This window comes from Rhyacophila brunnea, unplaced genomic scaffold, assembly GCF_057557595.1.
Source record: "Rhyacophila brunnea isolate RB1 unplaced genomic scaffold, BYU_Rbru_1.0 scaffold_3, whole genome shotgun sequence".
Taxonomy (NCBI): Eukaryota; Metazoa; Arthropoda; class Insecta; order Trichoptera; family Rhyacophilidae; genus Rhyacophila; species Rhyacophila brunnea.
Window position 1 is genome coordinate 27,643,825 of NW_028232965.1, and position 288,358 is coordinate 27,932,182.

At 29.7% G+C, this 288,358-nt stretch overlaps 14 protein-coding genes across 15 annotated transcripts; 2 read left to right on the forward strand and 12 right to left on the reverse strand.

Annotated features, from left to right (window-relative positions):
- Positions 1-24,269: 24,269 nt before the first annotated feature.
- Positions 24,270-31,132, reverse strand: LOC147068141 (endocuticle structural glycoprotein ABD-4-like). The gene is made up of 4 exons (XM_085952602.1): positions 31,127-31,132; positions 29,579-29,694; positions 29,153-29,321; positions 24,270-24,410 (listed from the first exon to the last, which is right to left on the reverse strand). The coding sequence occupies exons 1-4, from the start codon at positions 31,130-31,132 to the stop codon at positions 24,270-24,272; spliced, it is 432 nt and encodes a 143-aa protein (XP_085808728.1).
- Positions 31,133-47,259: 16,127 nt separating this feature from the next.
- On the reverse strand, positions 47,260-57,397 carry LOC147068142 (uncharacterized). The gene is made up of 4 exons (XM_085953435.1): positions 57,291-57,397; positions 53,221-53,561; positions 50,904-51,159; positions 47,260-48,604 (listed from the first exon to the last, which is right to left on the reverse strand). The coding sequence occupies exons 1-4, from the start codon at positions 57,300-57,302 to the stop codon at positions 48,503-48,505; spliced, it is 711 nt and encodes a 236-aa protein (XP_085809561.1). The 5' UTR covers positions 57,303-57,397; the 3' UTR covers positions 47,260-48,502.
- Positions 57,398-63,827: 6,430 nt separating this feature from the next.
- Positions 63,828-67,397, reverse strand: LOC147068143 (endocuticle structural glycoprotein SgAbd-4-like). The gene is made up of 3 exons (XM_085952244.1): positions 67,156-67,397; positions 66,418-66,591; positions 63,828-64,442 (listed from the first exon to the last, which is right to left on the reverse strand). Exons 1-3 carry the CDS (start codon positions 67,305-67,307, stop codon positions 64,220-64,222), a joined length of 549 nt encoding a protein of 182 aa, XP_085808370.1. The 5' UTR covers positions 67,308-67,397; the 3' UTR covers positions 63,828-64,219.
- A 20,576-nt stretch (positions 67,398-87,973) lies between these two features.
- Positions 87,974-90,704, forward strand: LOC147068144 (endocuticle structural glycoprotein SgAbd-3-like). The gene is made up of 3 exons (XM_085952245.1): positions 87,974-88,180; positions 89,055-89,157; positions 90,345-90,704. The coding sequence occupies exons 1-3, from the start codon at positions 88,035-88,037 to the stop codon at positions 90,504-90,506; spliced, it is 411 nt and encodes a 136-aa protein (XP_085808371.1). The 5' UTR covers positions 87,974-88,034; the 3' UTR covers positions 90,507-90,704.
- A 7,937-nt stretch (positions 90,705-98,641) lies between these two features.
- On the reverse strand, positions 98,642-103,843 carry LOC147068145 (endocuticle structural glycoprotein ABD-4-like). The gene is made up of 4 exons (XM_085952246.1): positions 103,749-103,843; positions 101,904-102,025; positions 100,910-101,084; positions 98,642-98,788 (listed from the first exon to the last, which is right to left on the reverse strand). The coding sequence occupies exons 1-4, from the start codon at positions 103,755-103,757 to the stop codon at positions 98,699-98,701; spliced, it is 396 nt and encodes a 131-aa protein (XP_085808372.1). The 5' UTR covers positions 103,758-103,843; the 3' UTR covers positions 98,642-98,698.
- Positions 103,844-110,880: 7,037 nt separating this feature from the next.
- On the forward strand, positions 110,881-113,787 carry LOC147068146 (larval cuticle protein LCP-22-like). The gene is made up of 4 exons (XM_085952248.1): positions 110,881-111,005; positions 111,935-112,038; positions 113,336-113,506; positions 113,655-113,787. The coding sequence occupies exons 1-4, from the start codon at positions 110,994-110,996 to the stop codon at positions 113,665-113,667; spliced, it is 300 nt and encodes a 99-aa protein (XP_085808374.1). The 5' UTR covers positions 110,881-110,993; the 3' UTR covers positions 113,668-113,787.
- Positions 113,788-119,182: 5,395 nt separating this feature from the next.
- Positions 119,183-121,308, reverse strand: LOC147068147 (larval cuticle protein LCP-22-like). The gene is made up of 4 exons (XM_085952247.1): positions 121,267-121,308; positions 120,197-120,390; positions 119,423-119,594; positions 119,183-119,271 (listed from the first exon to the last, which is right to left on the reverse strand). The coding sequence occupies exons 1-4, from the start codon at positions 121,276-121,278 to the stop codon at positions 119,260-119,262; spliced, it is 390 nt and encodes a 129-aa protein (XP_085808373.1). The 5' UTR covers positions 121,279-121,308; the 3' UTR covers positions 119,183-119,259.
- Positions 121,309-136,091: 14,783 nt separating this feature from the next.
- On the reverse strand, positions 136,092-139,546 carry LOC147068148 (larval cuticle protein LCP-22-like). The gene is made up of 3 exons (XM_085952243.1): positions 139,480-139,546; positions 138,579-138,724; positions 136,092-136,736 (listed from the first exon to the last, which is right to left on the reverse strand). Exons 1-3 carry the CDS (start codon positions 139,492-139,494, stop codon positions 136,265-136,267), a joined length of 633 nt encoding a protein of 210 aa, XP_085808369.1. The 5' UTR covers positions 139,495-139,546; the 3' UTR covers positions 136,092-136,264.
- A 17,329-nt stretch (positions 139,547-156,875) lies between these two features.
- Positions 156,876-160,661, reverse strand: LOC147068149 (uncharacterized). Its single transcript, XM_085952047.1, has 3 exons — positions 160,597-160,661; positions 158,395-158,537; positions 156,876-157,579 (listed from the first exon to the last, which is right to left on the reverse strand). The coding sequence occupies exons 1-3, from the start codon at positions 160,606-160,608 to the stop codon at positions 157,084-157,086; spliced, it is 651 nt and encodes a 216-aa protein (XP_085808173.1). The 5' UTR covers positions 160,609-160,661; the 3' UTR covers positions 156,876-157,083.
- An 8,571-nt stretch (positions 160,662-169,232) lies between these two features.
- On the reverse strand, positions 169,233-177,525 carry LOC147068150 (larval cuticle protein LCP-30-like). The gene is made up of 4 exons (XM_085952603.1): positions 177,431-177,525; positions 177,234-177,313; positions 176,265-176,462; positions 169,233-169,614 (listed from the first exon to the last, which is right to left on the reverse strand). The coding sequence occupies exons 1-4, from the start codon at positions 177,443-177,445 to the stop codon at positions 169,233-169,235; spliced, it is 675 nt and encodes a 224-aa protein (XP_085808729.1). The 5' UTR covers positions 177,446-177,525.
- Positions 177,526-189,036: 11,511 nt separating this feature from the next.
- LOC147068151 (uncharacterized) lies at positions 189,037-200,749 on the reverse strand. 2 transcript variants are annotated; one of them, XM_085951945.1, is made up of 6 exons: positions 200,598-200,749; positions 197,891-198,017; positions 190,633-193,987; positions 190,033-190,105; positions 189,570-189,659; positions 189,037-189,435 (listed from the first exon to the last, which is right to left on the reverse strand). In XM_085951945.1, exons 1-6 carry the CDS (start codon positions 200,628-200,630, stop codon positions 189,331-189,333), a joined length of 3,783 nt encoding a protein of 1,260 aa, XP_085808071.1. In that variant the 5' UTR covers positions 200,631-200,749; the 3' UTR covers positions 189,037-189,330. The 2 variants fall into 2 exon arrangements, with proteins under 2 accessions (XP_085808071.1, XP_085808070.1); XM_085951944.1 differs by having other exon boundaries at positions 190,633-198,017.
- A 15,498-nt stretch (positions 200,750-216,247) lies between these two features.
- LOC147068152 (endocuticle structural glycoprotein SgAbd-8-like) lies at positions 216,248-217,581 on the reverse strand. Its single transcript, XM_085952107.1, has 2 exons — positions 217,538-217,581; positions 216,248-216,835 (listed from the first exon to the last, which is right to left on the reverse strand). The coding sequence occupies exons 1-2, from the start codon at positions 217,547-217,549 to the stop codon at positions 216,476-216,478; spliced, it is 372 nt and encodes a 123-aa protein (XP_085808233.1). The 5' UTR covers positions 217,550-217,581; the 3' UTR covers positions 216,248-216,475.
- Positions 217,582-225,728: 8,147 nt separating this feature from the next.
- On the reverse strand, positions 225,729-236,830 carry LOC147068153 (endocuticle structural glycoprotein ABD-4-like). Its single transcript, XM_085952106.1, has 4 exons — positions 236,751-236,830; positions 235,776-235,894; positions 228,963-229,083; positions 225,729-226,720 (listed from the first exon to the last, which is right to left on the reverse strand). The coding sequence occupies exons 1-4, from the start codon at positions 236,760-236,762 to the stop codon at positions 226,574-226,576; spliced, it is 399 nt and encodes a 132-aa protein (XP_085808232.1). The 5' UTR covers positions 236,763-236,830; the 3' UTR covers positions 225,729-226,573.
- A 24,696-nt stretch (positions 236,831-261,526) lies between these two features.
- On the reverse strand, positions 261,527-269,162 carry LOC147068154 (endocuticle structural glycoprotein SgAbd-2-like). Its single transcript, XM_085952105.1, has 5 exons — positions 269,043-269,162; positions 266,850-267,043; positions 264,697-264,785; positions 262,158-262,325; positions 261,527-261,624 (listed from the first exon to the last, which is right to left on the reverse strand). The coding sequence occupies exons 1-5, from the start codon at positions 269,049-269,051 to the stop codon at positions 261,527-261,529; spliced, it is 558 nt and encodes a 185-aa protein (XP_085808231.1). The 5' UTR covers positions 269,052-269,162.
- Between the last annotated feature and the right edge of the window lie 19,196 nt (positions 269,163-288,358).

Genomic DNA, 288,358 nt, shown 5'->3' on the forward strand with positions numbered 1-288,358 from the left:
TAAATATGTATTTCAAATCACTAAACTAATAAATAAGTTTCAGCTGATTAATCCTTTTCCTAATTTTCCCATATAAGTGATTTTGTTCACACCTTCCATAACTGTTTGAATAACGCAAACACATCTAGGTGCAATGCTCAAATGCCTTACGAATCGATATTGGCCCATCTAATTTTTTTTATTGTCTTTTCCAAAGCTTCCCCTGAATATTTTGTGTAACACCTTGCTCTTAGCTCTTTTTGAACGTTTGTACCACTATTATAAGTCTAAATTACTTTCAACTAACCTTAATAATAAGTATGCTCAATAAAATTTTCGTAAAAACACAATACATCAAGTTTCAATCAACAATCAAGAAAAAAAAATATTGTCAAGTTAAACTTGTGTACCTACTTTCAATTTGATCAGTTACGAAAAATACTAAATTCATGAACGAAACGTTTTCAACAATAACTCAAGTCACAGAAGCAAAAACGCGTTAATAATGATTTATGAACATATAAAACATATTATAATATAAAATACAGAAGAAAAAATTACATATAGCTGATATTCATTTATAACCACATAACATTTTAACGTTGCAGGGAAGAGAATGTTCAATATATTTTTTTGTTACCATGTCTGATTCTAAGAAGATCATATAGAGCGCCACAGGGTAGACGTTGTATGGACAGATTTTTGTTTTTACGAGAAATGTATCTAGAAAAATAGAGGTTAGGACTATGGGTCCAAACAAACATTGACAAACAATATGTGAATATTGCCAAACCTGGTATCCTCAACATTATACGCCGACGCGGTAACGCTGTGACTTAGGCATACAAATAATCGAAAGTAAAGGAAATTAAAATTAATTATTTATCTGGCATTTTCAGATGTTGAAATGAGTAGAAATTACGTATTTTATATAGAAAAATCTGGCAAAACAACACATACATATCTACTTAGTTATTTATAGTTAATACTGTGAAAATTACAACTTTAGATAGGGCCATAAGTTATTTATTTTTAAACATGGAAATACATACTTATAGTAATTAAGTTATAGGTCAGCATTGTATCTTCTTTTCCAAATGTAGTCATACTTGATTGGGATATAAATTATTTCAAAAATGTTAATGTCTAAGCTTTCGTAGCGTAATATGTGACTACAGTCTATACAAATATCTTAGGATGCTCGTTTATAGTTCGATGATATGGTAGGTAGGTGATACTTAAGTTGCATTAATAGCCCAAAGTACCATTTGTTCGGTAAAATATTTATTTCCTCTGTACTTAATATCATAATGTCATTTCACGAGATACTCAAGGCAGATGTAACTGTCCAGTGTATTATAATAAACTTGTACCTACATACCAATATCCAATTCGGGTGCGGTGACAAAGATTGGTATAATTATCTATTGTTTTAGCCATGTTTATATGTCGGCCTATTTTTGGCCGAGGCTTGCAGCAGTATGAATTCTTTTTTCAGCGCCGATTATCACATAGCAATGATACCGATATCATTGGCGTACGTCAAAACCTGCACCGGTTTATTAAAATATATTATTATGCCACTACTGGATCCCGTATCACCCTTTCCTGCACAATATCTCTATTGCCTTTTGATATGTAGTCCAATACGTCAGATAAACCCGGTATATAATTGGTGTCAGGTAAAGCATACACACACCTGATTCAGACGACAGCAGTATCCCTAGGTTTCATCAGGACTATACATCCGCATTATATAATTTTCAACTGATCAGATGAATAATATAGATAATTTATTAATGAAATCGCTGTTGAACAAATACGTAACAATTTTTATTATTTAATTATAACGACCTTTTACAAAAGATTAAGAGTAAATGGTTTATTGTATGACGATAGTTCATCTATAAAAGTAAATAATCGTCAATTTATTACCATTTAAATTAACAGTAATATAGTGAAGTTTTTAAAATAATATTTCATAAACCTAATGCTATTAATATCTATATAATATAAGTTTTAGTATAATATGAACCATTAATTATTTATATTAAATTATTTGGTTATAAAAACAATTATTTGCAGGTTTTTAGTGTTATTTTTGGATACATATCAAATACCATATTGTTTCTGAGTTTTAAGGTCTGTATAGTCATTATGATATTATATTGTGTAGATTTAAAGTACCTCAATTCCATAATTCTTCTATCAAGTTTAAAAATCATTGGTCTATCAGAAATAAGTAGGTACTGTTAATAATGCTATTATATTTAGCTAGAGTGTAACATTTGTTATTTAATTTTAATCCTATTTTAATATTGACACGACGTATTAAAATTATCGATATTAAATGTTCTACCTATTAATTTTTTTTGTATTTCACAGTTTAAAAATTGGCGATAAATTCAACATAAATATTAATAGATTATAAAGTAATGATAAGAAGTGTAAATCTGACAAAACTATTAAATACTAATCCTAAGTGAACCAAATGTTACCATATACCTACAAAATTAAAAAAAAATAATGTCTTCACTATATTCATGATTGTTATTCTATTTTATTTATAATGTGTAATTTTATTTAGGAATCAGGCACGTTTACGTCAATTTACATTCGGTACTTATTTCAACATTAGACAATATTATAACACGCATTGATTTAGATTACCTTGAATAGCGTGGCTATTATCAATGTAGTTTAATTCAATATTAAGAGAATCTTCTTTGACTCACAAAAAGTAGTTTCTTAGAATAGCTGAACAATACATTTTATTAATAACAATAACGCTTTGTTTGTTAAATTTAATAAAATTAATCACATGATTTGAGGATTCCCGCTGTGGCATCAAAAAAACTAAGATGGTTTTTTGCCGAGAATTCTTTTTAGTATTAGCTTTTTGTAAATGAAGCATTTTTTATCGTTTACCACGTATGAATTTCTAGCGATACCTACCTACCAATTAAAAATATGACTGAGTTTCATGAAAAAATCTTCGCCAACACATTGTTTGTTGGAGCACTGTTCTCAGGATTTAATTTTTTTTTACATTTTTTTAATGTCTATAAAGTTTGCTGACCACTAAATGGATTTGAAAATAATTTATTGAATTTATCAAAGCAATGCATGTCAAATATTTTTTTAACACCTCTAAAATACTAAAATAACATCAAACAATAATTAATCATAACAACAAATTGTATTATACTGGATTTTGCTCTATGTATGAAAAGCTTATTTTTGTGGTTCGACGCAGAGAGTAACGTTTTTAGTAAAAACTGCAATTTAATATATTTTAATGATAATTAAATTATTTTCATTTTAAATAATTAATATATACCTAAATATATTAAAAAGTCGTTGTTTAAATTAAGAAATAAACCAAAAATCTGCTTTTATCAAGAGCGATCTTACGCTGATCATGTACCTTTAGTCGCTTCCTTGATACTGTCGTTGCAGCTGAAAAGTGCACACCCTTGCAACATCCTCCGTTTTATGTCACTAAATATCACTCTTCTCTCCAGGATGTTCGGATCTCTTCTTATCATGTGACCAAAGAATTGGAGAACGTGTCACTGTTTGAAGCCAAGCTCTTCTAATATAGATACATTTATACGTCAGGCCATTCATGGAATACGGATCATGTTCCGCAATTCTCTTCCTATCATCTATACATCGGCGTATTAATGAGTCTCTTTTAGTGGTATTTGCTTCTTTTTTTTTTTTTTTTAATTTTTCCATACTTGGTGAGCCAACTCATATCATTTTTTGACATCGCAACTATTCGTTTATTTTTTTTCGCAGCTACTGGAATCATTGAGGCACCAGAATATACCAAGGAATATAAAATCACTCTCTCGTTCCAAATGGCTTAGTCTATTGGTAAGGCCAAGCTCGTCAGTTTGATCCACAATCATTGACTTTAGTATTAGATTCGTAATTACTTATGCCAATTCAGCGCTTGCTTTATCAATCCACTCAAAGAGATCGCACTTATATTATTTTTGCTATTTACGATTAAAATAGTATCATCCGCATATCGGAGGTTACAGATTTTATTACTTAGTAGCCTCATTTCTAGTCACTTAGGGATTTACCGTTGATATATTCTCTTTGTATATTAAAAAGTACCAACGACAGTATACACTCTTTGCGTACTCCTTTTTGAACTTTCCTGGTACAAAATCTTCATTAGAAGTAGGAGATGCACCGGTACTCCCATATTCTTTAAAACATTCACGCAATAGAATGCTTTAGTGTAATTCAGAAAGCATGGTAAAAAAGCTGCTGAATTCCCTATTCTTCTCTATGATCTGTCGCATATCAGGCCTCTGTTTACGTGTACTTTTTCCTTGTTTAAAGTCGGTCAAATCTGTTAGAATTTTCCATTCCAAAAAATAATTTAGTCTTTATTAAAGTAGGTACGTTACGTAGAAAACTTTTGCTAGCATGTGATATTAAAGTTGTTATTCTTTAATTATCATATTGGAGACTTGTAGGGCCTTTTTTGTGAAGACGAACAAATATTGTTTCCGTCCAATCATTGGCCTAACTATTGTCATTGAAATGTAGTTTGATAAGTTGTTTCGAAGATACTATAATGATTTTTTTTGACGATTTGTGGTATTAAGGTATTTTTTCCTTTAATTAAAAAAAACATCGATTTTTATAGGAAATTAACGTATCGGGGCTAATCTCTAATGGAAAACAGACTAAAAATATGATCACAAAATCAACTTAAATATCAAATTGTTTATTAATTTTTATTATATTATAGTATCTGATTTAAAAAAAAATGAAAGTAACCCACTTAACATATCACTAAAATAATTAACCGCGGAAATCTTCAAATTGAATTCCGAAGAGTTATGAAACACAGAATACTTCTGTAAAAAACTAAGTACCTACCTAACTAATTCAGATACAAGATTTTGGGATTTCAATCAATGAATTAAGATATTAATTTGTTTATTTTATCATTTATTATTGTAATAATCACAGCACTCATGGCATAAAATTAAATCAGCTGAATTTATCCAAAAAATCTACATGCATTGAATTTGTTCATATGAAGCTCGTATCTTAAAACTTCATTAAATTGTTTATTATTAATGTCGAAAAATAGTTGTTGTTTGTTTTTGCTCAATTTTAAAATAAAATGTATACTTTTTAAATTTGCCTTCATATAAATTTCATAATAAATTCTTCATAAATTCAAAAATACAAAACTGCGCGAAAAAAAACAATCACGCAAAAGTTATAAATCAGCAAAAAACATGGCAAGTTGAGAATAGATATGTGACAGAAAATCATTAGGTACACCAACTAAACACTGAATTAAAATTGGAATAATTTCACAATTATATTAAAATCTAAGGGTGCCATAAACAAACATAAACAATAAAACATAAGGGTGCCAAAATGGCTACAATGTCTAGCGAGACAGGTGGATATCGCCATCTGGATCTGCTAGTTATCAATATATTACAAATTTCCTATTCAATTTAGTATATTTTATAAATTACAGCAACGTCACTATAAAGTTATTGCTTGTACTTAACCTAAGGGCATAATGTAGGAGGAAGTTAATAAACACAATAAATAATAGCAATGATATATTGATGTGTTTCGTGATGGGCAATTGTACAACAATAAAAACAGTAGTTGTAAAGACATCTAATGATTTTATGGCATACCAACTATTAAAAGATAATATTTATTATTGTATTCGAATAATTTTGAAGCCACTTTGTTTTGACATATAGCTTTACAAATATTTCGCCTCAAAAACATTAAATTTCTTGATCATTTATTACGTGAGTAGGGGCGTCATCTCTGTTCTATTATAATGCTTTGTAAACGTGAGAGCCCAGACTCGTAATATTTATGCACTCGCGAAGTATAACTGATGCAACTCAAATAATCGTGATATTAGTTTTGTTTTATTTAAATAATAATACAAATTAAGTGATTGTATTGTTGTTTCCAAATTAACTGAAAAATATACGAGCATATTATCTTTTATTGCAGGTAGGTATAATTTTACTTGAAGGAAAATATTTGTTCTACTCTTAATCTATAATTTATAGAACCTATCATTTTTTTCTAAAATAATAAATAGGTACTAAAATTATTAACACCGTTTTACATTATAACATTGAATTGGAAGTGCGGTACCTTCTTTGAGTGGTTGTAAGGAGATACGATTCTCAAATGTAGACGAATATGAATTAAAATTGAGTGTTAAAAAGTATGTTATTTTTCAATATAAACGTCTGTATCATAATATGCATTAAAGTTTAAAAAAAAAAAAACAAGACGCATTCAATATGTATAATATTCGAGGACATTGGAGAGGACTTTGTATTTCTTACGTTTAATGCTTTGTCTCTCCCCTCATTCGATCGTGGTGCCAAACACATTTTTTTCAATGGCGACTGGCTATTGTTTTTTGCATTTTATCTTATTAATCTTTGGGAAGAGAGTCCTGAGAATATTTTATGTTAATTAAATACATTTGTAGGTCGAAATAATCTGTATGAAACTATCACATGGCATACATGGAAAATAGTAGTACTGGATCGTACGATTGCATTTTTTTTTTAAAAAGGTCAAGGCACGCCAAGAATAATGACCTATTTTAGAATGTCTTGAGCAGCTTATTGGTAAATATTTTTTATTGGAAAAATATTAATATGACTTATTTACAGGCGTTTAGACAAGAGAAGGATTGTGTCCGGTCTCCCCAAGAACAAAAAAAATCAAATTATGTAGGTGAATATACCTACTACTTCTTCTTCGTCAGGACTTCATGATTGGACACTAAAAATCTGGTGCAATCATCAGGGCTAAAAGACAAGACAGCGCGTACGACACAAACGAACACTAACGATACTAATAATTATAATCGATAGACGACACGCATTTGATAACCACTTGTGGATGCAACGGGTCGCAATAACTCGTATTTACAGCTGCAGGCCAGGTCAAAGTCAGTGACGGCTGGTAGATTTTGTTAATCCCGTCCCTTCCTGCCGCCCTAAAAAACTATAATTAATTATGAATATTTTTTCGAAATGGACCTTACCGTACATTTTTTTGTCCGAGTTCCTGCTCATTTAAATAGGTCTAGTAGATAATATGTTTAATATACAGTGGAGACGTTGCTTACGTATCATATACGTATAAATCTTAGTTAGATAAAATATTTGTTAATGAATATTATCTATTATTATAAGAAATATGAAACAAAATATTTTATTATCTGAAATTTGTCATAAATGTAGTATTAATTGCATTTACTTATAGAATAATGATAATATATAAGTACTGTTTTATTTTCGACCATATCCGATCGTAATAAGATCATACGGGCCTCCACACAGTGAAGATTTGTATTAACAGATTTTGTTTTTACGAGAAACGGATGTTAGCCACTTGCTCAACCTGTTAGGTCTATACTCTGACTCACACACAAATTGAAAAACAATATGTGTACTTACCAGACCCAGGATTCGAACCTGGGACCCACGACGCTTAAAAACAATATGTGAATTACATATTCTAGAATATCTATTAAAATGTCAGTAGCATTTCGTAGGTGCGACATAATAGCGAATATTCAATGAAAAAGATGTAACGTTTTTAAATGCTCGAGAATTCCTAGCCATAAAGTTAAAAGTTTTCACGTAGGAGGTCGAAGGGAGTGGTTTTACGAGGATGTTTGCTGTGTTCGGTTCGATCTTCGCTGCCAGGCTACACAAAAAACCTTAGTCATTTCGCCGTGATGCAATAATAGCCAGTCTCAGATATTGAAACCGCAGCTAAGTCGATTTATACAGATTCTTGGTATTTTAATATTTCCATATTTTATCTTTCGTTTATGATATTAATTTCTAGATTTGTGATTATGGTTCCATAAATAGTAGCAGACGGTCTAATGCTGTGTATTTTATCAATATATCTAGTTTTTCTACTCACTACACTGACACATTGCAATACCTTTGTTATGTAATTATTAATAAAAATGTTATGTATTAATACCGTAACCAGGCACAACGCTTAAAATACTTAATGTGTACATTGCACATGTGTAGCTGTAGCAGGCATCCTGTTAATTTTGTCTTGACTATCTCTAGGTCTATTTCCATCTAAAAGTATGGATAAAACTTTATCAAAAGGCTTAATATTATTTTTATACATTAATATACTTTAGAAAATAATCATTTCACATAAATAGAAATAGTATTGGTATTTAAACGTAAATACTTAATTTTGTAAAATGTTTTTAATATAACGTCTGTCTGAATATAATAAAAATCAAATTATTTATGTGCATTATAATATTATATTATATGATTATTATTTATATGAGGAAGTCATTTTGTATGCAAAACATGTTAATATGTGTCACCGATAAGAATTTTTTTATTTATCTATTGGTAGTTTGTGTCTACTTAACTTAGGGTGGAATTTTATGTCGGATAAAGGAGGTTGCACTAGAATAATGAACGATGACAAATAACAATGATTTATGTCTTTCAGATCCAGTGATTGTAGTCATATAAGTCAGGATACGTATATTAATCCTTAAATTTGCAGCACTATATACTCAGAAGTTCAGTCCCGTGCGATTTTTTTCCACAGGAAAATTACAAAAAATACTGCTTCCCAATGAATACGACCAACTATTCATCAGAATCACCACCTTGCACTGCAAAGAATTTTCCAGGGTTTTTGCAAAGTGGTTTCATAGGTCATGGTTGAATGCGATTTAACAATACCCGATGCCGGTAGACGAATTTTTTTCAATAAGGCACTTCTCAGCCAAGTTTTCATGCCAAAGTTCTTGATAATAAATGCGACGTATCCATAGAGGCATATAGAAAAAAGAGATAAAAAACTTTCGGTGTCGGCACTTATCGTAAGGATACATAAATTGTCGGCCAGTTTTGTTAAATGTATTTGCGAAAAAATTGCAAAATCACTCTTATTGCAATATACGCATGTTTCAGTTTTCAACCACATTTATCTGAGTTAATCTGTTAATGAAAGAACTGATTACGAACTCTGGTAGAGTCATTTACGGAGGACCTTATATTTTTTAAATGGTTCATCCAGTTACTATATAAATGCTTTGTTTCCATTATGTATTTATGTTGTGTAAACAAATCATGGATGAGTGGGGAAACATCCGTCTTAGGCACTAAAGAGTGTAATGTAGTTATGTCATACCAGAGCAACAGATTTCTGAGCAGACAATTTTGCAGTTGACCTTTAAATAATTATTTATTATTAATACGTCCTTATTATTATTATAATATTTGACACTTACGACAGCTCTTTCCGTACAATAAAACTGGAATGGGTCTTCAATACATTAGTTCAAAGTATGTATTTAAGGACGAATTATTTCTTTATAACAGTGAACATGAACAAACATATTATCATAAATATGCGCATACTATCAATACAATCTTTGTCAGTCCGAAGAGTATTTTTTCTTTTAAAAAATTGTTTACGGATCGCTGTGAGTTTCATTATTTAAGGGATATAACGATTCGGCGTCGCTGACTGGGCATCGGGACTACTATTTTAAAAGCTCAACACTTTAAACATTTGAGTTTTGAGAAACGATGTCATTGTCAAATCTAAGGGGCACACTGGAATAACGGTCACAAATACATGAGTCCGTGAGCATTTACATCCTTGAATATGGATGTGATTCACCTGAAAGTGACAGCGGACATTGCATGCAGCCCAAAAGTGTGACATTTCGCCTATAATAAGGTGGTACAGTAACACGGATGCCATTGTCGTGGCTGACCCTGCATCATCTTACATAGCGCTGGAACGAGAAAAATGATGCAAACTCTTTTTTTAATGCAAAGTGATACATGAATGAATAAATTTTTTATTTGATGAAATGAAACAATGTTTTGGTCATTATTTTATTTTAAAAATATAATGTTTGTATGAGTTTCTTTGATTATTTCGGAAGATTCTTGTCGAAAAAGTTGTTATGCGCTAATACTACCTACTTATTCCCATATTTAAATGCAACCAAAAAGTGTTATGAGTCTCAAACACGCAAACCATTTGGTTGTTCTTGCTTATTTTGAATATCTTGAAAAGGAAAAATAAAAAAAAGACGAATCAAAACCACCAAAAAGTAATATTATAATTTATGGTGGTTTTTTATTATCGTGCTATTAAAATTATTATTCAATAGATCGCGAAGTTTTCAGGAAACCTTGTACGACCGAAGGAAATAATAATATATAATTTAAGATATAAGGATATAACAAAATAAAGATTTTATATCTGTGAAATATATATAATCATTTGGGATCTACTACAGCAAAGAGCACGGCCATAATTGTTTCGAAAAAAAACTAAGTATATCAATAATCTAAAATAATATACAACAATATTTATATTTAAGAATATAAGATTATTCATTTCAAATATATACTCAACGAAGAACAGCATTAGAAACACGAGTTCAAGTTATATCAATATAATTATGTAACAGCAGATATGAACGAATTAAAATGTGTAGCATTTATTTAAATACCTATTTAGTTTTGTTTATGAATAACATAAATTCAATAAAACTTTTAAAAATACATTTAGATATCTACATATGCCATCTTTATAATAACAATTCACGAAATAGGCGTTATTTATATAATATGATAATCAAATATTTTTTTTATAATAGGCCATGCAACGAATGATGACCCGTACGAGTCTAAAGATTTTTTTGATTTAAAAAAACTGGTGAACACAAATTAATGCTTAGAATTTAAGAAAAAAATCGAGGTAGTTCGTAAAGAGGACAAACCAATTATTTCAAAGCTTTTAAATTACATTTATTTACCGATAATTGAATAATTTATTGCTTCATATGTTTTGAAAAAAAAAACACGTCAGCTTTCGTTTCAAGGCTGAGGCGCGCTTAAAGCTAAAAAAATGTCTAAGTACCTATAAGGAATTGTTAAAAAAGAGTGAACGTAGTCGGAGATGATGAGCACAAATATTCACGTTTTCTTTTGTAAGTGAGCATTATTTTTGTTATCAATCAATCATTCAAAATTTATTGCTTGATAATTGTTTAAGTATATATTGACGGCGCAATAAAATATTTCCAAATTAAGCTCAATACTCTTATAGGGTATACTTCTTCTGTAGTTGTATATAGTCGGGGTCATAAACTTGTACCCATGAACTAACTATTCATAACGAATATTTATTTTGATATTTTATGCCATTATGGGTTAGTTGCTATATATTCTCTTCCTTATTCACCTTCCTTATCACCCTCATGTCTTTATTATGAATGAATTATAATTATTCCTGAATACTGTGTGATCCTGGATCAACTTTCTTAATCTCTCCCTATTTTCTATAATCCTTTTGGCAAACTTGTTAACACTCCCGTTACTTTAATGTCACCATAGGTTACCCAGCTCATAAAACTGATTTTTTCCTGTTTATATGCACTTCATCATTTTCATATTTCAGCTATTCATAAATACATAGGTACATATATTTAATTAAAATGTTATTATTTTAAAAATCGATAGCATTATCCAGTAAATACCGATAATCCAATAATCGATAGATATCCGTCAGATTTCATTCACCTGTCATAAATTATTATAAATGCACATTGCAAACAGAGCGTCGCACGAATAAAAGAGACAAGTAGATCTAAAAGTATATGCGACAAAGAGAGACAAAGTCAATTAATTGTGAGAAAGAGCTATGAAAATAATAGGTGAAATCAAAATAGTATTATGACTTGTATACTGCAAGAATGTATAGAAATACTCGTACTATTATATATTACGTTTCGATGCCTTGATTATTTCATAGATAAAACAAATACCAAAAAATGATGATGAAATCTTGTTAGACAGGTATGTTGCCAAAATAGGCATTTCCCTATTAGCTACTGTAATAGTGTCAATGTCGTACGGTAACCCAAGGTGGCATCACCGGAACGAATGTAATTTATTAGCATCGTAAAGAAAAGGTTAATAAATGTGAAAGTGAAGCCAGTCGCTATAGACCAAGAATTTGAAGCAAGATTTGCTTTATATTTTAATGACGGTCCGGCAATAATACCCAAGAAATACAAAACTTCCGAAATGTCGTCAAACTTTACCAATATTGAATGCATATTTATTTCGCATTTCCTGGTGTTTAGTAAATTCATTCATTTATCACTTTATCTCATCAGTGTTTGCGCTCTAGCTGCCTAAAAATAACCTTTCGAGCTTTATGACTTTAGTCGAAAAGTGTATTCGAAACTCGCACAATACCTACAACGGAGACACACAAAATATAGTATTTCACTACTTTGTAGTTTCTGCAATACCGAGGCATTTGTTTTATATCCGCGTTATTATAAAATAACGTAGGTATTAATGTTTCCAAACTTAATAGATTATTTGTAACAATACATGGGCAGACAATTAATTCTTCTTACTTCTTCTTTCTTAACCTTTTATAATACGCTATTAGAAGTTAGAAAGTAATGGCACAAGTAGACCAGGATTTACCATAAGCAAAATGTGCCATAGCCTGGATTTCTTAAATTGACAGGAGTGTCAGAGCCTAAATAAAAAATAAATTGCCGATTTCTTTTCTAGATTTTCACAATATAAATATGTGATATTTCTTTCGAGTGGCGCAAAACACATTAACTGGGTTTATTCTGGTTAATGATTATTTGCGTGCTGACCTTATACTAAAAGTGATGTTCCTCAATTTAGAGCAATCGATTATATTTTTTAGAACAAAAAATTGTTTTGAAATTGGTTTCTACATATGTGCGTACTTGTAGACGTAGGTATCCATTATATACCTACGAAGTGTGCCACTTCTGGTATATATATATATAATTACATTAATTCAAACAGTCTGGGGTAGGGCTTGGGCTTTTTTGAATATCGTCATCATTTCATTTTATTCTCCGCTATCTTCATCTAATATAGAAATTGCTTATATATTATGGTTTATTCCAGTCAACCATTGTAACTTAGGCCTTCCAATACTTCTTCAACCACAGTTTAGCATCAATTTTTTTCGGGCTAGTCCATCCAAGTCCATTCATTGGGCAGTGGGCTTAACTTAACCATTTTGGTTGGAAAGTTAGACCAAACGCCACTCTTAGACTTCGCAGTTATGTCAATTGTAACACACTCTAACTCTACATACTTATATAAGCATATATACTGATTGTTGGCCTGAGATCGGTTTGGAAATATTCTACTCAATCGACACAACATTCATTTACAGATTATACATATGTACATAAATGAAATATATAAGTGAATGAATATTATCGTCGAATTAAACACAACATTATAAAGCGTCGGAAATTATTGTGCATTCAAGAGTATTTTTTTGTGATACTTTATTGCTACATGCGTTCGTTGTTCATGGTGTGCAATACAACTTTTTAGCAAAAAAAAAGTGCTTTAGGATTTAGAAATTTTCGCCATATCGGGATTTCTTCCGGTGTCATCTCGGACTAATATGTCTCTGTGTGTATAGGTAAAATAAAAAAGGAAAATTTTTGATTTTTCTATAAGTAAATTGTAATATTAATCTAAAGCAGTTTTGTCTGCCTTCTGCTATTTATAACTAGTAGTTTAATGGCGTTCACGAATATAATATTATAATAGTGGATGAGAGTAAAAAATATAAATATAGTATATAGATATTTCTGCAACAAAAATATTATGATTAGGTAATTAGGTACCTAATCAAATTATCACTTCCATATATAACTATGATTGTTTACACACTTTCGACATAATGAATCAACAATATACACATACGGCATTGCTATCATCGTTTCATAAGAATTAAATTTATCCTTCACAATTAGAAACAGTGATTGATCCGCCTATGAGTATTAAACAATACATAAATTAATTAGTCATATTTCATTGAAGATGTATATCGTCATGTTTTTCATCTATGGTTCGTAACAAATTTCTGACATTTAAACTTATACACACCTACTTTCAGCGTCATTTATTTTCTTTACTGGTGCAATTTCATCCCTGGCATTTCCATTCAACCGATCTGTATTACTTTCAAAATCTTCATTGAAATTCCACATGGTTTTTTTTTAATAAATTTATCTGTTGAACATCAGTTAATGAATTTTGTCTGCATGTGACGTATTTTGCGGATGTTTAAGAATACTCTTGGGGACTAGATAGCCTCGAAAGACTAATGATTATGTTATAAATGAATGACAGAGAAAAAAATATATGTTATGCGAAAATGAAATCGACGCAAAGAAAATCATTGAAAAACCTTTTTGTATTTACTAAAAAAATGTACAGAAGAAATAATGAAGTAGAAATACCGATTCCGAGTATTGCAAGGTTAGTATTTATCTCCAGTGACACAACGAAGAAATATTAGTATTATGTTGAATATGCTAGGACTGAGCTATAAGCGAGATCAAGATGCTCAGATAAAAGAATTGAAAAAGGAAGTGCTGGATCATTCGGGATGGAGAGGTCAAAATCCGACAACCACCGCCAACGTGATATCGTGTTGTTTATGTTAAAATACATCACCTTTTTAAAGACTGTAATCAAACCGTTTGATTTAATGGACAGAACTATTAAATACCTACCTATTTTTATTTTATATATTTTTTAAACCTATACCTTTTTAGTAAGTATATTTTAGTTACTTGTGTGTACTTATATAGTAATTAAAATAAACAATACTATATTGAAAATAATTCACATAATAAGGACTCGCAATTGACGGGTCATATTGTGCCTAAATATTAATTCGTGGGTCTCGGCTTCAAATCCCGGATCTAAAAAATTCAAATATATATTTTCAAAGTATATTTGAATACATGTCATATACCTGATTGGTTAAGCAGGTGACTAACGTCTATTTCTCGTAAAAATGTTATAAAACCTCATCGTGAGGCAATAAAAATGTCTACACAATTAAATAAAGATCAGAAACGTGTTCGTCTCTTTAGATGGATTTTCACAAATGATCAGTGATATTTTCTCTATTTTAATTAATATAAATAATAGCTTTCCACCAACAAATGATAGTTAATAAGTACCGAGGACAAATCATATACGATACACTGATATGCGAAATAATTTTCAAATATGAGTTGGTTCAGAACCTAAAAATCAATTGGAATAGTGACGATATGGATTTCCCACCAAAGTGTCACAAGTAGAATTGTTTATATTAAAATGAATAATATATGTAATTTAACTTTTCTCTAAATTTAATAATAACATTGACATTAGCAATAATCGATTATAAATCAAGTATAATATATTTAACTGACAAAAAGTATTTTTTTCTAATGAATGTTAGTATATTTTACATCCATATCTTATTTCACTGTAATTTTTGAAGAACAGGTAGAGAATAATAACAAAATTGTGTAGGCATAACAGGTTCAGGTAAGTGATAAATTATTCAATACTTAGTATAGGTGTCATCTGTAGCTCAGTTTCGTTTTAAAAAAAGCGTTGTCTAAGTCTAAGGTAGGTATTCGTTAGAAGATGTTTCTGCAATAAGGCCTCCGGGCAAGAGTTGTTAAAACTGGTTAATCATTTAGTCATGGAATTTTAACCTTTAGCCGATATAATTATACTGTTTAAATAGTACGAATGAGTTATTATGACTTGTTGAAGTGATATACATAATTGAGCATGCATATAGATGGGCTAAATAAGAAAAAAATATCATTGATGCTAGTTTCTTTACATTTATTTGTACAAATTCCAAAACTACCAATTCGAAGTCGTTAATAATAACTGTTATAATTTATTTTTTTATTAAATTTAATCACAACAACTTTAACTGACCAATTAATATTAATTTAATTCATTTGTGGTTTATTTATAATATTTTTTGTGTTGTATTTAGCTCACTTAAAGTTTCTTGCATATTGTGGTAATAGTAAAGGTGCTTTCAAAATGTTTGCAGTTAAGTAGATTTACAATGACCACTACATAAGTTCAATAGATGGTATATTGTTACGATGGTATTACGTTAACCTAGTAAACTTTAAATTGTTATAACAGAGCCAGCACTGATCCAAACCATAAATAGCCATAATAGTAGGTAGTAGTAATTGTAAATATATACACATTATTCACAGCTCCCTGTTAGAATCTAAATAATATATTAGCAACAACGTCATTCAAGAAATAAGGATACATACACAAAAAGGATTTAATTTTCTTATAATAGAATATACCTATTTAATCAATTTTTGGCCGCTTTCCGAAGACGTTTCTTGTTTATTTTATTTTTTACGAGAAATGATTATTAAACATTCACTCATAATAAGTTCATGGTCTGGATGTAAATACATATAGAAAAAAAAAGTTACGTGATTTAAATCTGCGATCTAAGGATTTCAAGGCAGATACTCCACTATTCGTTGATCGAGGGCAGTTAAATTTAAGCCGCAGAGCAAAAATCGGCCAAGTACTAGGTTTTGCACCTTTTGTCATATCCATTGTCATGCGTAGATTGCTTATGTACCTAACATCGATGAAGGTTGAGAGTAAAACGACTAAGAATCCTTGGAAATGGGAGTGATAAGGAAAGTAAATCCATACTTTAGTTATCATTTTTAGTAATCATTGGCTTTATAATACGATGTGGATCTAATTGCCCCTCAACAAAGTTTAATAACAGTTTTTTTCAGAGAAATGGTTGTCAGCCATTCATTCAACTAATTGGATCCGTGCTTTGGTTCCAAAAACACATGTGAATTTTCCCGGCGTGTGATTTGAACTTGTAATCGAATGTTTCACAAGTGAAAATTCTACCACTCGCTTATCACAGACTCTTCGTTTATCCACGTGTAACCATAATATTCAAACTATTTAATCATTCGGAATCAAATAAAAATTTTTAACGATTTAATTTTTTAATTATTATGCCATATCCAAATCATACGAAAATTTGTACAAACATCTCATTAGAGTATCTTCTGCGTTTTATCAGACGATGTGAATAATATATTTATATCATTTCCCAAATTTAAACGCCAGTTTTAAACAAGTTAACGTAACGTCTAGGGCCAGTATCACAGTAGATTGACCCCCAAATTAGCTTTGCGATGCGCTTTGAAATGACCGTGATTTAATATACTCTCGAAACGATTGTTGATTCGACTGTGAATCGACATTTCAATGTTGCATTTTTGTTTGCGCACGAATTAGCGATTGCCGAGAATCTGGATTAAAAAAACACGTACTTACACGGAAATCGGTATCAAATATAGATGCAAATATGATGTGTGGATTACATGTCAATTAATTGTATTCCTATGTAGGCTATTAAAGGTAAATTATATAACAAATCGTGCCCAGACTCGTCTAAGGTATTTCACATTCTTCGTCTGTGGTAAAACATGACCTTCTTTTTAAATATACCTGTTGCAGACATAATGGAACCTGCCTATATTCATACATCATGACATTTTCAGATCAGTACTCGATGCTTAATATTCTCACCGCTCACTCAGGAAATATCAAAACTGATGTTCTTTGTATCATCTCATTTGGTTTAGCTGATCAGTCATTTTGTGATTATGAGTTTCAATGCCATACATAATTGGATAGTTCACAAACTAAACTTATACGATTTAGTATTCGTGGGAATGTATACTTTATATTTATATATATATATGTAGATATACGACCATTATAAAGTTCTATGGGTCAGTTGTTCACTAACTTTTGAATATAAGAATGTCTATTAAATAAATATTTAAATTTATCTCAATTTCTAATTGATAACAGTATATTATAATGTAATAATTTCCAAGCCGATTGTAGGTAAAAATATATCTTAAATCATTTTATGAAAGTATACTTACCGTAACAATTATCTCACAATACAGTAAGTAGTGACAACGTGTCCTTCTTTAAAGTCGTGGGTCAATCAAAACTCTCATTGTTTTTTTCAAAATTAAGGATATAATGGGTAGGGCGAATGACTAACAACTATTTCTCCTAAAAAAGTTTACTGATACAACCTTCAATATGTGAAGACTCATAATACGTTTTGCTCGAGAATACAATGGTAATTTACCACTCACTTGTAGTCTTATTTTACAAAACGGATTATCAGGTGGTAGTTGGGTTTCTTGTCTAAGGATGTTATAATAACTTGAATCATTGGATTAAAAAAATAAACTTGTGAAATTTGATACATCTAATATTATACTATTGTAAAATGGAATTATTTGCTTTCCATTCTCAATTCATTAAAAAAATACCGTTTCGTAATTTTCTTTCTTATTTTCAAAAAAATAAAAAGTTTTGAAGCTTCTTAATTAAATTTAACTTCAAAACATTTATACAAATTGTATGAATGACACCATTAAATAAAACAATTTATAAAACCTAACATTTATATGATGTAACCAATTGAAGAAATTATTGAGAAATCTCTCTTTATATCATAGGTGAACCATGTTACAATCTATAACCATATAAGTAGATGCCTAATTATTTTAGATTGTTCATAAGAATAAACTAGAAATAAAATAAACTAGGTAAACAACATTCTAAAGACAATGTCAATAATGATCATCTAAACTACTCTCAATCCACTGCCGGATAAAGGCTTTTTGTTGTTTCGATTCTTCTAAGTTCTAAGAAGAGGTAATGCAAGAGAGATGCCTCATACTTCTGCTAAATTTGATCAAGTATTTTAACTTGCACACCCACGGTGGTCGCATGGCTTAAGCGTTGGACTATCACGCCGTGGGTCCCAGGTTAGAATCCTGGGCCTGGCAAGTCCTTACACATATTGTTTTTCAATTTGTGTGTGAGTCAGGGTATGGACCTAATAGGTTGAGCAAGTGGCTGACATCCATTCCTCGTAAAAAACAAAATCTGTCAATACAAACCTCTACTCTGTGGAGGCCCATATGATCCAATTAGGATCGGACATGTTCGAAAGAATTTTAAATTATTGGTCGAGCGGGCTCTCAACTGTCGTTTATTGGGTATTATTATTATAGGACTGGATGATATTTATCCACAGATACTCATTTCTTGTTTGGTACTCATCTTTACTTTCAACCGATAATTTAAAAAAAAATCTATTACCCATTTATTTCTTGGCCAATCATTATATCACCATAATGAAATATGACGTTAAATTAATTATTTTTAACGTCGTCTGTTGACAATGCTCTTCTAGTGAATACACCCGCTCTTTTATAATTTACTATGTGGAGTAATGATATATGAATGAAACAAATTTAATAATTAATTATATTAAACACAATTTTCTCTTAAATACCGGTTAAAGAAAATCAAAATTGATGCATTCGTACGAATGCTGAGCTCTGTTAACAATTTAAGCCTAAAGTAGTCAATGTCTTGAAGGCAGGCACGGAGATTCAGATGGGTTGGTCACGTTATTAGATGCGATGGATCTAGAGTTCTCCATATAGTTGATCAAGTAACCCCTGGTCTGCCCCTGAAGGAAATGGGTGGATAATATCAAAAGAGACTTAAAGAAGCTGAATGTGATCGACTGGAGAGAAAAAACTCGGGATAGAGATACCTGGAGGAAGGTTGTGCAGTCGGCCATAAATCTGAATAGTCTATCAACTTCAGTAAGTAAGTAGGTACTAACTAAAAACTTAGGTCTTAATATTTAAAAATTACAAAGGTATCAAATTTCAGCGTGTGTAAAACTCAATCATAATTCGTACATGATTTCATGTGAGCAGTTCACATAAGCAAAAACCACTCCATATTAAAGTGGACATTGGACACAGCTAAGCAAAAATGAATTCCTTTCTGGTTTATTACCATAAAAAGAAAATGACAAGTTTAAATAAAAATAATTACAAGATAAAAGGAACTTTTTATATACAACGTTTTTGAATTTTCTGTTGAATCATATAAACTTGACTTGACTAGCTTAAATGATCAAAAAATTTATACTTGATAGAAATAATACTGAAATGTCATTTTAACATGTCATATTGATTTCCATAGTAACGCACGTATATATTAATAATTTAGTTGCTAGGACCCCAGACCCTTAGCAACTAATAATGGTGTCGAAATAACTTTTCATACAAAACAGAATTAACTGAAAATGAATTCAATTCTACTTAAAGATGGCTAAAAGTATTAACAAAATGCATTGGCATCGTTCTAAAAGTTTCAAATGTCTAGCTAGTCGGAAAGTTAGTTAAAAATCGATTTCAAGATTTGTACCGGACAAAGAACCACCGGACAAATAAGAATACGAGCTAAGAAAAATGTTGTAATAAGAAATAGGATCGCAGAAATCTATATTCTTTAATATTCATTGAAATCAGATTTAACATTGTTTAAACGTTCAGCCCTACATCCATTCTGCCCTGAGAGAAGCGGAAGATCGAGAAGGATGGAAAGTCTTGTTCGCTCAAAGGATGGCAAAATTTAAATGTGGTCACGATCCTCAACCATGAATGCACGACCAAGAAGAGAGAAACATTCAGTAGATAATTTATTTTTAAATAATATATATAATTTATTGGAACGTATTACAAAAAGAAATATTGATGACATGAAAGGCATATTATGTAGAAAGATGATTTCTTTGATATATAATCCAAGTAATTGATTAAACATTCATGTATTGATATGGAGCTAATGACGGCGTGAGCTAAATATTTTCTCATTTGCGTTTCGATATCATCATTATTGACAGATGAGGATGCTTGGAGAAAAGCTTTACTGAAGGTTAAGGTTTGATTTAAACTATCACGTCATCGTAATGTATGAAGAAGACTCGTGGTGAGGATTCGAGAGATAAATGCACTAAACAAGATTTCATGAAATTTGGCACAGCAAAAGGGAGAACAATTATATAATTTTACCACACTAGCGACAATAACATTACACATATATTATGATGAAATAATATAATTAATTTATTGAAAAATTATTTAATTTTCAAAATGATTCAGTTTTTATGAAAAAAGAAAAATTAACTATGTATAAGAATGATGCAACTAATGGAATTTCTCTGGGTGCGGAATATTGAGAATCGTTGATTTGAATCCTGTACCACACCCATTGCATTTCAAGATTTTGTGGAGGATTTTCTTAAAATTAGAATGGTTTATTAAACGTAATAATATACATGCTTAATTTTTTTTATATAAAAAAACGATCTTGGAATATATATAGACAAAATATTTTTCGAATAATGTTGATGACTTTGTGTGGCATCATTTGCATATTATTTAAAATTTTATGTATCAGCCTACTCGAAAGAAGACGTATATTTTCCATTCTGGTGTATTATAAATCTGTAAAAAGTCGACTCTTTTTTTATGGAATTAATGTTCCAAGTAATAAAAACATAATTGATGGACAAAAACTGCTCCCGAAGTCAAAAGTTCTTCGAAACGATTGCGTTTCATATACGTTACATAATACGATTTAAATACCATATTGGCCTTTGACACTAAAAGCAAATTTAAATTTCAGTCGTCTCAATCAAATAAGGTTAAAAGCTTTGTATTATCTGTTTTATACGTGAGTGGTAGGGATATTGAATGGTATGTATACTCAATATGGTAACACGTAACCTGCTCTGAAGATCGAGTAACTATGAAAAACATGTAAGTGTTTTTTGCAGTGAAACTACTTTAGCCACGGGTGTACGTTCATTCAATTTAAATCGAAATGAAACGAACATTTAACCCAGACAGCTTGCTATGATAAAAATAGCGTATTGCGTTGTCAGTGAGTCGAGAGGTAGCTATGCTTTGTAATACACTATGCAGACTAATGTGCTACGAGTTGTTTGCTACGGTTGGAATGAGGTGGACGCGTTATTAAAACATCCAAAATTTAGGACTAAAATTTACAATTACAATCGATGAGTTACGTCTCATAAAATGGTTTTCAAAATATACTATCAAGTAGCCACGACATTTCATCAAGATGCCTACACAGAAAACTACAAATGGTGTAGTGAGAGTTGTACGTTGAACTCTCATCGGGAGTGTTTTACACACACAGTTTTATTTTTATATTTAAATTATTCTTTTTTAAGACTTTTTCCTTTAATATTTTTCCAAATTTTAGGTATCCTCTATAATGTACATATCACTAAAAACAGTAAACTTAAAAGCTGCAGTTTTAAACATCCTTCCGCCATGTTTCCGTAGGTTTCTGAGATGGTTTCAGTAGTATAAACCCAAAAAGTAGTAGGTACTATAGTGTTATTAATAAAGTTAGTGAAAATGCAGTAAACACATAACGAAAAAGTTTTATTAATACGTGATAGATACGAGTAAATAATTCTTTAAATTAAGAGGTTTTCAAGATTTTTCAGTATAGATCGTATTTGCTTTCACGCACAAGTTTGTCAGAGATATGTATCACAATGTTGGTACCCTTATAGTGTGAAAGATCAGGTGCGGGAGGGGATCAGGAGTTTTAAGATAATCCTTCCTGAAAGTGATGGAGAGATTGTTAGTTCTTTAGTGAGAATAGTGATGTATTAGCCACTATATAGAAATTGCACTAGGTACTCGTCAGTAGCCTTATTTAAGTATATAATGAAACAATATAGCAAACTTAAAGTTCTGGGCTTTAGTCCTGTATCAATTCAAAACGTGAGTTCACAATAAATATGCAATGTTTATTTATACTTGACAGATGAATAATCGATTCTTATAAAAAATATTATTAATATATTTCTGTCTTATACTAATACTACCTATGTGAGCAAATATGGTATGGTATGAGACTTGTTATTTGATATTGAATTAAATTTAGCGTAAAAGTGGAATATTATTATTATTGTGTTAATATCGAATTTACGTTAAAGTTAATACAATTTAGCTTATTACTCTACAACAACACATTTTCATTCAATCGGAAATTGAGTTAGAAATAATGTATCTCAAGATTTGAATTTGGGGAGACAGGAAATGTTAATCCTAATGATTTAATATAATATTACTATAATATTTTGTATAGAGGTGGAGAAGGTATAATAATTTTCATCGATGCATAGTAAAAACTTGCCAAAATGTATTATTGTTACGAAATAAATTTGTTTAATATTAATTGTAATTGCAATGTAGTAATTTTACACCTAGTCTAGTATGATCATGCCAATGCAGTACCAAACTTCAATTACAGTCAATCAGCTTCTTCATTATACGCTTATTACTATGCTCATATCCAAATTATAGTGGTGTAACGTATAATTAGGTTTTCGCCTATCTTATTTTAATCTAACGTCCTACTATTATGACATTGAGATGAGTGTTTGGCACTACCGTAGTATTAAAAAAACAATTATTTATGATAGCTCGCTAAGACTCCATTATAATGGCAATAAAAAATATCTTAAAATTTTTGATTTAATATTTATTTTACTTCTATACATTATTTAAAATTTAAATAACAATAAAAAATGTAAAACAAATTTTGGCCAATAAGGCCAATACGTAAGTGTCGTGAATATTATATTCTTTTTTCGAAATTAATTATTATTCAGCAGGTACCCACGCAGTCGGCTCATGTTCGTAATTTATTGTATGAGTTTTGCGATGACTTAGAAACATCTTTAATTCAACTTCAATGGGCGTTCACCTTGATTAGGAAGCAATAAAGCTTGAGCCGGGCTGAGATCTGCTACTTAATTTATATGGCCCAGTATTGTGTGTTCAAAATTGCCAGCCATTGTTATTAAGCAATAAAAAAATACGCATAGACAACGCTTTTATAAAAAGTATATATATTTATAATTCGTTGAAATACATGCAATATAATATTATAAAGAAATTAATTACTAATTCACATCCTTTTAAATGGCAGTGGTCGTAAACTAACGCGAGCATTGTCATAATTATATACCTATGTTGGTTATAAATATATAATTATTTTGATATAAATACAGAAAATAAGTATTCAATGAATATCGTAAAAATATGTATTCATTAAATTAGGGATAGAATTGAGATATGATAATAATATAATTTTTATGTATAACGTGCATATATATATAAAGAAAAGTGCAAGAAGTTAAAAAAGTGAAATATAAAAATATAAAAACCAATAATAATTACAGAATTTACAGTTCAAATTAAATAATAAAAAATATATATTTATAAGTAGATTGTATTGATATATATTTGACATACAATAAGTAGGGAGTTAGCGGAGATGTCATTTATATTTTATTTCAGAGTTTCATGAAAGTTCATCGATTTAAAACCTTCCACGTGGTTGATTATTTTGTGGTCTGTAGTTTTCTCCTTGGTCTTCTGGATTTGGTGGTAAAGTCTTTAAATACTCCAAAGCTTTTTGAATCGCTGGTGGAATTGGAGGAGGTGTTGGTAAATGTGCTCCCTAAAATAAAATGAAAATATATAGATAAAATAGAATAAACAAATCTTCCACTCCCTATGTTACATAATACAATAAAATTGGCGATATTCATTTACATTTATTGCTTGTAGTATTTTGAATTAATATTTTCTGTCTAAGAATAATAACGATTGATTTATGGTTTAACAACTCTGTTTTCAGTTGCATAAAGGCAACTTATTTTTATTATTACGCTAAAAGGCGTACAAGCAATATATTTGGATTATAAAAAAGACATGAACTAAATTCATAACATGGATAAACTAGGTTTTAAAAAATTTAAAAATATACAATGGACTATATTTTACGACGAAGATACGCGTAAAGGTCAAGGAGATCAATAATAACACGGAACATCTCTGCAACTAAGCGTCTATGGACTTTTTTTACAATAAAGGTCAGCCAACAATAAAATTACAAGCTATTACCATTTAGGAATGCTTATTGTAACAAGTGTATCATTTAAATGATTATTTATTGAGTTAAAACAAAAAAATGCGTCGTAAAATATTCAAAACGTGTGATTTATATTGGCTAGGAAAAAATATTTTCCATAAGTTTTTGGAATAATTAGATATAAAATAGTTATACAAAATGTTGATTTTACGATCTACATAATTAAAGTTATGCATGGAAGAATTAATTATTTCTTAATTTATCTGTAACTGATACCAAAAACATAAACATTTCGAAATCGATGGCTATTGGATTATTTTTAATTATAACATTAAATGCAAAAAGTTGATCTGAAATTTAGTGGGCGATAAAAATACAAAACCATTAAATTAATGAGAAAAAACATGAAATAAAAAAAAACTTGGACGATTTATAAAATTTAATGGACCTCAAATAAAGTCATATTATTATGTATAAAAAAATCACGAAACCGCATCAATGGGATTTTCCGAAAATGAATATAATGATATCGACAGAAGTTTTTGTTTGATAGATTATGGATTGCGGCACTACCCTTTTAAGGTACATGTTAAGGAAAACATTTCGTTCAATTGATGAGAATTTTAGTGAATTGTAAAAGAAGAAAGAATATTGATTTCGGTAGAATACAAGCAAGTTGTTGAATTCAAACTAAAATTTAATTTCTCAGTGAACACCAATAAATTACAATATTTTATGAAATATGAAAACTATTTGATTACATTAATAAATATGCATATATTTAATACAAAATATGTATGAATCCATTAATTTTATTCACATAATAAATCTTTTTTTTTTTTTAAATATATGTAAAATAGAGTATCTATGTAACTATTGATAAAGCGGTTATGGAGATATGTACATTTGAACACAAGCATATCAATCACCAGTAAAATATATTATTACATAAATTGTATTATAGTGACAATTCAAAGATGACATGAATTGAAATATTATCCTATTTCCATATAGATTCATGTAATTTCTATTTTAGACTGTTACCCACGCAAGGATGATATCGTAAAGCCGAATGAAATTAGCACTGAGAGGATGTTATGCATAATCAATGTTTATTTTCAAATGTATGACAGTTTTATTGTTTTCTTATTTTTGTGAATATTACTCAAGTGAAAAGAAAATTAATTGAATCAGTACTTTGTTGAAATAATATTTTAAACACAATTTTCAAATAAATACATTATCACGTGAAAACTCGTACCAATATTTTTTAAATAATATATTTCTTAGGTGTTATAAATTGTATATTAAATAATTAATGCTACATGCTTATATTTTGTGATTTAAACTCAAACAATAGTTTAATATAACATTTTTTTATCATGAAATGTTATTTAATAAGTTATCTCGACGGCGTCGAAGAAATTTTTTATTAATCTGTAGTTTTAATGTATTATATTTAACATTTATGAAACATCAAATTTGTGAGAAATATAATATAATGTATATGAAATATAATTAAATTGTACGTACATACCAAATAAAGTTTCTAGGCTTTTATGATAAGAATTTTTACTGAATATTGGGATATTTCACTAAATATAAACAGTTTAGTTTATAATTTACAATTAAATTAATATTAAACTAACGTGGAATAATTAATAATATCTCATCTGATAACGCTATTCTTATAAGTGTAGATTATAATATTTGGTTTAAAAATCAATATATATATGTATATATTATATATTTATATATAATACAGGATGCGATAGAAGTTGCCAAGCTGTAGAAATGTTAATGGGCTAAATATGTCGCTCGACGACAAAATATGCAGTCATATACTGGTACCCAACGGGCACTAAATAATCACAGGAGATGTACGTGACAGAAAAAAACTAGAGAGTAAGAAGAGTGAAATAAGTTAGGGGAGACCTTCACCGACCTCTCCTAATGACAATATAATAATAATACGCACTTTTAAAAAACTATTACACTCTATCTTAATACACTCTTATTAAAAAAAAAAATATATATATATATATATACTGGCGACTCATTGAGAATGTGTGCGCGATTATTATCTACCTAGTATGATTAAAAAAAATAAACAAGAGTCATACCTGCTCATACATATATATGTTAGCTAGATATACTCCAGTAATTCAAAAAAAGGCACTGTTTATTTAGGCTATAAAATAAACGATATTGATTTTATGTTCATAATTGAATTGAGGATTATCTTATAAAGTGATCTTTGGGTGTGAACTATTCGTTGATTTCATCACGCGATGGTTAGCAAAGTTTGCAGAGACCAAGCAGGTCAGAAGATCAACAAAGTCTAAGTAGGAAGCCGCATCATGAACTTTTACTTGTTGACATTCAGACCGAGTTTAATGTGCTTTTGAAATCGCAGCGTTCAGTGATGTCTTAAATATTTTTGACATTTGACGTTGTTCTGCTAAATGATATTTATTAATAATAAAACTAGATGGCGTGATAATCTTAAACCTGAAAAACTTAATTTATTGCTTATACATGTATAATTAAGTATTCAAAATCAGTTTTGCAATGAAACCAACAATAAAATCATCAGAGGATTTTAATAATTTTACTATCTTGTGTTAAATTAAGTCGTATGTTCAATCTACCCTCATTCGTTAAAAACAAATTCGTTGAAAATTATTGATAGGTATAAGTATAATGTTCTCACAGAATATTTTATTATCTGAGAAATGAGTATATTTTGTTGGTTTTGTTGGTGCACAAATCAAGACATTATATTATAAGACTCCTTCCTCCTCCTATATACTGACCTCATATATGGACGATCCACAACCAAAAAGTATTATATGTAGGTATATACTGCGAAAACTATTCAGTGAAAAAAAATAATTGAAATTTTATATAAAATGTAGAATCTGGACCTTCAGACAAATTATAATATTGAGTGAAATTTTTTATTGTTTGACTTGGCATAATATCAATCAAGATGTCATAATAGTGATAAAAAAATTGGGGAACGTTACACATCTAGATCCAGAGATCCACATTTTGTTGAAATAACTGTGACCTACAAATTTCACCCAGCTAGCGGAAAGTATCAGACGTGATATCTCTGGATTTAAATATGTATAAGTATGGTATTGTTTAAATTTAATATAGGTACCATCACTAAAATTGTTTCACTTCATACATCATACAATATACATAAATTATATATTATGGGTGTCATGTATGGAAACTGTTAAAGGTATGGATAGTGCATTAAAATAAGAAGTGTGATTGATTTATGCAACCATTTAAGGTCCAAAATTCACGCAAGAATGAGCTTGTATTTTAATGAATCTGAATTGAACTTTATAGTTGACGGGTTATTTCGAAAGCTCATGACTTAGTAAAAAATACGTTAAGCTTTGATAAATGGGTTTTTGATAAATGACGTAGCAGTTTTTGACACATGTAAGAAACAACACATGAAACAGCTCATCGTTTTTTAAGTACTCCTTCAATTGAAGAATTACATCGGTCAAATATTATATATTTTACGACAAAGTTTTGTGTACACATGAACCGGTTAATTTTTAATTCATATAACAAAATATTATTGACTTAATCCATATAATTAAATATAAATCAGAACCGTTTTAGTTTGGTCATGACGATATTTTGCACTGACAGTTAATATTAAAAAAGTGTTAAACATACATACTTTATTCGTAAACATCTCAAAAAAATGCATGCTCTACCAATAATAATTGATAAGCGCTTCAATTGCACTACTATTACTTAAATTTGCAGGTAAATAAATTGGTAAAGCACATTGGGCGAAATCCAATGGATACGGGTTCAAGCCCCGCCTGGTACTATATTATTTAAAGATTTCTTCTAATATATATGCTTTTCAAGTATTTTCAAATTATGTATTTTGGATAAAGAATGTTAGGTACATTCTTAAATATTATAAATTATTTGTTGAAGACATAGATTATTAAAGTTTTTTTTTAAATTTATAACTGAAATGTGTATTGCATTGAGTTCTTAGTTTAAATTAGTATTTATTACCATTTATCTACATATAAAAATATCCTCCGTATATTAAATGATTTATATTATCAACGTATCAACATAAGTTAGTAATTTAAATGACACGATATACTAATTGTATCCATTAAAATGCTATATAAACTTCAACCGAGAGAGTAAATCAACAAGCCAACAAAGAGAAAGAAAACATTCATTAGCTATTAACGTAAAAATCACATACAATGTTGAAAGATCTAATAAATTGAAAAGAATATCGAGTATTTTATAATAATATCAATTACCTGTGGTTGGAAACCATTTTCATCAGCGATGTATGTTAAAGCGATCCTGGTTCCATCGGGAGCAGTGTAAGAGTATTGTCCTTGAGCCACCTGTGCTGCATCATCTCCTTTCTCTGGATTTTTTAAATATCCTGATTCTTCAGCTGTTATCTCATTGCCAGTTTCATATCTAAAAATTATACAAAATAAATAAGTTGGAGTAAGTATCTTAAATACAATAATACAAACTAAACTAACAAAAAATCGCAAACGTGCATAAGCAAAATCAAATGATTAGGCTTGTATTTCAGATAATTAAATTTAATAAACTATTACTAATAGGTGGGTGTATTATAATGACATATATAAAGATTAGTCTACAATTTAACTGTTCTGAATGTTTCGTGTTGTATATAATATAATAAAATACAATACATGACTACTTACGACCATTTGTAACTACCGTCGGCATTGACTCCTTCATTATCATATTTCAAAATGGGAATCTGATCTTGTTTTTGTGCTCTTGCTACAAAAACCACGGCAATCACTAATAGAGCTAGCTGTAATCAAAACAAAATAGTACCGACATATTATTTTTAACATTTCACATTTAAATACTACATAAACAAACACGATTAAACTTATTATAAACACAATTATTTATATCATAATGCATAAATAATCTAAAAATATATTTATATATATTGCAGAATTAGTTTTAATAACTATCTGTTTACTACAATTAACTATACTTATAAAAATAACCTATGTACACACCACGCGCATTTTTATACACTGTTTATCTGATTAAAAGACAACAATAAGACACTATTGCACAATATGTAATTACTATTTTCTTTGTTTATATTAGAGTAAATAATAATGGATGTTAGAATAGATGCAGCACCAAGTAAATACTGAGTGCACAATTATCTGTACATTTTGTCTTATCTAAATGTATTTATACTACCACCAAAACCCTTTGATCTCCTGTTCTCTATGTACCCCCCACCAATTTTATAATCGTTTGACATTAGATTCATATCGTATGTGTACAAAATTGTTCACATTATCTTGGCAGAGAGAGGTAACCAAGTAGAGTTTTGTTTGAACTATGGAAAAGTTTAACCGTTCAAAATCGTGCAAGATTTTCTTTACAAAAACTCTTTTATTTTTTATAATATATTTGTATATATCATTTTTCATGTACTTACATGTATTAAACGTTCAAAAGTAAATATAACAAAAAGTTAAAATTTATAGGCTCTCCACAGAGTGGAGGATATAATAATAGTTAAATAAATAACAACACAACTATTGTACGTACCTACTCGTAATTATTTTATTTATATTGTACTATTTTTGCTAATTTATTTTTAACATAGTTTAAAAAATATCATTATCAATCATTTGGACATTTTAAACTGTGGGTAAAAGCTGAACTTCCAAGTATTGATAAATGTAATAGTTCATATTATAGATAATTTATTAGTATACTATGCTAAGAGTAACAACTGATTAATATGAAAGTACTTTAGTTATATAGTTTATGGAGAGAATTAAATATTTAATGCTATAAAACTTCTAAAGATTAAATTATACAACCAGCATAGTACGTCATAATATAAAAGTAACATAATGATATGTGATCCACTATGATGTAAATATGATATATCCTTATTAAACAAATAAATTAATGTCAAGCAATTACTTACCTACATTTTTATTTTCTCTTTTATATAATATATAATACAAATCAGTGAATTTATAGAAAATCTGACGAAAGAATTACCTGTCACTGTGATATTATTCGAAAAAGTTAAGTCCATAAGATTGTCTTTGACTGACAGATGACATGTATGGATTGACAATGACTGATGGTGTGTTGATAATGATGATGACCTAGGCATGAATGAATATAAATACATGGTGTTAAGAGATTGGGCCCAACAACCGCCAAGGGCTTTGCGTGCGTTATGGATGGTGAACTACCTGCATCGTAGATGATAAACTTCATGTTTTTGCACAATTATTATGATTGGCGCATACGCCATATACACATTATCTTACAATATTAAACTCTTAACTTAATATACGTGGTTATTGAATTTGTGATGATTGATATTGTTTCCATAGGGCATAAGTCTAATAATAATATGTCTTCCCATTTGAAGATTTGTAATAACATGATTAGTAAGTACATACTAATAATTTTGACTGTCAACGTATTAATTATATTTTATCTATTCATTGTATTAGACTAAGATTAAATATTAAATGTAGATTCTTATTTATTTATAACACCTTAATTCTTAAATTCATACTATACCTACCTCACTGTCTAATTTTTCCGGAATAATGTTAGGTACCTACAGATCTTGTACTTACCATCATATCTGTCAGACTTATTTGAGTATAATCATCCAATTAACAAAAGTCCGATATTTTTAGAACAATAAAGCCGTTAGTCTTAATCTTAATTAACGGAATAAAAAATCTTAAATTCTGCAAATGTTTTAATTTGCTTACTTTAAGGTAAGTTGTTTAATTTGATTATTTACAAGTATGTACCACAAATTATAGAGATTTTTTATGATTGCTCTATTTTTTGTTTCATTATGATAAAAACATTAAACTTCTGATATATTTTATTATTTTGAGTATATTTAACAGTATTTCTTGTATTTCTACAGCGGTTTTGGTAAAAAAGATTTATGGTTTAATTACTTAGTTGGTTATTTAGTTGTAAGAAACTTCATTTTAATACGAAGAATAATAATAGCTTGTATAAATGATTATGAGACAGTTTAATAATATCATGTTAGGTATGACAATGCTTAATAATTATTGTGGTAAGTCTCAATTAATTTATAAATCTAACGAAATAGTTGAAAACAACTTCACGGAACAATTCAGTTTTTAAATACCACCTCATATATTTTTTTGTAGAAATAACGAAATTAAAATAGCATCGTGGTATTTATAAAACGATGATAAATTTGTTTGTATACAACTAAACAGATTAAACGCTAACTAAAGTCATGTTTAGCTGTTCATATAAAAAAATGAATTTATTGAACAAAAACACAACACAATTGAATGTTGCTTGCGTAAGGTAAACGCTGCCTTGGAGTGTGATAATTGAAATTCTTTTAAAATATTTTTATGAGAAACTAATTATTATAAAAAGGTGCTATACGATAAAAATAATACTGTTCTCATGAATACGTAAATGTCTCCATTATAAGTTTTATTATACTCAATCTTTATTATACAAAAATAATTTTCATTGAGTATTTATTATGCTATTTTTTTTAAATTGTTAAATATCAAATACGTTTTATTAATGCAATGCATTTTGCATCACATATAGTCGTTAATCTATTTTAAATATGTAAATATCCAATAAAAAATTACATGGATTTATTAATAATTAACGTCTTTAAATTCAAACCACTTTTTTAACATAATGTGAAACATTAATATAAAAAAGTCGGAGAAGACTAGAGAAAATGTTAAATATCATTCAATAATAATAATAATTATAATGAAATGTGTGGGTGATATACTAACATAATATGGATGTATACAAATATCTGCATAATATGCAGGATTTTTAAAAGGTCATTAAAAATAATAAATTACTTATTATTCGTGTACGAAAAAGGTGCCAAAATAGTAATCTGTGCCAAAGTGTAAGGATAAGGAAACGCTAACGATAAATTATTGATTTATTTTTCTAAGACAGCAAGTACCAAACGTTCATCTTAAATTTTCGCATCGATTCATTTATTTAGGCAGTCAACTTTAACCTCTGTTTAAAGGTATTACAGAATACACTTTATCCCACAGTCATGGCTGTCTTATACTTTTATTAACTTAATTTAGGCATGCTCTATCTATAATACTTTATAACAAACAACCAAGAATTAAACTTTAGTTATTTTTATCATTTAGTGTTCAATGTTCTTTGATATACCGGTGAAATTTATCTTTTTTTTTATTAACAAACCTTTTCTTTACAGTGAAAATATGTATAACTTGAAACACTTTTTATTTATACGTATACCATATCGAAACCAGATTTTAAAATATATTGATTGTTTAAATATAAAATTTATTAAATTGAATCCTTTGTATTTTGTCGGTGGTGGTCAAGCCAAGTAGCCTCTCATCACGCTGAAAATGAAGAGGCGACGTTGGACTTAGCTCGGCCACGTGCTGTGGATGCCAGAAGAGAACTTCAACCTAGCTTGCCTGTTCTTCAAGCCGACCGGATTTCGGCGTCCTGGAAGGCCGCTAAATACAATCTACAGAGTGTATACGGCGGAGCTACGGGATGCTGGTTTAACCTGGAACGAAGCAAGAAGACTGGCGAGCGACAGGGATTCTTGGAGGCGCCGCGTGGTGTCCATATTCTCCAATTAAGGGGCGGATATGGCCAAAGAAGAAGAAGAAGGTCTTTAGTAGCATTAAACTACCCCCGAATTCTTACAATTTTGGTATAACTATTGATAAAGTACACACACTCTTCCGCCTATTTAGGCAAAGAAAACAGCAAACAATTTTATAGTTTTATATGGTGAGTAAACTTCTGAAACAAGGACAACTCATTTATTTTTATGCTCTTGATAATGATCTGACAACTGAAATAGCTATCAATTAAGAAAAATAATTCTGAAGTTCTACGTAGCTACTTACGTGGTTATATTATAAGCATAGAATTTTATTATAAATTTAATTGGGAAGAGCCATCATTTAAATTTTAATCTGAATAAGCTGTTTTTTGGTATTATAATACAGATTGTTTTTTAATAGTTTAAAATATATATTATGTCTAATTTTGCCCACCTTGGTCTACTTGGTCTGCGATGCTAATTTTTCGTTTTTTACATAATTTAAGAATTAAAGTGTCAACATCGTGATTGATTTTTGTATACTTATTTTAGCATTAAACAAATTTTTTTATTGTATAATATTGATTATTATTGAAATTAACCTCAGCAACCTATGACCGATGACAAAAGTTGGTAATTAGAGCCATTAGAGTATAAAAATGTCAAATAATAAATTTATTACAAAAACAAGTTTTCACTTGATACGAAACATGACAGAGTTTTTATGTTAATATTTCTACTTAACGATAAATATTTACAAAAAAAAATTCAACGCCACATAAATAGTGCGGTATGATTTCATGTAATAAAAATGTTATGAAGCATTTTTAAAGTAGGAAGTTGATTGCATTGCAAGTTGCACTCTTAAAGTTTGAATAAATGCAGAATGCACCTATAGTAAGTACCTCTCCATGCAGTTTATTGCGATGGGAACTGTTACATGAGATTGTTTCATCGTGCACAAACACCGTAAAAGACAATAACTTTTGGACAGTATATGCAGGCAAGGTTACATTTACACTAAACAAACTATCTGTAGTTTTTAATTTAAGTATTTTTTTAGTCAATGCATAATACAAAATTGAAAAAAAAAATATATGTGGTACAAAAGGAAAAGATAGTTGAATACATATTTTATTTAAGTTTTGCTTATGTATGTGACAAAGCAATGTACATGATTGTATGGTAACAGACCAATGAATGTTTTGATGCCAAATATCCTATCACAGTAATTTATTGATCTTGCTATGTTTCGTCAACCTCCCAATAGTTACATTTTTGATAATATATTCATTAATATTCATTTGAATGAATATACCTAGGTACCTGTATATTTTAATTATTGTTAAATTTTGGCCCAAATAACCAGAAAAAAATTCGGGACGGTAATTACCAATCCAATCCACTCGAGGCCTTCAGTTGTTGTTATGTTAAATGTTGTTTTGTCTCTAAATTAAATTAACATGTGTATTGGTATGACTTCAGCGCTCGAAATGTAAAATTTTACGAACCGGAGCGGTCGATAATTTTACGAAAATATTACCTAACATTATTATCTAATTGTATATGTATTTTAAAAAATAAGTGTGTTAGATTTTTTTTATTATATGGCATATGTCGCTCAGATGGTCAAATTAATATTTCCACGAGACGGAGCGATAATTTTGGGGACGTTACGAACCGGAACCGTTCCGATCCATTTCGAGCCCTGTAATGACTTTCTAATTTTTTAGTGTAGTTCTGAATATGTTTACTATCTACACTCCTATACAAAAGTTAAATGATTAATAATAGAAAGTATTAGTAAAATTGGTGCATTATTGTCTAATTGACTTGATTATAAGTCACTGGTTCATATGTAAACGCAGCTAGCGAGGTTAAAGTATGCATTTAATAATTTGCGGTCTTTACCTGTGCAAGATTTACTATGAAGAAAGTATAATGTCTCATGGGCGAGGCGTTTGATTTATTATCAAGTCTATAAAATGATGATGATTCGTTTGTTTCTTTCGATATGGCGTTAGGATTAAATTTATATTAATTGCTAGACAAACATTTGCAATGTCGATTACATAAACAATCATCAATAAATAGCACATTCAAATCCTACATATTATATGAAATTGAAAAATATTTCATACGCACTTCATAATGTGATTATATATTGACATATATAATGCTATAAGGCTATAGCACGATGGACAACATCCACGTCGTCAAAGAAGTTAAAGAACGGTATCAAGAATACAGACTGCCACTATACTTTGGTTTCATTGATTATGAGAAGGCATTTGATTCAATAAAAAAATCTTCTATTATAGACGCCCTTAGCAACCAAGGAATTTCCAGACGCTACATAAACATATTGAACAGTATATACAGTAATGCCACAGCATGCGTGAAACTCCATAAACGGTCGTGTAAATTCCTCATTACCAAAGGTGTCCGGCAAGGTGATACCATTTCACCTAAACTATTCACCGCTACTCTTGAGGACTTATTTAGGAAAATTGATTGGGAGGAAAAAGGTGTTCCAATTAATGGGGAGCACCTCAGTCACCTGCGCTTTCCAGATGATATTGTTATACTTTCACAAGACCCGCAAGACCTCCAAGGTAGAATGCAAGAACTCGCGGATGTCAGTCAAACGGTCGGTCTAAAGATAAACGTCTCAAAGACAAAAGTGATGAGGAACTATTTTTCGGACCCTGCGATTATCTGTATTAATGGCACCCAACTCGAGCAAGTCAGCAGCTACGTCTATCTCGTACAGCAAGTGTCCATAGACGAAAGCATGCACGATGAAATTGCTCGAAGAACAAAGCTGGGATGGAGTGCTTTCGGACGTCTGAATAGTATCTTCAAGAATGACCTACCATTTTGTCTTACGCGTAGGGTGTTCGACCAATGTGTGCTACCCGTGCTCACGTATGGCTGCGAGACGTGGACCCTCAACACGAGAGATGACCAAAGGCTAAGAAACGCACAGCGAGGCATGGAGAGGTGTATGTTGGGCATCACGCGAAAGGACCATAAGAGAAACGAATGGGTTAGGAAGCAGACAGAAGTACGCGATGTAATAGACGTTGCCAAACAGCTGAAATGGAGATGGACGGGGCACATTGCTCGCCAAAAGGACGGCCGCTGGACAAACGCCGTCATCCAGTGGTACCCAAGGGCCACAGGGTCGCCCTAAAAGCCGTTGGATTGACGAACTGGTAAAGTTCGGCGGAAATGCGTGGCAGTGAATGACACAGGACCAAGAGAGTTAGAAGAAGCTTGGGGAGGCCTTCATTCAGCAGTGGATTGACCTCGGCTGATGATGATGATGATATTGACATTTGTAAATTAATGTTGCAGACTATTTTCAAGATAGTTTTCAATGTAATTTTTAACCTTTGAATAATAAAATACAATAAAATACAATACATTACAAATATTTTATATATTTAGAATGATAAAGAGGCAGACAATACTGCATTCTTTGTAATGGCAATATTGCGTACAAGAATCATATATTTTTATATAAATAAATCGCGCGATACAAATCTATATAGAATTCCGTACGCTTCATAGGATTCTACTAAATCACTAAACTAATTTTGATTGTTGATGGTTTGAATTAAAGCGCTTTATCTTAAGAAAATTTAAAAAAAAAATCAAAAAACAAAATGGGTCGATTTTTGTTTTTTTTAATCGTGTCCAGCAAAAATAACAAAAGGCAATCAATACACTTTAGTAATGTTGGAATTAGAAATCTCCTTTACATTGAATAAAACATAAATCAAAATGTATTTATACAGATAATAATTACTCATTTGTTTTTAGTAGTATCAGTTATAGAACTTCAACATTCTACCTCCCTGCAAAATAGAATTATTAAAAAACGTAATTAAAAAAAGTATTTTAATCACCTATAAATTTAATAATTTAAAAATATATAATAATTTACAAGAATATACTTTATAAATGTTAGTAAGCATATTATCTACTAAGCAAAACGCGCAGTTAAAAAAGAAACATGAAAAATAGCAACTATTAATTAAAGTTAAAGGAAGTAGACTAGAATATGTATCAAGAAGGTCCTTTTAAAATTTTTATTTTATAATACTGAATATGCATGTTGTTGTTCATTAGGTATCGAAAAAACTATCGAAAGATGCTTCCACTTTTGAGTCTCATTATGATTCTATTGTTATACTCATTACTCTATCCTCATATAGTCAGGATGGAATCCTCAAATGGACACACAATGGTCCACGAAAACAAAGACATCGTTAAAGTCTGATTATATATTATTATTGTAGATCGCATGTTAATAACTTGCAATTATCAGAGAATTTTTTCACATTCGACCATTAAATCACGTAAGGGCTCCATCCGATGTTATGGTGGAGATAAAAAGAAAGAGCTAGCAAAAACAAGATAGTATCTTTATAAACATTAAGAACATAATACGAGATACTATTATAAGATAAGGTATAACATTTAGATTGTCACAAGAAACCAGTTGTATTATTATACTTTGAATAATGTAATAATTAAATACAAAATATAATTTAATTTACATTGCACGTAAGCTTCTCGTCAGTAAAATATAGATTTATAAAAATACATAATGCATTTTTTTTAAATACAAATTTTTATGACAATATAAAATATATTAAAATAGTTTAGAAATAATAACGATGTAACGTAATAAATTGCGGGACGTTCGGAATATGTTGCAGATTAACATTAAGATAAATTTTGTTTATCTGTATTCGGAATCAATAGGTATGCATACAAAGCAATATTAAAAAGTAGGCATTCTTTCAATTTAGAATTTAAATCAACCATTGAATAATTGATTGAAACACTTATGGAAATATGGAGCTAAATAAATTGCCATAGCAACTGCTCGTTCTATTTATATTTGTTTATTGAATTTTTAAATTTAACAAATAATCAACCTATTTAGATTCTAACTTTGGAAGGTAGATGTTTAGTATCCTTATTTTGAATGTAAAACTGTAATGTGCTCATTAAATTTATTAAACTAGGCATGGCTGCCTAAAAACCTCACAAAATATTTAAATATTTAAAATATGTATTGATTTTATAATGGCTGAAAAACAAATTAGTAAGTATACTAATATAAAAATTTAAAATTCTCAAATATCAGAAGAAAATATTATATACCCATCATCTATCTACCAATATTATAATTTATAATACAAATCAATTACAATTAAAAGTAATATGATACTCGACGAAATATTATAAAGATATTAACATATTATATGTACTAAATATTCATTGTGTTCTTTTTTTCATAAAGGAAACGTCTCGAACAATATATTGAAAAAAAGTACATAAGGCAATAAATCAAAAGCGATCTACAGAATTTTTATGGCTGAAATAATATTCCAATAATGATTAATCAATCAAATTTGATCCTTCCTGAGAAATTTCAGATCGATATGCATTGGTTTAACCTTTCAACACAACATTTTCAAGGTTTGTTATAGTATACTTGGGATCCGGATTCAAAGACGGATGCGTTAAAAATAAATAAACTCTTAATAAAACTGAAATTACTATTGTTGTACCGACTATGTATCTGATTAGGATTTTCTTTATCAGTTACATATAACAAACTTTGAACCTTCGTAAATGTAACACTTACTTTTAAAGTTTTCATTTATTTATCCGTTTCCCCTCCAAATTGACGTTTTCCCATAGGTACGTGATAAAAATATTATACTAAGTATATGTGTGTATATTTATTACCAAAATATTTGGTTTTATACCAAACCAATTATATAAAAAAAAAACTGTAGAAGATCACTTAATGATGTTTTCAGTTGCTTGTTTTCAGTTCTAGAAACCCGATGTATAATCGATCAGAAGTTTATTATAAATAATGAAAACATTATTTATATATAAAAAAGATATTATGTGATTTTTTTAACTTTATACTACATTTCTGTATGGTTAAAGCTCAAATTAAGAAATATAGGTAGGTAACTAAATAGAAAATGTTATATAATTAGCAACCTCCATTCAAAATAGGTACATTGACTGATTATTACTTAATTATGTGATGATTATGTAATAATTGTAATATATTATATTAAAAAAATATGGGTAAACGTAAGATTTGATTGATTTTTACTTTCAGCATACATTTTATTAATTTATTTTATGGTGTAATTCTTGGTGGAAATACATTGTACAATTAAAATAACACACAATGTATAGTACAGGCGGCCCTCGACTTTCGTACCTACGTAATTGGTTACTGAAAATGTGTTCGAATGTTGAATGTTCGTAAGTAGAGGGGTGTAAAAAAACACATCAAAAAGTATACTTTAAAATATTTATTTATCAATATATATAATAAAGTTAACGAGGCGTACTAGAAAATAGGTGTTTTCTTCATAAAATTGTCAAGAGATAGTTGAATACCACCATTTTACGTATTTGAGAAGGTGATGGGGATCAGAGTAGAGAGGAGCGACTCTATGGAAGCGCACAGTTTTTGCATTATCAACAAAAATCTAAATTTTAAGAAACGTACGAAATAGCAAATTATGCGAAAGTAGAACGTTTGATAGTCATGGGCTTCCTGTGCTAATTCCACTTAGTTTACTAATAATCAGGATCGGGATCCTGATTATTATTTATTTTCAAAATTTGTTATTAAAAATTATTAATATTATTCTGTTGTACTAGTTGACGGTATCCCTTGAATTCGACAAAACCGGTCCTGATTATTATTAAACTAAGTGTTATTAGTAATACATATTGTGTGATATTTAAATTAATATATTTTATTGTAATGAACTCAAATTTTAAGTTAAACTTAATATTTTGCAATAGGGGACCACAACAAAATACCAAGATGGCAGCCAACATGTCCTTTGGCAATAATCATTGTGTGATATGATTGATTTTCTATTATTTTATGAAGATGGATGCTAGTTCAAAGTTATCTTCATATTAATAGTAACGACACTGATTTCTGTTGTTGTAATTTTGACAATTGCAATATAATACAAAGTTAACTGAACTAATGCCCTATGTGTTTTGATAATTTTGCACTTTGTGTAATGCAGCATGACTCTGCCATTAAGCGTGTTTGACTTAAAGATGGCAAAATGCAATGCCCACCTATTTGATTGGATTCTAAAAGTCAACTATTTATTTTTTACATTTAAATGTCACACAGAAAATATATTGTCACACCTCAATGAATTCATGACAGAATATTATTAAATACCAATTCATATTTGAATCTGTGGATTTGTTATAGCATTTTATTACAAAAAATAATCTTTTGTCTAAGGTAATTTACTGATGGATTCATGCACAGATAATAATTGTCCAGTTTATACAAAAATAGACTTATTGAAGATATTGAATAAAACATTCCTGTATAGAGATAGTATTTAAACAAAGTGAATACCAACTTTCATACAAACTCTTAAAAGATTGAGATCATTATTTCATTTGCATTCAACATTTTGATTATTAGGTATATTATAAAAAAGAGCGTCTACACCATCACTTTATGGCCCAAAAATATTGTACAATTGAATATTGAAAAGATATTTGCTCAATATATTCACTTAAACGTTGATTGAAAATAGAAGTCAAATATTTTAAAATCTAGTTATTAAAATGTAAAAATTTTGACATAAAATATCCGTGCACTGCTCTTTCGTTAATATCTAATGTACACCAGATTATATCACTTCATGCATGTGTAATCATCGTAAATTAATATTATGATATACTTATATACTAATATTATATTGGCATTCAAAAAATTTATGCTCTTTGAGAATTAGGCTGGAGTTAGCTTCTGATGTTCTTATAATAAATATTTGTTTTGGGGGAATCTTTATATTATGTTTTATTTAAGTATTTATGTAATTTTATAAATATTTAAAACTAAGCATAAGATGATAACTAATATGAAACCTGGTCTCACTGGTGCTTCACACTGGAAGGAGGGAGTGAGGGAGAAGCTGGCTAGAGATAATAGTACCTATTGCAGGTAAAACAGTCGTAAAACATAATACAGTCGAACTTGATTATTACGAGGAAGATGAGACTGACTAAATTTGCTCGTGATAGAAGGTACTCGTTATATCAGAGAATACCCATGTATTTTGAAATGAGCAGTCACATAACAAAAAAAGTCGAAAATAAAAAATCTGAAAACCATCGTAAAAATCCCTGAAACAAGCGTGGCCTTCATAAACTACAAAAGAAGTTGTTTATTGTAATGAACGCTGTTAGGTACCTAATGACTTCACAAACCTTGGATTTTTCAACCATATACGTCGATACTTTTTCATTATTGTCGGCAAAAACAACAATTAGAAACTTAACTAGTGTCATAAACGAAAGCCGATCCCGGCGGCATTCTGTCCGATCAGATTTTATTGCTTAGGGTCGAAATGTTTTTAAATGATCGACACATTATTAGTATTTTAGCTCGGTATATCCGATAAGTTGCTCATTATAACAGGGAATAAATGTATAGAAAAAATCATAAACCAAAATGTCAACGAATGTTTCCTCATTACATCCGAGATCTCACTATGTCCGATCGTTAGATCGTAATAACCGAGTTCGACTGTATATATTAAAAATATCATTGTGGATAAGATGCAGCCTTATCTTAGTCCTCTTTGAATCTCGGTGCTTTCTGTGACTTTGTTAGTGACTATAACAGTGGAATTTTGTTGACAGTATAGTATTTGTAACTAGTCTAAGGTCTTCAGTATTAATTCCGGTTGTTTTCAATACTTCAATCTTTTGTTATTATTATCGGCAGATAATCTGTGAATTATTCGGATTTTGCTTGTTTTGAATGGAAATGGGCAGAATACATATCTTGAAGAAATTGAGTAGGAAGACGCAAGAGGTAGAAAACGTCCGAAAAGTAAAATTAAATGACGTTGAGTCAATGAGATAGTCAAGTTATACGAAAGTGGTTGGCAATGTAACAGTCAGAAATTAAAGAAGAATTGAATCAGATAAGGGTGACCTTTATCAAGCGGTGAATTGTTCCAGGCTGATGATGATAACGATAATAAGTACCTATATAAAAAGATATTTACTACAGTGATAGCAGAACATAAAATAAACTTTCTTTTTATTTAAAATTACGTATGTTTTGCTCTCAAATAGTTACATATAACGATTGATTAGCGAATAAAAATAATAATTTATTTAAAAAAGGACTTGATTTATAATAGAAAGCTCTTACAAACTTCAGTGTCGTTTGATATTGTTTGAGGTGATTTATCATAGATTTTATGACTAACACAATACGATTATAGTCGACACGCCTTCAAAATTCGTCCTTTTGTGTAGTTATTAAGACTAGAAAGTAATATATATTTATATAAAGAAGCAACATCTTTGCAGAATAATAATAATTATTAATACCACGTTTTTTGACAACGAAAGTGCGAAACATAATATTTAAAAATACATTTTTTCTATGACCGCGTGAGTTTGGATTACAGATGATTTATAATATGAGTCTAACATTACCCATTATTTTGGCCATGGAAAATTTTGCTGCATCAGTATTATATTAATAATGTTAACCGTTTATATATTGATTTAATTTCGGCGTGGAAAATTACGTATTACGCATAGCGCGGATACACCGCAAACTAAACCAAATAGAATATATTCTGTTTTAAAGTATTAAAGATAATAATTTATTGTTATTATTAATATTTGACTTATCCTGAAATCAAAACAAAAAGACTGAATATCGAAATCCACTGAAATGTCAGTTGGTTTTATACTAACTATACGTCGCAATTTATTACAGAACACGGTGTATTGAATGTAAATTAAATTATTGCAACTTCAAACCTTCCTTATAATAGCATATACTTGGGATTTTATCAATCATGTGTGCTGAAATACAACCACTATTTTATGACTGCAGATTCAATTGTTGTAGTCCAATTGAGCATACATAATATCTTGTTTTTTCAGAAAAAAATAACCAAAAACAGTTTGCGTCAATTTTAAGGGAAACGCTTCATCTCTCAAACCCTTTTATCTACCATCTATAACAATTATTTGCTAAACACATGTAAATTAGCTAATACCATAACGCAGTGTATAATGCCCTAGTGCAAGATTGTATTATAGTAAGTAGCCGTTAATTATTTTATTTTATTTATTGTTTGGATAGTTATATCTTACACTTTTTTGTTTGCTTGCTCATACAAAGTAAAATGTAATCTGCACTTCTTTACCTAATACTGATAAATGATGAATAATTAGACAAAAGTTACCCATAGGGAATATCCGTATAGTAGTAGATTTAAATTTGAATACCACGTCTTGCATAAATTGCATAGTATTTCTTCATATAGCACAGAACCAACGTATTTGGCGAATGGCTAACAGTAATTTCTCGTATTATTGTTAATATTACATATATTATACTGAATACTCTTAGTGCAAGAATGATTTTAAATTCTGACGTATTTTTAAAGATTAAATTAAAAATTGGAAATAAAAATAAACAAAACAAACGCAAAAAAATGATTATTAACATATAACAGAGACAGGTCTATTTTTTATAAAAAATATTTAAAAAATATAATAATTGATTTTTTAATGAGTTGTGGTTATTATGGGTATTTTTAATACGATTATTAAGTGGAGATTCCATAAAAAATGAAGGTTAAAAACGAAAAAAAGAACGTTAAACGGTTTTATCAGATCATCGCGTTGATGAAAACATAAAAAAACAATTTCAGCAAAATCTATCATTCATACATTTTTGACAAGAGCAATAAATTCTTTTCGCATGTTTTATTAATCAGGAATTTAGATCTTTTTACATTTTTACTGACATGATTTATATAAACTTCACCTTTTTAACATTTTAAATATTTAATATTGAATTTTCAAGGCTATTCAAGGTAAGAATTCAACGTTATGTCCAAAGGAATGCTACGTATGATCAATTTTTTATTTAATAGTTTAAATTTAAAACATTTCTTTTAACAAAATATATATTTTCTTCCAAAATAAATATTTGATATATGCGACCCTCGGTGCAATAAAGCAGAGATCGGCAACTTTTTCAGACATATGGCCGATAGTATTTTTTTAGTTTTAGTAATATAAGATAGAACGTATAAGATATACTAATTAATTGTGAAGTATTATAATCTTAGTATACATACATAATTGAATAACGGAATATGAAATAAACATTATTTATAAAAATGAAACTGAATTAAAATAATATTATAGAGTAAAAAGCATACTATAGTTAATAATTCACCGTATATTTCCCTGATTAGTGTGATTATTGTGGACCCTTGGAAAATTTATATAATATGTTGGTGAAAATTTGAATTGCAGTACGCAAATCAGTTAATCATGAAGTAAATCAATTTATTGATTTTAAAGCTCATAGAAGACACTGGTTGTTTGCAAAGGTATGTTCTCTCAACTGCAACATCATCATCAATTTTTTTAATATTTTCCACTGCTTAATTACTTTTTATTCTAAAATTCCATCTACAGTTGAATTAGTATATTGTTGATGTATACATTAAGAAGGGTTAAAAAAGGTAACATATTTCTAAATATATAAAAATATTTTTTTTTTCCAATAAAATTTATCGCTAAAATAATTCAACATACGAGCCGCATAATATGTTAGTTTGGTCACCAATATATGAGAATACAAGTCTGGGCCACATGGGTTCGTGGGATACAAGTTGCCGATATCAAAAATTATCCGATAACAAAAATTTTGAATACTGCTACTATGATTGTTTCTAATAATTTATATTCTTACCTCTTCTATCATTGATTCTTACCATATCAGATGATAACAAATTTTTATAGTTTTCGCTAGATGTCGTAAAATAACATCACAAAAATAGTCTATCTATTCTTCTTAGCAATGGCTAAGTCAATGGTTTATTTAAAGTCGCAGTGAAAAGAAATTGACCCAATCCAATTTTAATTGTGTATGCTGTATATTTTAATACTTATAAAGTTAGGTACTGAAATAAAAAGATAAAAAACTAAACTTGTAGGCATTTATTTATTTTATAATTTATAAGCATTTCTAAAGAATATTATTATTATGTCTGTGAATATTGAAATCAACATTGCTCATAAGTACATATTTGAAACTATACATAAAATACTTAAGTAAACATATCAATAATAATTTATATCAACTGTATCAAAGAAAAGTTATTTTTTATCCACAATATTTTCATCTTAAAAATTGAAAAAGTATTTATATAAAAAAAAATATATTTTTAATAAATAGAGTCTAGTCATCTATTCAATAGACAATAGCGCAGTTTTGCCCTGTAACCATCCGTAAACTACTCGCCATAATATACTACAGTGTAGTCACTCTTATTTTTTCTCTCGATATTCTTTAGGGCGTATACTATAACGTAACGAACAAGAAGCCTCCTTCAAAGTTGTGCTTCTAGCATTATAGGAAGAACTTTCAGAGTAGGATAACATGCAATGGTGATGGAAATTTAAATTGAGTTCTTTCACAGCTTTCACATTGATATCGCGACAGGTGTTCTTCTATGATTTTTGAGTCCACACATTATATTTTATACATTGTCGTATTAATTTTAGGGTTATTATTTATTTAATACGTCGAATTAATTCTATGAAGTTTTAAAATGAAAAAATTATGAAGTTTTTAATTTGTATCAATATAGTTGTTTACTTACTGACTTGTTTTGTTGAATAATGTAATATGCACTAAAATAGTCATGTCGATAATATAGTTTTAGTTATAGTATAATTTAATTAGGTAACTTATTATTATGACTGAAATACGACAAATGAAACTAAATTCAATTTTATAAAAAAACCATTTCAAACAGTTTTTATCGATTTATATACTTATAGGTTTGTAATATAAATAAAAATAAGGGCAATGAAAGGGCGGATAATCTGGCAAAGGTAGCTGGCCATTCAAGGATGCCATATTAGTAGATACCAGAAAACCTGAACTGGAATAAGGCTATAAAGAAAATATGCCAAAGTATGTGGATAGATTTTCACCATAGGGCATCATTAGGAAAGGGGAAAAGGAGTAAGTTTATTCTACCATCACCACGGTTGGTGCCCTGGTTTGTAGAGTCACCTTTGAAGAGGAAAGAGCTTAAGCTAATACTGAGGCTAAGAACAGGGCACACAATGGGTAAAAGATTTGATGTCCTCATCGGAAGAAGCGATTTGCAGCTCTGCGATGAATGTGATGTTTTAGAGGACATGGTACATATAGCAGTACGATGCCCTAAATATGAACATATCTATCAGAATGTCGACGAATTTAAAGGTGCCCTGGCGGTGGGTAAGACGGAAGAGCTTGGCAAATTGGTAAAGTTCTTTAACAGAATAGGAGTGAGGACCTGATTGGCGGATCCCCTTATTGAAGATAAGAGGAGATATGATAGCAAATCGCAGTCAAAGCCTCGGTAAAATCACAAAAATAAAATAAGAAATACTAGTTTAATTCCGGGATATAGTTACTCACAATTAAATAAACAGTAATAAAAATAAGTGTTAGGTAATGTTTGTTTTTTTAATTTTTTCAATTACTAAAACGTAGTTAAATAAATTATCTCACTTTAAATAGTTTTAATGTACTTTTTTATTATAAAAAATCGGTTTTATGAAATAAAAATTCAATTTACTCTGAATTATATATATTTTTACTGTATCGAGCTTCTACACCTATATGACAATAATGCCGGGTATATTATGTTATGCTTAGTTTATTTATGTATCAATTGAGTTTTAAATTTATAATTCAATTTGTATTAAAATCATTTGGAATAACTAATCATATCGAATCTATTTGCACGACTTTGATGAAAAGTAGATTTTCTATAATATTTTTTTTTAACTTTTTATAGAATTTGGTATTTATAATACCAAATTCTTTAAATTATGTTATATTATCAAAGATTGTTCTTCAGTAAGCTGTATTTAATTGCATGTTTTATAATTCTATCATTAAATGTTTTTGATTTTCTGATCGAACCTAATATTATTTTTACGATTTTTTAGTAAATCGATTTTTCGGTGACATCAGATATGCATTGTGTAGATACTTACTATATTTTGAAAATGTTTAATTTAAATTTATACCACACTATTGGTATGGAGAGTAATAAATAATACAATAATACATATTTTTTCTTAAAATAAGTGTTTTATTCAAGTGAAATCATTTTATAAAAAAAACAATACAGAAAAATGATTTACTTAAAATGTTTTAACATCCATGAAAAACTCTTTTGATTGCCATTGCCTTATCCAGTCAATATGTAGATAGATAGATATTTACATAAATAGTACACCAAAAGAAAGTGCACCAGAAAAGTGAAGAAAAAATGATCAGTGCATTATTATAATAAAGTAATATACGAATACGAAGAAATAAATAGACGTGCATTATATAAAAGAGTGTGCAAAATTTTGATAAAAGATTCTTAAGATTCACAATTATACATATTATATATAAATAAACATGCAATGAAAGTATAAGTTAATTAATATAATTAACAAATATCTTTCAGTTATGCTAGATACATACTAAGGATGTGACAAGAAGACGTAGTAGGATACACTGTTTAAAATGAGTATTACGAAAATGTAACCTCCTTAAACATACACTTTGAAAGAGTGCTTAAGAAGAAGAGTAGATATAATATATACATTAGTATTGTTGGTAAAAATGTACTCTTATAAAACAATAAATAAATGCATAGGTAGGTATTATTTCAAGAAAAAAAATGAAATTATTTTTTCAGTTAGTTTGTGATTTACCGATTGGTAAATCAAGGTACAAAGTTGGAAGACGAAGAAAAGAATAACCACCAATTATTAAAAAATGGCAGTAAATTGATTCCGTAGAAATGTCTATAAGTGTTTATTGTTGATAATACTGGCCGGAGTAGTCGAAGGCGGCTCTGTCAGCTTGTTTCTTGGCGTAGGCTTCTGGGTTTGCTTTCTCTTCAAGAGCTTGACGTTCCTGAAAATTAAAATTGAATATAATTAATTCACGCCGTAAAAATCATATATACGATATTCGAGTGAATGATATGCTATGGCAGTCATCAGTAAAAACTGAAGGTCAAACCCTCCAAACTTTTCACGTAAATTTATTATACTACATACAGTAATGTGGCATGTCAGCCACAATAATATAGACATCGCATTTCACGTTCGCGCTTTACACGTGCGTTGAACGCATAAATGCGAATTAAGATAATTTAAAGGTACAAATAATACGTTCGAATAATATATAGAAAATGTACAATATTTGGAAGCTGAGCCTGAATAATCTGTAGACTTGCAAGGCATATTTTGTTTAAAGCATTTTTGAATGGGAAAGAATGGATCTTGATATAGTAATAATAATCATGTTAAAAATTATATGTTATTAGAAAAAAGGAAGATTGGAAGATCTAGATCACGATAGTTGGACTGTTTAGAAAAAGACACATCATACCCGGCTCTAAGACGGTGGAAGAAACTTGTGGCAGACAGAGGGGAGTTAAGACGTTTCTCGGAGGTGAGCAAGCTCCACAAAGCGTTGTAATGCCGATGAAATTAAAAAAATACTGAATAACGATGTTGATTTCGTGATCCTTAATGATCCCATGTGGTTTGCCGCTGTTTTTCCAAGAACGTATGCAATATTAGTTATGAAACAAACATTGTTCAAAACCACATCAGAGTTTACATTATTGATAATTATGATCATTTGAGTTCTGAAAATTTATTGTCATAATACACAATATGAAATTACATGATGAGTCCACCATAAAACCGTCAACATCACTATTTACAAAACTGGTGTCAGTTCGAAAATTTATTTGCTATAAAGTATGACCGTAAACAATATTTAACTTTATTTTATGACTTGTAACATCTAGTCTAATAAAAATATCAAAATCCGGCATGTTTCATTCCATAAAATAATAAAATAAAAATAAATATTATAAATGACAACTGTTTATGTAGATGTTTGTTAATTGTAGACTACAATAGTATTGCAGAAGTAAAGAAGGCTAATTAAAACAGAGCTTAATGATAGAGAGAGACGACACAAGTTGTATTCTATATTTTTATTATAGAGTACCTTTATACAATAATTAAAATAACAATAAATCTACATTCCACCTACGGAACTCTTCGACTTTAATCATATTAAACTATTTTCATAACCATAGCTGATATCCCGGAGAAAATTTCTGGGGCTTAGTTGTACACTTGATGCGCATATAGAAGGGAGAAAGAACATAAGTAAATGTAATAACTACATAGAAGGAGAAATTAAGTTAATTTTAAGTCGATATTTTATATTAATTAATAATGCGGAATGGTATGTATTAGATATGAGAGAATAGTATAGCGTTATCTATATCAAAACATGTGCTGCAGGAAACAGCGGACACGACGGAAGCGGAATGTATTATTTCCGTTTCCTCAGTTCTCATAGTGTCTAGTGGATAGATGGTATATTTTATAACTACTATTACTATTATCCCTATTAATATAAATTGTAATTTCTATTTTTGGTAGTTTTTGTTATTTAACATACGTAATTTGGAATACATCAGAAACATACATATTAGAACAATATTTCAATCGAGCTGGACCCAAACGAATGTAACATTTTAAAATCTTGTATATTGTGCATTGAATACAAAAAAATAAAAAATATTAGCAAGTGGATGTGCGTTTGAAACTAAAATAAATAGGAAAGATCCTGACGCCGCCTATAAATCAAGATTTGAGCAATTATTTTTTAGCTAACAGCTCGGACATATTATAGTTTTTTTGTATATTTTGGCGTGGATAGTATTGTACAAGTTGCTTATATTGATCAAAAATGTTAGGAGAAATTCGATGAATGCAAGCTCGAGATATGCACGGTACAAATATTTTTCTAATATGTATAAATGTTTCAAATTATGTTTACTATTATTATTTAAAAAGTTTGGATTGACAAATTTAAAAAGCATAAAAAACTTGTATCCACTAATCAATAAATGGCCAATTTTACTTTTATCATAAAATAACCAAAGATCGATGTATTTGTTGTACATATATTATTAAATCTGTACTATTTAAAGTCAATATTTTTATTGAATGTATTAAAATAGTTTTGTTAACCGGTATTACATGAGGATGAAGTAATATAGATGGCTCCAAGCAGTCTAGTTTTATCGCTGGAAAGCCTAGAGAAAGTGGTCAATGCCTATGCAATATAATCTGATTTAATGATATATTATGTAATGCTCCGATTTATATAAGGTCAATACCTGGTTAGCCTTGATTCCAGCATAGATGAGGTCAAGTCCCTTTTGGATCTCAGGTGATACTGGTGGAGGTGTAGGGATATGGTCTCCAGTTGCTCTGAATCCAAACTCATCAGCTGTGTATTCGACATTGATGAGCTGACCTTCAGGAGATGTGTATGCGTAGGATCCGTGCTGGACCAGAGCTCCTCTCTCATCTTCTCCGACGTTCTTAAAGTAACCGGTCTCTTCGGCGACGATGTTGTTTCCGGTCTCGTATCTGGAAATCAAGGTCATTTAATTACATAACGTGATGGTTGAATTAACCTCGATAAAATAAATTTAATAAACTTATCGTTTTAATGGATTTAAATTTATATTTCAAATACAGAACAATATTAAGAGATATAGGTATTTAATTAATTATATTTCTACTCAGCAGAAATTGGATAAACACATTCAGTAAAAGTACCAGTTGCACAAGCATAGTTAACCAAGTCCATTCTATTTTTTTTGAGTAAGCTAGGTTCAAACATAATATTTGAGTATAAAAATAACTTAAATGTACTCATAAAACACTTTAGAACTGTAATCATACCCTTGGTAAGTATATTAAATATTTAAAAAAACTGAGTTAACTTTATGTCATCAAAATAAAATGGGCAACGTTAAACTGTATATAATAAGTAAATCATATTTAAACTGATTACAATAAGACATTTCAGCGAGTATTCTGTAAATTTATAGCGTTGTTGAAATTCAATAAAAACAATGGGGCCACGCTAAATATTACCATATATTTACATAAATTACACAAAATGTATATAAAACAAAAAAACGTTTTTAAAGTTCATTTTTAATAGATATTAATTTAGTATAAAAGGTGAATTGATTTTATTCGGAAAGAGTCGCTATTTAAAAAAAAATTATAATTAAGTATTGACAAATATTTGATATTTTTTTAATGTTGCCAAATATGACAGCATCTACGTAGGAGAATCCATCCATTACAGAAAAAATCAATTAACTAAAATATATCTTTATGAGGTCACCATATTATAATAAATCATGCACGCACGAGCACGGTGTTGCCATCGAATTTCGCGAAATGATTAAATTCTTAAAAACAACCAAAAATAATTTCACAAGGAATTTAAAAATAATTTTACATGTTATTAAAATCCTTGACATTAGTCAAAATATGTTCAGTCTGCAGATTATGGAACGATGTCACATGAATATTAAGTGGCAAAGTGTCAATACTCTCTTCTTCATCTCAGAAATGTCATGCATGTATTACGTAAAAGAGAAAACAGATTACATCATACTATTTTCTTATTGTACGATGGTATGCTAACTATTGTGTTTTTTAATGTAAATTTTTGTCATTTGTTAATGCAGTTATATGACAAGCTTTATCATGGTTTACAGTTATATACATTTGCATACAGGTCTCATAAAAGAATATTATTTAATAAGAAATATGTTTCTTTAAACTAGTCCCAGTTGTTTCATTAAGAGATTCACTCTCTTCGATTTTTTTTTTTTTTTTTTATCATGTGCAATGAGAATTTATTGTAGAAAAACTTATAAATATCAATAAATCCTTCATATTTGGATAAGTCTTTAGTATTATTAGTTATTTTATTATCGTTTATTGAAGTAAAATGTATTGCATCAAAATTTTGACTACATTAGTTATATAAACTACGAATCGATACTATTTTATTGCTAATTTACAGTTCTTTTAACTCATTTAGTGCTAACACTGTAACTGGCGCGCTTGGAGCAGTTGGCCATTCGATATAATTAATATGATATTTAAATGTGGTAATAAAAATGTAATTAAAACTTCAGCAGTTAAACTAATTTTAGTATGATGCGTAAATGGTCACTATTTCCCATGCACAAGTAGTAGGCGGGGCAATAATTACAGAAAATACTGTACTCAAATAGTCTTTGATCGTTATCGCTGACAGTGTTTACATCAGGCCTATTGTATTGATTTCGGTCATTCTATGATTCATCCACTTCTCCCTTTTTACCCAAAATACCGAACCTCATGATATAATTTTGTAAATTTATATTAACCAAAATGAAATTTTATAGTGGAAAACAAGAAAGAGTGGTCAAAAGGTCGACTGAGACAAGCTGATACGATAGAAGCGATGCAAACATCGTCGGATCATATATAATATCCAAATTACCCCTGTCTATTTATTGGGCATCTGAAAAACGGAATCTGCGCCACCTTACAATATATTTATTGTCAACAATACGTTTGTACTACTTTGATAAATGACAATAAGAACAAATGCTTTTATGTGTAAAATTAGCTTACGATGTCTTGTAGCTGCCATCAATTTCCTGTTCTTTGGCGAACTTGATGATTGGGATCCACGTTGTGGTTTCAGATGGATTTTTTGGCTTATAATCCTGGGCTGCTTGCTGGGCAGGTCCTTGTTGCTTGTAATCAGGCTGTGGTCTGTACTCTTGTGCGACTGGCTTGAATTCAGGAACCTGAATTGGTTCTCGGAAGTCTTGTTCTGCGGGAGGAGCTTCTTCGAAAGATCTGCCTTGTGGTTCGAACTGTTTTGGTTGCTGCAATAGCTGTTTTTGCACTACCACTCTTCTTTGAGGAGTCGCGTTGCAAGCAACCGCTAGCATTATCGTCGCAATTATCTGAAATGAAGCACGATGTTTTTTTACTACATGTCTGTTAGTTTCATGTTTACGACTGGTAAAAAGTGACAAACAGAAAAATGACGTTAAATTATTACTATTGTATAATATGTGAAGACGTCATTTATGTTACAATAATTCATTATTAGAATTAATACCCATATGCTTATACATATAGGTTTGCTGATTAAGGTATAAGGTTTTTTTTTAAATTTTAGAAAATAAAAATGCTCTTATTTTTGAAAATATATTAGTAAAGTAATATAAATAATTAAAAATATTAAAACTATAAAAATACAGTATATTATTATACTTAGGTTACATAGTTTATTGATGATTCAAACCGGTTTTATTTGATTAGTAAAACGCTGTTTACAGCTATACATTCCAATAAATATTTTTGGTATTTTTGGTAAACAGTAATATAAAACTAGTAATTGCTCAAAATGAACTACTGTTGAGAAAAATTTGAATGTGATTCATTTTATTAGGGCAGAATATAATATTGTTTGCTATGTTCATATGGGCCTTCACGGAGTGGAGGTTTGCGTTAACAGATTTTTGTTTTTACGAGACACGGACATTAGCTACTTGTTCAACCTATTAGGTCTATACCCTGGGTCAAAATATATATTGCAAAAAATACCATGTATTTTTTGCCAGTCCCGGGACTCGAACCCGCTAACCATGACATTATAGGCCGACATGTTACCTCTCAGCCATTATCGGCATAAAATACTACTGTAGCCATAATTTTGGGTTATTAATACAGTAGGTTTTAACGTGATATTAAAGCATTTAAGTACTTTTAAAGATACAGAAATTTATACTTAAAAAAAAAACAGGTCATCGAAACTTTGTGGTTTTTGTTTTTGTATAAATGTCCTACATTTAAACAAGAGAAAATTTCAAGAGGAAGCAAAATTATAATTTTTTTTTCTGATATGATAGAATGGGTAAATAATTAGGCATGCAATTATAGATTAGAAAAAAAAACAAAGTAAGTACACGATGTACATGATAAATGATGCTCTATAAACCCCTTGATATGCATGGAAAAACATCGCTGTCAATAATGATTGCCTAAGTGGGACGTCAATAAAGACCGGCTGCATAAAATGATGAGCGCAGATGAAGTAAGATGAAGTAATATGAAGATTTCACGATGGAGTAATATAATTTACCGTAAATAACATAACAACACTCGCTTTGCAATATTTAACGACGCCGAATCTCGAACGCGGATGAAAACGAAAGTTGCCCCCGGGCCGCTGCGGGGCCGAGCGCGTATGTGAACAAGAGGTGTGGCACCGATGGCACATCACTCTGACTAATTATTATTATTATTATTGTCATAGTTAACTTAACTGAATGATAATATTTTTTGGTTAGTGAATATGGTAATTTTTGTCAATGCATACAGAAGTTTGTTGATTTTTATGAAATTTTATACGTGACTAAAATATCAAAATAAATTAATTTTATTTATATTAATTAAAAGTCTTCCGAATATTTTTTTTAAATTATTATAATTGAAAGATTAATATAAGAAGAATACAAATTTATCATAGATTTAATTGAATGTAAAATCGAAATCATTATTAAACAAGTAAATATAAAATTGTTATTTCATACTGCAGTAGTGGTAAATAATTTTCATGAATTTTGCAGTGAATAAGATTAATTTTGAATAAACTTTTGAAAATATCTATGCTTGCAAATGTCCGGGAATGCGCATGAAAAGAGTAACATAAATTGGCAGAAATTATTGATTTAACGGTTTTAACGGAAGTTCGAAGTTACTTATTGATTTATGATATGTGATTTCTACTACTGATGTAGTATTTTAGTAAATTATAATTTTGAAACACTGATGATAAAAGTAAATATGGTTTTTGTTGTATTTTTGAATACATATTTTGTATTTTGCATTCGTTATCGTGAAAAGGGTGGTTATTACTGTGGTCTGTTTTTTGTGTGTGTATTATGAATAAATCAATACTTAGTGTAAGAGTAGAATAATGATTGATATTAAAGAGTGCGAAGAAGAATTTTAATTTTATATATGAGTACCTATACTTATTTTGAATTAAAATAACTGATATTTTTTCCAATGTAATTGATTGACAGCATGAAGATTTTTTATTATAATAAATTGAGTTCGCTGTTAAATATAAAAAGTTCACTATTTACTCGGCCAATTCACTGGTATGCTTACGTTTGATCTTTGAGCGAGGTTTAATGATGAAAGATGATGTAGTTGGAGTGCGGTTCAGCGTGAACCAGTTTTATTGAACTCGATATGGTTCAGATAGTTCAGATGAGCAGCCGGTTTTTTTTATCAGATTAATAAAATGGTGAAAGAATTTCAACCGGTGAGCGATAAATTATTATATCAAATGTCATGTTACAGCATCAAATAAATGAGTGAACAGTTTAATAAATGTTTTGTTCCTTTTCATTTTTTCTGCAATAAAATTATAAACAAAAAATATTGTAATTGTACTTTTGAGAAATGATTTTCGTCATGTAGTAGTATGAGTCAAAAATGAGCATTGTATCTATTTGACATCAGTAATGTTATGTGTCATCATTAAACCAATTTACCGATTGATAATTATATAGTATAAACTATAGAAATATTGAAAGATACTATTTGGAAAATCCATATTCAATGTTATTTGTTTTTTTTACAACCATAACATACTTAGTATTCAACGTAATTTAAGTATATGACTATAATATATAATACAAAAATGCTACAGAGTTAAAATCCAGAAATAAATGTTAAAGTACTAACACCTGCTTATCAAAGTTATATTTTGTTATTCAAACCGAAAATTGAAAAATAAAGCTCTACGTATTTATGTAATTTAGATAAAAATAAAATAACGATGGATAACGGAGGAAATTAAAGTAGAATCAAATATAAAATAATAACATTATTATCCTAAATATTATAAAAGTCATATTGGCCGAAATTATCAATGGCAAAAATATGTTATATTCATGGTATGTAAATAATGACAATAAAAAAATACAATGATATTTTTATTTATTTGATGTTTAGATTACAATATTGTTTAGGTTTATTAGACAGTAAAAATGAAAAGATGTATGGCAAAATAGAAACATTTAAATTGTAAATGTACAAAAAATATTTGACGGATATATGAACAAAACTTAGATAAACTTGACTAATAAAAAGCTTTAGTATATTATGCAGTAACCACAGATAAATAATATGTTTTGAACTTGAATTAGTAAAAAAATCATAAATGGACACATAAATTTAGTAAAGATGTCAGAAAAAAACTGTTTAATAAATTTGGGAAATAACTTAAATATATTTATATAATACATGGCAAAAATATTAACTTTGAGGTTAAATATTAAAGATTTTATTTCATTATTTGCATTGTGTGGATTTGTCATGGTTGTATAATTTTTATTGAATAAATCATAACGTAACATGTTGTATCAAAATAATTTAAAAATATATTAATCTAGCTTTAAATATATATTTTAATACCAAAAATTGCATAAAAATTCTACTTTTAAAACTGTACTAAAGAAGTAAACGTTCTTGTTAATTAAAAATGGCAATATTATTACAAGATGTTCAATATATGATAATTAAAAAAAGGTAAAACAAATATAAATTAGTGTGATTTTAAAATATATATTATTAATTTTTCCCGAGAGTGGTGTTGAAATATAAACACTCACCACAAATTTCATCTTGATTATGTTTCCTTTCTATTAATTTCACTACCCGTTTTCAGCCACGTGCCAATGGAGTCACCTATTTACTGCGTAAAAAGCAAATGTGTAATGCTTTCTTTAGCTATAGACAATCGTGTTTATATACCTCACCCCTGCCCAAGTCCACTTTTAACATCAGCACGCTTCAGACGGTGGGCGACTCGGTATTGGAATGTCGTACTCATATTTCGTTTCATACGTCGCTTAGGACCTATAGATTTGTAAAAGCTCCGTAGAAGGTGATAGTAATTTCCTTTTAGTCTTCTTACATTCAAAAGGAACTAAGTGGAAAGACGCTGGTGAATCTTTTGATTGTTTTGTAACGATTATTGAATCGCTTTGGAAGTGAGGCAAAAAAAATAAACTGAATGAATTATAGAATATTATATAATTAAGTCAAAGTTCTTTTGATTATCATTTTTATCTAATGTCGTACCTAAGTTTATTGGGTATTGTTTATTGAAATTGGTTTTAGAAATATTAATATGAATTCACGATTATTTTAAACTCTCTTTTACTGTTATATAAAAAGGTATATTTTAATTGTAAAGATTTCATAATACATATTATTCATAAAGAAATAATTTGTTTTGGACATCTTGAATCAAATACATGTATGACAATATAATTTACTGAAAATTTTAGTTCTTTAAAGCTCATTTGTTTAATTCATTCATTAATAACAAGATACTACACGACCATAGTAATTATAAAAAAATATTCATTCATTCAATGCATTCGATCATTATCCATCTCTATAAATATGACATAGTAAAAAAACAAACAACTTTCAGTTATTAGTCTCATAATTAGTAAAGAAAAAAGTGATGGCCAAGTGATTTAAAGTCGAAAGTAATATTAAAAAATAATGTTTATTAAATGATATGATTCTTTCATGGTCCTAGTACGTTATAATAAATCACGTTTTAAATATGCAAGTAAATCATTTTACTAGATTCTTCAACACGTTTTATTAGTTGTGATATATTAATGGCGCCTATGGTTGAAGTCACGTTGAGGCAAAATATTTGTTTTAAATAATTCAAGTCAGGTTTTTAATGCATATTCAGAGAAGGGTATCTGGTTTTTTGGGAATGACCTTGTATTGGATGGAAGACGTTCTATTAAAATAACTTGAAGTATGAGTTCTGATGATAAACAAATTAATGTAGGTTCCTATCTATTTACGTGTAAAGCATGAGCTATTTATATATTGTTTTGATATGAGTTTCGCGTGGAGACGAATTTAAAGAAGTAGTTTTTTATGTTTAAAAATAAAATAAAAAAACACATTTTAATTAAGATTGTACCTACTTGCTGACATAATTTCTGTATTGCTCGGGTAAAAGTAAAAATGTTGAATTTGTGCTGAAAATAAGCTAAAAACCCACTATTGAGTAAAACAAAATAAATCTATGTGAAAAGATAAGTAAGTATTGCATATTGAAAAAGCAAAATTGCAGTGCAGCGGTAGATAGAATTTGAACAGAACAGTTTAGGTTTTGATATGTGATAATATAGATTATAGAGATACCATACATTAAGCCCTACTAAAATTATCTTAGTAGATGAAATTTTTGAAGTCATTGGCGAGATTAGCGGAAATTTGTATTATAGCGTAATTGCGAGTCATTCGTCAAGTAACAAGAAAGGTTTCAAATATAACCTAACGTTGAAATCTTTTGACGAATTTGGTAACATGAGTATAATATTATACTCTCCGACGACTTTAACTGGAATCTCGGCTAGTCTAACACGAAGGTCACTATCATCCTTCTGGTTGAAGTATTCGTAGTCTAGTATTTAAACAATTTTACTGATATAATAATGTTGGTATGTTATGGTTATATAAAATACCTACTTATATTTATTGGTCGAGTAATATTGTACGGTCTCCATATTAACAGGAATATGTAAATGGTTATCGATCGGACTAGCATTCTACCAGAAGCAAAGTATACCCTAAAATCTAGAAATAGTGGACAAGTTTGTATATCTGAGACCGGTCATTAGTGAAAAAGGTGGACGTGAAGCAGACAAAAGAAAGAGCACACAGATTGCAAAAAATGCCATGACACGTCTTGCCATTATACGGAAGGGACGGAGAATTTCAATTGGCAGGAAAATTATACTTCTGCAAAAATTAGTATTCCCCATATTTTTGTATGGTGTCGAGTCATGGACCTTGAGAGCAAGGAAGCGGAAAGCAATTGATGTTTTCAAAATGTGGTGTTTGCACCAATTTTTTCGTATTCTTTGGATAGAGCATAGGATGAACCAGTCAATTATCTAGAAACTACGGATGCACGAATGACTCTCGATAACACGTCTGAGACACATTATGCAGTTTTTGGATATACTCGTACTAAACGGTGTAGGCTGAATAATCTGGAAAGACTGATGGTTTTGGGTAGTTTCCAAAGAAGGTAAAGCAGAAGAAAAGTGTCGGAGCACTGGGTCGATCAAGTAAAGGAGTTTATTGAGGACAGCTTTCACTCTGCCCTGAGAGAAGCAGAGGATCGAGAGGGGTGGAGAGAGTCTTGGTGGGTCAGAGATGACTGACAATTAAGGTTATCACGATCCTCAGCCATAAGGAAACGGCCAAGAAGAAGAGAATATTATGATATTACAATTTTTGGCCAATGTGTCAGATGTCAGATATTGCTTTAAAATGTGTACCTACAGGTAAATTATTTTTTATTCAAATCATTAAAAAACTATGTTGTATGAAGAATTTATTATTATGTTGTAGATAGAAGTATAATGATACACTTTTAGTTTCTTTCAATAAAAATTGATTCTGGAATGTACCAACGGAAGATGCACCAATAAAAAATGTTGAAATATTAACGATTGTGGTTTTATGAAATTCCTTAGGAATAATAGTTTGTTTATATTCTGATGAAATAACCATTCACATAAGTGGATATGTGTGGTTTTAAATCAAGCAATACGATATTATTCTTTCATTATCGTGTACAGAATTTCTATAGACGATTGAACTAATGATATCCCTTTATATTAGTACAATAGAAATATGTTTGGAATACAATGCAAAAATGTCAAAATAACCAATAGGTTCCTTCCTTACTTTGAATATTCGCTGAGCCATTTATTGCACCATTGCATATTTTAGATTCTTCTCTTGGTCCAGTGCATATGGTGCTGCGCTCTCACCCAGAGCTCCAGGTTGGATTCCCAATGAGGTCACAATATGTGGTTTTATCAAAACATGTATGTTTTTGTGATCGTTTCATTTCTACTAATGCACTTCTGTCATTTGACCTCGTGACCTATTGTGGTATTAAAAAGAATATACCTATATATAAAAAAATGTCACAAATACATATATTATCGCGAGCTTGTAACCAATTGTTTAAAACATATGTCATATTTTATTTGTAATAAATACAGGTTTACATATACAACAATCTTTTATTAGATATTCTTATAATCGTGTAATATGATAATAAGTTTAGAAATGAATTAAAAATAACAGTGAAAATACCATATTGATTTATCAATATCATTTATGTTGAACTTTTTAAAAAACATTTTGTTGAAAAGCTATTCCAAATATTTAATTATGTATTTGTTTTTGTAATGTTAATAAAATGCAAACAACTATTAGGCTCTCCGCACACGACGAACGCTAAATGTTACAACATAAAGCAAAAAGATGCAAGCTTAAATGGAGGAACAGTTTGGAGATATTATGAGTATAATGCTTGCAATACGCGGGTGTCCCACGTCATTAGTCCAGTGGGAAATAGAAACACGGGGATCGGGAGTGTAGCTTAGATTTTTTCAATTAGTCAGCATGCAATTTATTGTTATACATAACATGTAAACGAGGGTCACATGCCAAAAATAAACGTTTGGGGCACCAAAACAAACTATAAAGCAACTACAGTCAGAATACAAATTTAATAGTATAATATAAAAATCAATAAAAACAATTAAAATTCGATAAGTAAATTATTACATAATATAGATTTAAAAAAAATATTATATTAAAATATAATGCAAGAACAATATAAAGATAGTTTCTGGATATGTAGTGAAATGGCGAGGATTCTTTCATAGATCTGGTAGAGGGTTAATTAATATTGTATTTGAATTGTCTATATTTTTCACTTGTAACCATCTTGATGTGAATATAAGCGAAGTTTGTCGTCACTGATAATATTGAAACCTCTTCTTTTTTTACCATATCCATTATTGGACGGTGGCTATGATTTTAGCCATCTTTTCCCTGTTTTTTGCTGTTCGAAAAAGGGATGGGTTGAGCTCAAATCATTCTTCAAGATTCTTGAGCGAGGATGTTCTTCTTTTGCCGGAACGTTGATTATTAAAAATCTTCCCTTGAAATATTTGAAAGTTGATACCTCTTGTGATGCCGTATGATATGGAAAAGTATGACAGAGTTCTATTTTTTACTGCTGAATTCCATTTTGACCAGATATTTAAAAATGTGCTAGTTTGCATCAGTCACAAGAATAATACTAATTAATATAAATTTAGGAAGATCAGTAACGAATAAGTATATAAATATGTACACATTATGTAGTTCATAAGAAACATTCTATAATTATTTTTATTAAAAATCCTCGTGGTAATTTAAAAATAAACGGTGCAATTTTTAAAGTTTATTCTTTCATTTTCCCCCTCGAGCAACTATCATGGGTGATTCAATTCAATTCAATTAATTTTTTTAACATATTGTGGACAATACAAATTATAAGTTTAAGACGTTCAAAACATGACATGAAACATTACTATAAAGAAGTAAAAAACGTAATAAAAGCGATAAAAATGAAAATATAAAAAAGAATTAGGAATTTATAAAATAGCGTCCACCTAAACTCACCCTCATGCAAATAGAATATATCAACATCCGAAGCAATCTGGTTGAACATAGTTATCGCCATGCCAATTGGAATTACAAGTGACAGGTTGGTTTTGCACCTTGGGAGAATAAACAACTGATGCTCTCTATTTCCAAGATAGTTATCAGGGACACACAGGTCAACACTGCCCAGAATGGCAGAATTCTCATTTGTACCTCGTATAAGTAAAAAAAAATGCATAGCTAAATAAAGATCTATACAACACAAGTTTAGTAGACCCCACTTCGTGATTTCCTACTAATTGTAGCAACGTCTAGTGGTCATTATGTGTGCATGGTTTTAATCGATAAATGACCAGACAGATTGTGCAAAATTATTAGTTTATTGTAGAAAAATATAACTTCATATTGTTGTCAACCTGTTAAAACGTTTGGTGCGACAATTGCGTCGAGATGGGTTTATCTATTTTTCTATTAATTTATGTTACATAACATAATTTAGTAAAACCCTTAATGTTTAATATACCACCAAGAATATAATATAATAAATTAGGTAAGTACAGAAATCTTTAATTTAACATGCCTTATTTTAATAAGACATTGATATATGTAATTTACGTAGTAATTGGACCAAACCTATTACAAACACTCGATGATAGCGAGCCCTTTACTGCGTGTTATTTATATATATATATGTAATATATATACATAATATATAAAGTGATTCACCGACAAATAAAACGAAAATTAAATATATCTTGTAATATTTCAATTTTGTCACATAAGCGATGTCAGCTTAATGACAAAAAATAAATAAAATTAAAGACGATTTTGTTACGCCTACTGTAATATGCGGACTAGATACCAAGACAACTTGACGATGGACATCTGTGCGCCGAGCAGTTTAATGAAATGCGCGAAAAAGCGCGTACACTACGACTTGAAACAGGATGTAAAAAAATAAAACGGATGTAGTGTACCTACAATATAATTAAAAAAATACAGTAGGAACACATGCTCAATATACCGTAGTTTTTAATGCGGTACATTTTGTGCTTTGCATATTTTTTTTTATATCGAGTATCAAAAGAATATGTCACTGCTTTTTAAAGATATGTGCAAATGAATCAATATTTTCGCAGTTTTTATATCATTTTTAAATTAAATGAGTTTGTATGTTAGGATGTATAGTTTTAATTTAAACTATTTCCGCCCTTTTTATCTATCTATAGAATAAAAATGTCACTACGTTTTATTATAATTAATTAGTATGTCAAAAGTGATACGAAACATCACGAAGACACCTTTATCTATGATGATTAAACAATGCTATATGCGTATGATGAGCAAATCATTGGTTTACATTTAATAATTATGTATTATTTAACTAAGCCTGTAACGTATTTCTATGTTATGATGTTTTGGTAAGAATAGTGTTTTTTTAATGAGTTATTTTGGTTTTTCAATAATAATCAATTGTTTACCACTTCAAATTAATATAATAATTTAACCAAAATTTAACTCTATATAAGTACGAAACTCTACAAAAATAATCTACATAATTATTAAGCTACCTATTAATTGGTGTACAATGTTTTGACTTGTGTTTTTATATATTAATACGGTTCAATTAAAAATGATATTAAACATAATAAAGGCATAATATTGTTTATTAATGACTTAAAATATAATAAAAAATACAAATACGTATGACAAAACACATACATATAAAATATATACATAATATTTTTAAATACATATATTACAAAAAATACATAAAATATAAACAAACTACAAATAAAGTATATATATTCTTTGAATTGGAATAAAGCTGATAGTAGATAATAACAATTATAACAAAAGATATCATCATAATATTGTAAAGTAATTTATTTGATATATCGTTATAATAGGCAGTGTACAAGGCCGAAACATTTAATGCTTGACTATAAAACAATTATTAAGAATTATTTGAGTCAGACAATTAAAAAAAGATCTGTTTAAATTAACAACATTTCATTGCATTTAAATGAATGCTGATCCGTTAAACTTTCTCGATATCGACGTTAGGAATTGAGCCGCTGGATTCCTCAGGTGTATTTGCTTTTGGTACTTCGGCAGCAACAACTATGGGTGAAGAAGCCTGTGGCACTGTCTCTACATCAGCATGTGCAGCTGCTATAGACGGAAGGATTCCTTGTGGGACTGGTGGAGGTGTGGGTAAATGTTCGCCAATGGGCTGGAATCCATTTTCGTCAGCAATATATCTGAAAAATTAATATATAATTTTAAAGAAAGGCGCTTTCTCAAATATTATAAGAACTTTGCGAACTAACAATCTGTACTTAATATAATTCTGAAAATATATTGAAATAGAAAATATAAATGAGATATTTTAGTACCCCGTTTACACGTTGCCGAGAGTACAAGTGTATCGTGCAAGTTGCAAGTATCGTGCAAGCTGCAAGATTGCATGCATGTATATAAAAGGTTCAGAAGCTACTGAATTTTCACGCTATAATTGGTACTTGCATGGCGGTGCGCATGCGCAGTAGAACGATAGTGGCAAACCTGCCAAAAGAAATACGAATTACACCGCACAGAATATTTGACGTCTACCAAATATCTACGAACTTGTCCGAACCTGTCTGAATCTGTCAAATAACACCATACGGTGACAACATCGCGTCTCGCTTATATATATTGGAGAGACCGCCAGCAATTTTACGTGTAAAAAGTTATTATCGCGATAGTTTTAAATAGGTACACACTATTGGTGCAAGAACATCCATGCACGTGTACAGGCGCTATAAAACTTATTATGGTATTTCATTAATATATTTTTATTATTATTATTTATGTGATATTATATAGTATTGTAGTTTTGTGCATTGAATTAGGTAAGTATATTTTTTCGTACAAAATATTACACTCCTTCGCAATAGTGCTGTCGTAAAACCCAATTTATTGACGAACCAATGAAGTTAGAAGGAAGTACGTAACGTTAAAAACTATGGAAGGTCTTCATCTATCAGTGAATTGAACTTTTGTGTTTCACGCACTTCGATGTCAAAATTTACAATTCTGTAGAAAAATATCCTTACATCCATATTATATTATATTTATATTACACATTTTTTTTTCTTTTTTACCACGTAATTTAATCACTGTTATATCAACTGTAAGATTTATTTGTTATCATTAAAAATAAATCTCAATACAATTTTTTACATTGTGAAAAAAATACATCCTCGTTAAATCAGATTTTTGTCGTTGTTCTTATCAAGAAAAATCAGGAAATTATTTAGTACAAGATTTATTGATCAACAATTTTATGAATCTATGAGATTGCTTTTGTTTAAATGAAACAACATAAATTCAATTTAGAGAAATTAAAAATATTAAGTACACGTAAAAATAAAAATAAAGTATACATAATAAAACAGTAAAACTATTTGAGTAATGAAAACAGTTACTTAGTTAATAAATGTTTGATGATAATATAATATCATTGCATATCCTTGACATTAATAATACTAAGCCTCATTAAAAATATACTTGCTAATGCATTTACATATTATACATATCTGAAACATACTCTATCAGAAAAATAACTAAATGGTACTTGAACCCACAACCATTGTAATCCGGATGCTGTGCTTAAACGTTTACGCTACCTACACACGCAGCAATCATGAATAAATTTCCTAATAACATTTAACTTTTTGTTTATATTTTAATTTAATTTAATTATTGTCTAAAATCTGTCAATACAAACCTCTACCCTGTGGAAGCCCATACGATCTTATTAGGATCGGACATGGTCGAAGAAAAAAATAAAATAAATAGACTCGATTTGATATTTATATTTTATGAAATATGTCGTTTTTAAAACAAATATAAAATACATTAAAACTATGAATTAGTAAAAAGTCGTTTCTGTACTTTGGTGAAAACTTAATTAATTAAATTTAAAAAATAAACATGACCATAAAATATTATGTAATAATATTATGACGGAATCATTCGACGAATTCACATTTTATCGCGTTTCTTTTTAATGATTTTAGATATGAATTTATTTATTAAAATTATCAATAAAATGTCTCTAAATGCAAGCTTCGTATTTTCCGCTAATTATCTCTGGTAGGTAGATTATTTGCCTTAACATTCATTGGAATAAAAATGATTAAAACAATATTTGCTAATGTTACATAAATAAAACATATTGTTCCTTCTAACCTTAGACTGATTGTGCTGCCATCAGGGGCGATGTATGAATATGATCCTCTTTGGACGTGGATTTCTTCTTCAGCTGGGGCATCTTTTAGTTCAGCATTTTCGGCTGTTCGTCTAAATGGAATGGTCTTAGAAAAGCTTTCTTCTTCTACTTTGATTCCATTGCCAGCTTCAAAACTAAAAAAATATAAAAAAACATTACTTAATTAAAATGTATCCTAACAAATTTAATGAAATAAAGTCGTTTATTTAAAGTTTTATCGCTGAAGCCTAATGAACTTAAAAAATGTTAATTTTAATTATAATAATTGCGTAATAAATTAAATTTTATTCAAATATGTTTTACTAATTCTTATAAAGTTTTATTAGTGAGGTTTATAATAATTTATGTATTTATAAAGAATAATATACAATCCAAATAAATGTAAAGTTATATAAAATTTGCATATTTTTATATGTATGCTATAATCTAGAAATCTGCAGCATACTTTGTAAAAATATATACATTTTTCATTAAACCCAAATGAATGTTTATATTTATGGAACAATTATTTTTAAAAGTACCACTTCTATTGGTTTCATTTTAACTTAAAATATTTATTTTTATATTCTAAGAATTGCAATGTATTTGATATACAAATAATACATATTCACAATACGGGTTGATACTATGACGGAATTATACATTTAAAAGTATACGCTGAAACATATGAAACAATAATAAATACAATTATAATTTACCTGAATTTATAAGTGCCATTTGGCTCAAGTTCTTCAACCTGCGTGAGGATTGGAACCGGAGTTGGTGCATCACCAGCCGGAACTTCTCCATGTGGCGCAGAGTTGCATAACGCAAGGTGCAAGCACACTACCAAGAAACCTGCTTTCCACATATTAACTTTAATGATAATACTTTAAGACGATCACAGTAATCCAACAAGCTTGTCAATGTCTTGACTTGCACTTTGATGACAACATGACCGTAAGACGATTCCTGGCATATTTATATGGGAGGAATTTGTTTGCATTGTAGACCCCTTCCCAATGGCTTTGTCGCTAAGTGATTCAACCTCACTTACAACGATGCGTATAATCATGAGCACCTCTGTATATACCTATACTATTTTGGCATAGTCCAAAGATTGAGAAAAAATGTTTGACTAAATTGTGAAACTGTCCATACACTCGAATAATTCAATAATAATCACTTTGTCTTTATATAGTAGTAACATAGAATTTAAAACCTCCCTTTCAGTGTTGTATATAAATTAAAACCAATAGTTATTTATTAGTCTAAATTAAAATTCATACATCTATCTATATATTATTTATTTATAGTAATAAAATACCATAAAAGTATATTTTTTGATGAAGGTTTTGGTAAGTTACAATATAATCGGACCCTTATAATATATGAGGCTGTATATGTACATATATTAACAATATTAAGTATTTGTATTGATGAATAACGTGACTTACACTTAACACTATAATATTATGAGTAGGTTGCATTATAGGAAATTCGTTTTAAAATATAGAACTGAATTTTAATAGCTACATATATTTATTTATATATATATATATATATATATATATATATATATGTACTAATTATTATTCAATTTGTTGCCAACATAAAATAATTATTATAATTTTTGTATTCATTATTATTAGAACATTTTATATGTAAATTAAAAATAATATAGTATTTCTTTTAATTCAAATACTTTTGTAGATTATACACTGTGTTATTATCTTCAGAATACGTCAAAGTTTATAAGCGTATGCAATTTTTTTTTCTTCATAATATATATCTATACCTACACATTCTTTCATAGTAATATTCCCTTCTACTATTATTTCCCCAAAAGTACGATAAAAATATTACGATAATAAATATTTGGCAGTATTTTCTATAATGTTATATGAAAAATTATTATCCTAGAGATTTACTGTTGAGTAATAATCGTTTGTGTAATTGCATGATATTTATTAATATGCTAATGACATCAATATGGTTTGAATACGATTGTCTATATACTTCGATGTTGAGATTGCCATTGTCATATATCGTTTAAGTCAACAGTACTTTCATACGAATGCATCGAATAGATAAACATTGAAAACAAAGCAAATGAACCATTAGAAAATATTATTTTAATCAGATGAATTACTTCCTTGTAAACTTGGCATAATGTGTGTATAGCGATTATGGACCATTTATAGATTAAACTATAAATACGTAATCAACCTGTATTATAGATTTATAATACAGTGATATACTTATTTATTTATTATTCATAAAATATTTTTTCGATAATGAATTAAAAGATAGATATAACTTACCTATAATTAATATTATTACCACCAGCAATAACATGTAAGCAGAAATCAGAATACGAATAGGTATAAACAGCCAACAAGTTTTGTTTTGGTTCAAATAGTGATCTCGAAAAATAAAAATCCAGACATACAAAAAACTTCTGAAGCCAGTCTTCATATATATTTAAAAAATGTCGGAGCAATATTTGGAGCCAATCATTAAAATCACTGCTAACCTTTTAGTTACCTTTTAATTACCACATTTAAATAACACGTTAATTATATCTAATGGTCAACGACTCCAAACGCGCCAGTCGCGGTGTTAGCACTAAATGAGTACGAAGCGAGGCGAATTCATTAAAACTATGAAATATATGAAGGATCTGGTCAATTGAACAAAATCCCAAGCATCACAATTTTTTGACTTATATAGTCTGGTCATGTCTAATATACGGATCGATTGGTCCGGAATGTCTGATCGAATGAAATCGTCTGGTCACTATACTGATGAAATATATAACCTACAGCTACACACTTATTTTTTATATAATACTAGCTTTTTTATCTTGATTTACCTTTAACGCTTATAATGAGATAGGGAGACATGGGGGTAAGGTGAAAGAAAAGATACACGTAAACGCAAATTATAAATTTGAAAATAAAGAAATCATTCATTATAACCAGGTCGTGAAAGAAAACAAATGAGAGGATACTCTTCATAATAGTTTGACAGATGATTTTAAAATATAAATGTGATTTTAATAAAAAATATATATATCGTAGAACTAAAGTAAATCTAATAATGTTGTCAAGTGGCACTGCCACCTGGTATTTTTTCCTAGTTGATAATATTACTAGTAGCGTAATGTGACATGGGGGTGCATATTTTATACAGAAAGAAAAGACCACAAAATAAACCAATAGATGGGGAGACAGGTAAGATAACCAAATTTATGAAGTGAAAATAGTCAGGATATTTTTTTTCTATGACTGTATAACCGTTGTACAAGTGCAGTCAAATAATAACAGGTACTTATGGAGCACGAAATGGCCAAAAAGTTACCCTAAAACCCGTTTGACGAACTCAACAATATCGGAGCAATTTCGACAGTAAAGAACTAGTGACTGAGACTAATTGAGACACTGAAGACTTTCATTCAGCAGTACCAGCGCAGCAAATGATGATGATGAATGATAACACTATCAAATTATAGTAATTGAATATCGTCTAAAACGTCGTAATAATAATACGATTTTAGTTTTGGAACAAATTTATTCCAAACGCAACATTAAAGCATGCCTACAATAATTGGCATATCCTGTCACTGCGTGTAGACATATAAAAAGTGAATTATTTATGTAAATTAGGTGCTGATTTTTATATTATTATTAAGATGTCCTCTAATAAAATAAAATTGGATTGATATTGGCGATGAAATACATTTTTATAGATCATTATTATCGCTTTTAAATTTAATGTTTTCGTAAATAAAAATGTCGGATATATACTTTTTAACGACACACTAGTTGTATAGTGTTTGTGTAGAATTGAAAATAGTTTAATTTAATAAAAATTTCCACGATTGGCGCAACAGTAAGTTATATAATGTTTGGAACTTTCACGGTTGTTTCTACTGCTAGAAATATTTATAACATATTTTTATGTAGGTATACATACTCATTTTAAAATGATGACGAGTTCTTTATTCAGTGTTCTTTATTCTTGAGATTGATGCAAACTAGCATTTTTTCTGATCACAATGTTGTTAGCAACAAGTGAAGATCACATATTATTATATTCACGATATTGATACGGTTATAAGCCTTTGAGAGCCCTGAGAATACCCTGACTAAAACCAGATTCAATAAAATAATATGTAGGATTTCCTTAACCTTTCCTGTGTTTACAATAAAAATATATAAATTAGTCTAGAGCGGTGGAAACGTACATTGTACGTTTTTGTATATTTAACTTGAGCTCTTGTATCATTTTGCAGTTTTATGAGACTTTTTTAACTGAAGCTTTGACTACGATATGCTGTCATATCGTATCTTCTCATTTCAGCGAGTATCCGTTGTATCAAATTATCTTAAAAAACTTTATATAACCTACAAAGATCTTCCGTCTTTCCCAATGACATGTGCAAGTCGGTGTTCTACTTTGTATCGTTCAAATTCAGGACATCGTACCATTATGTGTGCAATTTCCTCCTAAACACCATATTCATAGTAGAGCTGCAAATTGCTTTTATCTATGAAGAACATCAAATTTCTTACCCACTGTGTGGCTTGATCTTAGTCTCCATATCAGTTTGAGCTCATTTCTACCCAGAGGTGATTCAGCACACCAGGACATCGGGCATAGAGAAAGTAGTATGAATTTACTCCATTTCCCTTTGCTTGGGGATGTCATGTGGTTATAATCTATCCACATGCTTTGAAGCATTTGCTTAATGAACTTATTTTGGTTTAAGCGTTCTAAGAACCATTGATATGGCGTGCCTAATTAACCAGATTTTTTGCGAATTTATCCGATTTTTCATTTCCCTTACCGTACGAGACTGTAAGAGAATGCAATTTAATTTTAACCAATTGCATTCACATCACAATATTTATATCTATCATAGAATTGATTTAAACTTTTATATATAGCGATTAATTATATTTACATAAAAAATCATCATCCTATATTTTAATGTAAATATTTTCCAATGAAGAATGAAATAAGTTGTATTCTGATTACTTCTGATGTTGATTTTTAAAAGGTTAAGCTTTTCGGAAAAAGCAAGAATGACTTTTTTTGACATTATGAGATTAAAACTTTTCACCAATAACTGTTTGTTTAGAAAAAAAATGTATACTTTGTCTAATGATAAATATATTAATTAACTTAAAACTATTCGAGGAATATTTCCTTATAAACCTACTACATATTATGAATTTATATTCCTGTGATAATAAACTTATTCAATTTTAATATTTTTAAATAGTTTTCATAATATAAATACTATACGGAGTCGAGTCGTGGACCCTGAAGGCAAGAGAACCGAAGGCAATTGATGCCTTTGAGATGTGGTGTTGGCGCCGAATGCTTCGCATTTCTTGGACGGAGCACAGGACGAACCAGTAAATCATCCAGAGACTGAAGATAAAGGAACGGCTCTCGACGATATGTCTGAGAAGAATTCTGCAGTTTTTTAGACATATTGTCAGGCGCGGACCGGAAAACCTGGAGAGACTGGTAGTTTTGGGTAGCCTCCAGGGAAGGCGAAGCAGAAGAAGAGCGTCTGCGCGATGGAGCGATCAAGTGAAAGAGCTGACTGGGGGCACCATCCATTCTGCCCTGAGAGAAGCGGAAGATCGAGAAGAGTGGAAAGTCTTGCTCGCTCAAAGGATGACGAAATTTAAATGTGGTCACGATCCTCAGCCATGAGTGCACGACCAAAAAGAGAAGAACAATACAATATTATATTCCTACTTTGCTTTACTTTGGCTTTGCTGAGCACCTCTAGGTGTTGATTTTTTGCATGTGGCTACTTGATATGTCCAGTGGCCACAAGATAACAACATGGCTCCTGGCTGAGAAACACTGTAGTAAATAATGTCATTTTGTAGCCATAAATTTATGTTTCATATAGTAACCTCATACGTACAGCACGTCTGGCTTTAAAGTTATAGTGCATTTGTAAATATTTTGCTTGCCAAATTCATCTGTGATCCAATGTAAGGGATGAATAACTAACAACTAAGCCTTTTAGTAAATTCATGTGTCACTGCGCAAAATGGTAATTTACCTATGTTTTACCTTACTGTTTTCATGTTTATCTGTTATTTTTCTTCATTATCAAGACGCAAATTTGTCACATAGTGTCGTTTCTGACAAAATAAATAAAATGTTACTTGCATGTTCATGTCATAATATACTTCTCAGAAATGGCAAAGGACATTAACTCCATTCGGTAAAAAATGATAAAAGTATTTAATAATGTCGTAAAATTTTTAATACACTTCTGTATTCTCAACATAAAAAAAATAATGGACACTTTTATACATTTTTATATTACAATTTACGTTATTGATGTATACAAACGCAGTTCATATTATAAGAATCAAAAATAAATCTATTTCCATTAATTATTCAAAAAAAAAGCTTAATAGATTCAACGCTACGATGTCATGCAGTTTTTATACGTCTATTGGAACTGTGTTAAGGCAAAAATTGAAGAATTGATCTTGCTGTATTGGTCAAACTTGAGTAGTTCTGCTTATATGATACTCAAATATAATATGTATTTATTTAAGATAAGTGTTTGAAATGAAATTGCATACGTTTAGTATCGTTAATCACTTAATAAACGATGAAAGTGAGAAATTTAGCAAGAACGTGTTGCGTAATTAACTTTTAAAGATTTTGGTAAATGTTAGAAAAATCAGGCGTATTTAAAAATAAACAAATCACCACGTCATTCATCACACAGATAATCCTTGAAACAAAAGCCTGCAAATGTTATTTCAGTAATTAGAAATATATTTCTTTTTAATTTAAGATTTTATTCAAGATTTTAATCTTTAAAAAGGAGATATTTTGAATTGTTTTTTGAATCCTCGCGGTTGTTTTTGTTAAAATTCAAAAAATTGATGATAATACATAATTTCCTATTCGACACTGATCCGACCAGGGAAACAAAACGACTGAAACATTATGTGGTTTTATGATTAGAATACTAAAATAACATCGATTACTCAAAGGGTAAGAGCACTCTCCCGAATAGTGAAAAACGTCACACCTAACTTCTTATATTTACATATTCGACCTCCTTCATTAATCATTGTTAATTTCTAACAAATTCCTAATTTTACTTTTAAATTTATTAAAAACAGGTGGCCGATTATGTATATAAATGAACTATATATCTTTCAGAATTTTAATAAAGTAACAGATATTATATAGATGTATAAAAAATAAAAAGTCCGTTACAGAAAAATCTCAAATCGTTCCGTGTCTGAAACCTCTTTATGAACTCTGATACAGGGTATTTATAATAAACAGTAGGGTTAGTTATAAAACCATGTAAATTTGCAATAATTGCTGAAATTACTTTAATAAAAGAAATATAATATAATATAATTGCTTCCCTAGAGACAAAGACTTTCCATATTTGTTTAGGATGATACCTAATGAAAAAAATACACACACTCGTCTGTGATAATTCTATTTTCGCAAATTCAAATAAATCGTTTGACATACGTATAATCATGACCAATACAATGAAAATTTAACGGTGAGAAAAGTAAATATAAATCAGCTTTCAGCATCCTGTTAAACTTCATTCAAGGTCACTACTTTTACGTGCAAACAAAATGCGAGTGCTCACACCACAACTAATACATTCTAAAGAAGCTCTATGCATACAAATTGCATTTTATTGAATGAAATTAGTTATGCTAGACATAAAACTGTGCCTGTATTAATTTCTTAAAAGAATGCTAAATATTTAAACTGTCAGAAGCTTATTTTTTATCATTAATTTTATGCAGATCTACGAAATATTATTAGAAAAGGAAGTGTATATTTGTTTGATCTTGATAAGGACACAAATAACATTTTGACAGTGACATGATTCTGTTATGGTATCTAACATTAGGTTGTTGTAATATTCTTACAATTATAGTTAACAAACACTTATTTAGTAATATAATTAAAATTTTACACTAAATTTAAACGTAAATTTATTTACAAATTTAAAACTCATTCAGCGCTGACAACACGGCACGGCTGTTGTGTCGGCATTAGATGACCATTGGATACTATTAGCATGATAATTAAATAGTAATTAACTGGTCTACGGTGAATGAGTTAAGGCGTTCACAATATGACCTAAAATAAGTGTTTAAATAAAAATAGGTACATGGTAATATGAGTAAAAAAATATCTATATCTATCTATATATATAAAACGAAGTCGGGTTAGTTACACCATTTATAACTCAAGAACGGCTGGATCGATTTTTATGATCTTTGATTTATTGGATTTGTCTCCGCCCCGAATAGCAGAATAACTATTAAAACATTGGATAAATCACGGAAAAAATAAATTATGAAGAAAATTAATTTTCTCATACATTTTGTATGGAAAGGCTTTTGACTGACATCGATGAATTTGAACGATGAAAACCTCGCGCATTCGAAAATAAAAGAAAATCACAAAAAAATTAAATCCGTATACAACGCCATCTCTGATACATGACAGAAACAATAAAGAAGAAACAAACAAACAAAAGAAAGAATGATTCAATGATAGTCGAAATGTCTAACTGTCAATGGTGTAGTGTGCCCAACATTTCGTGCTTCATCTCAACAGCTCAAGTTTCTTGAAAACGATACTCATTGGGATATGAAAATCGCTGAAGCAATTGTTTCTGCATCTCCATGCTTCCCATCGAATCCACCTGAACTATGGAACAAGTGAAAGGATGACATGTCAGAAGACATTTTACATCGAATTTGTGTCAGTTCAGGGAATCCCGATCTCGAGGTGAATGAGGAGATACATAACCAGGCTTTGTCGGCAAAAATCCTGTCGCTGATGAACTACACTGTTAATCATTGCGTCTTTGGGGATACTCGATGCTAGATGTATTTGATTGAATGGCAAAAACGAGGCTTACCGCATGCACACATTTTTATTTGGTTAGTTGAAAGAATTTGACCAGACCAAATAGATGACATCATATGTGACGAGATTCCTGATCCCGAAACCGATCCAGACCTGCATGATGTTGTAATTACTAACATGATTTATGGACCGTGTGGCGCCATCAACCCCCAATCACCGTGCATGGTCGACGGCAAGTTTTACAAGCGTTATCCACAAAATTTAACGGCAGAAACTATCACTGCGAAAGATGGTTATCCACTATATCGGCTTCGATCACCCAATGATAACGGTAGAACTATCACAACGAAAGTGAAAGAAAACGATATCGTGGTCGACAACTCTTGGATTGTTCCGTATTCCCCACTTCTTTCCAAAACATTCAAGGCGCATTGCAACGTGGAGTATTGCAATTCAGTGAAGTCTATCAAATACATCTGCAAATATGTCACCAAAGGCAGCGATATGGCAGTTTTTGGTGTTCAAACTCCCAATACCAACGATAAAATCACGCACTATCAAGTTAGTCGATATGTAAGCTGCAATGAAACGATTTGGCGTATTTTCTCATTCCCCACGCATGAACGTCATCACACCGTTGTACATTTGGCGGTGCATCTGGAGAATGGTCAACAAGTTTATTTCAACGCATATAATGTTGCTCAACATGCTGAAACACCTCCAGCAACAACATTGACCAGTTTCTTTTCGATTTGCCAAAGCGATCCGTTTGCACGAATGTTGCTCTTCTCTGAGATGCCATGTTATTACACTTGGAACGCTTCATCGAAGAAATTTCAATGTCGGAAGCAAGGCGATACGGTTCCTGATCATAAGGCAATAATGTGCGTTTTGTTGATGCTCTTGGTCATATTTACACAGTTCATCAGAAGAATGACGAATGCTTCTACTTGCGGTTGTTGCCGGTGAATGTTCGTGGGCCGACATCATTTGAATCACTTCGAACTGTCAATGGTGTAGTGTGCCCAATATTTCGTGCTGCATATCAACAGCTTAATTTACTTGAAAACGATACTCATTGGGACATGACAATCGCTGAAGTAATTATTGTTTCTGCATCTCCAAGTCAGACACGCACATTATTTGCTATCATTATTTCGACATGCTTCCCATCAAATCCACCTGAACTGTGGAACAAGTACAAGGATGACATGTCAGAAGACATTTTACATTAAATTCGTGTCAGTTCAGGGAATCCCGATCTCGGGGTGAATGAGCAGATACATAACCAGGCTTTGCTTTTGATCGAAGACATGTGTTACCTCATGTGCGGCAGTTTGTTAGTCAAGTTAGGAATGCCAACGCCACATCGTGGAATGAACGACTCTTTCAATCTAGAATTGGAACGTGAACGTGAATATGATTGAGATGTATTGAACCAATCAGTTCGAACGAATGTACCACTGTTGAACCCCCATCAGAAGAAAGTGTACGATACGTTAATGAAGGCAATTGATGATGAAAATGGTGGCTTATTTTTCCTCAATGCGCCCGGTAGAACTGGGTAGACATTCCTCATGTTCATGATTTTGCCACTGTTTGTGCGAGATCCGAAATTATTGTAGCAGTTGCTTCTTCCGGGATAGCGGCCACGTTGCGAGAAGGATGCTGAATGGCTCATTTAGCGTTGAAATTGCCGTTAAACCTTCAAACGACTCAAAAACCGATATGCAACATTGCGAAACACTCAGCAATGGCCAAAGGTTTGGAAGCAAGTAAAATCATTACCTGGCATGAATGCACAATGGCGCACAAACGCGCATTGGAAGCACTCAATCAAACTATGAAAGATCTGCGATCAAGATGTTTTGGAGGCGCAATGATTCTACTATCTGACGATTTCCGCCAAACACTACCAGTCATTCCAAGATCGACTGCTGCCGATGAAATAAACGCTTGCCTCAAATCATCGACTCTGAGGCGCTATGTGAATAAACTGCAGCTGACGACAAATATGCGTTGCATTGCTAAACGATCCATCTGCCGAAGATTCCTCCAAGCAATTGCTGACTATTGCTAACGGCCGTATTTCTGTCGACGAATCGAATGGATTGATTTCGTTTCCGCTGAATTTTTGCAATTTCGTCTCAGCGAAGGAGGATCTCATCAAAAAAGTGTTCCCGAATATCATTGCTAACCAAAAATTACAATTGGTTGAGTGAACGAGCAATTCTTGCGGCAAAGAACAAAGATGTGGATCACTTAAACTTCACAATTCAAAATCAAATCGTTGGTCCACTGCATTCCCTCAAATCTATCGACTGTGTAACAAACGAAGACGCAGCAACCAACTATCCAACTGAATTTTTAAACTCATTGGATCTGCTTGGCTTACTACCGTACAATTTACAACTGAAGGTTGGCTCGGTAGTCATTATGCTTCGAAATCTGAACCAACCAAAACTATGTAACGGAATGCGTTTGGTGGTGAGAAAACGTATGGGCAATGTGATTCACGCGACGATAATCAAAGGAATGTTCAAAGGTGAAGAAGTTCTCATTCCGAGAATTCCGATGATCCCAATCGATATGCCATTTGAGTTTAAATGAATTCAATTTCCGAATCGTCTTGCATTTGCCATGACGATCAACAAATCACAAGGCCAATCCTTGAGTGTTTGTGGCCTGAATCTAGAAAATGAATGTTTCTCTCATGGTCAATTGTACGTAGCATGATCACGTGTCGGCAAACCATCCGCTTTGTTCGTTCTCGCGTCTGACAACAATGTGAAAAATGTCGTATAGCACAACTTACTTCAATGAAGGGAATCGACCCGAGTGCAACCCATCCACCAAATAGTTTAACAGAAAGTAGTGCAATAATGCTACGCGAATCATATATATTCGCTTCAATAAAGCAAATGCCTTGCTGTCACGTGAATTACATTCATTTCAATGTAATTAAAATACTTTTCATTTTGATTTGATTTTTGCACATTTATTGAACTTAATTAATTTTGAGTATTCATAAAAACTGAATTAAATTCAGTTAATAAGTTAACACAAGATTTCTTGATTCTGAGGCGGTACGAAGTGCGCCGGGTCAGCTAGTATATATATAAAGTACATGTAAGTTCACCGGGTGAACTAAGTAGACCTTATCTTTAAAACGCATAAAACAACATCCGCCTATACTCACGCTCATCTAAGTGAAATATATCAATATTGAAAGCGATTTAATGGAACACAGTTATTGCCCTACCAAATAACATTACCAAAAGTAGGGTAGTTCTGTACGTTGGGCGAACAAACAACGGATGCTCCTGATTTCTCAGATAATTATCAACGACACACATTTTAATACTACCAAGAATGGGAGAGTTACCATTTACATTTTGTATAAGCCGGAAAAAATATATGGCCATTCATTTTGAACTTTAGTATTTTATTAAGTTTTATTACCCATTACAAGATAAGTGCTCATTTTATCATTTGTATACTATGATCACTGGCGAATTGTTTATATAATATAATATGTATCTATCTGTGTAGAGGAATAACAGCCAAATAATAATAATAATTTTGACCTATAGGTATCATAGAAATCTTTTCAAGAGTTGGAATTTCGTACGGTAGATTGATAAGATTATAAAATAGGAATGCTATTGTCGATGGCCAGCCTTGATATTTTTCTTCGAAAACATATGTAGTTTTGTAATATTTAAATAACTTAACATTTGAACTAAATAATTAGTTGAAAATTTGCACATTATACCTATGTCATAAAAAGAATTCTTAAAATAGTCTTCTTTTTCGTTTATTTTTCTTCTTTTATACTGTCCTGGAGTATCGAGATGTTTTTGGTTTCGAAATGTTTGATGATCGATTTAACTGGTCCTGTTTATGTATACATAACCACTAAAGTTGTAGTGATTAAAATATTATATGGGTGCTCTTAAAGCCTTTCATAATATAATATATATTTAGTAGATTAATCACCCATTCTCAGTTTTTCGTTATAGTTTGTAAAAGTGGTATACTTCAAAAAACTATATTTTTATTGAATGAATAATTTACATACAGGGAGAGACTCAAATCCACACCCATACAAAGGCTTTGTGTCAAAATGCTCTACCAATAATTGGGTCACGTTCTTCCCAATTATGATGAAATTCGTTTGCTTCACAAAATGCGTCAATTTTTGCAATTGGTTTTTGTGACTTGAATTAAGGTACTTATATTGATTACTGGACTACATCAGGATCTCTCCCAATTTATTTTTTAACGTACTTCAGAGATTTTTTACAGCAGTAGTATCTGAAGTATTTTTAAATGATGTATAACATGTATATAGTTTTAAGAAAATATATTCATGATTTTCATGGAATTTTTTATTTACGTGGTTTGTGTACCTACCTGTGAAAGTATGATGCGTAAATTTTATTATAATGAAGACGCATTGTGATGATTGTTGCATTTTAACAGTAAAGTTGAGTCAACAATGTGGGTATTTAATTTAATTTTATTATCGATTGCGCAGTTTTCTTGGAACCTACAAGTCCCTTTGTATCTTTGAATTGAATAACATGCACAATGGAGGTCGATAAAACCGCAGTGTGTCAAGTACAATTTCTCTTTTTGGTATTCTCATTTATTGCGTTACATTACACAATCAGTTAATTTTCTCTAAACAATAGCTAAAACTGTCATAGATTCTAGTAAATAATATCACACATGAAATACTGCCCACAATAAAATAATAATTAATAGGTTGTGAGAATCATCAGGGATGTCTAAAAAGTATTGTTGATTTTGAACAATACGTAGATATTTTGGTATGTATATAGTGTTATATTGATACGATACTGGTATTGATACATTTTGTTTCGATGTGAAACTGGTAAAGACACTGCATCTTTATATTACGCAATGGGTGCATGCGAGCATCTCTTCAACTTGTCTTTCTGTAATGATCACTCCTTGATTAAGCTGTCTTTGTGAATGGTTAATTTATACAAACGTTTTTTAATATTACACAGTTTGTTTTTCAGGGATTAATTATCCTTTATCTAATGCACTAAGTATAAAATATATAATGTGTAATATACAGTTTTATCAACATATTTGTTTTTATAAAACGATATAGGTACATGATCTGATATTTTAAGTATGCTCATAATTAATCTTAATTTTAATTATTATTAATTTCTAATTTTATTAAGTGTAAATATTATTACGTTTTATGATTACATATTATTATGCTGATTTTCCATTCGTACTCTATTTCTAACTTAGTATGGCATTGTTTTGATTCATACAAGCAGCTGTAACCCTATGTCCTTTCTTGAATTTTCGGATGATTTTTTTAGACTGACATAAAGACATTTTTAATTATCTTTCGATTCAATACTTATTCGATTCATTATCCCTAAGAATGAGTGTAAATATCGAGAAGTTTCTATTATAATAGATTCACTGGTCACCACCTTAGATTTCTGATATAATATTATTCACCTCGGGTTATTTTCAATCGGACGTTTTAAAATATATTCATATACTTTATAAAAAGGTGACATTTTCCGAAAAAATGTGACATTTTCTCTAAAAATTATTGAGTTTCTGCCACTCCTGCAATACGTATATTATAAAACAATATAATACACATGTTATATTGTATTTTAATCAAATAACCAACCGTGTAAAACTAAATATTTTTCTAATTATTTATGAAGTATTTTATAGAGGATAATAATCGTGTACCTATTACGCCAGAGATTTTGAAGAACCCACGATTTCTGCGATTTACACAATTTTCTCGCGTAAACGCCATACGTTGATTGCATGACACTCCTATGATTTATAAATACCAGCAAAAAAAATGAAGAACTTCACACATACGTTCAATGTTAAAAATTGACATTTCCTTGTGACTCCATGCTATTTTATTAGCTTATTATTCAGAAATATGTCACAAAATTGTACCTACATCACTTATGATCTTCTAATATACTTTTCCCACATAATATTTAATCATTTGATTAATTATGTGTAATTATTCAAATAATACAATGCAGTTCCACCTCGAATTGACTGTTAACACAATAAAAGAAATTAATATTTAATCATTTTAAAGTCTTAGAATAAACATATTAAACCTGCATACTCACATGAATAAGATAAAAACGGAGTAAAGGTTTGAATTAACAGTTTTTTTACAAGAAATGGATGTAAGTCATTTGCTCAACATATTAGGTCCATACAATGATTCCAAACACACATTGAAAAACAACATGTGTGTTGTTGTTACTAGACTCAGAATTTTAGCCTGGGATCCACAAAATTATAAGCTGACGAGTAAGTCACTCGGCCATCAAGCCGGCCATGACACCGTCAAGTTTAGTATCACTATATTTTTTTTCAAATAATTTGAATACATTCTATAATGAATATTACAAAACATCTTGATACACTTTTTTCTTAATAATGGAAGCCCACAAAACCGTTTGTCAATTGTTTTTGTTGTCGTTGGAATATATTAAAATTTTAAAATTCTTGCTACCACTTTGTTTTTCTAATGGCAACGTTATTTATTTAATGTATATTTAAAAAATAAAAGAAAAAAGTTTTTTCTAATCAATTAGTACGATAAATTTTTCATCTACATAATTAACAAATCTGTTTCCTGATAAAGTTATTAAATAACTGCGTATCTATTATTTGTTTTACTAACAGCATACGGCATGATTAGGGGTTCAATACTTATATTATATTCGATTTAACTTTTCTACCAAACCCTTCAGAGCTCTTATTCTGTCAATATACGGTTCGGCCAGTAATTCTGCTAATATAATAATAATAATGATCAAATTCTACAAATGCTTTCTTTATCAACAGCTTTTTAGATTGTTACACCATACCTATGAAAACTAACTCCATATATTTACTTCTCATCCGTATTAAATATAAACAAAAATACATAGTTGAGTAATTAAAGTGTTACATAAAGGAATTCTACTAATTAATACGTCACAACTAGGGATTCCAATCTCGGGATCCCGAGCTATTTTCGATACCTATGAATCCCGGGATTGATAAACATAATCCCGAAACTTTCGGGATTGATTTTTTTATCAATTTTTATGGAAAATAAAATAAAAACGAAAATATAACAGAAAAAATACTTTTAATAACAAATAACTACATTAGAAATAAACGGAGTTTGAATGAATTTTGATTTATACCCGTGTGTTAGTTGCCGATTCATTTTATTTTTTCACATAAATTATTAAAAATGCGAAAGATTGGAAAAAACAATGCTTCGCACTATTAACAAAATAATTCCACCATGATCTTATACGTTTTACGACAGTTTCATATTTGGATGACTAATTAGATTTATGAAGCGGAAAGGCCATAAGTACACCATGATTTGCTTTACTATTTTAAATCTCGCTAGCCCATTCATTATGTCTTTACTATCAGAAACAGCAATCTCATATTAAATTCACATTATTATTTATATTACAATATTATTTACTCCATTAAACTTATTCCAAGATTGAACGTATAAAATATTAACAATAAATGTCTTAAATAGTATAAATTATACTAGATTTATTTTTGACCGATTTTATTTGTAAATATAAAAAAATTATATTAACAATGGAAAAAATACCAATCCCGAGACACGTCCCGGGATTCCGGGATTGTCAAGTTTGGCTCGGGATTGGATTTCCTATTCACAACATTTTATTAATTATGTATTTTTTGGCTATTACATTTACATTAAAAGAATCTCTACAAATTATATACTTTGAGTGTGGAATTTAAAAATCACCTCATTTCCATCTACCATATTTGCTGCTATGTATGATGGTATCTGTCAAAATGTAAAGATTTCACTACTTAACCGGTCAAAATATGTATATCTTGTATAAATATACACAGATGATTTTTCCGCCATTCCGCTATGCATATACAGCACTTTGGCGTATAGTACGGCGTTATGAATTGAAATCACCCATCAAAGTTCTACAAGAAAAACTTCCCAAGACACTGGTCGTGAATGTATGAACTAAAGTGAAAAGTTTTATATGTAAATGTTAAATATATATGAATAATAGATTTATTTTTGAATTTTATTATTAATTATCGCTTTAATATTTCGTTATAAAGAGTTTTATTAGTTATAAGGTGATTGCAGTTTAAATTGGTGATGGATTTTATTGTTTTATCCGTAGTGGTGGTGGTAAGAATAGTTTTTTTTTATATAATTTATTTTTTTAGAAAAAAGAGTATTGTGGTACCTAATACATATATTGGCCAATGCGCCAAAATGCATATTATAATATAAATTAGGTACTATTATTTTAAACAGTAGCCATGAAATAGATAAAAAAATATATAATCACTGACAATAAGAAATATAAAACTTGAAAGAAGAAGAGAAAGTAAGTTATTATGTCATATTATGAAAGTAAAATAACTACCTACTTAAATTAATACTATTTAGAAATTGCATTTCAATGTACTTTATAAATACCTACGTAGCTACTTTAGTAATTTGACAAGTACGAGTAAATGGTCTGAATAATCCAAATTAGTTCAAAATGTTAGAATCATGTAAATCATCACGACAATTTTCATACTTTCATCAAATAAAGGTATCCTGCTTGAAATGACCTTGATTGACTAAAAAAAACTTGTTAGATAATCAGCGCACACACAATAAATTTATTTCGATGCTGAGTACAATTCAAACAATTCGATTTCTTACATTTAAAAAAATAAAGTTCAAGGATTTCGCGATCGAGTAAATAGACAATTGACGCCCGATGAATTTTTATTGAAAATGTTTCAGATTTCAACCGACGACGAACTTATTGATTCAACATAAGTACAGGATGACAAGATAAGTACGAATAAATTTGTATCTTCGCTGTGGTCTTCAAAATAACATTGACTTCCTATTTTTTGTCAGCGAAATAATTTTGTATTATGAATATATCGCAAGTAAATTTTATTGACAAACACTTCAAACACATAATATGGAATAATAAAGTAAGCATTTATACTTTCTAGTCATTTATTTATGAAATTTAATAGAATTTCTTTAATAAGTTGTTTTTATGCATATAAGAGTTATTTTATGAAATATAATAATTTAAACAAAAAATATTAATTTTCATTAAAATGTTTATTTATTATAATATGGTACCAAATATTTTATTATATTATTAGTAAGCAGTGAAAAATCATTTATTTTTGTCACCAACCGAAATAACTATCGACTAAAAATAGTTGAGGTATTTAAAACTGTAAATTTTCGAATATAATTTTCATTTCGCATTTTACTATGTATACTATTTTTAATGGTATGTTATGTCAAAGTGTCTATACTTGTCTTGCAAAGTGCATAAGGAAATTTAACCAATTTGCATACAATACCTCATGGTGATCTATTATTACGTGACATATGGTTTGCTGTATGTATAATGACATAAAACCATTGCATTTTTTCTCAGAATAAAAAAAAACTAGAATTTTAATACACAGTCGTTCAAAACGTTTAAATATACAATAACCTACATATTCTCGTGTATTATAATCACTGGCGGCTCCATGCTTGGGTCATTCGGTCATTGACCTGCCAAAATAAATACCTTACAATCGACATAATACTATTAATAATATGTGCAATGTCATATATAATAATATTAATAATAATCGGTGGATTTGAAATTATAGGGCGCGCGATATTGTGTCAACCCTGTCTATTGGGCTTTTTTTTGTTTGGGCGATAATTCCCCGAACAAAAATATTGTGTTCGCCGGCAGTCTGAAAATTGACCCAAATTGAATATTTTTATAAAATTTTCTCTCTCGTTTCTCATACATAAGACAGAGATCGATATAACACAAAATACGAGATCGAAGCTTGTAACGGTGCGTGAATTACTGTAATATCGGCAATGCCCGAGTGTGAGACAAAAGATTTTTTCACCTAATTAAATGAAACAGAATGATAACACTGACTAGATAATTGGTCTCAAGACGCAACTGTGTATGCGGTTCGGATTCGTTGACAGGTTTTGACGAATGCTTTTGGTTATTTTAATCATATGTAAGGAGTTTTTGGTGCAGTTATTGCATATACACACAACGTTTGGTTTTTAGTGATTTATAATATTTTTGTGAAGCAGTTAGTACGCACGCAGTAGCAATTGAAGTCTGTGATACAATTATAATGGAAATGGAAGCACGATTCGCATCCAACGATCATCTCATTATATCCGATTTGTTCAATAAAGAATATTACACTGATTTTAAAAATAATTTTCCCACACGTCAAGTAAATTTGGTAAAACTGTTAGAAAAAATAAACATAATCAAGTTAAAAAATGAATTATTGGTGTTTTATCAACGAGATGATTTGCATGGCGCTAATAGTGCAGTTTCTCTTCTACATTTTTTACTCAGCAATAATTTCAACGAAACATTTTCCGAGTCGATCAAAGTTCTCCAATTTATTTGCGTCATACCAATGACAACAGTTGAAAGTGAAAGATGTTTTTCCACTCTCAAAAGAATAAAAACCTTTCTACGCAATACGATGGGCCAGGATAGACTGACCGCTCTTGCAATGCTCAGTATTGAAAAAAAAAATATGTGGGAAAAATAGACAATTTTTATAATCGTGTGATTGATGATTTTTCAAAAAGCAAATAAAGAAAAGTGGACCTAATTTACAAAAAAATATAACGCGTTGTGTGCAATTTCGGTTAACGATGGGTTGGCGTTATGAAAAACGGACATTTTTTGAAGGGTAAGTAGGTACCTACCTATAACAATTTCTAGCACTTATTCTATAATATATAAAAAGTCAATTTGCAATACGTCTTTTCAGTATACAACGAAAAGGCAAATTAAAATAATATATTCAAAATTGACCTGCTAGTTTTTTCCGGATTAAGCCGCCAATGATTATAATAATCTTCTTCTACAAAGAGAAAAAGGCTTAGTTGAGACTTGTATCTTGACGTCTATGTAGCATGTGGGCAAGTAGGTTACAACGTCCAGTCTTTTCCTTAAATGTGACAAAAGGCTCCATACTCCACTCCCCAACCTCATCGTTCCTGATAAAGTCACATCGTAGCATACCTCGTATCTGCTACAACCAGCTGTTTCCGAAACTCAGCATGCGATTGCTTTGCGCATTTGTAAAGTACCATAACTCTATAAAGCTTAAACAAAGAAATATCGTGAGATTAAAAGCTTTGAACAGACGGAACGGTTCTGAATTTTCATTAAATATTGCTCAAGTTATTCTAAGTAAGTGAGTTTTTTTTGAATAACAATACCTAATAATAAAATTAACAATATTTTTAATTGACGATCCAAGAAAATTTACCTCTTATTTTATTAATCATATTAAAGACAAATAATCACAATTGTTGAACAAATTCAATCATCCAGTTTGGAAAAATCCAACAGTTACGCAATGGACAAAGCCACCGAAAACGCTGCTGGATTGTAATATTTGGGAGAAATATGTGGCGACTCACCGAGGAGAATAGAAATCATTTGGGAAGGAATTTATTCACTCACTGTTGTCACTAATGGTGCAGTGTGGATTATAGGACAACATGATATAGTTAATGTGTGTTTAAAATTTTATTTTCTTATATTATTTTTTAAATTATTTTATCGATTTTTACAATAATAATTGGCATTGATTAGGGAAATTGGAGAATGGTAGATAATTTTCTATATATAAAAAGAGCCAAAAATTCTGAAATTAAAACCAAAATAAGGGTTAAATGAGCTGAAAGCCATTCTATATTTTCTATACTATACATTCACTCAATCAATCAATTTCATGAATCTATTAAATATAGAAATATTGCCAAGATAAACTCTGAAATTGGAATCTGTTATGGTGATCAATTATTGTATAGATGAAAAATCACGTGAAAGACCAAAAACCGTACATAGATAAACGATGCACAACCTATAAGACCAGTAGTATGTATGGTTACACTGAGATAAACGAAATCTACAAACGGCAGGGAACATAATATAGTAAGAGGTGTTTTATAAGAATCATTATATAAAATATATAAATGAACAAATCACAAACAACTGTATATCATAATATTTACATTATAACGTTAAGTAGTAAAAAAAAATACAGCCTTCCATGCGCTAATTAGTGTACGAGAAATATATGTTTTTTATGGATTGTTATGGAATCGCCATCAAGTGTTGTATTACAATAATTTGATTGAAATCCATTTAGTTATAGTCTGATGCTATTTGTATAGATAGCTTTACAATATAAAATCTGGATGTTACATACACATTAAAATAATAATATACTTTGAGTGTAAATTAGATGATTATCAAACAACATTTATTTCAAATGCATTCGTTGATTTTATTGATATGTTTTACTGTTATTTAAGGTCATTTTAAATGCAGTATTTTGTTTCCATTTGAGATTAGATGTTTTTTTACGTACGTGTGGGTAATGTAAACAAGTAGAGTTTATTAATAAATTGCAAGACATACCTATGCGACAAGAAAATGTCTATAAATACTGTGTATTATTTCAGACTGGGGCAGTCTATAAGTAGCTTTGAGCATCTTCATTTTTTGTACAATAGGATATATAATTTGTAAAGATGAAATTATTCATCTTATTGATCTCTATTGCTGTAGCTATAAATGCCACACCAACTGAAACTTTTGATGAAAAAGATGCCAAAGTAGTTCCAATAATAGCGTCGGAAAATCAGGTGGACGGCTTCGGTGGTAAATTTATTTACAGGTATTTCATTTTTCAAAAATATTTTTATTCAGTATTGAATATACTTACATATATTTTTATATTTATACCTTGACTCCATTTTAAAACGTTGTCAGCAAACGTTTTATGTTCCTGGTTAGAGCAATCATCTAGACAGAAAGACGACAGTCGACAAGAAAGATACGTGTATTAAAATTTCACTCGATTTTTCTCAATATGTATATTTCCGAGATTTTTCTTAATTAAGTATTTTAACAAGACTTATGTCTTTATTTCATAAGACAAGTCAGAAGTCGCACACTTTTCCTTGGTCCAGAACTACGTCCCGCTACTCAGGTTAAATTAGACCTGCAGTATCTAGATCATTTACAAACGTAATTGTAGGGGGTATATTCACAGAATCTGTGTGGATGAACCGCAAAAGCGCGAATGTGTTAATATTAGTATGAAATGGGATATTTTACATTTAATAAAGAGTAAATAATTAATTACATAAATAAGTATGTAATTAGTTACATTACAATATGTGTACTGGGTACATGGAAAATATAAATAGTTAGGATATATTATGAATTAATTATATTTATTGGAAATTTGTTTAAAAATAGTACGGATACATAATAATTTCAATTAAAATAATATGTTCAAACCAATCTATATTTATTATGGCTGACTATTTTATAAATTTGATTTTAAATTATTTATTTACAATATACATGAATATGTTTGATGCTCATAGATATCAATTTAAAATAGCTTAATATTTAATATTGTAATTTGTTATGTACTGAAATAAATTTCAATGTGTAAAAAAAATTATGAAGATTAACAATACTCATTGTACCTATAGCAATTAAAGAACTGTAAGTGAATGTTGTTGATTTTTATTCAATAGTTACGAGAGCGGTGATGGCACAAAAGCTTCTCAAAGAGGGGAACTGAAGATTATTGACGCCGAACATGCAGGGCAAGCAGTCGAAGGTGAATTTTCATATAAAGTGAGTCATAATTTATATATATTTTTATATTGGATTTATTGACGGATTCTAAATTACAATTCGTTATATTGAAAGAGTTCAATAAAATTAAGTGGGATTAGTGAAGAGTGAGAGAAGTTTAGGGAAGTGTGTAAATTAAATGCATGGATTTACTGCAAGCAATGGAAAACTCTCACAATATTAGCTATATTATTAAATACCAAAAAATGCTGATTGTCGCGCCAATCTCATTTTTCAAGTGCCAGCAAAATGCGTTTGTGAATGTGCATACTTTGTAAGGTGAGCGGTGTAGTTTGTATAGTTTACCACCAGGGCCGCGACGATTGTTCTCCCATGCAAGCGCACATGTCACGCAAGTTACAACTCAACAACTTATAACGTAAAAATTTAGAAGTCGCTAAACTTTTTTGATCCATGCATGCAGTTTTGCAACTTGCACGACAATAAGTATTTTCATTTGAATTTTATTTTTATGGTTACCACAATTCGTACTAACAGAAATAAATCCATGTGTAAATGGGCTATTAATTATATTATATAGAAATTAGTAAGTATACACTAGGTAGTTATCTGTTTTGATATTTTATGAAAACTTAAAAACAGCATATTAACCTATTATACTTATTTTACATTCGTTATATTCATGTCCATAGTTGTTTTTAATGTATTAAATTCTTTATGCAATCAAATAAATGCAATATATTTTAAATGGTTTTGATGAAGTGGTTGGAATTATATAACTTATTTATATGTAAATGATATTTTATTAAATATTGAATTTTTTATAAGTACATCAATATTATTATTTGTAAAACATGTACAAAATAAATTATCTATCAATCATCAATTAATTAATTATCTATCAGCAATCCTCTTGATGTAGTTTCAAAACGTCACAATAGAAGCTGTTGATCACGGGTTTTAATCCTCCCCGCCAGAAAAATGCAAATGTTGTATTTTCAATTTGTGTTTGGATCCATAATTTTCATAATCTTGGAACCAAATTTTAACAACTACGAGTATTTATCGTAAAAAATCTATAAAGAATTTTCATCTGTGGCAGTAAAAATCCACTCCGGATTGTAAAGGCAATGCTAATGCAGTTGATTTGTGTAAGTATATGAAAATCATGAGTCAATTTTTAATATAGTTTCAATAATATTATTAATATCCATCTTTCTTTACAGGATCACGATGGACAGACTATTTCTCTCACATACACAGCTGATGAGAATGGATATCAACCAAAGGGAGACCATTTGCCAACACCTCCACCAATCCCACCAGCAATCGCAAAGGCTTTAGCATATCTTGTCACTTTACCACCGCCTAAAGACGAACATTACTGAATATTTATTGTGCTCAGTTTATCGCCAACATACCTACAACTATTTAAATATTTTTACAAATATTGACTAAAACAACATCCATAAAATTATATTTATAAATACTTAAGTTAATTTAAATTATATTCTATGACGATACTCAATATTTGCCAAATTATACATTAACTACTTACAAATTATGACATTAAAATTCTTCATTCATTTAGTTTTATTTTTTGATATCAAAAACATGCTAATATTAATAAATTACGAGAATATTATTCAATATTTTACATGAGGGGCGTTTCTCAGATTGGCAAATAATTTATAATATGATTTTGGATATCATTATAATATCTAAAATGTTGCCGTATGTGTTTTTATTCTGTGAATTGTGCATTATTTTACTGTATATAATTTAAAAAATACTCTATAATATATAAATGTACTTATATTATAATACCTTTGAAATATACTAAACTTTTAGTTATTTTTTCCCTGGAATCCACTTATTATAAAAATTATGAAAAGTGGTGGCTTATATTGTATTCTCAATAAAATGGAGCTAACGCAATATTTAAGAATAATAATAATGGTTATTATGATATAGTATATTTTTTAGTTAATTACATATTAATTTAAATAAAAAAACTCTCTTATTTCGATTAAATTTCATAAAACAAGACAGAAAGATATTTTATATAGTTATGAGGGGATTGTACTGATGCTAGCGACACCTGGTGACTGAGTTATGAAATGTAAAACTAGATCCCAATGTAGAAATTTGACTTATAATTGAGTTTTAATTAATCAATCGTATCTAAAATAATTTCAAAAAAATCCTACAACTGAAAAAAATGTTTTAAAACGAGCGTTAGTTGAATGGTGCTATAGGTATATTATAATTAGTTAAATTTTAATATTTTTTTTCATCCATTGATTCAAGCCATGCATTTTGGCCTAACGCTGTTTCCTTATCTAGGTCCATGGCCGACTGCACAACCGTCTTCCAACCATCTCTATCTCTCTCTCTCTCTTTCTCCAGTTGGTCACACTCAGCCTCTCTGCATCCCTCTTGATGAGTTACTACAGGAGTTCCTTCATAAACTTTATGGAAAGATCTAAATCCATCGTATCTAACAACGTGCCCGGGGTTTTCGCGCCCTCAAGACATTTACTATATTAAGGGGGGACATGCTCAGCGTACGCCAAAATGGAGGTTATGGCTACGGCCGTATGTTGTAGCTTAGTTACTGGGAAATGCCAATAGAAATGGCGTATTTCAAAAAAATACTACCTTATTCTTAGGTCAATAATTATTATAAAGCAAACATTATTCGTAGAATGTTTATCACATTTGAATGGTCAAAGACATAGTTTATAATCAGTATCTTTAAAATTATCCTTAAATATGTAAATCTTGCCCATTTTTGAATAATAAAATGCCTAATTCTAGTCAAATTTGGAATCAAAGAGATTATCAATATATTTTTTTATTGTAAATATTTCACTATAGTAATGTCGACATAAATTTTACTAATGGTTTTATAAATGCTTTAAAAATTAATAAATATAAACAATCTTAATACCACTTTACATGGACGTACTGAAATATGACTATATTCTAAGACATTAGAGCGAGAGGTTTAAAAGAATACTATTTTATGTAATAAAAATACTTTATGCAGTCATCAAACGTTTAAAATAAATATAAAGGATAATAAGGCTTCAAAATTATATAAATATATTATCTACAACGTTAAAGGTATGTCCAGGGTCATGCTTTGAAAATAGAAAAAAAGCTCCATTTTGATCCACGCTGAGCACGTCCGCCCTTTAGATATACTTAACCGGCCCAAGTATTCTTCGGAGAATTTTGTTTTCGAATACTTCCAGAATCCAGATTTCTCACCCATACATTGTGATTGGTTTCACGGTTACTTTGTATACCTGTAACCTGTAATGTTGTCTTCATGGACGGTAGCTTGGACCTGAATACACTCTTTAATGACAAGAACGCTGCATTTCCACAGTTTGCTGGCAAGTTCTAGGTTCATCTCATTCCCTTGAAAGTTACTTTGTTAGTTATACGTATCTGTTTTTATTGAACTAAGATTACAATTATTTACAGATGGTTTGGTTAGTTTTAAAAAATTAATTAAACCATGCCTAAACCAATTCAAAATAGTTTTGGTATACTTTGGGCGATACGACAAAATTTTTAATGCATACTTATTTGTTTTCGTTGGATTAAGAATATATATTGCACATATTGTTAGTTCATTTTTTTAAATTCATTAAGACCTGCCCAAACCAAAGTATAATAGATAAAAAATATTAGTTTATCTATAAAACATTAAAAGTTATGCATGATTTAATTGCACAATTTTGGATATTTTATAGATAGACGAGTATTTTTTGATTATTATTTACTACGGCTTGGTTTTGCAGGGTTTATTTTAATTTTAAAAACTAACCATCATAATCTGTAGATTGTAATCTTATTTCAATGACAACAAATACGTATGACTGACAAAGTTTAGTGTGCACTATTTTTGGCAGATCTTAACTGCATACTTCCACCATTAGCCTCTGCTATACAGTGTTAACGGATTTTACGACTAGCAATTTGTCCACTGGAATTCCTTAATATGGATTATTATGTATGTTTTCCTTAAAAAAGAAGTAGGTATAACATATGGAAATAAATCAGGCAAATGTTTTGTAACTCATGTGGAAAATCGTATGTTGTAATATTATGCGTTGATCATAATGTGTAAACATAAAAGCAACAAATACAACAGAATATTTAAGTCTATTGAATTGTCAGTTTCCTGCTTACATTATTTTTAAGTGTGACTAAGAAAAACGATCAATGTTATGGCTATTTTACTAATGTAGAAGTTTATTTCAATCCGTACCTACGAGTAACTACGCATCTCGTATCTTAACAGTGAGATGTTCATTAGGTGTCGCTTGTCTGATAAAAAATCGTGTCACATCTCTGATTGTCCTTTAATGAATAATGTATGTTATGTTACTCAGAAGTGTCCAATTGATTAGGTATGTATTTACGCGCGACCACACGTGCGATGAGACACGATGATATGCGAACTGTCGCGGCGATTCCGTCCGACAAAACCAAAAGCAGCCTCACAACTTTCACTTTTCGTGAAGCAGACGACTGCGTGAGCACATCTTCTTTAAATAGTTGTTTTTTGGCCGAAGTCTGTGCTGTCCTTTAAAACTACAGTCATCTACCGGTTCGCTAAAATATACTACAACAGGAGTGGGCAATCATTCCAGATGTATGTGTCACATTACTCTCTTTAGTTTTAAGTAGATAATTAAGTAGCTTAAGCAAGTATTTAATTGGAAAAATACTTATTACTTCGATCTTTAAAAATATAAATTTTCTTTTTGTATTTACACTTTTTAATAACGTAATACTGATCTATTTCTTTGTATATACTACTGTTTTAATTTCTTTGTTTATAAATATCATGTTGTGAACGTCTTAAATTAATAATTTGTAATGTTCATATATAAAAAAATAAATAAAATTTAAATTTCAATTCATATTTAATGTGCGTGGCTGTTTTCCCTTAATTGAAATAGAAATTCGAAAGAACGAATATCTTAAACTCGCAGCAGAATATCAATATTTGAAAATTTTAGGGCTTTATGCGACTAGAATATTTTATGCTAAACTGGCTAATTCCGCATTTTTTAGAAAGAGGTCAAAATATTTATATTGAGCTACTTTTTATGAAAATCTATAAGTCTTGTTAAATTAGCAGTTCTTCAATGCAAATGCAAGTGAATGTTTGTGTTTTCCATACAACTGTATAATATACAAATGATGCAGATTTTCTTCGGTCACTTTATTCATATAAACAAATACAGGTTGGATGTTATGTTAGTATGTATGGTGAACCATTTATGTGCCGCAAAAATAGACGTTTGGTCCACGGTCCACTTGTTGCCGACAACTGAATTACTGAATATGACCTATATATTATTTTCATGTATCATAACAAAACATTATTTATTATTTTTGAATGTAGAATTCTAAATATGAAACCAATGGAGTCAATCGTATCAATACTCAATTAAAAGATAATCGTCGTTATCATACTGCGCATTTTTGGAATAAACAGTTTTTCGTAGTCATATTTAAGTATTATCAAGTATTGGTAGATTGCTTTTCTCTAAATTATTGAATGCGGGATTGATCCACACCAAGGACCCAATGAGCAAGGCAAATGCTTAAAAGTAATTCCTTGTAAAAAGCCTGTTAATATATTGTATCCATCACTATGTGGAGACCTATATGCTCCGCATAGGATAACAATTGCCAATTTACTACTATCTACTTTAGACACAGTTCCAATTTAGGGTACCTCTTATTTATGCCAAACAAAATTTTGTTATCCGCAAGATTGTTAAATTATTGTTAAATATTGTGAACTATTTGTTGAAACTATAATATGCTCCTATTATGTCTAGCAAAAATATAATTTTTTTTAGGTGGGAAAGATTCTCATTTAGATGAGCAGACAAAATCAAAGGTTCTACGAGTTTTCTACCTATCCAGTTCCTGTGTATTACTGAATGCTAAGAGAGGCAGTACCTACAGACGATGGAATCATCTGGGTTGTAACCATGATTATGAATTCCCGACAAATAAACCGAAGAATTGCTTGTATTAATCGGGTAGCAGTTAGATGTAAATTGTGTCAACCTGTTCAGATGAGTCAGCGCATGTAATAAATAGTAAGACAATACCGACTCAAATGCAATAAATTTAATATCAAAAGGCATTGGTTCATAGCACTTTGTTAAATAATAATTTAAATTAAACCCACCATAAGATAAAATTACCTGTATAACGTATAGAACTTTTCTATCATATTATTATGTAGGTAGTATATTTTGACACTTCTTAAACATTCGATAATTCAAAATTTTTGTCCCATGTTGTGCCGGAACAATCTGTCGTGTTATGAAAATGCATAATAATAGATGTTGGTATACAACAGGGTTGGATGGTACTTTTTTCAAGTTTTAAATAAAATATTATTTTTATAATATATTATGATATTGATTACAATATTTTGAAGAGAGTTCATCCATATGAAATGGTAGGTAAATAAAAGAATTCAAAAAGAATATATTTTATGGTTTTATGGATATAAATTAACACATTTTCAAGACTTTTTGATACACTTGATTAATTTGATTAGACATTGAAACTCATGGTATCCATGTACCGAGTGCAAAATTAAAATTATTATCAGTGATCATAAACATTAAATAATTTTAGTCAAACTAAGTTAAATAATATATTTTATTATTCTCGACCCAACTTAGGCTTGCAAAATGTGAATTTAAAAATATTTATCACCATAATAATATATTTTTCTAGTTTGCATTATATTATGTACAATTTTAAGACGTACTCGTATAATTTTATCGCGTAGATAAACTCGCCACCATAATTATAAATATAGCAAATCACTGCGATTAACCAATTTATTGTCATGATATTACAAAACCACAATTGACTGGGTTACTTGAAAAAGGTTGTAAGCAACAAAATATGACTTTTAAGAAAACAACATTTTTCTTATGTTGCAATAAAATATAAAATAAAATAAAAAATATAATATTAAAAAAACTTGTTTGACTATCTTGGACCTCAAATTAAAAAAAATAAAACCTAAATTACATTTCAACATTGAAAAATAAACAAAAATAACTTTCCGTAATTCATCAGAATCTTATTCTTCACATGACGTCATTCTTCTATACGTATTTTGCGGGTTTTCCTTTAGTTTGTAAGTTTTGAAGTACCGAGACTCATCACAATATCACCACGGTTCAACATCTTACAACGTTATTCCACTAACTGGCGAATCTTCAGCGGCAATGTTTCCATGAAAACAAAATCCTAGAGTAACTTTTTATAGATCAAACTGTCCGAAGCTCCAGTACAACGTTTTTCCGATGAAAAATCGACTTGACCATTTTGTTGGTTACAACCTTTTCTAGGTGACCCACTCAATTGTATATTGACCATTGTATTTTACCAGAAATAACGATTATTAATATATATTGGAGTGTCTCCTTTATAATATTTATTTAGATTTTACATTTAAATAAATAAATTAAATTTAAATCTGTAATATTTAACTATTCAAAATATATATAGAAACCATAAAGTAAATAAAGACATGATAATCTTACTCCAAGAATAAAAATATATTACCTCCAGTAAATCAGACACTTGGTCAATTTTCTGTGAATTCTCAAATAAAATTGATTTTCCATATCAACTGGTTTTAAAATGATTCATTCTACTAATGAAAAATCACGTATATACGAGTATATCATAAAATGACAACGTTCTTATATATTTACTTTATTTAAATTAATTGTGTTTATTTAATAAAATAAGTCTATTTATATTAATTAAGACGCAAAGTTACCATATAAAAATACAATAATATACAAACTTATTCGATTACCATAAGATTGTTTTTATTATTATTAATGCATTTCAGTTACCAATTCGCTCCATTCAAAGCTGTACGATGCAATATATTAGAAGAAGGCCTATCACGTAACGCATTTGTAGGTTTGTAGGCAGACAGGTTGCACAATTATTATCTTATTATATAATAACGTACGGGTAAATTGGATATGCATATTTATGTTTCCACTTTATAGTTTCATTAACACATTTAGTCGTATTATTTATATGCTTTTAGTCAAGCACACATGAAAGTATATTATTGTAATTGAATTAGGTACTTTCTTACAATTTTTATTTTAACATCTAGGCTAGTTTCGATGACTAAGAAATTATCAATAATATATTTTATATTTATACTACAGTGGTAATAATTGTAGTCAGAAAATAAATTGTGATTACTGGACACATAATGAAATGTACGTTAGGGCCCAGGTACCATGTAATGGTATCTGGGGTATGTAGTTTGTTTTGGATCTAATCGCGAATTATCGGTAAACTTAACAGGTAAGACATTTTGTATCATTATGATGGTCTATCTATTTTCATCACGATAATCAACACTAAATTTAATATCTACATAAAATATAACAACGAGATGAAAGAGTATTATTTAAAATATCTTTTAGAATTGAGAATAATTAGTTGATAAAATATCCGTAGTAATAGTACTTTTTTACAGTAAAATAAATTCGATAAAACTTTTTATTATAGTTTTTAACTGACTTTTTTGAGACATGATATATATTATTATCTCAAGTCCATTATTTCCATTAAGTACCTACATGATTTAATTCCTTTAGATATTGTGTTACCATTCCTAATAAACTCTCCATTTTAGGCGTATTTAGAGCACCCGGGCTATTAAATATAGAGATGTCATATTTATATGATATATTTAATCTTGACAAATATTACCCATTAATACAGTTAACTACAAACCTAATAAATATTTTGAGTGCAAGTTATTTTTAAGATGTTTAATGATTCATTTTCTAAAAGTTACGTTACAAAATATAAAATATTATAATAATTCATTCTTAAAAACTTTAATCGGCGATCAAATATTATAGCTATCAATACGTAAAAAAAATCTAATAGATTTTAACAGAAAAAATAATAGTAGTTTCATTTAAAATAATATTTTTGTCAAAAAATAAAGCGTAGCGAAATCTATCGAAAATACATTTTATATGTTTGGCGTTTCTTTTACAGAACTAACTTAGCAAAACGTGCCAAGATGGCTCTTAACATAAGTGTTAATAATTATAAAATTCATTTTATAAAAATAAAATATTGTATTTGATAAAGCATTATAATTAAAAACACATAGGCTTTAAAGAATATCTTTTATTATTTGTGATTTATAACAAAATATGAATACCCATTAATAACCACTTAAAGGGATGCTTGTACAATAAATTATTTTTTATCTTATTTTTAATGAAATATATTATGTTTTTATATGTCAAGATATTTTATTTCAAGGACTTTTCATTAATATAATATAGTTGTAATTATACATTTATAGCCATGTGATTAAATAATAACGGTAACATAAAATCAACTATCATAGCTGTTCTTGTTTATTAATATTTATTCACATTGGTGAGATAACTTAAGATTTAAATGAGATTTTCTTAAATATAAGTTTCTTGCGATTCATTAAGAGTGTATATGTTTATTGTTTTGCTGGAGGGAGAGATGCCAAATAATCCAGAGCCTTTTGTATCGCTGGTGGGATTGGAGGTGGAGTCGGTAAATGGTCACCCTGGAAGAAATAATAAAATATATTGACAACACACTGAGTAAATTAGATGTATCTTAAATTTGAATATAATATTATGGGGTTATTGCCAAAAGTTGGTAAGTCTCAAAATCATGTTATGGAGTAATTTCAATTAGAAGTTTAACGTGCCCTCTAAAATCAGGCATAATGCCAATTTCTTTTATGTGCACGTTCTATATATAGGATTACCCTGATTTCTTTCGAGCATACATATTTATATATATACACATATTCAGAGTAGTATAACCGTAATGCACAGGTTATCTCCATAGTATGTTGTATGTAGCTAGTATATACGAATAACTAAAAAAGTGATCATAAAGAAGTTAGCGTGGAAACATCGCGAAGATATATTTTTTTATATTAATATTATGAGGATTTTTTTTAGATTGAGAACTGCAAAAGAATACAAAGGACTCGACTACGAGGAAGGTCTGATAGTAGGTCAATGTTTATTTTAGGTATAGTGCTGTTGATAAATAGTATAAAAATATTGTCGTTTCTAATAGTAGGTCTAATATTTATACTCGCATTCAAAGTTTTTACACCTTGAATATCGATAAATAAACACATGATTTCAGAATCGTATGATAATTTTATATTTTCCAAAATATGCATATTTGACACATTTAATATGAGGTTAATAGGTCTATTTTTTAAACATAGAAATTAGTGGTTTATTTATTATTTGTGTAAATAATAATTGAATTTATAGTATCATACGGGACTTTCTGGTAATTATTTATACGTGAACCAACTTGCAGTGCTATTTTACTTGCAAATATTTATTGTAAAATACAGGTTTTATTATTGGCTGGTAATTTAGCAAATATAATATTCAAAATTAAATGTTTCTGTGAAGACAATTTTATATAATTATACTTGAATAATTATCTGATTTATTTTTAAGTTGTTTACGATTACACTTTAAATGTGTAAACCATGCAAATACCAAATTTGCACTAAGAAATACGCACTAAAAACAAAAGGGGCGTTTCAGATATGGGATGTTTTTAAACATGGTATTAAGACAATAATTAATACATATAACTAACTAATAAGACCGTTGTTTATAATCCATCTTATAATAGTTTTATAAAGTAGTTAATTGAATATATTATTTTAAAAGATAATTCAGCATAAGCATAAGTATCTCAGATGCGTTTAACAGCTTTTATAGATATATAAATAACAAGGAAGATAATATATAAAAATGTAATATTGAAAGAACGAACACAGATATTTACCGTACAAAAAATAAGAATACATGTATTACTAAATACTAAGAATTATTTGAAAGGACTGAAGATTAAATTATTTTTTAGATCTATTCGACAAATTAATTATCATAAACACTTAAATTGGCTTAAAATAGCCTCCTTTTTAAAGGAGAATACTGCACCTACCAGTGTCTCCTAACGGAAAAATACAAAGCTAGCAGTATTAAAAGTGTTTTAATTAATAAATACGTATCTAAAATACCAAAAATAAAAATATTTTTTATTTTAAGTCAAAGATAAACTTACAATTACAAAACCATTATACATGTGAATTATTTTTTGGTTATGTTTATTATTTAAATTCAGTTTATTAAATTTTTTCTAACGTCCAGAAAAGATTTAAGTATAAATTCATATTTTTAAGATTTTTTATATTTATTTGAAGATTTAGATTTTATAAAAAATATAAATATATTATGTAACTTGAAATCCTTTTCATTTATATCACATCTAAGAGCTCATACGCACTTGCGGCCTGCCGCCTATCGTTTTTTTGTATGCAAATAACAAATATTGCGTATGGTGTAGGCAATTTGCATACAAAAAACGATAAGCGGCTAGCCGCGATGCGGCCTGCCGCAAGTGCGTATGGGCTCTAATTTTGATATTATCATTATTTTTTCCGAACACCGAAGAATTCCGAATCTAGAAAATTTGCGTGATATCATTTCAATCTAACTTTGGAGCCACTAGGTTAATGGAATAACTCACAATATTATTCCTCGTAGTGTGTCAAGATAACCTCCACTCTGTGGACATCGACATGCTTTGTTTAAGAGTAAACTATAAAAAAAACTAATAAACATGTTATAATGTAACTTACATGAGGTGCAAAACCTTGCTCGTCATCAGCGGAGTAGTTCAGTGAAATAACAGTTCCATCTGGAGCAGTATATGAGAATGACCCTTGAGCCACAATTACGTCAGTGCTTTTCGGGTCACTACTCTTTTTTAGGGTTCCAGTTTCTTGACCTTTTATGCCGTTTGCGGTTTCATAGCTAAAATAAGGGAAGTAATTTCTGTACTAAGAATATTTTTCATTTCAGTACATAAAAAAATCAAATAAAAAATATGATATTTAAACAGAAATAGCTCTTCAACTACAAAGCCTATAACTGGTAGTGGTATTTTTGTATATAGTACCTATACATATAAAGTTGGTATCTAAATTATCATATATTCTTGCAATGTATTATTAATACAAATATAAAATAATATAAAAATATTCAATATCTATGCTTTCACCACGTTACCACTGCGTATATTAAATTATTTAAAAAAGTAAACAATATAGTTTTTTTCTGGAGATTGGATCATACAAAATATAAAAAAATGGTGATGTATTAAAATATACCTAATAAGTAATCTTTATTTTATTTTAATACATTTCATTCAATTTAAAACTTATTTGACATTTAGTGAAGTTTACAAATTATAAATTTAAAACGTTCACAACATTACGTGGAAAAATACAAACAAACATGACTGTTATATTGTTACAATATTTCTACAAAACTCAGCATAATTAGAAGATAAATAAAAACACAGATAAAGAGGTATGCTGAATGAGCTAACTAGACCATATTAAAAGAATTTATTAACCAAAGACCAACTAAACACAATTAACACGCAAGTTAAAGACATTTATTGCCTGTCAATTAACTTTGCCAGGTTAGTTCTACATATTGAGCAAACACAATACTCATAATCCCGATTTCTACGATATATATCATCATATAGGGAAACACAGGTTAATAATACCAAGAATTCAGCTACGTATATTGAAAATAATAAATTGTTATTTAGTATTAACATACTTATATTGATATGATCCATCTGGCTCTGAATTAGAATCTTGGCTGATTATAGCAATTGGTTCATCTTTTCCTTGAGGCGCTGCCACAGACAATGCTATGCAGCTTATGAGGATGAAGGAAAACTAAAAATAAATATTGACAAATACAATTTTAATTATGATATTATATTTTGGAAAAAGTATATAGAATTTAATAAACCAGCGGGATTATTTTGATTCATTGATTATAGTAAGAATCTTGACTGTGTGTTTTGGTAGAAAATATAGGAGCTATTTTAGAGATGGAAGTTCAGGCATACTTTGTATCACTCATGGTAAATCTTTATAATAAGAAAAAATCCAGGCGTAAAGGGGGGTTCGCCAAGTAGGTATGTATTATTTCCTCAGATCTGTATCAACATATTGTGAGGAGAGCACAAATTAAGAATTGAGGTAAACGGATTCAATGTCGGGGGAAAAAATCTTTAATTTGAAATACGTGGGCAACACATTATTCATTGCGATACCACCCAAAAAGATGTCCTTCTTACTTTTTCCGATTGAAAGTGAAATGATTGGCTTAAAGGTAAACATAATATTTAAGATGAAATTGACGGTCGTATGTCAAATGACACTTAGATATGTATAGGTATGGTCAGCGAATATTTTTATCTCGGATCGAGTATATTATTTTGATAAAGATTGATGCACCGCAAATATCAAAAGATGAATAAAAAAATACAAAAAATGGTATGTCAGAACGGCGACCAATTAGGAAGAGCAATAATATTAGCAAGATGTCTGAAATTCATCTATTAAGATGTCTTGTCTTTCTGATGTTTATATAATATGCATCTGTACATGAATGGTACAGATAATAGAAAGGTAGAAGTCAGACCTTTTTGAATTGCGGGGTTGGAGGAGGAATCTGAGAATCTCATGGATGGCCAAACGTATCAATGTCTCCATAATTAACTTTATATGATTTGCATTTGCCGGACTGTAATGTTTGGTCATATATTCCGCAAAGAAGGTGACAACATATAAAAATATGTGATATTGAGAAAGGTCAAAGATCGAAAAGGACGAGAAAAAATTTCATATAAATAGACGGATCAAATTAAGAATGCCATAGGTTTCACACTGACAAAAGACCCTGTGTGCCACTGAATGCCAAGAGAGATAGAATCAGGCCATTGACAGGTCTATCAGGTAGCCGAATTTTCTGCTTTACGCAACTCAGTCACGAAATAGATCGCTACGAAGATCGACGATAAAATCTTTGACTTTAAATAACAAGATGTTATATAAAAAAATGGTTTATAAAAATGAACTGATAAATTAGGGCAGAAATACTTGTCATAGTAATAGATAATATCAAGGGACCAAGAAAAGTGTAAAGAGATAGGAGAGGTCTTCATCTAGCAGTGGACCGACCCCTGCAGATGACGATATTTGTTTATCAGAATATAGCACGAAAGACTGAGATTGAGATGAGTTTACATGAGTTTGAATTTGTAATCATAATAAAAAAAGAGCGTTAACATATTATATATATAAGTATTTAGTATAATCATGCCAAATGCATATTATTAGGTATCTATTATTATAATATAGATTTTTTTATTGTTAAATATTTATATTTAAATAATGAACACAATATCATAGATCGTATAATTCGTCCAAACGTTATAACTATGACAATAATTTATTAATTTATTTTGATTACAACTATTTAGTCAATAAAAAACCAAGTCAAGGATCTGTCCTTATGTTTATTGACATTTTTTGATAATAATTGTATTACAGTAGTTCATATATTTATTTTACAAAGAATTATAAAATGTCAAACAAACTCAGTACTTACCAATTTCATCTTAAGGTTAACAATTGAACTTTGTTCAGGCAAAAGAGGTAAAGTAAATGCAATATGTCCTAACACTTCTTACAAGAACAATTTACTAAACACAATTGCGCTTGAATTCCTAAGCCCTAGTGTATTTATACTAAGGTAAGTACAAATAAGTATTATAATTTGCACATATTGGCTACATAATATTATAATAGTAGGCACTTGCAATTACATCTAAATAATCAGTCCTTATGAAAATAATACGTAGTACCTTCACACACCGATGGCATTGAATTAAAGTTTATATAAATATCAACAATAGTGAAATATATAACAACATATTTTATCATACATCATCATTAGAATTACAACCTTGACCGTCTCCAGGAAACGTTTCTTATGGGTGCTTTGTCTTTTCTACGTAGTCCAATCACCACCATTTAGATCTCTCGACCCTCTTTTATTTTGATCTGTTGAATGATAGCATCATTAATTTGTGGTAGTATATCTCCTATTATTAAGATAATGCCTGCCTAATGAAGTCGACCCACTTTTGCGTGTGAGTTGACGGGGGACCATTGTCTGATATTTTGAGATAGTACCTTTCTCGTCACGTGCCATCTTTCTTGAATATGATTCGCAAGACTAGCCTCCTCTCACATTAACTCATTTAGTGCTAACACCGCGATTGGCGCGTTTAGAGTACTTGGCCATTAGATATAGTTAACGTGTTATTTAAATGTGGTAATTAAAAGGTAATTAAAAGTTTAACAGTAGAAGCAGTAGTGAGATAATTGTTGTTCTTAAATGGCTTCTCTATATTTATATCACATTTTTATTTCGTATAGCTTAACTTTATATTTATACGTAAATATAGGTAGTCTACCACTACCATAGTCACAACCAATTTAAAAAAAGTGTTAAAGATTTTAGATATTTTCATTGTAGAAAATTAAATTGCACGTTGTAGAATATACAGTATATTATTATCAGTTACCAATTGATTATATTCAACAATTTAATATTTTAAAGTAAATACTAGTTTTAAAAAGATATGCATATTCTGTTGGATTATGATTTTTTTTTAAATAATTGAAATGATCCGTTATTGCGAATGCTTTGTAGACCTTCTTAGCTGAAAACTTATACTAAGCGATATATACTACGGTCATACATTAACCTAAATAAGAAAAGTCATTTGTATTGTTTATAAAATAGTTAAATATTTATGCGTTTTTTGTAAACATTACAAAATTGATTAAATACTATTATTAAAAGAAAAATCGATAAATTTTCGTAACAAATAAAACAAGAAAATTTTCACAACTATCATTAATATAATTTATTGAAAATGCCACATTAAGGAAATACTTTATTTTTGATATGTTCAGACCTACTCATGTTTGTCTGACATTTGTGTTTTTTTATTACTCGGTGCGTTGTTTTTTTTGTTAGAAACTGAAATAATTTAAAATTAAAAAGACAAAGCTACTTACGTATATTTCAAGCTTCCAGGTAAATTACCATAAATATATTCTTTGTATGTAAAGCCATTATGTCACACCTACTAAATCTTAACTTGTTAATATTCAAAGCTAAAGTATAGGTGTATTTTATAGTATTATTAAATGGTTATTTTTTTCAAGATTTTTTAGTCACTTATTATGATTTTTCATTGAGCCGTTATCGATTATTTATACTTTAATTAATAATCCATTAAGATTACAATATGAAATTATGTTAAAATCTTTGTAAATTGCACACTAATCTTGTTGTTTACATTATTGACACATAATATTTATTTTTATTTATGATATTACATCGAATTTGCAATCGTTATTTTAAAAAATACACATTGATTTCAAACTGTTTACTACTTACTTTTTTTCATTATAATTCAGCGTTGGAAAATGTCAAATTAATTAAAATTTTAGAGGATTATTACTAACTATAAAATAAAAAGTGCAAATAAGAAGAAAACAATATAATACAACATTAGATGAAAAGAAAACAATTAGGAGCAATTTTCATAGGTTACTAAATTAAATATTACCGAGATTGAGTTATTTTTAACATATGCATTATGTGCCCGACCCAACTATAGATATTTTTGTATAAGAATAAAATTATCTAAATGAATCATAAATGATGAGATTATTGTTAAAAGGAATGTTGGTACTTAAACGCATAATATTATCACGTATATATTTTTGTTAAAATAAATGCATTCATTTAATTGCGCATAAAAAATAGCTTTACACAAAAATGCGTGAATTTATAAATGTATTGTTGTGATGTCACCTTTTCATAAATTAAATATTAGCATACACGTCGTTGTAGACGAAACATGATATCGTATCAATTTTTGTCGTTTTTCTAATAAGAAATATATATTATTGCTAAAATTTTATTCTTACGCCAGATTAGATAATAACTAACAAATATGATTATTATCACAAGAGTTGAAAAGAAATGTCTATTTCTGAATAATTAATTTATTAAAAATGCATGCCAGAAATATTTTAATATTATTTACAGATGGTTTTAAATGGTTGAAAAGTAAAGCAAACATTATATTATTATAATTATTATATTAGTCGAATTTAACATTTAAATTTAAATTTTTATTTCATATACATTATTTACATTAAATGTAACAATAAATATTTATAAGGAAAGTAAGTAGGTACTTAATAAAATTTTAAATTCATTTGTAATAAGGTGGCATTGTGTCCCATGGCGGAGTGATGATAATGCTCCTATTTTTTATACAGTGGGTTAAAATCCTAAGTTTGGCAAAAAACAGATTGTATTGTGTGTTTGATTCAGAGAAAGAATCCAATGCATTGGGAAAATGGTCAGCAAAAATGTTTATCGAAAAAAGTTTGTTTAATATAAATTAAAATTAATCCAATTATCCAAATTATCGACTTATAATATTAATTTCGGTGAAATGTTTGGCATTTAGTGACGACTGTCTTAAAGTATTAACACAACTTCCAATGTAGATTATTTAATCTAAAATATGTTTGAGTGAGTATCCGTTAAACTTCAATATGAAATGTTTATAAATTAAAATTTATAGACTCTAAGAATTCATAATTATTTAGGTATCGGAAGACATATTATTGTAATTACAAATAACTACAAACTTGATCGATGAATTTTATCCATGATAAAGTATGGCGCCGTGCTTAAATTTAATAATTTATTAGTTTAGTTACATATGGTGTAAAGATTTATGGATATAATATATAAATTATATTTTACATTCCATAACCTGTATGCGAAAATATTCAGACGACGCATAATTCATAGATTAGATTTTATAGTCTTGTCAAAGATCGTAATAAATGACACGCCATATATTTATTTATAAATGCACTTTTATTTAGTTTTTCCATTTACTAGAACCGTGTCTAGGATATTGTTATAGCAGTAAGTAAGTACAATCTACTGTAAACAGCAACTATGCGGCTCGTATAACGTAAAATAAAATCCTTTATTGTAAAAGAAATGTATAATTATTATAATTATTAATATATTTAAAAAAATATTATGAGGGATTATATAGTAATTAAATTGGTATGTTCCAAAGTCTTCGTATAAATAAATATACTATATTTATGGTATTTACTGATATTTTTTTTCTTGTCATCTTCTTTTCTTCTCTCAATTAGTATGGGCTGTTGCTAAGTACACCCAATATGTCAACAATCTTAATCTTCCTCATTTGTTTATTTTGTTTTTATGTAGCACTATATAGGCGGTTGAAATCATCAGTGGTCTTATATTCACCCATTTAAGGTTGGTGTATATATATTTAGCTATTTAATGTTTATGGATGTGGTAAATAGGCTAGATTTATAATTGTTTTTATTTTTTGACTTTCATACATACAAACCTACTTTTTCTTCTTCTTTTTTGTTTTATATATAATGCTGTTATTAGTATTCAAAGTAGCTTCTACACTGACTAAATAAAAAATATATATTTAGGGTGGCAGATTTTTTTCCATTTCAAAGACTTAATTTTATGTATTTTGTATCTTATTCGATCAAGTTTTTTATATTGTTGTTATGCAGATGATCAGCAACATCTTGGATGTTTATGCATTTTCTTCCACTATAACAATTAGTATTTAGTAATTACCTAAATATATTTTATTAAAATGACTTATTATATATTCACCATAACCAGATGTTTGTTCTAACTGCAATCAGGAGAAATCTTCATACCCTATATTTGGAATAAGCTGTAGCAACTGCATTCAAATATGGCCACAAAAATGTGTATATTATTTAAAGATAATTAATTTTTTTAGACTAACTAAATTACTTAAATTTTCCGCAAAGTTTCAACTAATATTATTTAGAAATATATCAGAATTTTGTATTCTGTATTATTATATAGTTACACATAGAAAATAATGAAATGAAATGAAAAAACATTAGAACAATAATATAATATGTTATGTTATGTAATGTCATGTTTTTTTCTAATTATTTTTTTAAATGTGACAAAAATACAGATAATAAAGAAGTATTTTTTTAAATGACTCATTTTTACAGTTTTAATTGATACTTAGATAAGATGGCGTCTAGCTGACATAATATTATATGCATTACGAAAAGGATATATTTAATAAAAATGGCGTTGTAATAATAGTAATACGTGCCACCTTTGCGAGACATTCTTGAATTGTTGGGCAGATGTTACGTGGTTTTCAATAAATGTGAAGGTCGTAAGCTTTAAATGGCAAATGGCTACTGGCGGATTATTAACAAACACAAAATTGCCAGGCTTAATGAATACATTGCTAAGAGAAAAAAAATATTACAGTTTTATTACTCAACTTACTGTAAAAAATATAAAATAAAGGTTTTTAAAAATGATGTGACTATTTTTCAAGGAAATGTTTCAGATCACGACTTTTAAAGCTGAAACGGAAGCAAACGACACCGGGTTAAATTTATGACAAAAAATATATATATATGGATAATCTAGGTTAGATCGCTAAACATATATTGTAGAAGTTACTTTGTTTGTGTAGTAGCAATTTGCTATATCTGTGTAGACTGGGGTAAAATTGATTATATATATATATATATATATATATTTACCATATGACAGGACATGAACAATTCTAAATAAGTGCATACCCCAGCTGAAGCGATTTTAAGGAAGGTTAGAAAATATATAGTTTGACTATGTGGAAGAAGATTGGAGTTAGATGGAAAGGCATGAAAACTGGAAAAGGACAATGGTAGAGGATATGAACTTCTATCATGGGTTTTAGCACTGCCAAATAAGAAAATTTATAATATATAGAATGGTTTTAAATAATCGATAATGAATCTCATGAACTGTAGTGTTATTTAGAGATTTACATAATTATTTAAGTTTACCATCTACATTGATTCTTTGTAATTTTTACATTGTTTTATTCATCTGTTTAATATTCTTATATATCTATATAATGTATGTAAAAATTTTGATAAAGATTTACAAAAAGTATATATTAACAAATGGTTATTTAATATGAAAGAACATTGAAGAAATTCTGACAATATATTTTTTTAAAGATATGAAGCCTAATTTTTATATTCATCAAGTATATTTTAAAATTTTATAGAATATCGAAAATATTTCGGAATAAACAATCCCGATAAAATTATGACGCATTGGTGTGTACGATGGCGATTTCTTGATCTGATCACGCCACCATCGAGAAAATGTTAAAATGACCCAATACGCCAAAATAACATCGACTTACATACTTAAGTCATCTTTTCTTTTGACTATGTCTGAACCTAATAGGATCATATGGGTCTTCACGGAGTTGAGGTTTGTATTAATAGATTTCTGTTTATACGAAAAATGGATGTTAGTCATTTGCTCAACCTATTAGGTCAATACTCTGGTTCCAAACACAAATTGAAAAACAATATTTATAATATTTTCCAGACCCACAATTTGAACCTGGGACTTACTCTAGTCATAATATGTATCTTAATAAAGATATGACTTACATAAATTTTAATTAAAATTTAGGAAAGTTACAGCTCGGAATTTATGTAGATAGAAAGAGATCCTTTAGCTACGCAATTTCCCGTAAGCGGTACAATATCCAAGGCATTGGTGGTCTGATACAACGGGTCAAAAGTAGTGATATGTATTGTTATTTGGTAACTACCTTTGATAGTAGAGTATTCCAATACAAGAAAAATATAAAAAAAAAGATTTATGAAACAACAGAAAAATAATTAATTAGATCAACATTTTTAATACACGGTGCTGTCAGTCTTCACATAGTGATATAATTCGTTTAGAAGTTCTTTGTAAAGATAAAGATTGGGAAAAATACTGCAATCTTATTTCTGATTCACCTTAATTTAAAACGTTATTAATATTTTGTTTGCTTTTAAGATATTAGAATAATTGAAGGTTCATTAAAATTTATATAATTTAAAATAAATTATTTTGTCTGAAAAAAATGTAATTAGAAATGCATGTTAAAAATAGCCTTGACAAGAGTATGTTTTCATAAATTATTGTGCAATAAGTTTCATCTGGTGACATCTGACTTGCAAATTGAATGCGTTGGTGTATAAAATATTTATATGGACATCGAGTGACTGGATTATATTGAAATAATTCAATATTAAACGTTTAAGTATTACTTGAACATTCAGTTATAGGAAAAGTAAACGTTTGACTGTCGACGATTTGATAGTTGATCATATGGCAATTATATTACATTGTCAAAGATCTATTGATATATTAATACATGAATAATTTATACCTAGATAATTACATTAGAATATTATATGCTAACAAATAAAATATATATTTTAGGTTAATATTTACTATAGTTATTACAAAATGAAGTTTTATTATCATAACTATACATCCAATTAAAGTTAAGATAAATAATATAACACATTATACGTCATGGAACAATTAAGAATGGTATAATGATTTAATTTCTCAAATTTTGTTCAGGGAAAAATTTGTTTTAATACAATTAATAAATCGTACGGATACCCTACTTAATTAATTCGTTGGGATTTGATATCTAAGGTGACTTTACAATTTGAAAGACTAGATGTAATTGTTTTTTAAACATGTTAATAATTTTGAATTAATACTCAAGAATTGACATATTTTAGAGTATATAAACGATGATAATTGAAATATACTGTAGTTTACTTGTTATCGTTTCTTGTATTTCAATAAAAGTGCAGCAAATTCACTAAAATGAAGTTTTTGGTAATTAAAATATATAAAAAATATATCTGCTTTGTAAATAATTATTGCATATATCCAAAATTTGCCATAAAAATGTTTCATTAAACTACGTTTGAATTTTATTAGTTAGCATATACTTTATAATATTTTGTTGTACACAAAATCATTATTATATTAATGCTGTAGTATTTATGTTTATTTAGATAATTATGGTATTTAATTATAATAGGATGGTCAAGCATCTTATAATCTTTAAACACTATTATGTATTGAAAAGTACCTCACGACCGATTTATACATGGTTTCAATATTTTGATTCAAATGGTAAAGCATCTACAAATTTTAAATTTTATTCATAAAAAACACTATAAATACTATCATAATCGATACTGCAATTCAATATCAGTTTATGTCATCTCCAGCAGTTTTTCAAAAATCATTGATGATTTTTGACTGGCCCAATTTAGTAACTGACACCACTCGTTTTCATTGCAAACGTGGTCCTTCAAATCATGTCACGATATTCTTCTTTCCCATTTCGGTATTTTGAAGAAAACCTATTGGGTGAGTAGGTGTCTAATATTCTAATGGAAATGAAGTAACCCCAATTTCACATATAACTCCGGGGATCATCCTAATAGTACGCTTCCTAGGCACGTACCGTCTCCATTGTATATATCTGAATTGAAATATAGCCAGCTTCTTCAAAGTTTTTTTTTGATAAATCCCAGCACTCCGATTTATTTCACTTATTTTTGTACATTCAAAGTTATTGAATTTTATAACATGATACAATATTAAAACCTGCATCTTAAGAAGTTTCCATATAAACTATTAGGAACATTCAATTTTTTTTTTTGCCAGTATTTTGATTTTTGTATATATATATACTAACCATCATATACCTAAATATATACCAATTGATCTAATAATATGTGTGTTTGTTAAAGGCTTTTTTGTTCTTTGTTGTGGGATTTGCATTGTGTGCTCCTCCGCCAACTGAGGTTCTTGAACATAACCAAGAGATACATCCCGATGGACATTTCCATTTTAAGTAAGTTGAATATCCTTTTCAAGCATTTCTAATCCAGGCAGAAAATAATTATAGACTGTTTTATGATTTAAGTATAAACAAATATAATAAATTTAAAAAAAATATTGATAGGTACTATTATTATGTGATACTATCTCAAAAATAGTAGTGTGCGATGTTCTGAGAAATATAAGCACATATTAATTATATGCTGCAAAAATAGCAACCTGACATGCAGTATTACCATTATGCTTGAATGCGTAGGTATTTAATATTACATGGTTATGTTAATATATATATTTATTTTAGTTATTTTGCATTGTTATTAGAAAATAGTTTAATTAAATAATTATTTATAATATTGATTAAATAGTAATTGTCTACTTAAAAAAAAATATAAACTCTTCATTAGTTTAATAATGCATTAATTTATCATTTTATTTTAAAATCGTTTTAACATGCTGCATATTAAAATTTATATAAATTTTAATCCTTTTCTATATGAAAGAGAATATTCTGTTTGCCACAAGTATATTGAAGAAAACCTTTTGCTGTAGGGATAGAGTCTAATTATAATTATGAAAGTGAAGCAAAGAAAGGATTTTTGGAACCTCTAATTTTTATTCAAACTCTGAAATGAACAATTCCTATTTTAACATAAAAATAGCACTTTGGTGTTTTAATATTTAAATTTGGGATGTACGAGTATGTCTCAGTTTTTTAATAAAAAAACGTAACTGTTAAAAATAGTCTACTAAAGAAAAATATTATATTATAGGTAGAACGTCGTTTTATAAAATAGTTTTTTTAATTTAATTTTATCCAATATCGAGGCAGGTCAATATTCGTAATTATCTATAATTGTATAAATTATTGCTAAAGTGTATGCAAATAGGTAAATTACCATTATCGCTACCAACCGAGCAAACAGACCTTCACTACATAGAAATTATGTTAATAGTATTTTTTTTTACAAAGCATAGTTAATAAATAATTGTTTAACTGATTTGGTTTTTGCTCTAAATCAAATGAATATTGAAAAACACCATGTAATTAATAATATCATTGATATGTATGCAAAATACTACACATTTTGCAGTATTTTACTATCACTTCACGTCGTTAGTATGGGTAACTGTGGTATCGAATGCGTAATCCTGCGTTAGTCATATTTTTCTTTTTAATTTACGTTGAACCTATTAATATTTTATTAAAAATATATAAAATAAGTAATAAATAAATATAAATCGAATGTAATAGTCACGTATAGTTAGAGGATTTTTTAAAAATGAAAAATCATATTATTTGTTTTCCACAGTTATAAAACAAGTGATGGTACCGAGGTGAAGAGTGTTGGAATCCCGAAAACTTTGGCTGGATCTCCCCCTGAAGACTCCCAAACTATCGAAGGTTCATATTCCTACATAGCTCCTGATGGAAAACTCATCAAGGTTGTCTACAAGGCTGATGAAAATGGATATCAACCCACGTAAGGAATATATTTTATCTATTGACTGTGTAAATAATATATTATTTGTCAAAGGAGTAACAATTTCATTATGTATGTATCTATCACTAAAATTTATTGAAGTACAATATTTAGAATAAAAATTAAATAAACAATCTTTTTTTTTCAGGGTATACGTTTAAACTCTGTCGAAGGAAAAAATAGCAAATGTTTTGATTTTAATACAATAAATATTATAAAATATGTTACATTAACCTCGAAAAATGTACTAAGTTCACTAAATAAATGTGTTTATTATTTTCTCTTTTATTTAATTTTGTCCCATTATTGTATTCTGTTTTTATTTTAATTTTACTTTAAATGTATTATTAATTTTTAATAAATTAAATAATCGATGTTTGTAGGCACTTTAACGCAAATCTATAAAAATGATTTCTACCTTTTGATAAGCAGATAAAAAAATACTATCAAAGATTTATAACAGATGTCACTGTATTTATATCGCCATGCTTTATTAAAAATAATTATAATGTAACTAACTGATCGAATTATATGAGACATTTTATTATATATACATATTTGTTTCATTTCAAATAATACTAATACATTAAGAAGTTTTTTTATTGTACACAGTTTATTAACGTGGTCGTATAGCTAATGAGTAATATAATAATTGAGAGGCGAAGAAAGACGCTAATACGTTGATGATAAACAAAATTAAAAATACATAAGAAACGGGATAAATAGAGAGCATTAATATTCATATAAGATTATAAGGGCTACTAAAAAATGTCAATTTTGATATTAAAATTCATTGTATGCGTTCAAATAAATCTTATTTTTGAATATTTGAATGATATTATTTACAAATACGACGTGCTACCGTAGCTTAAATAGCAGTGATAGCTAGTCTAGCTAAGGATCGTGACGAAGTGGCTACCCCAACGGAAGAGACCCAGAGGCCGCCCAAGAAGGAGATGGACTGACGCCGTAGAAGTGGACTGGCTTCATCTAGGAAGACCCGGTAACTGGAGAAGTGTGGAGGGAGACCGGAGTGAGTGGAGAGCGGTTGTGAAGGAGGCCAAATCGCACCCCGGGATGTAGCGCCTTGGAAGAAGAAGAAGAAGAAGAAGCTAGTCAGTGGTACGTGTGCTATCGGAAATTCTGCTTGCATGCGAAAAAATTGTACAGTTTCAATCGGGACGACGTAAAATGTCCCGGAATTTACGTTACATATCAGAGCGTTAGAGCGGACCAAAGGATTGAAAGACTGGAGAGGGAACACGCTATCATTTATGTACTAAAAATACGAATCGGAGAAAGACAGTTGGTAATGTTGGTATTCTGGAGCTTCTTCAAGTTCGTGTGGTAAAACAACATGGCGGATATGATATTGTTATTCTCTCGATTTATACGTATTATACGTTATTATTCGGTAAAAAAATGTTTATTAATGGAAGAATACAAATGAGTAACAGCATTTCGGAACAATATGCAAACTATTAATTATTTATACATTGATAGTTTTTCCTAAAAGATCTTTTACAATAACAATTCAAAACTTTTACATCAAACGTCAAATGGTTGTTTATTGCGAAAAATCCAGGGCCGTATGCATAATATTATTTTGTACCCAAAATATACGATGTCTTTTTCAAAGTAAAAACTGTTAGTGCTAGTTAATGACATTCATTATTTACATAGATTTTATATTTCATTTCAGAGTTAAATATATTTTTAAGAATACCAAACAAAAAATTGTATTTATATGAAGTATGTAATGGAGTATATGTAGCAATTTTATAATGTTATAGGTATAAATTAAATTATTTCAGATTTCCGAAAAATGAAGTTCTTCGGACATTGTGGATTGATGCAGTCGGGCGGGAGAGCTGGGTGCCATCTAAATATTCATTACTGTGTGGGAAGCATTTCTCGGAAAGTGACGTTAAATGAGTGTTAAAGTTAAATGAGAGTTAAAAAAGTGAGTTAAATAGATAAAATATTGTAATTAACTATATAATCAAATTTTCAACATACCTACCTGTATTTTGTCTCTAATAGGTTTGTATAAACAAGTAATTTTATACACAATATGTCAAAAACGAACCCATGCTATATTTTTATTTCATAAAATATTTTCAAAATACACATGTGTAAATAGGTAGGTGATATAATAATTTTTTTTTTTTGTTTGTAATTAACTGTACTTATTTGTGTTTTTTATTTAACCGTTTTATCTAAACAATAATGCTATGTTATTTTATATAGAACAATAATATCTAAAAACAAGATCATATTTCTTATTCCAATATTTAACTATTTGCTATTAACTGATTTGTGTATAATTTTTCGTTGCGGGAACTTTTTATAATGAAAATACGTTTATCATAAATTGGTTGTAAGCTTGTGTTGATAAAAAAAAATACTCAGTGGGGCGTTTTTATGTCCAAGTATGGCCCATTTGCAGCAAAGTGTACCTAATTTCAGAGAAGTAACACTTTCTCTCACAAAACGAGTACACACTGACATTTGTGTGCTACCTCTGGGGGAGGAGTCCAATCTCTTTGGAGCGGACCCTTTTTTGAGTTGCTCCGCTCCGGGCCCGCTCCAGAATCTGCTCCGCTTTGGGTAAAATGTTTTAGTAAGTACCATTATATATATGAGTACAAATGTTAAAAAAAATAAGTAGTTTTTAAATAATCGTCATATGCATTATTAATTCTATTAAACAAAATTCCGACGGCAAATCGTCTCTCATTATTTTCCTCGTCTGTCAAAAAAGTGAGGCTATTTATCACTCAGCAGTTTTGCTATATTTCAAATAATTCCAGTGTTAAAACGTGTCAAAATATACTATTTTCATTGGATTTTAGGACGAAAATTTAAAAATAAAAAAAACATCCGGAGCAGTGGAGCACTACAAATTTTCGGTGCTCCGGCTTCGCTTCTGCTCCGGGTAAAATCCTATTGCTCTAGTGCTCCGTGCTCCGTGCTTCTGCTCCGAGCTCCGGTCCAACGCTCTGTTAAATATCACTTAAAAATGTTAAATTGGTTATTATTCTGGACACATATTTATTTTATTTTAAAAAGTTGATCTTTTTGGAAGGAAAGCAAAAAAAGGGTCTTAGTTATGGATGTTTTTTTTGTGGAGCTTCCAATTTTGATTCTGGGTGTTTTTTTTTTACATATAAATTTAATATGTCGATATGGGCTCTCAATGGAGAAATTCTTTAGAGGTAAAACGCTTGATCATAGCTAAAAATGCTGTCTTTAATTTTAAAAAGCTTGGCACACCACGTTGTTTTACCGTTGTTTTGCCACGCACACAGTGTTTTCATTAGTATTCATGTATCTTAAAACATTTAAAGATGAATATATATATATTAAAATCAAGTTAAATTAACAATAAAACATCTTTTTTAAAATACGTATTATTACACTTCCAAGCCCAATCCTGGGATACTGATATTGATAAAAATATTGAATTAAAAAAAGTTTTTGTATTATGGATAATGGATGGAAAAAATCCATATGAATTTAATTTTAAATGTTTTGAAAGATATTATAGCAGTTATTTTTTATATATTATATTTTTCAGTGTAGTAGTTAAAATAATTTCCAACCAATGTTCATATTATGGTAATATTTAAACTATCATTCGTTTTATTATGACGAATTTTGAAACATGTAAGTACCTATATTATTTTTAAAATGAAAAAAATATGTTACAAAATACAATGGTTTTACGAATAAATAATCAGAGAATTTGTGAATGAAGAATGAAATCTCAATTGTCTAAATATTTTATAAGAAGTATCTAATCTATTGAGAAATCAGCTATTTTATTTATTATATATTTCTTTATTTGACAAAAATTCGATAATTCAGATAACAATCATATAAAAATTTAACACAAAATCTGAGATTTGCTCATTTTAAATCCAAAGATTTCCAGTTTACAACACTATTCTTAAACGGAAGTTGGATATGGTTTTGTTTTATGTGACATACTAAACATATGATTTTTGTTCATGGACATTATTATATACTTATAAGCATCATATCATATAAATGGGTACGCTATTTGCTTAGTACTTTTAGAGTGAAAGATATACCGAGATAGAAAATCTTAACAAATCTTAAACTATTACGTAATTTCATTAATTTTACTTAACTAAATATTATATAGTCGTCATATATAACTAATTCCCACATATGCATAGTCTCCGCCTGATGTAAATAAATACCAATTTCCGCAGTTTTATAATGGAATATTTATCGACATAAGTATTGTAAGTTTCCATGAAAAATATAAACATAAATCTGCCAATAGTAAAACTACCTTGAAAATGAGGCAGTTAATAAAATATTTTCAGTGGTAAAAATGTTCTCGAAAATACGTCATTTCGTCACGACAATATGATAATTCTTTATTTGTATAAATATGTAAAATTTTTAGAGTGCGCGAAGATGCATATGAAAAAAATAATTCAAACACTGATCTGACTCAACAATTTCCACTTGGTAGTAGTTTCGATTCTTATTTTTTCACAATATACATGGTAGTTATTGATTAAAATGTTGTTTAAATAAGATTTTATCAATAAAAAAACAATAATAGTTTTATGTAACTATAGTACAGGTATATTATGTTGCATAAAACTGATAAGCTTCATAACGATCTGTTCGTTAATTTCAAGTAATCAATAAATCTTTCAAGAAACAACGATACAAATTTAAATAATTTACGCATTCAAATAAAACTAACATGGTGTTGATTGACATAAAAAGTAGGTATTTATAAACTCGATATCCAATAATGCTAATAGTAAATTTCTCATCAAAATAGTTATTGTTATCGAATATTTTACAAATTTCATTTAACGATTGGTTTGAGGACCTACAAAATATACTAGGTATTGGAGATACATAACTTGAAAACACCTCAGATATATACCCATTAGAAAAAATCATATTTGAAAAAATATGGTGTTCGACGGGATTTGAACCCGTATTTGCACTAACCCGAACTTTGCATTAACCAATTATGCTACGAACCTCCTATCTAATTATGACAATTTAAACTTGTAGGTGATACATGATGTGTCTTCAAATTATGTACGTACAATATATGGAATGTTACATTCTCAAAATCTTGTGAATTATTCGTTGAATAAAAGAAATGGTTTATTAAAAATTATTAGCAAGTTCAAGTAGATGTTATTACTAAAATATTTGGCGTGAGCCGGGCGTCGGTTAGTAATTATTAAGGTAATTACTTTTCTTTGATTTAATACACAAAAACCGATGGTCAATAATAACGCAATTTGATAAGGATTTCATGTTTGGCCTACTAGTTTAAATTGTCGTAATTAGATAGGAGGCTCGTACCATAATTGGTTGTTGAAATCCCGTCGAGCATTGTATTTTTTTCAAATATGATTTTTTCAAGTGGGTATCTGAGGTGTTTTCAAGTTATGTGTGTTCAATATAATATGGAATGTTATATTCTCAAAATCTTGTGAATTATTCGTTGAATAAAAGAAATGGTTTATTAATACTACGTATCAATTAATTTATCAATTTCGACGAGAATATTAAAAAATACACGATTATTTCATTGATAAATTTTATTGTAAAAATTAAAATATTTACAGAAAAGATATTTTTTATATTATATATATACATATATTAGATATATTCACACAAGAAGATTATGATATTTTTGTAAAATGTTTATTCAGCCAGTCATATCCAATGCACTTAGGTTCTTAGTTGTTTCTCTGAAAAATAGAAAAAAACACGATGAATATTTTTATGTTATTGTATTATTCTTAATCACAATTAATTAATTTGAGGTTTAAGCGAGTCTTATTTTCTTAATTCTAAATCTCTAAAAATAAATAAAATATCGAATCTTTTTGGTGTACTTACGATTGGGTGGTATCCATTTTCATCAGCTGTGTATGAATATGAGATAAATCGACCCTCGGGAGAAGTCCATGAAAATGTTCCTTGGACAAGTTCAACTATGGTTGGTGGGTTACCTCCAAGAGATTTTGGATATCCTTGGGCTTGGGCAACGATTCCGTTGTCGGTTTCAAAGCTAAAATAATTTTCATATTATATAATTATCAATAGAAAAATAAGGGAATAACTCATAACTGAATTGTAATGAAGGTTTCATGTGAGTACTTTGGATATAAGTATAGAAACTTTTTGTTTATTTTTTTAAAGTTCTGTTTATCTGTCATGTAGCTAGGTACTACTATTATATCAATAGTGGTACCCACATGACAGGTTAATTTTTCTAAATTTGAATCCTTCACCATATGCTGTAGAATTATATTGTTTCGTAAAAATATAAATGTTTTTAGGTGTTTAGTTTTCAATTTAATCTAAATTTTTCGCATATTATAGAACAAAATCAAAATTTCAACCAAAATATGCCATTAATAGAATATCATATTAAATTTTAATATAATCATGCATGTACATTGAAATATTTGTATATTCAACACTTTCTTTGGCTTTAGGTTTGAGGTTATTTATGTTTAATCAGCCCTAAAAAGTATATCACAGTTATAGATAGAAATTATACTTTCATGATGTTTTAATCAGACAGATTAGTTAAAATCCAATCACTTGACTAGATTATGAATTTTTTAGATGGATAAATTATTCGTAAAAATGTGGTAATCCGCTTACCCGTGATTGTATGAACCATCTGGGGATATGTCATAGTTTTCCTTTAAAGTCTTGGCATAGACTTCTGGTCCAGTATTTTTTACATAACTCGGTTTATAATAATTGTTATTATAATTATTGAATTTATTAAACTTATTGCTATAAATTGGACGGAACTGGGCGACAGCCACTCCGATGCAGAGAGCAAACAAAATCTGAAAAAATAAATAATAACTAATTTTTGCGTACCAAAAAAAATATTTTTTTATTAATATTATAAAAAACTTTATCTCATAACTTTCAAAAATGATTTCAAATGATTTTTTATAATAGGTAATACATTATATTGAATTATTTTAGAGCTTTACAAGGAGATATTGATTCAATTAAGCACACCATTTTGAGCTGAAAGTAAAAGCTTTAGCTACAATCGAATACCAATAACGATTAAGGGGGAGAGGCATGCCAGCAGAAAACCTAGCGGAAAAATACGAAGCTTGCAATTTGAGTTTTTTTTTTGATAATTTACAATTTCAAATGTATTAATTAATTAATATGTATCTGAAAACATTGAAAAGATTTTTTTTAATTCAAAGATAAACGTACAATTGTAATATGTAATAAAATGTGAATTCGTTGCAGGGTCACATCTTATTATTACATAAAATTTTATAGTCATATTTATTATTAAAATTTAGTTTATTAAGTTTAAAATTTTTTGTCGTGTAGATTTTTGACTAACTCATCGTTTTAATATTTTTTATATTTATTTAAAAAAAAACAATTTTTATAAAAATATAAATGTGTATAACTTGAAATCCTTTTTATTTAAATCAAATCGAGCTTCAATATTCCGACCATACCTAAAATTAAATTGAATTGGAAGAAATTGAAAGAAAGAAAGAAATTGAATTTAACTAATGAAAAAAACTATCACAGTATTAAACCTTAGTAATCATAATGTTATTTTTATATTTATCAAGTTTTTTACAATACTAAAATAAAATACGAATAGAGTCTCAATAACGAAATGAATTTAACTTTAACATAACGTGAAAGTTAAAAGAGCGAATGATGTTCATTTTACTCACCAAGAACTTCATAGTGAATATTTTTGGCTTGTGATCAAAATGAAGACTAAAACTGTTGTGATTAGTTACAAAGTTACTTTCAATATTTATACCAAATGAATGAAAGATACGATGGTGTTTGAAATGATTTCGATTCTAAATAATCATGAGATCACGGGAATTGACAGAAGTGGAAATATAAACGCGTTTTAAAAAGAAGCTTTACGATGCAATCGGACACATGAAAAAAATTCTCACTGGTAACAACGCATACAGAGTGTTTCGGTTTTAGATAAAACATTAAAATCCTTTAGGTACATACGTGTATTATAACATTATTTCAAAGAAGCTTATAACGATAATATCAAATAATCAATTTGCAGTAATTCATTTTTAAATAATACATGTATTTTCCAGAACATATTTGTAACAAACTGCAGTATTGTTTGCATACATGTTTATAAGCAGTAATTTTTTCTGGTTTATGTTCAAAAATTCAAATACATAAGAGTAAATTTAAGTTGTTATCAAATAAATATACCTTTATTTAACATAAACCAATACAAAAAAACTTACTTAAAATACTTGTATAGCAGCATGACTTCAAAAATGGACCCATAGATGGCGCAGCCCATTGACTGGACACCGCAAGCGCTATATAGCCAGATTAGGATTTAACTCTATGTTTAGCGGCGTGACTTAGAAATGAGACCCATAGGTCACGCTGCCAATTGACTGGATGCCGCAAACACTATGTCGACGGATTAGGATTTAACTCTATGTTGACCCCGTAATTGAAATCTTCCGCAGATTTCCCACAGTCTTACAGCCAGCCAGTTTAGTCTGATTAACCCTGTTGATCACATGGGTCCTCTATTTTGAGACTAAGTACCTTACACTACAGAGATTAATTTCTAGTGGTAAGTGTGGTTTCTAGTTGTCAAATGTGATATCTACCTGAACTGAACTAATCCTTTGGCAAGTTCATCTGGTTATTTGGTCGAGCGAGTTATCTTATCTTGATAATCTGTTTTCGTGTACCGTTTGAAATATTCTCTGATTTATCTCTGTGAACTCGGAATAAATACTAAGACCAGAAGTGTTTTTATTTTATAAATACTATAACATACTATAACTGGCGACCAACGTGGGTCCAAGTGCTTTTATGTTATAAATAAATAAAACCATCCTATACCTGTTAAAACTATACCAACGTAGACATAAATAATTATCAAAATTGACATTTTTACAACCAGAAAATGTAATTTTTATTTTAAACATAATCTAATTTCTTGAGATTGTAGACCAATTAAAAAATATATATAGCTGTTTTTTCATTTATGGTGTAACTGTGAATTTTTGGTGCAAATACATTATATTAATTAAAATAAAGTATAATATTATGTAGTACTTTTCCACATAATTTAATAATAATCAGTTTCGTCTGCTCCAAGTCGCTAACCGCCCCATTAAAGTATTTATTTATTTATAAATACTACATAATATAGTGTTTTGTTTCAATTAATTTAAGGCTTCATTTATTTTTGGTGATGTAGATAAACGTAATTTTATTGACACTACAAGTCGATGTGGATCTTGACCGTCTAATCAAGAGGTTTCTGAATAGTGTTTTTTTTTTTGAGAAATGGATATTAGGCAGTTACTCAACATATTAATAAGTGTACGTTCTGGGACCAAACACATTAAAAATAACGCGAAAATTTGAGAGGTCTGGGATTCAAATCAGAGACACACGACTTTATAAGCAGACAAATTACCACTTTCCCATCGCAAGCGGTTATTTATTTATTATACGTCATGAAAATTAAAGTCCGCATTTACGATCTGTATATAATTTTAAATTTAAATATTACATTGTATCAGGAGGCGGCTTTCGTAGTCAACTGCATGAGGTGCTAGCTTTTCACCCGGTGATTCCTGATTCAAACCTTAGTGAGGTCATAATATGTTTATGTGATTTCTCAAACCTAGGTATTTGTGATTATTTCACTTCTATTACTAACTAAACTACTGTCACGGGGCCTTTTTGTCTACTGTGTTAAAAATAATAAGTATAATATATGTTATATTTATTTACGTATTATTTTAATTAAATTTTTCATTATATCTTTCATCATATATAATATATAAACTAAAGTAAACCAGTTTTTTACCTTTATCAAAACGATGAAGATAGTCGATTACATTTTATTTAACTTAGTAGAGGTTGTATTAACAGATTTTTGTTTTTATGAGACATGGATATTATCCAAGATATTAGATACTCATGCATTGAAAAAAAAGAAACATGTATTTTTGCCAGACCTGGAAACAACGACATTATAGAGCAACATGTTACTTCTAGGTCAACTAATACCTATTGTATAATAAAGCATGATTTTTAGAGAATACAAAATTTTGGTAAACCGTTTTCTACTAATATCGAACATAAAACCATATGACTGCACAACCGTCTTTCAGACCTCTCTATCTCGAGCCTTTTCTCTTTCCACATGACACATTGAAACTTGGTACAACCTTATTTATATCGTTCTTTTTCCTGTTGGCGATCCAGGAATTAAGTGCCTACCGGATTTTTCTTGTGGAACCTGTAGAAATTCACGAATCTATCGTATCTTACAGGGTAGCCTGTCCATCTAAGTCTATGCCCACTTACAGCTTTTCTTATCTGGAACTTGAAAAACATTCGGAGCTTATAATGGTTTAATGAATGCGAATTGCGCACTGTTAAGGTTTCTTGCACCGGGCCAAGTATTCATCAGAGAATTTGTCTTCAAATACATCGTTGCCTTTTGAGTATGTCTCCATAAAACAAAAACTCATTGTATCACATTTATACATAAGTATTGTTTTTAAAATGGTATTGTAAAAAAATGTTTATTTTACAGTTGTTTTTAGTCTCTTAGCGAAATTCAAGGAAATTAATAATTTTGATAAATATTAAATTTATTGCCAAATACTTAATGGTGCAACTACATGTTCATATGTTAATTATTCACACTCTCAAGTAGTTTTACTTTATGCGAAGATAGTATAATTATTATAATTATAATTAACCAATCAACTTACAGTGCACCTCCCTATATAGATATTTTACGCTTTGGACATACGCTTTTGCAGCCCTTAACCTTACCAGGTATTAAGAGTTGGAGTAAATCATTATTCTCTTTGCGGAGAATATGGACGAAGTATACAACTTTTTTTGTACTTGATAGTAATTATAAATTTTCTCATCTTATTAGCTTATCATAAAACCTCCTCATTTGTAATATGATCAGACCAGGATATCTTTATAATATGCTGATACTGCCACATCTCGAAAGCCTCTAGTGTTCTTATTCTCAGCTTTGTTAACGTCCAGGCTTTAACTCCGTAGACCAACCAATACGGGTACGTTTTTACATATTTTATTTATGGGTACGGTGTAGCACTTGATCGCCCTCTATTGAGTGCTCAAAATCGAGATGTTTCATTTCATATCAATTATTCTGATTCTAATCTCATGGTCTGTGGTTTGTTTTTCATTTATACAGTAACCGAGGTATTTTACATAATCCACTCTCTTAACATTGTTCTCAAACATAATAAATTATTCCTAATTTTCTATACGCGGTAATTTATATTTGAACTTTCAAAGTTATGGTTAAGTTTGTTTATAAATGCATCAAAGTGAATGTTTATATTTATATTTAAAAATTAATCAAAATAAAGTTTAGAAAATGTTTATAAGCATAATAAATAATCATAGCCATGAATACGATTATATTAATTAATTATTTTATACGAACTATATAAAGTAGTATGACAACTTTAATTATTAAAATAGTATGTATTTGTTATCATTATTTATAACATATTATATCTGTAATTATTACAATTTATGTTACTTCTAGCGCTTCCATTTATGATTATTTGTTTGACTTAGAATACACAAACCGATTTGATAGTTCCATTGTAATTTGTGAGTTGTATTTTTTAAAAACCAATAATTTAGGCAGAAGATATATAGCGTTTAATTCGTTGGGCAAGTGGGTGTCGCAATAAGTTTCTAGCTTCCTAAAGGCAAATAGCATAATATAAATTTGAATCTTGAAACAAAGGTTATTTAATTCAAAATATATTTAAAAGTGTTTTTAATATGGGTGCGTGTCGTTAAGTGACTCCTTTATTTTCCTATACATATATTCAAAACCTTCGATTGTTTTAAAATGGACATAGTTAGATAAAAAATGTGATGATTTTTCAAATTGAAATGTAGTAATTTTAAGTAATAAGTTATTTAATTTACATGTCTAGTCATAAAAGTGATAATGCATTGTTATGTAACGTTTATGTATAATGCTATTTTACCAAGTTATTCTGAATTCATTATTGTTTGTAATGGTCATTAACAAAATTTTCTAAAAAAGTCTTATAAAATGTAGCCCATTGTTAAAAATTTATTTGTTTTTGAATCCGGTGTAGAAATAACTTGTAAAACATAAAGTGGAAATTTGATTTTAGATTTTAAAAGTCGTTCAATTAATCACGGATAAAGAATGTATTGTAATCGTAAATGTAATTTTTGCTTTGAAAATGAGTTAAAATTAACTAGATACCATGTAGGCGATTTAAAAACTATAATGAAAAAATAGATATTTTTTTTATAAGTAAAAATTATAATATTAATATTATGGAAAATATAATTTTATTATATTATTAGACATATTTTTTTTCTGTTATAAAAATGGTTATGGTATTAATTTTATTTATATATAAATCGTTGAATTACTAAGATACGACAAAAAGATCTACAGAAATCTTAAAATGGAAGTAGGTTATTATTTTAAGCCACCATCAGTAATTTTCTCATTATGCAATTCTAATAAACGTAAATTTATTTAACAAATATGACTATGTTCGTTATGATCATTACAATATGTACTAGAATTTATATTTATTAGAATTACATAGCGAGAAAATTACTGATGGTAGCTTAAAATAATATACTTCCATTTTAAGATTTCTGTAGATTTTTTTGTCAAGACATAATTTGTATTTTATTATTTTTACTATAATAGTATAAAATATAATATAAAATAATAGGCATATGACTTATTTAGATTTTTTTTTTGTTTTAATGATACTGACGCTTTTACTAGATACCTGTTATTTTAAATATAATTCCATGTACGAGTTCATATTATTGTGATACATACCATATATTATATAGTTTTATAATAATAAGTAGTACACACATATATTAATATAATATTTTAACATAATTATTCTCTTAATCCTAATTGTATCATAAAATGAAAAAAGTGTAACAATATATTTAGTAAATGAATAAATACACCACATACTTCATAAAAAAGAGTAATTTTAATACCGCACAAGTGAATTATTTAGTAACTGTAATGGCCAATTATTGTCTATTAAGTATTTTTGTAATAATTATTAGTAATAAAATGTTTTCACTTACTAGTCATATAAATCTAGAGTTTCAATTTGTTTTTTGCAAGGTTATACATTTTATAATTAATATACAAAAGATATTTGAATAGATATAATTTCGAATTTATTATACGTACTACAATACAACTGTTATCTTTAATAATAATAAATAACAATATAACTAATATTTGTCATTTAAAATGATAACAAATAAAATAAGTTATTTAAATAAAAGTTCTGGCATTTTTATGTGCTTAGTATTGTTTGAAATATGTTATTAATATTAAATAACTTTATATTGTATCGGGTACTGGTTCTAGTAATGCATGATGAATTATGATAAAACTATAATTTAAATAGTAGCTGCCCTGAACCACTCCCTATGGGAGCCAATATGGTGTAGTGAAAACTTTAAATTTTGCTTTTAATACTACATAAAAGTCAAATATTATAATATATTTTATCACTGTTAAAGATTCATTTTTAAATATTTTTATATTTTTTACCATTTTACGTCCAATTTCATTAGGATTAGATGAATAGGTAATTCATAATTTATTTATCCTAAGTTGAAAAAAACACATTTTAAAAGTCTTGAGAGAGAAAAGTTGTTCTGTTGATCCAATAATATCATCACATGCCTGCAGGTTTTAAAATTAGTTGCAATCAATAAATAAAATACGTTTTAAAAATGACACTTTCTGACATACGACAATTGAGTACCTTGGTATCAAAGTGGGACATAAGCCATTTACAAAATTTTACAGGAGACTCACAAACATGTGTGAAAAGTGTCCGTTTTTCATATAACATACCAACTTTAAACTCAAAAATCTCTATGAAAACTACCGTTTTTAATCCTTTTGGTAGATTTTTTGAAAAGAGCATCACTTGCACTACCATAATCAATTAAAACATGGATTTAGTGGGAGGTGGCGTTTGTCCCACTTTGATACCAAGGTACTCAATTAATTGTCACATAAAAGTAAATTGTATCCAAGTGACAGTAGATGGAACTTTCTATTGTTTTTTAAAGCTATCTGACTCTTGGAATAATGAATTTAAAAATTGGAATAACGCAAACGAAACTGGTTTGTTTTAAATATCTGAAAATATCCCTTATAACGTTTCATATTATACCTATACGGTTAAATAAATATACACATTTCATACTATTGGAGATTTTTAATTTTTTTATTACAACGTTTTTATTATCTCGTATTCTTATTTGTCCGGTGGTTGTTTGTCCGGTACAAATCTTGCAATCATTTTTTAATTAACTTGCCGACTAACTAGACATTTGAAACTTTTAAAATATATCACGATGCCAATGCATTTTTAATACTTTTAGCCATCTTTAAGTAGAATTTAATTCATGTTTAGTTAATTCTGTTTTGTATAAAAAGTTATTTTGGAAGAAATCCGTAATCCAACCCAATATTATTGGTTGCTAGGGTTCTAGGGTCCTAGCAACTAAATTATTAATATATACGTGCGTTACTATGGAAATCAACATGACATTTCAGTATTATTTCTATCAAATAGTTTATATGATTAAACAGAAAATTTAAAAACGTTGTATATAAAAAGTTCTTTTTATCTTGTAATTATTAAAAGTAATATTATGTTGGTTTACATTCAACTAATATTTATTTTGCAAAACTATTTTGCTTATTGTAAGTACATAATTAATACATACAAATTTAACGAGTTGTTTTACTATTGATCATAAAATATATAATTACACCCAATAAAAAACTACTATTAAAAAACTGAAATGTCAGCTACTGAATCCCATTTATGAATAGTTTTCAATACCAAAATTGGTATTAGAAATTTGGTACAGCTCAAAACACGATTGGAAAATCATTTTTTTTTTTAAATATATTAGCTACCTACTGTTCCAAAGAAACGTTATCTTAATGCTAAAGAAAAAGATAAAATGTATGTTATCGAAACACAGTTTTCATCTAAATATTAACTTAGTTTCACATACTCGCAGTTATTTGAATTTTAATTAGACTATAACAATACATATGAAATGATTTAAATTAATTTAGTAGATTTAACAAAATCCATACACGGTAAGCGAATGATTGATATATTTTGCTAAAAATATTACGTGATTTCATAAAATATATTTATACTAAGGTTATGGAAACCAGTCTAGAGATTTAAGATATGTGTTGCCTTTTAATTAAAGACAAGTGTATATTTATCATGTAGTCTGCTGATTTATCGAGTTATAAATTTGCTAAAATGATCCATGCCATTTTTTCGTAATACAGTGTACATTTTTATCCAATATACTGGATAAGTTCACTTCTGTCCAATAAAATTGTGAAAAATCTCTTGTTTTGATATATGTTTGTTCTGGACAAAAGTAAAGTAGTAGATATGAAATAATTGTCAATGTTTTGAATATTGAAAATACGTTCACATAGAAAATTTACTTAAGTATGTCTTAACGGATAATATTTAAAAAATATTATTTATTCAATACCACCTGAAAATCTAGTACTTTGAGAATTGAGGACATAGGATTATTTTATTGACAAAATTTTCCATTCGTTTATCAGTAGTTTATTAGCCAAAAGTTATTGAGGTGAAATATTGGGCATGATAAAATAAATTATCACATTCGAAATTAAGCTGAAAATTTATATTTTGAAATCATTGATAATAATAAATATACATTTTTTTTACAAGCGTCTATAAATTAAATGAGTCCCTCGTATTCAAAAATTGTCACCAAATGCATATAAGTATATTATTTTTTTTTCATTAAATGAATAATTTACTTAATTTAAAAAGATTCTTTCTAGTAGTTATCAGTGTTTTCAAATTATATACTTAATTATGTTCAAATGCAAATAAAAAAATTCTACCGATAGTAAATCATTATAAGTTCTTCTTCTTGGTCGTGCACTTATGGCTGAGGATCGTGACCACGTTTGAATTTCGCCATCCCTTGAGCGACCAAAACTTTCCATCCTTCTCGATCTTCCGCTTCTCTCAGGGCAGAATGGATGGTGCCCCCTGTCAGCTCTTTCACTTGGTCGCTCCAGCGCGCAGACGCTCTTCTTCTGCTTTACCTTCCCTGGAGGCCACCCAAACCTACCAGTCTCTCCAAGTTGTCCGGTCCGCGCCTGATAATATATCAAAAAAATTGCAGAATTCTTCTCAGACATATTGTCGAGAGCCGTTCTTCAGTCTCTGGATAATTGACTGGTTCGTCCTGTGCTCCGTTCAAGAGATACAAAGCATTCGTCAACAACACCACATCTCAAAGGCATCAATTGCTTTCCGTTCCTTTACCTTCAGGGTCCACGACTCGACTCCGTATAGAAATATCAAGAACACTAATGTTTGCACAAGCATCATTTTTGTGGCAATCGAAATTCCTCGATCCTTTCATTTATAGTAGTAAAGCGTGTCATCGCATTTTTTGCAATCTGTGTGCGCCTTCTTATTTCCGCTTCGCATCCGCCCTTTTCACTGATAGTCGATCCCAGATATACAAACTCGTCGACTGTTTCGAGGTTTTGGAGTGTGCTTGCTGTTGGTAGAAGGTTAGCCCGATCAACAACCATTAACTCGGTCTTATTTCTATTAATAAGGGGGCCGTATTTGCGAAAAGAGAGTCGAAATATAAGTAAACATAAGTAAATTGAGTATGGCAATATAAATATAGAAATTAAAAAGGTGTGGTTACTTAAAAATAGGCGAGTGAAATAGATAAGTATTGTATCCATTAAGCCACCAAACCAAGTACTGATACACTTCTAATACATGTATGTAGGGATTCCAATTCCGGGATCCCGAACTGAAACCGATTGGTAAACATAATACCAAAACTTTTGGGATTGATTTTTTTATCAATTTTTATGAAAATAACATTAAAACAAAAATATAACAAAAAAAAACTTTTAATAACAAATAACTACATTAGAAATAAACTGAGTTTGAATGACGTTTGATTTATTACCCATGTATTGCCAATTCATTTTTTTTTTCACATATATTAATAAAAATGAGAAAGATTTGAAAAAAACAATGCTTTGCACTTTTAACAAAGTAATTTCACACGTTTTACGGCGGTTTCATATTTGGCTGACTAATTAGATTTATGAAGCGGAAAGGCCATAAACCATGATTTGCTTTACTATGTTAAATCTCTCTTACCCATTCATTAAGTCTTTACTATCAGCAACAGCAATCTCATATAATATATGTAAAGACTAAACACAATATTGATTTTACGAAATTTTATAAATGAAAATCATTTAGATTTGTAAATAGTTTAACACAATTTAAAAATTCCACATAATATGTACGATGTAAGTAATATCCGTAAAGTGAATTTGAGAAATAGAATAATTAAATCAAGACACATTTAGTTAGACGTTTCAGCCATTTACTCGTACACCTAAGCTGTCTTCTTTTTATAAAAAGTAAACCATTGCGCACTACCAAAAAATGCTATTCTGGATATTACTTCAGGCATATTATTCAGAACAATGTTTTATCTTTAATTTTTTCAACACAATATGTTATTTTTTATTTTATTTTAATTGAAATTGTATTTTATTTGTTATCTTTTCATAAATAAATAAAACTGTTTTACTTTCACATTATTATTTACATTACAATATTATTTACTCCATTAAATCTATGTATTTCCAAGATTAAACGTACACAATATTAACAATAAATGTCTTAAATAGTATAAATTATACTTTTTTATTTATTTTTGACTGATTTTATCAATGTTATTTGTAGGTATATATAAAAATTTACATTAACTATGGAAAAAGTGCCAATCCCGGGATTGTCAAATTGTAACCCCGAAATCCCGGGATCCAAATTTTGGTTCGGAATTGGATTCCTTACTTGTGTGTACCTACTAACACTGCCAAAAAATGTCATCCCTTAAGAACAAATTCCATGAAACCTTAAAGAGGCCGGAATCATTATCGGGTGGACTCATGTATATATGAGTGTCGTTGACCAGGATATATGTGAGATGTGTAGATGTATGAGGCAATCATTTTAAAGCCAAAAAATATAATTATTTGTTGTTGATAATAATATTCAAATTTTGTTTTCATATTCGTAATGTATAAGGGCGGTTATTTTTTTGGCACTGATACGTCACGTGATCAACTCGTAGCCGATTGACTGCGGCGAGACCTTCTGTATCTATATTTAGATGAGTGCATTTTTGCTCGCACATAGAGCGTCAAATGTTTCTGGTAGTTAGCCCGGTTACGCAACCAGTAGCAGCGTTTTATTTTTTCCGGCCATCCGATTTTTTTCCAAGCGGCTGCTGATCTTGTAATCCAATATAATTTATAATATAAAACATTTATTCTATTCTCCATAAATAAATCTCGACTTATTCTAAGTCACCATCCGTGTTTTTATTACCCGAAGTTCACAAATAACAGATGACGCCCCTACACCAAAGCAAGCAAGAGGGATGCCTAAAACTCTCTCTCTCTTACATTTGGAGGTGATAGTACCTATTCCGTATTGAATAACACTGTTAAAGAAAAATAATATCATCTTAATTGAAAATTATATGTAAATTTTACCCAGCTAGCGGGATTGAAATCTAAGGTCACATACACCGCTGATTCATCGGTGGCCGTCCAGGCGCCGTGGCTACAGTGCAAATGCACGGCTGCTATACGGCGCCGTTTCGGTTTTTAGCCGTTGGCGTATAATTTAAAAAGGGCCATGCTCTTCTTCACGTCACTAAAAGAACGTCACCGTTCGATTTTTTGCCTTACGGTCAAAACCGTATAACGTGAAAGGAGCGTTAGGCCCATAGATCAAAATAATATAGAATGCAGTAAGCTCAGTTTAATGATAGTTAATAATTTTTACAGTAACTTTATAAAGAAAGTAATTTTTGACAAGTTTTCATTTAATTTTTGTTATTTATTATTTTTTTTTTCTAAAAAATAATAAAAAAACTTTTTCATTTACAACTATGTTAGTGATTGGAGTTTCAATGAATGTGAAGACAAAAAAATAACTAAAAATCTAAAAATAATACAGCAACTAGTTTTAAAATATGAAGAAAATATTGATAGGTATGTAAATAAGATGCGCAAGTGTTGCCATAACAAATCCATAACAAACATAAAAAGCTTGTGGGCTTGGCGTTGATGTAATTCAATACACATAAAAAACAGCTAATAACGAACGGTTTGAGAATATTTTGACCATCAATGTGACAGCCGTCTTATGTCATAAATCGCACCAAGCAATGCTTTATTACAAATTGGAAAATAAAATTAAAGATGTGAGGTTAGTAGAAAGCATTTTAGTAGAATACGAAATATGCGGTAGTAACATATATTTGGTGTACCTATAATATTGTAATAAAGTGGAATAATATATTAAACAAATATATAAAGACGTGCTGTTAAAACATATCACTTATTGTAACAATTACAACCAACTTATTGTAATTGTTACAATAAGTTCTAATACTTCGATACAAACCTACCCTAGATAGCTACCGTAGCGGCCGAAAGCAGTCTTGTGTATAGAATAGATGCGCTGATACGTAAGCGGCATTTCAATTAATATTATAATATGTAATTTACGATATAATAAACCCATTATAAAATTAATAATTTTTTTTGTTAGTTTTTTCAATACATAAAATGATATCTTCAAAATAACTCCCCTATCTACGATCTCGACAGGCCAACAACATACTCTGTTGTAAAAAAAATAATAACTTTTCTAACCATTTTTTATAAACATTATTCACAAGTCACCGGTTTCGTGTTAATCTAAACAGACAAGTGTGTAACATGATTGTATTTATTTAACACATTTATCCTGCATTTATTCTTTGTATTATCTGTTGTATTTTTAGTTTATCGTGTTATTTCTTTATTTCTCGATTCATATTATACGTGTTTAAATAAAAACAAAATTTATATTATGTCAACATTATAAAATAAAACACGAAAAAGGGGAAAACTCGGGAAAATATTTTTATATTTAAAAATCGTAGCAATCCCATTGTATGGTATAAGTATGTTGAAGATGCATGTTATGAATACACTAATAATGTAAAATTATTCCATTACGGATATAAACGGCTGCATCGTTATAATAGCATATTTATTATTAATCGTCAATTTGTACAATATTTATATAGGCGGACAGTTAATTCGAATTCAATCTTTATGATTTAGCTTGTAATTTTTATGCTACCTACAGTATATTAAGCGAATGTCAAGCTTTTAAATATAAATAATATATTGCTTGCAATAAAACATGTTGATTCGTAAATTAAAATTAAAGGAATAAAAGGATTCACATACCGAATATTATAATGATATAAATTTCTTCTTCTTTGTATCGTATTAGGTCACCGTGATTCTGCAATGATGTGACCAGCGCTCGAAATGGAAAAGTTTACGAACCGGAGCGCTCGAAAATTTTCTGAGGATATTAACAAGGTTATCAAATTTTATGTGTATTTTATAAACACAAGTGTGCTAGAATTTTTGTTATATCTATAGCATATCTAGCTCATACGGTCAAATTATTTTGTCCGTGAGACGGAGCGATAACTTTACAGATTTCACGAACCGGAACGGCGCTCCGGTGCGTTTCTGTCCATTTCGAGCCCTGTATGTGACATGTTATTCACTTGACTAATTCTCATCCATTCACATACTAAATTGGAAGGATTATCTCCTGCCAAGTGTCTAGATCATTTTTACTAATACAATAATAGATTATTTTAATAAGTAGTTGCAATAATATTGGAATCTAAAACAATATTTTTCATTAAACTTTTATTTATAATATTATTATAATTTAAATTAAATTATTAAATTATTTAAAGGAGATTTAATATAATAAGACTAAGAATATTATTTAACGATAATTTCATTTTAGTACGTATTGTATCGGATGATTTTAATTGATGTCACATACAATATTATTATTAAATAGACATTGTTCCTTACACCTATTCCCTATTTTAAGCTATAGAAAAAATAACAATGTTTGTGTATATAACGAAAATTGGATTAAAAAAAACAAAATCACCATATCTAGAGATCTAATAAAAATTTAATACTTTGGTGATCTTTTTTACCACAAATCAATTTCAAATTATTTATTTTAATTAAATATCTTAGTACATACTAATATGGTGTGAGGTGGTCCCTGACTCCGCGTATGTCTATTTTCAGGATGCGGTGTAAAGTGGGCCCTAGAATCATACAACGTCTGATGAAGAAATTTAAAAGTTTACAGTATTTAATTAGTTAGACCCGGAAAGCATTAGCCCTGTCGCACATATGAACTAGTCTAGACTGCAATATGTTGAGATTGTAGATGTAATTTTGTTGTTGTAAAACATTTACTTGCAACATGTATTAAAAATCACTTGAAATGGGCCGTAAGTAGGATAGTAAAATGTTGCATAGGCGCATGTGCAGATGCTGTTTTTAATTCGTCTAGCTACGCGATGTCACTGTCCCGGCATGGTTCTGTTTGTATGTGCGGAAGAAAGGTGCAACATTTCCGGCAGGTTCGTTTTATGACCAGGCCCCAGACGAGACGAGTCTCTATGTGCGACTAGGTTTAAAGTCTGAGTATCTCCAGCAATTTGCTGAATATGAATAATTCAGGTATCTACACAATATATCAGCTGATTCATCCATACGGTAACAAGACCTTGTTTTTACGGCTTGCCTTCTCGGAACTCGATGACCTGGGCAGTCTAAGCAGATAGTTTTTATTAAAAATCTTGTTATTAATTTGTACACAACTAAAATTAAACTTGATATTACAATCGGCTAACTCTATATTATTTAAGATGTAAAACGCTAGCTGTGGATTGTTTTCGGAGGCTGTCAAAATATAGGTACCAGTCACTATATAGTAAAACATGAAACTAATACGACTAATAATATATATACAATTATACAAAATAATAATTAATAATAATTTTTCGATATAAATGTGTTGATGGTTATTATATTTATAAATTAAAATGTTGAAAGTAACGCAATATATTTAAAACGAAGAGTTTGAATAAATAATATGCTTACTGGGTGATTTATTAGAAAAAATATCCTTGATAAGGAAGAAATAAGTAATCTCTAAATTTTATCACCTACTTTAAATTGTTGTGAATATTTACAGCTTACATTATAAAATTATGCAATAAAGTAAAATGTAACACGTTTTTTTACTTATTTCAAATAAATATGTACCATTCAAAAGTGATGAATACATTATTGTAAATGCCATAGCTTATTTATTGTCCTACTTAAGTGGTTACAAAATGGATGCACTCAATTATGCGTTTAAATATATGGAAATGAAAACAACTAGATGTATTGCTAAAAATTGTTTATATTTTCAAATAAAAAATACAAATATTTTTTCAAAGTGTATCAATCAAAATCATCTTCTAAATTTTTGCTTTACATAATTAATTGCCATTGATTCATTTTACAGTGAATTTAGAAAAAAGAACCATGTTTTATAAATTAATCAACAATTATAGTAATTAAGCTTTTGGTAAAGTGGGCAGATGGTCTCCAACTGGGCGGAATCCATTCTCATCAGCGTTATAGTCGACGCGATATTTGATGTTGTCAGGTCCTACGTATTCATAGAATCCAGTCGCTCGAATAGCCTCATCATTGGGTCCCAAGCTTACGAGATTTCCATTCTCTTCAGCTGCGATATTGTTTTCTGTTTCATAATTGTAGTGGTAACTGTTTGGAGATAGCTCAGTCTCCTGGCGAAGGATCCGGCTGGTTCCTTCATGGGTCAACGACCTGTATGGTGAAAATACTGCCACCGGTACTGGTTTGCTGTTAGCATCTACTGCTGATCTGAGGGGGAAGATATTGCTTGGCGCAGATGCAAAACGGTCATAATATTGATTGTTGTAGTTCAATCCTCTATAGTAAGGGAATCTTGAGTTGTAATTATTATAGTTATTGTAATGGTTGTATCCGTGATATGGGATTAATCTGTAAACAAAAGAAAGTAGGTACTCTTAATTCTCATTATATGTAGGTATGCATCAAATAAATTAGACCACTTCAATATATGACTTTATTTATATTTACACTCTTTGTTGGAGATTTCAGAACCTTTTTATATGTTAGAATTGGTAGGTGTAGTGAATGTTTTACTTATGGCCGATTCACGGTGATTCTTTAGAATAATTAAAAAATCATTGTTAACAGAAAAAATACCCTTTTAGTTATAATATGGAACATGATGAAAAATGTCATATCAGAGGTTGATACACGTATTTCTACAATTCAAAATGATTTTCAGCAAATTCAATCATTTCCTTAGAAACCCCGATTTTTTTATTATGGATAAGCTTTATTTGCGTAGGAAAAGGTTTCTATCAACACCTTTGCTTAATCTACATAGAGGTACGTATATTTGTATCGTTTGAGTTTATTTACGATCCGAGTATCTAATTGATTTAAGTTTTATATAATTTTACTTATTTTGTGCCCTTTTAGCCAAAAGGAGTTTTCTTCAAAAGGAAAAAAGTTTTTCTTTTCACCAAAAAGAACTCGAGTTTTGCCTTTCGGCATATTCAGGAAATATGCGCACTTACCAATGGCAAATGCATACTGAAACCGAATAAAGCTAATTTTCGTCCGTATAATGAATCAATGCAATAAAATAACGTGAACACATCATTAATAAGTAAAAAATATAGTATAAATTCTAGTGTTGGAAATTTAAAGTATTTGAGAATACCGTAGTACATTAGATACCTCTTAATCAATTAGATTTATTTAGTAGCTAATTGACTGTATTCATTTACTTAACATTAAGTACATATTATTTTATTTCAAAGTTGTGTAAGAGATATTATAATATATGTATTAAAGGCACGGTAATATATATCTTAATGCAGTACAGTAGTTATTATTTTCTTAAAAAATATTTTAGTAATACTTAATAATATTATCATTAAAAATTAACCCAACTAAAAATATGACACTGGAATATAGTTATGCTAGTAGTAAGAGTTAAAAGATATCATTATACAATTGATATAAATTTACTTTGTGATATGTTTAAAAAAAAAACCAAACTGGTTTGATAGCCTAAAAAAAGTTTTTACTGCATTTTATCCATTATTTTATGAGAAAAAATCAACTAAAATTTAACAATCTCTGGTAAATTTATTTATTTGAGAAACGTATTATTCGTCATATTTTGCAGTAAATAAGACCAAGATAGATAACTTTTCAGAACTGATTTCGTCTGCTTTAAATGGATATTATCAACTGGTGACCAGTTAACAATGTCCCTTTGAAGTGGCAAAAACCAGTCATTAGACTAATAATATCGTGTTTTATTTTAATTAAGATAATATATTTCCACCAAGAATTATTGACAGATAACAACAAAAAAGACATTCATGGTTTAAAGATAAATTATTTCGCTGAAACAGTGAATTCATGAGATGGATAATTTTAATGATAAGACAAAATATTATTTTTAACATTTTAGTCGTAACAAAACTGTATTTCGTATCCAGTTTTGTTACATATTATTTTGTATTGTACTAATAAGGAAATAAATTTGTTATTATTTTATTTTAAATCTAACAACCACCATTTTAAAATTCAGTTAAACAACGCAAGTTATTTTTTATTATGACCATTGTTTATATTGTATACTTTTTTATAGGTATTTGTCGTTATAATTTTAATTTTGTCAGCCTGCTAGACAGTCAGATAGCCAAAATATTGAATTAACCATCTTAAATAGAAACTAAATCACTATACTATAATACAATTGTAAAATATCATAATAGAAAACTCATAGTTAAGTACCCTTTATATCCAGCATAACGGCCGTAGTAACGATTTTCTTGGACTCCGGGACGATAGCTACCATCATCTCCACCATATACTTGTGGTTTATATTTACCATCATCAGCTGCAAATACGGCACCCACCACAAAAGGGACCAAAACAATCTGAAAGTAGATTAAATGATTGGTAATTATAATAATATATTTTTCAAAAATGTAATGTGCTCAATTAATTCCCAGTTGTGTACGAGCTTTCATATTATCAGATAAGCTACAACGTATACTAAGTATATGTGACGTGGTGCAACGTATTCCGTAAAGCCGTGTTGACACGGTCCAAGTACGATCCAAGTACACTTGGACCGAGCGCCATCCAAGCGCACTCGTACGGGACATCTTCATAAAAATTATTCCTATCAGTCCTATCAAAGCTACTTGGATCCCCTCCTACTCATCCAAGCTGGCTTGGATAGGAATAATTAGTATGAAGATGTCTCATACGAGTGCGCTCGGTCCAAGTCAACTTGGATCGTACTTGGATCGTGTCAACGCGGCTTTATGCAGTTTCCATTTTTATATCTCATCACTTATTTTATTTTCATTATTTATATTTAGTGATTTTCCACAATCCACTCTTCACTGTTTATTTAGTTAACTTAATACTTAACACTGATACACAGAGTTTGTATTTTACAGCATCTTCATAGTTTCTAAATCCAAAATCCAATTACAAAACACTAGCACTTTATATTAATTTTCTAAATATTTAAAAAAAAATCACACACAAGTTATAAGACAATATCTTTTTTCTTTAATTTATGCAGTGATAATGTATTTTAGCGACTTGAAATTTTAAAAAAAATGACAAAATAGACTAATTTGGCATTACCACTAAAATCACTTTAATTAACCGAACTTACCAAAAATTTAAACATTTTTGTTTGATTTTTAATGTTGTTTACGAATCAAGACTGTTCAACTAATGTCGTTAGATGATGATCCAGTTGTCTTATATACTGAACTAAAAGTAAACCTTAATATAAATCAACATTTTGGCTGTCACACAAAAAAACGACACTTTAAACAACATTTGACATTAAGTTTTATATCAGAGGAATGTGGGCTGATGTGATATTTATTTGATGGAATTATTGTAATATATGGGGTATTTATTCATATAAAAAACACAAAACTCAAAGCTTATACATAATTTTAATAAAAACATTTATCAATCTGACGGACTTGTCACGCTATTGTTCTCAAAAAGTTGTAATAAATTTGTTGCAGCCTTCGTGAATTATTTTAAAAACAAACAGATATATTTGTATCTGACTCATGGAAAATTAATTTTCCGACCTTCATAAATTTGTCGTCGGCAATGATGTAAGCATTTGACGTATATGTCAAAATAAATGTTTTACCTTGCCACTCTCAATAAACTCATATTTTGGGCTTGGCATTATTTTTAATATAATTTAAATATAAAATACATACCTATATTCTTTATTACAGAAAATAATTATTAGATACTTGAGAAAAAGCTCCGACAGATGGGGTGATTATAATCCATCAGGTATTTTCCTTTTATAAAATTGCAACAGTACTAGGTAACAGAGTACCAACGGCTCAATTATAGCAGAGTAGCAGAAAGACGACGTTAGTGTAATAGTACAATCACAGGAACACTTAGGTTTTAGAAAATCATAAAGGTGAATTGTGACTTCACCAGGAATTGAATCATGAACGTTCAATATCAGAAGCTAGTGCCTTATGCGTTGGACTACCATGGCTATAGAGAGTCAATGGTTATAAATAACTATATGTTTTAAATAGTTTAAAAGTTTGGATACCTAAGGAAAAAATTTGCAATAATTGCTATATTTTAACAGCAGCAAGAGAGGTGCTAAAACTTTGATACAAACCTACCCAAGTTTGATAATATATTTATCACTTTATCTCTTTAGCAGTCGATAAGTATAGAATAGACCCACTGGTTTATGAAATTATATATATTACTAGTACCTAGATAATTAGATTAATAACCTGTTTAATATGTGAAACATAAAATACAAGCTAAAGAGTATTTTATAATTTTTGTTATAATACTGCATTGAATACATAAAATACAGGAGGATCTACCATCTCACCAGTAAGGCATTCACTGCGTCCAATGCAACTGGTGCGTTATCCAATAGGTGGCCATTATATATAATTAGCATGTTATTGAAATGTGGTAATTAATAAAATTAAAAGGTTCACCGCGAATGGGTCTAAAATGTCTATTTTAGGTCATTCGGGATATAGACAGTTTTTGGAAGAGGCAGAGACCATTCCAACGAAATAATGATAATTATTATTGTGCACTATAGCATAGTCGCCCTAAAATGCCAATTAATGAGACAAGTGTACCTGTTGTTTATAACATAGTTTCTAAAATCTTGAAAATCAACTGAACATAGGTCCTCCCATATTTCTTTCTACGTTTGAGCGATATGTGGTTATTATTACCTTCTGTTACTCCTGAAAAATTTGCTTCACAATTAATGTAAGTTATTATAATTATTACAATAAGAGTATGATTTGATTGTTATGAGAAGCTAGGGAAAGTTTTAGCTGTACAAATATTATATTCACCTTTACTTAAATCTAAAAGTCGACAAGTTAAATATTGTCCAATTTAGTTTTAAATGTACCTATGGTCACAAGAAACATAAAAAAAAAACTCATTTCTTCTGCCAACATAAAATGAGGTAGATATTTGACCTTAAATGGGTACTGTATCCATGTAAATATCTCTATATTATCTTCTTGAATATAATTTTGATACATACATCAATCTATAATTGAATACGTAAAAAGCAAAAAAGCTTTTCTCTATAATGCTTTATCTAATGCACATCGGTCACTCTAAAACAGTGATTAACTAGCTCAACATACTCTCTTTATATAATATAATAAATATTTTAATGTACTTCAGAACTCCTCAAAACTGAGTCATTATTTTTATGAGCATGTAATAAGCAATGTGTAAGTCATGTAGAGAATTTGCCATTGATCTACTCAATTTTAATAAGGTTATTATTATTAATTGCCTGCAATTATTAAAATGATCAAATATCTTACAGTACTTATAGGCCCGGAGCACTAAGGCGCACACTTTGAAAACCTCTGATTTATCATTTTATTAATTTATTTAAAATACTGACAACTTTACAACGTCTAAAAATATAAATTACAACAGTGTTCATAATTTAGAAACATATGATTGGTTTTGTAGACAATATAGGATATTTCCATTAACAATTTAATTTATGCTTTATCAGAAAAAAACTGATCCTTTAATACCACTATTTCCATATTATGTAATTTATTTTCAGCAGACAGTAGTCATTTTTGTGAATTGGTTTCACGCTAAAGTTATGTTTGTATCGGCCACAAGTCTCTATTCTTAAAGTGCAGCAAAATATTACTCCAGATTATGTCATGCTTCACTACCATAAAACAGCAGCGTCACTATTATATTCAATCCATTAACAGGTCATATTATTAGACACATATACATTAGAGTGACTAATGATTAAACTACAACTGAGAGATTCAAATCATCTGTATTGAGTTGCTAACATACATTTGAGATATCTAAAATATTCAGTGGTTAAAAATAACAATAGTAATTAATAAAATGTAACAACACATTTAAATAAATCTTTCAATCATTTAAGATTGACATTTTTCTACTAAATAAAACAGTGCTACCTGTTTTGATCGATCCTTGTAATCTCGCGCCTATGGTGATCATATCCGGAAAATTCACAACTTACCATATTGTTGACATATTACATCCATGGCCCATTTCTTGAGTTGTGATCTTCAATCCAGAATTTATTTAGTCGATATATAATAAATTATAAGTATATATTATATTGGTAATAACATATATATTTAGTAATATTTAAGCTATATATCACAAGAAAGAAGGTCTCTTCTCTACCATAACTTATTTTTAAGGACATATTTTGTATAAATTATAATACAGTTGTGGACATTTATTATTTATTTTTAAGGTATTGCTCGAGAGTATTGTTTTCCCTGTCTGTTTAAATAATATGTTTATACGATATTATAGAAGGTATTGTTTTATAATATTTCATAATAGAATATTATAGCAAAATTATTCTGAAGTGACGGTATTTTTCTCAAAAATTAATAAAAATAAGAGTCGTAAAACTAGGAATTCTGAATCATGTTTTATATATATCAAGTGTATTTTTCCAACAAGGGTTTGGATTGAAATCCCCAATGGACAAAATCCCGAATCACCAAAATCTCAAAACCGGAATCCCGAAAATGATCTATCCACTTAAAATACAACTAAAGTGCACTGGATTACAATTATAAACCGAAAAGACATTTTTTGTAATACCATTGGAAATAAACACTTAATATTTATTCAGAGATTTAAAAAAAATATTAAGTTTGTACTCGCTGTAAAAAAACATTGTAAAGTATCGAAATATTATTTACTTCATTTTTTATTTCTGTTCCTATTTGTTGTTGTGTACTCAAATATATTAAAGTATAGTTGTAATGTAAATATTATTTACAAATAAATTACAATCTTGTTTCTAACCTATATTTATAAAGCCCATTTTATATATAAATCTTATTGGGTGATGTTACTTAACTCACAAAGTATCAAAATAAAGAGATAGGTAAGAAACCAAATAACCATTATAAGTAAAGTAGTCCATGTAATTTTATATCGACACGTATTTTTACATTAAAAAGGATACGAAAAAAAATATTTTCGGGAATTCTGAATTCTGGATTCCGGCTTTCGAGATTTTGGCCATTCGAGATTTCGGCATTCGGGATTTCGCCCTGCATCCGTCCAACGGGATATGGAAAATTTACGGGTCGTCTAGGTAAAACCGTTTTTGTTAGAAATTGATTTCATAATTAAATTGTTCTAATTAATAATACGATGACAGTAAACAGAGGCCGAAAAAGTCGATGTACAAATTAAATATTCTGAATTTAAAGTGATCTGGATAAATTTATTGGGTTTTTCTCGGTTTTGAAAAATATTGAATTACATTTTGCTGGTATCGACGCCTATGAGGATATTCAAATTTTATTTTATTTCCGACAACCGAATACGGACGTATAATAAATAAATTTAAATTCCATACCTTGACATATTTTATGTGTTATTTACTTAAATACACAAAATATTAGAAATTAAATCACATTAACATATAATACTATACATTTACAAGTTTATAACAAAAGATGATACATTATTATTCAGTCGTTTATTTTTAATCAGTTATTTGGTTTGATAAATGTTTACGTTATTTGATTTATTGAATCAATGTGGTACTTAACTAAATTAAGATTAATAACTTTTTCAGCTTATTTGATTTATTATGTGTACGTATATATTAACATAATGTACGTAAAAAATATAGTTATAGCAAATTATTGTAATGTGTTGTGGCAAGACGTACTAGTATCTTTCGAAAAAATATTTTTGAATTCTTATTTTTTTAATAAAAATAAAACAATTATGTATTTAAATTTATTTGAGGATTAAAAGAACTTTAAAAAATCTACAAATATTTTTTTTAACAATTGAAGCCTTGCGGTTAGCTAGATAAAAAAATCTAAATAATATTCTGAATACGCTTTGTGTATTTCTTTATTATTATAAGTTTTTAATTATTTTATTTTGGTTTATACTTATAAGTATAAAGAAAAATATTTTATTTTTGTTAGTTATTTACTAATATTATGAATGTTACACACAATGCCTAAGATTCTAATACGCAATACTTGGATCGTGAATATAGTATGCAAGTCTAAATTTTAATAAGTAAATTCTGATCAACAAAATATTACTTAATCCTTGTCCAGATGGCGCGATTTGACTCGCGCTTAAAAACTTGCGCGCATTCCAGGTACATGTGATCTCATTGCGCCGTCCACATGTAATCGCCGTGTGTCACTTCTCGCGCGCAGTCAAGGTACAGGTGACTTTATTGAGCTACCCACATATAGGGAATCCAATCCCGAGCCAAAATTCTGATCCCGGGATTTCGGGATTACAATTTGATAATCCCGGGATCCCGGGACTGGTCCCGGGATTGGCACTTTTCCATAGTTAATACATTTTTTTTATATTTACAAATAACATTAATAAAATCGGTGAAAAATAAATCTGGGATAATTTATACTATTTAAGACATTTTTATGCAACGTTTTCATTCGCTCGTATTCTTATTTGTCCGGTGGTTGTTTGTCCGGTACAAATCTTGCAATCGATTTTTAACTAACTTCCCGGCTAGCTAGACATTTGAAACTTTTAGAATATATCAGAACACGATGCCAATGCATTCTTTTAATACTTTTAGCCATCTTTAAGCAGAATTGAATTCATTTTCAATTAATTCTGTTTGTATAGAAAGTTATTTCAGAAAAATCCGTAAAAAGTTAAAGACTATTATTGGTTACTAAGGCGGTGGTCCTAGCAACTAAATTATCAATATATACTTGCGTTACTATGGAAATCAAAATGAAATGTCAAAATGACATTTCAGTATTTTATATTTATTTGTTTGTTTGTTTTTTTATTTAATTCATATCAAGTACAAGTTTGAGCATATTTAGTATAATAATTCAACAGAAAATTTAAAATCGTTGTAGGTATATACAAAGTTCTTTTTATCTTGTAATTATTATTGTTAATTATGTTAATTGTTCAACCTTGATTTAATCTTGATGAAGTTTAATGGAGTAAATAATATTGTAAAATAAAAATTAAACTGAATTTAATATGAAATTGCTGTTTCTGGTAGTAAAGACTTAATTAATGGGTTAGCTAGATTTAAAATAGTAGAACAAATCGTGGTGTATGGCCTTTCCGCTTCATAAATCTAATTAATCAGCCAAATATGAAACTGCCGTAAAACTTATGAGATCATGGTGGAATTACTTTGTTAAAAGTGCGAAGAATTGTTTTTTCCAATCTTTCTCATTTTTATTGATTTATGTGAAAAAATAAAATGAATCGGCAACTTACATATGGGTATAAATCAAACTTCATTCAAACTCAGTTTATTTCTAATTTAGTTATTTGTTATTAAAAGTATTTTTTCTGTTATATTTTAGTTTTTATTTTATTTTCTATAAAAAATGATAAAAAATAAATCCCGAAATCCCGGGATTATGTTTACCAATCCCGGGATTCAAAGGTATCGAAAATAGCTCGGGATCCCGGGATCCCGGGATTCGGGATCCCGGGATTGGATTCCCTACCCACATACTATCGCAGCGTATCGCGGTGAGACACGCGTCATCTGGACAAACTCTGAGATATTTTACCAGTGTTCATCAATTTAAATGATTAAATAACAGTCATGTACCAGATACATTTCAATATTTTTCAATTGATATGATGATTGAATACACAATATGACATTATTTTTGTTGAACATCTGTCAACAAACAACATGTCCCAATGATGTAAGTTAAAGTAACGTTCTTAAATATTCTGTATTATTCAATAAGTAAAAAAAATAATAATAGGTACTTCGAACTAATATTTTGAGAGATTTTGATAATGTCTATGAATCATAGTTAGTATCCTTAAAACCTTGATTTGAAATTACAAAAGATAGTCACGAATATTAACCGACTTAAAAATTATATCACACATTTACGATTGATAGGAAATTTCTCCATGGGTGTTAATTACACCGATAGCTTGATAAAGCTCATTACTCGGATTGCGATGAATGTTTAAGTGTCATTCGAGATGCGGAATATTTTTCAGATTGTTATTATGCAATTATTTACTTTGCATAGTTTTGTGTAAGATTTTTTTGCAGATTTTTTGAAATTTGAACTATATTTTGGACAGTCGTATTTTTCTCAATGGTTCAGAAAATTGTAAGTAAATCAATAATTGAATGACATTCTCGGTTTATATTTTTTATAAAAATATTCAAAATGATAAATTTTTCAGGTAATGATTAATGCTTTTTAAAGTTTTCATCGTAAACTATGTGTTGTCTATCATGGGCCATAGCGTAGATGTTTGTGGACCTTCAGTGACTTTATAGCAATACATACAATAATAATTATTGATATGCGTTTCCGGAAAGATTTTTTTTTTTATCATATAGTGTTTCTATTAAATTAACTGATAATATTTATAACCCTGTTGCTTAGAAATAAACTAGTACCTTGCTATAATAATCTTGTAGTAAAACATAACATGATTGTAAAAACAATGTTTGAATTTACGTAAGCAAGAAATTGTAAATCAAAAATGAATACACTTTGTATCAAAATAAGATAGTTTACATCTCTTATTAGTGTTTTCACTAGTTTTTTGAATTATTTTATTAAGTTTTTGTTATTAGAAGTGACGTTGATATTTAAAATATTTTAATATAAATCAATATTATTGGATTTTTTAATGATATATTATACTATATTATAGAAACACCTCTTACCTTGGAAAATTATAACATATAGGTAGTCGAGCTGGTATCGTGTCGGCCTAAATGCCGTGGGTTCTGAGCTCGAATCCCGGGTCTGGCAAAACATCATAATATTATGTTGTTTTTTAAAGTGTATTTGGACCCAGGGTATGGACCTCTTAATACAACCTCTACTCTGTGGAGGCCCATATGATCTTCTTAGGATCGGACATGGTAAAGATAGTTGTATAGTTTTGTCACATCAATGAATATATCTTTTTTGGAAGAAATATAAAACAACTGCATCTATGCATAACAGATTTATATCACAATACCTAATTCTACCATCACAGAATCAATGAATGGCCAATATATTTTTGAAATGATATACGGTTTGGATGTTGTTTGTTTTCTATTGGTTTCCAGTTAAAATTAAAATAAAACACTCTTAATAGATGTTTTTCGATTTTGCGATTGTTCCAGGCCAATAATTAATTATATGAGTTAAAATAAATTAAATTATGTATTATATTTTCTATTATTTTAATAATTACATACTTCAATTTATTAATATTATTGTTATACCTATATAAAAATAGGTGCATTATCAACATAATATACTTCATGGCTGTTTATCTCGGAATCATAATATAAAAAAAATTATTTCTTTTAAGAGGGTAGAATAGTGTTGCTCAGTATTTAATGGAAATGAATTTGATATATTTTCAATCTATATATTATATATATATATATATACTAGCTGACCCGGCGAACTTCGTACCGCCTCAGAATCAATAATCTTGTGTTAACTTATTAGCTGAATTAAATTCATTTTTTTATTAAGTTAAAATGAATATTCAAAATGAATTAAGTTCAATAAATGTGCAAAAATCAAACCAAAATGAAATGGATTACATAGTTTTGGTTGGTTCAGATTTCGAAGCATGATGACTACCGAGCCAACCTTCAATTGTAAATTGTGCGGTGGCAAGCCAGGAAGATCCAATAAGTTTAAAAATTCAGTTGGCTAGTTGGTTGCTTCGTCTTCGTTTGTTAGTGCAAGAACGTAGTGGTCGCGCGGGGGTGGCGTGCCGGCATCTTGCGAAACTCAAACGTATAACCGTGTGTAAAATGTTCTTAGACAGTGTCTTTTTTCGGGCATAATACACATGGCTATATGTTTGAGTTTCGCAAGACGCCGCCGCACCACGCCCGCCAAATTACTACGGCCGAGCACTTACACAGTCGATAGATTTGAAGGAATGCAGTAGACCAACAATTTGATTTTGAATTGTGAAGTTTAAGTGATCCACATCTTTGTTCTTTGCCGCAAGAATTGCTCGTTCACTCAACCAATTCTTGACACGAAATTGCAAAAATTCAGCGGAAACGAAATCAATCCGTTTGATTCGTCGACAGGAACACGGCCGTTACCGATAGTCAGAAATTGCTTAGAGAAATCTTTGGCAGACGGATCGTTTAGCAATGTAACTCGCATGTTTGTCGTCAGCTGAAGGTTCTTCACATAGCGCCCCAGAGTTAATGGTTTGAGGCAAGCATTTATTTCATCGGCAGCGGTCGATCTTGGAATGACTGGTAGTGTTTGGCAGAAATCGCCAGATAGTAGAATCATTGCGCCTCCAAAACATCTCTCACAATGCGCGTTTGTGCGCCATTCTAAATTCATCCCAGGTGATTATTTTACTTGCTACCAAAACTGTGGCCATTGCTGAATGTTTCGCAATATTGCATATCGGTTTTTCAGTCGTTTGAAGGTTTAACGGCAATTTCAACGCTGAATGAGCCGTTCGGCATCCTTTTAGCAACGTGGCCGCTATCCCGGAAGAAGCAACTGCTACAGCAATTTCGGATCTCGCACGAACAGTGGCCAAAATCAATGACATGAGGAATGTCTTCCCAGTTCCACTGGGCGCATCGAGGAAAAATAAGCCACCATTTCCATCATCAATTGCCTTCATTAACGTATCGTGCACTACCTTCTGTTGGGGGTTCAACATTAGTACATTCGTTCGAACTAATTAGTTCAATGGATCTTGATCATTTTCACGTTCACGTTCCAATTCTAGATGGAAAGCGTAATTCACTCCACGATGTGGCATTGGCATTCCTAACTTGACTAACAAACTGCCGCACATGAGGTAACACATGTCTTCGATCAAAAGGAAAACCTGGTTATGTATCTCCTTATTCACCTCGAGATCAGGATTCCCTGAAATGACACGAATTCGATGTAAAATGTCTTCTGACATGTCATCCTTGTAGTTGTTCTACAGTTCAGGTGGATTCGATGGGAAGCATGTCGAAATAATGATAGCAAATAATGTGCGTATCTGACTTGGAGATGCAGAAACAAATGCTTTAGCGATTGTCATGTCCCAATGAGTATCATTTTTAAGCAAATTGAGCTTTTGACATGCAGCATGAAATGTTGGGCACACTACACCATTGACAGTTTGAAGTGATTCAAATGATGTCGGCCCACGAACATTTACCAGCAACAACCGCAAGTAGAATCATTCGCCATTATTTGGATGAACTGTGTAAATGCGACCAAGAGCATCAGTAGAATGCACATCCGGATGATCAGGAACCGCATCGCCTTGCTTCTGACGTTGAAATTTCTTCGATGAAGCGTTCCAAGTGTAATAATGTGGCATCTTAGAGTAGAACAACGTTCGTGCAAACGGATCGCTTTGGCAAATCGAAAAGAAACTGGTCAATGTTGGCGCTGGAGATATTTCAGCACGTTGAGCAACATTCGATGCGTTGAAATAAACTTGTTGACCATTCTTCAGATGTACCGCCAAATGTACAGCAGTGGGATGACGTTCATGAATGGGGAATGAGAGAATACGCCAAATTGCTTCATTGCAGGTCACATATCGACCAACTTATAGTGCGTGATTTCATCGTTGGTATTGGGAGTTTGAACGCCAAAAACTACAATATCGCTGCCTTTTCTGACATATTTGCAGATGTATTTGATGGATTTCACTGAATTGCAAAACTCCACGTTGCAATGCGCCTTGAATGTTTTGGAAAAAAGTGGCGAATACGGAACAATCCAAGTGTTGTCGACCGCGATATCGTTTCACTTCATTTTCGTTGTGATAGTTCTACCGTTATCATTGGGTGATCGACGCTGATACAGTGGATAACCATCATTGGCAGTGATAGTCTCCGCCGTTAAACTTCATGGATAACGCTTGGAACACTGTCTTGCCGTCGACCATGCACGCTGATTGGGGGGGATTGATGGCGCCACACTGTCCATGAATCATTTAAGTAATTACAACATCATACAGGTCTGGATCGGTTTCGGGATCAGGAATCTCGGCACATATGATGTCATCTTTTTGGTCTGGTCGAATTCTTTCGACTAACCAAATAAGAATGTGTGCATGCGGCAAGCTTCGTTTTTGTCATTCAATCGAATACATCCAGCATCGAGTTTCCCAAAGACGCGATGCTTAACAATGTAGTTCATCAGCGACAGGATTTTTTGTTTGAAGACACGTGCCGATCACTTGATGTTTGTCCGGGGAGTAGCAGTTGAACAATTTCTATTCATTTCGGATTTCATGTAAAGGTGATGAATAGATCTGGACGACCGTAATGACGAACGTATTTCATTGCATCTTGCGCATATTCATGCATATGACGTGGGCTGACAATGTACATCGCCGATAGAATAGTCAATCGACCAACATTAGCTGCATCTCCTACGGTGCTGATTGCATCGCGTAAATGAATATACTCCTCCGATCGCAGTTTGGCTTGGTTCAACCGAATGAAAGTGAGGCGCTCCGTCTCGATTTTAAGCAATCGACGAATAATAAACACTGGAAAATTAATCACATAATTCAAAATTACATAATGAAGCAGTTATCGATGCACACACAATCACAAATTTGATAACCTCACAAAGTGAACATCTTCGAAGGCAACTTACCGTTTGAAAATCACGATCAAAATAGCTATTTGCGCACCTAGCTGGTAATTGGCTCGACTATTCACGTAGATCGATTGTCGAATGAAGTTCGAAGGATGGATTTTGAAATTGGTAGGTAAATAATGAGCAATACCAGCAATGAGATCATGTAATTTTATCCTTGGCTTTATTTTTGGACGCTGTCGAAGAAGTAAAAAAGATTCAGGCAGGACAACTTCCTCCAAAATTCACCGGAGTATACAACAAAGTCTTTCGGGATTATCTGAGGCTAAACTGAATCAACTGTCAAAGGATAGATAATGCACACAACGCCTTTCATTTGTTTCTTGTTTATTCTTTCTGTCATGTATCGTTGTATATGGATTTAAATTTTTTGTGATTTTCTTTTATTTTCGAATGCGCGAGGTCATTTTTCAAAATGTCAAAATGTATGAGAAAATGAATTGTCTTCATAATGTATTTTTTCCGTGATTTATCCGATATTTTAATAGTTATTCTGCTAATCGGGGCGGAGACAAATCTAACAAATCAAAGATCATAAAAATCGGTCCAGCCGTTCTTGAGTTATAAATGGTGTAACTAACCCGACTTTGTTTTATATAGATATATTAAGTCTACCCTATAGAAGAGTGATTTTATCATTTAATGGCTCAAATAAAATTTCACGTACTGAGTAAAATTCTTACGCTTCTTTTCAGTTGTCCAACGCATTGAGGTAATAAATAACCAATAACCAACCCATAATATTAACAAAAATAAGATATTTTCATAATGTGGAAATTTATATAGTCTATATTGGAGCAGTATTGGTGATTTATTTGTCATAGGTACATATTTCATAAGTAAATATTATTTATCTATTTATCTAAAAAAAATACATTGCGGCAGTGACATCTACTGGAGATACGTCCAAAATATTGTTAATGACAAAACATATCATAGGTTTTGAGAAACAAATACAATTGAAGTCTTTACTTGGTAGATGAACTTGGTTTTATCATTGTTTCGGTATAACATTTTATTACTATAAAAAATTAGTATTTCTTGGAAGATCCACGGTCAAAATAATAGTAAGTGGCGATAATGGGTTTTCCGGGGGTTTTCTGGAGTACGTCAAGACTCGCTGAGGGTTGTTGAAGAGATATTCTACTTTGTATCTGTACATGCATGCATGTTGATAATTTTCTCTTAATTCTGATATGTATATGTATGAATATTAGCTGTGGCTCCTAAATGCAGATCAACGTTATTAATATTATTAGTATAGGAACGAAAATGTTAAAAACTACCTCCCAAAAAGGTCGACGTATTAATTTCTAAATTTGTCAACACAATAAGTAATAATATTTGTTATTATTGAAACATTTTTAAGAATACGTGAAATGTATATTAACTATATGTACTTATTAGTACTTAAACATTTACATTTTGGGTAAATGTTAATATATTATTGAAAAACTTGTTGAATACGTAAACTTACATATTGGATGCAATATTGTAATGGGTCTTGAAAAGTGCAAAATAGCCTACCTCCACATCAACAGGAATACTTTCTTACCAAGACAACGTCCTTGCCAAGGCGTCCACTTTTCAGTTTTGATCATATGGTGTACAGTAGTAATCCAGAAAATCTACATTTGGATTTCTTCGTGTTACGAGTATGTCAAAAGTTTCACTGTCTTGAAGAAGCATTAAATTTATGAATGAGTATTTTGTTGAAATTAATTTAAAGTAGATGGCGGGTGGTGATGTTGCATTACAATATGATGTCAGTTTTTTATTATAACTAACTCTTCTATTGAGACATGCTTTTCAGTTCGCTGTTGGTGTCTCTTTTGCATATCTTTGAATGAATTTCAGACATTGTTCGATTATTAATACTCTTTCTGATTAATCGTGATAATTTTCATTTGATTATATAATATCAATACGTTAGAAGATAAACCACGGAAGTAACGTTTAGACTTTTGTTCAGGAGAGTGATTTTAGTGTACATTAAATGTTTGAACTTGAATAACTTTTTTAATAACTATAATAATTAGGGTCTGTAAACGGTATCATTCATAATTAAATTGATCTTTGACCATAGTATAGAAAGAAAGACCAAATCATTTAGAATTAATAAATTAATGGACTTCCGTGTTTTATGTTCTAACACATAATGTAGAAGTATTACTAAGCAATACTTCACCTATAGATAATACACGGAAGTCCATATAGGTAGATATAAATTATTTTTATTTCCTGTGCATCATTATTAATAATTATTATATTATAAATACACAAAATATTTCAGTAAGTCTACATATGAAAAGGAATTATATTTTTTTTTACATAAGTACAACATTATTTGAAATTTATTACTGCTCTAGAAAAAAATCAACGCAATGAGAGTTATTCCTGGTCATTCTTCGGGACATCAGCTGATGAGGAATTATGTGGAATTCTACCATAAAATTCTTGAAATTCCCGAGATATCCATTGTTTCATAGTTTGCAGATCTTAACCGGATACGGTGGTTTTGCCTTCAAGATCTGTCAGCTTGGCCTAATAGAATTTCCGACTTGCTTATGTGCCGAATTGCAGGATGCCGATCACATCCTCTGGGAGTGTTCCCATATGTTGGTTGAAAGGGAAGAGCTTCTCAAGTCGGTTCAAACCTCAGTTGGACCGGTCGGCCATTGCGACTAGGTATCTATGAGGGAAAATTTTTTAGCTTTTAAAAAGTTTGCGGCATTTTACGGCGAGCAAGAAGGTCTTTTCTCATCGAGAATTGACCGCAATAAATTATATCAAATAAGGGATCACGCACACTCTAGTGCACGCCAACCAAGGTCTTGGGAAGTTGCTCCTGGGACACTTTTGGCACAAATTTTTGAGAGCGCCTAACGTTCGGTACGGCACGGTATACGCCTGCATAACGGGTGTAGAAACGTGGATGGAAAAGAAAGTTTGCAGATCTTTGTAATTTGGCCGTGCTAATTAGACGTTTTGAACATGTGGAATGCCAATGTGAAACAAAATATTTTGCTACCTTGTTTTTCTACGGAGGTCCTCAGTTTGGAAATCTTCATCGGAGAACTTCGCCTTATAACGTAGATAACCAGCGCTATCTTAAGATATAAATAAAAAAGAAATAAAAACGGTGTGCCATCAATATTTTTTTTTCGAGCCACAAAAGGAGCTGAAAATGCATGCAAAGAGCAATAATCGTTTATATCAATTTAACTCCATGTTAATAACTTTAAAAGGCTTATTTCCTTTACATGTCCCTACAAACTGAGCCCAATTTCATGGAGTAACAATTATCTACATACCGTTCAGCATCTTTTTTGACGTTCAGTTATAGAGTAGTCAGTATCGATCTCCATGTGTGTATGGCCTCGTAATAGGAATTTGTGATTTATGATTTTCAGCGTAGGAATGGTTTTCAGAAACCAGGTATATGAAAAAACAATCATGATATTCCTATTTTGGCCAGGGCAATTAATTATCATACCAAATCTTCAGCTCTTCAATATTTGCTAAAAAATTGCTAAATGCCCATTTCATCAAGCAGCAACCGATTTTATTGCCACCGCTTCCACTTTTTATTTCATCCACATCAGTGTTATGTCTCACCACTTGCATCATCGTAAATTGTAAAATTCGGAGTCCACAATTTTCTCAGATGGAAACTATATGGAGTAGGTAAACACTTCTCCATGTCAACCATTATAACTTTCATACTGGTAATTTTTCTTTTGCAAGAGTTTTATCAATCTTATTTATTTGCAGTTGCTTCCTGCATGTGATCTTCCAAAAGGTGTCTTTGAATTTCTTTTTCTTCAACAGAAATATTATAATTTTTAAGACTCATCTTAGGGTTATCGCAGGCGTCACAGGTATCATTGCTTGGCAAATGAAACCCAAATTAAATTTTTATTTTATTTAATCGAAAATCCATTTGAATAGGTATATGGCGATAGAGCCACAATTTTGGGTTCATTCATGTGGTTATATCCTTTGAAGAATAAATCAAACATTTTTGTAATACTTATTCATGTATAACTAGCTGTATCATCCGGCGCTGCCCGGGAGTTACGTGGAGTGCAAAGGATTGAATTTAAAAAAGTAAAAAAGTATAATATTTTAGATTTTTATTTTTTTGTACATTTATTGCATTAAATATCTTAAAAAGTAGTACAAATTCAATTTATTATTATAAAACTGTCCCCGGGGTGCAACGGGTTAAAACTGAATTTCGAGACCCCGACCACTCACACCAGCTCTGTTGCCTCCCCGGGGTGCAACGGGTTAAAACTGAAATTTGGGACCCCGACCACGCACTCCGGCTTTGATGCCACTACATACAATTATTGTCCGTAAGGGAAGTATTCCGATCTACGCGTAACACGTCATTTGCATCTAACTTTACCATTTGACCTCCGATCAAGCTGAAATAAACGCCAATATTTTTTAAATGTACATATTCTTGCGACATCTTCAATAAAAATGGGGGTTGCAGCATTAACTTCCGCGTGTCAAGGCCTTGTACGTGGCGACATTTTTTCCGCAAAAACCGTAAAACTGTCCCTGGGGTGCAGCGGGTTAAATCTGAAATTCGAGACCCCAATCACGCACTGCGGCTTTTTAGCCTCCGTCTACTGTCCAAATTTTGTGGAAATCCGACTGCGCGTGTGGATTTGTACAAAGAAAAACGAAAATTATAGTACAGATAATAATATTATGTACCTACCTAACGTTTGCTGGACTTCCGTGTTTATGGAATTATTATAATGGCTTATTACATTTTTCTTAGAGCATAAACATCGTAAAAAGAACATTTGTTGTTGTTTATCCACTAAAGAGAATTGGACTTCAGTGGTTTTTTAATTAGCTATATCGGTTAATTTACTACTTATGGACTTCAGTGTTTCATTCATTTGTGTAATGAAATAAAATAAAATTTTCTGCATATTTAACTCAAAAACGGTAAAAACTGGACTTCCGTGGTTTTTCCTCTAACGTACAGATATATTGATAGACAACTTGTATAAAATAATTTATTAGTATATTTTCAAAATATACCAGAGACAAAGTAATCAGTTTTAAAAGGTATTGAAATGAATAACCGTAGGTATAATACTTAAACCTAAAGGCGTTTATTCACGGTCCGATCCGGGTCCAGATGACGGACATTTCCATCCGGGAGATGGAAGCACATGACGGAATACGTATATCCACTGCATCCGACTTCAGATGATTAGTAACCATAGGGTATAAACCAATATTCTTTAAGTAATTATTTCATATTTGCAGAGAGTGCACGCAATATGTTTGGTTTTTTGCGCTATTATTGTACGTTTGACTTTGTAAGAAATCTAAAGAGCTTAGGACACATCCAAGAATTTTATGTGGTCTATTATAAATTGAAGCAGCATGAATAATAAGTTATAATTATACCTAGTTTTGATGACTACGACTTTTTAAAATTTTATATCATATTAATTAACTGGTTCAATTACACCAGTGATAAACAAAGTGCGTGTACGCCAACCGAGAAATGTTCAAACCAATCAAGAGGTTGAACCGATATAATAAAATTATCGGACGCTGGAAATACGGATCTTGGATGACTAACATTGTGTGTACAAGCAGCGATACAAATGTGAAGGTTGCCATATCGGACCATCATCATGGCTTACAGATTCAGATATTGAGATCGGATCGTTCGTAGACAAACGGTGTAAGTATTTTATTTTTTCTCATCTTATACAGCCATCTTACTTGGCAAATCTACCTTGAAGTATATAGGTTAAAGAATTAGAATACACTGATATTAGTTATTGTAATATAGATTTTTTACTCTAGCAAGTTTTTTTTGGCAGATTTCTTTATTAGTATTCAAAAATATTTTAATAATAATAAACTATTATTGTTAACTTTGTAAAATTCTTTATATTTTAAATTTTAAAATACAAATATTTCTCAAAATTCATTTTTGTTATATATATATTTTTTGTAAGATTTGCTTTGTATATTTATTCATAGTCCAATTTCACAGTAACACACCATCAATATGATTAGGCAGTAGGGGGGGTGGGGAGGTGGTCACCGACAGCACGGAATCCATTTTCATCAGCGACGTAGTCCACGCGGTACTTGATGTTATCAGGTCCGATGTATTCGTAGAAACCGGTGGCTTTGATACCCTCGTCCTTTGAACCAGCATTGACTAGGCTTCCGATTTCTTGGGCGATGATGTTGTTTTCGGTTTCGAAGTTGTAACGGTAAGCGTTAGGGAGGACTTCTGAGTCTTGTTTCAAGATGCGGCTCTGGCCATCTGATGAGTGAGATGAAGATTTGAAGTAAGCTGGCGCAACGACTGCGACAACTGGAGCCTTAGCGTAAACCTTTGGTTGGACTGATTTGAAGGGGGAGATGTTGCTGGCTGCGGCGTCAACGATGAATCGGTTAACAAACTGGTTGTTGTAGCTAGGAGCGGATTGGGATGCAGCAGAGGCAAGACGAGCCCCGACGTTCACGCTCGGGGTGTACTTAGCTGAACCAAATGAATCTCTGTAACACAATAATAATAATATATTGAATATTTTTAAAACTGTGATTTGAAAATAATCTCACCGGTAAATATAATACGAGTATGTAAACATTGAATTCAATGGAGACGTAGCCTGTAACTGAAAATGATGATTATAATAAGATTACTACGTCATCAGCGAATCATCTTCTATTGCAGATAAAATCATATACATATACTACAATAAACAATACTAAGATAAGTTTCCTACATAATATTATATTAAAATTATTTAGACGAACAATCGCTTATAATAAATAGTATGTAAATAAGTAACAGAGCGACAATGATATAGCCACACATATCAAACATACTTAAACTATCTGTGGGTCTATTCTATATATAAAGCGACTATCAGCGGCTATAGGTGGCTATCGACGGTAGTTTGTTACATTTATGTATTAAGTTAAGTATTATAATTGTTACAATAAGTTAGCAGTCTAAACTGTCTATCTCGCTCTAAAAATTATCACAGCCAATAGAGGGGCTGTTTAAACATAGTACTTTTTGACAGGTTCGACGATTAACTTATTGTAACAATTAACCTCCGCAATACATAATTATGATATACTATCGTCGATAGCCGTCTTGAGTACAGAAGAGCCCCACAGGAATCGTTATGAAGTAGTAATATAAAAGTTGATTGGTTCTATTTGTATTAGTACAAACTAATTTCTTACTGGTATTTTTTTCATGATATAAGATGGGACACATTAAACTGTATATACATCGTTACTGTCATAAAATCTATTATTGAAAATGAGCAACTTTTATAATTGTTTTAAAAAAAATGTACCCTTTGTATGAGCCAGATTGACCAGTGTATTTGCCTTCATCTCCTGCACGGTATTGACCATTGTCTCCACCATAGACTTCTGGTCTGTACTGACCATCATCATCGGCTAAGGCAACAGCCAGTACAATGGGTACCAATATGATCTGAAAGAGAAAATAATAATTCGATTACAAATCATATATATTTAAGTCATTCTGAATAACGCAAAGTTAAACAAATACCTATGGGTCAATTCTCCTGATCGTGAAGGAATTATTATTTAAAAATAGCATTCATTTATTAACAAAAGTAAATTATAATATTAGAAATATTATTAAAGTATTAATATAATATACTATGTTAGTATAAAAGATATTAAAAACGATATTCAATAAAGGTACACAGTATAACCAACTTATAATTTTATTCAGATATATTTTGATGTGAAATGTAATTCAGATAAAACTTTATAATATATAATATGTAAATTGGTTAAGTTATTTATTTTATTTTATCGTGAATGTAAATGACCAGATCATCATAGGTAAAAAATAAATAAAAAATAATTGTGTTAGTCACTAAATGTGAAGCATAACTCAGCATAATATGCATTAATGCCCCGATTGCCTTAGGTCGATTTCGTAACAATATTAAGCCATCGTAGAAACAAACACGGTGATTATGAAATATGCGTAGGACACACTGACGACTTAAAACGTATTATGGCTTTCTTAGTCAAAATATTTTATAAGGGGGGACGTGCTCGTCGAAGGTCAAAATTGAGTTTTTATTGTATTTTCAAACCATGATCCTGGACACTCCTTAAACGTTGTAGATAATCTATTTATATACTTTTGAAGCCTTATTATCCTTTATAGTTATTTTAAACATTTGATGACTGCATGAAGTATTTTTGTTACATAAAATAGTATTCTTTTAAACCTCTCGCTCTAATGTTTTAGAATATTGTCATATTTCAGTACATAACTGTGCAGTGGTGTTAAGATTTTTTACATTTATTAATTTTTAAACGCATTTATAAAACCATTAGCATAATTTATTACGAGATAATTTTTGTAAAATATTCACGATAAAAAATTATATTGATAATCTCTGTGATCCCAAATTTGACAAGAATTAGACATTTTATTATTCAAAAAATCGGCAATATTAACACATTTGAAGATGATTCTAAAGATACTTATTATAAGCTATGTCTTTGACCATTCAAGTGTGATAAACATGTTATGAATAATGATTGCTTTATAATAATTATTGACCTAAGAATAAGGTAGTGTTTTTTTGAAATACGCCATTTCTTTTGTCATTCCCTAGTAGTTAAGCTACAACATACGGCCGTAGCCATAAATTGACAAACTCTAATTAAAGTAGGGAGTAAAATTATGTTAACGCGCGTGTTTGAACATGTACCTAACTGAATTTTTTTAATTTTTTTTTTAAACGGTACATGTTCAAACACGCGCGTCAATATCATTTTACTCCCTACTTCAATTATAGTTTGTCAATTTATGGCTACGGCCGTATGTTGTAGCTTAACCACTGGGGAATGACAAAAGAAATGGCGTATTTCAAAAAAACACTACCTTATTCTTAGGTCAATAATTATTATAAAGCAATCATTATTCATAAGATGTTTATCACACTTGAATAGTCAAAGACATAGCTTATAATAAATATCTTTAAAATCATCTTCAAATGTGTTAATCTTGCCGATTTTTTGAATAATAAAATGCCTAATTCTTGTCAAATTTGGGATCACAGAGATTATCAATATATTTTTTTATCGTGAATATTTTACAAAAATTATCTCGTAATAAATTATGCTAATGGTTTTATAAATGCGTTTAAAAATTAATAAATGTAAAAAATCTTAACAATATTGCACAGTTATGTACCGAAATATGACTATATTCTAAAACATTAGAGCGAGAGGTTTAAAAGAATACTATTTTATGTAACAAAAATACTTCATGCAGTCATCAAATGTTTAAAATAACTATAAAGGATAATAAGGCTTCAAAATTGTATAAATAGATTATCTACAACGTTTAAGGAGTGTCCAGGATCATGGTTTGAAAATACAATAAAAACTCAATTTTGACCTTCGACGAGCATGTCCCCCCTTAATGATTTTTACGTAACATAATGCACTGGTTTGGTAAATTTTCACTCGAGTCACTTTAGTTTCCCCACTTAACTCACCAAAAACTTCATTGCTGGTTGATTTTTTGATCTCTTCTACGAATCAAGACTGATTAACTAATGTCGATATGTGATGACCAATTTGCTTTATATACTAGGCCAAAGAAAACCTTTAAATAAATCAGCGTTTTGGGTGTCTTCGAATAAAAAAAAACGACATCATTAAAACTGTGGCATTATGTTTAGTATAAAGAGGATGTGGGTTGATACAGCAGTCTTGAGATGGTCTTATAATATATGGTGTTTGACTATATTTTTTTTTCACTTGAAAAAATGGCAATATGCCTATAATAATTAAAAATCCAATCGATAGTAAAGCATGCACTAATCGATAGAATTTATGTGGGAAATTTACTTACTTTAATATAACATATAATTTATATTTGTTTTGTTATAATATTTGTTTTTTTCTTTTAATTTATTTAATTAGTTAAACTACACGCTAAAAGAATACATGTCATCAATATTTTTAGCCTAGGTAAATCCATTGCTGTATGAGAACCTCCCTATAGGTTCATTTAGTTTCTAGATCTTTAGTTCTTCGTTTCCACATTATTTTCATCTGTTATTTAGATCAGTTCTATAGTCATTTACTGTACCATGTAAATAGTAATATATAAAAATTAATCTATTATTCTTTAAGAAAAAATCATTTAAAACAAAAACAAAAATGGTTATCGTGCATCAAGTTAAATTGAGAGCAGTATAACTTTACACTATCAATCTTTTTAAAAGCATGGCTCCTTTTTGTTCGTTAGGTAACCAGCGACTCTCTGTCATATTTTCATGAAATAGGCATTGTAATATACAAAAAACAGATTAAACATAATATAAAATTTTGCACATGGGTTATCGTTTATGACAGTTTCTTTTCACTATAAAACACTATACTTTTCCAATTCTCTTGAAGACTAATTATGAAATATTAATATTTTATATCGATTTTTCTACCATAACTAATGTTTATTCATTTTAATAGTAAGTAGGTGGTTGACAACTTTAAAGAAATTATATTCCGATCCCCTGATGGTCGTGATAGTATATAGGTTGGAAATCCGTATTCGAGCGTATATCAGTAATAATATGTATGCGGCCGAATAAACTTATTATTAATGAATAAAACCTACTATAAAATACTACATATCATTGATAATATGGTCTAAATATTTATCAGTAGGTACTATAGTTTTATTGCATATTTTATTAATTTAGTGGTCCAAAATAAGTGACATGGGAAGTCGAATGCATCGTTTATCACTGATTTAATGCATCGATGTAGTTATTTTCGTATGGAATATCAAATGTACAAATTAGAGAAAGTAAACATAATTAATTTCATATAAGATTTTTGAACTGTTCACCATGTGTTATTTCTCCCTCTTATTTTTGACATTTTAGACTCTTTCTTGAAAATAATCTTTTTAATCAGCCCATAATGATGAGGAAAAATGAAGAAGAACATGAACATAACATAACAAACAACCGTAAAAGTTTAACACAATATAATATATTATACTGTATAGAAGACAACTACATGATTACCAATATGTACTTACCTACTTCGTTATTGGGAATATAATAATAATAATATTAATTTCATTATACCTGTGATAAACAGAACTGATTTAATATTAATAAAACAGTAGTCTGACATTTTGGAATTAGTTTCTAAACAAGTTATTTTTACACTCATATTCTTTATAAATAGTTTTACTGATATATATATTAAACTAATTTATTGATGATACATTTTCTGTGTTATTTATTATGTAATATGTGAATGATTTATTATGAACTGACTAAGATTAAATATTTTTTGAGTTTTTTTTTCTAAAGTAATAAATTGGAAATATTAATAAAATAATAATCCATACTGTATCTCGTCAAATAAATATAAAATCAATTTAATTCAAAGCATCCAAAATAAAAATATTTATGCTTTAATTTTAAATAATACTTAACCTTGGTCCATACATGTTGATCGAATATTCTCAATATATCACTCATGATAACGATTAAAATCTGCTCTAGAGTGTATAGTATGGGCGTTTTATGTAAATTATATCATCTTCTTTACTCAAACTATGGATATTTAAGAAGCATGGGAAATTATTATTCGTATCTACTAGCTATTCATCAATTCGGCCAGTATTCATGAAAATATATAGCACTAAATCGGTTTTAATGTCATAAATTCTAACCTCTTTAATCCAAGTTTAATCTTAAATTCTTGTATCAATTGCGTATTAAGCTCTTAAACTGTCATATAATTTAACCAGTATAATGTCACTTAAGTCAATTATGTTGTTTTGGTCTCGATAAAAAATGAATTCATTTTCGTTTTATGGCCTGAATATATAATTACATTATTTAGCAGAATATTATTTGCGCGAATATTTTCATAAATTTTTAAATCTCTTAATTTAGTAATATTTTACGTAAATTGACGTTGAAAAATACATAATCACTGTAAAAACTCACGAGGGTCGACCTCTCGAATATGATATTTATTTAACAATTCTAATGTTTTATTACGTTTGTATTATATTTTAAGATAACATTAACTATGAAGAATTGACTTTGAAACCAACATAATTATATTGTTTAAATTATTTTATATAGCTTTGAAATATCAATACATAATAAAAGTAGTATAAAATATATTTTAATACTATTTATCAGTTGCACATATCACTCGAAGAAGCGTTCTTTGCTCAACAAATTACATAATTTATTTGTACCTAATATATATTAAAATACTGGTAACTAAGATTCTGCTGTGTCTATGAGATAGTTTACATAACGTATATGGCAACAGATGAAAATGACAGATAAATTATAAGATACATTCATCCAGCATTACATCAAAACTACCTAGGATGATGATGGTAATATTTTCAAGCTAAATTTAAAAAAAAAATACAATATTTTTTAGCTCACACAAACGTTTTTGGCGATGTCTATACTTTCAAGAGTTTATAATTATGATTGATTTTTTCAAAATGAAGACCAAGCCTGTAATGGATGTCTGACATAATAAAAAGATGAATGCGTTATTGAGTAAAAGAATGCAAAACGTAACGCTTGCTAAAGGTTGTGGAATGTGTAAAGTTTTTTTTTGTTTTAAAAGAGATTTTGCAGTCAAGGCTGATCAATTATAATTGAAAGACTTGTAAAATTGTTAGTACTACACTTAAAATGATATATTATGTATTAAAAATTATCCACTTTCATTTGCGAAAAAATTGATTATGACACATTTTTAAAACTGTTTTAGGGTGTGTCATTTGAAATTTAATATTTAATGTAGTATTTATAATGTAAACTATGATAAAATATTAAAAATATCAAAGATAAAACAGATGTAATTTACAAATTTATTATGGAATCAGTTTATAAATAGCGTATGTTATGACTGTCATGAGGATTAGATGATTTTTGAAGTATTTTTTGGTAATTCTCATTTTTTATTCGTTTAAGGTTAATATACATTAACATAGTAAAATCAACCGATAGAGCCTTAACCTAGTATAGGCAAGTTTTTGTTGGCTTTTTAGGTGGCAAGTCAAGTCCCACAGAAAAAGCATACAAGATCACGCCTCAAAAACCTGTTGATCAATATAGATTTCTCCGCGCTCGCAGTAAAAAAGGGATTTAATCCTTATGTATGCTTATTGTATGCGCACACTTGCTTTAGGCTTAAGGTTTATTTGCAGAGGAATTAAGCTCTTGTAAGCTTCGCTCGTATCATCCGTAAAAACTTTCTAGATTTTGTGTCGGCATATATGCAGATAATTTATGTCAATATAAAATGGATATTTAGAGTTTTAGAAATTACTTTATTTTCTCTAAATCGATATGTCCCACCTGAGCTTTAATGGAAGGATCTTATTTGAAAGTACCAACAATTTAAGATAGTTAAACATTATTTTTATTTAATGCCATTAATTATAACAGTCTTGGGAATACATTGGAATTAAAAACAACTCTAATATAGACCACATTTACTAAAAGCGGAGGATTGCTTAGGATTTGATAGAGGACGAACATCCTGGTTGAGGCACATCCGTAAATGGAATGGAATAATAAGAATCAAGAAACACACATAGCCGCATACTACTACTACTTCACCATGTTTAATCACTAGAAGATCATATAGAGTTTTACAGAGTAGAAGTTGTATTAACAGATTTTGTTTTTACGAAAAATGGATGTTAGCACCTACTTGTTTAACCTATTAAGTCCATATTCTGACTCCAAATACAAATTGAAAAATAATATGTGTATTTGCCTAATTCAGGATTAAACTTGGGACCTACGACATTATAAGCCGACACTTAAACCATTCGGCCATCGAATAAGAGAGGTCATGAGAGCCAAAAAAAACACATACCTACGTAGTCCAGGATAATTTGGATAACGACAATTTTGCCGGTAATTGCCAATATCGGGGACCTGACACGGTACTTTAAGAAGAGAAAGAAGAATGATTATGTACATATGAATATGTGAGTCTTCGTAAAGCATACAAGAGGTTGTGAAGGGACTCATATAACAGAATTATCTATGATTGATAAAATAGCATAGACGTATTATTATTTCACCGGGAATCAAAATATGAATATGTACATTGTATGAGAAGCGAGTATTTTGTGAATTATAAAGAACGAGGGCCGCCGATTCTTTATATTGTTCTTTTATCTGAAGATGTCATTTGGTGTTAACTGTCAACAATAATTATTGACAGTAAGTCATTGTCATAATTACAATAAAAACACAATTTATAATTCTTATTCCTCATACCGGTGAGATCAGATTATCATTAAATTATGTGGAATCTGTTTATTTATTATAGTAAATATTATATCATTAATTACACCTGAACTATTTTTATAGGCAAGAATCTTTCATCTCTCAGCATTATCTCGCAATATTAGATTTATAGTTATGTTGCAGTTTGATTTAAATAATTGATAGATAATGCTTAGCTTTTGAAAATATTTAGCACAAATATTTTCGCAATAAATTAATATGGTATTGAATATTGTGTGTGATTGCCTTGAAAATTAATTTCACATGTAATTTATATTACTTAGTTATTAATACTAATACCACCAAAATGGTAGCAAGATATTTTTATATTTATAAGAAATATAATATATCAAACTGTATATAAATATTTAATCAAGTAAATATTAAATTTTCTTAAGATGGCAACGCAAAATTCATTTCGTAAATCAATGATTAATAATGGGCAATCCTATAAATTTCAATTTTTTTGTATAATTTTATTCTCTTTTTCATACGAATTATTCAATAGAGTTCTCTAGTACACCCACAGAATTTGTCACATTATAATTTTGCAAATAAAATATTACTAAAAAAAACATATTTTTAAATATCACCACAATAAGAATATCATCTGTGACTTTTTGATATTACCAAAGTAAATATTACTCATCGAATGACTAGTCTTTAAGTATTCGTAATAATTGGTAATACAGAAATATTCAACTATAGTCTAAATATTTATATAAGATCACGCTGGATTTTCTATAAAAAGGATAAGTTATCCCAAAAGCTGCATACATGATTATTTCAGAAATAGTGAAGGCTCAAAAATTCAAATAAAAACTCTATAGTAAAAGTACCTTCAAGGCAATTATAAGTTCAGTTATTATAATGACACTCTTCATGTATTCTATGGCAACACCATTCCGGCATGAAAATTTTTTATAGTAAGAATGGAATTTTTGAACAAGATTTTATTTTTTCGGATGTAAAAACTACAAAAGATTTTAAAATTTCACACCACAAAAATCAGTCGCGTGGCATACGAGTCTTTTGCCAATTCATATATATATATATAAAGTTATTTAAAAAATCTGGTGGGTACGATCATGGTTTTAATGTTGTGCTCATTTATTATTATGAACAAAATATTAACGTCAGAATATTTGATAATTTAAAAAACACTACTCCGAAAAATTAACTTAAAAATATATGATTGTTACATAATTGTGGCCTATAACGTAAAGTAAACACTTTAGACCTGGCGTAAAAAATGTATAAGTTCACTATACATATTCCAGATTGGTATCAATAATTATTGAAAGAGGAATAAAGGGGAACAAACGATATATTAAGATGTTTCGGATAGTTTCACATTCGTATTTGTTATACTTACTACTGAAGGTTGCAGACTCTACTGATCGGAATAGCTCAATTACTCTACAGATCCATGTGTTATTCATTCTTACAGTCCATTGTTCTAATAAAAATTAGTACATAAAATACCACTGCGTCCTTCATTTGGTCACTCCACTCAGTCGGGATTCTTTAATATCATTCGACAATTCCAGTAACTACCAGTATCTCCAGAGTTTTGGTGCTCCTGAAGTAAATCAGGCCACATAAACTACATATTCATCTAATAAATAAAGAAATATCCTGAAAGAACAACTCTTTCAAGATCCTAAAAAGCATCGAACAGTGTATTTCCTCTCTTGTCTGGAATCTCTATGTATATATTATTCCGTAACGCATATCGAGAAAACAAGCGATCACACTTGATGTTCTTTAGTATGTTTATGCATGTTATTCGCTCTTCCAAATTTCTGCATAGCCGAAACATAGAACCTTTAACCACCCCTATTTGCATAATGACTATAACTCCGCAGGAAAATACTCTACCTACCAGAGGAACCTACCGGAAAAATACAAAGCTTGTAATTTGAGGGATTTTTTGATAATTATTAAATACGTGTCTAAAAAGTCTTTAATGAAAAAGAAAAATGTTTTTTATTCGTAGTCAAACTTAAACTTACAACTAAAAATAAACCTTATAAAATGTGAATTCATTTGAATGTGAATCTTATTATTACATAATACTTTATTTTAATGTTTCTTTTTAAATTAGGTTTATTAAAATTTCTCTAATGTACAGAAAATATTTTTGACAAATTTATAGTTCTAATTTAATTTTTGGTATGGTACTAAATATTGAAGCTCGATTTGATATAAATTAAAAGGATTTAAAGTTATACACATTTATATTTTTTTTAAATAAATATAAAAACATTAAAATTATAAATTAATCAAAAGTCGTTTCTGTGTGTTAGTGAAAACGTTGGGCTTTGTAATGGATAGTATGTAAGTATCTACATTTTTATGACCAATACTGTATATTTTACCCACAAAATCATCTAAATAAAATCATTTATTATTTTTCGATGTTTGTAAAAATATTAAATCTTCTAGTAATGTGATTAAATGCATTTTGAAGCAAGTAAATTCGATTAACCACTTTTTCTAATGCACATAAATGATTTCCCATAAAATGATCCAGTATGTTAATTTCCTGATATATTACCAAAAATATATTTTTTAAAAGAACATGTTTGTGTTATAGCTATTTTGCAAATCGCATAAATTCTTAATTATTTATAATATTTTTGATAGCGCTCTATAAAAACGTCTTGAAATGTCATGGATCTCTTAAAATATGTATCGTTTGCGTGACTTGGTTAGTTGGCCATATTGTAGTATTAGCCACGGAATTTATCTCCAATTTCAATGGTATTTGACAATTTTCCATTAATTATAATTTTATGCATAAAAAACTGTTTCCCACATTTGAATGACTATGAAATGTTAATTAAAGATGCTCAATCTATATAAAATGCATAATGCAATCATAGAAATTACTATAAATGGAATACTATTGCTATTACAAATTGTATATATTATTATATACTCGTATTTTAAATTAGCATTAATAGTATATTAACGCTGTCAAATACCATTAATAATAATTGTATTCATAAACATCTTTTGAGGGGAACCAATTTTATGTCAATCAGCTAGTTGCATTTAAAAAATTAAAAGACTATTTTTTTGCAATCACTCTTCCAAAATAACTATCTTCTACACTAATCGCATCATCTTATTCATATCAGTTCTGCAACTATAGCTTTGTTCAAACCGCTAACATGGATTATTCATCTAAAAAATACGTCTTCTTTGAAATCTTCTTTTAGCCTATATATCCTCAAAACAATTAGGTATATATTTTACATTTCGCTTCCAAGGAATTTGAATTTGAATTTCGTCACAATGACAATGATTCGTAGGCTTTTAAAATCCATTAGTATTCTCCGTTAAACTGATACCTCAAAAACCTTTGTTTTATTATTCATTACTTATGTACAACTTAGTGAGCCATATAGGAGATTAAAGAATACATAATTAATGCTATCGCTCACGATGGCCGAGGATGAGTCGTGAGTTTTAGGTCCAAATCACGAATCTGGCAATAAAACATGTTGTTTTTCAACGTGAAACTAGAGTATGGACATAATAGGTTGAGCCAGTGGATAACATCTATTTATCGTAAAAAAAATTAAAAAAAAACTATGCTCTGACTCTATGATCACTGAGAAGATGACCATTGTCGGCAACTGCTATACCTAAATAAACATGGTCAGCAGTCAGCAGAAAAAAAGGAATTACAAGTTTGAAAAAATATACTCAATACTTTTTATAGTTCAGTTGTGTTTATTTTTTTTATTTGCTTGTTAGTATCATTTATAAAAATAATCGGTATTAGGTAAAATTTTATTACTTAAACATAATGTTTACTTAGGAATATGGTTATTTGAAAACGTTGGTTGGAATCCATTTTCATCTGCAATATAATCCACTCGATATAGCACACCATCTGGAGCCACATACTCATAAAAACCTTTCGTTCGAAGTCCATCTTCAGTGTCACTAATTTTTTCCACCTTTCCAGACTCTTCGGCAAGGATTTTATTTTCTGTTTCAAAAATATAGTGATATCCATCAGGATAAACTGTATCTTCCAATTTGATTATTTTATAACCTCCTTCATATTTTCCCTTATCTGCAACAACAATCGGGAGTCGTCCGTGAGAATTTGTAACGACCGGCTTCCAATTTACCGGAGTCTTAATTTCAGGGTTTTTATATTTTCCTCCAGGGGCACCATTTTTTCCACTGAAATAAAATTATTATCATTAGTATAAGAACTGAAACATTAATACTTTTTTGAAATTATGGGGTCATGCTAGAGTAGTGTTTGAAAGCTGTGGATGCGAGTCCAAGTCCCCCGTCTGGAAAACTTCACGTTTATCTAATGTGTATAATACTATCTAATATCTTTTCAGAAAAAAACTTTTAACCAAAGAAACAGAAATATGCAGTGACAATCATGCGTTCTTTTACTAGTTATATTTCTTCATATGGAACACAATAAAGATGTTCTTGTTAATGTAATGTAATTAACGATATAATGCTTTAATTATGAAATTATTCACTAAAATAAGCCATATTCACGTTAAACACAGAAAGTTTAGCTAACGAAATATGAAATATGAACGAATGTACAAACAACCGTTAAACTATTAATGTTTGGTTCTATTTTTGTCAGCAGCACATATCCTTGCTGATATGCTTGCTTTACAATACCTGCTTGTCAACATAACTGCCGGGTGATATGAACGCATATCTACATTACTTGAATTGTTTCTATTTATTTTAGAAAATATAGTAATCACTACTAATTATCTAACTGTATGTTACACAATGCATAAAACATAATATTAGACCAGTTTTTCAGTTTATTACCGGTGATATATTCTCTATATATTCTCTCTTTTATTTATATTTATCGCCCCTCTCATTTTTTCAAGCCCACAACCATCCCTTAGATCGGCTAAGGGCATTAACCACTTTGGGAAACGCTTTAGAGCAAAAAAAAACCAAACGAGTTGGGAAAACTAGTATATTAAAAAAAACTATACATATTACTTCCATTATTTAAAGTCATATAGTATATTTAGAATTTATTTAAAAATAATTAAGTTATTTAAATAGTAAAATGAATATAAATGATATTTTGTTAATATTTTTAGGAAGATTAATATTAAAGCTCACTTTAAGAGAAAAGATAGTAACTATTTACTTCTAATTATAACAATTAAACTTTATATTTCTTTATAATATAAAAAATTTACAACAAAAGTAATATACAATGATGATACAAGAAAACGGAGATACGTATACAATATGATTGCAATGTATTTTTGCCTTGATTCATCTGTAACGCATGAGAGAAAATATATGTAAACGTGGAAAAAAGAGCGAGACATGGAAAAGATGAATTTCTAAGCAGTAAGGTGGGATAACATATTATAGAGTATCGACGGTAACGCAAATTTTAATTTAAAAAAATAAACTGATACCCAAATAAAGAAATCGTTTACTTAAACCGGGTTGTAAAATAAAACAAATTATATAATACTCTTATCATAGTTTGACACATGACTGATAATGTTGACAAGTGACATTGTCACCAGGTATATTTGAGTAATATTTGAAAATTTATTATAACGTTAAACAGAAATATTTGTAAACGACGCACTTCTATAACATTTTGAGAAAAATATAAAATGACTTTATCAAATATACAACATTGCATATAAATTCGTAATTAAAATTAATAACATAATTAGCAGTGATTTAGGAAACTGTTTATACATTTTTTTTTAAATATTCTATACAAAAATAAATAGAAGGAAACATTTATTTTGAACAGAGTAGGTATTAAAAATTTATGTGATTTCTAATAGTCAGTAATAAATCTTTAAATCATTCGATTGTAATAAAATACTAGTAATAATTTTATTAATCGAATACATATTTTTTCAGTAGTTACAAAGATATAAATGTAGTTTTTGGAAGCCATAATGTAATAACATTTTGTAATAAAATCATATTCAGATTATTCTTAACATTAAAAACTGATTTAATAACCTCATAAACCTTAATCAATAAACATAGTGATTTTATTGCATCAGTGGTAAAACGTTTTTTACGATATATGCATAGCATTGAAGTGTGGATCACACTACATATATGAGGCGTTAACATTTATGTCCTTAATTGGTTATTCAAATTATATAATCATTATCAGTTGAAACATTTTAGGAAGATAGTAATTAGTTTGATGATATTATTATTAACTGGTTGTGTTGTTGACCGGGAAGGTAAAAAAATCATAGTCGTTTTCCACTTAATGTATTAATAATATCTACTCAAACTTGATATTAAAGTATTTTTATATAAAGGTGATATGATAAATAAGTTAAATAACATATTTGTGGTAGAACTATTAACAGAAAAATCTATCCGGTGTTTTGGTTAATTTTTAAATCGAAAAACAGACTTTTAATACATAAGACAATATACTGAAGTTTTATTTCGGTATTTGGCAGTTTCTTAAAAAACTATATTTTTAATTAAAAAATGTCCATTGTATTAACGCATAGCTTACGGGCCGCAAAAAATTGTGTTTTTGCTAATTACTTTTCAAATGCAAATTAACACGTTAATTACCAAAAAAATTAAAAGGGCCCGTAAGCATTGTGTTAAAATACAATTCAAATACTGATCTCTGCATATATACTATCATTGAAAATCATTCAAACATTTTTTCGGTTTCTGAATTTAATCGTAATTAACAGTTTATACAGCCAAATATCATCAGTCACAGAATCTGAAAAAATGACATATTGTTTTGTTTGACCACAAGTTGAATATTAGAAATGTGTAGCAATTTACGCCTACTATAGATTAGTGTTAATTCGTTCAATATGCACTGGTATTAAGAATAGTCAATATAATAGACATACCGGAGTTGAAGTATTAAATGTTTTTGCTATTTCCTAGAAAGGTTATAGCCACTACTTTTGAGATGCATGTGGCATATTGTCATCAACTAACTTGCGTAATACATACACCACAAATTACTTATCAAACCAAATACAATGCTTTGAATTAAATAAATTTTCTATTAGTAGTAAAATGATCAATGCTGAATTATTATGGTTGTAGTTGGAGATATGGATGCAAAATGGTGTAATTGACTTCGATTATCGTTGGGCTAGGTGTATTCAGATTAAAATAATTAAATTGTACTCGAACAAGTATATTATTATTCATTTATCTTACTTTGAACTATTCTTATAAACTAGCAAACTATCGTTTTATTGATTTTACTAATACTCATTTGAACACATCCAGCCTTTGTATTTTTTTACCGTGTTAGATCCTAAAAAGATCTTATGTGCAGAGTGAATGTTGTCAGTGTGCAGTGTGAAGGTGTTGAAGGAGTCCAAATGCACATTGAAAAAAATCGGTGTGCGTATTTATGTACGCGCGTTAGAAGTTATACTTCTTTGTAAAACAAAAACAAAAACAAAACTTGTGATAAACTAGATTCTTCGACTAGCTCTTAATTATCTTGTTAAATTACATACTCAAAAAAAAGAACCGCTTATTAGAATGCCGTTGGTTTATTTATATATACTTTAACTTATATTACTAAATTATATAATTATTTATCGTTGTTTTTATTTTTAAAGTAACAACTGCCACTATGACGTTTAATAGTTTGTTTACGTAAGGAATTGCAAATGGCCGATAATAATAAATTCACTGCCTAGGCAACGGAACAATTCTAAACTATAATATACTGTATAATCGTCACGATTGCAGTATCATACTGTAGCGTAAATGTAGTGCGTTCGGTTGATACCCGAACAATCGGTAGTTCGAATTCAATCGAGTGCGTTTATTTTTGTGTGAAAAAATAAATTATGTGTTACGAGGGTGGGTCAATAAGTCCTTAGAAAAGCCGACAGGTGGCGCGACTAGTACTGTAAGCGGTTTGTTTTCATGCAGCGGCACTACCGATTCAGTATGCTGCGAAGTTTCAATCAGATTGGTCGGGTTGTTGTGTGTTTCTCGTACATTTAAAAAAAAATTTGCTTGTGGAAAATGGAGAATATTGAGTTTAGAGCTGTTATTAAACATTTTAATATAAAAGGGTTAACAGCAAAGGAAATAAAAAATGAGTTGGATTTAGTTCACGGCATATCTGCTCCTTCACTTGCAACTATTTATAACTGGTTAAATGAATTTAAACGTGGTCGTACATCAACAAAGGATGAACCACGCTCAGGACGTCTTGTAGAGGTGACTACACCAGAAATGATCAATAAAATCCACGATATGGTGTTAAGTGACCGAAGATTAAAGTTGAGTGAGATAATTGAGGTTACAGGGATCTCAAAAGGTAGTGTCATTTCTATTTTACATGACAAATTGGGCATGAAAAATATTTCTGCAAGATGGGTGCCGCGTTTGCTCACAGTCGACAATAAACGCAATAGGGTGGTGGCCTCTAAAGCCCTGTTGTCGCTCATGCAACGAAATCCGGATGAATTTTTTCGTCGCTTTGTGACTGTAGATGAAACATGGATACACCACTATACTCCCGAGACGAAAGAACAGTCAAAGCAGTGGATTGCGAAGGCAAACCATGTCCAAAGAAGGCGAAAACCGTAAAATCAGCTGGTAAGGTTATGGCTACTGTATTTTGGGATGCACGTGAAATTATTTTCGTTGACTATTTGGAAAAAGGAAAAACAATAACAGGGGATTATTATGCATCTTTATTGGACCAGCTAAAAAACAAAATTGAAGAAAAACGGCCTCATTTAAACAGGAAAAAAATCCTCTTTCATCAGAACAATGCCCGTGTTCACACATGTTTACGATCAATGGCTAAAATTGAAGAATTGAAGTTCGAATTGGTCGACCACCCACCGTATTCGCCAGATTTAGCCCCCAGTGACTTTTTCCTTTTCCCAAACTTAAAAAAATGGCTAAGTGGACAACGTTTTTTTTCAAATGAAGAAGTCATCGATCGGACAAATGCTTATTTTGAGGACCTTCCGAAAACTTATTTTTCTGACGGTTTAAAAAAATTGAGAAACGTCTAACCAAGTGTATTGAGCTCCAAGGAGATTATGTTGAGAAATAAAAAAAAATACAAAAATAAAAACTGTTTTAATGCTTTTTTCTAAGGAATTATTGACCCACCCTCGTACATTTCACACGCCAAAAATACACTCTGATCTGATTTTCCAAACGCGCCTAAAGAAGTTTCAAAAACAATAAGTATTTTTTCCAGACTTGGGATTCAAACCTAGGACCCACGACAGTACAAGCCGATATGGCGACTGGCTCTGCCATCACTGGCGTGGGGTTTATGAAATTTGTATTATTTTTTTTTATTATTATGAGTCATTAAAAACTATGATTTACATTTTTTATTAATTTTAAAATTTTTATTTAGTTATTTTTATAATATTACAACTACGAACATAACATAATTTTATCGTCAAAAATAATTGATAAGCAATAAATATTGCAATAGCAACAAACATTAACATGGTAGAATTAATATTAATTGAGCTTTAAATCCAAAACTATGTTTTATCAACAAAAAATCAGTATTATATCAAACATGGTTCAAAATTATGTATATCTTTTAAAAATATTACACGACAAAATTTGCACATAAATTTTATATTATGTTCATGTTGTCAATTTCTACTATTTAAGGAAAATATGGTAAAAATCTCGAATAACTCTTATTTACGAGCGTAGACATTGAAATTTTATTGACAGTAGAGGACAAAAGATAGTGATTTGAACTAATGCAAATTATTAACGCTGACATTTTATTTAGGATATAATATTCATCTAAAAGAGACATTTTGATTGTCACCAAATAATGGTACAAATAAGGTAATTCATATATTTATTAGCGAAGGTTGTAGACGAGGTCTGATTAAAAAGTTCCCGGATTTTTTAAATTTCGCGCACTTAATACGTATTCGATTGAACTTATCTTTATTTTTCAAATATTGAAATATTACATATTAAATAATATGAGAAATTTATTAAATTTTAGCCATAATGAATGCGTAGTTTGTTTTTGATAGGCAAATAAGTTAGACGCATTTTTGATGTTCTCGGCAATTTTTTAAACTTTGAAAATGACGGATGAAAGAATCTGAACTTGAATTGTGTTGCCAAATTGCTGAATGGACTTGAATATTAAAAAAAACGTTAATATAAGTGTGTTATATCCGATAGGGACTATTTTGTAGATAATAGGTACTAATTAATAAATAAATATTTTTTGAATTTATCCACGTGTTATAACTAAGTGCATAAATGTTTTTCATTACCCTTTAGCTGTTAAAATATTATGTATAGTGTACATACAATGCACTCCGTATTAAGCGAATCCAATCTACATAATAATTTTATTATACTCAATAATCTATAGTTTTATATACTGTAGACATAAAATATTTTACAATGTATATAGCGTAATGAGTTGAATTTATTAATACTCACTTTCATCATATTTTCAAGTTTATATTGAATATTTTTGCTACTAAATTATTTACTGAAGCAAATTTATTTTTCACATTCTTTCCTATTATAGTAACAGTATTTTTAGCAGTTTACATAGTATATTTAGTTGCGGTTATAATTAAGTAGGTTTATATTTTTTTCAATTATCAATAGTTTTTTTTAAATTTTATACGTAAATACAAAGATTCAATGTATATTAAAAACGCTTTAACTAATTTGTTCGAAGGTATAGTTATTAATTAATAAATGATCAACTTTAATATGTGATTTGTCACAACGATTTGTAACAACATTAATAATGTCATTTTTATACGAAAAAAATTAGGATTATATTTCTATAATCCACTTACTCATATAAACCGGAGAAGTCAGGCCTGTATTTTCCATCATTGCCATTGGAATATTTCCCGTCATTTCCTCCATTATAGCCACCTCCTGTATGTTTATATTTATCTGACGTTCCGGTGTATTGGCCATTGTCACCAGAGTACAAGCCTCTTGAACCATCTCCTATATGCACATATCGTCCGTCGTTACCAGATTGGTATCTGACAAAAAAAAATAGTACATTGATCTAAAATTACGTTGAGAATAATTACGGAATTCCAAAATATAACACAATATTATTTTATTGAATGAGTGGAAACTTTGTGAGAACTCGAATATTACACGAATCCTCAAAATGATATTTAGATAGGTATGTCAAAAAAATAAACTGAAGAATCACAATTTTAAACAAATGCTAATTTGGTTTACACGTGGCCTTATCAAAACTAAAGAAAACTATAAAAACATCTTATAAAATTCTCAAATTCAAACAAAAAGTTTAGAGTTCATTTTTATCGTACAAAAAAAAGAATGTCAAGACATGTAACCGATTTGGTAGAATTATGTAACAATACACACAATACCATTGCGATATAGTAGCGAAGAAAGCGTATGGTAGACAAGAGGGATTAGGACGCTTTCAGGATGCAACCAAAACCCACAGTAAAGTTTAGTGTCAATGATTATAAGAGGAAGATTTTTGAAATACGTTAATGTCAAAATTGTACATACGCGTAGTATCCTTCAATACTTTAACATTGATTAAAATTAATTTCGAAACCGAGTTTGCATAGGTATCCTTATTATTATGTATTACGCGGTACAAGTGTTTAAAATAAAAATGTCAATCATAAAATACTAATTTTAAGCATTCAAATATTAATTAATATGTGTGGTTAAAGACAGATTAAAATATTAAAAATAAAAATGATTTGAAGGTCGAGTAAAGGAGATTTTCCTGCGGAAAATTTTAAATAATATGTTTAACAAACCTTCCTTCATTATATTTTCCCGGATTATATTTTCCGTCATCTGCTGAAGTGAGTGCCGCCAAACATAATGAGATTACTATCTAAAAATAGTTTAATTGATTTATTTATGCTTTTGTACAGTTTATAAGAGATTTAGCTAAAAATATTTCGAACAAATAAAAATATTTATCATGCGTAAATTATATAACAATACTTACAAATGTCGAAAACATCTTACTATAATTTACAGATATTAAGCTATTTCCAACATTCAAAAAATATCTCAGAAATACATATGAGCATGTATTCTTAATAGAATTCGATTACGAAATGAATTGAGCATCTTATTAACTATAGTATATATAGGGACGTTTAATAATAATATGTCACTAGAAATGTTGGGTACATAATATAGCATAGATAATATTATTATCTATCTTATATCTTTTTTATCCTATAAAAGTCATTTGTCGGACATAGAACTAACTATGACCCAGTGTTTCTCAACTCTTAGGTAATATTACCTTAGTGTAATTATTATATTTGAAATCTGATTTACGCAAAATAAAAAAAGGTAAAAGCATTTTTTTTTGGAATGAAATATTGAATCAATGGGACATTTTTAAGCAAATTTAAAAAGAATTAAAATTGAACAAATCTAAATAATTTATCCATAAAAACAATCAGTAATTTAATTATGATCAATCACCTTCTATAAATACAAAGTAATGTCACTGCAATTGTTTATACTTATTTTTCTATGTTTATACTATTTTTCTCACAATGTCAGCTTGAAAGCATATTCCCAGAGTATCCCATAGTATCTCTAGTCATTCTAACGTTGCCACTTGTAGATTGTTTAGTACCGCTGGAGAGTGTGGTGAGGGTTGGAAACATCTTTGGAAGTTGTGGGATACATTTGCGGATACGGATAATTTTGAAATTAAGATTAGCTTGTAGGCTCGTAAAGTAACGGAGCTCGGGTTTAAACCTCAGTCTGGCAGATTCATATGTTTTGTAATGTGTTTGTAAACTATTAAGAGACCTCCCCGTGAGGCGGCTAATATCCACATCGGATTGTACCTATAGCCAATTACAAAAAAATATATAATATACGAGGACTTTTCTTTACTTTTTGTATCAATGTTCACTGAATATGTTATAAGATTGTGGCTAATTGTTGTAATGTGCTAATTGTGCTAATGTGGGTAATTCTTAATTTATCAAAAAATATGCTTGAATGTCTAGACAGCTTTAAAATTACATAAAAAAATTAGCGAAAACTTGTGTAACTACATACAAAAATTTACATTATAACATACACACATTACAGTAAATTCCAAGTTTAAATTTTATACAAAATATAATTGCCAATAACGTAATAAAAAAATAATGGCGTAAAATAATTAATTATATTTACCAATTTGCACTCCAATTTGATCCAGTAAGAGTATTGTAAGAGTGAAATTGAAAATGTATTGTTATTATGCAACGTATAATGTTAAAAATAATGTAATCAGGTAAACTGAGTACCTAACTGATAAATATATACCTAATAATATCCATATTATGGAACCGCTAGCTGCTAGAGTATCCGATTTATATCTAATTTACGGATGGATAAATTAATAAATACTTTCGTATAAGTGATTTTTTTAAAACGGTTAACACTTCTATTTTTTCTTGATATACTAATTAGCTAGCAAAAATGTTTTATAATAATAAAATTATATTATAAATGAATTATTTTTACTGATATACTGAATAAAGTACGAACAAAACTTGAATTAAAATATATCTAAATTATTAACCGATGAAGGACTTATACAAAGTTCGATTCACTTTTAGAGTTGTGATAATTATAACATTAACATATGATCATATTTTATAATGTTTATCTAATCAAATAATTAGCAACACACAATATTCAAACTACTGTAATAATTGTAATACTTGCAATTTGTATGCCTTCAGTGTCATCATACTGTCGGTACATATAAACTGTTATTTTACAAGATCATAAGTACTTGTTGGGCGATCATCTTTTTACACAATATACATAATATAAATATTATCTAGATTTAATTATATTCAGGTTGCCGTATGTAAATACAATACTTCCAATCTAAATAATTTATTGAAAATAAATTACATTGTATTCATAAGTATATTCTTGTTGAAATCACACTTAATGACATTAAGGGTGATCCAATGGTTCGTATGGAAGTTTGGTATCATTGTTTGACTTATTACAGTGTACATGAAATGTAAATATTTTTTGAGATATGTATGTCAGATGTGAACTATGGCAATTTTTGTCTCGGTGTTACCATTTAAAGTGTCGCAGAGTTATTGATTGGGTGCTAGAAAGAGAGATTATATTTTTTATCGAAAATAATCTTCAGCAATAAAGCACGGTTCCACCTCAGTGATATTATGTAAACAAACAAAATTATGAGGACTATCAAATGATTTATATTTAACCAATGCGAGTAAAAAAATTACCATTTAGTGCGGTATATATTCCAACGGTACATCATCAGACTGTACTTACCACCGTTACCATGAATTCTGAACGTTACTGTAACATGTTAATGAAATTTAAGAAAACCGGGTCACATCCCATATATAAGTCATGCAACAGTCGTTTATTATGCTCAAAATTCGCGATATTTTAAGAAACGGGGAGGTCGATTGGCCCCAAAGATCATGCGATTAACTTTTTTTGGTTATTTATGTTTGGTTGGTTAGTTATTTGTATATAAGTGTATATTTACAATTCACAAACGGTTGAACATCTGAAGGACAAGATTTTTTATCTGCCATACCTATTATAATATGCTATTGACCACTTGCATTGGAAAAGTTCGACTTTCGAATAATTGCCTGTCAACTAAACCATAGTGTTTATATGAACGATATTGTGTTCCACGCACAATTGGCATTATTATATTTTTAATTAAAATAAATCACAATAATTAGAATTTTTCATTTTTGTTTTGTGTTTTATTTTAAAAAAAAATGCAGTATTGGGTTTATAATATAGTTGGTATTAATAAAACATCCAAAACTATTTCAGCTTCATAATCCTTCTTTCTTTTGACAATGTCCGATCCTAATAGGATATATATATATATAATATAGGCTTCCACATTGTGGAGGTTTGTTTTAACAGGTTTCTGCGAGAAATAGATGTCAGTCACTTCCACAACCTATGAAGTCTTTGTTCTGACTCCAAGCACAAATTAAAAAAAAATATGTGTATTTTCCAGACCCAGGATTCGAACCTGGGATCCATGATATGATAAGCCGACGCGTAAATTACTTTTGTTTGTTTTTATGATTTAACTATTTTTTATCCGTGCTTTGTAAATATTTAGACTGATTGATATTGTGTAAAGGTTACTAAAATTATAATTATATAACTGGTACTAACAATATTATGTCTATCTATTGTATTAATATCTCTCATCTTTACCTAGTTACTGACAATATGATTAATAGTATTGTCCTTAAAATTATTTTATCACACCAGAGACCTTCATAAGATAAGATGGATTTGTTGTGTTATTTTTCAATCTCTATGTCAACAATTTGGAAGCTACCATCTAAACCAAGCCTTTAATAATAAATACATGTTATTGATTAATTGATAGTAATGCTACTAGGTACACCTAGTTTAGTTATTTCAAAATATGTACCTATTTAAATACATTTTTAGCGTATTTTAGGACAATACTGAAACTCGAAAATTTTGCTTTGCAACTTTGAAAAGTTTTCTGTATTATATTGATGATAAAACAATTCCGATTCCTCCCTAGATTCATCATTTTAAATTGGTGACTCCTTTACTTCGCCAGAGTTTAAGAATATGGGCACAGAGGACACTTAATGTTACTAAAGATAAGTGACAGCAGAGCATTTCGAGATTCTTGTATATTTTCTAAACTCCTTTTTAAGGTGCATGGTTGCTACATCAGTCTCATGCAGCTTCGTCTCAGGATAAGGAAGTGTGGCACTAAATTTTTATCATTTAGACACGTTTATAGTATTATGGAAGGTGGCCGTGCACAAATCGATGATTCCTGTACAAGTTGCTAACACTTTGTTCTTTGATACGATATGTATACCTATGTAATAAACGTAAATTATATATATATTTTTTTAATTCAGTCATATATACTACTAATAGTAATTAGATACTACTAATAGTACAGAAAAACGGATTCAAGAGAAGATCACTCCTTGATTTGATCGCCTGTGTGCACTGAACATATTATTACATAAGGATGTGGCACCCTTGAATTCGGCGCAGTGTTTAGCGATGCCGCCTTTGTTGTCCAGTGCGTAAGATGCTGACCTTTTACCAGGGGCATCCGGGTTTGATTTCCGGTGAGGTTACAATATATTTATGTGATTTTCTCAAAGCCTGGGTGTTTGAGAATGTTTCACTTATATTTCTAACTAAACTACTGTCATTGGGCCTCATGGTCCGTTGTAGTATTAAAAAAATACATTATGTTATTTGAATATAATAAATATACTTATGTTTAATCACAACTTGTTGTTTCGATTCATGAATATTGACGAATCTTATGTAAATCCATCGATACACATTTGTCCAAACAGTAGTCAAAACAATGAATAAAGGATCAGGCAAAGACTGTTATGTATATAATATGCCTAGATAAAAATTAATCAATCAATAATAAACTGAAACTGCTCAGTGATCTCTCATTTTATAACCGTTTTACTAAATCATAAGTATATATTTTAGTTGAATAATTTGAAGATACTTTTACTTGTAACTTTTTAGTTAATTATATTTAAAATCTTGTTTCAAAAGTACGTACAAAATTACTAAACTTCCCTAATTTATTAAACCATATTTTACGTTTTAATTATATTTACTACGTTATCAACTATAAGGAAAGTTTTGATAGATTAGTATATTTTTAAGCATACATAAGTAAGTATTCACAACTTTATTTAATAATTTAATTTAAATTATGTCTAGTTATAAAGTCAAAGAGTATGAAAATGTTGAGTATTTGGGAATAAAATACGCTGCGAAAACAGAGTGATTCAATAAAAATAACCAACTTAGTGATCTGAAAAAGCACGGAAGATTAGTCCATATGAAATTAAACGTCGATCGTTTTGACTTGCAGTGCTATTAGATAAAAACAGTTATTATCCATTAAATTTTCCAAGTAATCTTGAGTAGACAGTGTCACCATCGAATTTAAATTATGATATTCAGTATGCATATGCAGGGGATAATTGTCTTAATGTAGCTGTTACTTGCTGAGCCGGTCCAACCTTTTTCTTGTCTCGCTAAATTCTTTCTTTACACACCACGGTGCATGGTTGTTACATCAATCTCGTGTGGCTCAGTAAAGGGATAGCAGAGTGAGCACGTACAATATTTTCTTTCAGACACGTTTTAAGCGTTATGGAAGGCGATCCTGCATATCCATAACTGTACATTATCATACATGACAATTGGAGATGGAGAACCTAACATAAGTGATCTTCGAGAACAGTTGTTTGAAACAGATACTGAATGTGGAGAGATATGACTGTGTCAGAACCTAGGAGATAAAAAAACCGACCATTCGGGCTCTCGTTACATTTAAGACTGTGTTGGGCCTGACACGGCCACGTGGCACGGATACCTCAAGAAAGTCTACCTGACCTACCGTTTCCATAACGCCAACTGAATTTCAGTATCTTGAGGAATCGGAGAGTGTATACGGACAATCATGGGAAGTTGACGTGATGATGGAAGATGCAAAATGACTGTCAAGAATCATTGGATGTGCAACGTGAAGGAGTACACATTGACAAAAAAGAATAAAAAGCCATACTAGACTATTTTTCATCATATGTATATTGGATCTCTTCTCCTTATATTGTGTTATTAGGCGATAATCGATATATTATGATGTATATCTATATACTGTTACTAGGACTCTAGGATAGACCAGACTGGATTTGACTGGTGAATAATTTAGAGATCTTCTTGACTTTAACGTGAATATAAAAAAAATCACGTCAATATGATGCTAGATTTATTTAATTAAATTTTTTATCACGGCATCTCGGAACATCGGAGAAAACTATTTTATTAGAATTCAAAAATGTAAATTAGTAAAATTACGATAAAACCGGAAAACTTTTCAGCGCGTTAAAAGATTTGAAAAAAATAAAGATTCAATACTTTGAAAAATCATCAATTAATGCTGGAAACTAATGTTATTTGTTAAAATTATGTTATTTGCTTGGAATACCTGCATACATATTTTTTTTTATTAAAAATACATAATATGTAATTGCAATAAATGTAATATGACAAAAGTGATGCCATATATACTTAGGGGTCAAAAATGTATAATTTGTACGAGTATTATAATAATTGTTAGTTAACTTCAATAATTAGAGGTGTCTCTATTTGAAAATTGTTTCCGTTAACACCTTTTTTATATGATATTAATGTGTGAGTACCTACTATCATTTTATAACGTCATTTATAATTATTATTATCATTATAGCAAAAAGACGTCTATTACCTAATAAAAATACATTTTTATTGCGAATGCTGGATTTTAGTGACATGTGTATATAAAAAGCTACATTTCAAGGTGCATCCTAGATGGCATCCTAGACGTATAATAATTTCACGTAATAAAAATTACCATATTGATTTTATCAGCTTATAATGAGTACCACTTCAATTACTTACACATAGATAGCATCCTGAAACAGATAAATCTATTAATAAAATAAAATTCAACTTCAGTTAGTAGTATCTATACTATTTATATTGATGTATTTTCAATTAAAATTTTTGCATAAATAAATAATTTTTTATCGCTAATCATTACAGAATTTACTATTATTGTATAGAGTTTTTGTATTAACTAATAATACATATATATATATGCCTAGTGTCATAATTTTAAAATTTGAATTGATACAGAAAATTTGTATACTTATGCCTAAATAAATAAATTTCATATTAATATGGAACTTACTATCTATATCTATACATGGTTTCCCAAACTATGGGTCGCGAGCAAATATTGAGTAGGCCCTCGCCACTGTATACATGAATAATTATAAAAAATAATAATAAAAAATAATACTTTTATTATTGAAAACCAAGTGCAACCTAAGATGTCTACTGTCTGAAATTTCCAGTCATTTATCACTGTTAATAAATAACTTTGACGACTATTTTGGGGAAGAGATGAAAAAGTTTGATTCGTTGCGTTGGATTTGTAACCCATTTCAAGACGACTTATCAACTAGTATGTCAACAAAAGCAAGTGAAGAACTCATTGATTTATCAGAAGATACTCGTACGTCACTGAAAAATAGTTTCAATCGTAAACAGTTAACGAAATTCTGGCTCTCAGTTGCTGATAATTATCCTTGCCTGTTCGATGAAGCTATGAAAGTCCTCCTCCTCTTTACTATCTCAAATCTATGTGAGGTTGGATTTTCGGCTATGGTTAACATTAAAACTAAATACCGAAATAAATTGGATATATCAAACTCACTGCGATTAAAAGTAACTAAAGTTGAAGTTGATGCTAAAACCGTAATGAAGAATAATAAGAAACAAATACATCCTTTCCCGTTGAAATAACTTTGTAAAAAAACCTTGCAGGTGTAGGTATTTAAGTAATATTTTTTTTTTTATTTAAGTTGTGTTTCTTATTTCAACTGTTTTTCATTCATATTGGTAACATTTATAAAAAATATTTTTTTTATTTCAATTAGAACAAATAAGATAGCATTAAATAGTTCCACGACTCGCCACTAGGGAATCTGAGCATTACCAATATTTATGCCCTCTTTTCTCTAAGACAGCTAAGAAGTGGGTCCCAAGATTGGAAATTTTTGTTAGATTGGTCGGAGCCCAGTCAACTTTGGGAACCACTGATCTATAACCTTAAGTATTTAATGCCTGATTTTCTAATTGTGATTTTTTCTAAAACGCCCGCGATAGACGAGTGGTAATGTGTCCGTTTATTAAGTCCTGGATTTCAGGTCCACATATATAGTGTGGAAAATTTATATGCTCCAATATGTGTTTAAGTCCAGTGCACTGATCTAATAGTTTGAGCAAGTGGCTTACATCCATTCCTTTTTTTTAAATCTATTATGAAACTTCTTTCTGAGGCGGCCAATATCTATTTCGAATTGTGGACTTAATGATTTCTTTTCTAATAATATTTGTATTAGTAGTGTAGATACCTCCTATGCAAAATATGTGAAATCAACTTCTATTATGATTATCTCTGTATTGAAAATAGTTTTTCATTCAAAGGTTGTCATCGTTTTATGATAGATGACTCTGTATATAAAAAAATATATCAATAACAGTGAGGCAATTTTCGTATACCCACTTGATAATGGCCGGTTCGAGACTATTTTGACTGACTCTAGGTTAGAGACAGACTTTCTTTGCTTTGCCTTTGTCAAACTCCACTTTTTAAACATATTATAGCTCGCAGGAATTATTAAAATCTGTAAAAAGTCGTAGTGTTGTGTCAGGTCGAAGATTTGAGAGTTAAAGGAAGTGCTTCCTTCAGATGCACGATTCAAATCAAATATGTCATTGGTTATCCGTTAATACCCTGTGTGGTACTGAATGGCTGCATTGGCAAGTATTAATTGTCTTTTTTACCAATATCACTAGTTAGTAGCTACCGCAGTAGCTACCGCATAACAAATAAGATATTTCATGATACTAAGTGTCGTACGGATAAGCTATTTGATGGAATTAGAATGATTGATATGTTTTTCTTGAATTATTATTTTTTTATATATGTGTGAAAAGGGTTTTGGTCGAAATCCCGAAAGCCTAAATCCCGAAAGCCAAAATCTCGAAGCCCGAAATCCCGAATGCCGAAATCCAAAATGGCAGGAATCCCGAAGGCCGAAGTCCAGAAAAATAAAAAAAATACAAACAGTAATAATTCTCAACAACTACCAACTCAAAAGCAAAAAATACTACTTGTTATAAAGGAAATTGCAATAAAAAAAATATATTTTATACAAATTTTGACAATTATTAATAAGTATCTTAGTTTCCATTTTTCCACAAAAAAATGGTTTTTTGCCTCTCCTGTAAAATTTTCGCAATTCAAGATAAGTCTTAAGATTGCGCAAATTTGTACAGGAGAGACAAAAACCTATTTTTATACAAAAAATGGAAGCTAAGATATTAATAATTTTCAATATTTATATATATATATTTTATTGCAATTTCCTTTATAACAAGTAGTATTTTTTGCTTTTGAGTTATAGTTATTGAGAATTATTACTGTTTGTATAATTTATTTTTCGGGATTTCGTCCTTCGGGATTTCAGCATTCGGGATTCCGGCATTCGGGATTTCGGCCTTCGGTTTTTCGGCTTTCGGGGTTTCAACCATTCGGGGTTTCGGCCATTCGGGATTTCAGCATTCGGGATTTCGGCCTTCGAGATTTCGTCCGGCACCCGTGTGAAAAAGGTTAAGGCGAATCCTTAAAACTCCAAAACTGTATTAAAAGAAAATCTTATTTAGATATTATGGTCCCAATACTGAAGCTCGATTTGATATAAATAAAAAGGATTTCAAGTTAAATACATTTATATTTTTATAAAAATCGATGTTTTTTAAAATAAATATGAAAAATCTCTTCATTACAATATAGAAAACTATTTTTTTTAAATTGTAAGTTTGTCTTTGACTTCAAAAAATATTTTTCTTTGTAATGTTTTCAGATACATATTTATTAATTAATACAGTTTAAATTGTAAATTATCATAAAAATGTCTGGAGTTTCAAGCTCTCAGGTGCTTCTGGTAGGCAAAGAATTCGCCTTAATAGTTATTTTTATTATTTTCATTATTTTATATAATATTATCTATTAAATAATAACTTACTTTCCCTGTGTTATTATTTTGTATTCATTGTCATTCGTAATTAGGTTTTTTTTGAAAATCTTTTTTATATTTTATAATTAATTAATATACTATAATTAATTGTTTACCTACTTTATATTTTTTTGTATAGGTACCTATTGTGGTGCATTTAAAAATTCAATGCCATACTACTGTATACAAAATAATTAAATAACAGGAGGTTTCGACGAAGAAGAATTATTCATTTTTTTCATGCATGTTAATTATATTATGAGAAGTTTTAAAATACGTTTAAAATTATATTTATACCATAATTACATAATGTGTATCACATTTTCATTCTTAAGCGTGTAGAGATCATTTATTGGGTGGTCGTGTTATCGATGCAATGCTAGGCAGACGATTTGACGAATTTCTAATTTTATTTCGCTAGAACTATAGTCGTCGATCATGTGAAGTACCCGTAAGATATCAAGATAATATGTTTGACACACAGTAAGTATTTTATTTCTCTTCTACCTCATTTTTGCCGAGTGGTTTTTTATCGTGTTCCCTAGACTGCCCTAAATGTTTCAGGTAACCCCGAGAATGACATGTTATACAACAATTATTATTTATCATTAATTTTGTTTTATTCTGACCTATTTTTATCATATTTTTGCTGTAAGGTTCAAATATTATGTTTATATAAAATACACGTAAAATATAAACCGGTGCTGTTAGAATACTCATCAAATATTTCAATGTTTACGATGAGTAAATTATATTTTGGTCACGGAAAACTGCTAACTTCCTGAATGGTGGGCATTTGTTCATGAACAAAGACAAAGAACTAGAAGGCCACAATTTTCTGGTTAATTAAAATGTTAAATGATCCATAATATTATGTGTGATTAGTTAAAAATGAGAAAAAAAAACATTATACCAGGCTGAGAGCAAGCTGATTGAACTGGCTAAGGTAGCCCGAGGCTCGAGGCCTAATGCTTCATATACACTTTTTGTACGTGTAATATTTGACATAGGTAAATCAGGTCAGTGGTCCTTAACCTTTTAGAAGTCACGGTGCACTTTTGATCACAAGAAAAAATTACGATGCACCAAAATTAAACGGTCAGAAAACAAAGAAAAATATGCGGACATTTTTATTACAAATTAAACAGATTACATAACAGTCAAAGAAAAAAAATATTAGAATATTAAAAGATATATACATATATGGAGAAATTGTTTGTAAAATAATGACCCTTAACAAAATGGAATTTATTTGATGTGAAAATCATTTAATGTGATACCTGAGCTTGTCGGATTTTTCAGATTTCAAAAATATTAGGTCGAATATTTGATATAGCTACCATCGACTCTTCGTCTAAATTCGTAAGCCTGTGAGGCCACGGAAGACGCGTGCGATTGATTGGCCAAAATCGAAATCACATAATATCTTTCGTCGGCTTTCATAATTTCGCGAAGAACTTTTTCGGTTTTCACTATTTCGCGGCTTCTATCATTTTTTGCGGTGCACTTGCACCAAGCTTGTGGTGCACCGGTTAAGAACCACTGTTATAGATATTATCATTTCTGATAATACCTATATATTTTTTTAAAAAACCTTATTTTTGTATGCTAAATAAGAATACATTAAATTATCTATAATAGAAATTGTGACGTAAAAATATATGACTGTACTTGTACGAACTAATAGAAAATGTATACCAATATAATAGTTTTTAAAGATATTATGTACCTTGTTTTTACTTACTTACATATTTTTATATAGCACCGTGTTACTTTTTTTTTTTTTAAATCGAATCTTCAAATCATCCCTTCAATCTTATATGCTTCAAAAAATTTTTTTTTTAATAAAAATGGTTTTGGTAAAATAAAATTGATTTATATTTTATATTACATAATACTAACACATATAATTTTGTTTATGAAATTCATTTTGAATGGCGATTTACATAAATTATAATAACATGTTTAGACGTTTTGCATTTAATGAAACCATTTAAAAATATATTACATCAGTAAATAATACGTTAATACAATTAATAACATATTGAATGCTATTTAATATAACCATATTCATATAATAAATCTAAAAAGAATTAATATTACTACATATTTATTAAAATAACTATTATCAGTCAAAATTAAAAAACTAAAATTAGTAAAATCTTAAATAAAATTATGCAATAACCTAATTCGATAAGTATGCATCGTTTTGTGAATGAATATATTTTTCGACGTTCGGCTCAACTAGTACATCTTCAGATGCAGCATCTAATTTTTTTGCAGATGATATCTGAAAAAAAATACAGATATAAATACAATTTAATTTTTGACCCCCGTTATTCAAAATTCTTGGAAAAAATAATGTATTCGTATTTACGAGATTTTCATTTTTAGTTATTATAATTGTTATAATCGGCTCTTTACCTGTGGATGAAATCCATTCTCGTCTGCAGTGTAATTAACAAGAATAGGAGTACCGTCAGGTGAGGTATATTCATACGAACCTTGCACTATCTAAAGTTATAGAAAAATACATGTAATTCAAACATAAATATAAACTGCTGCGGATTTTAATATTAATTATATAATATGGTATAGTTACTGGTAAAAATACTCGTATTTTAATGTTAAAAAGATTATTATTTTTTTATTACTTTTATGCATTATTCAATAAATAAAAAATACTAATATTTTATGTTGGCAATATGGTGGAAGAAAATAAAAAAAAATAACTGGGATTCATAAAAAATTTAATCACAAATTTCATAATTTACAAAAATAAAAAAATATTTATATTTAAATTTTGGTTTCTTTTCGACTAATTATCTTAATTATTGCACTTTTATTCCTTAATTTAAAGAAAAAAACTTTAGACAGTACTACTTACAAATACTTTTTGGGTATTGATTTCCTTCAGTGTGCCTTTTTGATAAGCGCTTATTCCGGTGGGCGTTTTATAGCTTTAAGAAAAAAAGGTTTATAAGTAAACAAATATTATTAATATGGATGTATGTATTGAAATAGATTATAATATGATTGGTTATCCTATTTAAAATTTTGGGTTTTTAATAATTTAATAATACTAAATAAAAATGCCACTGTAGGGATATCTGTTACGGAATTAAGAAAATGCAATTTAATACAACCTAGATACTGTTATGACAATACTGAAGTTCGATTTGATTTGAGCGAAAGTTGAGCACATTCTTTTTATAGAATTAAAAAAAATACAAACATTATTCGAAAAAAATAATTGTTATACGTCTTCGAGATATTTTATTACACTACATTTTAATAGTGGAAATTATTATAAAAATATAAGTTTATGCTGAAAATAACAATGAGAAGTTTTTCAGTAAATTATAATATTAAATTGCATGTTACATAATTATTATATCACTAGATGTCTCTAGTTGCACTAATCTTTATTATTAATAATGGTAGGTATATCGAATATGTAAAATACGATAATCTTGTTTGAACTTACGTGTACAGAAATTGCGACGGGAATGCATCAGTGTCACCATAAAATTGATCGGGTGATAATGGATCCCATACAAATTTAATATTCCCACGGAATACGGATGAAGGATTTTTCTTTATGACAGTTTCTTTAGCATTTGTATTTCCATTAATTCCAATGTTTTGGCCACCGAAGTAAGCGCTTGATGCTTCCGTTTTAAATTTAACACCATTATTTCTCGGCCTATATCTCCCAGATAAATCATTAGACGATGATGAAGTTGATTCGGGATTACCAGGGTAGAGATTTTTGTATTCAGAATCAGTAGAGAATAGCGATCTCGTTCCATTCCCACGGAATACGGATGAAGGATTTTTCTTTATTACAGTTTCTTTAGCATTTGTATTTCCATTAATTCCAATGTTTTGGCCACCGAAGTTGGTGCTTGATGCTTCCGTTTTGAATTTAACAATATTATTTCTCGGCTTATATCTCCCAGATAAATCACTAGACGATGATGAAGTTGAGTCGGGATTACCAGAGTAGAGATTTTTGTGTTGAGAATCAGTAGATAATGGTGATATCGTTTCATTCCCATGGACTACGGATGAAGGATTTTTATTTATTACAGTTTCTTCAGCATTTGTATATCCATTAATTGTAAAGTTTTGGCCACTGAAGTTGGTGCTTGATGCTTCCGTTTTGAATTTAATAACATTATTTCTCGGCTTATATCTTCCAGATAAATCACTAGACGATGATGAACTTGATTCGGGATTACCAGAGTAGAGATTTTTGTGTTGAGAATCAGTAGAGAATGGCGATATTGTTTCATTCCCACGGACTACGGATGAAGGATTTTTATTTATTACAGTTTCTTCAGCATTTGTATTTCCATTAATTCCAATGTTTTGGCCACCGAAGTTGGTGCTTGATGCTTCGGTTTTGAATTTAACAACATTGTTTCTCGGCTTATATCTTCCAGATACATCACTAGACGATGATGAAGTTGATTCGGGATTACCAGAGTAGAGATTTTTGTGTTGAGAATCAGTAGATAATGGCGATATTGTTTCATTCCCACGGACTACGGATGAAGGATTTTTATTTATTACAGTTTCTTCAGCATTTGTATTTCCATTAATTCCAATGTTTTGGCCACCAAAGTTGGTGCTTGATGCTTCCGTTTTGAATTTAACAACATTGTTTCTCGGCTTATATCTTCCAGATACATCACTAGACGATGATGAAGTTGATTCGGGATTACCAGAGTAGAGATTTTTGTGTTGAGAATCAGTAGATAATGGCGATATTGTTTCATTCCCACGGACTACGGATGAAGGATTTTTATTTATTACAGTTTCTTCAGCATTTGTATTTCCAATAATTCCAATGTTTTGGCCACCAAAGTTGGTGCTTGATGCTTCCGTTTTGAATTTAACAACATTGTTTCTCGGCTTATATCTTCCAGATACATCACTAGACGATGATGAAGTTGAGTCGGGATTACCAGAGTAGAGATTTTTGTGTTGAGAATCAGTAGATAATGGCAATATTGTTTCATTCCCACGGACTACGGATGAAGGATTTTTATTTATTACAGTTTCTTCAGCATTTGTAATTCCATTAATTCCAATGTTTTGGCCACCAAAGTTGGTGCTTGATGCTTCCGTTTTGAATTTAACAACATTATTTCTCGGACTATATCTCCCAGATGAATTACTAAACGATGATGAAGTTGGTTCGGGATTACCAGGGTAGAGATTGTTGTATAGAGAATCAGTAGAAAATGGCGATATCGTTTCAAATCGAGATGGAGTAAACTTCTTTTCTCCTCTTGAAGCATTTATATCCTGTTCATTTGAACCAACTCCAGGTGTCAGATTAATATTAGAATTAGAACCTGAGTTATGTGTTCTTACATATCCTGCAGGATAATTTTCATTCCCCAGTTTTGCCTGGGTATCAACATTTCCTTGTTCATTTAAAGTTTTCACATTATTAATAACAACATTTTGTCTTCTTCTGTAATCTGTCCGTGAAAAATCATTCGTATTTTGGTTATTACTATTCGTTCTTATAATATCTTCTGACGATTTAACAGATAAGATTTCTTTGTCATCTGTGGAACCAAATTGCACTGAAGATGTCGATGGATTAAGTGTTGATGAATGTTGATTATTTCCATTGATATTATTAAGGCGTGTCTCATTTTCATTTGTGTTGAATCGTGTTGAGGCTGTTGAAACTTTTCTTCTGTTGGATGTACTAATAGAAAGTCTTTCATTGTTGTTTAAATCGTTTGTTGTAGTTATTGAAGAGAGAATCGCTGGTTTTTCAGTAACGGCGCGGTTATGATCATTACCAAGACTAGATGCAAGTGATCCAACAAAGTTGCGGCTTTCGTTGCCATTCCGTTGTGAATTGTATCTAACATTATTGGCATTCACATTTTCTTGTGATGAAACATCATTTGAAACACGTTGTAAATTACTTCTGTTTGAAGTTACGCCGCCTGAGATGTACGTTTTTTGTGAATTACTTTGATCAATAGTAGCAGATGAACCTCCATTTTCTAAATCTGATTTAATAGTATTATTTTTGTTCAAATCATATGACAATATATTATTTTTTATCTGTTTTTGATCATTTTCATTTGAATTCGATAAATCTACACCGCTAGCTTTGGCTTTGTTTTCATTTGAATTTGGATGTTTAAATGCCTGTTGGTCAACATACGTGGTTATTTGCGTAACTGAATGAGTATTAAGAATATTTGGTTTATTATTCGTAATGAACTCATTTTCTTTAACATTTGTTGTCGTTCGTAAATGCCCACGAGAATGAGAATTTACTAAATCTGTAGTATTTGAGTTTGATGTAACTGAAAGACTATCATTTATATTTGATACATGAAATTTACTACTTCCGCGGTTACCCGTCAGAGTTCCTGAATTACCGCGTTGATTATAGTTTTCACTATTACTGGTAGATGTGCGAGATAATTTGCCATCATTTATTCCCACAGAAACACTGTCTTTATTGTCACTCTGTTGAACTGTTAAAGAAGTTTTCCCATTTGCAGAAATATTACTATTTTTTAATGAATTCAAACCAAATAATGCTAAAGAAGAACTGCTAGTTTGTAACCCAGAGCTTGAAGATTCAATATTTTTTGAATTAGATATGATTTGATTAGTTATATTTGATCCATCATTCTCAGTTTTAATTAATTGTGTATTAATTCCAGTTGTATCAGGTTTATTCTTTTTAATTAGACTAACATTTTCAGTACTTCCAATTTGTTTTGTTTTCGATAATAAATCAATGTTTTTAAATTCGCCTTCAATTATTTTTCTTTGGTGTGAATCACTGTAATCTGAAATTTGAGACGATTCATTCAAATTTGTATCATTAGATAAGAGAGTGTTTGTGTTAAATAGTTTATTTTGACTCTTTGTATCAGTCGATGATATCTGTACTTGATTCAATACATTTTCGTTGGAGCCATCTTGAGCTGACTTTAGATCGGTTTTATGCAATATATTGTTTTCATTAGTTCGCAATACACCGATGTTATTTTTCTTGTTGTTAGAATTAGTGTCTATAATAAAACCTGAATTTCCTGTCGCTGCTTTATTAATTATAGTCGTATTTGGTCGGCCACTCAAGTCTTTACGAATCGTGTATTTATCTTGTGAAATAATGGTATCTTGCAATTGTGTGAATACAATATCTTTAATTGTATCTGATCCAGAAGATGATGAAGTTGTTATGCCAGTATTTAGGTTTTTCTGTATATTATTCTGTTGTTTTACTTCTTCATTTGATTTTTCTGATGATACAGATTCAGATAATTTATCAATTACAATTTTCAGGTTAACCGTATCATTTTCCAATTTGTCTGTTTGTTTTAATGTCTCTTTTTCTAATTCATATATTTTCTGCAAATTGATATCGTCAGTAACTTTTTTGTTCTTTTCAGGCGAAAAGTTAGAAGTATTATCGATAGTAACTTGTATATTATCATTATTCAGGAACGTTTTGTTTGCAAGAGAATCAATATACTTCATAGATTCTAAAACTTTCGCCAAATTTGTTGGGAAAGAATTGACATGTCTTTCAAATGCTGCAGTGTCTAAATCAGATTTATTTTTTCCTATTGTAGCATCAATAAATGGATCAGAATTGTCAGAAGAAGTATTTGTATTAAAAATCACTATTGAGGATATCTGTTGTTTCCCAGTTAAAGATCCTATATCATCATTAGTAATCTCTGTAGACTTTTTATCGGACAGGACACTTTTTTCTATATTGATACCGTTTGATTCTTGACTGATACGAGTATTACTTTCTTTTCCAGAAGTCGTAGGATTAGCCGAAGAAGTTTCTAATAAGATATTATTGACTGTATTTGATGTTTTAGTATTTAAATTTATGTTTCCAGTATGTTGAGTATTAGTTATCTTAATTCTACTTTCTTGTATTTGCGATTTATTTGCCACAAGCGAAGGTATTCCTTTTATTGGATTTTTGTGAACAGTTATAATTGAGGACTCCTTATTTTTTTGTAAATTATTTTCAGGTATTACAGAGATTCTATTAATGGAATGATCTTCAGCAAGAAGATTTTTATTGGATCGATTGATAGAAGAAGAATCGGAATTACTTGTTATATTACTCTCGAAAGTGCTGTTGGTTATCGAATTAATTTGATCTTTCTGCGATAAGACTGTAAGCTTAATAATATGAGAAGTATCTTTACCCTTATCTTTTCCTAAAAGTTCAACATTTGTACCTTTAGTTTTTATATCAGATTTTTTATTTCCTTCAATAATAATTTTTTGATCATTATCCTTTGTTTTGTTTGGCAAATTAGAAGTACTCAATACACTTTGCCCAATAATACCAGTTATGCTAGGTTTTTCATTTCTGTCATTAGTAGCTGATGATGTTGTAACTTTTTCCAAAATCGTTGACTCTGCATCCTTTGAAATAGTTAAAACATCACCTTGTGAATTATATCTTGTATTCCCTCTTTGAATTTCATTTGCAATATTCTTGTTCGTCATATTCAAATTTGTATCCGAATTGCTGGATTGTTCTGATTTTTCCAATGTAACTATTGTTGAATGAATAGTCGTTGGTACAGAACCGCTTAGTGTGTTTGTATTATTTTCAAATAGTTTTGAACATTCTGTCGAAATATCAACACCACTAGTATTAACATTAGATAGTTTAGTAGATGACTTTTTGCTTGTATCTTGGCTTGTACTTGTCTTATTTAGTTCTTCATTCAAATTCAAGTCAAGATTATTTATAGAATCTGTTTGTTTAACCGAAATATTATTTCCAGTAATGAAATCCGATACATTTAATATTTTTTCTCTAGTTGTTATATTATCGGGATTGTTGGTTTTATTATTACTTTTACTTTTCAATTGAATTGAATTAGCAATTATGTTCTTTATATTTGCTAATATTGCCTCCGTTTGATTCGCTACCGACTTTTTGTTAATAAAATTAGGTGGATAGTTTTCAAAATTTGGATCTTCATCACTATCATTATTGCTATCTATTATTTTCCTTGCAACATTAGTTACAGTTGTTTTTCCAGCACTAGTGCTTTCTTGTATGTGCGATGTTCTTGAATGCTCGTCACCACTTGTAACTGAATGGTTTTCTCCGAAAACATTTTCTTCCGATTTTTTATCGTTGAATTTAAGAATCCCTCGTATTTGAGAAGGATTATTATTTTCATTTAATTGATTAGTATTTTGTTTTTCATATGATGCTTGGTTTGTATTTGTAGCGTTAACTTTATTGTTTGCAACTTCTTCTTGTCCTGACAATGATAAATTTAAAATATCCAATATGTAGTTTGAGCCTCCAGTATTAGACTGTCTAACTTCTGCGTTATTTGTAGATTGATTGGAATTACTTAAGGTTTTGATTGTATTTTTAGAAGATTTTGTATCATTGTTTGATTTATCGTCATTTGAAAATATATTGGTGTTGATTTCTAAAACATTTTTTTGTGAATCTTCAGTTTTATCAGACTTTGATTGATTAGTTTTTGCAAATGCTATATCATTATTCTCAAAGAATTGTCTAAACGTATTTAAACTCAAAATACCACGGGAAAAGGCTTGTTCACTATAATTTTTTTCATCTTGTGTACGAGATGTATTTTTTATATATTTTGTATCTTTCTTTAAATCAACATTACTGATCTCACTGTCTTTTTCTTGTTCCTGTAAAATTTGAGAATTCTCTTTGAGAGAACGTCCTTCTTTTGACTCATTTTTGTTGATAACTATTTTATTTGTACTTGCATTTGGTTTATTTAATCTCGAATTAGACGAAAAATCAACCCCGTGAGGGCCATTTGTAAAATGACGTCTATAATTTTGTTCATCTTCTTCTGATTCAACTTCTTCATTAGATTGTTGAATTTCAGTGCTATAATCAGTTGTTTGGAAAGTTTTTCCAAAATTGCTGGGGATTGGTGAATCACTAAACTTTGTTTGAGAATTGCTAGGCTTTATTTGAAAACCAATTGGTTGATGAGTTTCTGCATGCAAATCGGTAGTAGAAATTTTAGCTGCATCATTTTTTTTCAATAAACTACTACTTTGAGAAGCATTACTATTGTTTGGTCTGTTTAACGGGCGTAATGGAAAACTTTTATTAAATTCATTGAAAGGAAGTGTATTACGATCATTTGTAATATTATGATCGAAAGATGAACTTTGACCGATCAGTTTATAGTCCCAATTCTCTTTGTCTAGTTTTATGATTGATGAATTGTCATTAGTATCAGTATTCTGACCAACAGTTGTGTTATTAGTATTTCTTTCTGGGAATACTCTTTTCACTTTATGATTACCTCCGGAAATAAATTGCGATAATGAAGATATTGATAGTAAAGAGTCAAAAGTATTATCCAACAATTTTTCCGCCACTGTCTTGGTTTCTTGACTCTTTTCGTTATCGATAAATTTCTTTGGATGATGTTTAATTATATGCATTGACGAATTTTCATTTAACTTCGGATCATTTACGTTAATTAGATAATCAGTATCACCTCCAAATTGATCAACTAATGATTTAGACGATTTTACTGCATTGATTAAAATAGTTTCCATTGCATTTGGTTGATGATTTTGTATTTCCACTCCATGTAATATTTCAGAAATATTTTTTTCACTTTCGTTTATTATGTTAATTGTTTGATTTAAAATATTATTAGTAAGATTGTTTGTTATATTTTGTGCTTTACCGACTGCAAATGTATTAATTTCAGCTTTCCCATCTCCAGGCAGTACATTAGGCTTGAGATCCACATGCACTCCAAGCTGCCCATCTGCAGGAGCAGCATGTGTGTGAATCAGTAAACCTAGGATCACCTAAAATAATAATAAAAAAGTATTTTAATTCTATATGCACATATGCTAGATTTAGTATTAAATATAAGTAGTGGACCCGAATATATAAATAAAAACTATAAAGTTGTGATTATATTGAGATGCATGTCGAGTACTATCACGCTGTCATGGCAACAAATTTAGTCTATGGCTTCGTCATTTTGCAGAATATTTTGAATGAACACGATCTCTGTAAATTCAATGATCGAGTAACCTAGTAAAGAGTCTCTGTAAATTCAACAATATCATTAACAGAACCTAACCCGCACACCATAGATAATATAAAACATTCTTATAGAAAATACAAAGTGCCAACCGTTAAAAACAAAAAACACGCAATTTTGACATGATTCGAAAATGTGTAGGCATGTAGAAAATTATAAAAAAACGTTCATTGAGTCATGCAGGATAGTACATAGTGAGGTGACCTCATTGTTGTTCTGGTGATTCCACCAGATTTTGCTAACTTCGTTCGTTTAAAGGTTCAAAATGTGCTACGGGATGGTAGCATCAGTCTGATAACATTTTAAACACCAAGAAAAACGACATTACATACTTTCCCCCGTAGCGGCAGCTTACTGTGATGTCACGTGATAGTATGCGACATGCACCATAATATATTTCGCGCTAAGAGTATTTCTTACGGTAGTCGAAGAGCAAAAATAAAAACATGCTTGTGTAGTTTGTATTATAGCTAGGCGTAATTAAAAAATATAAACGTTTTATAAATAGACTTTTTGTTGTTTTGTTTGTACCATAAAAATTATTGCATATTTTTAATAAATTATGTACCTACGTGAACAGATATTTTTATAAAAATATATAAAATTCCAACACAAACAAGTTGTAGTCAACAACATGTGATGATGCTATATAGTTCAATGAAATTGTCTATTAAGTGCACTCACTCATTGGATTTACTATTATTTCACCTATGTACCTACCTACTTGACATTTGAAATAAACCTCAATGCCAACAGGCTCAATCACAAATTACATATGCAAACATTTACGTTTTTTATTTATATAATTAGTATGGCATATCAGTATTCATATAAAGATGACATACTTTATGTAAATAAATATTTTATAATATCTCAGGATTATTTACTTAGAAAATAAAACTCATCGTTCTATATTTTTTTGTTTGTCCAAAAAATATCAAAATAAATGATATGAGAAGATACAAAAAAAAATGCCAAATTTACTTTATAATTATTATACTTATGTGTTAGTATAACAAAAATAACTATATAATACATATTATTCAATAATAAAATCTACTATTTATAATGGATACTTTTACTTTATTAAGATATTAAAACGGTTATATTCAGAATTTAATTTTTAACCAAAACCATTTTTTCCTGTAAAAAAACGAAAAATCTATTTATTTTATTTTAGTTTTACTGGATAGAAATCCATGGCTGAATAAATACAATAAATATATTTGACGAATCCGTTTATGAGTCGATAGTTATTTTATTAACATGTCTTAATTTTAATTAAGACTAATATAATAACCATAGTATTTAATTTAAATAATAGGCTAGCGATCAACACCAGTTGTGTCCATTAATAAGGACATTAGGTAAATACTGTCGACTGAAGCCAATTAGAAATTGAATTTAAATTCAAATTTATGTAATTTATACTATTCCATAAAATTGGATAGCAGTGACTTGGGCTTATCCATTTGTAAACTGTCAACTTTTGGTGGCACTAATAAATAATTATAGAGCCCGAAGAATCCAAAAGGCGAAACCAAAACCATTTAAATTATTAATATGAAGATTATCAATCAGAACAATACAGTTACTTTGCATAGATCTGAGACAAATCTTGATTATATTTAAAAAGACGACAAAGACATTGATTCAAAATCTATATTTTACTATTTAATTCCGTGGAATTATTTAATTATTGTAATCTATAAATTTTTAATTTTGTTGATTTGAAAATCTTTTAATAAATTTTTTTTTTAAAAAATGTTATTTTAAGTATATAAAAAACTTATAATATTTTTTAATAATAGCAGTCTTTCGATAAGATTTTTTTTAAAGTATTTTTTTAATTAATTCAATATTTTGCTGAATTGTGTATTATATATTTTTTAATAAATTGTTAATTTTTAATTAATAATTGAATCAACCCCGTCCAAAATAATGGATAAATAACGTATTTAATTTTATTATTTGTTTTTACTTTTATTTTAGTCGAAAAAAAATCTGTAGAAAATAATAAACACTATGCACTGCGTGATCATTTAAAATATAAATAGAATAATGTTAAATGAATAAAAAAAATAATGCAATTATATATTGAATGCACGCTTAGAATATAAAAATAATTCATTTAACGGACACAATTATTAACTGTAAAACATGTAAACACTTCACGTCATAATAAATGTCAAAAACGTTTTCACTTTCAATTAAAAAAAAACACATTCTCCACGCGTGTATTCTATAAAAACTTCAGGCTGACCTTAAGGTAATCACTAAACCGATCAATTAATCAAGTTAAAGTATTCATGTAGCTGTGATTTATTATTTTACTCACAACAATCCAAGATGCGACTCTTATCCGCTCCATTGGTAATGTATAACTAATTTTCGTACTTAAGATGTTTTATTATATAAAGTACAAACAAAATAAAAAAACCGAATTGTCCGGAACATCCTAACACTAGTGGTGAGATCACAGCAACGTATGATTGGAATTTGTATGATGTTATTTTAAGCTCTATTCTAAGACGTGAATATTCACCAAAACTTGATTAGCAAGCGGTTTCATGACAACATCAGACAATATTTAATTTATTAATTTAAAGGATGAAGGAAACAATGATTGCCGCATTCTGTTAAGTATTTGAATACCAAATTATAAAATGCATAAATTAATTACTATGCAAGTATATGCTGTCTCACGGCTACTGTTCTCTGCTAAAAAAAATCCTTTTCTCCAACTAATTCTAGTGAAATATACATAAAAGTTACCCTACTTAATATTAAAAATGCATGATTAATAGAAATTAAACAAATTTATTTATATTTTTTATGGGGTCATATCCCTCGTATTTTAATTTTTACGCCATGTTTGTAGTTTGCCAATTTATTGTGTTTAAAAAAATATTTCAACACATCATCAAGCTGCAACATACAACCATTTGTATAGGATACAAGATTGTAAATTTATTAAATTATTACAAAATTTAAAAAGATATTCAAACTCATTTATAATTCGAGTTGTTATTTACTTACATTATATTAATAATTACCTACTGTATTTCATTTTGTATTTCCATAATTTTTCAATTATGAAATCTACGACGTTCCTACTGTTTGTGATGTCTTTACCTACTCTTCTTCCTGTTTTATATTATTTCTCTAGATTTAAAGAATACCAACAATTTTTTTGTAAAAACACACCACTAAGATCGGTAGTTCAAAGCATAATGTCTGCTTTGTTTTGAAAAATATATAAATTAGATAAATACTATTTAAACACATATTATAAATAATAGCAATTTGAACTACACAAATTTATGAGTAAATTCATAACGTATAGTTGTTTTTATATAAGCAATGCATTAATAATAAACAAAAACAAATCGTCTTGAATGAAAAAAATAACAGATCACAAATTATTTATTACAACACAATTGTTTGTTTTTCGACATAATATTAAAATATAATTTAATATATATATATAATTTCGTAGCCAAATGAAATAAAATCAGGCACCCAAGTCACGAGATCGTGCAAATGTGCTGAACATCAATACAGTTTTTTGATTTATTTTACATAGATCTTAATCAGATTTTTTTACTACGCTGATATCATTCTAAACTACAATACATTGATAGTTTTGAAAGGTAGTTTCTCTATCAAAGGTAAAAAGTTCAATAATAATTATTCATTGTCATAAAAAACAAAACCGGAATATTAGATAAGAAAATATTTACAATAGTTGAATTCAAATACATAGTCCTAGTATTATTGTCATTATATAATAATTATATTATAAAATGGTATTTACCTTAGTATATTATAATATTTTAAATAACATCTAAGAAGATCAACACGTTTAGTGTTTCAATAATTAGATGTTCGATTTATAGATGTTACCTTTTATTGTTTTCAGCATTAGAAATTAACATAAAAGTTTTTTGTTAAGTAAAATAAAAATATATTATACAAAGAACAACTTTCAATAAAAATGTAAAACTAGTTAGGATGACCATTCTTCCTAAGATAAAATCTTCTATTTTGTACAAAGAGTTAATACATATTATGACAAAAATATTTAAATATAACGAATTCGCTTTATGATTATATTATTAGTTTGATGTATGTAATGCATGCACGATTTTTTAATAATATTTGACGATCAATTTTAATCAACAAATTGTATTACATTTGACACCCCGTAAGTCCGGGTAGGGAGGGGAGTCGGGGCCACACGGCCGATCCGACCTCCGCGCTAGACTCTCCGGTCGGCCTGACGTTAATGACGCCCTCGTAGCGTGCCGTCGGCAGAACGCGGGAGCCACACGACCAGCTTCCACCCTTCGACTAGCTCAGAATAGTTCAAGGCGGTCAATGGTAGCTGGTTTTTAGTTCGGTAGAGCACGTTCAGTGTACGGTAGGTCTTGACAGTTGGGGGTAAATGCAGGATTGACGGGATGGTAAAATGATGAACGCACGTTGTTCGTAGCACAAATCGTTGCCAAAAGTTTTATTATTAATTAGGGTTCACAACAAAAACAAAAAAATTACATACACAACACAATACACAATTATTAAGTTTTCACAGCTTATAAATTTTGAACAGCCCTAAATTTTTTTTAAATGGGCGCCTAGGCTGTCAATTAAAATCTAAAGGATCTAATCCTTCCACGTTCGTAACACGTGTACGCTGAGATTATTTTTTCACAATAGGCGTAAACCCTAGGAATGGTTCGCGAGGACACACAGTCCTATCCAACGGCCTCGGTGGTACTACCTCGCCAGCCTCGACACCTACCGTGTCGCGGCTAGGTCTCCTCTTTTGGGCTTTATCGCTGTCCCTTTCAATCTACCCCTGAACGTCCACCCCTCTCTATCATTCTTGCCCGCAGCAGAATGTTTGGCTTTTGCCTGGGTTTTACCGTAAGGGTCGTCCAAGTTACCTTTTTTCCAGGTAGATTGAAAGTTACAGCAGATTTCAAAGAATTGAGCCCAAAAGAAACAACATCTGTAGTAATTACTAAAGAGCATTATATTCATACGGCGGCGATAAAAGAACTTTGGCTTGGCGGAATATAGGAAACATGAATGTGGCATCCATAACTTCGCTCGTACTTTAACCATAAAGGGGTCCTCCACGCACGTAGAAACGTAGAGGTATCACATTGATAAAATGTAACGGTCTGATTGACTGTTAATCCTTATTTATTAAATGAACTAACCAACATATTATATATTTGGACTGGGAAAATGTTTGCAGTACTCGTAGTGTAAGTAGTGTAATATCACGAAATATTAACGGCCCTAAAAAATTTTCCATCTAAAAAAAATAAGTCAACCCGATTGTCAAAAAATAGTCTCCTCTTTAAACGATCCCATAAAGGAAGATCCAGGGTTAATATTCGCAGAAGGGCACCTACAATTTGTATGGGTCTAACCACGGTACGTTTCTCGGAGAGAATTAAGTACCTTGGCGTAATTCTTGACGATACGATGTCTTTTATCGAACACGCCAAGATGGCCGCTTTGAAGGCTAACATAACCTATCAGAAGATGGCTAGAATGGCAGGAGAAAACTGGAGACTCAGTGCTAGGGCCCGTGAGGTCGCATATGGCGAAATATTAATGGGGATTGCCGGTTATGCCTCCAGCGTATGGCATCCTAGAATAAAATCATTATCCAAAGTAAGACGTACTTTAATTAGCAGACAGCGACTCTCACTGATCTCATTGACAAAAGCCTACAGGATGACATCATCAGACGCGCTTCCTGTTCTGACAGGGGTGCTGCCGCTCAACCTGCACGTTCAAGTACAAGTATTGATCACCTTTATCTTGAGAGGGATCAACACCACCATTGAAGGTGTCCATCTGACGCCTCCGCCGAGATCTGAAGACGTACTTTACAGGCATACTGTTAGCCTACAAGATAGCACTCGATACATGGTAGTCGAGGTGGTCGGCATCCACCAAGAGATGACGTTTGTATCTGTTTTTTCCAGATGTGTCCTGCAGGCTTCCTGACCGGCAATGGTGACTTTGCAGCCAAGCTGCATGGTTTTATTTTGATAGGACAAAGGCCGCAATGCATATGTGGGCACGACCATCAAGACGCTGAATACGTCATCTGGGACTGCCCGTTGATGGGATCCGACCGAGCGGAGGTGTTTGCCAGGGTCCATCTACACACGGGCCCAATTGGCCACGTCGACTTGATATCAACCAAGATCAACTTTGAGGCATTTGAAAAATTTGCTGCGTCATATGGAGGACGGAATAATTCCGATCCCTTATTAGATTCATCACATTCAACTCCTGACTCCTCTGTTTCGGCAGAGTTTCAGTACACGGGTATTATACCCTCTATAATAGAGGACACTTCATGTTATTAAAGATAAATGACGGCAGAGCCAGTCAAGATTATTTTTACTTTCTAAAACTCTTTCTTTAAGCACTAAGGTGCATGGTTGCTACATCAATCCCGTGTAGCATTGCTTCGGTACAAGGAAGTGTGGCACTAAAATATTTTCATTCTGACACGTTTATAACGTCATGGAAGACGGCCATGCACAAACTGCGGCTGCATATACATGGCGGGTGGAGATGGGGAAACTCAAATGATTGCTCGATTTATGGCAGTTTCACGGAGTGGGTCGGGTCGTTGGCTAAATTCTTTTCCATGTCATAAACTTTACACTGTACCCTTTTGAATGACAATGCCTCACGTCTTGGATTGCTTTGTGCCATGTATGTTAATGTAATTGCGGAAAACCAGCAGACCATATGCGTTGACATGGATTGAGCTGCCAGGAAAGTGCCAGGAGGCATCGTTGTCATTCTGTTATCAATGGTATTGTGATTTATCGCTCTTTGGTTTCGAGATGAGTTCCATCAAGGGAGTAACTTCTTGGTATCTGTCAACAAGATAGCAGGCGACCTGATGGTGCCACAAATATTCCATGGAAGGGAGGTAAATATATGGTTTGGGATGCCACTGTAGTAGACACACTCGCAGCATCTCATCTCAATACATCAGTTGAGTCGTCAGGTTCAGACAATCTTTTGGCTGAATATAAAGCAAAAAATACGACTATCTGCCCCTGAATTTTGAGAAATTTCAACTATATGGATCCTCTGTTTTAATGATGGTGGCTGAGATTGGTGGTCGCTTGGCTGATAAAATGAGTAAGTGCCGCTCAATTGAGTACTTGAGACGGCGTATAACCATAGACATCCAAAAAGGTAATTCAGTCGCTATTTTGGTTACTTTTAAGATATCCATGGGACTGTAAGAGATATTTTATATAATATGAGGTAGCTAGAATATTTCGAGTTATAAATATTATTATATATAGGTACACTTATATTAACTTTACACCGTTACTCATTATTATTTATTTTTTATTGTTATTATCGTGTATACTGTTTATGTAATTTTAGAATATCCATTACATCGGCTTACATTTATATTTCTGAAAAAACATTAATCCTTTGAATTAGGTAGGTATGTAAATGTTTTAAATTATATATTTAATAAAATTTGTTATACGATAAAGTAGTAAAATAACCCCTCGATAGCCGAGCGGATAACGCGTCGGCTTATAATATCGTCGGTGGCAAATTAAAAACCTGAGTCTGACAAATGCAAATATTGTTTGGAGTCAGAGTATGAACAATATTATAAGTATACTAATAGGTTGAAGAAGTAGCTAATTATCAAATTCTCGTAAAAAAAATGTTAATACAACCTCCTCTCTTAGGAGGCACACAATTGACCCTCTTAGGATTTTACATGGTGTAATTTAAAAAATAATAGTAAATGATTGGTATGGTATCAGTAAAAAATAAATTCTTTTACTTCTTTGTTGCATTTTGTGTAATATGATAATTGCTACATTCAAATGACTTCTCAGATGCATCTTTCTAGAGATGTCTGCATTGCATCATCTGCACCGGTGAAAGTATTAAATGCTCCGTAGCGTTCTTCACTCAGGTTGACCACGGTAGGAAACCTCCCTTTATCGTTGTACTTCGTTTTCAAATACAATAGACAATTCTCTCTCTCCCCCTCTCTCTCTCCCCCTCTCTCTCTCCCCCTTTCTCTCTCTCTCTCTCTCTCTCTCTAATAGTTGGAATATGCAGAACTCTCCTCGTGTATTTTTTTTTCAATAAGTAAATAATATGTATTACAATGTCATTAAAAAAATAGTTTCTCATTTCTTTGACTTACCGTTTTATTTTCAATGATAATTTTTTCAGCCCTCCCACTTTTTTTTTATAACTGTTTCAACTAATTTTTGAGTTATACCAAAATATTAATGTAGCTATGTGTGTAATTTTTGAATTTTTGAAAATAAAACAACTTGGAATTGAAATTATAAAACTATTTATGAAAATTAAATAACAAAGATATATTATTGCATACAAATTTACTAGATTGCCTACTATGAGTAGTAAGTTAATCAATTAAATTAAAAATAATAATTAATATGCCTGGTAGTGTGCTATCAATTTATCTATATTGTGATCTTTAACAGCACCCTATACAGTGAATTATTTACAATAATTTACAGTCGATATACTTGTGACCAAACTAAATTAATTAACAAATGCCATTAACAAAATTATAATTACCTCTGATAATCCAGTATGTAATATTTGAGTTTCCAACCGTAATTTTTGGTATTCATTTTTGAATGTATAATTTATAAAAGTTGTTGGTTGATTAGGGCTTGAAATGGAACGGAACGCACCGAAGCGCCGTTCCGGCTCATGAAATTTGTAAAATTATCGCTCCGTCTCGTGGAAAAAATATGTTGACCGTCTGAGCTAGATAGGCCATAGAATAGAAAATCTGACACACTTATTTTTATAAAATACACATACAATTTGATGGCTATGTAAATATCTTCAGAAAATTTGTCGAGCGCTCCGGTTCGTAAACTTTTCCATTTCGAGCGCTGTAGGTTGATAATTCAATTAATTGTTCTGGTCATTATAATTTTGATTCTATAGCACTTGAAAATGGGTCTTAACCACAACCATAAATATTCATTATAAGGATATCTTCAAGTCGATTGTTAAAATTAGTATTGCGTGTGTTGAAATATCGGCAATAAATCAGAATGTCATCGTCATTTTTTTCCACTGAGAAAAGATTCGGAAACTGGTAAAATTCTTAACGTCATAAATTGCATTTGTACAATACTAGTTTCGCAAAAAATGCAGAAATAACAGTCTCCGTGTTGATCACATTCAGCACATCTATTTTCAACTGTAAATTTTTTATACAAATCTGGCGAATAAGCGATGTCATATATAAATTTTGTGACGATACAAGCTTGTAAGTATGCCTGTATCATGAAATATTTGCTTAAAAATGTTAATGCGACAAATTTCTCTCTTCTAACTCTACTCTCGATTTTTCAGTGCCCCTTTGCTCATTAACACCATCTATCTCTCCCTAGATCTCTCCAGTGTGCCCACAGGAAGAGGCAGCATCCACTTTGAGAAACATTTAGTTGCATATAATTTCCTAAAATAATTGAATCTGTGTTAGTTGAATATTTTAATCTAAGTTTCTACTATATTTTTTTGATTGATTATATTAATTTAATTGTATTAAATGCATCCTCAAAATTCCTTGGACTGACCGGGTGACAAATGTTGAAGTTCTTAATCGAATGGAGAAGGACTGAGAAGTTCTGCGTAGTATCAAAACCAGGAAACTACAGTACCTCGGCCATTATGAGATGATAAAAGTACAGTATTCCCCAACTTATCATTCAAGGAAAGATCAATGGTAAGCGTAGCAGAGGACGGCGCTGCATTTCGTGGCTTAAGAACCTACGTTATTAGTATAAGTGCAGCTCTACTGAACAGTTCCGGGTAGCAGATAACAAATCTAAGACCGCCTTGATGGTGGCCGACCCCCGTTAGGGGATGGCACAATAAGAAGAAGAAATATAATAGTTACATTGGTTATGAAACAAAGTTAATTCTACGATATTTGAGTTATTAATGTTGATGTTGAGCTATAACTGTTTCAAGCTATAAGCTCATCGTCAAAACGTTCTCTAAATATAACTAAATATTACGTTTTATAATATTCTGATGGTGGGTATATATCAGGAAATCGCTGTTAATAAACATTACTCAATTAACGTAGAACTAATTAAAAGTTTGTTCTAAAACCAATAAAATATTCCATTTGATATAACATTTTAATTAAACAACTTTACTTCAATACTCACCAATAGTTTTGTAATAAATAACAATTAAATTTCACCCGGATGAGACTTGTATCGGATTGCGTCTATAAGCGTATATCTCTTGTTTTTTTGCAATAACCAAACGAACCACAATATTATGAACTTTTACCTTTAAAAACACCTTGCAAGGTCAACAGGGGTTCAAACGATGTAATATCAAAGATTTACAGCAAAATGATTCACAATTAACTAGTATTGAAGTTGTTTAATGGCAGGTATTTTTAACATTCCTATGACGGTTACTTTATTTATAAATGTGCCTTCATCAAGTTAATTGTAATGAGTACCTTTAATATAAAGATTTTTAATAATTACGAGAATATAAAAAAAAACTTGACTCCTAAAACATCTTCAAAACATAAAAATAGTTTTTTTCAATACATTCCATTGGCGATGATAATAATTATGTTGAAATTAATTTTACTGTCCGTTATACAAAGGTTATTATTTTATTTTATTATAAAAACTGTGAGAGTGAACAATTTCACCGACCCGAAATGATGCCTAGGTATAAGAGTAAAATGCACGCATTGAGTATCACGTGGGTGGAGGTGCAGGGCATGAAACTAGGCCGTAGAAGACGTCGCGACCTTGTGTTTATTCGGTCTTGAAGCTTACTTCAAATACAATATAGTAATCTATAGCATATTGTATAAGAGATAATTATTTTTTAACATTTCATTATTATTTAACAATTATAAAGTGTGTAAATAAATACCTAACATATATTAAAGCGTGAAGCAGGATTAAAATGTGTACCTAACGACTTTATAGGCATTTTGGAAGTATTATATTTCTATCTTGGGAGCTTGTTTCAAAATGTGTTTTATGGTAAATATTTTCATAGTAACGTATTTAATTTGAATGTTTTTTTGTCCTTATCTTAAAAATAAAAATAATCAGTCATTTATGAATGTTATGAGTTATGACGTAAAACTTACAATTCGTATTTAACTTTGAAATCTATTTTCTCAACTCGAGTACCGATGTTATTGTATTTGTTTTATCCTCAGTACCCCGATTCTCGATGTTTATTAATTTTAATGAAATATTTTTGAAAGCGAAATACACAGGATATTTAAATAATATAATTTGTATCTTTTTTCCAATCACAAATTTACGCAACAATTCAATAAATAAAGTATTCGCATAATATATGGGTACTAGGGAATTCAAACCCGAGCCAAAATTCTGATCCCGGAATTTCAGGATTACAATTTGACAATCCCGGGATTGGCATTTTTTTCCATTGTTAATATAATTTTTTTTATTTACAAATAACATTGATAAAATCGGTCAAAAATAAATAACGGCCCACGTGCTCGTCGTAGGTCAAAATTGAGTTTTTATTGTATTTTCAAACCATGATCCTGGACACTCATTAAACGTTGTAGATAATCTATTTATTTAATTTTGAAGCCTTATTATCTTTTATAGTTATTTTAAACATTTGATGACTGCATAAAGTATTTTTGTTACATAAAATAGTATTCTTATATACATCTCAATCTAATATTTCAGAATATAGTAATATTTCGGTACATAACTGTGCAGTGGTTTTAAAATTTTTTACATTTATTAATTTTTAAACGCATTTATAAAACCATTAGTATAATTTATTACGAGATAATTTTTGTAAAATATTCACGATAAAAAATTATATTGATAATCTCTGTGATCCCAAATTTGACAAGAATTAGGCATTTTATTATTCAAAAAATCGGTAAGATTAACACATTTGAAGATGATTTTAAAGATACTTATTATAAGCTATGTCTTTGACCATTCAAGTGTGATATACATCTTATGAATAATGATTGCTTTATAATAATTATTGACCTAAGAATAAGGTAGTGTTTTTTTGAAATACGCCATTTCTTTTGTCATTCCCCAGTGGTTAAGCTACAACATACGGCCGTAGCCATAAATTGACAAACTATAATTGAAGTAGGGAGTAAAATGATATTAACGCGCGTGCTTGAACATGTACCGTTTAAAAAAAAATAAAAAAAATTCGGTTAGGTACAAGTTGAAACACGCGCGTTAACATAATTTTACTCCCTACTTTAATTATAGTTTGTCAATTTATGGCTACGGCCGTATGTTGTAGCTTAACTACTAGGGAATGACAAAAGAAATGGCGTATTTCAAAAAAACACTACCTTATTCTTAGGTCAATAATTATTATAAAGCAATCATTATTCATAAGATATTTCTCACACTTGAATGGTCAAAAACATAGCTTATAATAAGTATCTTTAGAATCATCTTCAAATGTGTTAATCTTGCCAATTTTTTGAATAATAAAATGCCTAATTCTTGTCAAATTTGGGATCACAGAGATTATCAATATAATTTTTTATCGTGAATATTTTACAAAAATTATCTCGTAATCAATTATACTAATGGTTTCATAAATGCGTTTAAAATTATTAAATGTAAAAAATCTTAACACCACTGCACAGTTATGCACCGAAATATGACTATTTTCTAAAACATTAGAGCTATAGGTTTAAAAGAATACTCTTTTATGTAACAAAAATACTTTATGCAGTCATCACATGTTTAAAATAACTTTAAAGGATAATAAGGCTTTAAAATTAAATAAATAGATTATCTACAACATTTAAGGAGTGTCCAGGATCATGGTTTGAAAATACAATAAAAACTCAATTTTGACCTTCGACGAGCATGTCCCCCCTTACATTTATTGTTAATATTGTATACGTTCAATCTTGGAAATAGATAAGTTTAATGCAATAAATAATAATGTGAATTTAATATGAGAATGCTGTTTCTGATATTAAGGCCTTTCCGCTTCATAAATCTTATTAGTCAGTCAAATATGAAACTGCCGTAAAACGTTTGAGATCATGGTGGAATTACTTTGTTAATAGTGCGAACCATTGTTTTTTCCAATCTTTCTCATTTTTATTAATTTATGTGAAAAAATAAAATGAATCGGCAACTTACACATGGGTATAAATCAAATTTCATTCAAACTCAGTTTATTTCTAATGTAGTTATTTGTTATTAAAAGTATTTTTTCTGTTATATTTTCGTTTTTATTTTAATTTCCATAAAAATTGATAAAAAAAATCAACCCGAAAGTTTCGAGATTATGTTTATCAATCCTGGGATTCATAGGTATCGAAAATAGCTCGGGATCCCGGGATTGGAATCCCTAATAGGTACCAATACCAATATTCGAGATGTGGCTATATCGACGTTCTTTGAAGATTTTCAGGGTTGATCACGTTGCAAATTCACTAAAATGGCATAGGTATACGCGAAGAGAACTTATAGCTACCATTCGCAAAAAAGCTGCATAATATTTTTCTGCCGTATTTTTCGTATTGAGAAGAACACTTTAATCTTACTCATAATACAGAAAGGCTGCAGCAGAAATGTATGTTAAAAGATATTATAATAACTGTGCAGTTTATGTAATTATGCCAATGTTCAATGCATTTTTAATGAGAAATTAATGATTCAGGACAGCGAGATGTACCTACTGCAATGTGGTCACCAATAAGAGATATAAGATAGCACTAAGAGGTTAACAATGTAGCCCATGCCATTCTTTTTTCATTACAATATGAATGTGAAACCTGAAACTTAACGGAGAAACAAGGTTATCGAAGAATTCTCCGAAGAATACATGGAGAGGTTAAAGAAAGATCAGATGTGGCGCATCCGTACGAAAGCTAAGCTACGAGGGTGGTCCCAGAAGTACCCAACCTAACAAAGAAAACACAAAAAAATTGGGTTTTTTTTTATTTCTCTACGTAGTCTCTTTTTAGGTCGATACAACTTTTCCAGTGATTTTCAATAGCTTTGATACCCTGTTTATAGTGAGAATTGTCGAGCTCCTCAAAATAGCTATCAACCGCCGACTCCATCTTTTCATTGTTCGCAAATCTTTTACCACCAAGCCATTTTTTCAAGTTTGGAAACAGAAAATAATCCGAGGGGGCTAAATCTGGCGAATAGGGTGCGTGAGGAAGCAATTCGAACTTTAACTCATTGATTTTGGCCATCGCGATAACGGATGTGTGAACTGATGAATTGTCCTGATGAAGCGAAACTATCATTTTCGCTAAATGCAGTTGTTTTTCTTGATTTCATCACTTAAACGCTGCAATAAGATGCATAATACATGCCGTTGATTAATATTTTACTTTCTGAAGATAATCATTGAAAATTACCCCACGCGCATCCCAAAAAACTGACGCCTTCGCCTTCTTCGGAGCCGATTCTCCCCTTTTAGTCGATTGTTTAGACTGTTCTTTCATCTCAGGTGTAAAATGATGGACACATGTTTCATACATGGTTATGAATAGATGCAAAAACTCTGCTTTATTGCTGTGAAACTTTGCCAAATACTCGATTGAAACATCCTTACGACTCTGTTTTTGTTCCATTGTGAGTAATCGCGGCACCCACCTTGCGCACAGCTTTCTCATGTCCAAATTTTCAGTCAATATGTGATGTACAGTACTTTTTGAAATGGCTACCATATCTATTAGCTCGCGCAATTTCAGTTGACGTTCATCCAATACCATTTTGTGGATTTTCGTCACCATTTCTGGCATGGTCAACTCATTTAATCGACCACTGCGATGTTCGTCTTGGCAGCTCGTACAGCCTCGTTTAAACTCAGCCAACCAATATGTTACTGTTGTATACAAAGGAGCAGATACTCCCAGAGTAGAATATAGTAAACTGAAGCCTTTCAAATGAAAGTATTGTATCACATAAATATGACCAATTTTTTCGATGTTTACAAATTCACTGATAGCGTTCACTGTTGATGGCTGACAAATAATTACTGAACAACGTAGCGTCGTCAAACTTCAAACTTAGGGTTTATAAGGTTGGTACTTTCTATCATGATCACTATTTTTAAACAACAACTGCTATCTATACGTCAGGTCGGGTACTTCTGGGACTACCGGTATACTAACAACTTTAGCTCAATATCATAAACTTAATATTATGGGGAAGTAAAGACTCAGATAGGCCGGGTGACTTACATAAGTGATTTACGGTCTATCTCGCCATAAAGTTCATAAACACATTGACTGCTGACTAGATAATTACTTTTTAATTACCACATTTAAATATAATGCTAATTATATCGAATGGCCACCTTAATCATTACGCGCTGGCCCCGTGTTTAGCGTCCAATGTATTAAGCAACCGCAGTTGGCACTTATATATCAATATTAATTCGGTAGGTTCCAGTATATTACAAATTGAATTTGGCTGACACTTCCATATCATCAGTAAATATCTCTTTTGAAATATCCCAAATAACTATGATACTACCTATTAAAATCTTAAATAACCATCAGCAATAAGTTTTGTTATGTAGGTATTTAAATAAATACATTTTATAGGTTGCTGCATTATTAATTATCAAAACTGATGATTATAACCCATTTAAAAATGAAACTGGATATGCAGGTAGTATATTAAATTGATTAAAATTTTGATTTATTGTCGTGACGTTCGAAGATTTTAATATAACACATTACGTCAATAAACAACTTTCAAAGTAACCACCGATAATGACTAATATATATGTTAAAAAATGTGTCTTTTAATATTAGCCATCTTCAAAATTGTGGTTTTGCTATTATTTTTTTTTAGCTATTTCAAGTTGGAAACTACTTTCATTAGTCAACTTTTAGTAGTTGACACTAACAACTATATACAAATAATATTATTAGATCAGGTTATTATATATTTATTTACCTGCCGGAAAATATTGGTTTTTATCATATCACAACGGTATAATTCTTAAATTTAAATATAATTTTAACCAGTCATAAAATAACATTCATATATTTTTACAGATGACCAAAGAAATTTCACAATTACTGCTATTTTTATTGTTATTTTTGTTGGTTTTATACGAAAACTCGATTGATATTTAGGTATATATTCTGGAATTGGGTTACTTGATGGATGTACACACAATATATACCAAAACGGAGGTAATATTAAGAGGCCATCCATAGACTGAAACCGTATGCGGCTTAAAACCGTGTGCCATACTACACTTATGATTTCTGTTCATGAAAATATATTTTCACTAAGTTTGTATGTGAAAGCGTATGGTATAAATGGACACGATTAGATACTTATAATATACTTTGTGAATATAGTATATTTCCATGAACAGAAATCGTATGTTTAGTATGTCACACGGTTCAAAACACATGCGGTTTCAGTCTATGGATGACCTGTAAAACTTACTGTTACATATACCCCACTTTTAAAAAAAAAAATAGTAGTTTTATCATTATTTAACAAATTATTGTGATGTACATAATATTGTTATAAACACTTTTCTTAAAAAAGGAGGAAGTCATTTTATCAATAGCTGTTATTATTACTTATTATTCACATACCAAGTTAGGCAAGATTTGATGGTGATATATTAACAAATGTATTCGTTGTCAGTGTGCATTTATCTTTGATAAGTGCGCATAATGCCTGAAGATGCCAAAAGACAAAACCAGTGTCGCAAAAAACGACTCAAATGGAATAGTATAAAATTTAAATCTATTAGAATTAAAATATAAATTTCATCAATTACCTCGGTTGGTAATATATATTATTAGGGTAATAAATTGTAGGAAAATCATATCAGGCTATTTTCTCGATTATCACCAGTTTCATATGATTATATGATAGAGATATATAACATGTATGATTTAAAAAAAATATATGTATTATAAGTATATATAATATTATATACTACTTATATTATAATGAAAAAAAAGTGAAAATAAATAAGAGTAAAAAAGGTTTCTATATTAGTTTCCGAGTATCTCGATTTATATTTATCCGGACCATTTTCACCCGCAATTAGCCCGGATACTCGAAGTTAAACTTTGCTAATTATCGAGCTAACCATTTTACTATCTTCTTATCGTAGTTAAATATACTTAGCACGAGGTAGGTACACATAAATTTCACTTACTTATATATATTTCTAAGATTAGCGGTCTACCCATTTACGTTACTATATTATATTTTAATTATTATTTTCTTGTAAATATTTATTTGTCAACATCTTAAGAAAATGGTAATACTTAAAATTATTTTTTTTTTACTAACCGCAAAGAGTTACATAATATTTATAGGTGTTCTTAAAGTTAGAACTATTAATTTTGAAATTGTTGTTTTGTTATTTTCGGCTGAGATTTGGGTGGGTATTTTGCACTCGAAGTGAAAAAAGGATATATCGGCATTAACATTGTATCCCATTTAAAATTGTATAAGAATTAAATATTGGTCTTTTTATAATATCAATATTATTTGAAATATTGATTACAGGTTTTCTAATATTAAAGTCAATTATATTGAAAGGAGTGGAGTTTTTCTTGGTTTAAATATATAAACATATCATCATATCAATATTTTATATACGTAATAACCACGATATTAATATTATTTTTGTGAATTAAGTAAACGTTGGTATAATGAGTCATTGCTAAAGGTACAGTTAAATAAAAGTAACAATCGTCAATTTAAAAAATATATTTTCAAATCAATAATAAATACAAACATATAATACAACGATAGATAGACATATATATATTACAGAACTATAATATGACTATGTATTGATACACTCAAAATAAAAATTAAATGATGATTATCTGCAAACAATTTTTATTAATGTCTTATATTTTCGGTTCGCAGCAATTAAAGATAATATGCTTTAATTAAAACTCAAAATTTGGATATTCCATTGCGATGACTATTTGAATGGAATAATCTGGCGTTTGATGTTAACAAAAAGTTCTTTTGAAAGTATTTTTTTCTATTTTTGTGTAAAATGCATATATTATTTATTTCATGTTTGTCGTGAATTGTTATAATATCAATACGAAGATCTATAATACATTTTCCGGCATTCAGCTTATTGTTTTTGGGGTGGGAGACTGGCTAGGTAATCCAGAGCTCTCTGGATGGCTTCTGGGATTGGTGGTGGTGTAGGCAAATGAGCTCCTTGTGGTTGGAAACCATTCTCATCGGCGATGTAACCGAGCTGAATAACTTGACCATCAGGAGCGGTGTATTGGAATTGGCCTTGAGCGGTCATGGCTTCTTGGTCAGGTATTCCAATATTCTTCAACGCACCCCTTTCTTCAGCGGCAATTCCATTTCCGGTTTCATAGTTCCATTGGTAGCTTCCATCAGGGTTGATTTCTGAGTTTTGTTTCAAGATTGGGATTTCATCAGCCAAAACCAACGTCACACAGACGGCGAATAATACAAACTGAAATACAGAAAAATACAGTCATATAAATAGATAATTAACACAATAATCTTCTTATTCAAAATAAAGCACTTTTGATGATAGTTATTTTATTAACTAAATACAGCTGATTACTTAGTGTCAAATCCATACTATTTAGTAAAGGATATGCCTGGTTATATTATTTATATGGATATTTTAGACCACAAAATATGAGTGTACTATATAAACATACAGTGGAAATGTATTTAATTTTTACTTTCTTTTCTTCGATAATATTATATAGTATATAAATAACATTAAACGCCCTTCAATATTAAATTAAACTTTATTATTATAATGCATTTAGTGTTAAAGATGATAGGTACTATTAAAGAAAAATATATGGCAATTCATTAATATATTCGTGATTAAATTAGTGTTATTATAAAACTGTGTAGGAGTTGATATTTTTAATTATTGCAATTTAATAATAAATACAAAATAAAAGGATTATTTATATTGTAGTTATAATTATTTTTAACACATCACTAAATATAAATAAATCTTTGCTCATTGCACATGGAATGCACATACTATATGTTATCCCATATTATGTATCATCACAATACTGTTCACTAAATTTAAAAACTTTATATTTTTAAATAATATATGTAATATATAAAATATTGAAACAATACAATTAAATTCTTTTATCACTTTGATAATGTATGATTTACTCACAGCTACTCTCATTTTGAATATACTGATATCACTTTTGACCTGTGTATAGGTAGATTGTCAATGCACTATGATTTGTCTGATGAGAGGCTCCGTATTTATATGTAAAACGGTGGTATACTGGCCAAAGAAAGTTATGCAATTTATTACATTTATATGCAATTTGACTGAAGTAACGAAGCCGCCGTTACCCCACTTATATTTTGCCTATGCGCAAGTCTCATCAAACCAACACAAAGCCAGTCTCTCTTAACCAATAAAATATTGCTATAGACCCGAAACAAAAACCATCGTTCTTCAAACATAAAGGTCAAAAAGATCAGCCTACGAAAACGCTTCTCGGCCACATTGGCAGTTTTACAACATCAGATAAGTTTTCAATTATTATTTGTATCAGTGATGATTGTATTACAATATCGACATTTCCCAATTTTTGATAGATCATTTCTGGGTGCAATAAATATTATATTTTATATCCTTTTATAAAAAATAAGGGAATCATTGAACACATTATTTAAATGTCATATATATCATCATCAGCCGGAGTAAACCACTACTCGAAAAAGGCTATATATAACTCCTTCCACTATTTTCAGCCCCTAGTTCTTCGCTACCCTGTACATCCACCGAACTTTATGAGTTCTTCTAACTGAAAAGTTTTAGGGCGTCCTTGTAGTCGTACTTACCACTGTATTTCAAATTAAAATTTATTCATTTTACATATAATGGACATGACAAATTATAAATTTAAAGCGTTCACGACATGACATACGGTTAACAATTTTTCAAAGAAAAATACAGGGCAATGCGAGTAAATAATACAATAATAAAATATGAAGAAGAAAAATAAAATTACATGGAGGCTTACAGAGTGAACTAGGTTGATAGACCTTATCTTAAAAACTTATAAAACAACGTCCATCTAAATTCACTTCACGTAAGTGGAATATATCAATATCCAAAGCGATTTGATGAAACATAGTTATTGCCCTCCCAATTGGCATTCCTAATGACAGGTTAGTTATGCACCATGGGAGAACAAAGAACGGATCCCCTCGATTCCTAAGATAAGTATAATAGATACACAAACCAATACCACCAAGAATGGCACAGTTTCCATTTACGCCGCGTAAAAGTCGGAAAAATATGTAGCTACATAAAGAAATATAAAAGCATTTGTCCAATCCGAGCGACATTTCCAGCTTATTTATATTTCATCTACTTAGCGACCTCTATCACAAGGATACTCTTGTCTGCTTACTTATCCTTTCGTTTCTTTTGTGGTCTTTCCACATTATTCCCAACATATTGTACCATCCTCTGCCACGATCAGCTACTGGTATTTTTTTGGATTTCTTTAATATTAAGGACCCTTGTATCATATGCATAAGTGAACACTGGTATCACGCATTAGTTGAATACTTAAGGCAAAATGGGAGGTCACTTTTGAAGATACTACTTATTTTGTAATTATTATCATCTTATTCTTCTTCGTAGAGATTATTTTCATGACTGAGGATCGTGGTCCAAATAATTTGACAGCCTTTTCCACGACTTGACTTGAATGACTCAATCCCTCGTGGCATTTAGCGGCACGCAAGGTCTTTATAAATGAAACCTGTAGAGCTATTTATTCCATCTGTTCATCTGGAATGCACTCTTCCTCGCCTCTTCGGACTTTCAACCTGATCCAACATCACAAGTTTTTTTAGATTGTAAGCTTTTCTGAGGTTATATGACCAAAATATTTAAGTATCCGGTGAAGGATAACCAAGAAAACATTGTCTCGAATCTGGAGTTGGCTAATTATGGATTTGTAGGGATGCTTGGTCATCTATGAGATTCTCATCATTCGCCTGCAGTTTCACATTTCAAAAGCATATAGACTCTGCCTTCTTATTGCATTTGCTGTTTAAGTCTAAGAGGGGTATATTATACAAATTGGTACGATAATATATTTAACTACATGCATTTTAGCCGTTTTGGCAATATATTTTTTTCCAAAATGGTTGCAGTTTTGACATAGCAATTAATTAAATCAATCAAATTTATATGCAAATCATAAACTATAATATGTCAAAAGGAAACATCTTGGTCGATATTAAAGCGTATCTAATACGGATAAATGTAAAAATAAATTCAATTTCCATCAATTAGTATACTTATCCATTATTTTTTCTCCCAATTATATCGCAGTATAATTATTCGATACCCCAGTTCAATAGGGGAACAACTCATACAACCTTGTTCCAACGTTTGATTTTTTTGCAGTAATTCTCATTTTAATTTTAAAGCCTTGATTTCGTTGAAATTGTATGTTTTTTTATATTTAATTTAGTGGAATTCATCAATACACAATGAAATTGTACATTTTAATAAGAAATTCACCAATAAATTTGATTATATAACGGAATTACTAATTAATCTCAGAAAGGGTTATTCGATTTTATGACACATTGAAGACATTTTTGACTATTTTTATTGCTTAATTATAAAAAGGAGATTTTTCTACATCGAATGGCATTGTTAACTCAAAACCTTTAAATTTTGAGTTGTTCCCCTATTGAACTGTGGTATCGAATATTTACCTGTTGATTTGTTTCTTTTATGGTGTTTCTGCGTTATGATCAACATAAAATTTTCATATCGCATTGTACGACTTATTATTTTTGAAGTTCTCTTACATTATTTATCAATGCTATACGTACATATTAATATATATAAGTGAGCACTGATATCACACGTTGGGTGAACACCTTACCCTTTAGGTACAATAAGATATTACTTTTGAAGATACTATACATATGCCTTAATCTAAAAATCAAACCAATATTTGAAGCGCCTAGTTTCAAATATTCCTAAAACAGTTTTTGAAAAATTTTGAGTTAGATGTGTACTCGTATTTAGATGGATATTTTCGTTACCTATATGATGGCCAAAAATTGAACTTTACAAAGCGCAAAAAACCGTCAATACGTACGATCAAAAAATAGGGTAAATTTCAAAACCCCCTAAAATGGGTGGGTATGCTTTTCAAATACCACAAAATGGATAAGCCGAAATACTCTTTAGAATGTACGAATTAAATAATAAATACATAAAGTTCACAGATTTAATTGATATGAGTTTTTCTCAAAACTATCTAAAATCGTTTTAGAGATATTTGACACTAGGCGCTTCATACATATGGACGCAAGGAGGCGTGATGTGATAGAAATCGCCTAGCTGATAAAATGAAAATTTACTGGACATATTGCTCAATGAGTAGATCGATCGCGGCTGATGATAAAAATTTCATCATACGGTTAAAAAAAGAATATACTTACTAAATCTAAAAAAAACTGTTTAAAGAAAGCTGCACATAATTTAAGTACCATCACACTGTGTATAGTAATTTTACAATAATTATTAACTATAATTATGTGTTACATTATACCTAATCCCGCATTCATCAGGCACCTAACCATAAGGGGCCCCTCTTCCAAAAGGTAAAAATATGGTCAGCTAACCTAATAAAATATACACGGTAACTCTGAGTTTAAGGCAGTGGAGAGAACTTACGGCAGACATATATGAGTGAAGATACTTTCTGAAGGTAGCCAATACCCATATTAGGCTGTAGTGCCTATAATGATGCATAATGGTTTATTTTTTGAATTTATAAATTTTCATGTATTGTAATAGAATAATATTTATATCCAGTTAATATTTTGTCATCATAAAATGAATAGTCTCAATATCTTGAGAAGTCGTATATTTTCTATAGCTTTATAGTAATACTTTTTAAAAAATCTATTTGGGTGAATAACTAGTCCTGGGTACTGTTAAATAATATTTAGTAACCCTGCTTTTTTATTTGAATTCAAATAATGTTTGAAGATGTGTTATATAATTGCTTTATAGATGTATTTGTAAAAAAATGAGTAAATATTATATATTTAACACTTTACATATATATTTATTTATCTTATAATCAGAGGTAAGGTATTTATTTTAATATTGCTATAATATTGCATATGTATTATTCATAATATGCAATAAAAATGAATAATAAATATGATTTAATGTTTTAAACTAGTTCTACATTTTAATTTAAAAATTGAAATATGGAAATCTATTTGATGGTTCAAAGTATGATATTAAAATTAGTGTTGTAACTGCCAACAATATTTTTGGTCAACTGAGGTATAATAATCATTTTAAATGCATGTTTCAACATGTTTCTTATTTTCCTTCAATAAAAATATTTTAATGCAATAAATTTATTGCTGAACAATGATCCGTGGCATAAAATTATTATTGATTTCGACAATTCATAACCTTTCACATTAGTTTTGTATAACGCATTTATTTATCATATGATTCTTGTAACCTTCACATTTAAAAAATAAGCTTAATAACATCAGATCATATATGCAATATTTATTTTATTAACTTCATTTATTAGAATTAGACCCACTGATTTTCATTATTTCAAAGTTATCAATAATCTGGCAAAGATATATCCATGTAAAGTGTATTTATCTTTAACTAATCAAAAATCGTTAATTCAGGTAAAAATAATAAACAAATATTTGAATATTTTAGTCACTTTTTTTGATTAAAACGTTCTAATTATAGCTATTATATTATTATTATTTATGGATTTAAGGAAGAGTTTTTTTTAAATATCATATGGTAAGGTATATCAACAATATATATAAATAACTAATTTTAATTAATTATTCCATTTTTTATTACAAATATTTACATTTTTCAATTTTTTTATTTGTACATTTTCAATTAATTTAGGTAAATAACAAAGTATTATTATTTAATGTCAATATTTTGAAACAAAAAGTTTTAATAGTGAAATGAAAACTAAAATATCCGTCGAATAAAAAACCAATATATTATATTAATACAGTAATATATCTTTTTCCATTAGAATATAGAAAAGTATTCTTGATAGCATCATAATAATACTGTTATTTTTACAAAATAAATACAACAGTTATACATTTTATAAATATATTTGGTTAAAAAATGTAATACTTACATATTTTACATAAATGTCCTTTGGATAGTCTATCTTCATAACAATATATTTACAAATATCACCTCGTCATGACTGAAAATGGTGGCCATTTGGTCATCGGACAGCAGCCTTTTACAAAACTTGGTTCCAACCCAATCGGTATTCAGCGGCACGTAGGTTGACATGGAGCTTTTATTTGTAGAAAACCAAAAGCATCCTTGATTTGGTTTGTATATCTGGAGGAAATTTTTTCTCGTCCTCTAAAAGCTTCTTCAACTTAACCATAGTTTTGTATTTTTGTAAATTTATAATGGTTATTCCATATATATTTTCTGAATGTATTAATTAACATGTGGTTAAAACAGATAAATTTATCTAATATCAGTTAATTTATCAAGATATGTCACCATCAACGCAATCTTCATTATATTGATTGCAGCACGTAATAATTCAGTAAAGTCGCACTCTTACCAGTCACGGAGATAAATACATACAAACAATATATTCTATATTTTGGAGATCTGTAAAAAAATTATCTAATAAATTTTATAATTCTGTCTATCCTGATCACTTCAATACAATTTCTGTAAATGCAGGTAATATATGATGGTTTTCCATTATTGTACAATGTCAAAGTTGTTGTAGGTTTTAATATCAAATACAACAACCTTTAATAAACCTTTAATAAACCCTTTTGGAAACCAAACTATATATGTAATTAATGTATGACAAAATATGAAATTTAGTATTACTAATTCTTCTGTTTTCATATTTTTTTTAAAATACATTTATCATGCTTTGCGGTAAAAAAATGTTCAGTAATTAAATTAAAATTTTATAACCGTACAAGAATAAAATTATCTTAGGAATTGTTTTTCAATGAAAACTCTTTCATTAGAAATCTTAATCTTGGGGATTTATTTATATGGGTTTTATTGTTATTGATTTCAAGGCGACATCGTCATCTATACCGACGTCTTATAATAATATATTCAAATGAAATTATAAGTATAAAAAATTCTCGCGGGAACAATAAAAAATCATACTAATTAATTCTGAGAAATATTTTAACAGTAGCTAAAACTCTCTTACTATCGAATAAAAACCAAAATATATTAAGTCAATTAATATTTTGATATATATCTATTATGATTTCCAGCATAGTTTTAAATACATATAATATATGGTTTGAATCTGAGATGACTGCGTGGTCTTGCGAACTATAGTTCCACCGTAGGTTTCAGATTGTGAGTCGGAGTACTGCACCTTATATTAATTATACTATTATATTAATTAAATATATCAATATTGTGTAAGTTCATAATAACACTATATTACTTACGTATATACACCAATTTAATGAGTGGTTGTATTTTTTTATCATTTACCAACTACGATAAATAGTATGATATAATAGCAAAAATTATTATTTCTTTTTTAAAATTAACTATAACTCGATTAACATCAGAAATATACCATAGATGTCATTTAGAAAAATATTTATGCTAAACTTAAAAAAAGGACTTGAACCGACTTATATCGCAATCTGGGATGTTGGTGTACACCACACTGCAATGAAACGTTCAAGTCCCTTTTAGTATACATATTTTTTTCCAATATGCGTTTCTGAGAATGTTATAAATTATGTATAATGAAACATTGTAATATATATAACATTAAGAGAGAAGTATGGCGAAGAAATATAATTAGTATACTAATTAAAGCTTATTAGGTCAATATAGTATTGCTTTAGAGCAAATGATAAAGTTGATGTCTGGATATTAGGAAATCTTAAAGATATTATTAATTGTACGTTATTTAACACGCAACCGGTAACATGCTTAACAGACAACTAGTTGATGACCAGTGGTTGCGCATCTCAGGAATGACTTACGAACTGTGAAGCTATATAATGTAATTTAATATTACATTACTGATATCCCGGTAGTAACCCATAAAGACCTTCTTAGTTTTATCGGAAAACTGTGCTAACAGTATTTAGCTAATTTAGGAAAATGTATCGTATACCTACATTTATATTTTTTCGAAACTGTGTTATTCTACTTTTTTGTTGACGCGATAATTTACATATGTATTGGGTTAGTACGTAAAATAAATACAATTAAATAATTGAATATTTTTATTACAAATTATTCAGAATTAACCTAATTAATATCTACATAAAATATATATTTTATGATTGAGACATCTAACCTAAAATCAATTGTGTCTGGTATAACTCATTTGTATAATTTATTCAATTAAACTAGTTTAGTAAACTATTTTGTGGTCGGTAATTTAAATTATATTTACACTAGGCAAAACATTTTACTCTACTATAATATATTGTTAAAATTCTAATTATTTTTTTTGTACATAACAATAATGTGAATATTAATTTCACCATTGTCATAAACCTGAACATAACCTGTCATAACATTGTAAGTTAAAACTCCAGACTAATACCATTACTGTCATTCATGTACGTTATATTACCACGTATTTCTATGAAACTCAATAATTTTGATAGCGGCAACTAGGTATACATCTTTAACATTTTCTACCTCTTGTGTACAACTAGATTACAATAATTATCCAGATATTATATCTATAATTTATTTTAACTGTATATCCTTCTCATTTCCGTTTAATGTTTTATCAGACTCTAACAAATCACATAGGTACACCTGTAATTGTTCTCTCAGTTTTAATAGTATTAAATGAATATTACAATATAAATTTCCTAATAATATCATTCATAATAAATTAGTAATAGAGTTTTTCAATTACTCAATGTTGGCGAAATTGAATTCTCTCATAATATGCATTTATATAGCAAAACCTCCGACGCTCGCCTCTTATTATTTGCGATATGCTATGTAGGTACCCACTTTTGTGATGAAATATGTCCGCGCGATAGAGTTGGCTTAATGCTACTGACCTAATGACCGATCGCGAGAAAAAATATTGCATTTTCCTAAATATAAGAATTTGTTGGAAGACTTCATTTATGTAATCATTTATTTACCATAAACTTATAGATAGGTACATGCCCAATACCGTTAACCCACATCGATTTAAATCAAAGCAACTACGATTTCATTTCATAAATACAATAGTTTTTAAAGAGGAATTGCTATTATATATTAGGAGATGTAGAATATAATTAAAAAATATGGTAAAATTAATTTCTTTATTTTCATAATTTACAGCATATCATGCAAAATTTTTCACAAATTTTCTTGTTCATTCAAAATCTTTTATGATAATAGTTCTTATAAAAGAAGAAGGATCACAAACATAAAATAACAAGATAGCTGGAAGAATAAAAAATATACATAAATATACATACATAGTTACACTATGCTTAGAAAGCACTTTTATAAAAAGGCTTCAGCAGTCAAGGAAGAATATAAATAATAATAATACAGGACATGTACAATAAAACTTAATAAAATTATTACACGTAATAGTATCTACATGAGATAAATCATCAAAAAATATTGGGCGAAACTTAAGCAGAGTAATTTAATTCTGTTTCCCGAGCGTAATAGTTAAATGTTTCCGATTATTATTCATACTACGAGTATTAACAATAATGTTATATAAAAGGAATCAAAATTTGACTCTAATACATTACTGGTAATAGTGTATTCTAATACAATAAACATAAAAATTTAATACTCGGCCATACATATTAAATAATGTAAGTCTCCTCCAATATCTATTGCTCGGTTATCAAAACAAAGAGTATCAATCAGGCGGTCAGTGTTTTCATTCAAATCAAAATACCAATTAAATTATTCACACAAATATCAAAATCATTTTCGCGAAAAATACAAAAAAATAACATAGTTAATATGAAAACTGAATATCATAAAATGGTTTTTTTTTATAAAAAAATAAATTATATTTCACAAAATAAATTAAATACTTGACGTATACTATCATTCAAGATTTCAATCAAATAATTGGCATAACGTTCATTGCAAAGTTGTTAATAATGAATGCTTGGATATTATTTATTGCTGATTGTCTGGGGACGGGGGAGCTGTCGCCAGGTAAGCCAGAGCTCTCTGGATGGCTTCTGGGATTGGGGGTGGTGTGGGAAGATGGTCTCCTTGTGGCTGGAATCCATTTTCGTCAGCAATATATGTCACACGGATGACCTGTAAATGATAATATAACAAGATAAGATTTAACGGAGGTAATTCAATTATTTTAAAAATGGTTTAAAAATACATTATGGATTATTATTAATTCGTTTATATAAATAACATATTTGTTTATTTATTGACAAAACTCAGTAAAATTACTAGATTTAAAAAAATTTTTTTTTGATATTCGTAATTTTTTAAATAATGTGTTTACTGCACAATTTTAATTTTTGAATTTGATTACACACATATAAAAATTTTACTATTCTATCGATTAATATGTGGTTATTAAATAATAATAAGTTATTACTTAATAATAGTTAATAGATAAAATAATTAATAAAAATAGTAGAATTATTATATGTTTATTATCAAATTCGCAAATTAAAACGTTCAGTAAACACATTATTTGAAAAATTACGAATTCTCTTCATTACTTATATAATATATCTTTACGTTATATTGTTAGGAATGGTTTTTGGGTCACACAAAAATGAAGGTTTTTTGTGTTCTGAAACTATATATTATGATTACGCAGATTTGAAGTTACTATACATTGTAATGTGTGCCATCTGACTCTTCTTGCGAGTAAATTGACAAAAAATATGGTACATAAGGCCTATTGGTATACAATAAAATATAACCAAAAGTTATTTGATTATTAAACTTTTAAATTATTTATCAATCATATATACCGTATACATAAAGATTTTAGTGTAATTATTCAAATTAATTAACTACCAATTTATAAAAATGGTATTATAATTTTATATAAAAAAAAAATACTTATAACGGTAAAAAGTATCATTTACAAAACGTGTAGTTTATATGCCAATTCTTTTATGACCCTCCACAAGCCTTCATATATGTGTGTTTATTACTTTCAATACATATAAATACAAAATACTAAAATAGCATTATATTACTAGTATTATTGCAGAATTTGACCCAAAATAATGTAAGTGTTGCAACATTTTTATAATACGTTTAGTGTATAAGGTTTCCGCCATATAAAGGTCATATGTGTATTTTTTTGCCACCAAAAACTAATAATGTTGCCATCTCATTGTTATTATCATAAGAACACCACTTATGTTGAAATATTATGAAGTGTCGAAAAGACCGAATAGATAATTGGGCATACGAATTTCATTTGTAACTTGGTCATTGTTTTTATTTAATAATTGGATTTAGATTCTTCATATCCAGTGAAAAGTTTTGCAACACCATGATTGCGTTAGGTTCTGACCTTTCTAAGTTCAGAAATAATCTCTCAGGTATTTGATTAAGACATCAATATACGTGGAATTCTTTCATTCAATTCGTTTACAATGTCAGATGAATAGTTTGCAATGTAAATTTATAATACGCCTTGGACCTTCGTTTTACTAATATGATTAAATTGAAAATATACTATAAATACAAGGTCTAACATATTGACAAAAAATCACAATGAAAGTAAATAAGGTTAAAAGAGGTTTATCTTGTGAAATTCAATAAAGTAGCTACATTAATTGCGTTACTGAGATGAATGGCATTTCATTTCCAAACTATTCCTACTTGATATATTTTTATGTAAATATTTTTGGTCATTTTATGAATGCAATCTACTTAAAATGCAAACAAAATGTCAAATCCGCCATAAAATATCTTGCCAGTCATTTATTATGTCGTATGGAGTTTGATTGAATAAAATTATTTAAAAAAAATGTTTAAGAATTTTAGTATGAGTTACATTTACCTATCTACCAGTATCTAAAGCTTGTCAAATATTATTTTGTAGTCATTATTACTCCGATAGTTTATTGATATAAAATATATTGTTGTTTAATCTTTAATATGTTTGAAATACTGTAGTGCTCACATAAATATAATTGTAACTTTATAACAACACTGTTGTATAATAATAATACTGTTTTATAACTATAATGGGGTCTCGTGGCCTGTTGTAGTGTTACAAAAGAAAAAAAGTTAGGAGTGTAATAATTTTGCTTATCAATGTCTTTTTGTGATGTTCATAAAATATTAAGTAGACTGTTATCCGTACGGAACGTATTTTGACAATCTCATTAAATAATATTATAATTTGTTGTGTAAGCATAATGATTTTTATACAAAATATTTTTTTTATTCGAATATTATCTATCTGAAAAATATTTCTGCAATTTGAAATATGAATATGAAAACAACTAAGATAATCATATACCTACTTTGCATTTTTGTGCGAAATTTATTTAAAAAAAAAAAAAATTACATTTCCTTCAGGATCGGTGTATTGGTATTGCCCTTGTGCGACCTGAGCTTCAGTTTCTGGATTTCCAGCATTTTTTAAGAATCCTTGCTCTTCGGCGGCAATTCCGTTTCCGGTTTCATAGCTGTAATAAAAATGATATCGTTTATTATTATGTTTACCGCAGACAAAAGTGAAAGTGTAAACAAAATCCTAAGTGTGTATGACACATTCTTAATTTAAGAGTCTAGACGGCGAACAGACAGAATAACTTATATCGCTATTTATAAAATAAAATATTCTTTAAGTGACATTGAAAGAAAAATTATTTTCGTAATCGATGTAGTTTTGCATATTTTAATAAAACGTTTGTCTTTTGAACCATGGGTCATGGGATTGAATCCTACGGCTCAGTCGAATGATTATATTGTTTTTTTTATAGTATTTATATCGGGAGTATCTACATATTCAATGAATTCATCTAATGCTTATAATAAATATATATGCCCTATAAAAAATATTTTAATATAAATAATTGAACTCTGTATTAGCCATATCAGACTAAAATAAGAGAGCGTTATTATACTTTTTTACATCTGTTATTATCAGATAGCTAAAACAAAGTTTTTATTACTTTGGATCACCAGTATTTATTTTGTGATATTATATATGATACACAAAACATTATACATAATAAGTTAATTGAAAGAGAATAAAATATAATATGTTGATAAACCAATCACTGAGGAATATTTTTCTTCAACATATATGTATTTGTTATTAATAAATAATTGTTACATATAAAAAATGTACAGCTTAAAGGTACATAACTATAGCATGAAACTTAGTTGGTTCCATAAACTTTTATTCCGAGATATTTACAAAAGCCTGTTTTAAGGAGGTAGATTTTATTCAAAGTAAATAACACATAAAAAATTAAAAAAAGTGTTGGTTTTGCAATTAATATTCTCATTCTACTTTGATGTACAAATATTTTGATGCATTAAATGTATATGTGTACGATAACGGCCTTATGCAATAAAATGATTTAGAAATTATAATCAACATAAATTGAATTAACAATATATTTAGAATGATGGATTACAAACACTAGCAATAGATACAGTCTGTAACAAAGCGTGAGTGATGGACTAGGAAGCTGTTGAAATTTGAATATTGACACCAATGATATGGAGATTCAAAAGACGGCTGAGTACGTACATTTTAATATGATCACACTGAGAACAATACGAACTTTCTCAGGTTTTGTTTTAAGATAATAATCTATTCATTATTATTACATGTTATGTCATTTTCGTAATATCCATCAATTGGAATTGGCATACTGGAATAATTTACTCTACGTATATAACATTGTTCAGGTAAGTCTCATTATTTAATCCTATTCATTAAAATTTATTGCAAAATAGTGACGATATTGCGAATAATATCCATGAGAAATTTAATTGCACTCATTTGTGAGAGGTCAAATAAATTTCAAGTATTCTTATTGTGCAAAATAAATTCATTACACAAAGATTTTTTTAACGAAATAAATTTTAATTTAACCAAACATTAAAAGAGAGAAAAAAATATTTCAATGCTCCAGACGAAAAATATTATGGACATCTGTAGTACTTCCATATATTTTAAACTTTGAAAAAAAATAAGAATATTTTCCAGTTTACTGGATTTGAAACTAGACCCGTCATAATATCACTACAATTTTGGGTTATGTGTAACACTTCATCACAAATCATATTAACATGATATTTAACAGTTTTCTGTTATACCTAATATAAATTATGCGAGGTTAATTATTGTATGCAATATGTATTTATAAAACCAAAAAAGGCAGTTTTATAAGTTTGTATGACTAAAATATGCACTTTAAAAAATGATAAAATACATACCCACGCTATGTACAATTTTAAATTTGATGATAATAGTATTATAATTTATATTATGATTTATGATAATATATGTCAAATTATTAAAATCATTTTAGTTGAAAACATTTTCATTTTTTTTCCAGTAAGTATATATGTATTAATTATTATAATTAACTATGTGTATTCATATACTATATAGAGTAAGTGTTAGGTATATTATGTTTGATGCTGTAAGCATTCCATAGGCAAAGTTCAACATATACGGAAACAAAAAGAAGGTACTTATGTAAAAAGATCGATATCAAACCTCACGACTATTTTGTTTAATTTTTTTATAGCGCGCGGCGGTGTGCGTTTTACATCAAAAGTGAAATTCGCCGTGCAAAAAAAATGATAGTCACTACATATATTTACCTACTAAAAATAAATTTTATACTTTGAGGTCGGCTTTAGCTGTATAATATAATATTATATATATATTGTTGAATAAGGGATACTAAAAAAAAATTCTATCATAATTCTACGATCGGTTTCATTTTCATTAAAAAATAATTTGAAATTTATCCACACATGTAAACAACAATTATAGATACTCATACATTTTATATATTAGTTTTTAATACTCGTACTGAATGTGGCCATAAAAAATGTTTCGGATTGTTTATTAAAAATGCTTTAAGTAATTAATTGATAGATTTCTAAATATTTATATAAATATGGATAATGTATAATATATAGTGTTAAAATTAATAACGGTTGGTGGAGTAGTGGCGTAGCCGTGAATTGTGGATTTTAATCTCAGGTCGTAATGCTAAAATTAAATGTTTTTAATCTAGAATAAGTACCCAAAGACTTTTTCGTAGGGTAAGGACACAATGCTGCGGTTAGGAGTATACATGGTTATATTTATACATTTTTACAATTGACCCTAAAACCCAACACTCACTATAGTCAGGCTGTGGCACGGAACTATACATTTTGATCGTAGTGCTGGTTATTGATCATATTTCGAGTATAGTATGGTAAACTGTTTGTATAAATTGGTGATTGTTTCATATTGAAATACATCGATATAGGTATGGTAATTGATATGAAGGAAATATACATCGAAAATCTTCATTTACTGCAAAAAGCTAACTGCATTGCATTTGAAAATAATCAATAACTAGCGTTACTATCGTTACTTGAATTTCAATGGCCTCGACCTATTTATAGTCGGCCTTCATAGAGCCTCAACCGGGATGACACAAACGTACTGGAATTTTAAAAGGCACCGACGATACGTAGAACATCGCAAAAGTAACTCAATTTGGATTCTTGACGCATATTTATTTTGAAAAGGTTGATATTTTTGGAATGTTGTCAGTATTTTTGAAGGAAAACTAAAGAAAATATTAATTCATACGTATAAGTTTTATTTTGGAAAAATAAATTTAAAAAATAATACTATCGAGTTGTATTTTTGACGGACATATTTTAAGAAAAAATCGTGAGAAAAAATGGGTAGGTGAATTAAAAAAAATGCTGTCACTAAAACTATACTACTTTCTTCGACGTTGAAAACTCTGTTCCTAATTTGAAAAAATCCTTGGCTGGCCACCCAGTATTATAAATGCCGTTTTGTTTTTTTGTAATCCTAGCTATAAAAAAGGTTTACCACCCATGAAGTATAGTACTGTTTAAAACACAGTTAAATCGAACGATGACGTACTTTAAATAATAAAAATATGCCAGTTACCTATTATGTGTCGTGTAACAAGCCTTCAAAGTTTATTCATATTAAGAATATTAATCTTATTTGACTTTCAATTATTATTAATATTATTTTACAATCAAAATAGGTTAATTACAAATATGATTAGTGATGCACGATCCGAGATATTCTTGTTTCCAAGTTCTACCAAAGTTCATTCATATCAGTCAAAGGTAAAAGGTTTCAAGTGTTACTAATCCTAAAATAAATATTCTACGGATCCTTAATTTGCATAATAATTATTGCTTCGGCAGATATGCTATGGCGGATTTTACTTCGTATTGGTTGGCAAATAACAAAAGTTCATCTAACTATTGAAACACTTTCATTTGCATGAATTTGAATGAGCTTTTAATAGTTATTAGCAGTTAAACTTTTATGATATGCATGCAAATATATTATTTTGTACACATCATAGGAAACTATTTAATATCCATGAACACAGTAACATAGTAAAATGATTATAAATTACATGCAATTATACAATTGCATTGTTTAAATAAATAAAATTAAAGTTTTCGTTAAGACACTGTATTAAAATTATATTTGAATAATCTAATAATAATATTTTCCAATAATTACATGTTCTTTTTGCAACGTTATTATTAGCTCGTATTCTTATTTGTCCAGTACAAATCTTGCAATCGATTTTTAGCTAACTTCCCGACTATCTAGACATTTGAAACTTTTAACATATATCAGAACACGGTGTCAATGCATTTTTTTAATACTTTAGCCATCTTTAAGTAGAATTGAATTAATTTTCAGTTAATTCTGTTTTGTATGATAAGTTATTTCGGAAGAAATCCGTAATCCAATCCACTATTATTGGTTGGTCTGGGGTCCTAGCAACTAAATTATTAATATACACGTGCATTACGATGGAAATCAATACGAAATGTCAAAATGACATTTTAGTATTATCTCTATCAAGTACAATTTTTTTTGATCGTTTAAGCTAGTCAAGTCAAGTTTATATGATTTAACAGAAAATTTAAAAACGTTCTATATAAAAAGTTCTTTTTATCTTGTAATTATTTCAATATGTGTTCATAATTGTAAGGAATAAATGAAGACATAACATGATCTTGTAAGAAATATTTTAGATATTACTACAAGTTAATGATTCAGTGTTATTTAAAATCAGAGGTATTATTGATTGATTTTTAAGTTACCTGAGTAGCGGTAAACAAATCGTTTTTTCAATTCTAAACTATCCTAAACGCCAAACCATAAAATGTGCGGGAAAGCGAAATTTAGATATTACGAACCTATAATTAATTCGATTTTAGTTCTGTATAATTGAAATATTAAAAAAACATTTTTTGTGTATCAAATTACAATTAATTTTGGGGATTTTTTTCCAATTTCAAAATTAGGAAAAATTCAATGCATTGGCAAATACTGTCACTTAGGATACTTAAGAAGTGGCATGAAAATAATTGTTTCTTAAATTCAATATAATCCGATGCATTTAGGTTTATACAGAAATGTTGGAAAAATCAGCATCTAGGAAAGTTTTGAATTGAGTAGATGAAAATATAAGTTTGTATTTTATTTAAAATGTATATTTGTAGAAACATAATGAATGACTTTCACATAATAATAGTAAAATCAAGATAACACAACCCGTTCCTTATCGTTATTTAATTAAGAATTTAGTATTTACTAATACAAATTAGTTTTATTCCGAAATATGTAGTTTTGTCTCAGAAATACATTTATTAGTGATTAAAAGAAAATGACGATTAAGATCAAAGTAGCGGTATCTAAATAGGTATTTGCTTCAAAATTAATAAATTCTGTATGTAACTTTATTGTGAAAAATGGGGTAATAAAAGCGGTCCAAAAATATTTATTCAAATTAGTTTAGGTCGGTACGTATTTTGATTTATTATCAAAAATTTTATTGCTTTTTATATTATTTTTTATTACACATTAGATGACGTGATCACACCATTTTCGAAGAAAATCTCGTCTTTGTTGTGTACTTAAGTGACACAAAACGACATTGAACTTTTTGACCAAAGGAATTTTGAACAAATTTAATCAAAATATAAGAAAGGAAATATTTTGTAACCATATATTGGCCTTGGTGTATTAATCAATTTATGGGAATCATCTCTGGTCATCTCAAATTACATCATAATTATGATTCTCAGAGCTATTATAACATAAACGTGTCGCTATAAAAATGTGTTAAAATCATTGAAAAATTTTCCCACAGTACGTGTTTGTGTAAGAAATAATTCTAATAGTCATACTTGTATTAATTCAATACGTAACATGACTCTTTTTAAATTTCATTTTAAATTTGTTTAGTGTCTGAACACAGAAACATATCGTTAATAAAGTAGATATGCTAAAAAAAGTTACGTCCCTACTATTTTTTATGTAAATTGTGTATAAAGTTAATATTTTACTATGAATGAAAATGAAAATCTTTTAAATCCCAACATTCCCATATTCAGTTAGTCTACTTTGTCAGTGTCGCAGGTGAAAATCATTTTATCTTCATGAAATCTACTGTCGATATTTTATTATTTGCATGCTCACACTAAGCAACGCATGGCCTATCCACCCTTATGCGATATCACTATCTTCTCGTACTTTGTGACCTAATATTATCAAACTGTATTATTAAAACGATTGTTAAATGTGAACTAAGGTTATTTTGTCACCTACATTGTTATAATTTGCTGTGTAGAAAAATAGTATCACAATATTGGTTGTGAGTATTAATTAGAATGTTTTTTTTACTTAATTACAGTTGTATTCCAATATATGATAATAATAGAGAAAAATATGTAAAAATTATGAATATATTTTTAATATATATTTAAAAACGTATATTTGCATTCAACAGAGTATTGCAATTATTATAAAAATGTGTATTTTATCTAAGTTATTTGAAGTCTATAAATTGAATATTTTCAACTTCTACTAAGTATATCAATTATTTCTAACCCAATATCAATTATTAGGTTTATTGAAAAGTATCAACTTAATAATATTATGTTTGGTGAATATCAATCGATAAATTGTATCAAAGTATCATGAATTAAAATAATGTAACCACATGGTTTACACATTTTAATATTTAAAAAAAATACAAAACATATTCTTAAAAAAATCTAAATTTTTTTTTGTGACATGGTGTTATGATATCGTTAGTTTTGTTATAATAGTCACCTATATTTATAAGATCCATCGGGATTGATCTCTTGTTCCTGTTTCAAAATGGGGATAGGTTCCGTTGATGGTCCTTGGGGAGCAGCCAACGCCACGGCGAACAACGCGAAGCACAATACCTTTAACATAGACAATAATAATTGATCTAGAACTACCACATGTTAAATATACGGTGATAATCATAGACTAAACATTAATAATTGGAAAAGAATTCACAGTGATTCTTTTCTCTTTGGAATCCTGTATGTTTTTTTTTATAATTGGTTTTCTAAAATTAAAAAAAGTGAGTTTGTTAAACACATTTTCTTTTGATCTGATGAAATCACTATTAATACTATAAAACTAAAAACTAAAATCTATAATAATATGTTAATCTATTATTTTAAAATTTATATAAATAGTAATATACTATAATAATTAATAACTTCCCAACACTCTTATTGTAAAGAGATTGACCCACTTAGGGGTTGATAAAGGTAAATAATACGAAGAATGAGTTTTCCAACATATAACATGTTATATACTTAGTGTTCTAGTGACTATATTATTTAAAAATAATAATCAATGTTGTAGGTAGGTGATAAAATAATTTAAATATAAGCAAAAAAAATATTTCACAAACATTTTTTTTATAAATAAACTGAATAATAGCAGAATGATTTATTTTTATGAACATGTTGTTCATTTTGTTCTCGAAATATATTTTTTTAATTTATTTTATTAATGGGTTTATGTAAATTCTATAAAAAAATAATCCATTTAATTTTATTAATGATCAAATTATTCACTGAATATCCATGAACACGTGTTTATTTATTATGACCTATTATTTTTTTTTTAAATATCCAATAGATAATAATATTTATTGTTTTGAAAAACCACCCTTGATCACTTATTTTAAACCGTAATTTTTAACCACCCCTAACAGGTAAGTTTATCGTAACGATTCTATCATGGTAAGACTGCTTAACTTACAATGAATTTCATTTTGATAGTTATTAATCACTTTGCTGTAGAGGACGTATGCACTAAAAGCACAATGTTTAAGTTATGATACCTCCTCTGGTGTCATCCTCAGTATTTATACAAAATTTGTGAACGTGGTGGGCAGTCTCCGGGCACGGATGTACTTCTTACTCACATATTTAGTACATGCCGGCGTGTACTTTTCGCGTCTGGACCAAGAGATGTATACCATCCGAGGTACGTCGCTTACCCAGCCACCGTACATCACTGTTAAAGGTTACTCAGTACACACATCGACACAAAACTGTACATAAACATAACACAAATACACCGACATAAACAAACGCACAATATATTAAATTCTGTCCGGGTATGGACAGAAGAACGATGAAATAAAAAAATAAGAGTTTCGCAATTATGATATTCCCTTTCTCTAGTAACACGGTGTAGTCACCTCGCCCATTGTGACCCTGCTATGGTTCGTAAACTTTTATCCCTGAATTATATATGTATATACTAGGATAATAATACAATGATAATACTTATTATATTTAACGTCAAAATAATTAAATTCCCAGACAATTATCTGAGCATCTATTCAATGGTTTTAATTTGTCCACACGATTATGTATCTCAAAACTGAATGCTTGTCTAAAAAACGAATAATTCTCCTTAAAAAAACTCTTGTGAACAATGAACATGTTTTAGTTTTGTTGTAATAATATATAATTACGTAATTATCATTTATTTATTAGGTACTTAATATTGTTCACATATGAATATCCAAATTTAAGTATCATAAAAATTTTGACTATATTATTTATCAATTACATATTTTCTACGCTCCAACGTTGAACTCAGTACATGTCAATTCATTGTTTCTTAATTAATTATTGATCTCATCGATTGCAGCTTTTATCAAGAGTATTTTCAGTTGTTATTCCCTAACGCATCAAAAAATCTTTGCATCTCACACCAAAGAGGCCTCAAACATAACCACTCAAACAGATATCTAATTATACGCGAAAAGTGTGTTATACACTGTTATTTTCAATAATTATTATATTTAGTTACAGAATATGATTCTATGAAAGAAATACAATGATATTTAACTTGGTACGTTGATAATTGGAATTTATGGTTTATATTTTATTTTTTATCATGAGAGACTTAAAACCAGTCAACTGAAAATGCCACTGAACAAGTTTTATTAACAAAGAATGTCGAATAATAATTAAAATTACTAGGTACCGAAATGGCAAGATTAAAAAATATTTATTTATATTTTTGGCGGTATTTATTTTGTACTTTGAGTGACAGTTTGAGAACCGCAAGTAAATTTTGTTAAAAATACCATCATCCCCTCTTTTCAAGTGTGGAGTAATTCAAACCACATATAATATTATCGAAGCTACTCTCTGTAAGCCTATGGTGGTGATAACTATACCATTTATTGAATTTAGTGGCGTTGGCGTTGATCGAGGCTAACCCCCTGTTTATTTCAAATGACTGTGAACTTTTTTGATAACAGGAAAGTTACAGTATACGGTGGGTGTAATTTACATAGTATAATTATTCTACCATTGTCATTTTTCCCATGTACACTTAAATGAATTTAATTAAGTAAGCTCAGTGAAACACTCTTCAGTGCGTGGCGATCTTAGTCTTGGGTGACTGCTCCTGAGACATTATCAAGTCTAAAAAAACTACAGACGACTCATGCTATTATAAACTAGATGTGTTACGGAGTAGATTGGATGGGAAGTTTAATATGAAGGTAACTTGCTTAGAACACTTGAAGATGTAGTCAAGTTTTGAAAAAAAGGTTACTCTTTACGTCGAAAAAATTAATGTTTTTATTAATTAATTACAATTTTTATCAATTTAACTGTAAATAAACAATTATTATCTACTTTAAAATCTATTACAGTAAAGTAATATGAGCGGTTGGGCAATAATACTGCCTTTAGCTGGTCTATACTTTCGAAGAAATTATCCATGTCATAAATATTATATGTATGTAGGTACTACTTTATCTACAATAAGTACTACAGATTGTAAGCAATTATGTTTGCAAAGTAACTTTATTTTTTATTCCTCTTCTTTTTCCATATCCACTCCTTAGCCAAAGCATATGGACCACGCGGCGTCTCTAAGAATCTCTATCTCTCGTCAGTTTTCTTGTATCTTCCAATGTTACGTCAGTATCTCGTAACTCAGGAATATACTCACACAAATTGTGAATGAAATTTTACAGGATTCCAGGATCTAGATAACTTGAAGAATGGGCAATAGAGGCATCCATAGTGCATATCCAAACCTGTTTCAACGCCGCTTCTTTACATTAGTTACTTAAATCATACGACCTTATACCTTGTGGTTATATGTTGCAAGCATAATATATTATTTATGTTCGCAATGGTTTGTACGTGGTTACATTGAGTCTTTGTCGGTATGAAGTATTTCTTAAAATAGTGATTTTTGACTTAACTGTTTTTGCAACACTATATAATATATTAAGGTAGTGAAATAAGTTTTTCAGAATTTAGTTTTTCCTGTATTACCAAGTGTTAGCATTCACGTGGAGATTTTCAATAACCATAATATCATTATGTTTATTAATCATACATTCAAATGCCATCTGGGAGAAAATATATAAAAAAGAAAACTGACAAAAATTTATTGACATGATCCCCGACGTCGGAGTCGATGCGTTTAACATATTATTATAGCAAATCCACTCCTATTTTTTACTTTTCGCATTTTTCCAAATAATCAACACACATTTTTTGCAAGTACGTTATGACTAAAATTTTGAGATATCCTAACGATGACTAGGAATTAAGGTAATTGACACCTTGATATAAACCACAAAAGCCGATTGCCAAATTTCACCTAATTTTTTAACCAATTCAAGATGTAAATATAACACATTTATGTATGTACGTATATTTTGTTAATAAATATTTTTTATTCCAAAAATAAAATTCAGAAATGATTGAATACAAATGATTGTATAAGTACCAATTAATCTCAATCGATATAGTAAGTCTGCCGAAAGATTAAGAAAAAATGCATGCTCAAAAAAATGGGCGTAGCAGTGAGTCAATAATATCGACAATTAGTAATGTTATATTCATACGGGTGTTTTGATTTCTTTTTTTCTGTTTTGTTCTTGACGTATAAATTGCAAAATTTTGCACACACACACATATGTACATGATAATTTTCTAATGATAACTACCATTTGTGCAAGAGAGGTGATCTTTACGAATTAGATCGTGTGCTTTATAATCACTACGACGTAACACCATTTTATTAAACTTAAACAAGCAGATAAATTGTAACCGCTTAAATATCTGAAAAAATAAATAATAATTATGCTATTTCAATGTAACGTGGGAAATAAACCATAGCAGCAATAATACATCAAGATAAGAGTAATTTTATAAAACCTGTTGTTACCTCAGTACCTAACAGACAATACTTTTGATCAAAATAAATATCGTCACCGTAACTGAGATACGTTTATTTCTACAAGTAATTTCGGCTACATAATAATTTAATATTAAAATTGCTGAGATCAAAATAAATATACATTGCCAACAATTTTGGGCAGCAAAAAAATAAATTTAAACTTTTTTAAAGAAAGCAGATGATTTATTATGTACTAAGTATTTTTTTCATATCAAGTACCATGTTATAAAAATATAATAATCTTATATTAAATTTTGGCAACATTGAATTATGAAAGAAGGATCACATCAATATATTGTATTGATACAATGAATTTCTGGATTCATTGGTATGTATATCAAAACATTTGGTAATAGAAATTCAAATATTTATTCACTGCGACCATCGCAGTCAAAGTCAGATTTGAAGGATATTTAATATTTTTAATATAAATATTTTAGTTGAACATTTTAAAGTACAAAGAAAACGAATTAAAAAAATACATTTGCACTACACAGTAATGTATCTAATTGTGATAAGTTAATTTCGATTAGTGTCGATTTGCTATGTTTCAATAATACAGTTTTTTGTAATTTATGTTTTTCACCATTTTCATAAAGGTTTCTTTTGTCTGTCTAAACATTTGTTGTAATTTTGTATCGTATGTGCATGTACTGAAATTGTGAGTTACTAGATGCCATAATCATATAACATATTAATGTATTGCTACTGGTTATTCTTTGTCATGTTCGAATAAATGGGTCATAACATATGTTTATATTGTGCTCGTGTTAACTTTGGGTTACTAACATCTATTGAAATATTAATCAGCAAATGTTGAAGAATCGTCGAGTGTAAAATCATACGTTAGCAACATTAAATGACATAATAAGATTAGAACGCATAACATGTTGCAATCATCAAACATTTATAAACTTTTCCTGCTAGTACAATAAATGTCACGTCACGTTAATACAGATAGATTTTGATTTAACAAAAGACGCCAACATTAATCGAAAGTGAAATCATTATAAGATATTTTCGTAAACGTAATATTAAAATTCTTTATAGAAAGAAAAGTCAGTTAAGTAGGCAGGGCATCACCTCAATCTTATTGCGTCGGGCTCAATAGTAGTGTGAATTGCAGGTATGAGACATATTTATTCTTAGTCGTACTATTATGAAAGTGTTTGGGAATCATATTATCAATTTATTATTGTTTTGAAATACAAACAATTGTTGCAGCTAAAACAAAATAGACAAGACGCATTGTATTTTAGTAACCAAATAAATTGTGACACATTTAACATAACTTATTTTTTCTTAATAAAATTTACACTATAAAAATTAAGATAATTCAGGATATAAAATCAGTTTCTGTATTGTGACTATAAACATTGATGATTTCTTAAATTTTCCATTATATATTAGGAGCAGGGAAAAATGAAAAATACGGCGTCAAATTATTATTTTATGAGTAAAGTTATGGACGTCGCACCGCGAAAAACGTATCTCTCAGAATGGACTAATGAATATTTTTGATGGATCTCCATTAGGTATGCCCATAGCTGCATAAAACGTGATCAACATGATTTTTAGAAGGTGGATGAAATTCATTGTCGAAGGTTGCGATTCTTATTGTTTTAATGAAGACATAAATTCCATCTGGCATTATACGGCTTCCATTAACTTTATAGGATAAAAGGTTGAACGAAAAAGGTTGCGGCCACTTAACATATTTCAATTATTATATGAAAACAATTTTCGATTTTAGAAGTACCAACGTATCTCACAGGTTTAGTAAAAACTCTCAAATAAATCAATTTTGCTTTAGATATATTACAATAATAAATTTAAATATTTTTTTTTAATTAACAAAAATAAGCCAGTTTCAAAAAAAATATACAAAACATTTTCCTTACATCCGAATATTCTAGAATTTTTATCAAGTAATCCACCAAGTTTACGTGATTGCAAACCTTAAGGCCAATTGTTAAACCAATAATTGTTTGAACTAAGCAAATATTCTTTGTCGATAATGTATATGTACTACCTTTATGGCCTTATACCCTTTAATAATCATATTTTCCGAATGAAAGTAATTTAAAAGGTGATTTTTCTTCTATGAATGTCAACTCAAAATCAGTGTGTGTAAATCTCTGTTGACATTTTCTTATTTTTTGTACTCATATATCAAATCATAATATATTATGTAATAACGCAAACAGAATTTCATTCGAAACATTTTGTTCCGATTAGGAATTAACAAGATATAAAATAAACATGAAAATGATTAATATTTTCACTCTGCATATTTTACATGATATTAACATAAATTATTATTTGTCATATTAATAATCAAATGTCGAGGCTTAAATGACATATAGTGTGATATTTAATTACGGGTTCAATTACAACTGGTCATATAAAATAAAGAGATTTGATTAAAATGATACATTCATATTCACTGAAGACTAATGATTTAAAGAACCTTGAAATACTATGACTGGTGTAGCTTTTCAAATTACATGAAGGCTGAATAAATACTATAATATTGTTACTTATATAAAAAAAAACCATTTATGAAAAACAATTTTGTACTTACTTACCTATCAATTTCAACTGGCTACTGATGATTTTTGTTATTATGATTAGTTTAAATATATTACAAGATATTTTTCTTGTTTCGATTGCTTAGTATTTTATACCTCTGCAAAATCGAATATCTCTTTCCTTGTTGTTCACAGTAAGTTGATAAGCGCTCTGTTGACGATCACGAACCCCACTGACTGGAATTTCTATATTAATCTCGATGATCCTCTTTACTCTACAGCTCTGAGGGATGGGATATTTGATAGACAGTCTCATGACATATTGTCTTCCAACTTTTTGGTGACTACAAAATTATATGCGATTCTTCTTCTATTACCTGGCACTACAGTTATATATATGGGTGTTGGCCTTTTGTCTCATATGCCTCTATCTACATAAACCAAAAGCTACTATACACCAATTTATGAGCTGAAGATCTTTAAATCCAACTTAAAAGTATCCCTCCCATTTTGTACGAAGTTGACCTCGTCTTCGTTTGCCTTCCGGCTTCCCAAATATCAGTTTCTTATTTATTATCATGTATGACTAATTTATCCTGTATACTGGTAGTCCCAGAAGCACCCGACCTGACGTATAGATAGCAGTTGTTGTTTAAAAATAATGACCAATATAGAAAGTAACAACCTTATAAAGTCTAAGTTTGAAGTTTGACGACGCTACGTTGTTCAGTAATTATTTGTCAGTCATCAACAGTGAACGCTCTCAGTGAACTTGTAAACATGGAAAAAATTGGTCATAGTTATGTGATACAACACTTTCATTTGAAAGGCATCAGTCCAACCGATATCAAAGCGGCGCTAGATTCTACTCTGGGGGTGTCTGCTTCTTTGTTTACAACAGTAACATGTTGGGTGGCTGAGTTTAAACGAGCTCGGACGAGCTGCTAAGACGAGCATCGCAATGGTCGACCATATGAGGTGACCACGCTAGAAATGTTGACGAAAATCCACAAAATGGTATTGGATGGATGTTGACTGAAATTGCGCAAGCTAGCAGATATGGTAGGCATTTCAAAAAGTGCTGTACCTACATCACATATTGACTGAAAATTTGGACATGAGAAAGCTGTGCGCAAGGTGGGTGTCGCGATTACTCACAATGGAACAAAAACAGCATCGTGAGGATGTTTCAATCGAGTGTTTGGCGAAGTTTCACAGCAATAAAGCAGAGTTTTTGCATCTATTCATAACCGTAGATGAAACATGGGTCCATCACTTCACACCTGAGATGAAAGAACAGTCAAAACAATCGACTGAACGGGGAGAATCGGCTCCAAAGAAGGCGAAGACAGTTCCATCTGCAGGCAAGGTCATGGCGTCAGTTTTTTGGGATGCGCATGGGTAATTTTCATTGATTATCTTCAGAAAGGAAAATCAATCAACGGCGTGTATTATACAAATTTATTGCAGCGTTTGAGTGATGAAATCAAGAAAAAACAACCGCATTTGGCGAAAAAGAAAGTTTCGTTTCATCAGGACAATTCATCAGTTCACACATCCGTTATCGCGATGTCCAAAATCAATGAGTTAAAGTTCGAATTGCTTCCTCACGCACCCTATGCGCCAGATTTAGTCCCCTCGGACTATTTTCTGTTTCCAAACTTGAAAAAATGGCTCGGTGGTAAAAGATTTGCCAACAATGAAGAGGTGGAGTCTGCGGTTGATGGCTATTTTGAGGAGCTCGACGATTCCCACTATAAACAGGGTATCAAAGCTATTGAATATCGCTGGGAAAAGTGTATCGACCTAAAAAGAGACTACGTAGAGATATAAAAATATTTTCCCCCAATTTTTTTGTGTTTTCTTTGTTAGGTCGGGTACTTCTGGGACTACCCTCGTACATGGATCAGCCATCTAAGGCGAACCAATATTATATGTAGGCCTCCAAATAAAGCTTACAGCTCGTAATTGTGTCAACGTATTAATCTGTGTGTCATTAATGGGTTCAATGATACCACTCGGCATGGTCGCTCAAATTTCCCCATATTCATTTTTGGTCATACACCAGATCTCCGATCCATACACGACAACTGATGATTCTGCTTGTAATAATATCAAAGATATCAAGAGCATATCCTAGATACTCAACTGCTTCGGCATGAAGGTGTTCGTACGCTGGGCTTTTCATGAAATTCGGAGTATCTGATTCTAACATCGCATCTCAAAAGCGTCCAGTCGTTTTCTATCTCTTGACTTCATTTTCCATTTCCAGAATTTAATGAAGAATATCGATGATTCTAGTGTACACCGTATATTATATAACTTGTTATATTTTTTTTCTCCATAATTATATTGAGTCTATAGTCTAGAAATAGTTGTCAATATAGAAAGTGTCGGTTGAGCCTATATCAATGCCAGTGAGTTTATATAACATTGGTAGATATCAGAAAGTTATCCAGGAAAAGCATACAGGGCACAGATTTCAACGAAATGGTAAGTAGTTTATATTTTTTTCCACCCACACAATAGAGATAATTTTATTCCTCATTTATGTATGCGTTATATATGCGCACTAGATAAATTCATATCACATTCGGCTTAGACCTCTATTTGCCTAATATTTATAGAGATTTAGAGACCTGGGAGATCCACCATTGGGTATATCACCATATGGATGTTACTTATTTCTATTAGTGCTCATTTTGGAAAACGTTTTTTACATAATCTTCGAGTCGCTGTGTGACGTATAAGTTTTTGTTTAAGTATACTATGTGATAGTAACTGTAGATATGACAGTAGATCGAAACTAAAAATTAATGATATAGATAGCTAATCACCATATTCTCATATTTTAAAAACTTTATAAAAACCTGAATTAACTGAGGGCTACTTAATGCAGTAATCACGGTTTATAAAGTGTCACCGGATAATGTGTGTTTTTGTATGAAATGTAGAAAATCTGGATTAATGTCTCGGCACTGCATTTTTTAGATATTATATATATTCAATTATACGAGTGCATATAACCAACCTTTTTATATATTATGGAAGGCCACATTAAGTTAACTATAATCCAATAAGGTTGCATTCAAGAGACTTCAATTACATTTATTTCAACATATTGTAACTACACCATTTAAAAAAAATCTAAAGTTCTAACTAAAAATAAAGGAAATTTCGATTCATTTAGTGGTCTCTATATATTTGATAAGTACCTATATGAAATCAATCTACATTTAATATAGTTTTTGTACTCTAGTAAATATTTCATATTTTTTTTACAGTAATACAGACTCAGCAGTGGCAGATTTTTTTTTTAAATATACTTGTACCTACATACTATACACTTGTATATTCTTTGAAGCTAAGTACCTACTATAATTTCAACGCAGTAGTTTGACACGTCTATTTTTGAAAAATGATAGACTGCATAATTTAGCTTGCTTGTCTAACCCCCACCATTCATGGTATTTTTTTTCATTTGGATTTTACATTCTGATATGTTATTGAGACGCTTCTTTTACTTCGGGTCACATAGGTATTACATGACGAAAGTTGTGCAACGTTGAGGTCGACGAAGTCTGCGTATTTCCAAGTACTTATTGGAGGTCTTTAGGTCATATTCATACTCACAATATCATCATATACCTACTCTTTATAATGTAGATATATTTCATTTATTTATTGGTAAATAATTTCGCATACTTTATAACGATGCAGTTGAATATTGCAATCAAAATGATCTAATGAAAAAGTTTTTTTATGCTGACATATTGTAAAAGATCAGTCACATTGGTTGTCAATTTATTTTTCTTATTAGCAAAGCGATAGGTATTATAGCCTTTTCACTATTTAATTCAAAACCAATGAATTTGTATTTGACTACTTTGATTTATGATTCGTTCTTCTTATTACGTAAATTAAAGATATATTCCGCCTACTGATAGTATTCTAAGATTAAGAAAAATACTAAAAACCTGTATAGATGACAATCGAATAATTTTAAAATGTCGATATTTTGAAACTTTTGTTGAATTATTTTATTTGTTACACAAGAAGAATATATATTTTTGAAGTTATACTTCTTTTGGCGCGTTTGGGAAATCAGATCAGAGTGTATTTTTGGCGTGTGACATGTAATGACAGATAATTTATTTTTTCACACGAAAGAAAAAACGCACTCGATTGGATTCGAACCACCGATTGTTCGGTTATCAGGCGAACGCAATACCTTTACGCCACAGTATGATACTGCAATCCTGACGATTATACAGTATAATATTATAGTTGAGAATTGTTCCGTTGCCAAGGCAGCTAATTTATTATTGTCGGCCATTTGCAATTCCTTACTTAAACAAACGATTAAACGTCAGAGTACTTTTAAAATAAAAACAACGAGAAACCATTATATAATTTAGTAATATAAGTTAAAATGTATAGAAATAAACCAACAGCGTTCCAATAAGCGGTCCTTTTTATTATTAAGAGCTTTTATTAAGTATTTTTTTACGATTAAGAGCTTTATTAAGAGATTATTATAATTAAGAGCTAGTCAAAGAATCTAGTTTATCACAAGTTTTGTTACGCCAAAGAAGTATAATTTCTAACGCCGATTTTTTCCAATAATAGCCGTATTGTAACATGAATTGTAACATGTATAAATAAATTTTTTAAATAATTATATAATTAAAATTGAAAGAATTTATAGTTTATTATTTTTATATATATCAGGAAATACATATTTAACTAAATTATGAAGATGTTCCATATCCTATATAGATTCCATATCAGTCGTTTTCTGCGATCTGGGATTCACCTTTCGGCATCTTCAGGCACTATGTGCACTCATCAAAAGGCAAATACACACTGACAATGAATACAATCAATTCTCACTTATGTAATAAATTAAGAAAATAAAGTTGGTAAAAACTTTATCACTCACTAATAATAGATCATTGAATAATAATCAATTAATACTATATTCAAGAGGTATAAAATCGTCAATACTACGAATTTAATGAGATATATCAATAATTCTTAAATCTTTAAAAAGTTATTAATATTATGAAGATGTATTATTAAAAAAGATTAATAAACGTTATGTATCTAATATATTATGGTTACACCAAAGATGGAGTCTTCTATAAATGGGTTTTTTTTTTATCAAAATCACTATAGCAGAGTCCAGTTTGTCATGCAATCATACATGATTTTTGGTTCTGCAACCATTTTATATCTTGTTCGTCTCCAGAATAATATTATCTCTCTACGCCTGCATATCTTATGCTGTTGTCCTCCAGTTTGAAAAACCCAATTTGATTTATGAAAGTATATTTTTATTAAAGTAATTAAGCCATTTCAACTTGCGTATTACAATATTACATGCTACACATACTGCAATAAATGATGATCGATATTAAATTTATTTATGCTATATTTCAAATACAGAGGATAGAAAACAATATTACACATGAGTCTGTTTTTCGTCAAGATTTATGAGATTTTAAAATGTCAAATAATACAGAAATGTGTCAACTGTAACGTTTTAATTTACAGATGTTTTCATAATAACAAAACATTTTTAATAAAAATATGTTTTCATTGTGTATCTGTTAAAAACAATTATAAATTATAAAACGGACGTTTATCTTCTTCTTATAATTTATGTATTAGCATTGAAACAGCTAATGTCAAACAATTCATTCAAAATTGAGGTTAAGCATTGTCATCATGTAAATAATATAATATTTATATCATTAGAAGACTTTATTCATTTTACTTTACAAATAATGCATCATGTATGTACGTCGTAATGTTATGCAATTTTAGTGATAATAATTTTCATCATACAAATCATACAAATAAAATTAGGTATATTATTTAAAATGATGACGCGTTCATCATTGGTGTTGGATAAGACCATGTAAAGACACTTTATGTGGTTGGAAAATATATTTCGGATGCAGCCTAAGAGTGCAACACTCAACCATGCCGGATGGGTTCCATTATCGTAGCAGACCATCTCTCGCTATACAGCGGAAAAGTTACCCATGCTTTGAAAAATTTTATGTAGTAAAAATTAATACAAACGTTAGTTTATGTCTTATATATAATCCATATGTTCTTAAACATTTTATTTTTCCAATGATATTAAAGAGACACTGATATCCTGAATAGATTGACTACTTCTCGCAGCATTTATTATGACCAAATAAATGAATCAACTATGATAAAATCCCATATCATGAATAACACACCGCCGTCCAAGATATCATCGTGATATAATTATTAAGTGTATCGCCATCCTGATGATATCAATAAATGAGTTAGCAAAATATTGACAGACAAAATCTACTGTGTATATGAATAATTCTATTTCTTTGTTGTGTTGTGCTGTTTTTAATGTGATTATTAATACTTTTTCAATTAAGTTCTACGTTTTGGTTCTACAAAATGTTCTTGAGTGTGTAGTTGTATAATATTATAATTGATGTGAATCATAGAATGTCATCTAACGGAAAAATAAGTAGATGGTAATTTTCGTCATGGCCAGTTAGCACAATGGTTAAATTGATTGTATCTTTTATATATTCTGACTTTTGAGTATTCTCACGCTTCTACATTAGCAATAAAGATAAACTGTATAAATCAATAAAAAAGTATGCTAATTATTTTGGCAGCCATATTCGAGTCGTTTTATAAAATTTCATAATAAATATCATTGATATATTAATTAAATTAAATACAAAATGTTTTGAAATATTTTTTAAATATATCTCAAATATGCAAGTGTATCTTCATAATATGTATACAACTATACTTATATATAAGACCCTTCATATCGTTCGCCTCATAACTGAGGATGATGATCACTAAAATTAAAGGTTTTGGCATCAATCTCTTTACATTTAAAGCGATTCTGCGCTGATGTTGTTGCTTCAGTTGCGATTTTATGATGTCGCTCTATTTGAAATGCAGACTCATCGACTAACTTCCTCTACCACTATCAGAGATCACTCTTTTCTACATACCTCTTTGATCTCTTCTCCCTATGCAACCGAAAATTTTTTCGTTTTTGTAATTATGCGATTTTTCATATCTTGTTGAATTTGAGCAATTTTTCATCTAATTTCCTTCTCCCAGTTACCAGTCATCGAGGCTTGGGCTGAGGTTTATGAAATTGGCCACTTATTTTACATGGATTACAACTAATATCTCTATCTTATGAGTTTTAAATAGTTTTTCCACAATTTTGTTCAATCATCATTATTGTCGACCGGGACCAATCCATTGATAAATGAAAACTCCCTTAGCTCATTTGCCTCATCTTTGTTCATATCTCTTCACCGCTATGTATTTCCGTCAAATGTGATAATAGCTCGTCGGTCCAACGGGTTTTAGGTGCTTTTTGAGTATGACTAGGGATTGCAATTAATTCCGGTATTTAAAAACTGGTATTCAATTATTTTTCGATACAGAAATACCGGTTTGAAAAATCCAAAATACCGGTATTTTCGGTATTAATAAAGCATACACGTTTGTGTTTTTTGAAAAGAATTTAAAATTATTTTTCATTACTTGCTACTATATTGCATATTAAATTTAATGTATTAGATTAATGCTGCCAAAACGCAAATATATTGACTGAAACCAACAAAAGTTAAATAACAATAAAACAAAATCCTTCAAATATACTTATAGAATTGTCGCGATGGATTAAATTTATTCGAAAAAGAAAACACTCGTGGCAAATTTTTCCAATTATTCTATAACAACTTTACTATTGATCCAACATTGATACTACATCCAACAAACGTTGAATATGAGAAAAATTTTCCTGTACCTGGACTTAATAGTATTTCTTTTGTAAAAATTAACAGTTCTAAAATATTATGATCTTTACATATTTATAAAGGTCAACATAATAAATGTATGTAGGTTCTTTAGGTTTCCATAAAATAGTGTTTTCAATAGATTTTAATTGCGCTATTTATTGATGGATAGATTTTTTATAGGGCCAAAGGTTGGTATGACTTCAGTGGGGTATGCCTTGATGCCAGATCAGGTGTGCTTCCATTTGAAATGCTGAGTATGTTGACTATCCATGATAGCTCTGCCAACAAATCCTACCTCTAACCTCTCCGTGGGGGTCCGTAGGCAATGCAGCATGCTGTAGTAGATAGAGGAAGGTGCAAGGCGAATCACCAGCGCCTAAAAACTGGTACATTCTGGCTACGGAAAACAAAACCTCTAAGAAAACCAGAGCATGTTCACGGGCCCTAAGGTGGCAGCCCCACCAGTGAACTCGGGTGCTGTGTGATGATCACCTGCACACCCTAAAACAACAGATTAATCCAAGCACAGGAAAGCCTCGGACCCCCGTTTCCATCTTGACGACCTTGCCTGAATTCGGTAAACGATTTTGTTTTAGAACCTACAATATCCGTACTCTAAATGTCCCTGGAAAGGCCGAACATCTAACAGAAATACTTTCTCAATACAAGTTAGATGTTCTCGGGATCAGTGAGTGTCGACTCACTGGCATTAGCGAGAAGTTTATTTATGGGTTTCGTCTATTGTACTCCGGAAACGCATCATGGCGACGTAGTGGAGTCGGATTGCTGATGTCCAAGGAAGCTTGCAAGTGCCTCACCAGCTGGTAGCCTATCTCCGAACGTCTACTTTCTAAGTGCTGCTTTCAAGACCAAGTCGGGCTCCATCACTTTTCTGCAGTTCTATGCTCCCACAGAGGCTGCTAGCGATGCAGATAAGGATACATTCTACGAAAGTTTAACGCACGCGTTAAACAAACGACATTTGGTCCTCACAGAATACAGCCTTGACCTTCATGCGACTCCAAGTTGGTTGAACGCAGAGCCCGCCACACCCATGCGGATTCCAAGCTCACTAGAAATACCACCATCATCGGCAACCGTGGCACCCAAGTATTTGAATCTGGACACCAGATCGACGGGCAGACCGGAAACCCGCAGAGTAGTGTCGGCGTCGATGCATGCAGCACTGCACATGGATTTGGTCTTAGCGGCATTCAGATGAAAACCCACACGCTTCGTGTTCGCGGCGAGCCTGTTTACGGTTACCTCCAACCTTTCGATCGTCGAGTCAAACACGACTGCGTCGTCTGCATACCCCAAGTCGCACAGTCTTTCTTCGCATAGATCGGTTGTGTTATCATGATGTAGGCGTATCCCACTGTCGGGGCAAACCGTTTTACGCATTATGAAATCCATCATGATGATAAAAAGAAAGGGCGCAAGTACACATCCTTGCTTGACTCCTGACGTGATTTCAAAGAGGTCAGAGGATGTTCCGGCTGCTCTCACGCGACACTCTGTATTGATGTAGAGAGAACTTATCACGGTGACCAGTTTCCGTGGGACACCATAGCCTAGCAGAATTTGCCACAGAGATTCACGATGAGGACTGTCAAATGCTTTTTCATACTCCACGAAGCAGCAGGCGACAGGTATATTTATCTCTTGGTACTGTTGCAGGAGGCATCGGAGAGTTGAAATATGCTCTGAGCAGGACTTCCCTGGGACAAATTCACTCTGCTGCTCACGCAAAACGTCCAGCATGGGACTTCTAATTCTGTACAGGAGAATTTGCGCCAACACCTTCCCGGGAACGCTGAGGAGAGTGATTCCTCTGTAATTATTACAGTCTTGTGGGTTACCCTTTTTGTGCAAAGTAACAAAGATTCCATCCCTCTAGGCTTTGGGGCACTGCTTTTTTTCCCACACCTCGTGCAGAAGGTCACACAAGGACGGCAATTAATACAGCGCTCAGTCCGCAGAGCAGAAATTCTGCATGGATGCCATCAAAATCCAGGAGCTTTCCTGCGCTTCAGTTTTTGACAGCCTCTTTAACTTTAGCAGTTGTCGGAGGATTTTTGCAGAATCCCGATGCAGTAGTGATTCCAAGGGCGGTGATCTCCGACGGAATATCGAAGGGATGCAATGGAGATGGGCGATTCAAGACATCACTGAAATGTTGGCGCCATAGCTCCTGGACCTTTGCAGGTTCAGTGACTGTCACTCCGTCTGAATTGCGTAATGCAGTAACCACTGGACGTTTCCTACCGCAAATTGCTCTGGTGATGCGGAAGAAAGCACTTGGATTATTCTTGCAGGCAGCAGATTCCGCATCCCGAATAAGGTCATCCAGGCGTCAGCGCTTATCGCGGCGGGCAGAACGCTTTACCACGCGGTCCATTATCTGGTATTCCGCGCTGCGCTGTGGGTCGTATGTACCATTGTCTCACAATTCTTTCAGGAGCTTCCTCTTCTCAATCATCTCCCATGTATGAGATGACATCCAGTCCAGTCTGTGCGTATGCCGCTCTCCTAAGGCAGTAGTTGCGGAGCTCATTATAGCATCCCGGAATAATATCCATTTTCCTTCCTAGGGATCTGAGTCGATGGAAGACGTAAGAATTCGAGCATCATACAAGCGCTTCCGCAGCTCCAGCTCATAGGTTGCATGCACACGGGTACTTTTCAGTTTTTACACATCGAGTCTGACCGTCCTTTTGGGTTTTGGGACTCGCTTGCAATCTATACGGGATTTCCCTACCAAGAATTTGTGGTCACTGTGGATGTCTGCACCTCTATATGTCCGCACGTCTAGCAGTTCATGCCGGTATTTTGCTTTGACTAAAATGTGGTCGATCTGGTTTCTTGTATTACCGTCTGGCGTTGTCCATGTATACGAGGGTGGGTCAATAATTCCTTAGAAAAAAGCATTAAAACAGTTTTTATTTTTGTACTTTTTTTTTATTTCTCAACATAATCTCCTTGGAGCTCAATACACTTGGTTAGACGTTTCTCAATTTTTTTTAAACCGTCAGAAAAATAAGTTTTCGGAAGGTCCTCAAAATAAGCATTTGTCCGATCGATGACTTCTTCATTTGAAAAAAAACGTTGTCCACTTAGCCATTTTTTTTAAGTTTGGGAAAAGAAAAAAATCACTGGGGGCTAAATCTGGCGAATACGGTGGGTGGTTGACCAATTCGAACTTCAATTCTTCAATTTTAGCCATTGATCATAAACATGTGTGAACACGGGCATTGTCCTGATGAAAGAGGATTTTTTTCCTGTTTAAATGAGGCCGTTTTTCTTCAATTTTGTTTTTTAGCTGGTCCAATAAAGATGCATAATAATCCCCTGTTATTGTTTTTCCTTTTTCCAAATAGTCAACGAAAATAATTCCACGTGCATCCCAAAATACAGTAGCCATAACCTTACCAGCTGCTTTTACGGTTTTCGCCTTCTTTGGACATGGTTCGCCTTTCGCAATCCACTGCTTTGACTGTTCTTTCGTCTCGAGAGTATAGTGGTGTATCCATGTTTCATCTACAGTCACAAAGCGACGAAAAAATTCATCCGGATTGCGTTGCATGAGCGACAACAGGGCTTTAGAGGCCACCACCCTACTGCGTTTATTGTCGACTGTGAGCAAACGCGGCACCCATCTTGCAGAAATATTTTTCATGCCCAATTTGTCATGTAAAATAGAAATGACGCTACCTTTTGAGATCCCTGTAACCTCAATTATCTCACTCAACCTTAATCTTCGGTCACTTAACACCATATCGTGGATTTTATTGATCATTTCTGGTGTAGTCACCTCTACAGGACGTCCTGAGCGTGGTTCATCCTTTGTTGATGTACGACCACGTTTAAATTCATTTAACCAGTTATAAATAGTTGCAAGTGAAGGAGCAGATATGCCGTGAACTAAATCCAACTCATTTTTTATTTCCTTTGCTGTTAACCCTTTTATATTAAAATGTTTAATAACAGCTCTAAACTCAATTTTCTCCATTTTCCATTTTTCCATTTTCCACAAGCAAATTTTTTTTAAATGTACGAGAAACACACAACAACCCGACCAATCTGATTGAAACTTCGCAGCATACTGAATCGGTAGTGCCGCTGCATGAAAACAAACCGCTTACAGTACTAGTCGCGCCACCTGTCGGCTTTTCTAAGGACTTATTGACCCACCCTCGTATTTGTGGAATGGACGACGCAGTCGTGTTTGACTCGACGATCGAAAGGTTGGAGGTAACCGTGAACAGGCTCGCCGCGAACACGTAGCGTGTGGGTCTTCATCTGAATGCCGCTAAGACCAAATCCATGTGCAGTGCTGCATGCATCGACGCCGACACTACTCTGCGGGTTTCCGGTCTACCCGTCGATCTGGTGTCCAGATTCAAATACTTGGGTGCCACGGTTGCCGATGATGGTGGTATTTCTAGTGAGCTTGGAATCCGCATGGGTGTGGCGGGCTCTGCGTTCAACCAACTTGGAGTCGCATGAAGGTCAAGGCTGTATTCTGTGAGGACCAAATGTCGTTTGTTTAACGCGTGCGTGCTACTTGTGCTCCTGTATGGCTGTGAGACATGGCATCTTACTAAGATTCAAGAGTCTCGGCTTTTGAGCTTTGAGAATCGATGTCTCCGCCGAATCTTAGGGGTAAATTGTTACGACCGCGTTACGAACACCCGAGTTCGTGAGAAGACACAACTGCCTTCGGTGGTTGAAGTTATCACGAAGAGACGATTTACGTGGCTGGGACACGTATTCCGGATGCCGCCAAAGAGTGCGGCACTTCGTACCCTTGTGGCACAGCCTCGGGGGTTCCGTCGCCGTGGCCATCCCTCCCTCACCCTGCAGCGATGCTACAAAAGAATATTTTTTTACTAAGTACAATAGGGTTTGAAGAACACCGGTATTAATACCGGTATTCAATAAGAAATACCGAAATACCGGTATTGATATATTCATTCGGTATTGCAATCCCTATGTATGACTTCATGTGTCCAGTAGTTATCCACTAACTACATCTGAACCTTTCATTTCAACAACTTTATTGATGACATTTATTATGTCATGCACTCTTGTCTACATCTCTACTCATTTATTTTATAGTCTTTCTAAGTTATGCCCAAAATCTTACCTATCATATCACGCTGCGCTAGTCTGACACTACGCCAATCGCACCCTTAATGTACATTTAATATGGATTTCTCTTACAATAAGAGTACATCTTTGAGAAGCATACATTATAACTAGTCACACACACTGGTTTAATCTCATCATGGTTTATATACATGAAAAAAAATTAGATACATAAATATTCCATCTGTATCAAAAAATTTGGCACAATTACACGTAATAGAGTTTTTATGAATTTCAATGGCATACGTCATAACCTACGTATAAGAAAAACATATCGTATATGTACCTAACTGATTGTATTATGCTTATAACAAGTTCATTTTTCACATTTGGAAGAAAAAAATGTCTTAAAAATGTTTTATTGACCTTTATAATAAAAAATATACTTTCATTATATTATTTTTGATTGACAGTCCATACTTATAGAATATACCTTCATATTAAAATACACTATTATATTGAACTTATTCATATTTTTCATTGATAAACTAGTCGAGGCAAAAAAAAATCAATTATTTTTTCATCATTATAGTAGGTAGGTCATTGTATATTTTAAAAATGTCAAAATTATGTACCAACATGAAAAAACTTGATGATTTAACTAACGTTATTAATTTTATCGTAATATATTCATCAATATGTTTCCAATTTATTATAAATACAAATGTATAGGTACTTATTTTTTAAATTTAATTAACTAGAATAATACGCACGATACATATTATGAATAAATAAGCAATTCACAATTCAATTAACTACATATTATATTCGTAGATATTAAATATTTTTTGATTTCATTAATTTTACTATGTTCAAATCTTAAACGGACACGGTTTTTTTACAGTTTTATTGGAAAATAGTGATACTTGAAATTTTTCTTTTTAGTTGCATTCAATAAGAATATTGTTTCGTGAATCAGAAGACATTAATGTTTAATACGCCTTGAAAATGATTGATTTCGTGAGATGATTTCAAGAAGCGATGTAAATGTTAAGATCAATAAAAAATGTTACATTCCTTATAAAAGTCCAAGATACACCATTGATCAATATAAACATTTTAATGACATGTTTTTATTCAATATAAATTTAAACTAGCAATAAATTATTTGTGACTAAAACTCTATCGGTATAATAGTATTGAGAAATATTATGGCATTGGAAGGTTTTTATTTTTATTATAATAACCCATAGGTATGATTTTAAATAAAATCTAGTTTAAAATATTAGATTAAAAACAATTCAAAATACTATTATTAACTAATTGATCCCTCAGAGACTATGTACGTAACATACAGCTCTGCTGTTAAATTATGAGTATGGAAAAGTAAAGAAAAATGACAACCTAGCGAAATGGATTCTTTGAGATTCCACTCACTTTGGAATCCATAATCTTTACTTACGGAGTGATTATAATGAAAAATAATTTGTTATCCTTTTTAGATGTCTTTGTATCCTGTGCTGATCTTGTTGGTTCAGGCATCGTTAATTTTGTTGCTTTTTTGATGGTTTCACTCCATTTATAAGGCATATTCGTTATCAAACATGAACGATGATTTTGGAAATCTTTTCTCTGTCTTCCACTATTCTGAATAGCGATGTAGTACTGAGATCAACTCAGTTTCAGATTTCTGAACCAACTCATTGTTCTTATAGTAGGGCCTCGCTCAGCGGAACTCTTTCCTTGAATAATATGATGCTGAATTTGATAAACTTCTGTATGTCATATACGTATAGATTTATATATCCCATAGTTCACGAAGTGGAGGTTGTATTTTTGTTTTACCGAGAAATGGATATTAGCCACTTGTTTTTAACACTATAAATGGCCATGAGGCACAGTGTCAGTAGTGTAGTAAAACAGTTATATTATAGTTAGTAATATAAGTGAAACAATTAAGAACACACAGACTTTCAAAAAATCACACTAATATGATATGAGCTCATCGGGAATTAAACCCAGAGTCATAAGACGACGCGATAAATAATTTGACATTTTATTACATTTGTTGTTTTCAATACATTTTTAACATAAACATTGTTTTTAAAAGCATTAGTAAAATAGGTTACTACTATATATTTTATTATATATATTACGATAAAAAAAATTACATTCGCCTTTTTACGACCAACATGTCATAGGTACAATTTGATAGTGCTATATGCATGGTACAAGACGGAAGTAGGGATCGGTATTTATATGAAAGTGATAGAGTTGTGCGATTAGTAGTTCACCATTAAAACATTCGCAACTATGATACAAGGTTAAGTCTATAATAATTGATTTTGATGGTGAAATTAAGTTAAATATTACATATTATTATATGTCGTATAAAGAAAGTATCACAAGTTTCAATAAAACTAGTTTTATAAAACACTTAATTTACAAGTGGAAGAATTAATTTTAAACATAATTTAGAAACACCTCAGTATTAATTGGGACAGGAAAAATACTTGATATAAAATCCTTGCAAAATAATTTTATACTAATGTTTTTTTTTACTTTATGTACCTATGTGGAAAATGATTATCAACATTCAAATAATATACATAAATTGAAAACACTTTAGAAAACATATCTTTTATAAAAATCTTCAATCCAAATTTAATTTAACCATAGAATTCCAGCCAATGTGGCCTATCAATTTAGCCATATAAACCCTACCTAATTACAATAAAAATAACTAATAGTCATGCAACTAAAGCGCTTATTACATTTTGTTAATATTGGCTACCGGTTTAAATGGTTGCAATCAATGCAATACCAACAGTAGATACTTTGATTAAATTAATTTTTAATTGATCTATAGTATGAAACGTACATAGCCTTATTTTAATATTTAAACTAAAATATACAAGTCATAACTCGTTTTTTAAACTAGACACTTACAACTTGATAAGGTGTGAATCATTTTTTTTCTGAAATGTTATTTTGATATATCGTGTCTAATAAAAATTAACAACATATTAATAAGAGTACATACTAGCGCAATATTCAGAAGGCGATGAAATATTTAGCGTTAATTACAAAGTGGATTTGAGTGACGTGAATAATCTAAAGTTCATCAGATCTTAATGATTTCCAACTGCACGCATCAGTTTATTGAAATTCGATTCTTCGGACAGAGTGATGCTGGGTCTCGCCTGAGGTCAGCAGGCTAGGTCATGATTGCTTGCACAACTCGTTCGTTTATTTGGTTAGCCAATAACCTAAGCCAGTTATACGGAACCGTTGTAATAGCCATTTAATTATATAGAGCCATATTTTACATGTTGCATAATTTTTATTCAAAAATGTACAATTTAAGGTTTTTTTATGTCAATAACCATATTAAAATACTTTATTAATAAAACAATTTATTGGGCAGCATACGAAACTGTTATTACCAATTTATTGTATTTTCAAACTGAGGATTTTTATGATTTTAATAAATTCTCATATTTTTATGATGCGATTATTGAGAAAATAGGATGATTATTTTTTTAATTAAAATTTATTTACCACAGATCTCACAAAATTAAAATTTTACTGGAGGGATAAAAAACTACATTAACAGCATACACACTAAGGTGGACTTTAATGTTTTGTATCAAAATAACTTGATTTAAGCATCTAAATAACAGTTAATACGAAGGCTCGTAATCATCGAGTGTTTATAATAATTCAAATGTGATGACTTCGTACATTGAAGGTATTACAGTCTTATTAATATAAGTTCATATTACAGAAGAGGTAACCTCATTATATTTTAATTTTGGTGGTGTAAAGAATATCGACTAAACTATGCAATCTAATATAAATGAAAAGAAAATATTTTCACAAAATTTTCACTTTGAAGGCTATACCATCGTAACGATGATTTAAAAAAAAAATGACAAAAATTCATCACTCAGTTCTAACTTGTTGTAAATGCGATTGAATTCAAATATTATGCGTGTTGTACCTATACGAAGGAGCAAAGACGTAGTCCGAAATATCACAATGTTTACTAAAGATGGGCAAAAACTACAAAAAATTGAGATAGCTGACGGCAATTCAAAAAAGTCTTTAGTCCCTTACAAGTTAGTAACGGGGTGTCGAATTTTATTTATTTATTGTATTTTTTTAAATATTTAAATATAAAATGTGGTATATCATAATGTATGATATCGCGGCTCTCGTTGTGCTCTGCGTAAGGCGCTGGCTTTCATCAGGGAGCTCCAGGTTTAATTTCCGACGAGGACACAATATATTTATGTGATTTTCTCAAACTCTCGGTGTTTGTGATTATTTCACTCATATTACTAAATACACTAAGTGTTAACACTCCACTACTGTGACTGGGCCTCTAGACCTGTTGTAGTGTTAAAAAATATATACTTTTTATATATTATTATATTATATATATTTATATTTTTTATAATTAAAAAAAAATAACTTCAATAATATCTTATATTTTACCAATTGGAGTAAATTGCTATTTCGGATTTCACGTCATTATGATGTCCAAATAACTATTAACTAAAATCTAAACTTAATTTAGTGTAATAAATAAATCATAATAAAATATGATTCTACAAACTAAACAAAGTGTCGATTAATTTCCAATGTTACTACATTTTTGGATTTTTTTAGATCACTACCAAATGAAATTAATAAAACGAAAAAATCCCATACTACAAATGTTGACGAATTATGTGTATCTATTATTGATGAATTATGTTCACCTACATTTATAAACTAGAATCAACTTTTTATATATACATACATTATGTACATAATATCTTGAATGATATGTGTTTTTTTTCTTCCGATTGATCCCAATTGAATTATTTATAAATTCAACAATGTAAACCAAGATCTTTGCCAATATGTATGGTAAGTTCAAATGCTAGAGGTATACTGGTAGGAATTTTTAATATAAAATTCACGCTGTTTGATAAATATAATGTTAGAAAAATATCAAACTCTTTGTTGTACTCAATTTGCTATATTGCATGATTGTAAACCTGGTACTTTTCTAAAAACAAATTATTTTGTATTAAAAATATATTTTTTTTAATTGTTTTTTATTTATATTATAAATACACTTTACATGTTCAAGCTTTTCAGCTTTATGCACAATTTTCATTCACACTTTTCGATTACTGGTTCATAATCGTAATTATTGCCTTAATTCTGGTATGTTCTATACAAAAATATTTTTACAAGAGTCCATTAAAATGGGTAATGTACATGAAGTTTGATGATACAATGAAGAAGAGCGATGGTCGGAATATTGACAATGTTACCATAAGTAAAATTATATAATGCAAAGATGAGAGATGATTATATACTATGATAAAACATTATGGTGGCATATTTTATACATACTCTAATAGAGAAAACTGGCCATATAAACATTGAATCCAATTAAGGCAACAAAAGTAAAGTAAAGACTTGAAAAGTCAAGATAAATATTCGTTAGCCATTGGACGAGCCGTGTCATTTCAAAATAATTACAATCCATTTTTTTATCAAAATATACAACTAAATCATTGTGACTTAGATTTTTTTACAACCGTAATTTTTACTCAAATATAATTTAAGTACATACTACGAAGAGATCAAAAGGAAGTATGAAGAATGATTTGAGTTATAAAATTAAATATTATGATACTATATGATAGTGAATAGAATTATTGCTTTAGTATAACCATACATTGTGTAGGTGTACGTTGAAGGGGTATATTATAAATAGTATTTAAAATCATTGACATGTCAGGCAGTGCACTTTATCTTTGGGTCAATATCAGAAGGTTATAGGAATCGCTTAATACCGATATCCGCCATTGCCATTTTGCGCTGGAGGAACGTATTGGTTGTTTGGTTTGTTGGATGGATATCCATTACCATTTCCATTACCGTTTCCTGAAGCAGGACCAGAAGGATAACCATTGCTTCCACCAGCAGCTGAAAATTAAAAAGACATTTTTATTTAAACTCGTATTGATAGATTGTCTAGAAGTATGTGTATGATATCTAGCGGCACCATTAATAATTAAAGTATTAGTATAAATATTCTTCCCCACGGTGGAGTCAAGGATGCTAATTTGAATTTTTTATTTGATAAAAATAGCATTTTTTTTCTTCAATTTATCAGTGCGCAATGTATTCGGAAAATTATTAACTTATGGTGTTTAATTTGACAAATGCATAATTACTTGTTTATTTGTATAGCAAGTAAACTAAAAATGTTAATTCTTAGAATATTCTTTTATCAACCGTTATCGTTAACCACGATATATTGAACTAGTGTTGTTTTAAGTTAACTTCTCAAACTCTCTCAGCTCGCAGAAAATAGACACTACTCATTCGAATAAAATTTGAATACAAATAAACTCTCAATCGAATAATGAAACGGTTAAATTTATGTTTAAAATTAATCCCAAACAAATATTTACCAGCGGCAGCGGCTTCTTCGGCGGCGTTCTGTTGGAGCGACTGGAGAATTTCTTCTGGGATTGGTGGAGGAGTTGGCAAATGGTCTCCCTTGGCGACAAATCCGTTCTCATCAGCGGTGTATGTAACGGTGATCAACTGACCATCTGGGCCAGTGTATGAGTATGAACCTAAAATAGTATCACAAAAATCCATTATAAAAAACATTCTTTGATTATCTATTCGCTTTCACAAAGAATTTCAAATTTTATATATTTTTTTATATTTTATAGGATAATAGAAGGGTACTCTTCAATTAGTTGTGTAAGATAAAATAAACAACATATTTAAGAAATCATTAAGTTATCGAAATTATTAAATTTTACAATGAAAAAGTTATTCGCGTTTGTAAAATTTCCTTCAAACAGGTTTGTTTGCGAATAAATTTCGGTAGCGAAGAAAAAGGTCAAACCGTGCTAACCCTTGTCCTCAATACTTTAAAAATGCAAAGTAAAAGGGACTTTTGCATCTTTGTAAACCTATTTTATTTTGTAAGCTCGTAAACAGTTGTAAAGAACGTGTACACAATATGTTTGATGTCAATTTATTTCGACTCGGACTGGCCAAGATTTTATAATTTAAATCCCATCGTCGTCACGAAATTAATTTAAATAATATATTAATTTTAAAAATAGATGTATTGATGTACTGTGACCTTGCGCAACTTGCTTATTAGTAAAGTGTTTTTTTACAAATGATAATTGAGTGCAACACGTAACAAATATTATTATATTGAGAGCTTTGAGAGAATATCCAAAACCTAATAATATTAATGATCACTTACTTGTTAACGACAATTTTTTTTAAGCAGAACTTCGCGAGATTATTTTGTGACGTATCACAATGAAGATTAAATTGTGGATGTATTTAATTGTCACGTTCTTGTAAAAATATTTGTAAATTATAACTATTGCAAAATTACAAAGTGTTTGCGGTTTAGAATTAATAACCAATTACTTTGAATACATTATATTGGTGTTAATATTAACTCTATGCTGTATGACAATATGGCGATCCGTAACAAATTGGCCAGTCACCCATGTATGTTTCTTATTCAAATGTATCTTGGGAAATATGTGTTGAATTTAGTATAGCATGAACGATGCTCATTCTTATATTTACATATCAAAAACATGGTTATGACTATAGATATTATGATGGCTAGTCAAGAAATATGTAATACTTTCACTCGTTACAATAGTAATATACCTATATTACACTTTAAATGTCCCACTTTTAAAGAAAATATAAATATAAGTAATATTGACTGTGTAAAAATAGTGGATATGGAATATTTCACTCTTAATTAATATATTGAATGCCAATGATAAATTCATGCAGCAATTGTTATGAATCATAAAAATAAATTCAATTGAATTTGTTGAAGAGAAATATTTGAGCTAATAATTGCATATTATTATATTTACGCCGAACTTCGTTTTATATTTTGTTATAACAATAATTATAATAACAATTCATACCTTGTTGATTTTAACACTTCATTATTTCAAATTACTATTATTTATTTTGACTGTATTTTATGTTGGTTTATTTAAAAAATAATAATAATCACGAAAATACGTAATTGCGAAGATTGATATTTGAAAGTTTACTTAACTTGTTTTATTATGGACATTCGCCGAATGTCGTGATCAAACTTTGTTAGATTTTTCGTGTAGATTAATCTTAAGTATAAAAGCTCATCCTGCTAAATTACTTTATGTGGTCATATTTTATTGTTATAAAATAAAAACCGAAAATTTACTAAATTTTTTGTTGCATATTTGTTAATGATAAATAATATGCTAACATGACCCCATCTGATGTCAGATGAATCAAATCGTCATTTACTTTTGTCTTTTTGAAGATTATCTATATTATGTCGACTTCTAACAATACTTTCACTTTCAAGAATCTATCAAGATAAACCCACACGTAATTTGAAGAATATAAATAATACAGTAACGCATTTGGGACAACACTATTTTTACTTCGTTTATTGAATGGATTTTCTTTATTCGTGTTTTATTTTAGATATTAATCTACAATATATTATTATCGAACGCAGATTTTTCCATATTTGGCCATCAGTGTTGAGTTTGATGGATGATTCGGTCAATAAATTATTTTTTCTTCAATAAAATCAAATCGTATTTTTTTTTATATTTCATAACATTTACCATCATTTTAATTAGAAGGCTTTTTTAGTAAATGCACATGGAATCCCACACATTAATTCATATACCCACTCATCGGAAGCAAGTTTCATCATTCATCAAAACGATTTTTAATTTTAACAGATTCTTTTATTGCCATCATAATGAAAATAATATATTATGTCTATCGTTTGTTTAACAAAATAAATAAGAAATTTCAAAGAAATTTATGACTTATTAAAAACATTTAGCAATTAACTAATAATAATACATTAGTACGTCCTTTTTGTTAAAATAACTTTGAAATGTATTCTGTAAGTAATATTTAAATACGATTGAAACTTACCACTGACTGATTGCGCTTCTGTTTCTGGGTTTCCTTTATTTTTCAGTTCTCCCTGTTCTTCTACTTTGATTCCATTGGCTGATTCATAACTGTAACAATATCATTTTATTATTGATTATACTATCGCTGGTAAATCATATTTATAGTTTGCATTTATATTACTTAAACGAGATATTATAATCTATAACAATTACCATATTTATTATACGATTGCAATATATAAGTTTGACATTTTCAAATTCATGATACAATTTTTTTAATTCTTTACCTACCAACGCACCTCTCTACAACAAAATTATTACGAAAAATATACCTACGGTTTTATCTATACATTACGAAATAATATATTCTTAAAATGTATTATTGCTATATAAGATGTTTGATAACCTACATTTGATGGTAATATCCTGTTTTTAATGATGATGCAAAAATATCTGAAATAGTTTCGTTTAAATGTCTATCTATCAAAATCGGTTGAAAAAATATATATTTATTATTTACTCGGCATATAATGCGGCTCCAAAATATCTATAGTCAAGCATGTATATTTTAATTTGGCTTTACAAAAGTTCACAGTTTTTGATTACATATTTATTATAGTAAATAAATACTGTCATTGCGTAAGTGATTAACCTATTATAAAAAAGGAATGTATATAATTACCGAAGAGAATCTACTACCGGCATCTACTGCTATTACAACAAATGACATCTAGACATTTTGCAACCTAGCGGCTGCTGCACGAACCTTTCATAAGGACCGATGAAAAAGGTGGTCAAAGAAAATTTATTACCTAGCCCAACACAGCTAAGGATCCATGAAATCATATTAAATTTTAAGCCATTTTTTTCAATTAATATAGAGAGTGTCATAATATGAATTGTGAGGCGTTATAGTTTAATAATATTATTCTAAATGTAATTGTAAATTTTAATGTGTAACTATTTATTTATGTTAACATAATCTTGAGATTATGAAAAACTGTTGTATCCAAAGCGTGTATCTACCTATTTTTCATTATCATTCCATGTGTGCATAATATATTATCAATTAAAATTGAAGAAAATACTTACAAAAAAAACTTATTTATATAATAATATGCATTTGTGTCATAATCTATGTATAAAATCATTTTTCAATAAGTCTCTTCTTATTTAACAATAATGACCGATGAGATCAGTATTTTAATGAAAGATTATATTTTAGGAAAATACCTATAAACTATTTTTAAAGTACAGTGTTTAGTTGTTCGATTTGTTTAAGTAAGTAATAAAGCGTGATATTAAATTACCAAATGAATAATATTTCTCAAATCGTGCGCAAAATAGCGCTGTAGTCGTGAAATTAAAACGATCTTCCGTCAGTTTATTTACTTACAGGTGAATAAAAAAGTTTGAGATCATTAATAATAAAATTGGAGTTATTTCTATTTATTTTGATTTTTGATGAGAGAAGTTTACTATAACAGAAAATATATTTCATGTTTTTTACAATACCCGTTTAGAGTTAATACGACATGGTATTATAAGAAGGTACCTACCTTCTCCACATCAAGGGATTATTCAACATTTATGGATTAATGATGTATATTTTAACCAAAAGATTGAGTTACCTTCTTTAAAAAAAAGGGAAGTATGTATTACAACAATTGGTAACAATATCATAACGTTTTCCAGTACGGTTAAATTGGCAACTGTATAACACATTGACTGCATTGAATGCGTTGCTTCATCCTTCATGATATCAGCCAGTGACCCGTTGTTGACATTTTGATTACTTACGAACTGCAATTTTAAAGTTTACGTGAAATATTGTGCATTATAACACATAAAGCTTTTTTTACGTCATTAACACTTATTTGAAACGTTTTTATCGGTACATGAAAAATGAATCTGAAAATTCAAGTGTAAATCTATTTACTTACTATCGATTTTTATTTTTGGATAACAATTTGCAGCTAATTGCATCATTACTCTTGTTAATCTTTACATGTTTCAATGTTATAGATAAAAGCTCTCTCTGTATTTATAGTATATTCAATAATTTTAATTTATTGGTTTTAAAAACAAACCTTTTCTCTGAATTTTATAATATTTGAGTTATTTATTTTAAAGGATGATTTGGGCTATAGACCCATATTGAGAATCGTTTACCTGTATTTGTAGCCTCCCTCACCGTCGCTTTCGTTTGTCTGTGAGATGATTTCTATCGGGGGCTGGGCAGGTGCGCCACCGCCTGGTGCAACAAGTCCAGGTCCACCACCAGACTGCGATGCTCCCGTGGGAGGAAGGTATGTATTCTCCAAACGAGCGCTCAAGCTCGACGCGATCAAACAGGCGAACACAAACTATAGGGAAGAATAAATGGTACAATCAAATTACTATACTATTCAAAACTATTTTAGTAAAATGATACAGTTTCTGAAGCAATTTTGCAGTACCCACCTATGTTTGTATACGTACCTACTTATATTTATATTTAAATGGTCACCTGAATATTGATTTTAAGTAGGTACCTACTCTAATAAAGTTACATACATATTTTGCATATTATTTGTACAATACATTAAAAAATATTTTCGATTATATGCAACTATTTTTATTTTCATCATTACTGGTATTAATATGACGTAAATGCTATAATATGTGGATAGGTAGATAATTTGGAACATTCTCAAAAACACATATTAGAAAAAATTCTAGAATTATGAAAAAAATAATGAGACGTGAACTCACATTCATTGCAATCTTGGCATTGAATTTGAGCAAATGACTTATTAGAATACTTATGCATTTGAGGTGTTATTTCAAATTAGTAATATTAGTGAACGTTTTTATTAAACTGTAGAGATTTATAAATAGATATATAATTCAATATAAAACATGAGTCTTTGATATCATAAAATTTATGCAAGATAAGAGAATACTTTATTTACTATTTGTTGCATCCTTAATCTCTATTTATTTCAGAACAATTTACAAAAATGGCATAACTTAATTTATTTATTTATCACTTACTGTACAACAGTTTTTAGATAAGTAACAAAGTAAGATTTGATTTCATTTACTAATATATTATATGACATATTTCTACGCATTAAAATAAATATCTTTCAGGTAATTATATAAAAATGCAGTAAACTACTAAAATATAGTTTACAATATTAGTCTTTGATTATGCAGCTTGGCGTAAAAGTTTAGTCAAACAATCGATTCGCAACGGGCGCGATAAACTGTGCTTCCGCCGAGAACATTAATATTAGCACCTAATCAGTAGTTGGCATTAATTTGAATTCTAAATTAAATTATTATTTGGATTTGTAAGTTCAACGCACGGGTAAATCAAAAACCACATGGTGTATCGCAGTCGGTCTGAGCATAGCAGCGATTATTCAAATTCGGATACTATATTATAAGAATATTACATTTGAATTATATTTGTATGCTTGTAAATGCATTTTATATTTATTTATCAAACGGTATTGATTTGTAAATAATAATGAAGTGATAATATAATAAAGATGAATGAATTTCATTTGTTTATTTTTATCATAGAAGATTCCAGTTCCAAAGAGTTCCATTCAAATATATACATAATATAATATACTGTCTGATATACTTAATATATAAAAAAAAAGTCAGAAAATATATAGACAGGTACTTTTGGATATCGTGTAATGTTGTTCGAATGAAAAGAATTGCTTTTAAAAATAAAAAAAATACTCAGTTTTAATTTAATTGAACGATATTTTTGCTAAGTGAATATTTAAATTGACTGAAGTAGAGAATAAAATTTCTATAATTAATTAAAAAAACCGTAAATTTTGTCTAATGAGTTAATCAATTTAATTGTGTATAGCTAAACATTTATAGCAGTCATAATTTATATTATAAAATCTTTGTAGTTAATTCAAATATTTAATAATAATTTTATCGTGTATAAAAATATCACTACTAATTATTTTTTAAACTCTAACATTAGTTTCAATTAAGCATTTTCAAATTAATTTATAAATAAATATAATAACAAAAAATAATATATATATATAAATAAAATATATATATAATAAAGTAACAAACGCTTTGATATCTAATACTGGATCTAGATGCTAGTCTGAAGAAATGTTAGTATTAAGAACTGGGGCAATTTTTATAAACTATTAAAGATGTATTTTTTTATAAATTAAATAAGTTAAAAATTTTTAAAAATAGTAATAAAGAATTCATCTGGATTTTTAAATATAGTAAAGGAACTTACATGTATTCTGTTTAGTAAATATTTAGTTTGGGTAAAGTTTGTTATGTTTATGAATTTATAATGTGTAATTGTAAAAAAAAATAGCTTACCAGTTTCATTTTTAATTGGATTATTTTCAGAAGAATCTTGAAAAGAAAATTGCACAATCACTCTTTAGCGATGAACTAGTGAACGAATTATTCCTTGGGACAGTTTAAACTGTATCGACCAGAACTCAATGATGATTGGAAAAGGATGCTCCAGTATTTATACTCAGTTAACTGCAAGATGCTCTTCACTTGTCTCTATAATGTCGATATCTATACAACCTTAGGTACTGCGACAAGTACCTCTAAGTACATATGCAGTTTGGACGACTTATACACTGGTAAGTAAAGCAGGTTTTGCATTAATGGGATTACACAAAAACAAGATGATTTTTTCATTGCATTAAGATCCTGAACAACTTTTAGGATTTCATGGTTAACTTCATCTTGTAGGTCGTGTTTTTTTAATTGGAGCAGGAAAAATCGTCTACTCGATATAAAATCCCTGCACAGTAATTCTATACTCTGCGTTTACATAGATTTGATGTATATGAAAAAATGATCATATAAATATAATATATTCAGATAAGTACATTTTATGAACAATATACCTAAGTGGTATTTTATATGAAATATAACATAAGATCGCTAGAAGTAATTAATTTTGACCTCAACAAATATCATGGAAAAGTCAGAAAATATATCATATTATACTTACCTACGCAGATTAAAAAAAATGTCTACTTCAAATTCATGTTAACAACATAGTTCACTATCTAAATACATTATTATAGATATAAATAATCGCAGGCAAAACATGAATCCTAATTCATAAAAAATCCAAATATTGTGCATGTTGGAGTTAACGCCAAAATATCATAAGAGATATATGATAACGAATAAGAAGCAAATGAAATAATTATAAGTCGCCCAGTGCGTGAAAAAAAATATTCATACATTGGAACCCAATCGGCGCTAAATGACTACAGTATCCATCCTAAATTCTGATAAATCGACATACTAGTCAAATTCGACGGAAGTATGTGGCAGTGATAAACTAGGTACTGAGAAGAGTGAACGAATAACTTGAATGATTATGATGATGATATACATAACGTCCCATTAAATGATATTAAAAATGAGAAGTTTAATAGTTAGGTATAATAAAAGAGTCCTGTCAAATTATAGGTAAGTATACAAAATTATCGCTTATATACATACACTGATACATCTCTTAATGAATTTGTTGCTGATGTAAATAGTGTAAGATTTTTTGTTATGTTGATTTTTTTTTTTATCTTTATCTATATCTATTAGAAAAGTATTTTATTAAGTAACATTTAAACAAATTTTCCGACGAAACAATAATTGAGTGCATTTTATTATCATCCACATAATATGCATACTTCATGTCAAATATAAATATTTACATTGAATGGTTTCTGTAGTTGCATTGCTTATAAAAATACTACTGAACAACATTAAAATGATTTATTTCATTGCAGACGTCATTAAATTAATGAATATCGCTGACATTAAATGACAAATGCACAGGCCAATATATTTTCCTTAATTTTAATTTCACGCAGATCGAATCAGCAGGTATAAATTGGCGTTATAGCATTGAACAAATAAAACGAATACTTTATGCCTCTTGTAAGTTCATATTTACAGGACTAACTCTTGAATCTCAAAATGAAGTAAAAATGTTAGCAGAAATATTCTAAAAAGTACTCAAATATAATCTTTTATATTTTTTGTTAATGATAACAAATATTTCAAATGGTAGGCTATGTATTAAAATTCCATCATTATAGACACTTTCGCTTCACTACCCGATGAAGCCATCGGCTTGCTGTTTTCATTGATATAATCCTTAAAATTTGCAATGTCATTAATCCTTTTAGGACATTGAGTATCTCTTGGTTACTACTTGAAAGTATAAGTTGTTCATCGATGATCTGTTATTTGACAGACGTAGGATCGTATTTCCACTTCGAGATGTATGCTATTAGGTCGCCACTTTTGTTTGCTTCCTTACCTACGAGTTTTATTTTCGATATCTGCGTATTATACCTAACATGCATTTATTAAAATATAGATATATTAAAACAATATTTATAAAACGACCGTATCTAAAAGTTGTTAATACTATTTTAATATATTATATCAGAGAGAATTAAACCAATTAACCATAAATTAGTGTTACACTAGATTAGTGTTTTTTTTTTCAATAAAGTTATTTGAATATTCTGTTTTATACTAAGAGAATTTGCTGCGTTCCGATATTGGAAGTATTTGGAATCAAAGAACGTATCTGGAATGAAATTATGCGTTTTATATTCTTTAGCCACATTGGTGGAAGACATCCAAGCAGCTTAGGGAGAATAATGATCACTGGTGACATAGAAAGAAAAAGGCTGCGTGGGTGTGCGTCTTTTAAATGAAGCGATATCATAACAATAGTTGCTGACGCTTGTAGGCTGAAGCTTAAATAGATCAGCGCATGACCACTCCACATGAAACAAAATAAATAATGTTGGGAAAGTCTTTAATTACAATCCTCAATAATAAAGCAAATGGTATGAAAAGAGACTATTGTCTAAAGCTTGTTAAAATCGTTAACATTCGATAGGTCCATAATAATACAATATTAGACCTAAAAACGATGGTTGAGTACCTACCTATTATATAATGAATTATTATCTATCTAAGTTATGTATACCGGCACAGATTATTTAGTAACTACAAAATAAATTTGATACAGCCGTAGATAAAGTAGGTAAGTGCGATAATCAGTAATATTATCAATTATTTTTGATTTAGGTAAGGATCCGTTATTTTTTTCGGATCTTTGTTGGGTACAAAAGATCGTGACTTTCTTTCAGCTATTTCTTCAATTCTTTCTGAATTTAATTATATTATACCTACAGCATCTATGATAGAGGAAAATTTGTGATACTCTTTACTTTTTCTTTCCATTAGAAAGAATGCCTTATTCGTTTTATCTGACTTTGACTTGACCAAAACCCCTTTTTTAAGCTATTGTCTTCTACATTGTGTCAAAAATTAAAGAGTGTGAGATAAAAAAAAATGTGAAATCATACGCAAATGTCCAGCTCATTGACAATCAACTCATCTGCCATATTAACCATTAAAGAGGTTGTCAGCATTCACGACCAGAAACATTAATTGATATTTTAGTTACCAATCAAATATATATGTATCTACCTAGTCATTAATTACCATTATAAAACTATATATTTATGGTTAATACAAAGTGTTTTCTATCTTTAAATAATATATATACAGTATATTATGTAGCTTATAGTACACAGTGAATGACCAGTTCTTTAAATTCTTAAGTCACGTAGCCAAAACGGAGAAAAATTCATCGTCGGTGGATACATAAAAGTTAAGTCGTCCACTCAGTTGTCCGACTAAGTAAAGACTGCTACAGTTCAATAATGATCGTAGCATGCATAAGTAAGACATTTAAAATAAATCACGATCCTCAATAGTGAGGAATACGAATTTAAACAGTATACTAATTCACATAATATATGTATGTCACGATTGATTTCATCTGCTTAGACGGCCATTGTTCAAAGTATTCTAAGAATATTCTGTGCCAAAAATAGTAGCAAAAACGTAAAGATGAAAGAAGATTATCAGGTGCTTTAATTATTATAAATTGTGTGCATTTAATAGATATCTACAATTAATTGTTACAATTAATTTAAGTTTATGACTAAATGTAGTTTCAAACATTACTCCACGGTTCATTGTGTTTCCTAATAAATTACTTACGCAGCCACCGCAACTATATATCAGGTTTAATGTGAGGTTACCATTGAAGACCAGCGCATCGCTATAAAATAATGAAATATACGACCGGGCAATGTTGTCGTACCACTTACACTTTCGGTTCGACTCGTTAATTTCCCGGTAATAATAATCGTAGGCGCTGAATATCGTTACACAAATTTCAACAGTTGTAAATATGGTCTCATAAAAAAAAGTAAATATTTAAGTGACCACGATAGCCGAGTGGGGATATGTCCATTTGGTAACTCGTATGTCTTGGGTACGAATCCCGGATCTAGCAAATTTACACGATGTTGTTTTAATATGTGTTTAGATACATAGCATCAATTATTCAGTAGGCTGAGTAATATCTATTTCTCGTAACAAAAAACTGTTACGAAAGCTCTTCGTGAGATGGCTAAGTTGCACAAAGGATTATTGAGCCATTTAAAAAACTAAATGAATATTTTCACTCCTAAACGGATCATATGGACTTTTATGATGAATCCAAGTTTGGCTATAGTCTATGACCATTTGGCAGAGGCCCCGCTTCCTGAAAAATAAATTAATTTACGAGAAAAAAAGTCTTTTTAGATAATATAGCCACGAAATGAAAATCATTTTGGTACGTAACATCGATTAGTCAACTTACTGTAATTATTTTATTATCAATAGCGTAGCGTGTATTTAAAAAAAACACGTTTTACTTTTATGCGAAGCATATGGATCTCCATAGAGGTAGGTAGGTTATATTAACAGACTTTTAGAGGAATAGTTGTAACCCATTCACCCACCCATTGCGTTTCAAATATTTGTTGTGCTAATATTCTTTCATCTTGTCTGTAGAAGGTTATATTTTCTCCCTGAAATGAGCTCCATTTACTTCAGCAATTATTTTTTTACCTACCAAATAAATACGATAAAAAGCATTATGGTAGCAATTCAGCGGTCCCGGCTTTAAATCTTTAATTGAAACTTATATTCAATTTGGATACATTAATTCTAGAAAAGTAAATGTAATAGGTAACCAAACTAAACAGTAATCCACTAAAAATAATATGCGATAATAAATTATACATAACTATTTTCAACTTTCTCTAAATACTGTCTCCTTCTCAAATGATCCTTTATTTACTGCTCTATGAAAAAATAATGAATTGACATAATATAATAATATACGTTTGCTATTAAAATGATAACGATATTTTATTCGCAATGTACATGAGATGTACTCTAATATCGGGAATAAAATGCCTACGTCTTTTGACAAAAAAATGTTTGAATCCTATTTTACACATAAATGTATGGTTATATGTTATTTTTAAATTATATATCATTTGTAATCGTTTAATTTTCAGTACATCATATTGTAATGTCTTACATTTCTCTAATTCTGAACCCGAAATAAAAACGTAGATACATTACGATTAAAAACTAACCTTCAAAATTACGTATAAGTTAAACGTTGAAACGGTAATTTATTCAACATCATATTAAAATATTTAATCATTCTATTATTTTTATTGTCATCAAGCAATAAATATTTAATGTGTAATTTGTGAAATGCAGAACTAAATATAATTATTCATTTGAGTTGAATTTCATGATAACTATATATACAATTTATAGAATTTCCAATATATATAAATTTAAATAGCTATTTTTTATTAAAAATGTATAATGCGGATACATTCTTTAATTTTTTATATTATTCATTGAATAAAAAATAGATTATTTTAGATAAAAAAACAGCTATTGAAAAGTATTATTCTGGTAAAATCGTGTCTAATCTATCGATATAACAATACTATTAAGTACTTACTGTGCATTCACTATTTATTTTATTTAAAAAATATATAAAATGCTTACAATATGTAATGAAAAATATTTACATAAATTATGTGCATACGTATTCAGTACATTAATATAAAATTTATTTAAATTTCCGACTGCATAAACCAAGGACAACTAAGTTTTAGTATATTATTTTTCATGATATTTAATTTATTTACATACGGTTTGTTTATTGGTTTTATCTTTGTTATCTTAATAATATATATAATACTTAAGTATTTTTAATAATTAATGATAAAAACAAATAAATGTGACACTTATGTTACTTATGACTATTATGTATATATTATCAAAGTGAAACATTTTATACGTGTGTACAGTACAATAAGAAATATTAAGATTTTAATTATTTACAGTAATATTTAATATTATTTAGGTAGGATAAAGTTATTTAATTGTTCTGCGTAGTAATTATTGAAGATTGTAATTTCTACAACGATTCCTATATTTTCGAAATTCTTGACTGTATCACTTTAAGTTTAAAGAGCAATCTTTAACCTCATTTCTAACAACTAGTGCTACCGCATTTTAGTAGATGTTTACTCACAATGCGTCTTAAATTAAATAATCTGAAATTAATGCATATAAAATTGTACTCAACTTGCATGATATTTTTTTCGAAAGAATTTGAAAGAGCAAAACAAAAAAAATGCGTTTAGTCAGATATCCAGTTTTTTGTACATATTATATTTATTTTTATTTTAAATTTGAAGCTTAGGGGTGGTAAAAGTAACATTAAAGTTATTGGCCTCACAAAATCACACCCGGCCCACATCACATACAGTCTTCATTCAATGTCCCAGGAGCCGTTACCCAAAAATGAAGTCGCCATGCACAAATTTAATTTGACTGAATTTATATAACTTTACGTTAAAAAGTCCTATGTGAGAGAAAGGTACATAGAGTTTAAATTTAAAAAAGGGTAAAGCATCAACAAGACTAAACCAATTTACAATGTTATGCTGAAGGTGGATGTTGAGAGTTTCAAAGACAAACGAGTCCATCAACTCAGAGTCTCTACGTAACACTATAGTTTTGCCGATAACTTGGAAAACTCATGGTTTGTAGACATGATAAAGTTTGAAGATGACGATAAATGGCAGTCGGATGTGGTAAAACAGATCTACATAAAATTTCTTAACATTAAACTTAACATTAACTTAACTTAAAAATATATAAGTACATGATACGATTTTTAAACGATTTTATTAAGAAACAACACATATATAGGTATATCATAATAAAAATAGACGATTCAAAGTAATAAGAATTCAAAACTGGATATGGAATGGAAAAGATATGGATAAAAGAACGAGGTCAGATTCTACGTAAATCAAGTATAAAGAGAAATAAACGAGAGATAATATAATGTACCATTTTAATTAAAGCTTTTATTTAACATATATTTAAAAAGTTAGTTGACAATTAATAGTTGTACTATTGTACATGGTGCGATTTCTATGTATATATATTATTTTTTGGATAAATAGAAAGATATTTAGAATAATTCAAAATATGATAGATATTCAATGTAATTTAACTAAACTAAACTAAACTATGACTGCAATTCAAATTAAATTGTGTGAGAACTGTTTAATTATGCATAGTAGTAAGTATAAACTTATATTATGTCATACATAAATTATTGATTTATTATAGATAATTGACCTGCATTTTAATTTGAATGACTTTTAGTTTAAATATAGCTTTGACCGGGTGTTGTCTTCATTTATTAATGTGTCTATAGCTTCAAGCCGCAGGGTCCAACTCGTCCCTTTATATAGATAGAGGTGAACTTCTTTTAAAACCAATTAAATTTAAACACGTAAAGTCTGAAACATTTTTTTTTCACTTTCAAGGACTTTATTCATGAATAATCCATACCATCTCCATTAAAATGCAGAGGCACTGTACTTTGATGACTTCAACAGATAGGTACCCTTATATCGTAGTTTTGATAGCGTTAACTATAAACGGCTTGGGGGTATTAATGCGTTGAATATTTAATATGCTATTATTATTTTATGTTAAAATGAAAATAAATTGGTTATTTAAAACCATTTTTATCATTGCTTATTACTGGTCTAGCTGTATACAGTTTATTCCAATAAGAAACTTAAAAGAAGATTCATTTTTTTTAATCTTTGTTGTCTTTATTAATCTATATATTATTATGTTTTTGAATTAGCCTTACATTTATTTATTGTTGGTTATATGGGAAGAGAAATTTAAATTTATTATTTTATTGATAAATATAGGTACCTACAGATATTTTCCGTGTTTTGATAGCCAATAATGAAAGAGAGTAAAATGATATTTTCTATAACCTGGCTATAAATATAGTATTAGTATTATACCTCCATAAAACCTTCACGTCTGTTTCAGTTCAGTCTCTATTAGTTAAATAGTTGTTTATTTTAACACCTGCTGTAATGGCCATCCAGATATTAATGAACAATTTACATGTTTGTTCACCAGTTATGGACACTTTCTGTAACATCGGATCGTTTTTAACCATTTAATCAACCCGTATTAAAATGATGTTGTAAAAAGATGAGAGTAAAGACACAATGAAACAGGTGTGAATAAAATATCATATATCTATCCAAGAAGGATATTTCAAATGCAAATTAACATGTTAATTACAAAATTAATTAAAAGGGCCCGTAAGCATTGTGTTAACAGACTCTAATGCAATTCCAATATACTAAGTTATGCTACGTTAAATAACAAAAACTACATGGATATATTTAATTTTAGTTTTTCTATGAAAACATAAACCTTTTATTTAATATCTGATGTAATCTAAACGATATAATATACATAATCGTTGTAGACATCCCCTCCTAAATATTGAATTTTACATATCATTAAAGGTTATTTGTCTACATACGAGAAATTTCTTTAGATACCTACTTTGGGTACATGATTAGTGTGTTAATACTTATATATTATCTGCTTTGTTAGGTCACAATATAAATCAGTCGTTGTGTAAGGGAATATTCCATTTCGAAGAATCGTGATTTTGAGTCTCGTTTCCACAAAATGTCAGTCGGAAACAATGGATGCCACTGTGCACTCCTAATTTGTATAAACTCACATTTAATTTAAGTCACATACAATTCATATGACTATAATAGTATTCATTATATTTGTTTGCATATAGGTACACATAACAGTAGCCTTTCCTGTGTCATATATGGATAAATTTAGTAATATGTATATAATTCATGTTTTATTATTATTATATTTAATTATTTAAGAATCTTATCACTTGAACTAATGAGTATTAGCATTTATCATAGACAGACCATCTAATGATGAATATTTCTACGAGTAGGTACTTATTGATTCAATCATTTTGTGAAGTCTTTCTTTGCTTTCCATTTGATGAGATTGATGTATCAAAATTGCAAGTCATCACACATTAGTATAGATCCTCATTTTAACTGCTTCTTCGTCTTGTGTTGTGTTAATATAAGTAGGGGATTCGTTTTAACTATTCCAATCCTCGTTTGGGCCACTATTAGTGATATAAACACAGAACAGATCATTATGATAGAAATGAAAAATTCAGTCATCATAGACCAATCCTTTGAAGCCACCTTTGATTTACGATTTACTAATGGTGACGCCATACAATGCAAGAAATATAATGCCTGCTTGAATGTTCTCAAATATTACCAATATTGAATGCAAATTTTCTTTACATGAATAAACTTTAATGTATATTAATATACAGACGTAACTATTGAAAGAACATATTATTTAATACGTATTAAGGTTTATCCTATATTTATCCACACTCAAGAATTATACCTTCTTATAACCACACTCAGAAGGTAATAGACTTCTCATTATTTTTGTGTTCCCTGGTATGTTACGCGGGTTCCTCAACGTCACACTCACAGTTTGTGTAATAATTTCAATATCCCTACTTTTATTGTTACGCTTTATCTGAAGTACCTAACTAGTTAAACTAATACACTAACTAGTAACTATAAAGTATATAAATAAAAAAAATAATTGTATTAATTATTAATTTCTAATACATATATAAAAAATTTAAATAAATTAATATGCAATACTTGCATTTCGACACCTCCTACGTATAGTATTGTAACTGACAAAATTACGTTTTTCACTTTTTTTCATTTTTCTTATCCATAGTACGTATTACTTATGATGCCATTTACAGAATTTCAAAATTCGTATTATAAGTGCGATTTTCAAGCATTGCATATTATTGTATCTCGAATTTCTTAAAAATTTTTTGACGTAAAGTATGGTAACGTATTTAGCAATACTATACGCGGGAAACGCGCGGAGATCTTGCCGCGCATGTGTATTGTAACGGCTAATTACGATACTTCACTTCGGACGGGAGGTGACACACCACTACCACTGTGAACTTTCGGTTATATTGTATTTTTTGTATGGTTTGGTAATATTAAATACCACAAAGAAGAAATCTAGACGATGTTAACAAATATTGCGCAATATGCCCCTACAGGACTTTAGTGTCAAGAATACAAAAATTGATAGAAAATCTATGCGTGTACAAAAATTGTGTGATTAGGCCCGATAGGACAATTAATAGTACAGCGCATAATATTATAGAAACGGATAAAAATAGTAAAACAACAATGGAAAAAATAAATTCTTTTCAGGGAAACTGTGACTTTAATAGGATGCAAGGTAAGTTAATATTTGTAATCTTTCTCTCGTATGACAACAAAAAGTATCGTAAGCTATACTTAGCATAGTCTACGTTGTTTCTTTGCTTGCAACTATTATTGTATGCAATATTTACCATATTTTACGTCGGAATAATCTGAAAAAAATATTGTATCTATCACTTATGGTAATTAACGTCGTGCTTATTTTAGTAAAATAAATTGTATGTAGTAAGTACGGTATTATACGGCGACATACAATTTTAGTTACGACATTATACGCTTGATTACTTTTATAAATTCATGTTTATTTAGTTTTCTTTATTTTTACAGAGTCACCGCTGCCTCCAGGTGCTGATTAAAATATGACAATGGAACTTTTTGACACTATTTGTGACGATGATGAGACCAATGCCAGCGTTGCTGTTACAAACAGACTGCATTCTCTCAAAACAGGTAATAATAAAAGTAATCGGATGATTTATATAGCCTTATTTTTGTGAAAAATCACCTCAAGAGGTACTGTTACAATAAACTATAACATTTATAATGTTTTATAATCAAAAATTAAAAAAAAAACTTAATTTAAACGGTTAAGGTTTTGGGTAATCGAAATAAACAGTGGGAATATGTTGCCAAATTGGCGATAAAGAAAAAAAACGCAGTTTTGACTGAAACTCAGTCGAGGCGAAATTTTACCATTAAATATCATCTGACGAAGTATCAAAATGAAAATAATATGGAGCTGGTTAAAGTCTGCACAAAAAGTTTCTAGCTATATTCTCTATTTGTGACCAATTCGTATTCACAGCTTTGGACAAGGTGGATAGTGAAACTGGCATTTTAACACCTGGTCAACAAATTCGACACAAAAATTACAATGTCGTATTAACTGATGATATGAAAACCAGTGTTTCCGACCATGTTACGTCCATCTAACCGGTCGAATCAGATTATGTTCGACAGCGATCAAGCAAACTTTACTTAGATGCCAACCTGAATTTTACCCGTTTGTTTGAGCTATATAATTAATGGTATAAACCCACAATATACCTACACACATAAAGCGCAAATAGAAAGGCAGTATCGAAACATAGTCAATGAAAATTTTAGATTGTGTTGTCATGTCCCTAATAAGGACCAATGTGACCAATGTTACATTTTCAAAAACTTACAACTAGCATCCACGGAGCAACTCCAAGTTTACGGAAAACACTTAAATGGCAAGAACCTTGCCTGACAGTTGAAATTATATGATAAATATGGTGCTCAATCATCATACGGCAAATTTATAGCTGCGAATTTTGACTTTCAAAAAGTTTTGAATGCAGTTCACGGAAATTTGGGTAGGTATATTTTATTACAAACGTAAATTATCAGTTTTCAATTTCACTATTTTTGAACTCACAAAAAAGGTTGCTACATGATAAATGTGGCACGAGGCTGAAAGCAAACGAGGTGAAAATAAGGACTCAATTTGCTTACTTAATTTTGTAACCAAACATTGTGCTCAATGAGCAAAAGAATTCAGGTTTTGGTCTAATAATAAGAACAGAAATCGCAATGTGTATGACTTTAACATGTATGTAGCTCATAAATACAATGTTAATATGAAGCACACGATTTTGGAAAGGGGAAATACGCAAAATGAAGAGGACTGCGTTCAGGCCCTGATTGAAAGATGTTCAAAAAACAAACAAATCTTTGCATCTCCAGAATGATACTGTAAAGTTAGATGGAAAAACCTAAGGATGTGGTAAAGACCAATCACGCAGTCATGTTGAATTTCAGAGCTCTATTAAAATATATATGGACTAAAAATATAAATGGGCAAAAGATAAATTGGAATACAAATTAATATAAACCACAATGATCCGTTTAAGATTAATTGCAAGTGTGACTTGTCTGGCACTACTCGAGCATATGTATACAGCATAACGTCGAACATTCCGCTATAATGAATTTTAAAAGGTTGTTTTTTCTATAACAGCAAACGACAACTTTATTATTATGAACTACTGTCAATAGAAATAATCCCGTCAGATTCAGATTTTTTCTTTTTGTTTTCCGAGCTACTCATAGTGCCAAAATCTAAAAACATCCTTTTATATATAATCAAAATAAACGTTTAAAAATTAATGCAATGTGTTTATAAAATTATTTTATTATATTAAATAGATCTTCTATTGTAATACTGACGTCATAAGGTCTCCCAGTAATATCGCCGATTTTATACTCGTACCCTCTGCCTCTATCAGGAATACTGTCATCATTGATAAGAATATGACCAACACATTTAGTATCTTCTTTAGAAAATCCGAATATATTCTTACCACCAATTAAAGTAAATTTATACCCAACATGCGGACCGCGAGGCCCTTGTAGAGAAGACGTGACTATCGGATTATCAATATTAATTTCTATTCTATACTTTGCATCCGCGTCTTTATATCTGGGATGTGTGAATCCAATAAACCGTTCAATTTCAACCGGATACAACTTTGAATTGTGTCTAGTAATCATCGTTATCGTAAAATCACTTGCAGTAGATTCTGTAATTATATTTTTTAACTTATATTTATTTGCGATACCTAACATTTTTTTATTTATAATATCGAGAGTAATTTTCAAAGCATTATTAAGTTCTAATTCTGGTTTTTCATAATATGTAACACTTCGCAAATCCTTATCTTTGCTTTGACTCAATTTCCAATGTGACGATTCGTGTCGTCGTTTATATTGTGTTTCTCGTTTCATATGGTTGTTTTTTTACTACCAACAATATTCTTGATCGCCTACTATATTAAATTTCACGCAAATTTGTTTATGATGAAATATATTAAGATTTGGTAAGGAAAAGAATAAAACGTGTTCTGCTGTCAAAGACGATTTATTTCTTTTCATATATTTCTATTTGTAACGACGTTTTGTCTTCACACACTCTATCGAGTTTGGTCAAACCATAAACGAATATGCTATCGCTCTTAGCGAAACCTAATCCACGTCTTTATATCTGGGATGTGTGAATCCAATAAACCGTTCAATTTCAAACGGATGCAACTTTGAACTATGCCTAGTAATCATCGTTATCGTAAAATTACTTGCAGTAGATTATGTAATAATATTTTTTAACTTATATTTATTTGCGATTCCTAACATTTTTTTTTATATTCTAACCAATCAGGTAGACACGTTGGATTTCAGAGCTCTATTAAAATATATATGGATTAAAAATATAAATGAGCAAAAGATAAATTGGAATAAAAATTAATATAAACCACAATGTTTAAGAATAATAAGTACGACTTGTCTAGCACTACTCGAGCATAGTCGTAAAAAGTAACACCTAGTGCACGCAACGAAAAACTTCATTTTCGGTAAAGGTTCTTTATTCACAAACATTGTCAATTCCAAAAGCTAAGACAGATGATTTACTGAATACCTATATGCAACAGTGGAATCATTCCTGAGCGTCATCTAGAGTTTTTCAGTAATTTTATACCTGTTAATACCTACCACTGAAATTCCACCGGCAGATTCTGAGGAAGATTGATTTTATTATTTGCAAATACGAACACCCATAGGAATTTGTTTTTGTAAGATGAAAATAAAATCAGCTAAATAATTAATGTCAGTGTAAGCAATATTTTTTCGGTTGTATGTTTTAAATTTTGCTTGCTTCTTTTTTTGCATCATATAATTAAAAATTCATTCTCAACTAATAAATAGTTGCAGAATGATTTTTTTCAGTTTCACGTAGGTATATTCTAAACTCCTGAAGTGCACCCTTTCACCTGATAACCCTTTGTTATTCCCTTATCTGATTTTACTTTGATAGTTGAAATATTATTTACCAAGAATTCGTAAGAACAACATTGCAATTTTTCTTTTTTGCTTTTAATTTTATTTCATTATTTATATACTTCCTTGAATTGGATTTTTGATTGAAATTATTTTTTCTCTATTTTTTCTGTATGTTTAATTTTTATCACGTCATGAGAGTCTTAAATTTATTATTCCCATGTTTTATGAAATGACAATAAAAGCAATTTTAGGTAGAGATTATTTTTTCTAACCTACCTATCTAACGACCCATACCATAACATTTAGGTGTTATTACCGTATTATGATTTTAAATACGAAAAAAATCGTAGGTAAATAACTGTGTCTAGCATATACAATATATTGCACCAAAATCATGACGACGTAAATTATAATAAGTATCACATACAACTAAATGCATGTAAGAGGTTCCGCTGTAAACTATTGTATGTGCTTTATACAATACTTGGAACAAATTCTTTTCCGCAGTATAATGTTGTAACAGCATTTTCAGATAAAACACAAAAAATATTAGATATCCTTTAATGCATAACAAATCTATTTATAATTGACAATGAACATCCCAAATTTGGTGCAAAATATTCGACTTACACCAAGCTTTTGTATCTTTAAGCCGCGCTCCTGTAAAGTTCCGATTTTGAAGTTACAATACTTTACGTAGGAGGTGTCGATTTATAAAATTAAACTAAAAGTAGTTTTTTTATTCATACGGACTGTAAGATAAATGAAAAAGCACTTTAAATATGTTTTAAAATGCATGAGAAATACAATTTATAGCATTTAAATTAACCAAGAATCACTAATTGTATACTATTAATATAAAATACATGGTTGACCGTGGATACCAATTAGTGACAAACTGTTTTGTGCAGAACTTACCTTACTCAACAGAAATAATATCGTACAGTAGGAAATATCTTTTGTTGTTCATCGAAGTGTAGCAGAAAAATCCACCTGCGATATTTTGTTGCCCTTGACCCAGTGACTCGATCTGAATTCGTTTCACTCGTCCGGTTATACCAGTCAACTGAACTTTAAAACAATCAAAACTCTATATTCGTTTTTTTTCTATTGATATAATGCGATGTGATTTGAGACATGTGAGATATGAAGAAATAGAAATTTATTTATTTATATTTTCTGCATTGTTTCTGTTTTATTAGACAGCTTGCTGTCATTTTTTTAATTGTTGAAATACTGATGGATATCATTTAGCCATGAATAGTGTCTTCTTCCTGGTCTGCCAACAAGAATAAATGAATAATGAATAATGAATTATTACTGAAAAAAAAACTGCCATTATGAATTTTTATAATTAAGTACGTACGCTTTAATTACATATTTAATATCAATCCATTTAATAAGTTAAAGATGATTAAAATGCTAAAAAAACTCATATGCTATAAGCTGATCATAATTCTTTCAGTCACCGTTTATTATAATAATATAAGCGGTGACCCTCGTAGTCCAGTACCTAAGCCGGTGACCCGAGTAATTCGGATGGCCCGAGTTCGATTTTTGGTGAGGTTTTATCAAAACCTGGGTATTTGTGATTTTTTCTCTTCTATTACCTACTAAATACAATGCTGTTACTGGGCCTAATGGCTAATTGTAGCATTAAAAAAATATATTTGTATAATTCGTTTCGTTTCATTTAAATAATTAACAAAGCCTTAACCAACAGGATCAGCGCAGGATATGAAGAGAGCCGAAAAGAAGAATACATTATATTTAGACTGGTTTTCAGTTATTAAGAAACATTGTAAAAATTGGCACTTTTTATGCATTCATGAATTGAAACCAGTTTATTCTGTCTCCAGCACTCAGTAGGCGGGTGTATATCTATCGTAACATAAATAACGTTATGTGCCGTTAAAAAGTGTAGGTATACGTGATTCCTATTCCGATTTTCGTAAAGTCTTAATAGAGACATTTCATATTGGTATTGCATTGCAATGGTCAAACTTAGGGACCATACTGTATCAAGGAATTTCTTGTCGTTTAACTAATGTATGGGGATAGGTACTCTTAGATGATATTAAAATCTATGTGATCATCCTGCAATTCACCATATAATTAAAGAGTTTATACTATTTGACAATATATATATTAATAATTAATAACTGCGGCCATATTTTTATTATGGTGTTTTATAAATAATGCATTAACAGTTAAAAAATAACATATTTACTGCTGATTAGATATGGAAACAAACGTCGATGTATTTCTTAAACGCAATATTTCTTTGTTTCAGCCATAAACCTTCATCACGATTTGATTTAAGACAAACGTTTCTGAAATAGGGTTGGCGTGTTAAAGTAGACTAAGTACAAACTCGCGTAAAGACGATCTCCAGAAAGAACTCATAATAGTATCTTGTTAACCTTGCTACTAGTAATCGAGATATATGATCGCAATCTTAACGATATATAACACAAAATGAGTTCAGAATGTAAAATGGATCTTTTAAATATTGTAATCTATATTCATATGACGGCTCGTGAAATAATAAATTATATGTACAATATATTTTTAATTTCTTCTGCATAATTAATTTCAATTTCAATATTTTTTGAAAGCTAGTATCATCTGTTTATATACCTACTGATTTGTATTTTTATGCTATATAGTTGAGCTGAACTTATATTCGTCTAGATATGTCATAATTAGGCATGAAATATAATTAACTATTACTATTAGGTACATACTATGTAAAACAATTATATGTTTGTTAAATAATTATAGTAATGTATTGTATTCTATCTTTATTGCACTTTTATCACATTTGGATACTTTATTTAAAAAATTAATTACTATGACTATCCACAGAGAAAAACTAGTAAAAAGGTAGGTACTTAATCGTAATAAATCAGTTATCAGTGTTATCACTATAACTTCCAATAAAATATATTTAATGAGTACTAATTAATTATCATATTTAACATTTAGATTAATATCCATAAAATATTAATCGTATAAGGTAATTTCAATAAAGGGTAATAATAATTATTATTATTAAGTAGATACCACATAATATTATGATAGATTAAATGTATTAATTTTTTTAAATAAGACATCTGAAAATTAGAGGTCTATACTCGATATACCTACTCTAATATGCTCCATTCTGGAATACAAGGAGTATTGTTTCATATATTATATATTTTCCAATATGGCAGAAACATAAATATTAGAAAAAACATGGTTCGCGCCAGGACTTGAGCCCACATACATTAGATTTCGGCTAAGGTGCTTTTACCAATGTCATACACAATTAAAGCAGAATCAACGAATAGCTATTATGCGATTGAAGTGTTGTCCAACTTCGTTAATTTGACATTCGGTCTACCGCTCCGACCGTTCGCCAGACCCCTTCTTTTAGCGCAGTACTTACCTACACTTGCAAAACGACAATACGCATACATGTAATGTTTATGTTCCGCTATCTCGAAAAATACATCGGCAACACCCGTTAAAAAAATAAATATATATATATATATATATTTGTAAATAATCCATGAGGAATCTTTTAGTGAAAGATTCAGATATACTTATAGCATTTAAAATTAAACAATATTAGTTCTTGTATTGTATACGGAAAGTAAGAACATTAATAGAAAAACTAAACAGAAAAAAACGATAATTATAGATTTATCATATCATACTATTATTATAGAGAAAAAAAAAACGCTTAGTCACTTACGCGTCTCTTCTACTCAGCTCTTCCCATATTTATACTTACTATTTAACAAATATTATTTCAAAGGACCGAATATTTTACATTCGATTGCATATTTGTTTATGCAAATTTAAATATAAATTCATTGTGGCCATAAATGATAATTCCCCGACGCCTCTGGAGTTTATCGCATCGCATGTGAGGTGACCGCCGATAAATGCAGAACACGGCGCATCGCTGGACATCTTGAGACATTCGAGAAGATACTACTTTTACTTCTCACAGGTACTTCAATGCATATTGAAGGACGCAAAAAACATATTACATTGAACGTGCGTTATTTACGACATCAAATATAAAAAATGTATCGTATAAAGTGACGTTGAAGATTATTACATATATTGACACATTATTAAATTTATTGATTACATCTCCGACTAAGCTTTAGATAAAAGGTTTATTGTAAAACCTATTGAGATATGAATTATATTAAATTTGATGGTCAATCAATAAATCGCAGAATGTATACGTCATACATTATAATATTATTATTATAATGCATGACGTATACATAAAATTCTACTCGAAGGGACTATTATTATGTGAGTTGTTCCTTATGACTAGTCCAGACTAAAATACAACATCAATACGTTAACCAATGTAAATATTGTACATAATAATATAAACTAAATTGAGACAATTTAAGAGATTGGGCTGGAACTAACTTCTGACTGTCTTATAATACGAAGTTAGCTGCAGTTTATCTAAGATTTATATTATTTAAAGAATGTTTGTTGTAAATTTTCAATACTAGGCATAAGACGTGTAACAAACATTTTATCTGATTTCAAATTCTGAAAAACTAGGTATCAGGTACAAATTCTATGTGTCTATACTTTGCATTGGGACCGGTGAATAATCGGCAGTGGGGTGTTCGCCACTCGCTTGGCGGGCAGCTTAATTATTCTAATTCGAATTCTCTTACTGGACTAGGCTTTAATTGAAATTGACAAAATGATCCATACGTATTAATCGCTTCATTGGTAGTAATATATAAACATTATCGAAAATACATAATTTGTGCGAATCAAAAGCGGGGTAGAGCATCTCATCCACTCACATGGAAAGTGAAAGATGTAAGTTCAAGTTCTACTCGGTACAACTTTTATTCTCGAAAATTTTCTAATATTTATGTATATTTCTGAGGTTTTTCAAAATTTGTATTTTCTATAATAAAGAATATAGACTTCTTACATCTTGTGTTCAGTATTGAATAATAATGGGTAAGTAACTAAATATTAAGTCAATATAATATTTTAGTATTATAGGCAACACACCGTGAAAAATATACTGTGTTTATGTTATATAAATTATATTATATGTTATATAAAACCACAGTATTTCTATTCCATATATTATATTGATTACACATACCTTATCTATCTATCTATATATATAAAACAAAGTCGGGTTAGTTACACCATTTATAACTCGAGAACGGCTGGACCGATTTTTATGAT

Bases quoted from the DNA above. Each gene is read 5' to 3' on its own strand.
- LOC147068141 (XM_085952602.1), bottom strand. The intron at 29,322-29,578 runs GTAAGTAGTCAT...TATAATTTTTAG, and splicing joins GACGGTAGTTACAAATGGTC to ATATGAAACTGGCAATGAGA. The intron at 24,411-29,152 runs GTAATTGATATT...ATTTTATTTTAG, and splicing joins AAAATGGTTTCCAACCACAG to GGAGCACATTTACCAACACC.
- LOC147068142 (XM_085953435.1), bottom strand. The intron at 51,160-53,220 runs GTAAGCTAATTT...CTTGATTTCCAG, and splicing joins GATGGCAGCTACAAGACATC to ATACGAGACCGGAAACAACA. The intron at 48,605-50,903 runs GTATTGACCTTA...TTTAATTTTCAG, and splicing joins CTGGAATCAAGGCTAACCAG to GAACGTCAAGCTCTTGAAGA.
- LOC147068143 (XM_085952244.1), bottom strand. From the start codon at position 67,307: ATGTGGAAAGCAGGTTTCTTGGTAGTGTGCTTGCACCTTGCGTTATGC. The intron at 66,592-67,155 runs GTAAATTATAAT...ATATTTTTTTAG, and splicing joins AATGGCACTTATAAATTCAG to TTTTGAAGCTGGCAATGGAA. The intron at 64,443-66,417 runs GTTAGAAGGAAC...TTAATTTTTCAG, and splicing joins GGCAGCACAATCAGTCTAAG to ATATATTGCTGACGAAAATG.
- LOC147068144 (XM_085952245.1), top strand. From the start codon at position 88,035: ATGAAATTATTCATCTTATTGATCTCTATTGCTGTAGCTATAAATGCC. The intron at 88,181-89,054 runs GTATTTCATTTT...TTTATTCAATAG, and splicing joins GGTGGTAAATTTATTTACAG to TTACGAGAGCGGTGATGGCA. The intron at 89,158-90,344 runs GTGAGTCATAAT...CTTTCTTTACAG, and splicing joins AAGGTGAATTTTCATATAAA to GATCACGATGGACAGACTAT.
- LOC147068145 (XM_085952246.1), bottom strand. The intron at 101,085-101,903 runs GTATGTTAATAC...CCCTTATTTTAG, and splicing joins GATGGATCATATCAATATAA to CTATGAAACCGCAAACGGCA. The intron at 98,789-100,909 runs GTAAGTTACATT...TATTTCTTCCAG, and splicing joins AGCAAGGTTTTGCACCTCAT to GGTGACCATTTACCGACTCC.
- LOC147068146 (XM_085952248.1), top strand. The intron at 112,039-113,335 runs GTAAGTTGAATA...TGTTTTCCACAG, and splicing joins GATGGACATTTCCATTTTAA to TTATAAAACAAGTGATGGTA.
- LOC147068147 (XM_085952247.1), bottom strand. The intron at 119,595-120,196 runs GTAAGCGGATTA...AAATTATTTTAG, and splicing joins GATGGTTCATACAATCACGG to CTTTGAAACCGACAACGGAA.
- LOC147068148 (XM_085952243.1), bottom strand. The intron at 136,737-138,578 runs GTACTTAACTAT...TTTTGTTTACAG, and splicing joins CGTTATGCTGGATATAAAGG to ATTAATCCCATATCACGGAT.
- LOC147068149 (XM_085952047.1), bottom strand. The intron at 157,580-158,394 runs GTACATTTTTTT...ATTGTGTTACAG, and splicing joins CAATCTGGCTCATACAAAGG to AGATTCATTTGGTTCAGCTA.
- LOC147068150 (XM_085952603.1), bottom strand. The intron at 176,463-177,233 runs GTTTGTTAAACA...TTTTTTTGTCAG, and splicing joins GGAAAATATAATGAAGGAAG to ATACCAATCTGGTAACGACG. The intron at 169,615-176,264 runs GTAAGTGGATTA...ATTTTATTTCAG, and splicing joins GACTTCTCCGGTTTATATGA to TGGAAAAAATGGTGCCCCTG.
- LOC147068151 (XM_085951944.1), bottom strand. From the start codon at position 200,630: ATGGAGCGGATAAGAGTCGCATCTTGGATTGTT. The intron at 189,660-190,032 runs GTAAGTAGTACT...CTATAACTTTAG, and splicing joins TCAATACCCAAAAAGTATTT to ATAGTGCAAGGTTCGTATGA. The intron at 189,436-189,569 runs GTAAAGAGCCGA...ATTTTTTTTCAG, and splicing joins AGAATGGATTTCATCCACAG to ATATCATCTGCAAAAAAATT.
- LOC147068153 (XM_085952106.1), bottom strand. The intron at 229,084-235,775 runs GTGACTATTATA...TTTTTATTACAG, and splicing joins GATGGATCTTATAAATATAG to CTATGAAACCGGAAACGGAA. The intron at 226,721-228,962 runs GTAATTTTTTTT...TATCATTTACAG, and splicing joins ACACCGATCCTGAAGGAAAT to GTCATCCGTGTGACATATAT.
- LOC147068154 (XM_085952105.1), bottom strand. The intron at 262,326-264,696 runs GTAAGTTTCAAT...ATACTATTTTAG, and splicing joins AGAAGCGCAATCAGTCAGTG to GTTCATACTCATACACTGGC. The intron at 261,625-262,157 runs GTAAATATTTGT...GTCCTGCTTCAG, and splicing joins CGAAGAAGCCGCTGCCGCTG to GAAACGGTAATGGAAATGGT.